Source organism: Trichosurus vulpecula, chromosome 5 (assembly GCF_011100635.1).
Source record: "Trichosurus vulpecula isolate mTriVul1 chromosome 5, mTriVul1.pri, whole genome shotgun sequence".
In the NCBI taxonomy this organism is placed as follows: Eukaryota; Metazoa; Chordata; class Mammalia; order Diprotodontia; family Phalangeridae; genus Trichosurus; species Trichosurus vulpecula.
Window position 1 is genome coordinate 202,287,982 of NC_050577.1, and position 251,339 is coordinate 202,539,320.

General features: G+C 41.6%; 2 protein-coding genes across 6 annotated transcripts; one reads left to right on the forward strand and one right to left on the reverse strand.

Annotated features, from left to right (window-relative positions):
• Positions 1-14,829: 14,829 nt before the first annotated feature.
• On the forward strand, positions 14,830-168,487 carry IQSEC3 (IQ motif and Sec7 domain ArfGEF 3). 2 transcript variants are annotated; one of them, XM_036758351.1, is made up of 14 exons: positions 14,830-15,407; positions 66,047-66,130; positions 94,970-95,210; positions 116,764-117,872; positions 123,072-123,233; positions 151,594-151,716; positions 153,142-153,308; positions 154,330-154,469; positions 155,899-156,024; positions 157,176-157,275; positions 157,487-157,648; positions 160,486-160,578; positions 163,341-163,387; positions 168,047-168,487. In XM_036758351.1, the coding sequence occupies exons 1-14, from the start codon at positions 14,830-14,832 to the stop codon at positions 168,485-168,487; spliced, it is 3,573 nt and encodes a 1,190-aa protein (XP_036614246.1). The 2 variants fall into 2 exon arrangements, with proteins under 2 accessions (XP_036614246.1, XP_036614247.1); XM_036758352.1 differs by lacking the exons at positions 14,830-15,407; positions 66,047-66,130; positions 94,970-95,210; positions 168,047-168,487 and adding an exon at positions 163,478-163,552 and having other exon boundaries at positions 116,770-117,872.
• Positions 168,488-195,369: 26,882 nt separating this feature from the next.
• Positions 195,370-230,026, reverse strand: SLC6A12 (solute carrier family 6 member 12). Of its 4 annotated transcripts, none has more exons than XM_036758954.1 (15): positions 229,923-230,026; positions 229,104-229,320; positions 224,085-224,219; positions 220,433-220,573; positions 219,027-219,114; positions 218,439-218,571; positions 213,575-213,709; positions 210,484-210,587; positions 209,207-209,331; positions 208,778-208,890; positions 205,721-205,858; positions 205,287-205,389; positions 201,731-201,831; positions 196,612-196,782; positions 195,370-196,062 (listed from the first exon to the last, which is right to left on the reverse strand). In XM_036758954.1, exons 2-15 carry the CDS (start codon positions 229,303-229,305, stop codon positions 195,925-195,927), a joined length of 1,827 nt encoding a protein of 608 aa, XP_036614849.1. In that variant the 5' UTR covers positions 229,306-229,320; positions 229,923-230,026; the 3' UTR covers positions 195,370-195,924. The 4 variants fall into 4 exon arrangements, with proteins under 4 accessions (XP_036614849.1, XP_036614846.1, XP_036614848.1 ...); XM_036758951.1 differs by having other exon boundaries at positions 229,104-229,355; XM_036758953.1 differs by having other exon boundaries at positions 229,104-229,355; positions 229,959-229,976.
• Between the last annotated feature and the right edge of the window lie 21,313 nt (positions 230,027-251,339).

Sequence of the window (251,339 nt, forward strand, 5' to 3'; positions counted from 1 at the left end):
TAGTGTTACCTCATTATCTCTCTTAGATCAGGAATCTGGGGATATGGTGGGGTGCTGGGACGATACAAACAGTAAGGCAGAGAATTGTGTAGTTTAATTTACACTTAGGACAAGTCTTAAGAGTGTGGGCTGGAAGGTGTTACATGATGTGCGTGCAAAGTAATTGTCAAGAAAGACAGTTTATTCTTTCTCAGAGAAAGAGGATACAGTAGTCTCTTTCTCTGAAATGGATATTCTAGAGCAGTGGTCAGCCATTTATGTTTCAAGAGGCAGAGAGAGAGGCCTTTGACCTAGTCAAATTGCTCAAATAAATGGATTGAATGCTCAGTGTGAGCAAAAGCCCCAAACCAAGTATTCCTGAGAGTAAGAAAGAGAGCAGATAAAGAAAGGGGAGACATACTTACTGACTTCAGAAAGCTTAAATTAATAGTGGAGTGCAGGTCCTCTATAAATGAGACAGACATAAGACTATATATTCCCAAAACATAATCAGCACAATCTAACTGTAATTGTATAGTCCAATGTGACACATGTATGCTGAAAAGATACTGTAGGACATGGTAGCACTGAGACTGTTGTAATTAATCCTGGAAGGCTTCATGGAGAAAGAGTTCAGGGACATTTTCAGTGCCAGCAATGCCTTCCCTCTTCCTTGGTTCTGCCTATCAACATCCTACCCATTCTTCAAGCTCTAGCTCAAAAGTCCCCTCTCCTGTCAATCTTTCTTTGATTTTCCTAGTTGGACGGTAAGATATTATAGAACCTTGAACAGATTTTGTTTGCATGTATGTGTTTATGGTCCCATTTGATCACTTCTATTGTACTGTTAACATCTTGAAGATAAGAACAATGAATTACTTATCTTTGTGTCCCCCAGCACTTTAAATCATCCACTGCACACAATTGTGTGGTTTGTCCTTCTTTTTGAAGAGGACCAAGACATCGGGAAGATGATAACATTACTTGCAAGTGAATTGGATTTAAGTGAGGGAGGGCTGTGCAAAGTCACAAGCTTCACTTTCTCCTCCAGAGTCATCTAGGTCCAGTGGCCAGATATAGATCAGGACAACTGGAGATGGCCCAGGATACAGCCTTTTTAAGCTAAGGTCTTTCACAGGTTTCACTTTGACTAAGGCAACACCCATTCAGTGATTAAAGCTGGTTAAGAAGTGAGCCAAGGGTCAGCCCCTTTAATTTAAAAAAAAATCAAACTGGATAGGGAAGATCCTCAGGGTGGTTTCTGGCCAAAAGAGAAACAATTACTATTTATATTTACTCTGAGCCATCAGGGCCAAAAAAATAACCATTAAGTGGTGCTTGGGCAGGGACCTATTGTTGGCCAATTAATGAGAGCCAAAGTGAATTGGGTTTAAGGCATGGTCTTTAAGAAAGAAATCTAGCCAGTAAACCCCAAGATATCAAGGTAGGTATCAGCCATCAAAATTTACCTTCCTTTGAGCAGAGCACCCTCAGGTAAAGACATGATACCTCATGTGGAGAGAGGAGAAAAGAGGAGAGGAGAGGAAGGGAGAAGAAGGGAGGGGAGGGGAGAGAGGAGAGGAGGAGCTGACTTGTCCAACTGGAACTGGCCAGTTGGGTCCCCAGTGGGGCAGCTCAGATTGTACACAGTAGGTGTTTCTTAAATATTGGATGAAGGCTTAAAGACATGGATGAGCAAGGTTTAAAAAAAGAGACATGAGACTTGGTGGAGAGTATGTCTCTGTAAGGGTAATAAAATCTGCAAACATACAGATGACATGATGGTATACTTAGAGAATCCTAGAGAATCATTTAAAAACTACTTAAATAATTAACAACTTTATCAAAGTTGCAGGATACAAAAAAATCCCCATGGAAATCATCAGCATTTCTATATATTACCAACAAAGCCCAGCAGCAAGAGATAGAAAGAGAAATTCCATTTAAAATAACTGTAGATAATATAAAATACTTTGGAGTCTACCTGCCGAGACAAACCCAATTACTAAACACTTTTCACAAAATAAAATCAGATCTAAACAATTGGAAAAATATCAATTGCTCATGGGTAGATTAAGCCAATGTAATAAAAATGACAATTCTATCTAAATTAATTTACTTAGTCAGTGCCATACGGATCAAACTACCAATAAACTATTTTATAGAGCTAGAAAAAATAATAACAAAATTCATCTGGAAGAACAAAAGATCAAGACTATCAAGAGAATTAATGGGGAAAAAAAATCAAAAGGAAGGTGGCCTAGCTGTACCAGATCTCAAACTATATTAAAAAGTGGCAATCATCAAAACTGTCTTGTACTGGCTAAGAAACAGAGTAGTGGATGAGTGGAAAAGATTAGGTATGTAAGACCCTGTAGAAAATGGTCATAGTGATCTACTGTTTGTTAAAGCCAAAGACTCCAGCTTCTGGGATAAGAACTCACTATTTGACAAAAACTGCTGGGAAAACTGCAAAACAGTATGGCAGAAACTAGGTATAGACCCATATCTTACACTGTATACCAAGATAAGGTCAATATGGTTACATGATTTAGACATAAAGGGTGATAACATAAGGAGAGCAAGGAATAGTTTACATGTCAAATCTATGGAGAATGGAAGAACTTTTGACCAAACAAGAGATAGAAAGCATTACAAGATGTAAAATGGATAATTTTAATTATATAAAATTTTTAAAAAGGTTTTACAAAAATAAAACCAATGCAATCAAGATTAGAAGGAAAGGAGAAAGCTGGAAATCAATCTTTATAACAAGTGTCTCTGATAAAGGCCTCATTTCTCAAAAATATAGAGAACCCAGTTAAATTTATAAGAATACAAGTCATTCCCCAGCTGATAAATGGCCAAAGGATATGATGAAATTTTCAGATGAAGAAATCAAAGCTATCTATAGTCATATGAAAGAATACTCTAAATCCCACTACTGTTTAGAGAAATGCAAATGAAAATAACTCTCAGGCACCACCTCACACCTATCAGGTTGTCTAATATGACAGAAAAGGAAAATTATAAATTTTGGAGAGGGTATGGGAAAATTGGGATACTAATGCATTGTTGGTGGAGTTGTAAATTGATCCAACCATTCTGAAGAGTAATTTGTAACTATGCCCAAAGGGCAATCATACTATGCATACCCTTTGATCCAGCAATATCATTGCTAGGTCTGTATTCCAAAGAGATCATAAAGAAGGGAAAAGGACCTACATGTACAAAAAATATTTATAGTAGTTCTTTTTCTGGTGGCAAAGAATTGAAAATTGAAAGGATACTTATCAACTGAAGAATATCTGAACAAGATGTGGTATATGAATGTAGTAGAATACTATTGTGCTATAAGAAATGATGAGCAGATGGATTTCAGAAAAACCTGGAAAGACTTACATGAACTGATGCTGAGTGAAGTGAGCAGAAGTGAAGAGAATGTTGTACATTGTAACAGCAACATTGTGTGATGATCAACTATGATAGACTTACCTCTTCTCAGCAAAATGATGATCTAAGAAAACTGCAAAGGACTCATGATGGAAAATGCCACTCACATCCAGAGAAAGAACTGATGGAGTCTGAATGCAGATCAAAGCATACTGTTTTTACTTTATTTTTTTTTCATGTTTTTTTTTCCCTTTTGATCTGTTTCTTCTTTCACAATATGACTAATATGGAAATATGTTTTATGTGATTATATATATCAAATCGCTTACCTCTTTAGGGAGTAGGGAAGAAAGAGGGAAGGGGAGGGAGAGAAAAATTTGGAACCCAAAATTAAAAAAAAAGAATGTTAAAAATTGTCTTAACATGTAATTAGGAAAAATAAAATGTTATCAAAAAACTGAAAATGCTCAAAGGACAAGTTAGAATGCATGGATTTAAGATCTGATTTATTTAGCAAGATTGGAAAAACTATGTAGGGTACTTCTTAATTAAAATGAAATTAGTAAATAAAACTTAATTGGTTAAATTAGTAAAGTAAAATTTTTAAAATGAGTTGCAAATATAACTCTTACAGTACATAAACAATATATTATTTCACTGGATTATAACAACCCTATGACATAGAGAGTATAATATTATTATTCCAAGTTTACAGATCAGGCAACTGGGGCTTAGACAGGGTAAATAATAGAATGTCAAAGCTGTTAAGGGACCTTCAGGATCATCAGCTCAGTCCGTTCATTTTGCAGACGAGGAAACAGAGGCTCCAAGAGATTAAATAAGATCATAGATTTAGAGCTACAAGAGACCTTAGAGGCAATCTAGTCTAACTCCCTCATTTTATAAATGAAGAAACAGACCCCAAAAGGTTAAGCGATTTGTCCAAGGTCACACAGGTTCATAAGCTCTTAGCTATAGAGTTGGAAGGGACCTTAGAGGCCATCCAGCCAGACTCCTTTGTTTTACAAATGAGGAAAATTATGCTCAGGGTGGTTGTGACTTAATAATTATAATAGCTAACATTTATATAGCACATACTATGTACCAGTTACTGTGCTAAGCATTTTATAATTATTATCTCAGTTGATCCTCATAACAACTCTGGGAAGGAGGTGCTATTATTATCCCCATTTTACAGATGGGAAGTGGAAGCAAACAGAAATTAAATGCCTTGCCCAGGGTCACACAGTTGATAAATGTCTGAGGCTGGATTTGGACTCAGGCTTCCTGATTCCAGGCCTGGCACTTGATCCATTACACTACCTAACTTCCTTTGTCAGAGTTTCTTAGTGATTTAGTCATAGTTGCACAGGTATTAAGTATCAGAGATGAGTTAAGCACAGGTCTTCTGATTCTAAAACCTGTATTTTCTCCATTGTACTACGCTGCTGTCTTGCCCAGTGTCACAAAGCTAGAGCAGAGACTAATGGTTTGACTCTTGGTATAATGCAGGGATGGGGAACCTGTGGCCTTGAAGCCACATGTAGCCCTCTAGATCCTGAAGTGTGGCCCTGTTTTATATACCACCTTCCAGCCCTCATTGCAAGGCAGTGAACACAACATCAACAATAATTGTGAATATGCCTATGTCGTTCTCTATTGCAAAATAAGAGAGACCCTCCATATAGAAAGTAGAAGTAAAACATTTATTCAGACACCAGAGGACCAAATCCCATAACCAATAAGTCCAATCTATCATAGCAGCAACCAACTCCCCAAAACAGCAAGCCCACTTTATCATAACAGCAAAGAACTTAAAACACAATATCACAACATGAAACCTTGTCATCCCATAACCTTCACCTCCCTTGCTGGGGCCTTGCCACCAACAATCACTCACAGCATAGCACAGTCTGCTCTTTCCCTCAGCTTTAACTTGCTGTCTCAGAGCATTTCCTGTGACACACTTTCCTTTTCCTCTCAGCAAGCTCCTCCCACCACATGTGACTTAGGCTTCCCATGATGTAAGCAGGTCACATGGGCCTATTAAAGGATGGGAAAGATGTTCAAATCTAAATTGTCATTACACCCTCCAATTAGAGGAACAGAGGCAACTGAGAGCACTGATGAAATACTAAAGCTGAAGCTATCTCTGTGATAATGAGTTTCCTGGTGATGAACTTATGTTTGGGGCAGAGGGAGTGGGGAGACCGGATGATGGTGGAGTTAAAACCAAGCAGCATAGCCAGTAGGAAATAAAGCAGTTATGTGACAGGCACTGTGCTAGGTGCTACAGATCCGAAAGAGATACAGTTCTTGTCCTCAAGGAGATTACATTCTAATGGGGGATATAAAACCTATAAAAGAGTTGTGGCAGGCAAGGGAGTTTTAGATGTCCAGAGTGGAACGATGTATGGATGAGAAGCATTGTGTGGTGACAGCTAGACACATCAGATAAGATGAATTTTTACTGGCTCAGCCATTAGGGCCAATCAGCTTCAGGGCTGGAATTCCACAGCTGAGTGAATTAACTTCCCCAGGGAGAGGAGGGGAGGCAAGGCCAATCAATCATTCAATCAACAAATATTTGTTAAGTGCCAGTTATGTGCAAGGCCCTATGCTAGGCACTGGAAAAACAAAGATTAAAAAAAGAAAAGAAAAGGGAAAACAGTCCTTGCCCTAGATGAGCGTGCATTCTGCTGTCAGGTAATGCAAACTAACCCATCACCAATAGGACAAGGGCTTAGAATGATTTCACTGAACGTCAGTTGGAAGAAACCTAAAAAGTCATCGGGCCAAAGCCCTACCTGAATACTAGAGAACCCACTGCCTCTTAAAAGCAGCCTATTATAGTTTTGGGGCAGCTCTAATTTGTTGGGAAGTTTTTTTTGTTTTTACTTTGAGATGAAAGCTCTCTGTCTATAATTTCCATCCATTAATGCTACTTCTGCCCTATGGAGCTGAGCAGAATTAGTCAGATATCTTCTCCAAATGACAATGCTTCAAAGGTCCCTTTCAGTTCTAAATATGTGATTCTATGCCCCTGTCAAATATCATTCCTTCAGTTCATCTTTGCATAATGGGGATTGTGCCCCTCAGAGTATGGGCAGAGGTGCCCTGGCTGTTTCCAACTGACTATATGTTGCTGCTTCATCGTTGAAGGAGTCAGGCACTTTAGAATAATGACGCAATCCTCTTATGATGGTGTTGCGGTAGAGGATTCATTAATTTAAAACAGAGCCAGCTTCTGATTCACTCTCTACCTTCTATTCTCCCATGTGGCAAACAGCTCTCTTTCTTTAGACTTCCCATGAGGGGGTGGAGATGATGTTCTTTCTCCCAATGTTGAAAAAAAACAACAATCTTCAATCACATGGTAGCTAAAGCACGTGTGGGCTTAGGCAAGTTGAGCCTGAGTCTTTGGCCCTGGAATACCTCTTCTACTTGGTGTTTCTCTACTTGATTGTAATCCAGCAAACAGCAATCCTGAGAAAGATGAATCCACCTTTGTAGACAGCTTTATGAGTTTGAGAGTTCCAGAGATACTGGCTCCCTCAGTAGGAGATTACTGATGTCAGGGGGAGTTTCTGGACTGGAGAGCATTGACATTCGGTCTGGTTTCCCAGAAGACTGGGAGGGAGTTGTTCGGACAGTGCAGAGTCAAAGTGTAATAGGACACGCCAATCAGTAGTCCCTCAGTATGCTTTATGTTTTAATGGTGTTAAGTTTCAGCTGCCTAGGCAGTATAAAAGTATTTATAAGTTACTGTCTGATTCTAAGTCTTTGTTAATGAGTATGTGCAAAAAACCTTTTTTTTTTTTAGTATTTCTTTTGAATGGAGGAAATATGTGATTCATAATATATATTGAGTACCTTTCTACTTCCTATTTTGGGTAAATCCCAGTCATGAGTCAAAGCTTAAGTGTTAAATAATTTTCCTTGATGTTCTGGGATTGAATATAAGGAGCCAAAAGGAGAAGGGAAGGAGCCTAATTCCTCTCATTAGAGGTCAGGCTCCCTCCCAGGCCTGAACACATCACTATGAGCAGAGGGGACCTTAGTATAGAGAGAGAGGATACGGTGCCACAGCCTTGTGGGCTAGCAATAGTTTTTATTGTTGCATATTTTTGAGCATTCTCATAAGTTATTCTTACTGTATTGCCTGCTACTTTCTAAGCTATATCCTTTCCTTCTCATAATTTTGTCCAAAACTTTCCCCAAGTTTTTTTTTAAGACTTCCTGTTTTGTCTTTCCCTTTTCCTGTTCCCTTTCTTAGGTTGCAAGATCCAGGTAAACAGGGATCATTTTCTTTCCTTTTGATGTCTCCCACTACACTGTTTGGTCCAGGGTTCTGAACCAAGTAGCTGTTCATTATTTTTACTGGTGTTTGTGCATGTGGTGTGTTGTCCTGAGGCGACAAAGCTCAAGCAGATGTCACTGTCCTTTCTTTCAATTCAATTCAGTTCAATTCAATTCAAAAAAGAGTTTACTAGATGCTGATAGATACCAGGCAACAATCTACCCTTAGTTTTATAAATGTGGTAATGTACAACTGCCATCTGCTAGTAGAAAGACTGAAGGGATTACAATCAGGAGATTTGGATTCTTTTCTTTCTTTTTTTGCCACTTATTTGATGCAAAAAAAAGTCCTTGGTGGGGGGAGGGAGGAGGCGTGTATGGAATTAGAGATCAGGGAAAACTTAATGACTTTTTGTGGCCTTGAGCAAATCACTTTTGTAACACATGACCACCCTGGCACCCACTACCTCAGAGTTGTCTAGTACTCTTAAGAGAATTGGGGGTGTCTACCCACTCTCTCTGTAAAGAGCTCCAGTCCCTACTCATATTATTTCCTCAATTGTAGGGGATGGTGCCCTGACCCTAGTTCCATTAGCCACTATCAGCCAGATTAGCTTTTATACAGAAATGTTTACTTCAAAAGTTAATCACAAATATATAAACTTACTCCCCCCACCACAAGAGGCATAATCCTTCTACATTTTTTCACCACCTCTGTTTCTGGGGAAAGGAAGAGTATTAGGTTCATACCTTAGCTCAGTTCCTAAAAAGCACAGTTCCAGTTCCAAGTCCCCTCTCTCCCCACCCCTGCTTGAGTACCAGGCACCCTGGCTTCTCAGGACTTCCATGCTAGGCTGGTTAGCCCAATCACCCTCCTGCAGTCCTGACTCCAAGGTTGCCAGGATTCGTACTCCTGAGTCCTGTGGGGATTGCCTTGGCACCTGAAACTGGGGAGGATAAACAAAACAATAGAAACAAACACCACCAGACCCATTTTTGAGAGTTGGGGGTAAAAGAGAAGGAGCTAGGGAAGGAAACTCCTCCTCTCACAGGTTTAGTTCATGGAATCCTCACTGCAGGTAAACTGGGATCCTTATCCTCTAGATGCATCAGATAAGAGTTGCCCAAAAGAGCCCAGCAGAGAGTGAATAGCTCAGTCTTGCCAGTTTTAAAGATGCAGGCAGTAAATCAAAAGAGGCTAGCTTCATCCATGGGGACACAGACAGTTGGGCATATTGGGCATACTGGATGTGTTCAAAAGGCCCCTCTGGGTATGCCCAGAGAAGTCTGGGTTACACTTTACTACTCAGAGCCTCAGTCTCTTCATGTGTAAACTGGGGCCTGGGTTACACTTTAATTACCTGAGCCTCAATTTCCCCCATCTGTAAAATAGTACATACACTATCTCATTCACGTTGTTGATGTGAGGAAAGTGCTTTGTGAAGCATAAACTTCTATATCTTTATGTATAATTATGGGTGTTTCGTGGGCCACAAAATTACAGAATCTTAGAACCAGAGGAAGTTTCAGATATTCTCTAGTCAAACCAGATACAACAAGAACTTGGACATCCCTGTAAAATAGTTATGTAGCTTCCATCCGATGATCTCTGGCTTTGGAGAACTCCCAACCTTTTGAGGAAAAACATTTTACTCCTGGAAAAAGTTATTTTTTTTCTTATGTTGAGCTGAAATCTATATCTTGGCAACTTCTCCCCAGAGACTTCTGCCCTCTAACATCTCTGCCATCTCTGACGATCCTTCAAATATTTAAAGGGAGTGCTCATGCCTCCCTTAAGGCTTCTCTTATTTATTTCACAAACATTTATTAAGCACCTACTATATACAAGGCACAGTGCTATCTGCTGGGGATACAAAGATGCTCCTGCTGTCAAGAAGCTGACATTGTCTTGGTGTGAAAGTTTGTACGTAGATAAATAAATACAAAATGTATACACAGTAACTATATATACAAAGTAAATACAAGGTAATTTGAGGCAGTGGGTAGAGAAAGAAGCAAAAGCACTAACAACTGAAACAAGGATCACTGGTATAGCATGAATTCCACGAAACTCTGGAACTCCTCACTATCTTAGATTGGGGGAGGGGGAAATCATCATTTTGCAAATGTGAATCTAGCCTTCATCAGACATCTATAGAGTGCTGGGCTTGGAACCATGAATATCTGAGTTCAAATTCAGTCTCAGACTGTTGTGTGACCCTAGGCAAGTAACTTAACCTGTTTACTTCAGTTTTCTCAACTGTAAAATGGGGATAATAGCAACTGGAAGGGTAACTGTGAGGATCTAATGAGAAAATATTTGTAAAGTGCACTTAGTAGGTGCTATAAATATGCTTATTTCCTTTCCTTCATCATTGTGTTCTCTACCAATAGACCAGGAACCATAAATCAAATCTAAAATTGCATAATTAGGACAAAACAGCAAAGTTAATAAGGAAATAATCCTCCCTGTCCTACCCCACCCCCATCTCCATCCCTTCACACAAACACAAAGGAGGACAATTTTCCATAGACTCCAAAGTGACTGATGGGAGAGGAAATAGTATCTGGAGAAACTATCAAGAATACCTCTCACAGATCTGTTTCTCAGCAACCAGAAGCTCATAGCTGCTTTACCCTATCTCCAAAACCCTGGTTCTTCTCTGTCTCTAAAACTATCACTTACTGCTCCTCTGCTAAGCCATTTCTATTATATACTGTGTTGTTTCTCCTCCACTGAGATGCTAGAGTTGTCCTCTGGTGACTGACTTCTTTTTCCAAGAGAGTATTGTTGCTCTTATGTGAGACCACCCAGTCAACTTGCCTGAGTCCAATCAACACATTTTCTGGCTCTTTTATTAGTGAGGGACTTAGTTACATCCAAATGAAGCACAAAAGGGCCCCTGAAGTCAGTTTCTCCCTCCTTTCCAGTAATCTTCTTCCCCTCAAGGTGCTGTTTCCTAGTCTTCCCAATAGTCAGATTATGATATCAATTCTGTTAGTACCAAGGCCTTGTAAATTATCCTGAAGCATCTACAAACCTCAAGGAAGCACTTACCAAAATTGGTGGGGGAATAAGGGTATGGCCCTTTGCCCCTCATTACTGACATCAAGTCTGGATCCCAATCCCTCTCTACCAGTTCCTTCCTATAACCTTCCTGGATTCCCTATTTGGAGGGAGTTTGCAACTAGTTTTTCAAGTACCGTCACAGTATCTCTATAACTTAGCAGATTCTCTTTAAGATTTGCTATGGCCAAAAAATTAATCATCCTATACCCAAACAGGTGAAATTCCTCTCTGAACTTGGCTAGCCTAGTTCTCAATGAACACACTCTCTACAAAAGTCCGTTCATGGAGGCTTTTCAGATTGATGACATCTAAAAGATCTAGTGATGAATGAATGAATGAAAAATCATTTGTTAGGTGCTTGTTACACATCAGGCACTGTGCTAAGCACTGGGAATACAAATACAAAGGTGGTCCTGCCCACAAGATGATGACATTTTTAATGGAAGAAATTGTCTTGTTTTTATATTTGCGTTCAGTGCATGTTTAGCAAATGCTTTTTCTTTCATTTATTTGTTCATTCTTATAGAGGCAGACAACACACATAAGAGAGTGGTGACCAATGTAAATCAAGAACAAATTCAAAACTTTTAAAAGGGTGTTATTTTTAATTTAAAGAATACATTTTATTGTCTTTTGGCAGAGTGGAGAGCTGAGAAATTTGTGACCAGCTTTCCCTTCAGTCTTTGTGAGTTCTACATTATATGAAATTTAAACAAGGGTGAAATGGTAAGCAGCTGAGTGGCCTACAAGGCAGTTTCCAAAAAGGGACAGTTATCAGATAAGGCACTTTGGTTGTTTGAGCTGTATATCAGCTAAACCTTTGAAAATATTTGGGCAAAGCCAAAGCACAGGCTTTTGAGTGAGGTCCCAACCCAAGACCTGGGTAGTACCCAAGTATTCCTTGAAGCAATCTCTAGATCCCCTGCAGGGTCTCTGGGGTCAGTATTACCTACACATTCTGTACATCCTGGGTTAAGTAATATCTAGACACACAAAGCTAGATTCAAATAACATAATAAGTAATAGTTTTCTTATACCAGAGAAAGGGTTGATCTAAAGGGTAGACAGTTGACATTCCCTTTCTTGAAGCAATATCAGTATCAATTTGATTACTTTTTCCCAGAATAGGAGATGGAATGCAGAGCAATAGGGCAGATTGCAACATGGTCTGGGTGGACAGCTGGAAGGGATGTTAAGCATGATCTTGTTCTCAGATCAGCTAGATTTAGTGAGCTAGGCGAGTTAGCATATCCTCCCCAAACAAGACGACTCAGCCTCAGGGCAGGTATTTTCAAACTGATAACATTAATTTTCCCTGGGACTATGGCAAGATTTCAAGTTCTCTACTCCTACAGTGCTGAAGAATACCACAATAAGGCTTTGGAGAAGGATTTTATTAGAGCTTGAATGAATGAATACCAAATGTCCAGCAGGAAAAAATTACTTTGATGGCCTCCTGGAAATTTTCTAGCATATTCTAGACACATGCTTAGTCAACAAGTATTTAAATACTTGTTGAATTTAAATATGTGAATGAAAGACACTTGATAATGAATAAAGTCCTGGACTGGAAGCTGAAGAAAACCTGGGTTAAAATCTTACTTCTGACACTTTGGACAATTCACTTAACCTCTCAGTGCCTCAAACAATTCCCTGGACTTTTATCTACTAAGTGATAGCTGGGTCACATCTAATGGAGAGAGTTCACATACTGGGGTTTCCTCAGGCTTATGAAATCACAGATTCATCAAGTATAGGTCCAATGTTGTACTATGTCTTTACTTCCAGAAAAGTCTCATTTTCCTTGACTATGAACTAGATTTCTCTATGTTCCCTTCAAACTAAAATATTCCATGATTCCAAGTAAAAGACAAGACCTTCACCCTTAAAGAACTCATAATCACTACCTCATACCTGTTAGATTGGGTAGTAAGATAGAAAAGGTATATGACAAATACTGGAGGAGATGTGGGAAAAATGAGACTTTAATGCACTGTTTGTGGAGTTGTGAACTGATTCAACCATACTGCAGAGCAATTTGGAACTATGCCCAAAGGTTTATAAAACCATGCATGCCCTTTGACCTAGTAATACCACTACTAGGTCTGTAACCCAAAAGAGAGAGAGAAAAAGGAAAAGGATCTATAGGTACAAAAATATTTATAGCAGCTCTTTTCTGGGGCTAAAGAATTAGAAGTTGAGGGGAAGCCCATCAATTGGGGAATGGCTGAACAAGTTGTAGTGTGTGATTATGATGGAATACTGTTGTACTATAAGAAATGATGAGCAGGATGTTCTCAGAAAAACCTGGAAAGACATGCATGGGCTGATGCAAAGTAAAATGTACTGTGTACAAAGCAACAGCAATATTGTAAGATGATCAGACACGAATGGCAGCTTTTCTCAGCAAAACAATGATCCAAGACAACTCTGAAAGACTTATGATGAAAATGCTATCCATCCCCCAGAGAAAGAACTGATGGAGTCTGAATAAAGATTGAAGCACACTTTAAAAAAAAGACCTTATTTTTCTTGAGGTTTTTTTTTGTTTTTGTTTTCTTTCACAACATGACTATTATGGATATGTTTTGCATGACTACACATGTATAATCTATATCGAATTGTTTGCCATTGTGGGGAGGGAAGAAGGGAGAGAATTTGGAACTCAAAGTTTTAAAAACAAATGTTAAAAATTGTTTTTACATGTAACTGGGGAAAAATAAAATAATAAACAATCTTTAAAAAAAAAGAACCATAGAATAATGGGAGGGGAGAACTCTTAATCAAAGAGTGGGAAGAGAACTAAACTGAGAAACAGGGGATCTAGGACTAGTCTTGGCTCTATCACTGACTGCTTATGTGGCCTTGGACAAGATGTTTCACCATCTCTGTTTCCTCATCCATAAAATTAAAAAGGTTGAACTAACTAGGTGATCTTCTAAGATTATTTCTAGTTCTAACATTCTAAGAGTGCTAGAGTTTATCTTCTGTCATGCAAAATGAGACAGAGGTAACACTTCCCCTCATGTGACAGGCATATGTAGCTGTAGATATTGGCTTCAAGGTTTTCCTTCATCCTGTTATTTGTTCCTTCTCATGAGTTATAAAATGTCCACAGAATCTTAAGGAAAGAAGAGGGGTATTTGAAGTTGAGCTCTGAAAAGAACACGATCAAAGTTAAAGAAGAAAAGACTGAGAGGAAGTTTAATAAAGTGTTCTTCAGTTCTTAGGAAGGATATAGAGGAAATTTATCCTCAGCAGAAGGGAAAATTCATTAAAATCACAGTGGAGTGTGTGTGTGTGTGTGTGTGTGTGTTGAGGTGGAGGAGGGGAAAGGGACAAATTAAAATAAATGTCAGCAAGAAGTCCCCACAAGTATGGGTTGTTAAGCTCTGGAACAGCTAACCAGGCCAAAGAATTGGATCTCCTTTCCTGGAGGTAATTAAGATGTCTATGATGGTTTACAAAAAGCCAACCTTAACACCAGGGAACGGACGGGATGACAATATGGTCCACCTCTCCTTCCCCCTCTCATTTTAAACCATTCTCCTCCTTTCACTTACTCCATTTTTTCTGTTCCATTCTATCCTCTTTTAATTGCCCTCCCTCTTCGGTTCTTTCCCCTTTTTCCTCACCATTCATCTCCTCCTTTTCCTCTTTCAGTCCCACATTACTTTCTCCAAACCTCTTTTTCTTTCTTTTGTTTACTCCATTTCCCTCTTTTTCTCTCTTTAGGTCTATACGAGCCTGTCTCTTATCTTTAGATCATTTGTTTCTCTATAAATTCTCTGGCTTTCCTCTCTTGCCTTTTCCTTCCTTTTCTTTTCCAGCTTTGCCCTCCAGAAAGCCTATCCTCAGAGAGATGGGTGGGTTTGGGGCCGGAGCCCCGCCCCTTTTGATGCGTGTGTGTGTGTGTGTGTGTGTGTGTGTGTGTGTGTGTGTGTGTGTCCATGACGCGGCAGTGATGGGGAGGGAGGAAGGACAGGGAGGGGAGGGGCGCATTCTACCCGGGCTCCTCCGCTCCCCTCACTCCTTCGCTTTCCACCGCCACTGAGGCGCAGGCTGGGCGCAGGCGGTGGCGGGCCGGCATGGAGAGCCTGTTGGAGAACCCGGTGCGTGCTGTCCTCTATCTGAAAGAGCTCACGGCCATCGTGCAGAACCAGCAAAGCCTCATCCACACCCAGCGCCAGCGGATAGACGAACTGGAAAAGCGGCTGGACGAGTTGAGCGCTGAGAACCGCAGCCTGTGGGAACAGCAGCAGCTTCTGCAAAACCATCCTCCGCCTGGGCTGGTCCCCCAGTCGCAAGCCCCACTCCCGGCTTCCCAGGCTTCTGCTGCGGCCAGTTCCCCAGAGCCTCCTCAGAACCAGGGACAGCTCTCTACCATCGCTCCACTGCCACCGCTGGCAGTGGCTGCGGCGCCGCAGCAACCACCGCCGCCGCCGCTGCAGCAGCCAACTCAGCACCACGGACAGCTCGCAACACAGCCCCAGCCGGGCCCCAGCAGAGCTTTAACACCCCAAACACCCCATCACCATACCGCGGTCTCCGGAGCCGCTGTCGATAAGGAGAAGGAGCGCCCCCCTTGTTGCGCTGCTGCTGGAACCCTCCTCCCCCACAAACCCCCTGCCGCCCTCGGCAAGGGCGTCCTAGGCAGGAGACCTGAGTGAGTGGAGAAGAGGGGACCCAGGCCACTGGGGAGGGGGACAGTACGAGGAAGGAGAGTCAAGGAAAAAAACTGGGGGAGGCAGTGAAGAAACCGGGGAGCTTAGCAAGGGGAAGCTGGAGACCCAAGAGAAATTTGAAGTAAAGGGGGAAAGATGGGTGTTTGGTGGTTGAAGTAGGTAGGAGTGTCTCAAGGGGATTTGGGGTGAAGAAAAAAGATGTTAGTGTCGAAAGAAATGTAGCTATTAGTTTTAGATTAAGTTGAGGTGAAAAGAATGAAAGGCAAAACGGTAGAGTCACCAATGGTTTAAGGATATTGAGAAATAGTTGGGTTGAAGGGGCAAGGTTGATTCTGTAGTTGGCAAAGGATAGAATGTAGTTGGGGGGCATAATATTGGGGGAAGAGGGTCAATGTTAAGGAATTTAGAATTTAGGCAGAAAGATTTAGAAAGAGATTGGGCGCCATAAAGGAGTCTGGTTATGAGAAGGGTTTCTGGTGAAGAGGTAAAGTGGAGGACATTAGCAGGGGGCTAAGGAAAGTAGAATTGGGACATAATGGGGAATGAAGTAAAGAAGACAGGGAAGCATATAAGAAGAGAAAAAAAGAGAATATTGGCAAGCAAGAAGAATGTACTAAGGTGAAGGAGTTAAGAACAGTGGAAAATGAAGGAAGCAAGCAGGAATTCTCCTAAAAGGGGAAAAAAATCAGCTTTCGGATTGATGCAGGGAGAGCAAGAGCAGTAGTAGTCAAATCCTTTCCCCTGACTGTGTTGGCACCTTGCCCCTGAAAAAACCAATAGCTATCAAAAGAGGCTAAAGAAACCAGCCCACCAAGCCGTTTGTAAAGCTGTTCCAGTTTTAGCTGATTATTGCCGACCCAGGGAGCCTCCCTTTGCTGATGAAGGAAAGATGTTGAGAGAGATATTTGACAAACAAGATTGACTTTGGCTGGTTATGCTTATCTGTGTAGTCGGCAGCTACAAATCCTGGTTTCCTCAACTTGAGCTTTCAGGCCAGAGATGGTCTCAGAGATTAAACTAATGAAGGCTACAAGCTCTTTCTCTATCCCATTTAAGGTATCCGGGAATTTCTCGAACATCCTGCTTAGAAAAGATATGAGAAAGGGAACCAATTTATCCTCTATTCTCTGTTATGAGGAAGGTACCAGGGTCCCATGTTCCCTCTACTGAGTTAGGCAATGGGAGGACTTTATGGAGGGGATATTCAAGGGAGCTTAGCATTTGATCTTTCTCTGTGCTGAGGTCCTGAGGGAGTTTGTGTATGTTTGTATGTGTGGGGAGGTCAGGGAAGGGATACAGTAATTCCATTTGTATTCTGGTTAGATGCAGGCACTTGGTGACCAGGAGAATTTGGGGGACTTGATGTGTATTTTCCTCCCATTCTTGCTCTAAAGTTAGTGCAGTTTGGGTTTCACACAGCATCACAAGATCATTGCATCACAGAATATCAGAGTTGAAAAGAAAATCAGAAATCATCTAGTCCTACTCCATTTTATAGATAAGAAAATTCAGGACTTGAGAGACCAAAAAAGTTGCCAAAGGTTTCAGAGGTAGTAAGTAATGGCAACATGATTCCAATCCAGATCTTTCTATTTTAAATCCAGGGATTTGCTTTAGATCTAAAGGTTAGGAATTACAAGGGGAAGACCTTTATGGAAGTAGTGAGTATTAAGGAGTAATGAGGGTAAAGGCAGGTCAATGTAAGCTATCCTAAGAGCCCAAAATGATGAGAAATAAAGGGGAAAGAAGAAAGGTGAAATAGGAGAGGGAGAAAGGGAGAAGAACATGGTGTGGAAAGGGAAGCCTGCAGTTGGGGGGTTATACCATTTTCTAAGGCAGCCCACTTCACTCTGGGACAGCTCTAGTTTTTAGAGCTTCACATTGAGTTAAAATCTAACCTGACCATTTCTCCTAGTTCCCTTGCCTAAGGCAATTCACTTTTGAGACAGATACCCAGTCCTTTTTTTTCTCTTGGAAGCAGACATATGGAAGGCTGAGCAATATGAAGATTTTTGCTCAAGTCCACAATAGACTCAATTTTCTGCCTCCCATTTCCCTTTCCCCCCCTGGGCCTTCCAGTTTCTCATGTGCCTTTCCTTTTCCATAAGCAATGAAAAGTTTAGTAGAATGGTTTCTCCTCCACATTCATGGCTTGTCAGAATATTCTTTTTAGAGGAGGCTCTACGAGCCAGTCCTGAGGCAGGATGGGGGAAGGGAATTAATAAGGGCATGACATGCTTTACTGATTGATTTCTTGTCCCTGATGGTTGTTATAGCTTCTTGGTGATTTTGATTCTTGGCCCTGCCTTCCCTCCTTACCTTTGTCTCTTATTGTCAGCCCCAATCTCCACCTCCTTCTCCCACTGTATTTCTGAGAGTTGCATTGTCAGTGAGAACCCCGAGTCAGTGGCTTCCCCGGATTAATGATCCTTACCGTTTATCCCTAGTAGCTAGTTAACCTAGATGGCACAGGAAGCCCAAATTCTTCTACCCAAACACTGCTGCTAGAAACCTGGGGTTGCCAAGAAGCTTCTTATTCTATCTTCATGTCGCCCACCAAGGAAAGAAAAAGAATACATCAATTTCATTGAATCTCCTTTCTATTTCCAGTTTTAAAACAAGAGGTGATTGGTGAGAAGACTCATTGTAAATCATTTCCACTTAGGAAGCTGCCATAGTTTTCTCTAGGAGATAGGGAATTTTCCCAGCTTGTCATGTACTCCATTTCTGCCCCAAAACCAGCCCATCTTCACATAAAACCTCAACAATCAACATTAAAAAAAACTATTCCCCAAGTCTCTCAAGGTGCCCATCCTAGTCCCTCTATAATCCCTTCTTTAGATGCCCATGTCCAATGCCACAGGATCTAATTTAGGAGGGAGAACAGTGTGTGCGTGTGTGTGTGTGTCCCCTCTTTATAAGGCTCTTCCCTGTGGTGCTCTCCGATGCTGGGATGGTGAAAGGAAGCAGAGGCAACTCTGGTCATATTTTTCTTTTCTTCTTGCCATCCCTGCTATCTTCTCCTCATTCCTGTTGCCATTCCATTGGCCTTTGTGGAGGAGAATATTGGTTGGGAAGCTGAGAGAGTCTGGGAAACAGAACTCAAAATGCAATTTATTTCTCACCCTTCCCAGGTTTCTCCCACCTGTTATATACACAGGAACTTAGGGAAGCCTGTGACTGGGGAGGATAAAGGTCTTCTCTTTTTCCAACTGTCTAATCACCCCTTGATCTGTATTAACATGCAGCTTGAGCTTTCTCTTTCCTTCCTTCCTTTGGCTTTTGGAGACACAAAGGAATAAGTCTTGGGGATCAGTCACACAACAGTTTAAGGAGTAAGAGAGTAGAATGATGGGAGAAAGCAGAGTAGAGATGGAAGATCTAAATGGCACAGAGTTCTTTCCTTATGCCTTCTGGCTTTTGCTCTCATTATTACAGGCCTCTTAACTAAAGCATGAAACACAGTTTGATAATTTTCATTTTTTCAGTCAAGATTCCTAACATCCATAGAATTGATTATTTTTTCTTTTCCGACTGGAATCAGAATCACAGCCTGACATGGCAAAGCTCTCTTCTTGCCCACTGAGCTAAAAGACTATGGCCTATGGAAGTTGTAAATTCTCCTGCCCTATCTGCTTTGGGAGCCATCATGTTTAGGTATGCACATAGAGTCTATGAAAAACCAAGGCAGGCCTAGATTATAAGGTCCCCTAGACTAGGGAATAATAAAATAATCCTGTAATTTGAAGGAGAAGTGAGGAGGATGTACTCATCCTATTCTCCTTCCCCCCCCCCCTTATTTTGTCTCTCCTTTTCCCTCTTTCTTCTTCCCCTACGTTGATTTTCTCTTTTCCTCTCTTGTTTTTTCTCCCTCTAGCTCCTCTTCTATGTCTCCCTCCCTTTCTCTGTCCCCTCTTTTTTCTATCTTGCTCCCCTTCTCTCCCTCTCTTTTTCTTCCCTTGCCCTTTCTCCTTTTCTCTCCCTCCTTTACTGCCTTACCTATTTTTTCTTGTCTTCTCTTTACTTTCTCTTCTTCCTTTTCTTTTTTATTTTAGTGTTTCCCTCCTTTCTCATGCCATTTTCTCTTTTTCTTTTAAACTATTTTTATTGATGCTTTTTGTCTCTACGACATAGTCATTTCTGCAAAAACATCATATCCTTCTAAACCTCAGCCCCGGAATGAATCCTCTTTAGTAATGAAGAAAAATAATTAAACGAAACCACCTGTAAGTCTAGTATATATGTTCCTCTTGTGACAATACTACAACTCTATGGGAGGAAGTTTCTACATTTATTATACACTGATGCATGCGAGTAATACAAGTGATAGAAATGGGAAGGATGATGTATGAGGGGGGAGAGGGGAATCCCTCCTCATTCTATAAATATACTCATTCATAAACAAGTTGCTGAATGGGGAAGTAGGTATATAGGAGTGAATGTATACCAATAAAGGAATGTAAAATCAGATTTATGTAGTTCTCAGAGAAAGCAAGTGCTTTTACTCCTTTATTATGGGCTGACTCTCTTCTACCCCAGTGAATTTTTCTTCTCTGGTCTAGGGAGTTTTTGATTCACTTCAAGTTATTAATCTTTCTCCATTTATATTCTTTTCTTTAAATCAGTTTCAAGCTGCCCTAATGAATATAGTTACAGAATGAAAAAAATAGTTCATGATCTCCAGAAAAGAAATCATTACTCTGTCAACATCCCTTTGTTCTCACTAGATGCTGGATGTGTCTCCTACTTTTCCCAGACTGACCAGTTTCCCTGACTTCTAGCTAAAATGCTAGTGTTGTTTATACATACACACATAAACAAGCATATATACAAACACATATGATACATACATATATAAGATATACATATGTATACGTACACATATATGAATATATTATACACTAATGAAAGAGAGAGCAAAAGATTGAAAGGGTACCATTTATTGTGTATAAAGTAGCTAGTGCTAGGCATTTCTGACCACAGGGACAGAAATTGGCATTTCTGCATGGATTCCTTCCCCTTCATGGGAAAGAGGCAGAGATAGACCTCAGAATTATTGTTCAGTTAGACAAGTCTATCAGTCAACAAGCACTTACTGTGTTTCAAGGATTGTGCTAAGCACCGGGGATACAAAGAAAGGCAAAATCATTGTCCCTCCTTTCAAGGAGCTCGCATTCTAAAGGAGGAGAAACATAGGAAAAATGTATTTACTAGATGTATATCATGTTAATGGAAGGTAAAAGGGGTATTCTCTTTCTCTGACTCAGAGGCTAAGGAAGGGTAATGTTTCTGAAAGGTGCTGAGGTCATCTCACCAATCTTTGTCCTTATTGGTTCAGTAAGCACCTTCGTTGTCTGCAATTTATAATAATCTCTCTAGTTGAAGAGATGGCAGTGGAGAGGGGGAGCCAAATTCCTGTGCACCCATATCTCTCCACATGGTGCCAAGATGGAGGATGCCACACAAACTCCATGCTTGCTTCTTTACTTTCCTCTTTCCAGTGTCTTTCTCCCAGAATTTTCAGTGCTGGAAGATTCTGGAGAAGCGTCTTTCATCTCCATGGCAATTCTGATGCATGATTGCACACCCAATACAGTGATCATATCTGACAAGATAACATTCTGCTTTCATAGCCCACCACCTCTCTCCCATCAGAGCAGAAGTCTTTTTTTCCAGTTACTCACTGTTTGGCTTCCTTTTAGTCAGGGCCATCTCCAGTTGTCCTGACCTATATCTTGCCACTGGACCTAGATGACTCTGGAGGAGAAAGTGAGGCTGATGACCTTGCACAGCCCTCCCTCACTTAAATCCAATTCACTTGCAAGTCATAGCATCATCTTCCTGATGTCATGGTCTTCTTTGAGAACAAAGGACAAACAACAATCCTTTTAGTAATTTTTTGATTTATGTTGTAGTCATTGTGCATATAGTGCTCTTCTTTTGGTTCTGCATACTTCACAAATCAAGTCATCCTATGTTTCTCTGAAGTTTTCATAGTCATAATTTCTTACTATATGCACTATTCCATTATTTTCCATTCCACTCTATTAATAAACCAAAGTTTTTCTATCCACTTACCAATAGACAGGTACCCACTTTCTTGCTAGTTCTTTGCTAAAATGAAAAGGGCTGCTATCACTATTTGGGTATATGTTGGACGTTTGTTCCTGTCTGTGACTTCTTTGGGGGCATATGTCTAGTAGTGGAATTAATGAGTAAAGGAAATTGGCAATTTACTAATTTTTCTCATATAATTTCAAGTTGATATGCAGGACCAATTTACAGTGCCACCAACAGTGTATAAACGTGTCTGTTTTTCTTGCCACATCCCCTCCAAAATACACTATTACGATTTTTTTTTGTCACATTTGCCAATATACGAAGTGGGAGGTGAAACCTCAGAGATGTTTAAATTTGTATTTCTCTTGTTATTAATGACTTAGAGCATGGTTTTCGAAAGAGAATTTATAATGAGATAGTGGTGTGGGATAGGCACACATTTGATGGATGTCCCAGTATTGTAACAGTAATAATTGCCCACACCTGGCTCATTTATCAGCTTTCTGCAACCTTAGTTAATTAGGCATGGAGGAGAATGGTTGGAGATGGAATTGAATATAATTTGACCACAATGTGGCACTATCCTCAAATCATTACCTACATGGCTTTGTCCTAGGGCATTCAGTGTTGGTACACTGACAGATAAATAGCACAATGGATAGTGCATGGACAGGACTTAGAGTCAGGAAGATCTGAGTATGAGTCCTGCCTCAGACACTTACTAGCTATGTGACCCTGGGTAAGTCACTTAACTTATTTGTGCTTTGTTTTCCTCATCTATAAAACAGGTCTAATAGTAGCACAATAGCACAAGGTTGTTGTGAGGATTAAATGAGTTAACAAATCTGAAGCTTTTGCAAACCTTAAAGCACAAAAAGGCCATAGTAATTGCACTGCTCACTAGAGCATTCTCAATTTATAAATTCTTAGACAATTCCCCACCTTCCTGCCTCACTAAACTCACTGGGCCTATGGAGCAGTATTGGCCACATCCAAAGTTGATCTAAAGGTAAGGAAATAAGAAAGTAGAAAATCACTCTGAAATGTGAAAATTAAAAAATTTTTGATTTGGCTCTAAGCCCCCATTCTACATTTGGGAATTCTTCTGCTTCCAGTAGATGAACTTTATTTATAAAACATGATTGACAAATGATTTATGAAAATCATAGTAAAATGAATAACTGTACAAGAACTGTGCATAACAAAATTGTGAAGAAATTACTCCACCTTTCCAATAATCTTTCTTACAACTTTTATTTCTCCTGGGGAACATGGAGAAGGACTAGAGGAAAAATTATGTGGTTGGAACCCATCCAAATTAGCCTTGCAAATAGTTGGAGAAAATAGGGGGGGAATCTCTACTAGTTGGGATTCCTTTGCCAGACCAATCTCACAAGTGACTGAGGTTTCACGGTAGCACTGTTTTTCTTCTAGTAACATCCTGTTGATCCTGCATTGCTCCTTTATAACATCAGTGCCCTACTCCCATCTCCATTGCAGGTTTCCATATTTGCCACTGCAGCCATCCAGGATTTGGCCCAGCTCACTCTGCACCCAGATGGAGCTAGAGTGACACTGGACCTGAACCAAACAATAAGCAGCCTCTCTGCCTCTAGCTGCATGGAAAGAATAGCATAGAATGGAATGGTGGACCAGCAATTTCTCTCCAGAGCAAACATCTCAAAACATTCAAAAGAGGAAAAGACTGAGTTAAAAATTAAGAAAATTATCTCCAGATATTTGGACCTGTCATGATACATCCCAGTTCTTAATTCACACTGGTGTGGTCATTGTAGGTACTGTTGCAGTAGTTTATTCAAGTGTAAGCCTGTTTGGACTTCAGCAAAGCTGCAGATTAGAAGGGGCAAAAGATAGAGGTAATTAAATATAAAGGGGAGGCACTTTCAGATGTAAAAGAAACACTCTATACTGTAAGGACAAGATAGCTCAATTGCATATGGAAAAGCAAACAGAGATGGCGAACTTGCCTCCCAGGATATTGGCTGACTCTATTCTTCTCTGTTTCCCAAACACAGAATGGGGGCTCAGAGTCAAATCAAAATTTTTTTAATTTTCACATTCCAGAGTGATTTTCCACTTTCTTATTTCCTTACCCTTAGATCAATTTTGGATGTGGCCAATACTGTGCCATAGGCCCAGTAAGCTTAATGAAGTAGGAGGGTGGGGACAACTACAGTGGCTAGAGTACAGGGCCTGAAGTCAGGAAGACTCATCTTCCTGAGTTCAAATCTGGCCTCAGACACTTACTAGCTGTGTGACCCTGAGCAAGTCACTTGACCCTGTTTGCCTCAGTTTCTCATCTGTAAAATGAGCTGGAGAAGGAAATGGCAAATCACTCTACTATGCATTCTATCCATTGTGCCAATTAGCTCCCTTCAATTTAACATATCACCCATAAAACTAGGGCGTATCCTCTTACTAACACACACACAGTGCCTATATGGGAGAGTGGTCATAAATTTAAAAGTAACATGAAAATGAGACACAAATGTAGGGAGCACATATGTCCAGAGCAATTCATACCCCTGGAATGTAGGCAATTATGTTTTTTCTTTTCCTCAGAAAGAGTTCACACATAAGTCTATTGATGGTTGTGGCTTTGGTGTTGGGTATGTGGCTCTGCTTCTAAGTTGGGCTGCTCCAAAGCTAGATGGCTCCTCTGCTAATTTGGCTGGACTACTCCACCACTAAACTGGCTACCTCTCTGCTGGGCAGGGCACTGCTGAAGTGGAGTGAAAAGATCATAGAATTCTCTGACTTGGCTGAGTGTTACGGTGCCATTTTCAGTTGCAGTGTTACAGTGCTCCTTTTAGTTGAAGTATTCCTATGCACTTATAATTATTTCAGCTGGAGTGCTCTTTCAGAAAGGACAAAGACCTTTAGTCTGGGATTTGTTGACCTTTTCCAGTTCTGCTCCCTTGGTGGGACTCAGTGGTTTCATACTCCCAGACAGCAAGTGGCTCTTTCACCAGGCTCTGAAGTCTTTCTTAGACCTACTTTACTGATCCAAAGCTGGATCTTTTCAGTGAGAAACCTTATTTCTAACTCATAGTGATCGATCAAATTCTCATTTCTGCCAGTTGAGCCATAACTAGACAATGCACATTTGTCCAATAATCACAAGAATAGTTCTGAGATTCATAATTCCCCAACTATCAATACCAAAGTCCTCCAGTGAGTTCTATTCACATTAGATGCTAGATAATAGGATACTGTGGCCATCTTTACCTTGGATCTCTGTGGGCTCTTTTCTCAGATATACAAGTTTCACATTTATAAACATTAAAAATCCGAAAGGGGCCCCTCTTAAAATTTCAATCTTTTTTTTCAGTCTTTCCCTCTACTTTTATGTTTCATTCCTCCTCTTTTTCATCTATTCCCTCATCCCTTTCACTCTCTTCTTTTTCCTCTCACTCTGTTTTTCTTCTTTCACTATTATTCCTGTTTCCTTTCATTTCTCCTCCTCTCTTTCCATTTCTCCCTTTCCTCTCTTATCTCCTTTTCTTATTCCCCCTTCTCCTTTTATCTCCTTGTTATTTCTTCTCTTATGTCTCCCCACCCTCTTTCTCTGTGTTTTAATTTCTTTCCCTTCCTTCCTCTCTTTATTATTTCCCCTATTCCTTTTTCTTCTTTCTCTCTTCCTTTCCTCTTCTCTCTCTTTACTACTTTGCTTCTCTTCCTCCTTCTATTCATTCTACAAAGGTAAGATCACTCTTCTCTTGATTCTCCAACCCCTTAAGAATGAACTTTAGACAGTTATTTGAACTCCTTGGTCTAATTCTGAATAGAGAAAGAGAGGGTAGAAAGGGGAAAGTAAAGGGATAAAGGGAACAAGCATTTACATAGTGCCTACTATGTGCCAGTTATTGTGCTAATTGTTTTTTTACAAATATTATCTCATTTGATTAAATGAATTAGAGAAGAGCTGGAGCTCCCTTTTGAGCCTAAGGAGTTCAAGATTGAGGCAATAAATGTCTCTATCCCTGTTGAATTAATATTAATTATTAACACAAAGTGCCTCAGAAATGGCACTGCAGGTAGATTTAGACTGATTTATCTTGGGGGCAGGGTGCACCAAAGCAGCTATTGTAGCTATATGCAGGTCATTCTGTCAGTCAGTCCTATGTTTTGAGTGCCCATTATGTATAAAAATTTGAACTTGATATTGCAGGGTATGAAAACAAGAGAGTCCCTGGTACTAGAGAATTCATGTTTAATTGAGAAAACAGAAGAAGCACACATATAAACATATAGTAGAAATGGCCCATGCCCTTCAGAAACGTATAAAGTAGTGTGACTTCATCACAGACACAGATTGCTCTACAGCATGCTTACTTGCCAAGATTTTGAAGTAGAACTGTGAAAATCATGCACAGCAGAAGTAGAAGATATGGTCCATTACCCTACTCGAGATGCATCAACTCTACAGACAGTACTGCCAAACAACACACGACATCCTCACAAATCTGATCCTTACAGCCACATCCCCTCTTGACCAATCAATCAACAAGTATTTACTAGGTCTACTATGTGCCAGGCACTGGGAATACAAAGACAAAAATTGTTTTCCCTACCCTCATGAAGCTTATGCTCTATCAAAGGAGACAATAAGCACACACACACATTAAATAAAAAAATTAGTATAGGATATTTTAGAGAGAGAGAGAGGGTGCAAGTAGTTATGGAGATCAAGAAGGGCTTTGTGTAGAAGTTGGCACTTGAGCTTTGTCTTAGAGGATTTAAGGAATTCTATAATCCTTCAGAACCTGGCTCCAACATATCTTTCCAGCCTCATTCTACATTATTCACCTTTCAGCACTCTGTGATCCAGCCAAATTGGCCTTCATTCTGTTCCTCATACACTGCATAAACTCCCCTCTCTTTGCTTTTCCAATGTCCATCTTCCATGCTAGGAATGTACTGGCTCCTCATCTCTGCCTCAAAAAATCCCTCTCTTCCTTCAAGTACCACCTTCTATAAGAAGACTTTCCTAATCTCTCACAACTACTAGCACCCTCCCATATTCATATTTAATCACATATTTAATTTAATCACATATTCATATATGTATACAAATATATTTGTATAGATGTGCATATATATACGTAATACATATTTGTATATATGCACTTGTGTCTTCTCTGTTAAAGTATAAGTTCCTTGAGAGTAAGGATTGTTTCATTCTTTGTATTTGCATTCCCCAGTGCCTAGCATTTAGTAAGTGTTCCATAAATGCTTGTTAATTGGTTGGCATGATGCAAATATGAGGAGAGAGAGTACTCCATTCATGAGGGATGACTGGACAAAGGTCCAGAAAGGAAAGATGGAATGTTGCACATGAGAAACAGTAGAAAGAGGCCAGTTTGAATAAATAATAAGAGAAGGAAGAGGAGTAATATATATTGAGGCTATAAGGGTAGTTTGGAGCCAGGTCATAATGAGCTTTAAAAGTCAAACAGAGGTTTTATTTTATCCTAGAGGGAATAGTAGCCATTGGAATTTATAGAATAAAGGAGCCAGACATGAAGCTTGAGTTTAAGAAAGGTCACTTTGGCAGTTTTTGTTGGTAGATTGGGGTGGGGAGAGACTGGAGGTAGGGAAAGACATTTGGAGGTTATTGAAGAAGCGATGAGGGCCTAAAGTATGGTATTAGCTTTATAAGCAGAAAGAAAGGATTGAGGGGGAGGGGGAAAGGAGTAGGTATTTATACAGCACCTGATATATTCCAGGCACTGGCCTAAGAGCTTTACAAATATCTCATTTGATCTTTACAACACTATGAGGTAGGTGCTATTATTATCCCCATTTTACAGGTGGGTAAATTGAGGCAAATAGAAGTTAAGCGACTTGCTCAGGGTCACACAGTTAGTAAGTGTTGGAGACTGAATTTGAACTCAGGTCTTCTTGACTCCAGGTGTAGTGTCCTATCCACTGCCACCTCGCTTGGATTCAAGAAATATTATAGAAATAGAAATGGCAAGATTTAGCAACTGATTGGATATGTGGAATTTAGGAGAGTTGAGAGTTAAGAATAATGCTGAGTTTGTAAACCTGGGAGACTGAAGGGATTGTGATACTTCTGAAAAAAAATAGAGAATTTAAAAATGAAGGAACGGCTAGGTGGCTCATTGGATAGAGCACTGGCCCTGGAGCCAGGAGGACCTAAGTTCAGAGCTGGCCTCAAACAATAGTTGTGTGACCCTGGGCAAATCACTTAACCCTGATTGCCTCCAAAAAAAGAAGTAAGGTGAATTTTTCATTTCTATTTTGTGTCTGGGATGTCTGTGGGACATCCAGTTTGAAATGTCCAATAGGCAGCTGGTAATGAGGAGCTAGAACTCAGGAGAGAGACTGAGGCTAGATATATAGATCTGGAAATCATATGTATAAAGATGATATTTAAATCTCTGGGAGATGATGAGGTCATAAAATGAAAAAGAAGAGAGAAGGCCCAGAGAGAGCTTTGTGGGATACCTCCAGTTAGGGAGTGGGAAAGAGACTGAGAAGGAGGTAAGTTAGACAAGCAAGAGGAAGCTAGTGTTACAAAAACCCAGAGAAGAAAGAGTATGCAAGAGAGGGGGTTCGCAAGTGTCATATGCCACAAAGAGGTCAAGAAAGGTGTCAGATTTGACATTTAAGAGACAATTAGTAATTTCAGAGAGAGTAGTTTTCATTTGAGGAAGGAGGTGAGAAGGTACAAAAGGTTGAGAAGTGAGAGGAAAGGAAATGGAGGCAATGGGTGTTTTGGTATCTTTTTCCTAGGAGTTTAGGAAAGAAAAGAGAGAAAAAGGTATAATAACCTGAGGATAGAGTGCAGATTTATTTTTAACAATGGGGGAAATATGGGTATATTTGTAGTAGCAGGAAAAGAACCAGTAGATAGGGAGAGACTGAAGATTAGAAAGAGACAGGGATGGTTGAAGGGTCAATCTTCTGGACAAGAAAGGAAGGGATGGGATCAAGAGTACTTGTGCAAGGGTTAGCCTAGACAAGGAAAAAGAGTCATCCTTCTTTACAGACTACAGCAAGGAGGAAAAAGCAAGCGTCGATGACAAGGGGTTTTGAGATGAACATTGGAGATAAAGGAGAGCCCATGGTGAATGGCTTGCATTTTCTCAGTAAAGTATGAGGTGAGGTCCTTAGTGGAGAGGGGAGGGAGAGATTTGAAAAGCCTCTGTGAAGAGGGTGACAGAGAATCACTTAGGAACCAGTAAAATGATTGCCTTGCTTCAGTGAGTGACCAGTCGAGGTTAGGTAATATAAATTAGTAGTGGGCCCAGTTAGCTCCATCGGGTGACTTCCCTTAGCTCCATTCAGCAGTATGTGAGAGGAGACAGATGGTAGAAGTAATCCGGCATTGGGGTTTTGTAAAGTATGAACAGCGATGGGAGAAGAAGACAACGGACTTGGGAATAGAAGATAGTGTAGAGCTGAACTGGTTCTGGCTAGTCCTGCCTTCACCACATCACTGTCACATTGGCCATATCCAAAAATGTGTCTCATTCTGCATGTTAGCCCATTGTCTCTTGGTCAGGACGTAGGTGGAATTCTTCAGCACTGGTACTCTGGAATCACAGCTGATAGTTTTATTGATTAAAATTCTTAAGTCATTCAAAACTGCTCATTTTTACATCGTTGTTGTAATATAAATTGTTCTCTGGGTTCAGGTCATTTCACTCTGCATCCATTCACACAAATCTCCCCAGGTTTCCTTGAAATTATCCCTTTGATCATTTCTTATAGCCTAATAGCATTCTGTTACATTTATATAGCATGCTTTCTTCAGCCATTGCCCAATTAATGGGTGCCCCCTTAGTTTCCAGTTCTTTCCTATCACAAGAAGAGCCGCCATAAATATTTCTGTACATATAGGAACTTTTCATCTTTCTTCGCTCTCTTTCCAGCCCCCACATTTAACAGACTGGCAATACTGAGGCCCAGAGAAGGAATTAACTTGCCTAAGTTCACACAGTTAATGATTCCAAGCCCAGCGTTCTTTCTATAAAGTGAAAGTAGCTCAGGACTTTCTCAATATGTGGGCAGGATTAGCCTTATAGGTTAATAGTTACTACAGTAGTATGGATTTTTTTTCTTTGTATTTAAAAAAAATCTTTCCCATTGGCTCACTGACACCCCAAATTCCACCATCAAAGTTTCTTTAAGAGACAGATGTATGGGGTTGGGATGTGGGAAAAATGGGTGGAGACTTGCAGAGGCATTGTTCAGGGTATCAGTGCAAAATGCATAATTCCAGGAGGTAAAAGAAATTTAGCAAAGGTCCTCAGGAGTGAGATAAACAGTGTATCCTTTCTAGAATTTTTAGAGCAGTTTTTTTTATAACCCTTTTTCCCCCTTGAGGACTTTTAAGGAGACTTTGTTAAGGCTTGAGGTGAAATATGTGCTCTCTACCAGTGGAGGCTGGTGATATCTGACACAATGAGATTAGGGAGGAAGAGCAATAGGAGAATCCCAGGATGGCAAGGAAGAGATGCTGGTGGAGCCCTCTGCTTCATATCATTCTAGTGCCTGCACTATGACTCTGTCTCCAAGTACCCAGCTAAAGGGGAAACTTGTTGGAGCTAAAAAGAAGTAAAGGCACTGAGTCTGGGGTCCTGAGCCCATTAATTATAGAGAGGCAGACATTTCAGAGCTGAGGAAAGTCATGGTGGAGACCTTGGGGAGAGATGATGTAGGGAACTCTAAGTCCTGACTTACCTCACCAGGGTCCAAGGGGATGTAATAGTTGAGGTGGTGGTTGTTTGGTCTACCTGGCACGTACAACCTTCTACCTCTCCCTCAGATGTCTAGCTTTTTTTCAACTAGGCTGGCTTGCCTGCCCCATTGGTAACAGTTGGCGTGAAGTTGCTGGTGATGGGCATGATGGATCTCTGCCCTGCCCTGACATAAGATTTGCCCCTCTAGATTGTGGCTTTCCAGGGTCAGGTGGGAAACAGCACCATTATTCTAGGAGGGTGTTGCTATTCCCCATCAACTGTTCTAAATAGAATGTAAGATGATAACATAAGAAAGTATATGTAGACCAATAGTAATGTACCTTTTTATTTCATACTGATTTTCTACTCTTGGTCTGGGGTTCAAGATTCTTGGGTTCTCATCTGCTCTCTGTCTCTAACTTACTAAGTAATTCTAGACAAGTACATTTTAAATCTAGAATACTCAAAAATCAGAGCCTGGAGCTTACAAAGAAAAGATGTATTAACATTGTAAAGACAACTTTGAAAAATTTGGGATTCTTGATCAATGCAGTGACCAACTGCGATTCCAGATTGATGATGACCTATGCTATCTATATCCTGACAGAGGTGATAACTCAAAGTGCAGAAGAAGGTATAGATTTTTGGATATGGACAATGTGAGAATTTGTTTTGATTGACTGTGTGTATTTGTTATGAGCTTTGTTTTTCTTTTAAATTGTAGTGGAGAGAGAGAAAATAAGCACACATTAATTGAAAAACAAAATAAAAAAAATATGAAAAGAGGTAATATAAGGACACCCTCAGAGAGAAAACAGGCTTAGATTGCAGTAGGAAAAAAATCTAGAAGAACTCCAAAACAGCCAGACCTACAAGATACCAGAATTGATGACTAAGAGAGCCTCTGAACTCTCTTCTCTATTAAGAAGATTGAAACCACCTAGATTGAACTTCAGCTTACTTCCTTCACTCCTGTAAAACCTCATCTCATTTCCACCATTCTCAGAAGTGACCACTTTCTTGCCCTGATTAATCCACCCACTTGTACCTTTTATTACATCCTTTCCTGCCTCCTCTGCAACCTTGATCTTCTCTCTCTTGCATTGTCAGTTTTTCCTCTCTAATCTTGTCCCAGAAGCTTGTTTGGGTCTCCTCTGTTCTAAAAAATACCTTCCCTTGACCCTGCCACTTACTATCGCTGTCATCCCACCTCTATTCCTTAACTGCCAAAATCAAAAAAAAGAAGAGTCTACACTTGATCCATCCCCTTTGTAATCTGTTTCCTACTCTCACTATTCTTTGTTTCCAAAGTCATTTATGACCTTATCACCAAATAATAAACCAAATTAATAAACATCATCAAATACAATGCCTTCTTTTAGTATTTATCTTCTTTGACCTTTCTATAATACTTAGCACTGTTGGCCTCCTTCTTAATTCTCTCCCTTCCCTTGTCTTCCATGATACTAAACTTACATGGTTTTCCCTCTCTAACTTCTTTTCTGTCTTTGCTGGCTCTTCATCTGCTACTTTATTACTAAAACATCTACAAGTTTCTTTTCCTGGTTATATTATCTTATCTCACTACACTTTCTCCACTGAAAAGCTCATCCAATCTAATGGCTTTAATAATTGGCTTTTTCAGATGAGGCTCAACCTCTTTCCAGAGTCCCAGTCCTCACTTATTTTCAATGACCTCTCTCTAACTCTATTGACCTTTCCCTTTTGCCTACAGACTTACTCATGTCTTTCACTTCCTTAAAAATTTTTTCTGTGACTTTATCATCCTCTCAAGCCATTATCTTATATGTCTCTTTTTAAATGCTGAGCTTATAGAAAGGGTAGTTTATATTTACTGCCTCTACTTCTGGCTCCTGACCTCACAACTCTACTGAAATGTCTCTTTCAAAGGTTGCCAAAAATTTAATTGCTAAATTTCATAGCCTTTCTCAGGTCTCATCCTTCTTGACCTTTCTCTAGTTTCAGATGCTGCTGGCAACCACTGGATATTATCTCCGCCCTTGGCTTCCATGACACTGCTCCTTCCTGAATCTTTTCCTGCCTGTCTCATTGCTTCTTAAGCACCCCCCCCAGCCCCCACCGTAGTTTTCTCTTCTTCCTCTCATTTGCTAAGTACAAATGATGTCCAGGGCTCTGTTCTGGATTCTCTTCTCTCCCTATACTCTCTTGCTTGATGATCTCATGTGCTTCCACAGGTTTAATTACCAGCTCTATGGTGATCAGAGGCAGGACCGCATAGTGGATAGGGAAAAAGCCTCAAAACCAGGAAAACATGGGCTCAAGTCTTGCCTCTGATACATATTGGCTGCGTGAACTTGGACTCCAGGCAACTGTCTAAAGCTGTTGGTGCAGAGGAAGTTTGGACTTGAATTTAGAGGAGTTTCCTCCCCCGGGGGTTCCCTATCCTGGTGAAATCACAGGTGGTGTCCCTATCGCCCCATGGTGGTCATTCCTGATTCCCATCTTCTCCTAAGCTCCAGGCTTACATGTGATGGATATCTCAAACACCGGGAAATTCCTTCAGAACCTCACACTCAAGATTTCCCAAACTGAACTCAATCACTTTTCCCTTTAGCCCACCTCTCTTTCAAACTGCCCTATTTCTGTTGAGGACACCACCATTTTTCCAGTTACTCAGGCTTAAAAACTCATAGTCATCCTCTGCTTTACTCTGCCCATTACATCCTATCATTTGCCAAGACCTGTCAATTATACTTTCATCTCATCTTTCGTACCCATTACCTTCTCTCCACTTGTACTATTACTATCCTTGTTCAGGTCTTTATCTCTTCTTCTGCTACCTGGAGTAAGGAAGACCTAGGATCAAATGCAGTGGCATTTACTAGCTGTGAGACACCAGATAAGTCACTTAATCTCTGTTTGCCTCAGTTTCTTCAACTGTAAAATGGGATAATGAGAGCACCTACCTCACAGGATTGTTATCAGGATCAAATGAGATAATATTTGTAAAAGTACTTAGCACATAGTAGGCACTATATATGTCTTCCCTTCCCCTTTCCTTCTGGTTTAGACTGTTGTAATAGCTCTTTATTTTCTCTGTTTCAATTCATTCTTCACACCGCTGTCAAAATAATCTTCCTAAGGGGGCAGGTCTGACCACATTACTCCCAAGGCAGCTAGGTGGTGCAGTTGATAGAGGGCTGGGCCTGGAGTCAGGAAGACCCCAATTCAAACTTGCCTCAGACACTAAGCTGTGTGATGCTGGGCGAGTCTCTTACCCACAGTCTTCTTCAGTTTCCTTAACTGTAAAATGAGGATAATAATAGCATCTGTCTGCCAGGGTTGTTGTGAGAATGAAACGAGATAATATTTGTAACATGCTTAGCACAGCACCTGGCTTCTAGTAGATACTTCATATATGCTGTTTCCTTCATTCCTGCTGAAAAACTTTCAGGGCTTCCCTATTCCCTCTAGGACAGGAGTTCTTACCCTGGGGTCTGTGAACCTAAAAAAATTTGAAAACTGCATTTCATTATAATCATTGTGTTTGTAATTTTATGTACATTTAAATGTACATTTATTGTACATTTAAAACATTATTTCGAGAAAGGGTTCATAGGCCTCACCAGATTGCCCAGAAAACTTATGACCTAAAAAAGGTGCCCTAGAGGTATAGAGGCACTTGGCCCAATATTCAAAGCCCTGCACAATCTGTTTCCAAACTGCCTTTTCAGTTTTGTTTCATATTATATCCGTTCATGAGCTCCACATTCCAACTAAATTAGACTATTAGCTGTTCCCCCAACTTTGATGTGTGGTTTCCTTCTTCCCTGTTGTCCTCAAGCTTACATGAATTTCTGGAATGTGGTACTTACTCATCTCCACCTCTCAGAATCCTGATCTTCCTTTAAGGGTCAGCTCAGGTGCCACTTTTTCCATGTAGCCTTCCTTGATTCCTCTTATCTGAGGGTATTTTACCTCCTCTAATTTTCCCAGAGCTCTTTTTCTGGATCCCTTTTTTCCATCTTTCATCATTATCTACCTCGTATCAATACATATCTTTGTACATGTCATATCCTCATCCCTACCAGTTGATTAGAAGCCCCTTGAAAGCAATAATCTTATTATTTTTATCTTTGTATCTCTAGAACTTAGCAAAAGTACCTTGTAAACAGAAGGCTCTTAATGTTTATTAAATTGAATTGCCAGATGCTTGCTGGGATCTTCTGCTTGGATGTCTCACTAGCATTTCAAAGTAAATATATTTTGAAGAGGGCATAGTCCTGCCCTAATTTGCCCTGGTCAGACCACATCTGGAAAACTCCTTTCAGTTATGATGCCATATTTTAGAAAGGATATTCAGAAGATGAAAAATGCCCAGAGTAGGGGGAATCATGATAGCAAAAGGCCACAAGTTCATGCCATTATGAAGATTCATCAAAGGGAACTGTGAATGTTTAGCCTTGTGAAGAACGGATTTGAAGGGGGTGAGAAATAAAAGGCTGTCAGGTTGAAAAGAGATTAGAATTGCTTTGCTTGGCCCAAGGGGGCTGAATGAAGAGCATAGGGTGGAAGTTGCAGAGAAGCAACATTTCCAAACACCTAGAGCTATTTAGAAGAGGCATGAGCTGCTTCAGGAGGGTTTTCCTTTACTGGAGGTCTTGAAGCAAAGGCTGGATGATAAGTTGATAGGTATGATGTAGAGGGGATTTTTGTTCATAGATGGGCCAAACAAGATGGCTTCTGATGTCCTTTCCAGCTCTGAGATTCTGTGCTTCTATGGTAAATCTAAAATTGAAATAATCATCTTCCCTTAAAGCTTCTACCTCCCTCTAACTCGTACCTCCCTCTATCTTTTCTATTTCTGTTGATAGCAGTAATCCAGCCTAGAAACCTTGGAGTAAATTTTGACTCATCTCTTTTTCCTCCGCATTCCCAATCAGTTGCCAAATCTTGTTAATTCTATCTCTGAGGTATCTCTGGTATCTCTCCCTTCTTTTCTTCTCCCTAGTTCAGACCATCAATCTGGGTTATTCAGATAGCTTTTTCACTGGTCTCTCTAACTTCAGTCTCTCCTTTCTTTAATCCATCTTTTATTGCTGCTTTTATTATCTCCTTTACATTTCTTATATTGGCATTCAAATTCTTTATAATCTGGTTTTGGCCTACCTTTCTAGCCTTATCTCAGATTTCCCTTTCCCTCTGTACCTTCTACATTCCCACCAACAAGTACTCTTCTCTGATTTTTCCCTCTGCCCTCTCCAATCTCCTGTGTCTTTTCTGAAATTACTTCTCAAGGCTAGACTCTATTCTCCATTTCTATTAAAATCCTCAATTTCCTTCAAGACCTGACTTGGGGGGGGCAACTCATATATGAAACTTTGCCTCATCACCTCCAGGTGAAAGTGATTTCTCCCTCCTCAAATTGCACATTTGGATTGCTGGATTTCTTCATACTTCTCATAACATATAAAGCTCTTATACTTCTTGTTTCAATCAGACTTGAGATTTCATTGATTTAGGAAACTGCCAATGAGGAAACCTTCTCTACAAACACAGATTGGCAAATGTTCTGCAACATATAGTCTTCGACATAGAGTGTTTTGCTTAGGGACGTTGAAACCCATAATCACATAGCCAGTATGTGTCTGAATGGCCTTTGAATCCTGGTCTTCCTCCTCTTCATAATTATCCCATTAAGTTGTGAGTTCCTTGAAGACAGAGGCTGTGACTTATTTCATTTTTGAATACCCAGTTCCTAGCACAATGCCTTCTTCGCACATAGTAAGATCATAGGATAGTCATCAAATATGTGTTTATTGAATGAACCGAATTTATTGAATTGAGGAGAGTAATACCATTTGTCTAGGATGAATGAACCAGCAACTAAATCTGCCCTAGAAAAGGGGTTGGGAGGGTTGATAGATCAGACGAATACTTCAGTACCCTTCCTATCATAGACATTTCTGATTTTATTGATTGTGTATCAGTTACAAAGGAACAACCTGCCCCGTATCTAATCTAATCTAATCTAATCATTAATAGACTAAGCTTTGGAGTGGAAAGAGGGAAGGACTATTTGATTCCTTTCCCTTGTCCATGAAAGGGCTCCACACCTGTCCAGTCTTTTCTCTCACCCTTCCTCCTCTTCTCTCATTTGATGACCTAGCTTATGACTCAAAAAATACATTTCTGTCTGAGGAAAAACCTCTCTCCCCTGGACTTCATCCTAGCCCTGAAGGCTTTACAAGAAGGAGGGAAAGGAAAGCTGTTCTGGGTAAAGCTGCTGACAGACTGCATGGATTCTCCCCAGCCCACTCATTCGCCTCCCCTCCCCTCTCGGCTCTCTCCCCAAGATCCCTGATTTGCGTGGGCAGGGGCAGGCAAACACCCAGAGCAGGGATGCCGAACGAACGCAGACTGCAATCCTCTCTCCCCGCTGCTCATGCACCACCATCACCACGCACGCACGCACACACACGGACACACACACACACACGCACACACGCACACACACACACACGGAGTGTCAAGGTGCTGAGTCACACTTGGCACTGCAAAAAATTCTTAGTCGTTCCCCCTCACCCTTATACATACGTACGTGCATACATACATCCCACACACCATGGTTCTCTGTGCACACACATGCACATGTATGCATACTGGAGCTTACAAACATAAAAAGCTCTACACAATCCCAGTATTAAATGAATAAAATCACTCCATTATTCATCCTACACCTCTCCAGCTTCTAGTCGCCTCCTGCCTGCGTCTCACACTCTTCCTGGTTCTGCCCAAAGCAGCCTGTCTCCATCACTTCATCTTCTCCTTTTTCTTTCTCTGTCTGTCTGTCTGTCTGTCTGTCTCCCTCCCTCTCATTCTCTTGCTCTCTCTGGGTCTGTCTCTGTCTCATTCCGCCCCCTTTCATCCCCCCGCCCCCCTCTGTTTTCTGAGCACAGCTTCTGGGAGATCCGCTCTGCTCTGGCGCCTCCTCCCACGCTCTGCTTAGAGGGATCCTGCGGGGGCTTCCACCCAGACTCACGACCTCGCTGTTGCTGCTGCTCAGCAGCCAGACAGGAAGCCCACCTCATGGACGACTTCCAGCTTTGGCTGAAGCTAATCTCTTACCTCCCCACCGTCTCTTCCTGCTTCCCCTTCCCCAGGACTCCCCATTCTCCCAGCATTCAGCCATGAGAGTTGTGAATGAACATTCCCACTCCCCAGTCTTTGCAGGGAGATAATAATAATAGCTGATGCTATCTCATTTGCTTCTCCCAGCAACTCTGTCGGAGCAGGTAGTGCAAGGAGTATAGTGCCCATTTTACAGATAAGGAAACCAACACTCACAGAGGTTAATGCACACAGCTATTAAGACCTAAGACTTGTAACTCGGTTATTCTGACTTCGGGTTGAGGTTGGTGTCTCTATAGGGAAAAGCAAAGTAGTGAAAGATCAAAGAGAGGAAATGAGTTAGAAGTCAGGGAGCAGTCATAAGCTCTCTGCCTTCTACTCAGCATCCTCTTCCTGCACACATTAGTATGTATGGGAGTCAGCTATTAGGTCATCTTGGTTTTCCTTTTTCTCGATTAAATAACACCGGTTTCTTTTGCCTTTCTTCTATTTTCCATAGAATTTTAAAGGACCTCAGAGGTAACAGTCCCAAACTAAACAACACAAGGGATTTTAGACTCCTCCCCCTCACTTTGCAGATAAGAAAACTGGTCACAGAGTCAGAGCTAGAATCTGAACCCAAGTCCTGGAACTGCAAATTCAGTGCTCAGCCCATTACACTGTGCTGTAATCCAGTCTCTGCTCTAAAACCTTCAGTGGAGGGGAACTACCAGATCATTAGGCAGTGCACAGCTGCCCACAGCAGGCCACAGCCATTAGGCATCTCACAGCTCTGTTTGTAAAGAAGATTTTCTCTTATGCTGAGATGAAATCTGTCCCCAAATATCTTTAACTCTTGCTTCTAGTTGTGACCTCTGAATCTACATAAAAAACAAAATACTTCCTGTTAGAGCCTTTCACATTTTGAAGACAGCTATATTGGCTTTGGGTATGGGTTTGCATTGAAGCAGGAAGGTAGACTAAGTCGTATTATAATGAGGACTCTGGAAATGGGAATCCGGAAGATCTGGTTTCTAGTTCTGATTCTGCCAGTAACCATGTGACCTTGGGCTGTTCAATCTACACCTCTGGGTTTTTCTCTTTGTGTGGAAAAAAGGGGAATTGGATTGGATCCATTAGATGATCTTTAAGCTGTTTGGGCGGGGGGCGTCACCTGAGACAAGTACAGTACAGGCATGGGCACCCAGTCCCTCACTTTTCTTTATTTTCTCTTTATGGCCTGACTTGATCACACTGACAAGTAAGAATTTCCAGATTGAGGCAGCCAGGCTACTTACTCTTATGGTTCTAGAGGTTACTCTGGTAAGAAGAATATACACCTACTACTAACAACTGTAGTTTTTGTACTTCCCATTTAAACAGTCAAACAAGATGGCACCATTAATGCTTACTCAGAAACATTTACTGAATAGAAGGCAAAGGACAAATATGATTTGTTCTCAAGGGGCTGGGAAAACTGGGGTGGCACCAGCCCAACCTAGAAGCAAAGACTAATAAAAATATAACATTCTACCCATAAACCTGGGAAATACTCTCCCACCAAGGTACAGTGTCTGAGTGGGAATGTGCCTGCAGAATTACAGAACCATATCAAGGAGCCACATGAACAGGGGATATATATGCTTGGAAAAACCCAACTCTGTAATGTGGACCTTGGTGTCTTTTATTTAAGGCAGGGACAATCTGTACAACTCATTGTGTATCAATCCAATCATTTTCTCGACCTCTTTATTCTTTTCCTATATGGAGCTGCTTCTTTACTGGATTTTCTTCTCCTGGGCTACGAGAACAGTCCTATGCTCTTTCTGCAAGAGCTGTAATCCTAAGCCTAGGATCTGTAGAGCTTTTCCCGGTCTGCTCACTAGGCTGAGTACTGACAGGTTTCTACTACTTAGGCAGCAGGTGGCACTGAAAGTTCTCAGTTCTGTTGCTAGACCTCAATAGGGTCTCCTGACCCACTAAGAGATGTGGTCTTGGCCAATCCTACCACTCCATGGCAGGGTCTCTTGTGTGAAATGATCAGCCTCTTCCTTAAGGTAAAAAACCCAAATCTACATTTGTATTATCCAAGTCTCCCCCACCCCCACCACCACATAGATAGATATATTTTTTTTCATTGTTACCAAGCAATCCCCAGTTATCAACCTCAAATTCCTCCTATTGGCTGTATGCAAATTGAATACTGTTACTGCTGTTTGTCCTTCATTTTTGAAAGGATGCTAAGAAACAGGACACTTTAGCCATCTTTACTCTGAATGTCTTTTCTCTGTGGGCTGCTTTCTCAATGTTTCTTTCTTTTTTTGCCCTCTTTCTATTAATAAAATTGTCCAAATCGGAAAGTGGCACCATTTTACAGAGTGTTTAGATAAGACACAGTTCCTTCCAAATACCCACCGCATGCAGGCAGAACACTGGACCAAAGACTGGAGGAGACAGAGAAAGATATAATCCCTATAGTTTAAGGACTCAAATCTATGAAGAAGTTCTCATTACCATATTAGCATCTGCTTATGGAGTTAGAGCTGGAAAGAACCTCAGAAGTCTCTAGCCTAGCCCTTTCATTTTAAAGTTAAAGAAACTGAGGCTGAGAGAGGTTGGTAGCTAACATAATGTATATGTGAATGTGAATGGAGTCATCCAAGCTTGGTGCATTAATCATAAAAGGCTTTTTGAATAGAAGGAGTTTCAAATAGGGTTTCTTCGGTGTCTCAATTTCCATGTGTCTGAGCAATTCTCTTTGCAGTTTCTAACACAACATCAAAACAATTGCTGGCCAGATGTTGCTTGGTGATAAGGATACCAGTTGGAGAAGTAGAACTTCTTGGTAGAGTTGTCTTACTCTTCTCAACTTGTCTAGAAGAGCCCTCCATACCCAATAAGCTATGCTGCACTATATGATCCGTTCCCAAGGGGCTGGGAAAACTGGGGTGGCACCAGGCCAACCTAGAAGTGGCTTGTATTGTTCCAGCAAGATAGGGTTGGCATCTAGCCTACTATGGTATGATAGTACATGGCTATGGGCCCAGTGGTGTGACATAAGTGGCTATGTTATGAATAACACATCTAGTCATGACAATAAGATTCATCAGTGTCATATGGGTCTTATGAAGATCCTTAGGCCAATAGATTTGTCATGGTATCTGTCCTTTCTGGCACTAGCTGCTTTGCCCCAGGAGCTGCATGGATAGCATCGAAAGGTAGTAAGGAATCTGTTTAGAAGACTTCCTTGGGCATTCCAACAAAACATGTTCTGTTTATTTGAGAAGTCAACATGTATGTGGATGTGTATATATGTGCATGTGCAGGGTTATGTGCATGTACTTGGAAGGTATGAATATGAGTGGGGGTATATGGGAATTCATTCATAGTTGTGTTGGTGTGTTTGTATGAGGAATATAGTTATGTGTGCTACATAGGTATATTAATTTGTGTGTATATGCACATATATGCATATTAGTTTAAATAACTCTCTACTTCCATTTGTCATTTGTCATTTTCCTCTTCTGTCATCTTAACCAATCTAATAGTTGTGAAGGGGTATCTCAGAGTTGCTTTAATTTGCACTTCTTTAATTATTTGTGATTTAGAGCATTTTTTCATGTGATCTTGGGCAAGTCATGAGGCCTTTGCATTGTCATCTGTAAAATGAATTTTTTATTTTTTAAATAAATAATTTTATCGATATCTTTTCTTTTTATATCACCCTCATTTTCCAATCTGTCTCTCTTTCCTGCTCAAAGAGCCATTCCCTATAACTAAGCACTAAAAACAAAAAAAGAAAAAAAAACAGCTAAGTAAAACTAAGTAATATATCAACTGATTCTAACAATATATAGTATTCCACACCCACAGGAAGGTGAATTCTCGTATTTCTTATTTGGCCTGCTCTTTATAGTTACCCAGTATTCAATGTTGACTTTTATTCTTATTCTTCCCATTTACAGTTTTGTAGTCATTGTATACATTGTTTTTCTGGTTCTACTTATTTTTGGACTTTAATTTTTGAGGTCCTTTCCAGCTCTAAGCCTTATGATAAACCTATGACTACAGTGTGTATGTATTTGGCTATGCATATGTATATGAGAGTCCATGTGTATTTTATATAAACACTGATAGGTATGATCAGTATTTACTTAGGTCATCTGCGTATTTTGCGCCTTTGCCTTTCTAGGTAGTGCCTTTCTAGGTAAGGGATGCTACTGATGATTAGGGAATAGTGCAATCACATGAGGATGAATGTATGGCAGAACCAGAGTCTGAAAAAGGACCCTTGCAAAGAAGATTCCAGAAAGTGGTGGCAGGCTTGAGAAGGAAGGGAATGGTTCTCTACTTCTCATGGTCAAAGATGGCAGCCATATTTAATTGCGCTTGGGCCAACTTCACAATGAGAAAAGCAGGACAATCCAGGAAAGAGTAGCTTAGATTAGCAACTACTCATTTTTCACTAAGGTTCTTGGACAGAACTATCAACTCTAGACTTCATAACTTCATAATAGCCTGTTTCATGGACTATTTACATATCCCATAGATTTATCCTTCCCTTATAATCTCCTAAGAGTAGAGGCGACTAGATCCTATTCCTCCTGTGGTTCCTGCTTTGTAATAATCAACTTTGTGGCATCAATTATTCTCATTCTCTCTCTCTCTCTCTCTCTCTCTCTCTCTCTCTCTCTCTCTCTCTCTCTATCTCTCTCTGTCTCTCTCCCCCCCCCCTCTCCTCTTTAATCCCTCCTTTCCATTGACTCCTTCTTCACTTTCTGCAAGCATTATCAGGTCTCTTACAGCCTTAATCAATCTTCTCTTCACCCTGCCATGCCCTTGAACTATCATCCTATATTTCTATTACCTTTTCTTGCAAACTCCAAGTGTTGTATTATACTCACTACTCTTCCTCATCATTTACTTATATCTTAATCCCCTTAAATTATACTTCAGTACCTCCCAACACTACCAAAATTGTTTTCTCAAAAATTATCAACAATCTCTTAACATCTCGATCTTATGTCCTTTTCTCAGTCCTTGTCCTACTTGACATCTCTGTAGCTTTTGAAACAGATGGCCATTAATTTCTTCTGAATACTCTTTTCTTTCTTGATCTGTGATACTGCCCTGGCCTTTCCTTATTCCTTGACCTGTATTCCCTCCACCCCAACCACCACTTAGCCTCTGATGCCTTTCCCTAATCTTGAAATTACCTTGCATATTCTTCTCCATGTCTGTGTCTTCCAGTAGAATGTAACCTCCTTGAGGTAGGGACTGTTTCATTTTTGTCTTCATATCTCCAGTGACTAGCAGAGTTCCTGGCACGTAGGGGACATTTAATAAATAATTATTGATTGATTGATTGCCCTCTCCTGGATCCCCTACCTTTCTGATCTCCTTTGCTGATTCATTATCCATCTTCTGTCTTCTAAACAAGAAGCTCCCCCAAATATCTTCCAGGAACATGTTTTCTTCTCTTTCTGTTCTTTTTCCCTTGGTGGTCTTATCAGCTCCCAAGAATGTGATTATCATCTGTATGTAGATGTCCCATAAATGTATATAACCAGCCCTAATTACTCTCCTGAATTCTAGTCTTGCATTGCCAACTAACTGCTAGACTTCTCTAAAGAATATCCCATAAGAATGTCAATCTCACTATGTTCCAAATGGAACTCATCTTCTTCCCCCTTAAATCTGTCCCTCCTCTAAACTACTCTTTTTATTTGTTTTCAGTTTTTATTGCTGTCTTTTGTTTCTATATCACCTTCACTTCACAAAATAACCCTATAACAAAAAATTTTAAAAGAACAAAAACAAGTTTAGTAGAGTCTTGAAAGTATATACAATGTTCTGCACCTATAGTATCCCACCTCTACAAAGAAGGGAGAGAAGTGCATTTCTCAACTCTTTTCTCAGACCATTTTTGTTAGTAATTATAATTACATAGCATTCATTCCCCACTCCACCTCCAACTTTTATTGTTTTTTCCATTTCCATTGTTGTCATTGCATACATTGTTTTATGGTTTCTACTGCCTTCTGCGTCAGTCCATTTTAAGTCTTCTTATATTTCTCTGAATTTCTCATATTCATTTCCTATATTACAGTAATATTCGTTATATTGCAACTTGTTTATCCGTTCCCGATCAATGGACATCTCCTTTGTTCCCAGTTCTTTAACAAAAAGTGTTGTTATGAACATTTTGGTGTATGTAAGATTTTTTTTCCCCTGGTCTTTAACCTCCATTGCCTAGCAGTGGGATATGTGGGTCAAAGAGTATGGACATTTTAGTAATTTTCTTTGCATTATTTCAAATCACTTTATAAAATAATTAGACCAGCTCAAAGCTCTATCTGTAGTTTTTGTCTTTCCTTAGCTCCCTCCTCCCCCAATTTGCTTACTTTCATAGGATCTTAGGATCATAAATTTAGATTTGGAGAAACCCGGAGGACATCTAGCCCAGTTTTCTCATCCTTCAGACAAATTGCCTAAGGTCACACAGGTTGTGAATATCTAATCTAGATTATATTTTTGATCACCTCTATTCCTTATTTGGTTAGTAACTCTACTTATAGTTATGGCCATAAACAGAACATGACCTTATCTTTTATAATTTTTTAATGGAATAACCCTTAATATTCAGCAAACTTTCCTGTATCTGTCCTTCTTGTAACCTTGTAATAATTCTTGGTTCTTCCCTCTCCTCATTCCATGTCCTTTCAGTTACCAAAATCCTGCTGATTCTAGAACCAAAACAATTCTCCCATTCATCCATTTCTCTCTACTCACACAATGACAACCCTAGTTACGGCCCTCATAATCTTTCACTGGGACTATTATAATAATTTCCTAATTTGTCTTCTTGTTTCCAGTCTCCCCTCTCTAATTCATCTTCCATGCTTGCTACAATACTGACCATGTTACTTCCTCGCCAGCAAATCTCTAATGGCTCCCTATTGCCTTTGAGATAAAATACAAACTCCTCAGTTTGACACTGAAAGTTTTCTGTAATGTAGCTCCAGTCTATTTTTCTAGCTTTATTTCTTTATTCTCCTTCATGTAATTTATGTTTCAGCCAAGGTGGTCTACAAGCTATTCCCTGAACTCAGCATTCCATCTCCTTCCTATGTATATTTGAAAAGGTCACCTGCAGTGTCTGAAATATATTCGCTTCTTACCTCTGTCTTTCAGAATATTGCTTTTTTCTTCTTCCAGGCTCACCTCAGGCACTACCTCCTTTTTGAAGTCTTCCTTGATCCATCTCCCTCTCTAGTCATTACTGCTCCTTTTCTCTCTCAAATGACTTCCTGTTTCAAATGTAAGCTTCTTGATGACATTTTTTTCTGTTCATATGGCCAGAACTTATCATGGTTCCTTGCACACGGTAGACATTTAATGTTTATTAAATTATATAATTGATCAGCCAATTAAATTAACTTCCTTAAATATTTAAGCTTCTATTGTGTACCAGGTACTATAATTAGTGCTAATGATACAAAAACAGACATACAAGAGAGAAAACCATTGTATTTGGAGTCAGAGGACCTAGGTTTGAAACCTGGCTCTAATGATATTTATCTATGTGACCTTGGACAAGTCCTTATACTCTCTGAACTTAAGTCTCACCATCTATTGAATTAGGGAGCAGGATTAAATTATCTCTCAGGTTTCTTCTAGCTCTAAATCCTATAATTCTATGGTCATAGTCTAGTGAATTATACTGAATTGCTTAAGGTCATATGGCAACTATGAGTCAGTGACAACTGGGAATAGAAGGTGCTTGGCCTAGATAACCTCTTTAATCCTGGAACTTAAGAATCCAAATCTTGCTCTCATCAAATTTGACCTGAGGAGGGAATAACATACATACTCAATTGGGTATCTTACCTCACAGGAAAGAAGGAGGAAGGAGATCAAAAAGGGGGGACGACAGAAGGGAGGGCAGATAGGGGAGGAGGTAATCAAAAGCAAACACTTTTGAAAAGGGACAGGGTCAAGGGAGAAAACTGAATAAAGGGGGACAGGATAAGATGGAGGGAAATATAGTTAGTCTTTCACAACATGAGTATTGTGGAAGTGTTTTACATAATGATACATGTGTGGCCTATGTTGAATTGCTTGCCTTCTTAGGGAGGGTGGGTGGGAAGGGAAGAGGGGAGAGAATTTGAAGCTCAAAGTTTTAAAAGCAGATGCTCAAAAAAAGAGTTGTTTTTGCATGCAACTGAGAAATAAGATACGTAGGGAATGGGGCATAGAAATCTATCCTTCCCTACAAGAAAGTAAGAGGAAAGGGGATGGGAGGGTATGTGGTGACAGAAGGGAGGGCTGGCTGGGGAATGGGGCAATCAGAATATATGCCATCTTGGAGTGGGGGGGAGGGTAGAAAGGGAGAGGAAATTTGTAACTTAAAATCTTGTGAAAATCAAGGTTGAAAACTAAAACATTAAAAAATAAAATAATTGCTAAGGGAACTTACAAATCCAAGTTTCCTGTGTCCCAAACCTATGTTCTTTTCATTTTGCTATGCTATTACCCTGAATGATATATAAGATTATTTCCCTTTTAAGATAGTGAGAGCTTATGGGGAGAGAATGTGTTTTTAGGAATGGGGCTTTTTAGGGAACCTTTAGGAAAGTGATAAGCAGTTCTTTTTCTGTGATATTTTTACCATACTCTCCCCTGGAGGCAGGGGGGTGAACCAGATGATAACTACATTGAGTTCCATGGCTATAGTGGACCTAGGTTTGAAACTTGATTCTACCGCCTTTTACCTGTGTGACCTCAGGCAACTCCCTTACACCCTATGGGTAAACAGTGGAGAGGTGGGGGTCTAGAAGTGTATAATGTTACAGACACTGTTAGACATAGTCACTGTGATAGTTTTACTTAACAGTTTTTCTTTATGGTGAGAATATGTATTGGGAAATGATTGTGATGTAAAACATGCAAAAGGTAGTAATCACACTTTTTGTTAAAATTGAGAGTTGAAGCACTGGATGTGGTAAACATAAAAGAACACCACAAAAAATGGAACTGATAACATTCTGACAGGAAATTACTGAAAGTCATTTATAAATCTTTTGTCTGTGTAGAGTTAGGCCACCAACTTGTTAGAGCAAAGATCAAAATCATTATCAAATTAGAAAAAAAATCCCTACAAATATATGTGTGTAATTGGGGCAAGCCAAATCTAACCTATTTAAAAATGGGAAATGGATAAAATAACAGACATAGACACAGACTACAACCATTTCCTGAGGAAGTTTAGCAGATTTAAATCAATCAGCCCAATGATGAGTTAAAAAGAGTCTAGAAATCACCTTAGCCAGAAAACATTTGCTAAGTGGAGAGATATGGCAGACAAGTGCAATACCGATTTAGAATTTAAATTTGTTTGTAAAATCTCATGACTGAAGATTATGAGTATTATCACTTCATAAAAACACTGAGAAGTAGCGAAGGGTAAAAACAAGTTTACATAAAGCTTGTCAAGAAGTTCAATTAAGTCAGCACATGCTGAGAACACTTGAAGATGAAAATGGAAGGGAAGACAACAAAATAAAAATGGAAAAGATCTGTCAAGGTTTCTATAACAAATTATTTTTCCATAACTTCATTTTATTACTATTTATTATTATTATTACTAATATCAAACAAGGCATAAGACATGGAAACAACTGACCACCAAAGATGTTTGCCACTATCGTAGAGGATGTTCCTATACAAAGTATAAACAGAAGTGGGATTCCTTATTAAATAATGAAGTCATCTAGATACTCCTATTTGAGGATAACATTGTGCTGATTGCATCAAGTCCAGAGACTCCTAAATGAGACCTATTTCCTTTTTTGAATGGGATTATTAGGCAAGTGATAAGGGGAATGCTATAGACATATATTTTAGCATAATATCTGACAAAGCTTCTCATGCTATTTATGTGGATGGGATGGAAAGATGCAGACCAGATAAAAGTACAGGTAGATAGATTTGGAACTAGTTGAAAGACAAGAATCAAAGGATATTCATTAATGACTCCAAGTCAATTTGGAAAGAGGTCTGTGGTAAAGAACCCTGAGAATTTATCTGTGGTTCTTTCCTATTCACCATTGTTCTTAATGATTTGGCTAGTGGCATAGATAGTGTGCCTAATAACTTTGCAGATTACACAAAACTAGAAGGATATGAACATATCTCAGCAGGTTAGGATGTTGAGTAGGTTTGATAGTGATAAATGTAGGATCTTTCACTTGGGTTAGAAAGATAAATTTTATTATGTAGAGATGGAATGGCTAGGCAGAATTTTTTAAAAAGATCAGGGACTTTTAGTACATTTCAAATACAATAGAAGTCAAAAGTGGAATATGATAGCCAAAAAAGTTAATATAATCCTGGGTTGTATTAAGAAAGTTGTGGTGTTTAGAATGAGAAAGAGGATAGCAGCTGGGTGGCACAGTGGATAGAGTGCCAAGCCTGAAGTCAGAAAGCCTTGAGTTCAAATCTGCTCTCAGACACATACTAGCTGGGTGACCCTGGAGAAGTCACTTAACCTCTGCTTGCCTCAGTTTCCTCAACTATAAAATGGACATAGTAACTGTACCTATCTCCCAGGGTGGTTATGAGGAACAAAACAGATAACATTTGTGAAGTGTTTAGCATATTGTCTGATACATAGTGGCATTCAATAAATGTTTATTTCCTACTTGATGGCACCATTGTACTCCCCCTTGATCAGACTGCATCTGGAATGTTGTGTTCAGTTATTGGCTCTATATTCTAAGAAAGACATTGTGAAACCAGAGATCATTGAGAGGAGGGTAACCAGGATGAAGAAAGCCTTCAAGAATCTGACAATATAAGAATTAGTTGAAGAAACTGTTTCTAGTCTAGCAGAGAGAAGAAGGGATTGCAGTCTTCATGCATTGGAAAGATTATTATGTGGAAGATGGATAAGTCTTGTTCTGCCTGTCTCTAGAAGGTGAAAATAGGAATAAAAGGTGGAAATTTCAGAGAGGTAGATTTAGAGTTTATGTAAGGAACAACTCTCTAACAATTGGAGTTATCCAAAGGTGGAATGATCTGCCTTAGGAGGTAGTGGGTTCCTCCTTGCTTCAGGTCTTCAGAGAGAGGCTCCATGAATACTTGGCAGGGGTGCAGTAGAAGGAATTCTTAGCCAAGAGAAGATTTGGCTAGATAATCTCTGAGATGCCTTCCCATTCTGAGATTCAGTGTCTGGATCAATCTTGTTCTCTTAAGAGTCTCACTCTTCCTACCAGACACAGCCCCATTAAAATTATTCTTCATGGCATACAATATCAGGAAGCATGTTTTATGCTGGAAAAAAATCCATTGGATTTATAGTCAAGGGGAGTGAATTCATATTCTGGCTCTGTCACTTATTGGCTAGATGACCATGGACAAATCACTTCATCTCTCTGTGCTTCAATTTTCTCATCTGTAAAATCAGAGGTAGTGGTAGGTTAGATTATCTTTAAGGTCCTCCCCATGGTGAACAATATATTACTCCATAACTCTATCGCTTCTGTGCTATATCATATTCCATCAAGGAATAGAAAGATTTCATTTGTTTGGAGGGATATCCCCTCTCTCACTCCAACCTCCACCCACATTGGGAATAATGGTAGAAGAAGTGTGGAGAAGGGAATTAAGATTATTTCTGATAGTCATTTGCTTAGCTAGAGCAGCTGGTTTATTCCCTAGGGATACTGTTCCTATGTGGGAAAGAGTAACTATCAGATTAATACCTGGTAGCACTTCATAGTTTTTTCCAAGGAACTTTCACCCATATTATCTCATTTGATCCTTATAACAACCATGCAAGATATGTTGGATAGATGTTACTATGCCCATTGTCCAGGAGAGGAAACTGAGTATCAAAATTAAAGAAAATTATGATAGAAAAAGCAGCTGAGTTAGATTATATATAGAGGAGGTCTGTGTTAGAGAAAACATAGCTGTGAGAGACTGATACACGAGGTGTAGAAAAAAATCTAAGACCTTATTAGAACGTCAATAACTACTGGCCTATATGTCTCTCATGCATTCAAAATCTTTCTGAAGGTCATCTATACACAAATTGAAGGAGTCCTTAAAGAGGGTATTAGTAGGAAACAAGCCAGCTTTTGAAAGCGATATTCAACAATGGACTACATCTTCACTAATTCACAGAGTTGGAGAGAATATAATATCCAATTGTGCTGAATGTTGATTTTTTAAAAAATGTTGTTTCTTCCTTCCTTCCTTCCTTCCTTCCTTTCTTCCTTCCTTCCTTCCTTCCTTCACCACACTCATTCACACATGTACAAATACCCTAGTTTTCTCACTCTTATGGGGGCAGATAAAGACTCTCATTCAAACTTCTTTTAATTTTTTTTACTTCCTCCAAGAAACATTTACTGATTAACTCCACTTACTTATGATCACTCAGAATCATAGATTTAGAGTTGGGAAGGATTTTAAAGGTCATGTATTCAAAACTCTTTATTTTATGGAACAGGAAATCCCCTCCCCCTGCCCCCCAGCCCTGAGCCATCCCTTATATAAATATTTTCTTTAAAAAAAAAGGTAAAAAAAAGAGGAAGAAGAAAAAATAAGCAAAAGTGATCAATATATTTTTAAAAAATCCAACAATATAGTCAATGTTCCATAACCATGGACCACCAAAGGAGCTGGGGAAGGTATCTCCTTATAGCTCTTCCTTGGGATTAAACTTATTTTTTGTAGTTTTGCAAAATCATTTAAAATTATTTTGTGGTTTTCTGTCCATTTACATTGTTATAATCATTATATATATTGTTTTCTTGGTTTTACTTACTTCTCACTGCATCAGTTCATTTAAGTCTTTCTATGCTTCTCTGTATTCATCAAATTTGTTGTTTGTTACAACCAAACAATATTCATTAGATCCATGTACTACAATTTGTCTAGCCATTCCCCAATTGAAATACCTGCTTTACTCAAAATTCTTTTCTACCACAAAAATACTACTATAAACATTTTTCAAAACTATACAGAGCATTTCTCTTTAATGATTGTTAAAATCTTTATGGAATATGCCTACCAGTGGAATCTCTGGGCCAAAGGGTATGGGCATTTTAGCCACTTAATTTGGATAATTCAGAATTGCTTTCCAGAATGGTTGTTCCCATTCACAACTCAACCAACAATGTATTAGTGTACCTGTCTTTTTATAATCCCTTCACCATTGACCCATCCCACACTTTGTCATCTTTGACAATTTTTTCTGTGTGAAGTAAAACTTCAAGATTGTTTTGAATTATTTCTCTTATTAGTAATTTGGAACATTCTTTCATATGGTTTCTAGTAGTTTGAAATTCTTTTGAAAATTATTTATTACCGGGGCAGCTAGGTGGCGCAGTGAGTAGAGCACCGGCCCTGGAGTCAGGACCTGAGTTCAAATCCGGCCTCAGACACTTGACACTTGACACTTGTACTAGCTGTGTGACCTTGGGCAAGTCACTTAACCCCAATTGCCCTGCCAAAAAGCAAAAACAAAACAAATAAACAAAATTGTTTATTACCACTAGCAAATGTCTTTTGGCCTTATATGTTTTCTATTAGCTATCTGTATGTATTGGATACCAAACCCTAATCTGATAAGTTTGGTACAAACATTTTTAGTCCATTCTACCACTTCTATTCTTATATTATATATAGTATGTAATGTATTCTATTATGTATGTATTACTTTTGCTTAATATTTGTCGTTGTAGAAAAAGCATAGGATTCAATGGAACAAAATGCTACCATAGTCATTTCTAGTCCATACAACAAATCATTCAGGACTCCTTGGAGGATATAACCACAGAAATAACCCTTTTTAAATGATCCTCTTATAATCAACATCAGGCAAGGCATAAAAGAGGGAGAGGTATGCTTGCCAAATGTATTTACCATGATGATGGAGAAATACTAGCACAGAATCCAGGTCAAGAAGGAATTCTCTGTCAAGGGTGAGGTCTTCTAGATGTTCCCATTTGTGGATGACATATGTTGACTACATCAATCACCAAGATATTGTAGAACCTCTTGGAGGAGATCTGTAATCACTCAAAGGAGTTTGGGCATTTTAGTCAGCCTATACATATGCACAGAAAAGACCAAATAGATAAGAGTATCTATATGTCCAGACTTCAGAATACATTTGTGTGGATACCCTAGTGAGTATGTCCAGTAATATGCACACCTGGGACAAATAATGACAGATGGGCAATGCACTAGGCCCAGAGTTGAAAAAGAGAAGAGTGGACTTTTTAATGCTGTTTTATTGATTCTAAGCTTCTTATGAAAGCAATGGCTCATTTTTCAACATAAACATGTGGCAGTGAGACATGGAATGTCACTGCCTCCAAAAAACTAAAGATGAGCATCACAGAGAGGGTAAAGAAAAGGTCCATGGTGGATGTGAGCAGGCTGCAACATACAACCAATAAGGAACTCCAAAGAAGAAAAAGACTAAAAGATGTCATCTAGAAATCGTGTGACAGAGAAGATGGACCCCAAGATCAGGGAAACTTCTAGATGTTGGGGGAAAGCAAGGAAGGCCTTGGGAACATTGGGTATACCCAAATGTAGCTTTTGGCGGAACATGGACAGTAGTCATCAAGGATGGACATAAATGGATGGATATGATTTGAATCATTGAAGGGAACTCCTGGATTTATAAGAGCACAGAACCATTTGAGTATTCAAATATTACTATGTGCTAGAGACACTGAGCTAAGCAGTAGGAGGACAAATGCAAAAAGTGAGAGATTCCCTGCTCTTAAAGCAGGACCAGAAGTTAAAAATACCTCAAAGGACCAAGCTGTGCCAATTAACATGGCAAATTCTTTAAATTCATAAGGCAAAGAAACTAGAAATAGAATGAAAATTTTAATTTCACAGTAAAATTATAAAAAGATTTTTGTGTCAATTGACATACCTGGGCCTTCCATTCAAATAGAGGGGTGATGGTACCAGAAGGATGGTGACCAAGGTGCAGTTTGATCAGAGACGTCAAAGGGATGGTGAGTGGATCCAAAGGGCAGCAAATTACATGCCCTTTCCAGAAGGAATGTTACTATTCAGTTAGCATGTTAATGGCAAGAGGTGTAAAGGAATAGTAAATACCCAGGGGCAGCAGAGAACGTAGTGAGAAGGCTGAATGAAGCCAAGTGTCGCTCACCTCTGTGGCCTGTTTCCTCTTCCATGAAATAAAGGATTTGCACTCAATGACCTTTAATATCCCTTCCAACTTGAAATCTCTGATCCTGAGTGATCATAAGTAAGTGGGGTTAATCAGAAAAGGTTTCTTGGAGGAGGGTAAAAAAATTAAAGGAAATTTGAATAATTGTCTCCATCTGCTCCATAAGAGTGAGAAACTAGGGAGTGTGTGTGTGTGTGTGTGTGTGTGTGTGCGCATATGCATATGTGTAGTTTGGAAAGAAACAAAGGTAAAGACAGCAGACAGACAGAAATGCAAGGAGGAAGCTGAAAAGAAATGATTCCCCTTCCCATGGTCTTCTTGTAGGCAGTCTGAGAGCACCGTGGACTAAAAGACTTGTTTTGCTACTTATTAGCTACATAATCTTGGTCAAGTCACAATCTCTGAGCCTTAATTGGTAATGGTGTGGCTAGCACGATGGACACAGCACTGGACCTGGAGTCAGAAAGACCTGAGTTCAAATCTAGTCTCAGATACTTACTGGCTATGTGACCCTGGGCAAGTCACTTACCCTTCGCCTACACAAGTTTGTTCACCTGAAAAATAAGCACCTACCTCACAGGGTTGTTGTGATAATCAAATAAATGATTTACTTTAAAATACTACACAGCACTCCTTATTATAGTCAAGTGCTGTGTGACCATAAATAAATCACAACTGCTCTGGGCCCTAGTTTCTTTATCTATAAGGTGAAGGGGTTGTCCTGGATAACAACATCTAAGGTTCTTCCTAACTTTGACAGTGAGCTGTCCGGTACTTCCTTCAACTTGAAGGAACAGAATGGTTTTCTTCTTCCCAATCTTTCCTATTTTAATTTTTATCATGGTGATCCTTCCTCATCCTGTCCACTGCAGTGCAGCATGGCATAGATGGTCACCTCTTATAAAATGTGCAACTATTTTTACCACAGTGCAGAGAGATACTTGGGGGCAGAAACTAAATATAGCTTAATTAAATTACAGGTGTGATACAGTCTCTCAACTCAATTAGCTTGACACAGGTCGAAAGCATTAATCATTCTCTTTTAGGTCCTTCCTGTTTCGGCCTTGGTGAGGTAGAAGGCTCCTGTTTTAGCCCTAACCCTTGGCATCACTATCCTTTCTTGCTGGTTCACCTTGCTTTAATCCTCCGTGCTAAGGATGAGCTGCTTCTTCAGGTCCTTTGATTTTTAGGGAATCAGTATAGTTTCTTGTCTGGTCCATCTCCCTATTTCAAGTCAAAACTACTCCCTCAAAGTCACCTGAACCCTTACTATCTGTTGTCCCCTGGGCTCTGCCCACAGAAATAGCCTTTCTCTCTAGTCTGGACTCTACATTTTGCTGAGCTCACCAGACCTGAGCCTCGAGTGTGGATGAGTACATACTGCATTCTCCCCAGCTCCCCCTTCTGCATCAGGTTAAGGTAAAGTGGAAAGAGGCATAGAACATAAGATTGAGAGCTGGAAGTCATCTACTCCAACTCCTTCATTTCACAGATGAGTAAACTAAGGCCCAGGGAGGTTAAGAGAAATGATGAAGGCCGTATAGATATCAAGAGTAAGAAGCAGTATTTGAACCCAGATTCTCTGACTCTAGATTCAGCGCTCTTTCCCATAGAACCTCATTCTTGGATTCAGAAAACCACAGTATAAATCCTGTTTCTGATACTTACTATCTTCTATAACCTTGAGCAAAAGCTTCTCAGGGACTTGGCTTCCTCACCTGTAAAATGGGAATATGAGAGGCAATGTGGCATAGTCGATGGACAGTTTGCCTCCGAGTCAGGAAGACCTAGGTTCAAAGGCTGCCTCTGACACATATTGGCTGGGTGACCCTGGGCAAGTCACTTAACTTCTCAGTGACCCAGGCAGCTCTTCAAGGTGTAGAGAAGGTGAAGGTCTGGGAGCTCCCTACAAGGATGAAATTGCAGGTACCATCAGACAACAAAACAAAACAATACTTGCACTTTGTAAACTTGTAAATAAATATGAGTTATCAATCAGGGGTACACTGGAGCCAGCTTGAAGTAGGCTCTTAAGGCAATTGCTACATTCTCAAATGTTAACATTTACACCTTGGAAGTCAGCAAATGCTGCAAAGTGGGCTGGATTTATTGTTTTGTTGATTGTCTGGACTTAAAGAAAGCAATAGAGAAAATGTTAATACTGCAGTTTAAACTTAAAAGTGTGCATTGTGCATACTTTTGGGGGCGTAGTGTGATCCAGTTGTAAAACATTTACCAGCACATTTACCTAGTTCATTATCCTTGGAAATGCTTTAAGCTTCTTTGTTGCTTTGTCTTCAAGAGCTCCAGGGTCCGGGTTCACATCAACACATTAAAAGTTCTCCTAGCCCAGGTCTCATTCTAATGTGAGCTTCTGAACACTATTTAAGGAGGGCTTAGATAGAGCCAGCAAAGGAGAAAAACAACAAGAAAAAAAGTCCTATGCTCAGGGACACCTTCTATGCCATCGATGGGAAAAGCCAAAGCAGCTCACGCTTCTAGGACTGCATCCTCGATGCCTTTGCCGCCGCCCTTGCAGAGCTGCTGATGAAATATGCTGATTTGGAGATGTCATCTGCTTGGGTCATTCCCTCTGCTTAGCTTACAAGTTACTTGTTCAATTTCTGGGCTATTTTCTTTGATACCCTGCCAACTGTTGGCTCTTTATACACGATTCTCCACTGAGTCAATGCAGTTTGCTGGTTTTCTGCTTAACTGCAGTGGCTATGCAGTCTCTCCCCATGCTACAGTTGTCACTGATTTTTTGGTGTGCTTCACTCATAGAAGGTTATTCCAGTCCTTTTGTGAATCAGGCCTACAGCTTTACTAGATGAGTGCTAGGATTTTTTATTTAAATGAACAAAATTGATCCAATTCTCCTTCTTAATGAGTGTGGTGAATCAATGTCTACAATGGGAAGGGAAAGAGAGAGAGAAGAGAACCCATGCACAAAACTTACATATTCAAATAAGATTTATTGAAAGGTATTTTTTTTATAACTGACAGAGGCCTCCGGAGGGTCAGAGATGGGGACACCATGGGAGGCGCTTCATATCTTTAAGTCTGTATCCAGTGAAACTTGCAGGAGAGAGAATAGCCACTATAAACATCCCACAACTTTTCATTTTTTGTACAGGAAAAAGTCCCGTCTCTGACATGAACTAATCAGTTTTTCTCACTTCCCAAGGATCTAGGATTTAGAGGGGGAAATAAAATGCTGTCTGTTACCTTTGCTATCAGAGCTACGCTTTAGGATCTTTGAGCATTATAATTGGTTGATGGGGAAAGGAGGGAGAAAGGAATGGAGGGAAAGCTTCTGACTTACCCATCACTTCCATTGTGCTTGTCGTTCAGTCATTTCAGTTATATCTGACTCTTCATGACCTCATTTGGGATTTTCTTGGCAAGAATACTTGAGTTGTTTGCCATTTCCTTCTCCAGCTCATTTTACAGATGAGGAAACTGAGGCAAATGGGGTTAGTGACTTGTTCAAGGTCATACAGCTAGTAAGTGTTTGAAGACAGATTTGAACTCAGGAAAATGAAACTGCCTGACTCCAGGCCTGGCACTCTATCCACTGTGCCATTTAGCTGCCCCCAACTTCGTACTTATTTTCCTAGAAATAGGAGTTTTGGTTTTTAAGGTCTTGGTCAGTCCCTGAGAAATTCTTTCCTGCATAGTTGATCATGAACTCATACAAAGACAAAAGATGCCAAAGTTTATTCATGGGCCAAAGTTATGATTTAACTCTTCACTCCGCTGAACTACAGATGCTAAAACATGCTATAAGCATAGTGAATAGGTGAACTTTCACTCAGGGCCTTTTGTTCAGTATTTCATGTATTAGAGTGTCTTGGATCTATGAGATGGGCCAGCAGGCTCTTACTAGATGACTAGGATAGCCTTTAACATATCCTGCAAGTCAACCTGAAAGCCCACATGTTCTCTGTCTTTTCAACTGCTTTGTTTCCTTCCAGCAATGCCCTCAGTCATGCCTGTTATTTGAGTTGAAATGAGAAACTTCCTCTCAACTTTGTTACATCCCTGGCTACCATTGTAAATTCCCTTGTAGTTGAGTCAAGGCCATCTTTTGATTCTCTCCTATATTCCAGGTACTGTGCAGCCTCTGCTGCATTGAAGTAGGTCACTGTTCTTTTTTGTGTGTTTAACTTATAGCAAGACTGGAGGAGTCAAGGAATGGAACTGGAGGCCTTTCTCTTGTATTCCTGTAGATGCCAAAGTTACTGCGTTCTCTACACATTCATTCAATCCCCAAAGCCTGTCCTAGGTGTCTCATCGTTATTTTTTCCTTTTTAGCAATATATTTGATCACCCACACTTCCTTTTCATCATGTCTACCCTGCCCTGTACACTCTGAGATCCTTTATAAATTCACAGAATGTTGGTGAGGGTTTTATTTTGGAGGGGCAGAAAGGGGGGTAGATAGCCTTAGAGTGAGGGACAATGTGTATGTTGAAAAGACCATTGGACTAGGAGTCACGGTCTTTGGGGTATGATCTTGGTTCTTCCATTTAGTGAAAAGAGTACTGGGTGCCTAGTCAGAAGACCTAGGGTTGAATCCCTTTTCTCTATAACCTCTCTGAGCTTTTACTTCTTTATCTATGAATTGTGGGTTTGGAGCTAAATGACCTCTAAGGCCCTTTTCATCTCTGAAATGTTGTAATCCTGTAGATTAACTGTGTGACCTTGAGTCATTCCACCATCATATGTCTATCTCACTTTCCTCGTCGGTAAAATGTAATGTCAGGCAAGATGAATTCTGAGGTCCTTTTCTTCTCTGACATCCCATGATTCTTAAGAGCTGAATACTGTCCCATAATCATTTTTTATCCACTGGATTAGGTAGAGTTTAGTATTCCTCAGAAGCAAAAGTCTATTCTGTGGTTCTGATTCCTTTTCTCTTATGCCTGTGGTAGACTTACTAGGTTTTGGGTGAATGGAGCTCAGTAGAAGCTAAACATTAGAAGTCCAGTTTCTGCTTTAGCATGGCTTGTCCCGAGACAAGAAGAGTGACTGAACCTTGCTCTAGATGGGAATTCCAGGATTACCTGTACTTTCCTAAAAGGGATAGGGACAAAACATTGCCATATGGCCAAGCATTATGGAGATTTGCTTCACCTCTTGGTGAAGCTCCTCTGGTTTCCACTGCTACTGTTAACCTCACTTCCCATTTTAATGAAATAGGAAAACAGTAGTATTAGCCATATAGCTTCTGCCCTGCCATCACAAAGTGAGGTGAGAATAGAAAGAATCTGGATACAAAACACTTGGGGGGAGGATGCGGGAAAATAATAGTAGCTCATATTTAGATGGCTTCAATAAAGGACTTGTTTCCTAACAGTCCTATAAAGTAGGTAGTCCATTTACAGATGAGGAAACAGAGGCTCAGAGAAATGATTTATTTAAGGCCACACACTTAGTGAATGCCACAAGTGAGGAGCAGGACCAGCTCTTCTGATTCCCATCAAGCAACTAGGTGGAGTCAGGAAGACCTGAGTTCAAATATGGCCTCACACATTTTCTAGCTGTGTGACCCTGGGCAAGTTACATAACCTCTGTTTGCCTCCATTTCCTGTTCTGTAATATGGGGTTAATCATAGCATCTGCCTCCCAGGGTTGGTATGAGGATCAAATGAGATAATGATTGTAACCCATTTAGCACAGGGCCTGACACATTAGTAAGTATTATATAAAGTTAGCCGATATTATTAATATTGCCTGACAAGGACATTACTACTGGGTGTGATTTGTGAGCACTTGAGGAAATCCTTTTGGGGGCCTAAAATAACTCATTCATTTGTTGATTATAGAATTTTTCCTTTCTTTCCGTCATCTGAATTGGCTGTCATTGGAATGGCTGACTTGGCAGAATAGCTTTTGTCTACTTGCTCAGAATCCTACAAACCAGAAATTTTATTCTAAAATCCTGAGTAGTGTAAGATGGACTGCTGGTCAACCTGGCAGCACCTTGTGAGCATCCAGTGTGAGTGGAGTCCAGCACTAAGCCTTATTAGGGAGAAGCAGAAAAGGGCTTCCTCCTACCTGGGTCACATGTGAAAGGAAATCACTGGAGCCCAGGGAAGTTAAGTGGTTGGTGCTAATTAAAATAGGTTGCTTCATGATATCAAGAGCTCCCTGTCAATGAAAGTATTCCAGGAGACACTGAATGACTACATGCCACTAGTGTCATGATGGGGGCTCAACTGTTGGCAACTCTCTGGTTGCTCCCAACTCATAATATCAGAGAATCTGAGAGTTGGAAGGGAGTCCATTTAGTCCAGCTTGCTCTGCAGTCCAGCTCTATAGCATACCCACCAAGTAGTCCTCCAGTTTTCACCATCAATAAGGGAGCATCAACTAACTTCCAAAGTGGCCCACTTTGGAGAGCATTAAGAGTTTTTTCTTGCATCAAAACAAAAAATTCTGCTCAGCCACTCTACCCCCACCCCATTGTTCTTAGTTCTGCCCTCTATAGACAAATAGAACAAGTCTGACAGCCCTTCTACCCAATATTACTACAAACACTTGAAGATAGTTATTGTCTCTGTTCCTCCTTCCCAAGCCTTTTCTTCTCTAGGTTTCACAGCCTTGCTTCCTTCAGCTGATCTTCATATGGAAGGATCTTGATACCCTTTCACCATGCTAATCACCCTCCTCTAGACATTCTTCAACTTATCAGTACTTTCTAAACTGTATCACTCAGAACTGATATAATACTCCAGATGTGATATGATCAGGGAAGAGTATAGTGGGATCTCCCTAGTCCTAGGTGCTAAGACTGCATAAGTATTTTTGGCTGCCATTTCATACACTAAAACCCTCAGATATTTTTCATGCAAACTACTATCTAGCAATGTGTTTCCCATCTGATATAAAGTTAACTTTTTGAGCCTGAATTTAAGGCTTCATAATGATCCCCATGAAATCTCATATTGTTAGATTCAGCCCAATATTCTAGCCTGTGTAAATCTTTTGATGATTCTGACTCTGACATTTAACATGGTTAGCTATCCCTCTCAACTCTGTGTCCTCTACAAATTTTTTAAGCATACCATTGGTGGCTTTATTCCAATTTACTGATAAAAATATTAAGCAACAAAGGGCCAGGAACAGATCCCTCAGACCTTCCACCAAAGGCCTCTTTCTGAGTTACATGGAGCCATAAATGACTGCTCTTTGGATCTTGCCAGTCAACCTGTCCTCAATTAGCCATATTATTATATTATCTAACCCATGCCTCTCCATCTTATCTGTAAGAATAGGTAGTGTGAGACGCTTTGTATCTGTTAAATGCTTTGCTAAGATCTAGGCCAACTAAATCTGCAACATTTCTGGCCTCTACTACTCTAGCAATCCTACCAAAAAAAACAAAACAAAATGGAAATGATGATAGTTTGACATTATCTGTTCTTGATGAAGCTATGTTGGCTGATCACTGTTTCCCTTTCTAGATGTTTCCTAATTGTCCCTTAATAATAGGTTTTAGAATTTTGTCAGGAATCTAAGTCATGATCGTTGACCTATAGTTTTTATTACTTCATTCTCTCTCCCTCTTTTTTGAAAACTAGATCAAGATTTATCTTTTTGCAGCTCTTTGGCACTCTATATTTATTTATGATCTTTCAATGCTTCCTGACAACAGCTCAGGAATCACAGGAGTTAGGTCTTTCTGTATCATAGGATGCAACTCTTCTGGGTCTAGAGACTTGAACTTATCCCACATAGGTGTTCTCTTGCTATCTCTTCATATCAGCTTGCATATCAGTTCCCTATTGGCCACTTCTGTTCTATTCTTTCCAATCCAAAGTTCATTTTGCTTGGCAGTGAAATAAGAACCAAAATAAGAATGGTACAGCTTTGCTTTCCAGCTTGAAGATTCAAGATTGCCTCTCTTGGAGGACACACTTGAGGCTGGTAATTTTATCCCGAATTAGTAATGGCCAGTCTACTTCTCTTTCTGGGAAGTGGCATCTAATGGGCTCATTGACTCTGAAGCTGTGCTTCCAGGGAAAGGGAAGAGCACAGAAAAGGGGACTGTGCTACTTGAGAAGCCCACAGGAAATGCAGGGCCCAATGGAAAGCTGAGAAATCATTAAGAAGTTGGCAGACTTTCTAGTTCAGAGCATGTTCAGAGGCAATAGGTGGATTAAGCTGCCATTGGTTTCTACCTGGTGGTATAACCTCTTTCTATGTGGTATGACTTTCAGGGATGACAAGGTCTTCTATTCTCTACCTACATACCATACCATAAATTCTATAAGTATGACTCCAATACTTTGGCTTTAGCTAAAAAGGTTCTTTGTCCATTTCTCAAAATACAAATATCCCTTGGTAAGGTAATCTATAAGGTAAGAGTTCTTAAGTTTTTCGTTTTTATTTTTTATGTCATTCCCCCCTTTGGCTGCCTAGCGAAGCCTATGGAATCCTTCTCAGAATAATGTTTTTAAATAAAGTAAAATACACAGGGTTACAAAGTAAACAGATTATATTGACAAAAAGGTGTAATATTTTCCATCCCAAGTTTACAAATTACCTGAAACTATACAGGTACCCTCAAGTCCATAGACTCTAGATTAAGAGCCCTTGCTACTTATTCATTTGTATGAATGAATTTTATTACAATCTAGAACCAGGAGATTTTAGAAATGGAAGGCACTGTGGAGATCATCTAGTCATTTCTTAGAGAAGGAAACTTGGTTCTAGATAGGACAAATGACCTACATGAAATAACACACAGGATAACTGGTAAAACTAACACTGGAAACCCTGACTTCTGACTCATCAGCTAGCTGTTTTTCTACTACATGTCATTTCCTCCATGTCAGAATTCCCTCACTAAGGGAGCAGATGACTTGAGGGTCAAAACCAAACTTCCCCTACATTACAGTTTTATCTAGGGGCATCTCCTACCCAAGAGACATGGCTCAGAATGTGTATCTGGGAAGGTAATCAGAAAGAATGAGATGGAAGGAGCAGAAGAGTTAATTCAGCATAAACAAAACCAAGTATCACCTAGGAATTATTTCATCTATAATGAAAATAGTTGAGAATTCAGAGGCAGGATTAGTCAGACATAGCAGCAGTAGCCTAGAAAATGTTATTTGTTCTTCATTCTCAAAGAGGACCATGACATCAGGAAGGTGATGCCACAACTTGCAAGTGAATTGGATTTAAGTGAGGGAGGGCTGTGCAAAGTCACTAACCTCACATTGTCCTCCAGAGCCATCTGGGTTCAGCGGCAAGATATAGATCAGGACGACTGGAGATGGCCCTGAATGAGCCTAGGAGAATGGTCCTACCATGGATGCAGAGGATAGGTCCCATCCTTGCAGAAAGTCCAACCTGCATCTTTGCAGGGATTGGAGGAATGGCTTTTGGAGGTAGGGTGCCATAATGGCAGAGCCCTAGGCATGGTAATTCAGGGTTAAATGAAGGAATGAGATTGCACTGAAGTTGGGTGGGACATTTTTCAAACCCTCCTCCACCCTCAGTCAATCATTCAAACTTTCATTAAATATTTACTATGTGTAAGGAGAAGAAAATGTCAAATCATTCCAGTATCTTTACCAAGAAAATTCTAAATGGGATCATTGAAGAGTTGGACATGACTGAACAACAATAACATGGAGAAGGCACATGTAATATAACATGCTAATGGAAGAAGCATACAAATACCTACGATATAGGGGGATTAAGATTAGTGAAAAGAAGAGATCCAGGCAAACTGATATGGGGAATTCCAGGAAGGCTTCATGGAAGAGGTAGTACCTGAGTTAAACCTTTGAAGAAGGGAAAAATTTAAACCAAAAAACAATGAGGGGGGAATCCAGTCCACTGATGGGAATCACTTGAGAGGAATGAGGAGGGGGGCAGGGGGAGAGAGATTGTGAGAGAGAGAGAGAGAGAGAGAGAGAGAGAGAGAGAGAGAGAGAGGGAGAGGGAGAGAGAGAGGGAGGGAGGGAGAGGGATAATGGAGTCTAGAGAACAAGCCAATTTGCTTGCTATATCAAGTACTTGAGAGGCAGTAGTGAGACAGAGTTGCTGGGACAGTTTATTTGCTAGGAAATGAGAAAGCACTGGAGGTTTTTGATTGGGGGCAAGGAAGGGAAAGGGAAGAAAATAAGCATTTCTATAGCATCTACTATGTGCCAGGCACTGTGCTAAGCTCTTACCCACATTTTGCGGTTGAAGAACTAGGATCACACAGCTTATAAGTGTCTGAGGCTGGATTTGTAATCCTGACTCCAGGCCTAGTGCTCTGTCCATCGTGCTGTCTAGCTGCCTAGCTAGAATGGAGGAGGGACGTGATCACAGCGGCATGTTAGAAAGATTATTTCAGCACACAGTGTGAAAGGAGAAAGGAGAAGTGAGGGCCAGAACAAGGGTGGTTGCAGTGGGAATTGAGAGGAGGGATTGGATGTGAACAATATTATGGACCAGATGTGGCAATTGATTGAATTTGTTACGGGAGAGAGAAAGAAGAAACAAAAATGATTCTGAGGTTACAAGTCTGGTGGAATGGGGCAAGAGTGCTGCTATCAATAGAAATAAACCTATGGGTGTTGGGGAAAAGATGATGAGTTCAGTTTTAGACATGCTGAGTCTGAGGTGCTGCTGGGACATTTGGGTGGAGATTTCCAGTAGGCAGTTGACAATGGGGGACTTTAGCTCTGAGGAGCAGTTGGAGGTGGAGATGTAAATTTGGGTGTCATCTGCACAGAGGCAATAATTGAAGCCACAGGAGTGGAGAAGATCACCAAGGGAGAAGCTGTAGAACAAATACAGTGTGGAGTCCTTATAGGCCTAACTCTTTCACCAAAACTACAAATCCTAGTTGACACTGCTTGGACTCTGTGAGCCAAACAGAGATTGGGAGGGAACCTGAGAACCCTATGTGCCTGATTGAGGAAGGAGTAGGAAAAATACAGTTCTGGCTCCTGGAAAAGGCTAAATTGGTGCCTCACCCTGAGTGAAAAGCAGAGAAGTAGTAACTGCTATACAGGGAAGGTGTTTCCTGGGAATAGGGTGTAGGATTTGGAATGAGTTCTAAGGGAGTGGGATTTTATCAGAGTGGGTATTCTTCTTCCTGGAACTCTGAGGACCATGGGTGGTGGATAAGTTTCTGCTGGTTTGATTACAAGTTGCTTATGGTGTTTTGTAAGAAATTCAGAGCCTGTTACTCCTTCACCCAATCGTAAATGGAGGTGCTAGGGAACTGCTACTTAGTTTCTTAGGCTCTGTGGGGACAGATCTGTTCCTTCTAGTGGCAGTTTTTCATATTCAGGTGTTTACCCTGCCTCTCTCTCTTCCTTGTTCCGGCCTCTGAAACCTCCCTCATTCTTGTACTTCTTCCCAGACAGTGACAAAGTAGATGGGGATTCACAAAGTGTCCTGAACACTTCCAGTTATTGTGGTGGAATCAGGAAACATTGGTTCTAGTTTCTGCTCTGGAAGATGCCTTGGACAAGGCATTTCCCCTTGGGCCCTCTTTTCTTATCTTTAAATAGGGGTGTTGGACTAAAACACAGGTTTCCAAACTAATTTGACCTACCATCCCCCTTTTAAAAAATTACTCTGTGCCCCCCTAGAAATCTACTTTCTTACCTTTAATTTTTTTTTGGTTGAAATTTGCACCATTTCAAAAAATATAATTTTTTTTAAAAAAATGACGCATCTTAAATTTAATAATTTATTGTAAATTTGTGCATTTTTTCCTTCATTAAATTTTGATGATGCTATATTGCATGATGTAACCATATAGTAAACAAGTCATTGCAGGCAGATATTCCTGCCAATGCATGCTGGACTTCGTGACAATGTGCAACAGGCTCGCCTGCCAACACTTGCTTGTTAAGACCTGTCAGAGGACTTGACCACTGACCAGTTATAACTTGTATTTTGTGTGTTTACTTGGAAAATAATGTAATCATTATGACTCTGTTATACAATAGATGACACATGTATGAATGGGTTTTCAAAATTTCTTCTCTTCTTTCCTTATGCTTCCACTGCCACCTTATTTTTATTCAATACCCCTCAATTGCACCTGAGGGTAATACCACCCCCCTGGATCATTCCAGTGCCCCCAGGGGGCAGTATCACCCACTTTGGGGACCTATGGACTAGAAGAATTCTAAGATTCCTCCCAGAAAGGCAGGAGGCCTGGACTTTGAATAAAGAGATCTGGGTTTGAATCCAGGCTCCAACTCTTGCTAGCTGAATGATCCTGGATAAATCACTTAACTTGCATGATCCTTTTTCTTCCTCTATAGAATGGGAGTAACAATAAGTGCATCATAGCATTGTTGTGAGGAAAAGACTTTTGAAATCTAAAAGCATTATATGACTATGAGTTATTATGTTGGGTTTTCACAGCATTTTTCAGTTTCTCTCTTTGATCAGCGAAAAAAGGAAAAGATATGACCCATGGCTGGGGAGGGACTACTCTTCTGGGAAAGACCAAGATTCTAGAGCAAGAAAGGATAGCTATTTTCTAATCTTAGCTTTGCCACTAATTTGGTCAAGTCACTTACCCAGATTTCCTTACTCCCAACTGAGAATGATGTTCAATTTACCATCTTTATTCATGTAGAGAATTCATTCCACTTCTGACCATCATGTCATATCTCATAATTATTCATATCTTGAGTTTTCAACTTGCAATGCAAGTTGAATGCAATGCAAAATCACATGCAGAAATGCATGCATATATAGGATTATATGTATATGTGATTATGGGGCAGCTAGGTAATGCAGTGGATATAATGCCAGACCTGGAGTCAGGAAGACTTCTTGAATTCAGTTCTGGCTTTAGACACTTACTAGCTATGTGACCCTGAACAAGTCACTTAACCCTGTTTGTCTCAGTTTCCTCATCTGTAAAATGAGCTGGAGAAGGAAAGGGCAAACAACTGGAGTATTCTTGCCAAGAAAACCCCAAATGGAGTAAAGAATAGTCAGACATGGTGGAAATGGCAGACTAATTAGGAATATTCTTTAGATTTTGGAGCATTACAGACACAGCATTGGAGAAAGAGTGTCTGGGTGATAATGATATCTCACATTTTGTGATCAATTTAAGGCTTACAAAATACTTTCCTTATAACCTACCTGTGAACTAGCTGGTACAAGCATTCCTATTCCTATTTTACAGATGAGGGAACTGAGGTACAGAGGTGTTAATGACTTTTCTGGGGTTTCATAGTTGGGAAATAGCAGAAATAGGTTCAAATCCAAGTCTACTGAGTACAAGACCAGCACTCTTTCCATTGTATGTATGTTATTGTGCGGTTTGTGGAAAAGAACAAATGAATGGAAAGGCTACCAGAGGCTGAAGTCAGCAGGGATATTCAGTTCTCCCTCTGTCCTAGACCAGTGACAGCAATTGTGTACAGAATGTGCCTGTGTATAATAATTGTGCTGGGTTTTGTGGGGTCCTCCAGTCTAGTCAGAGCTCTGACTGGCCTCTGTCTCTTGTTTCCAGGAATGAGACTGTGCTGCACCAATTCTGCTGTCCAGCTGCTGATGCCGAACAGAAGCCTGCATCTTCAGACCTGGCCTCCCAAAGGTGGGAATTTGGATGTCTGTCTCTTCCTTTTACCATGTTTGGGTATTCCTTTGGACCTTTCCTGTCTTCTTTCCTACCTGATCAAACCTTTCACTTCACATTCATATTCCTTTCTTCTGGTCAATTTTCATCCAATTTCTTATTTTTCCCTCTTTTCTTCATTTTGTTTTCAAGTCACTTAACCTCTGTTTGCCTCAGTTTCCTCAAATAGGGATATTAGCAGCACTACCTCCTGGGGCTGTTGTGAGGATCAAATGAGATAGTACTTGTAAAACTCTTAGCCCAATGCCTCACAAATACTTGTTTCTTTCCCCTCTTCCTAGCCCTTTGGGGAGTAGACAGCTTACCCCTCTTCATTCTAAAAATGCCATATAGAATGCAATAATTTTTAAAATGTGAATTAAATTAAAACTAATAAAGTTTAGTTTTAAAGAATTTTATACCTTTCAGAGAATTGGAAATAGCCTGAAGGGGTTTGAAAAACCAAGTGTAGGGAATTATGATGGTAGACCTTTGCTCTCTGACGGACGAATGCATAAAGTCTAAATTGGGCTTTTTTCCCTAAGGAAGAATGTATACCTATACTCCTTAGATACCTGTGTTCTGAGAGGACCTGACATCTTCCCTTTAGGTCCCCTCATCACTCTGTTCTGAGCCTTCTTCCCTTGTTTTTCCTTTCCCTGGAGAAAGACCAGAAGGCTGGTAAGGAACAGTACTCCAGGCTCTCATCCTAGAGCACATTTGGTGTTTCTGTCTTGATTCTTAGGATTTAGAACTTGAAGGGAGCATCCAGTTCAAAACCCCTCCCCACCCACCACTGTACAGATGAAGAGCTGAGGTCCAGAGAATAAAGTGATTTGCTCAGGATCACACAGTCAGCAAGTAGCAGAGCTCAGGTTTGAACTCATAACCTCTGTTTAAAAATTCTGTGGTCTTACTCCTCCTGTATTTTGCTTTTTTCCATGTTTCTCCCCTCTCTCCCACCCCTGTATCACATAACATTCCAACACCTCTCCAGTCTCATGCTGTCTCCCTACCTCATCCCTGAAAGCCTCTTCCTGCTCCTCTCTAGCTTAGACATAGTGGGTAAAGGATGGGCCAGGCTGCTGGTACTTTTGGCAAGAGGTGGGAATGTGATTGACTTCAAACTCCAGAGAAGACAGGTAACTGATTTGGGCTGGAGAGGCTATGGAATGAGGCTTTTTCTTGGAGGTGGGTTTGTCATGGGGTCTGGGACCCCCAACATATTAGGGGATCTTGTCCCATGATTTGATATGTATTTGTGGGAAATTTACCATCTTGGCTCCCATGAAGACTGCCATTTGCCTTTCACCTTGAGGGGATATCAGCTAGGTTTGGGGCCTCTCGAGAGGGAAGTGTTTTTCTCTGATTTGGTGTTGGTTTTGTCAGGGGCCTGAAAGCCCTCCCTTCCCTATCCCCTCCCCCTAATCCAATGAGGGGTGTTATGACTTGTCCCCAGGTTGGTCCAGGGCTCTTGCTCTCTATCCATTTCTGTTTCCAGGCTTTTCCTAGATCTTGTTGTCCTGTCTGTCTGTTTGTCTGGCTTGTAGCTTTCCACTGTGTCTGTCTGTCTATCTATGTTATCAGGCCCTCTGATTCTCCGAGAGGATCCTGCCTCTTTGTTATCTTGTCTTGCTGTCTTACAGAACCTGTATCAGTCTGTTTGCTTCTTGACTTCTCAAGGGGGATCCTACTTTATTGTAATGATATTGTCTTCCATAAGATTTGCATCCTCCTTTGCCCCTTAAATCCCAAGACCTTGGGATGGGGCATGGGCTGCCCTTAGTTCTTCTCTTCAACCAGAGGAGACTATCCTTGGGGAAACTCCAAGGAACTACTGGCTATTAACTTCTCTCAACCCTCTCCTCAATACCTTGTGTTTGGTATAAGGGGAGGTGCTAGGACTAGGGATGGAACAGAATTGCTAACTCACATCAGATGGGTTGGACTCAACTCCCCCCCCCCCCCAATGGATCCTAAGAGTAAAATCTCTTTGTAAATCCACCTGATTCCCTCCAGTTTAGCCAGGCTCCAAGCACAGTAAGGACCCCCAATGCTGTCTCTAGGATAAGCCACTTGGGTATCCTAGTGACTCAGAGAGAAGTCCAGAAAAAGTTAATTACATCTCAACATGGTCTCCTGGATGGTTCTAGGTAGGATAAGGTAATTGGGTCTCAGCTTTTGGCCAGTCAGATCTCCCTTTAGCTTGATCAGATTATCGAAAAAGATAATGACATTTCTCCCCAGCTTATGTGCTGAGGAAGAAGGGAGGACAAAGGGCTTTGGGAGAATAGGAATAGATCTGATCAGAGGAGGTTTGTCACCCCACTTCTAGCTCTACTTGTGATCCCGTGCCTGGCTCTCTGTTTTAATGAGGGCAGCCTTCATGTGACTTCATCCTGTATGCCTGGTTTTAGCCAATTGGACTGTCTAGGGGAAAGCTGTCAGAGCTGGTTTGTATTATCTCCTCAATCCCACCCTCCAAATGTGGGGCTGAGCAGAGTATCTTTAATTAAGCTATCTGGGTGCTGCTAGTGTGGCTTGTCACTCTAAGCCGATTACTTGGCCCTGGGATTAATCAAGTGTGTAAAGGGAGGAATGCTTCAGCCAGCTGAGGACTTAGCCCTGGTGGCCCAGCTTCCATTCTCCAGGGGGGCCCAGGAGAACCCTTGCCAGACCAGCTGATAGAAGGAGAAAAGCTTGATGCTTGTGAAGGAGAGTCTGCGAAAAGGAAATATTTTTCTTTTTGGGACAGAGAATGAGGAATTAGGAGGGAATAATATTGGTTCTTTTCTGGTAGAGAATGAGAGGCACAGAAAGAACTCAAGTTAAGCCAGTAGGAAGGGAAGGACGTCACATAGGGTGAGCATCAGGGGCCAGAGAGGTGGGAAACAGTTTACAGGGCCAGGTCAGCAACCTCAGAGCATGTGGAGCCGACCCCTCCCGCGCCAAGCCACTAGGGAGAATTTCCAGGGCCTTGAACCAGGGCTGCTCCCTCTGACCCTTGGAAAAGGTCAGAAAGGAGGGCCCTTGACCTTGGCAATTTAGTCATGGCAACGCTTCATCGTGAGGTTGAGGGGGGTGGGGCAGTGATAATGGTGCTGTATTCACTGTCCTATTATTTGGACCCAGAGAGCAGTAGAAAGAAGTTTGCCTCCATATGTGCTTAAGAGTATAAGCTAACCCAAGCCTGACTTGCCCTTCCCCATCTCCTTTTCCCCAGCTAATGGTAGGACTTTATTCTGGGGAACTGAATAGGCCACTAATTGCAGCCCTACTTTCCATCCCTCTGGCTCCCCTCCTCACTCCTCACTCCCCATCTCTCCGTGACATGCCAAACAATGACCCAGGAGCTGGCTAGGCGCCTCTCAGCAGTGAACAGAATTGCAGTCCATTTGTCTCCGTGGGTGGCAACGGGGGCCCCGATGAGGGAGATTGGTTTCTATTAGAGTAATGAGAGGAGGTTGCTGCTGGGATGAAGCCAGAAGCAGCAGCTGCTTTTCTGGAAGGGGAGGCTCCAGGTCCATGGGGGTCTCTCCAGTTTCCTGAGGGGGGCTTCAGGACCAGGAAAGAAAAGGTGCTGTTAAGAGAAGGTCCCCGGGGAATTTGGAGCAAGGTTTGGGAGGCTTCTGCAGTACTCAAACCTCAGAATCAGGCAAAAGTATTCCAGAGCAAAATCAAATGCCTATAGCCCCATGAGCCATGAATTCCCCCTTGACCTTCATTCTTGGGAATACTTCCTTCCCATCAATCCTGACATCCATTTCCTTGAAGCTAGAAAAATGTTCACTGGGGGGCTCAAGAGAAATTTTTGCAAACATTTAAAATTCTTTGAACCTTAGCCAATCTTTCCATTCTCCTAAAACCTAGCAAAATGTTTAAGTTTCAATCATTTAAATTAAAAACAATTTATTATTCAGGGCCCTGTGCTGGCAAGGTGCTGTGCCAGGCATTGGAGATCCAAAGGTAATGAATAGTCCCTTACCCCGAAGGAACTCACATTCTTTTGGAGATATAACACGGAGACAGAAGAGTAAATACAATATTATTTGAAAAGGGGAAGAATGCTAAAAAATGACAACAACAAACAGGGAGTTCAACAAAAGGCTTCCAAATGTAGGGTTCTAAGAGGCATGGATGTTGAAGGAGTGTATGACAGGCCTTGGGGAAAGCTTGTGCAAAGACTTGGAGGTGGGAGATAGAGTATAGAGTTCAACTGCAAGCGGGGCAGTTTGACTGGAATGTAGAACATCAAAAGGGATAAGGACTAGATCTTCAATTTTGTTGGTATGGGGAGTCCCTAGGAGAGGAATCTCTTTACCAACAATGGTCAGCACCTCTTCTGCATCTTTAAGTCTTAGAGAGCGGTCTAGGACACTGAGAAGTGACTTGCCTAGAGTCACACAACCAGTTTGTGTCAGAGTTGGAACTTGAACCCAGGTCTTTCTGGTTTTTGAAGATGCCTCAAAATGTAAATGGAAGTAACTTGAAACAAGTCTAAAAGAGTAGGCTGGCACCCTAGTATGAAAGGCTTTAAATGACAAGCTGAGTTGATGTTCTCTCTTAGAGTTAATAGGGAGCCATTGATGGTTAGTTTGTGATGACTTCATTTGGGGTCTAGAGCCACTTCATCCTTAGCCATCACTATACTGACCAGCCCTTTGTTCTGTTATGGCCAGAGGAGATAGAGTTGAGTATGTTTGGTAGAGACTGCTTTCCAATGAAGGCAGCTGAGCTAGGACTCCTGGGTAATTGTGTTAATTTGGGGTGGGGAGAGACCAGGAATGAGTTCCTGGTTGGTAGGGCAGAGAAAATATTTCCCCTCTTCCTGATCGTCTCTGAGTGGGGTTGCTGATATTAGGACTGAGGTATGATCAATACAGCCTGGCCAGTGTTTACTCAGCGATTATGGAGCAATTAAATTCTCAATCAATGCCGTTTAAACTTCAAGCAGGCAAGTTCTCCAGGCCTCCTGGGCCTGCTCCATTAGTCACAGCTCTGGCTTAGCAGCTGCTGGGATCCTTTGGCTTGGAGCTGGGTATGTATCACTTCTTTTTCTTCTCATCCTTCCCTGCTGTTCAATGCTTAGCAGGGAGGGGTCCTTCTATTAAGCAAGTTGGATGAATTTCCAAGATGCTACTGGGCAAATTATGGGGATTCAGGCCAATGTAGCTCAGGTTTCCTTGTAGGCCATGGACCCTTGTTTCAATCCACCCCACTCCATTTCTTGGCCTCTCTTGCTGTTGTGAAGGGGTGAGGTCAAAGGGGAAATACTCTTATTCCCATCAGGCGAAGTTCTCTGGAACCCCATATCTTGAAATCCAGGACAAGCAGCCATTAAGTAAGTAGGGAATAATAGTAGATGACTTTTATAGAGCTCTTTAAGATTTGTAAAACACTATATATTGTTATTCCATTTGAGCTTCACAACAAATCTGAAATGAATGGTACCAGTCTCTTCACTTTACAGATGGGGAAAACGGGGTAGATATGTGGTTTGCCTCAGGTACAGCAAGTATATAAGCCAACATTCAAATGTACTTCCTGACTCTAAGGCCCAATGATCCATACAGACCTAAACCACATGACACCTTGTTAATCTAGTTTGGAAATACATATATAAATGTATATATGTAGGTATGTATGCCTATATGTATAGGTCTCTTCTTAGAACTTGTTTCTTTTATCTCGGAGTCTTTTTGCCACAAGCATATAATTCCACCAGAGTTTCTGTCCATTCTGTGAGAGAGAGAGAAGTATTTTACCTCAGTTCTAGAGGCTTCTTCCCCTCTACCAATCCTTGCTTAAAAATTTCCTCATCCTCAGCCCATGAACAGTGATGGAGATCCCTTTAGCTTTTAACAAACCTGTTAGGCTGTTTACAATTTCAACACATACATGCAATACTTTAAACCAAAGAGTTTGCTGGAACTTTAATGAAAAAAAAAGTCAACAAGTTGGTTTTGAAGACTTTGACATTATTTAATTTAAATTATTTTAGGAGGCAAAGAAGATAAGAAAGACATGTTATTTTACAGCTTGTAATGGTTACTTACAAAATTCTGGTTAACACTTCCAGGGTATAATGTATGGCGTATCACTGAGCTCTAAGTGAATACTGGTCTGTGCCTCCTTAGTGATGAAAGAAATCTGGAGGTGATAGACCTTGTGTGTAACAAGGTCAATGGAAGAAAAATACATGTTTGGATTTGTTTGAGACATGAATTCCTCCTCATTTCACCCTTGGCTTTTGTCTGAAGGTAGAAGCATATAGGGCGTTGGGAAATGTACTTTCTTTGACAAGTTTGTTTATTTGTTGGGAAGTATGGCCTGAAAACATACTGCATGTATATATATATATATATATATACCAGTAACAACAACAAAAAAGAGGTTTTAACTTATTTCATTGTGACTAGAAAATATAGTTTTACATGTCAGTAAGAGGGATTTAAAAACAAGAAAATCTGTCTTTCAGGTTCATTAGCTTCCTTTGGTAGTGATTTTAAAACTAAGATTGACAGGTGGGAGTATAGTTGGTCTTTGAGGTGGGGGGAATGGACTAAATTTCCTTAACATTCTTGTGTTTCTACGAGTTTTGCATACCTTTGCCTATTTCCTACATACGCTTGTCTCTCGTGTTGGGAGAGGAAGGAATGATGACTTTATCTGGGGGCATTTGTGCCAACAGGGAACTAGGGGTGTGTGAGGTCAGGAGAGGCAATGGCATTAGAACATTAGAATGGATTTGGGCGATTGGAGGTTGTAGGAATGGAACAGATGGGAGAATGGCAGTCATATCCAAGGGCAAGAGAACCAGGCAGGCCATACTTCTCCCTCCCTAATCTGTGTTCTCAGGCAACTTCTGTTTTGTGGGACATGGCCACTTTCTGTATACACAACAGTTTGGATTCAGCACGCTGGGTTCCCTTTAGGTTCCAAAGGCCACAAGAGTACATGGGTTGATTCTATAGACCCAAATATTGGAATGAGGATTCTCTGGCAGAGTCTTGTTCATTTGTTACTGTTGGATTCATGATGGGAAGGGAAGGGAATAAGCATTTATTAGGCATCTACTATATGCCAGACACTGTGCTAAACCCTTTACAAATATTATCTCATTCAATCCTTATAACAATTCTGGGAGACATGCTACTACAGTTTACAACATTTTACAGTTGAGGAAACTGAGTCTGACAAAGCATTAGTAACTTGCCTAAGGTTATACAGTTAGTAAGGGACTGAGGTAGGATTTGAATTCACGGCTGCCTGATTCCAGGCCCAGTGCTCTATCCATTGTATTACATAGCTAGTGGGGTCCCCCCCACACTGGCCAATCCTCTCCCCACCCCATGGGCAATGTGAATAAGTTAAGAATAAAAGGTCTACAGGCTACCAAAAGCCTTTAGATGGAGAATGGAAATGATTGGAAGTGTCTCCAATCCTGGAAATACTTTATAATCATGATTACCATCATCTTTACCCGAGAGTGCCTACTGGTTTCTAGTGTCCCATTACTGGAGGTCTTCAAGTATAGACTGACCAGTCACTTACCAAAAGTGCTGTAGGGGACTCCTCTATAGATACAAGTTAATCAAGATGACATTCGAAGTCCCACCTAACTTGAAGATTGTGTAATTCTGCACTTGACATTGTAGAAAGGAATATAGAAAGAATTTCTATATCGTAGACCACCCCTGATAAAGATGATGACATGGAGAATGGACAGAGAGCAGTGACAAAACCAGTAAGTCTGTTTCCATTGTACACCTGACAAGGTCCTGTGGTGGAATGGTGTTTGGTCTGCCAGTCTTTTCTTGTTTCTTTTGCTATTTGGTGGATTGGAAGAGGGCAGTTAACCCTGCAAGATGATGTCAGAGATGCTTAATTCAATCAGTCAGCCCTAGGTTGGGCATCTATTTTATATGCTAGATGTAGTGGAAAGATGATGAAGAGGAAACCATGTGACCTTAGACATGTCAATTAACCTATGTGGGTCCTAGTTTCCTTATCTATAAAATGGAAATATTTTAATCTAATTTAAAAATACTGCCCAACTCACAGGGTTATGACAAGGATTAAGTTAAAATGCTTTGTGTAGGCAAAGTGCTATATAATAATTACATTATAATATAATTATAAATACATGTATTTATAATTATATTATAATATTATGATCTATATTCTGTTATTATTGAGTTATTATTATTATCATACTTATGAAATTATTCCATAGAAAAGAGACTACAGCTCTCCTTTAATTTATTAGCACTTTAGTAGTAAAAAGGTTTGGAGTACAGAACTGCTGATTTTCATAGAATAGGAGTCAGTGCCCAAGATACTCTAAAGAGAGCCCTAACTAGCAAGCTTCACAAGATGTGTCCTGAATAGAAAGCACAAAACCTGCCTTTAAATGGACTTGAGAAAGAACTCATTTGCAGGGAGTAGGCTGGCAGAGACCCTGAAAAATAAGGTTCTATTGAGGCAAAGACTCTGGGATACTATTCCATTTGAGAGAAATAGAGATGTTGGGGCACTGCCACTCCCACTCTTCCAGGCAGAGACATCAGGGCAATAAGAGATTGTCACAGGGGATGAGATGGGGAGTCAGGCCAGGAAAGAACTCTCTTGGGGTGCTTCTGCTAGGAAGTTGGCAGGTGAGGAAATGCACCATCTGGCATCTTCTTATTTTAACTAATATCCTTGCTAACTTGTTGCTAACTGTAATTGTTGCTGTATTGGGGCAGAATACAGGCTTCCTCTAAATTTTAGTGACCTGGACGAAGCCTCAATTGGCCTGCCCTAGTTACGGCTTTGAATCTAAGGATAGAGGCTCACACAAATTTCCTGGGCTAATATCCTCATTCCTATGTACCTCACAAGTGGTCCTGGCCTCAATACGTGGCCATTCAGCATCTTACTTCATCCTTGGCTTTTCTTATAACAAGTTCCATTCCTTTTTCTCATTAACAGCTGGTTCCTTTCCTGTCCCTCCCACCAAATCCCAATCTTTGGGTCATGTGTCCAAGCCTGACTCATTTTGATGTATGATACTCTTCCCCTCCACAGGACGTTTCCATTGGAGGCACGCACAACTTTATAATATCACACACACAATACTATGCGGTCATATTTATGTAGAACTTGGTCTGAAATTCTCTCTTGACATGAAGAACCCAGGTAGATTATGGGGATTTTCTCACTTTTTTGCTTAAAAGTCCTGACCTGGGAAACCTGGGAAAATGCATGCATGATACTACACAGCCCCAAACACCCTGAGACTTACTCCCTACTCACAAGCATGCAATTCACAATATTAAAAAGAAGAAAAGAAAGCAAAAATCCTTAAATAGGCAGATTGATACAGTAGACAGAAAACTGACTCTTAGAGTTGAAGAATTTGGGTTCAAATCCCAGCTTTGATGCTATGACACAAATTGCTTAGCCCCCTGAGCCTGTTTCCCCATCTATAAAATGGGCGGGAGGTATGTGTTGTACTCCATTGTCTCTGAGGTCCTTTCTAGCTTTAGAGCTTATAATTCTATGGTCTATTAGTTCTCACCCAATAGTTCCCAAGTCTAAGAGAATCCATAGAGTCACTCACAGAACTGAATATGAAAGCTTCCCCTTGAAGACGCCCTTCACTCCTCCTGCCCTGGCATGACCTACTGGTCAAATGGAATGGCTAGTGCATACTCCCTCTCTCTTTTTCTTTGCTTCTCTACTTCTCTCTCTCCCAGGAGGAGATCAAAGATTTCTAGGTCTAGATGAATGCCAGTTTCTTTGGTGTGGATATTTCCATGGGGCAGGTTTCAAGACTTTCATAACTTATTAGTTAGTTTTATGAGTTGTTGTAGCCAAATATGCATCAGCTACTGGGCAGCATTCTAGTGGTCAGCCTCACCATACTCCTAATTTACTCACTGTACTCACTGGGCTCCTAATTTAGGCCTTTCCAGTTTGATTGGACCTAGCAGAATATGTTTTCTATTATCATAGATATGAAGAACCAAAGGCCCAGAGTTACCTCCTGTCAGATGAGACTTGGGAAGAGGATTTTTGTAGAGAAATAAGTGTCTTGCCCATATACAGTTACCACCACTAGCAAAGAGAGGATTGATTCTTTACAGGACATAGCTAAAAGGTCAGTGCTGGAATGGATGTATCAATCAGTCTCCTTCAACTCCCACATGGGTTCAAGAAAGCATGAGGCCACTGGAGAATTTGACAAGAGGTCAAGATTTCAGTATGACCCTGTCCCCTCAGTTGTTCCCAGAGAAAGGACACCCACTTGGTCATTCTATTTTATACTTTACAAGCATCTGGAGCAGAGTAGGCTCCCTAATGACAGAAGCTAAGAAAGCACTTGGCCAGACCCAAGACAATTATAGTGACTGTGGAGAGAAACAAAGTAGCTAGGATTTAGAGCAGACTGGAATAGGCTAAGTATCAGGAAACCACATCAGATCAAAGTGAAGTTGATGGGATTGGCCAGGTATGAATTCCACCAGCCTCAGGGACTTTTTGGGGTAGGATTGGCCTTTGCAGTCTCTGCTCTCCACCCCCATCCAGGAGCAGAAATGAGTGACTTAGTGATTCATGTTCATGAGCTACTATAAGATCTTTCTGTCTTATGCCTTTTCCATGAAATGTGAAATAAAGATTTTCTCACATCTATGACTCATGCTATATATTGAGTGCCTGTGAGGGAGTTGAGGACCCACATTCGGGGAATTTAGACACAAACTTTGTTGAGTGTACTCTAAGGTTGGTAAGGATGTGAGAGAGAGCCAAGGAAAGGCTCTTGGGGAAGGGGTCATCCTCAAGTGTAAACACAGTCGATGTGAACTAAGTTTCTGGTGGAGTTGATCCTTGGGTCACAGGAGTACCAGCTATGGCATGGTCATATGTGTGGGCTGAGCATGAGCTCTAAACCCTGTAACTAAAGGTTTTCAGCAGTATGGAAAGAGGCTTTATAAAGTCAGCATTATTAGAGTGGAAAGCCCCCTACATTGACTAAGGCCTTTGAGGTAAGTTTAAGTGCTGGGGGAGAAAGTACCTAGACCTAGCCCTGGCCTCGGGGGAAGATATGACTTCATGAAGGCCAACAGGGTCTCACAGCTCATTTGTCATCCTTGACACAGCAAACAGGAAAGCACCCAGTTGTTTACACGTGGCCTAGGGTTCACCTTGGCTCTAAGGAAGCGACAGCCTCTCTTGGTGGGAGGCACTCACAGAAACGGCAGATTTTCAGCTGCTCAAAAAAAACCCAACTCCATTCATATCACAGAGTGTTGTTGGTTTAAAAAGCTCAGCGTTCAAAAGAGAAAGATTCTGGGAACAGAAGGACTAATTTGGGGAAGACATCAAAGGAACTACAGGCCTAGATGAATGCCAACTTATCAGGGTGTAATAGACTAGAAGAAAAGATTTCCAGCCATTGCAGCTAGAGAAAAATGATTTCACTGAGCACTGGGCTTCACAGAGTAGGACTAGATTGGATTAAGAGCAGGACCACTTTATAAGCAAAATCTTCTTGCCAGTGGGAGATGAGGCCAGGAGCTCTAATGAGAGCAGGAGGGAGAGAAAACTGTGGGATTTAGTCCAGACTTGGGAAGTTGGGGGAACAGAGACTGCCCTTGCCCTTTTTCTAGAAAGGTACCCTGGGCTGGAGTCTAGGGGACCTTTTCCCATGTCTAACATCTTATAGTAATCAGCACTCTGGATGGAAGTCTAGATCCCCGAATTCTCAAACTGGGGGTTCATTATGAGATAATTCCCAAGGTTGGACCTGCTCAGGAAATTCCCATTTCTTAGGCTAAAATCCTGGATTGCAGGATGCTCAGGTTTGGGCTTGTTAGAGAGGAAACCCTTGGGAACTCTCATCACTTGGCCACATAATTTCTCTCTTCATGGCTGCCATGTCACACTGTGGCTTCTCCAAAGCTAATATCAGGAACTCGACTTTGTCCAAGATCTTTTATCAGACCCTGTGGGTGACAAAATGCCTCCATCTGCCATGTGCTTTTTCCCCAGTCATGAATGGCTCCTGAGGACTGACTTTCATCAGTCCCCATCTGCTGTACTCTCAGAATCCCTGCAGAAGAAAAGCAGAAAGGGAGAAGAGAGGAACGAGTCTATCTGCTCCCTTCTATTGGCCAGCAAAAAAGAGGTGATACCTCCAAAAACAGTCTATCTTACAACAGTGAGAGCCAATCAGTTCATCTTGAGAAAAGCTCCAGTGACTGAAACTTAATTAGATGTCTTTAGAGCTCTCAACAAGATGCCACTGAGTATGCCATCCTCTCAGTAGGGAGATGCTTTTAAAAGTCCCAAAGGCTCACTGCCCTGTTACCTCATCAAGGATCTCCCTTGAAATATGGTCCTTATAAAAGTTGGAAGGAAGTCTTTGGCTTTCTCTTTGGACCACAGCAAGTGGGTAAGAGAGCTGAGGACTTAGTGATATGGTAATGATACATCTGACAGGAAAGACACTAGTGTAATAGACACTAACAGAAGTCTGGTCATATTTTCAGCTTTTTTTGGCCTGGATCTTATAATTTTTTTTTAGCTCTACTCTCTTTCATTCTACAAATCTGGCTGGTTTGCATTTTTCTACTGTCATTCCTTTAACAAATTTTATTGGTATTTTATGTTCAAATCACCTTCATCTCTCAATAAATCCATCTTTCCTCCATCTCCCAGAGAGCCATCTCAAATATAGAGTGAGGTTTCTCAGTGTGAGGCAAAATACTGAAGACCATCCAAGGCTTTTAGGATAAGCTAGAGGAAACACACACACACACAACACACACACACACACAAGTAACCAGAAATTATATTCCTATGGACAAAGCCAACACATGTAGTATGGAGTATCATGTGTTACTTATAAGAGTCAATAAGAGACATCTTGAGCATCTACTCTCCTCTGCTCTACCCTTCTCTAAAGGAGACTTTAATTCCTGCCAGAAGGGGAAGCAGGAGATTGAGGACCAGTGTCTGGCTACTCTGGGCTCCTCAGAGGGAGGTGGTGCTGGGCTAGAGAGATATCTATCTGCTTCCTTAAATATCACTAGTCTCTCCCACACTTGCCAACTTTGGCTCCACACTGGTCTCCATCAATGAGGAGACAGTTCCATATCAAAAGTTTAGGGGCTCAGGTTACACTTGAAGGAATATAAAAAGAAGAGGAAAGGAAAAAAAGGAGAAAAAATCAGTTCAGTAAAATTAACACATGCGGTATTATATGCAATGTCATCTACCACACCCATAGTCAAAGGAGGGGCCTTCTCATGGCTCTTCTTTGTCACTTCCCCTGTTTTTCACAAGATGAGACCATCTTGTGCTAGTTCTGAGCTCGTGGTAGCATGAATTCTTACAGGGAGGCTTTCTCTATCTGGGACTTACTCTCATGTCCCTTCGTGCCCCAATCTACTTTGGTCTGTCCTAGAATCCCTAAACTCTATTCTCTCATTCAGATACGATCAATTTCATAGAATTACAAGATTTCAGAGTTGGGAAGAATTCCAAAAGACATCCAATTAAAACTCACAGCTGAAAAAAGATTCCCTCAACAAGATATATGACAAGTGATCATTTGGCTTTTGCTTAGAAACTTCAAGGGAGGAAGAACCTCTGAAGGCAGACCTGAGACCCATTGACACCTGAAATTAGCTTTGAAAGAAGCTAACAGTTCTAGGAGGTGGAGGGGGAAAGGGAATGTAGTCTCAAGATAGGGGAAAGCTTGTATGAAAGCACACAGTTGAAGATAGATTGTCAAGTTCAGGGAACAGCTAGCAGGTCAGTTTGGCTGGAAAATAAGATGCATGAAGGAAAATAATGTGAGACAAGACTAGAAAGATATGTAATGAGTATCTCACTCAATTAATTTAGTTCAACGTAGGGTCCAGTATTTAGCTTATGCTCCTCATTCAATGCTTTCTCTCACAACAAACCAGTCAAGAACCTTAACTCATATAGCAAGGTATTTATCTGAGACAGAATAGGAAGGCAAAATAATAAGGGGAGAGGATCAAGCAGTAGAATCATTTTTTAGGCCCCAAATAGAGATGGGTATAGTTCCCCTCCTCCTTTGCCTCAGATTCTGTCAGGGAAAGGGAGTCCATTTCTAGAAAGTTCACATATGGGAATAAGGAAACTCTCCTGGGGAGAGGGGAAAGATTTAGTCATTTCACATCTCCTCTTATCTTGGTCTTGGTAACCAGGGGATGAAAGCTACCTCTCTTCATAGTTGCTCTGATACAAGGTACTGCTTATTTCTTCTCTGTGGAGTCTAGCTTCCAGCTTCTATGATGTCAAGCTATTCCAAACAAGCTCTTTGACTTTGGCCACTCTGGCCTTCTCTTGTTGACAGTGTTGGATGGTGCCAGTCTAGAATCACCCATATGACTCTCCTTCTTTCTCTTAGTCTCCAAACACCATAACAATATGTCCGGCTCCCAAGCACACATCTCTTGGAGTTGCAGTTCTGGGAACTCCAAGTATCATGGAAAACATAGAATAAAAAACATGAAAACATAGACAAAGGCAATTCAATGTTCCCTTAGGTTGGTGACTTTCCACGGCCCTCCCTCACTTAAATCCAATTCACTTGCAAGTCATGGCATCATCTTCCTGATGTCATGATCCTCTTTGAGAACAAAGGACAAACAACAACAACAATGGTACAGTTAGTTTGGAATCAGGTTGTGAAAGGTTTTAAATGAGACACTGAATACTAGGGAGCTGTTTACAGGGTATCTTAGGAACAATAGAAGATGCTGAAGATTTTTGACTGTGGGAATAGTTTGGTTAGATCTGTGCCCTAAGAAGATCATTTTGGACCCTGTGTATGAGATGGATTGAAAAGTGGAAGGAGTGGAAGCAGGAATACCAGTGTGGATGCTATTTCCTATGAGAAGCAACAGGGGCCATGTAGAGAGAGTGCGTGCTTGGGAAACATATTGTTAGGATAGAATTGTCAAGGCTTGGAAAATGATTCAAGAAAGGGGGGGGGTGAGGTTGTATGAAAGAAAGAAGAGTCAAAGATGACTCAGATTCTGAATCTGAATAACTGTAATGATGGAGACACTCTCAACAGAAAAAAAGGAAATATGAAGGAGAGACAGGTTTAGAGTAGCAGGTTAGTTCTTTTTGGACAGGTTACAGTTTGAATTTTCAAAAGGACATTCAGGTAAAGATGTCCAGAAGGAAGCTGGGGATGCAGAACTAGAATTCAGGAAGAGATTAGTAGGTATAGATGATCATTGAGATCATAGAACTGATGAGGTCACCAAGGAAGAGGATATAAAGAAAAAGATCCTTGAGAGACACCAATGCTTGGCGGGGGGGTGGCAGTTGGTGAATGATAGTCCAGCAAAGGAGACTGATAAGGAACAGTGAGATAGTTAGAAGAAGGACCAGGAGAAAGAGCAATATCACAGGGCCAAGCTATTAGAGAGTATCTAAAAGGAGAGGAATGACCAATAGTGTAAAAAAACTACAGAGGTCAAGTAAGATAAGGACTAAGAAAAAGTTATCAGATTTAGCAATTAAGAAGTTGTTGATGACTGTAGAGAAAGCAAGTTTATGTAGGCAGAAACCCAACAACAAAAGGTTGATAAATGAGGGTGATGCATGTACTCAAAGAGTTTAGTGTAGAAATATATTAATAGCGACACAGGCAGGGGCAGAGATACAGGAAAGAAGGGTTTTAAGAGAAGAAGAAGGTAAGAGCAAAAGCAAACTCCAGTGTTGGAGTAGATTAAAAGGAAAGAAGTAGAATAAAAACATGTGATCAGGAACAGGGCAAGGGCAAAAAAGTGGGGCAATAGAGTGAAAACAGATTACTTCAATTATAGATCACTAATGTTAAACTCATTGCTCTTTAATTACTATCTTCTTTGTAAAGAGATGGGTGGAGGGCAAATAGGACAGAGTACAAGAGGATACAATGGAGGAAAACACATAAATAAGAACCATAAATCCTGAATATAAATGGGATAGATTCACCCATAACATGGAAAAGTATAACAGAATGGAATGGAAAGCAGAATCCAGCAATATGTTATTTATAAGAAATATTCTTGAAACATAAAGATTCACACACAAAGTTAAAATAAAGGGCCAGAGCAAAGTCAGTTACAATAAAAACAAATTCAAAAAAGCAATCATAATCTCAGGCTTCATGATAGTAAAGTCAGAAATGATTAAAAGAGATGAATGACTAAAAGAGATTAACTTACACTTAACTTACAGATGCAATATATAATACATCAATATAAATACTTATTACATATGCAACAAAAGACATAACATCTAAATACTTAAAGGAAAAGTTAATGGAGTTACAAGGCAAAAGAGACAGTAAAACAATAATATTGTGAAGCTTCAATGTTAGACCTAAACAAATCTAACAAAAAACTAAAAAAGAAAGAAGTTGAAAACCTGAATAGAATTTAGAAAAAATTAGACATAGTAAATCTCTAGTGATTACTGAATGGGAACAGAATTCATATTTGTGCATACCACCTATATAAAAATTAATATTGTATTAGAGAATAAAAACCTCACAAAAATAAGTGCAAATATTAGATGCATCCATAACTGGGCACAATTCAATGATATTCAATAAAAGACCTTTGAAGAATGGATTAAAAGTTAATTTGGAGAGTAATTTAATCCTAAAGAAACTGGGTCAAGGAACAAAGCATAGAAATAATAAGAATAACAACAATGATACAGCATACCAAAATTTTGGGGATGCAGCTAAAGCAGTGATTAGGGGAAGTTTTGTATCTCTGTCAGGGGTGGGGAACCTGTGAATGTTTTCATCAACAAGAGAGAAAGAAAGAACAGTTCATTGAACTGGGTATGAAACTTTTTTTAAAACCTAGAAAATCAGCAATCAACCCTCCCCACAACTAAATACCAAATTAGAAATTCTGAAAATCAAAGAAGCAAAGTGAAATAAAAAAAAACAAACCCAATAAGAAAACAATGAATTGATAAATAAAAATTAGAGCTGGGTTTTGAAAAAACTACTAAAACCAGAAATAGGTAGTCTGATTTTTTTTTTAAAAAAGCCTTAATACCAAATTGTTGGTACTAAGAATGAAAAAAAGAATTCATAACAATTGAAAATGAAATAAACTATCAGAAATTATTTTCCCATTTATATGGCAACAAGACCTATGATATATATGAGATGAGTGGATATTTGCCAAAAATATAAAATATCTAGATAAATAGAACAAGAAATATTCCAACTTCAGAAAAAGAAATTTAAGAAGCCATAAATGAACTCCCAAAGGGGGGAAAAACCAAGATCAGATGGATTTATAAGTGAATTCTATCAAACATCCAAAGAACAGTTAATTCTACTATTATATAAACTGCAAAAACAGTCAAACACATTCATCCACCCCAGACATCTTGGGACATCTTGCAGTAAAGATGTACCCCCATTTAAATTTCAGTGAAATTCAAGGTTGGAAGGAGCAAAAGAGAAGTCCTTTGGGGTATAAAGGAAGAACTCACACCAGGGGATTGAATAGCTAAATTGTAAATGAATTGGTCCTCAAGGAAAGTGAACTTCTCCATAATACAAATAGTCTTGGTGCCCTTTTCCCCAGCCACTCATCTATAAGGGACCCCAACAGGACTCCAGGAAGCGTAACTGGCTGGTTACTATATATAGGGATTTAGTCCATAATTGATGAAACCATGCTCTGAATCAGTGTGTGCAACAACACAATAAAGAGTTTGGAGTCCAAGCCCAAAATCAGAAAAGGCATTTATTATTCTTTCTCACGAGAAAGGACACCACCCAAGTGGTAGAGGTTGGGAGCGCTTTAATTATATTTTACATTTATTCGGTCTGAATAAATGGGCATGTCCCCCGAACAGAGTACAGGAGAGTACAAAGGACTCAGATGGGCGTCGGTCCTTTTATTGACTTCCCCTTTGAATCTCCCACCAGGCTCTTCACTGGCCAGATACAACGCCCTGACTGCCTACATCATGCCCTCCTCAAATGGCTCGTTTAAGCATGCTGCGTACAAGCCTCTAACCTTTCACCCTAGAGCTTTGATTAGAACTAGTTTTAACCAGTCACCTGACTTACATTCTGCTAAAGCTGAGGGGGGAGGGGAAGGAAGAGGAATACTCTCAACTCTGTGGAAACAAAACTGCTCCCCCCCCCCCCCCCCCCCCGCCATTTCTTACACCAGGAAAAACTGTCAAATAGAAAAGGCTAGACTTCTTCCATGTCATCATAAGAATTCTCCAGAAGAACAGACATCGAGGCCCTGCTCTCCTCCAGTTGCCTTGGCTATGAGTGATTTCTACACACATACCTCAGTTCCTCCAACCTACCTTTGGGGGAGCGAGTTCAGAGGGGACCATACAGACTCATCCAGGATATTTGAGTCTCTTTTATATTTGCTAGGTCACACTGGTGAGGTATTTTACTTAGATACTTTTTCTTGGGTGCTCTATTTTGGCAGGGATTCACTTTTTTTTCTTCTTTTGTTTTAGATTGTAATCAGACAGTCTGTTTCTCAGTTTGTTTCCTTTATAAACCTCATCAGTTCCTTTGATATAACTTTGGCTTTTTTGAATGCTTACATACTAATAGCTGTTGAATTAGTACATATGTTAAAGTATAGGGGCCGATATGAGCGACATGGATGTGGTATCCTAGAGCACTGATGTCTACCATTAAGTCTAGAGCCACACAGAAGACACTTAGTTAAAAGAGTGCCATAGAACTTGAGAGAGAAGGACATTGAGAGCATTTTACAAGATGCTATTGAAACTTTGAGGAGAAGTATTCATCAAGCAATATAAGGAAAATAACAAAATGTGATCTGTTTTCTGTAAATTATCCAAAAATGTAAACCCTTCCAAAATTCCTGATTGGGTAGAAGTTTCAAAAAGTAATTAGAAACATTATTAATCTCTCACAGAGGATGAAAGGCTATTGCATGGGGCAAAGTCTCCATTTATTAGTGAAAGAGTATCTGAAGGCAGATTATCAGGGCTGATCTAGAAGGAAAAGCTATCTGAAGCACCAGGAAGAGCTGCAAGTGCCAACAAACCTTCACACATCACAGTTTAAAGTGCTGGATCACAGTAGACACACAGGCCTAGGTTAAGATTTTTCTCAGGAAAGGACCTATGCTGCCACAGGAAAGAAATGTGGAATATGTAGGTCAGAAATCTGACTTAAGCACTAGAACACTGGCAGGCATATAAAGTAAGGGAACAAAGAGGTAGATCACTAGAAAGTTAAACTTTTGGAATTTCACAAAACCTGAAGATTTCAAGCCCTGAAATCGCATTGCAAGGATTAAAAATACAAGAAAAACAATAGAGTGGGGGAGAGGGGAATAACACAACAAGTGTACGACAAGTTCATTTATTCTACTACTTAACAAAAAGAAGAAAGGCCCTGCATGTTTATAAGCTAAATGGACAACCAATTACAGTAATTGATAGAGGAGCAATAAAAATCTGAGGAAGCAAATGCAGCTGATTGTTAAAGTGAAGCATACTAGTGTGGGCTTAAGAGCTAAGGTATTAGGAGGACAACCACCCACAGGGTTACCCATAGAACCTGAGGTAGTGATACCCTCTTTGGGATCACTCCCCAGCACATACTGGCATATGCAGGTTGGGTCCCCTAGAGTGGTATTTGCTACCTTGGTTTCTAGGAGCATGCTGGAAGCTATTCTCCTAACACTAGAGCTCATGAGCCCCCACTGGTGTGCTTCCTTTTAACATTCAGCCAGTAAATTCAATTAGCTTTTAGAAAAGGCAGAGAGAGACAGAGTTAGAGACAAAGAAAAGACAGAAAGAGATACAGATACAGAGATAGAGAGACAGAAAGAGACAGAGATAAAGGGAAAAGGGGAACGTTTATTAAGCATTTGCTATATATCAGGAACTTTGCACTGATCTCTTAGGACCCACAAAAAAGCAGTCAAAACAGTCCTTGCCCTCTAATAGGGAAAGACGACAGTTAAAGGGGAACTAGAAAGAAGGTGAGAGTACAGCACAAAGTCACATGGGAACCTGATGTGGAGGTGACCAGGAGTTGGAATAGAGGCCTGGTTCCCAGAAAGTTGGGACTAAAGCTTACCTCTTAGAGCTAAACTTTGGTATTTGCTTAAATAGCATAGTAAGAATGAGAGTTACAAAATATTTCCTTCAGAAATTTGGGGCATACTTTCTTACAAAAATACCAGAATCCATAGTAGTTTTAAAAAACAATGGTATCTAGACACATGTATAGGGAACACACATGGTCAAGGTAATTCATAACTCTGAAATATCTAGACCTTGGTGTCCTTTCTTCCTCAGAGAGTCTTTACCACATTCAGTGGGGAGAAGGGCTTTGTTTCAGTAGTGAATGAATCACTGCACTGCCAGGTGGCCTTATTCCTCTTTATAGGACCTGGCAACTCAGCTGGATAGTTTCATCCATTGCTAGCCTGGGTCACTGGATTTTTCATAAGGGTCTGCTGCATTTCCGCTTGATCCACTGGACAGCTAAGCTTTCTGGACAGGTACAACCTCCACCCCTTCCAGCCTCCTTTGGGTTCATCTGTTCTCTTTTCAGCTGGAATTTTGGGGTTGTTTGTTTTTGCAATGGCAGTAAGCCTTAGCCTAGGCTTTACAGAAGCCTCTCTCCTCTGACTCAGGGCCTTGGTTCTGAGGTCTGTCACCTGCAAGCAGGAGGGGAGAGGTCTAGCCTTTCCTGTTTGACAGTTCCTCAGGATTCAGAGCAGGGCTCCACCAAGCAACATCCCTATTTATGATATCCCACCGATTACATTTATCAGTCTCCTATTGGAGTTTCATGTAGATTAAGGGTGGAGGGAGGTGAAGAGGCAGTCTGTTGTGGGGAAAGTTCACTGTCTTTGCTGGCCTTTTCATATGCAGTCCAGTCACTGAAGTCTCTGATCCTTTTCAAGGTATAGGATGTTTACCCCATAAAAGGGTTTCCTCTTTGTGTCAGTCTTAGCCCCTTTCAGCCTTCAGTGTCTCTGAAATCCAAATGGGGCACACCCTTAAAATCTCATCTATTCCACTGCTGCCCCCTTCTATTTTTGTTTGAGAATAGTCATCAAACCCAGTATTTCCCTTGGTTCTGGAAAAGACCTATCAGCTACCCTATGAATCTACTCACCATTCTTCTGGTTTTCCTGACTAAAGTTCCCTTCCCTGGACACTTCCATATATGTGTGGCCTCCCCCTATTAGAATGTAAACTCCAAAAAAAGAAAAAAGAATGTAAGCTCCTTGAGGACAGGGACTTTTTCACATTTACATTTATATTCTATTTCCTAGAGCACAGTAGGTACTTAATAAATACTTACTCATTCTTTCACATGATTTTTTCTTTCTAAACTTTCTTTCTGAACTCTCACCATTAATTTCCCCCAACCAGTCACCTGATCTCTGTATTTAAACCGCACATCCCCACAAGTCAATCTGCTCCCCTACTTACCACTTTCCACACTCCTATATTCTCATGCAGGTATTCTTTCTTATTCACCATACTTTCTTCCCTTGCCCCCAGTTCTGTTCTAGTAACTGTTACCCAATCCTCCTCCTTTCCCTGTACCACCAAGGGTACTCAGAGCTCTGAAACTCTCATTTCCCTGCTATCTGTTCCCCCAGCCCCTAACTCTCTTCCACCTCCTCTGTCTCAGAGGAGACAGAATGAATGACCTCCGTGAGCTCCCAGCTTGAAACCTCTTGTCTGGCTGTAGTCAGTGAATCTGTTGGTGCCTAGGGAGTCCAGGAGACAAGAGCAGAAGTGGCAGGGAGAGTCAGAGACAGAACTAATGTAGATCCAGCTCCCCACCTGCCCCACCCCCACAAAGATCCATCAGCCCCTCTGCCTGCCTAAGGGTGGCTGTATGAGTAGTGATGCTCATACAAGCTGCCATCTGCTCTCTTTTCCCCCCCTATTCATTCTCTCTCTGGAAAGGTCATGTTCTTTTCCTTCTGTGTGGAAGGGATGGGATCTGGCTTTAGAAGGTTAACTCATAGAGAAGAGAGAACTGTTGCGGGGTTGCACCAAGCCAGGTCCTGCAGAGCCCCCCTGGGTAGCTCTGAGGCCATGGATTAAAGCCTCTGGGACCTAAATTGAAAAGGAAGGATAAATATTCTGACCCCAGGGCAGGAAAGGTGGTCAAAGTGAACTGGAGGGTCTGCCCCCAAAATAGTCATAGTCGGTGACACACTAGAGAGTCCTTCAGTGGGCTTCACTGTTCTTGTCTTTAATGTCCCTTCAGCTCATGCGTGCTATGGGGATGTGCATCTCATATGAGGTATGAAATGGCACCCCACACCCCAAATCCATCTTTTAAAAAATGTTACTAATGCCTTAGGTTTTCCTATCACCTCCATTTCTGAATATATATATATCTCTTCCCACCCAGTGGGCCAGACCTTATAACAAAGAAGAAAAAAAGAAAGAGAAAAAAATAAGCTCAGCAGAACCAACCAACATATCAATGACATCTGACAGTATATTCAGTATGCCATACCTTTAGTCACTCGCATCTGCAAAGAAGGAAGGTGACTACAGTTAAGCAGTAACCCAACATCTTTCTAAGTAGGTTTCTTCACTTGGGATTTTCCCCCAAGAATATGCTGAATTCACATGTACATGGCATGCTTCTGTTCATATGCCTGGCTGTGCCCCACCCCCCATACACAATGCCTTTCACTTCCCATAAGTAGATGTTGCATCTCCATATACCCATTTCCCCAAGGTTACTGAGTCTGGAAACTTGAGGCTTAAAAGGAAGAGAAAGGCCACTAGAATGGGAATGAGAATTCATAGAATCACGGAATGTCAGTCAGAAATGACCATAGCCATTATCTGATTTTTTTTTGGAAGGGGGGAAGGCAAGGCAACTGGGGTTAAGTGACTTGCTCAAGGTCACACAGCTAGTAAGTGTCAAGTGTCTGAGACTGGATTTGAACTGACTCTGGGGCCCATGCTCTATTCACTGTGACACCTAGCTGCCCCTAAAATGAAAATACTGATGGAAAATGACTTGAGTAAGATCACACAGACGGTCAGTGGCAGAGTCAGAACTAGAATCTGTGCTGTCCTGACTCCCAAGGCCTTGCCAGGGTTGTAGCAAGGAGTAATGAGGACAAATGAACTTGGAATTCCTTTTTCTATTAGTATCTGCATGGCCTTGGGAAAGTCATGTCACTTGTTTAGGCTTTAGTGTCCTTATCTTTAAAAGGAAGGTTTGTCCTAATATCCTTTCAGTTCTAAGTTCTATGCACTTATAATCTTATGACTTTTATTAAAAGTGTTTTTGCTTTCCATATTGGCCATAAACTCATTATAGAGCCTTGAGAAGTCCTTAGGGTGAAAGATGCTCTAAAAATTGGAAGCGTGTTCTATTTGGAGAAGAGAGGACCAAGAGTGGGAGGAAAGAGATTGAATAACCAGTTTCAAGTCCATGAAGAACCATTCTGCTAGTGACAATGAATGATCTTCCTTGGGGCTCCCAAGGACTAGTCACTCTTATACTGAAGCAAGAAATATTTGAAATGAGCCCTCCAGAAGAACTTCCTCATGTTAGGGTTATAGGAGTTAAGGAGGGGTACTAGGTCATTTGAAAAATCTTTGGATGGCCAGCAGTGTTTTTAATGACTCCAAGTTGAAACAATAATCCACCTTCTTACCAACACTATTAATCCAATGATCCTGTGGAGGTGCAAGTCACAGTCTCTAAAGAATTAGTTATGGGTCACCTCAATGGCCGGTGGTGGTTATGAGTAGTCTGAAGCAAATTACCAATGAAGATTGCACAAGAGAAGTGGCATTAAAGTATAATGTCAGAAAAATGTACCACCAGAAGATGATATGGACCAGGCAGCTGGGTCCTCCATTGATATCTACAAAATGTCAAGAGATTTAGGGGAAGGCCCATAGCACATTCGGTGGACACTCTGTGGAGGATGCAGGAGAGGACATGGACATCATAGGGTGACAGGACATGGATGGGTTGGGAGGTAGCTGGTGGTATAGTGCACTGGGCCTGAGTCAGGAAGACTTAACTTCAAATACAACCTCAAACACTTACCAGCTACATGACCCTGGGCAAGTCACTTTACCTCTGTTTGCCTCCAGTTCTTCAACTAGAAAATCGAGATAATGATAGTACCTACCTCACTGGCTTATCTATAAAACAGAGATACTAATAGCACCTACCTTGCAGGGTTGTTGTGAGGATCAAATGCTATATAATATTTGTGAAACTTTGTAAATGTTTTACAAATTAATTTACAAATTAAAATTTGTAAAAATTTGTAAAAATATAATATTTGTAAAAATAGTGCCTGGCACATAGTAGGCACTATGTAAATGCTTATTGCCTTCCTTTTCCCTTCCCCATCTGCGTTACCAGAGGAAATGCCCACATAGCTGAGATCACGGTCCATGAAAGCACACCTAACATCTATCGCAGTCCCTTGTATAATAGGTGCTAAATAAATAAACTATGTTAACTTGAGCAAGTCACCTAACTATTGTCTGAACTGGAAGCAACAGGAGTCCTTTTCTTGTGAGATGTTTAAAGCATAGTCCTGGCTGGAGGTAGTGACCTAGATTAGATGTTCTCTGCCTACCCTTTCCAGCCTCAGGATCCCCAAGGCTTGACATAATAAAGTCTGATCAATATGCATGAACAATGTGACACGGCAGCCAAGATTAATCAATCAACAACTCTTTGTTAAGCACCTACTGTGTGCCAGGCACTATGCTGAGCGTTGGGGGTACAAGTACAAAGCAGGAAACAATCCATACCTTCAAGGAGGTTAGTTTATACTCTAACAGGGGAGACAATAAGGACATATGTAAGTATTTGCAGAATAAATATAAAGAGGATAGAAAGTAGCTAAAGATAAGGTAGTTTGGGGGGGAGGCCATTATGAGTTACAGGGATCAGGGAAGGCTTCATACAGAAGACGATGCTTGAGAGGAGGTCTATGAAATGTAGTGAGCAAAGAGTGTCTTCCAGGACAGCCAGTGCAAATGCACAGAGATGGAAGTTAAAGTTGAAAGGATGAAGAAAATAGACGCCAGTGTGGCAGTATTACCAGGTATGGGAAGGAGAGAAATGTCAAATTAACCTGGAAATATAGGTTGGGGCAAGGTTGTAAAGGGTTTAAAAAGCTAAACAGAGGAGTTTGTATTTTATCCTAACTAAAGCAAAAAGATGAGTGACATGGTCAGATCTACATTTAAGGAAAATGATGTTATCATCAGTAAACTGAATTTTGCAAAGTAGAATCAGGGAGACTGAGACATAATCTAGGTGAGAAGTGATGGAGGCCTGAGCTAAGAGGGTAGCTGTGTGAGCAGACAAAAGAGGTTGGATGCAAGAGATGTTACAAGACAGCAAGATTTGTCAACTGATTGTGTATGTGGGGTGAGAGAAAGCGAGATTAGGATAATGCCAAGGTAATGAATCTGGGAGACTGGAAAAATAGTGGTGCCTTTCGCAGAAATAGGGAAGTTTAGAAAATGGATGCCTTTGGAAAAAAAGAAAATGAGCCTTATTTTGGACATATTGAGTTTGAGATATCAAGACATCTAACTTGCCCCTTATCCTATTGGTAATTACCCTTTGACAAATCTTAGTCCTGGCTTACATTCATCATGTGCTTCTTCCATTCCTATTAGTCTGAGATATATAGCTTGCAGTTTTTGATAAGCAACTGGTGATGTGGGACTGAAGCTCTGAGGAGAGGCTGAGGATGGATATGAAGATATTAGAGTCACTGACATAGAAATGGTAATTAAATCCATTAGAGCTGATAATGTCACTGATGAGAGAATCTAGAACCTAGGACAGAGCTTCGAGGAACATTCACAGTGAAGGGATTATCACATCTAAGTGATGACCTAGCAAATGAGATGGAGAAGAATCAGTTAGATGGAAGGAGAATCAAGAGAGAGAAGTGCCAGGAAAGGTGAGAGAGGAGAAAGTATCCACGAAGAGAGAGAGAGGTGAGAGGGAGAGAGAGACAGAAAGAGAGAGAGAGGGAGAGGAGAGGGAGAGGAGGGGGGAGAGAGAGGGGGAGAGGAGGGAGAGAGAGAGAGAAATAGGGAGAGAGAGAGAAAGAGGGAGGGAGGGAAGGAGAGAGAGAGAGAGAGAGAGAGAGAATGAGGTTTCAGTCTTCTGGAGAAGGCAAGAGGAAATCAGATCAAGGGCACATGTAGAGAAGGGGTTGGCCTTGGCAAAGAGAAGACCACATCATTTTCAAAGACTGGGGGAAAGGCTAAAGGGCTTTGATACAAAGAAATAGAGAGCTCATGTCAAATGGCTCCAATTTTCTCAATAAAGTAAGAGGCAAAGTCCTAAGCTGAGAAAGAGGTGGGGCAGGAAAGATGTCAAAGTTAAAGAGAAGAAAATTTGGAAAAGATTTTTTGGAAGCGAAATAGGGAATCAATTAGAGAGGAATAAAAAGATGACCTTGCTCCATTGTTGAAGTTAGATAGCATGAATGCATAAGTTGTGTGACCTTCTAACTCTATTCAGCAGCACATGAGTAGGAATGGAAAAAGCGCATGATGAGAGTAAGCCAGAGCTGAGATTTGACAAGAGATAATTGCCAATAGGGGCAAAAAGATTGAAGAGCTGAGGACAGAATAGAGTTGAATTGGCTAACCATAGAGTCAAGACTGGAGAGGGAGGGAAATGAAGGCAAATTGTCCAAAAAAGAGAGAGGTGACAGTTAAAAGAAACAACTGGTTTCTGCCCTGGTCCTATGATATCTGGAGTACCTGCTCTGTGCAGATTACATGCAAAGATGAAATAAGACACAGTCCCTGCTCCCAAGGTCTAGTAGGGAAGTAAGTCAGAGAAACAAGTAACTTTGCTATAAAATAGTATATTGTTCAGTGAATAGGAAAGGCCCAGACAAAGTGCAGCGGCCTGTTTGAGGAGAGTCCTTCCTGCTGGAGACATCAAGGAAAGTTTCATGGCAATTCCGTATTCCATGGTGATGTCTCAAAGCAAGAGGGGGAGGTCATTGGTCCAGCCAAGTGGCAGCTTCAGGGAAAGTGGGGAAGAAACTGAACAGATGTACTTTGATCCAATGGCTTTAGGTTCATACCAGAAGAATCGCATGTAGACAAGTCACCCGCACTAAGTGCTTCAGTGCTTTTGACAGGCTTATACACGACATGTGAGTCTAATTATACCCTACAATTTCCCACCCAACTCCCTCTTTCCCAAGTATTTATTGCACCTATTATAGGCCTCCCTGATGCCAACACTCTCTTGGTTTAGGTTTGAGGTTGGGATAAAATAAGGTAATTGTGAACAAGTCACTGACCAATTACCAAAAGGAGATTTACTTTGCCTTGCAGCAAAGGATATACAAAGATACAATGGTGCTTAGGAAGAGACTTCCTCCTCCCCCACTCATCATCTCCATATGGAAGACAGGCAGGATATGGCAGAGCACATGCATGGTCTTCAGAAACCCACCAAGTCAAAGAAGCCTCAACTGACTGTGGGTGGGACTTTTTAATGCATTTAGGTAACCAGTAAGTTTCATCAGGGAATCAGGGACCAGTCAGGTATTGGGACTGCTTTGTCCCCTTTTAAGGAAAACGAATGATCTGTGTTATAGCAAGGAAGAAAGGATAGGTGGCCTAACATGTTATGAAGAAATACTGATAGATTTTAGTCCTATTATAGCACCCAAAGGGACCATGTAGTCCAACTTCACATAGAGCTTGCCCACTTCCCATCGGCTATTTTGTCTACCACCTGACCCCAGAAGAAATGGAAAGAACTAGGAAGGTAATGTGGACCTGGGTATTTCTTCCCCAGGCAATGTGTTAAAATGGAAGTAGATTTGGAGCCAACAGGTATGGATTTGAATCCCATCTCTGCAACTTACTATCAGTATTACTTTAAAAATAAGTAACTTAACCTCTGTGGGTTTCAGTTTTTAAATTTAGATGACCTTTAAATTTCCTTCCAGCTCTAAATCCTATCATTTAAGTGTGACTTGAATAGGCCTAATCAAGGGAGACAGAAAGTTCTTGTCCAAGAGAGAATCACATAATAATCTGGGCAAATCCCTTTGAGACCAGGCAGAGTTTTCAGGGTTTAAAGCCAATGGAAAAATGCCCAGCACATTGTGCCAATTTCTTCAATATTAGGATGAGTTCATCCAGCCTCTCTGTATAGTCTGGCTCCTGCCCTCTTCATGTTAAGTTTGACTTTCAGGCCCTTCTCTTTCTGAGTCCACACTCATTCTCCCAGGGTCACTGAAGGTCAAATTCATCTCTCTGACTTCCTCCTCCTCCTCCTCCCCCTCCATCCCCAATCTCAGTGTCCTGGAGAGCTTGGACCATTCTGGGTAGAACAACTTTTAGAAATCAAGAAAGGTAAATCCTGAGGATATCAGATTATTAAGTTGTCCAGGGCTCAGACCATTACCATTCCCTTCTACCCCATTGGGAAAAGGGACCAAAGTATAGGTCCTAAGGCCATTGGGGGACAGCTTAATTGCCTATGAGGTTGTGTGACCAAGGCAACCTTCCCTGATGTGACACCTCCCATGTGATGCCTCCTATGTCCAGAGGCGATGTGTGGACTTGGGAAAAATCACTTCCCCGCTCTGGACCTCAGGATCGCCCTGCCAGATAAAGCGTTCCAGCCTGGGTGGGGGAACAAGGGCCCAAGCACTCCATCTGTACACACCCACCCCTAACCCACTCCCCCAACCGAGCACCATTGCATTTTGTTTACAGTGACGACTCCTACACCCATGCCGGGGGTGGCACAGAGGACCCTTCGGCCAGCAGACCCAGCGCCCAGGAGCTGCAGGAGGAGGAGGAGCTGCTAGGGGCAGGGGGCACCTCCGTGCTGGCAACGAAGGCCAGCCTCCACCACACAGCCTCCCCTGGCCGGCAGCAGCATGCCAAGGTGCTCTGCTCCCATGCCCCTGCTGCCTCTGATTACGAGCTGTCCCTTGACTTAAAGAATAAACAGGTACCCAGGGCCTCCACGGGGAGGGAGGAGGGTGGGGAGGGGAGGCAAGAAGGGGCCCTGTCTCTGGGGATTGTCACTATGGTTCCAGGCGCCCTGCCCCTCCCACCCACCACCTCAAGGCCGACTCCTCCAAAAAAATATTTATTTAATTGTCCCCCAGTTGAGCTAACCAGTGAGCCCACCTTCTTTACAGAATCTTTCATGTATCCCTCTTGGGAACCTAGGGCACAGTCCAGCCAATATCTCCTATGTTTTAATTCATTGTGATCCAGAACCTTCATGTTGAGCAGATCCCCCTAACACTAGGCATCTGAGTAGCACCCAGGGGCTCTGGCCACTGCTGCCCCATGTCCCTATAGGAAAAACATGAAAAATTCAGGTCATCTGGCAACTAGGTAAATGCATCATTGCCTTCTAGTGAAACAAGAAGATCATAGATACAGAGCTGGAAGGGACCTTAGAGAACATCTTGTCCAACCCTCTCATTTTAAAGGTGAGGAAACTGAGGCCCAGGTTAGTGCTTTGCCCAAAGTCATAATAGTAGTAGGTGGTAGAGCCAGCATTTTAGCACAGGTCCTTCTGACTCCAAATTCTATGCTCTTTTCAATTGTGCCACAAAATCCCTACACTGTGAAGAGAGTCAAGATCATATACCTGTCCAAGAACTAGACGGATCTTGAAAGAATTGAGAGGGGAGTATGGTCCTGGGTATTTCTTATCTTGGGCTGAACCCAAGAAGGTCTTGTGGCATAATGTCAAGAGCACTGGATTTAGAACTTGAAGTCCTGCTACTTCACCTATTTGGGGCTCACTTTCCTCATTTAAAAATTAGGAGGTTGAGTTAGAGACACACTTACCTACTCAAATATAAGATTCAACATGAAAGGCCCAGGTATGACGAGAAGCTCCCAGACTGTTATACTGAGCTCCCATTTCCCTGTGTGTATATATCTGTTGAAGGGGTGGGGGAGGAATGGAGATAGGAAAAGCTCTTTACTTGGTATAAAAATAAGATACTTCCAGATTTTGACTCACTGAGAGGGTCAAGCAGCCAGGGGATGTGAAGAATAAAAGGGTTTAAAAATTTTTTTTTTAGCATTTTGGCAGAAGTTAAGGGGAAGCCTTTTTGCTAAGATAATTGCCTGAAGGGAAGGCAGACTGCTCAAGTTTCATATACCTACTCCAGTAAAAATCTTGAAGGTCTGGTTGCACCAGACCAAGCAGCAATCCAGAAATTCAATGAGAAACTACTCTTAAGTTGCTTCTTCCATACCAGAAGTGCATAAGAGATCAGCCAGAAGCCCAACAGCAATAGAAATGGAAGCCCCTCTAGCAAAGTGTATCTATAGACAAGAAGAATGGAGGGATCCCTTGAAAAAGATCCAGTGTGGTCTGAAAGCCCCAGAGTTGGGGTCCTCAGAAGACCTCAGAGAGTGGCAGAGGACAATGACCAGTATGATGCAGTATCACCACAGCATTTAGACCAGGACAGCCAACGACTAGGGTTTCTAACACTTCTGGGACCCCACAGAGGGCCTTGAAGAGCCAGCATTCTGGATCTGAAGATACAGGGAGTCCTAATCCTGGGAGGTAGAGGGAAGAACTCAGAGAATTCAAGATGAGACCAAGCAGTCCTGAGACCCCAGCTGGTAGGACCAGGATACAGAACCTGGCCTTAGCACGAAGCCTCTATTCAGGAACTAAAGTTGGAGAGATGAGAAATAAAAGAAAACAACCAGTATAAAAATTATTTAAAATCCAGAGATTCTCCAGTAGGAATAAGAAACTCCATAGCAACTACAAGGAGAAGGAAAAAAAATTGACTTGAATACTTAGAAGAAATGAAGCAAAAGAAAAATGAAATAAAATCTCTGGAAGAAAGGATAGGAAGTAGAATAAGTGGCTTAGGAGAGAAACTGTTCATTCTTACTCAAAAAAATGGACTCTCTGAAAACTAGAATGAACTACACAGATATCAGTGTCTCCATGAGATAACAAGAAATGTTAGAACAAAAAATGAAAGAATGGAAAAATAGGAAAGAAATTGAGATAACTTATATAAAAATAACAGACTTGGAAAATAGGTCAAGGAGACATAATACAAGAATCATCTGATTGTCTGAAAACCATCATTAAAAAAAAACAAAGAACAGAGAAATTCAAGAAATCATAAATGAAAATTGCCCAGATCTATTAGAACCAGAGGGCACAATAAAGACAAAAAGAATCTATTGACCACCTCCTGAGAGGAACTGCAAAGGAAAAGTCCCAGTAATGTCAAAACAAAAATCCAGAGGTCCCACATCAAAGAAAACAAAAAACACTCCTAATATCAAGAAAAAAGCAATTCAAATACCAAGGAACTACATCTAGAATCATGCAAGACTTGGCAGCTTTTACAATAAATGAGAGGAAATCCTAGAACATCATACTACAGAAGGCAAAAAGCATAGGCTTACAACTTAGAATATCTTACCCAGCAAAGCTGAGTATAATCCTATGGGGGGTGGTGAGGAGTGGGGGTTGGACCTTTAATGGAAAAGAAGATTTCAAATATTTCTGATGAAAAGATTAGATGGAAGCAGGAATTTTGAAATATAAACAGAAGAGTCCAGAAAAAACTAGAAAACTAAATGATATGTAGTGATAATATTCAAATGGAAGGAGAAGTAACAAATATCCCTTTCAGAATCTTAATGTCTTCAAAGTGTATTAAGGGAGTTAAATAAGATAAAGAAAGGCTCTGGGGCAGATTGGTTCTGCTCTGAAGGTTTGAAGAGGGGAAAGAGAAGGGAGAGCAAAAAGAATACGCTGGTGTAGAAAGGAAGAAGAAGAGGGGTGGTATTTCTCATAATTGGGGTATGTGAGAAGAAGACTGTATAGACGCTGAGGAAGGAGTGGAAGGAGTGGGCATCAGATGAGCCTTGATCATCTGAAATCAACAAGAGAGATGAATACACAATTTAGTGTAGAAATACATCAAATTCAACAGGCAAACCAATAGGAATGGAGGGAAGTAGTTAAAAAGGAAGATAATACTGGGAGGGGATAGTCACAAACAAAATAAATCTCCAGATCCTGGAAAGAATTAAAAGGGAGAAGAGGAGATGAGAGAAGAGAAAAGGAGAGAAGAAAGAAGAGAAAAGTGAAAAGAAGAACTGAGGAGAGAACAGAGAAGAGGAAAGGAGAGAGAGAAGACAAGAAAAGACAAAGGAAGGGAGAACCAGAATCTAAGGGCATGCCTTTGATTTCCCCTTAGACATTCGTGGAATGACTGAACAAATTGTGGTGTATCAGTGACAGAATACCATTGAGTCATAAGAAATAATGGGAAACATAATTTCAGAGAACCATGGATATTACGAACTGATAAAGAGTAAAGCAAGCAGAAACAGGAGAATGAATTATATAAAGACAACACTGCAAGGAAAAATAACTTTGAACAACTTAAAAACTATGACCAACCATGTCTCTATGAGGTAGCATATTACTTCCTGACAAGTGATAGACATAAGGTGAGGAAATAAACATTTTTGGACACAGTCAATATGTAGATTCATTTTGCTTGATTGTGTTTATTTGTTCAAAGTTTTTCCCCTTTTTCTCTCAGTTTTTAATTGGGGGAGCAGTAGAAGTTAGCAATAGGGATGCTCCCAAAAGGGCCATCTTAACATTTTCAAATGCACAAAAGAGAACAGAAGGAATTTCAGAAGGAAGCACAGAAAAGGGCAGTATTTGAAAGTAATATGGAGAATTTATGATACACTATTTTTAAGGAAAACAAATGGAATGAAATGGAGATTCACAGTTTCACAGAGAACCTTCTTTTTGTATTCTGCTGTGTGTTTGGAAGTCTCTTTTTATGTTTAAATTAAGAATTTTAAAATTTTGTTAAAATGTTAGGGTAGAAAGGAGCACTGAAGTGTGGCTTAGAAGACTTTGGTTCCAGTACCGTTTCTATCACAAACTGTGAGACCTTGGGAAAGTCACTCTCCTTACTCTGGACTTCTTTATCTTTATCTGTAAAATCAAGGGGAGGGAAGGGGGGATTGGATGAGACTTTGTATGGTGGAAGTAAGGGAACTTGGATTCAAATTCCATCTTTGCTATTTCTTCTTCTTCTAAAAACTGATAATGAAAGATTGTAGGCTTTGAAAACTATATTAGATTTTCTTGTAGCTACTGGTGAGTTAAGCAACAACCTTGACTTCTCTGTAGTTCACTTTTCTCTTTTGTAAAATGAAAGCACAGGACTAAATAATCCCTAAGAATGAAATAACTCCTACTAAATTAGTGCAAGTTGGTGCCTTCTCTGAAATTTAGTTTTTCTCTGGCACTGAGAGGTTGATCGAATTGTCCAGGATTGCACAGCCAGCATGTGTCAGAGACTGGGACTTGAACCCAGGTCATCTAGTTTTGTGCCTGGCTCTCTACTACACTCAATTGCCTCTCCCCCTAAGAAGATAAATAGGATCCATGTAAAAAGTCTTACATCGATTTGAAAATCAGCTTCAAAAGTATAGGACGAGGTAGACATGATTAGACAATGGATCTGGAGATATCTGTGGGCTGCACCAGCTCAGATATGACTCAGCAATGAGATATGGCAGCTAAAAATGCTAATGTGATCTTGGACTTCATTACAGAGAGGCGTTGGTTCCAGGAAGAGGGAGAGGGTAGTTCCTCTGTACGCTGCCCTGATCAGACCTCATCTGCGATATTGTGTTCATTTCTGGGCACCTCGCTTAGGGATATTGATAAGCTGGCAAGCATAGAGGGAAGAACCACTGTGATAGTAAAGAGAATCAAGTTCGTGTCATTGGGGAATCGATGGAAGGAATCAGGGATGTTTAACCGAGAGGAAATTCGGTGGGACATGACAGTTATATTCCAGAGTTTGAAGAGCTGTCATGTAGAGGGAGTATTAGATTTGTTCTGTTTGGGCCCAGAGGGCAGAACCAGAATAAATGGGGTAAAGTAGAGGATAAACTTAGGCTTGATGTCAGCAAACAGTTCCTGACAATGGGAGTTCTCTCAAGAAAATGGTAGATTTTCCCTCTTTGAAAGTCTCCAAGCAGAGGCTGGATGTATATTTGTCGAGCAAGTTATAATGGAGTTTCCTTTTGGTTATCAGTTGGATTGGATGGCTGCCATAGTCCCTTGCAGCTCTAAATGCTATAGTTTTGTGATTATTATCTGTGAGGTCTCTTCTGTGAAAACACCAATGCTAGGACCATGATGACCATCCTGAAGTATTGGATGAATCTTCTCACTGATAACTCAAACCTTTATCTGAATGCTAATGTTCTGCTCATACTTCGCTAATCATTCTTACACTACTATCATATTTCAATGCTTCTTGCTCAGCACTAACCTTTCTTCTGTATTTCCCTACTACACATTCTAGGATCCAATAAGCTTGCTAAGAATTTATTCACAAGGAAAGAATTAATCCATAAATAATACAAAAGGTATAAAGAACCAGTGTACAAAAATAATTTTATCAGTGGACCTGCTGGCCAGCTTTAAATTTGCTGATGGTTTCCTGTTGATTCTCATGAGGGGGTTGGCTGGTGCATCATGAGGTATAGCACCATTTGGGATAGAGAAAGAAAAGTGTGGCCTCTTTTCTTTCCATCTCCTGCCAAGTTTAGCCAGTTCTATTTTCCAGAACCCTGCGCTGTTTTGGGGTCTGCTCAGATTCAGGTCTCCTGAGCTTATCTCACTCATGTGTGTGAGGCTCTGTGCCACATCTATAGCCAGCTGCCACCCACATATTCCCCAGGTATCACTCAATGCTTCCTCACCTATTTTTTCCACCTCCTTTCTCATGAAATAGGCACACATGATACTTTATAATCCCTCATTACAATTTTGGACTCCTCTCTCCCCCTCACTTAACCTGGTTACTCATTGATAGGGAGGAAGAGAGAGGTAGAGAGAGAGAGAGAGAGAGAGAGAGAGAGAGAGAGAGAGAGAGAGAGAAATGGAAGGGTTTGGAGACATTCAAGGGTACCAAGTCTAGGATTTGAGGGAGGCAGTATGTACTAGGAGGCACTTGACTTCTAGTTTCCCTTCCACCATTAACTCACTCTACAACTTTAGCCATGTTAGCCTTTCAGGGTCTCAGTTGCCTCATCTATAAAGTGACATGGTGGGGAGCCAGAACAGATGATCTCCTGAGATTCTTTCCAACTAGGATCTAGGACTCCTTGGAGGTTGTCTGGAATTGCACATGCTCAGTTTGGAAGAGGTCCATCTCTCAGCTTCCAGACAGGCCTGCCACCCAATTTGTCCCTTTTCCTCAAGGTCTCTGTGAATCTTCTCCATGGGGTTCTTTTCAGTTCTACTCCCCTCAACCTGCACAATGATGATAATTGGTATAGTATAGGTTTATCTTCAAGACAATTCTGTGAGGCAGAGAAGGCAGCTATTATTATCTCCATTTGACCAGATGAGGAAAGCAAAGGCCAGAAAAATTATTTTATTTACCTAAGGTTCAAACAACTGGTAAGAGGCCAGGATTAGAATACAATTCTCTGAGTTCAAGTTCAATATTTTTTCCACTATATTAGCCATGGAGTCATGGAGAGACACACATGACTGAACGACAACAACAAAATGTTGCCTTCCATCAGGGCATTCAGAGAGGTGGCATGGTTTAGTGAAAAAAATGCTGGGCTTGAAATCAAGGTTCTAGACTCTCTTCTAAACCTTGGGCAAATTGAATAACCTCTCTCTTCCCCAATTTCCTCATCCATTCCATCTCTGATTCTATGGACCTTGAAGAACGGGGCTAATAGATATTGATATATTGACACTAGAAAGTATCAATATTCCAAATCTGAAAGATGATGCCACCTCATATGATTTCCTCTACCCTGACCCAGGCATTGAGGAAGTCAGACTAAGGATCCAGTGTTATCAGGGATTATACTCTCTCAAGGGTAAAATGGTGGTCATTGCAATGGAGTAATTGGGTCAAGGAAAGGGAGTGGGTAAAAGGATCAGACTGTAGAAAACAGAAGGAATCTTCTACATTGGCACATGAGTAAGAGTTGCACAACTGTGGCTATAGGCACTTGGAGTGCTGGGGGAGATGGAAAGCATTCTCTTTGACTCATCTCATTCATTTCCCTTCCAGACCTTGAGGAACCCTAAGCTCTCCTAAAAGGATGGTTACTCCAACTCCATTAGATTGTGATCTAATGTTAGTACTCTGTTCAGTGATGCAAATAGCAATCTATTTGTGCTTGGCCATCTTGGGTGACTTTTGTCTATATTCTCCCATAAATCGGGCAAGAGGTATCCACCAATGTGTTGTGAACCTTCCTTTTGTTCTTGTGATGTTGAATGGATATCAGTGAAGTACATGATCTATCCAGTGGCTATCCCTCATTCTTACCATGCCACAAGCCTATCTTCTTCTCCTATCATACATCTCTCTGATGACATCTTTGTACTTTCTCCTGCATAGGAGAATGGTTACCCATCCTTTAATTAAAAACTCTCCAATAAGTGAAATTTTACAGCCTTGCTCAGTTGTCTACTCTGTGGAGGGTCCAGAGAGAATCCCTGCCTCCCTCTTTATGTCAAGCCTGAGATTTAAGACCTACTTCTCTTCTGTAGGCTTCTCCAGTCATCAAGCCATATCTGAACATTCCAAATCCCCTGTGACCTCTGTCCTACCTTGGGTACTTTTGTCTCCTTCCCCCATGCCTACTCCTTGTTGCTCCTTCTCTGGTACCTAGTTAGCTTCCTCACCCCAGGACACATGGACTGTGATGTAAACATCATTTTTAGGTTTGGTTTGGTATGGCCAAGACTTTGGTTGTTCCATACAGATTTTTAAAAATTATTTTTGTTTTCTAATTGTCACTCTGGAACAGATTGTTACTGATCCACAAATCTTTTATTACCAAAGATAATTACTTTTTTTAGAACCTATACATTTAAAAAAATCTTGGCTTCCCTTTCTCCTTCTCCTTCTTGTAACTTGTGTCTTGGTCCACCTACATCTGGCTGCCTTTTCCTCCCCTGTTCCTTCTTCCTGCTCTCTGAGTCACTGAGAGTTATTCACTTTACTGAGGCTGTGGAGGATGGAGCAGTCTTCAGTAGAGATTCTAGATATTTTATGTGAAAGTATGATTTGGTTTTGAAAGCACTGATATAAATTTCAGAAGAAATCTTTAAACATATGAATTCTAGTGCCCTGCCCAGGCCTTCTATACCCTACATCTGACCCATGGCCATGGTAACCATACATACTGCCAAGTCCTGACAGCCACTCTCACTCCACCCCCACCCCAACTCAGCATCAATCTCCTATCCACCCCAATCAATGTAGGCCCCAAGGCCCCAAGCCATCAAAATGAAGCCTACTAATTAACATTAAGAGGCACATTAGAGAAATGGAGCCCTGTTCCAAGACCCCTTAGCCTCTGGTGTTAGCCGAAGACAGCTGTTTAGGGAGGAGTGACTAAGCAGTAATTACTGATGATACATGGGGCTTGGAGTAAGTCAAGGAAGATGCTCCCCCCATCTTTCCATCTCCAATTTGCCTTTTCTTGCCTCTGGAGACTCTCCTTCTCTTCTTCAACCCTATCCCCATATTCTGTTTCTTGGATATTTGTTAGAGAAGTGGGATAAAACCAGAGTTAGGCAAAGATCTGTGAAATTGCTGAGCCAAAGAGAGTCATGAAGAACTCTGTAGGAGTCATTAGACATTAATGACGACTGAGGCCTATGGACTCTGCATGGGCAAGGCAGGCTGTAAAAGCAAATGACTCTCAGTCAAACAAACATCATCTATGCTATTGGTACTCCTCCAAAGTCTCCCTTCGGGAACTCTGTGATGCCTTTTATAGCTCCTTGACCTCCTAGAACATAAAATTGTCGGCTTTTCCTGGGATGATCTTTTTGGCATAATGGACTTATAGACCTCTTCCCATAAATCTTATCTCAGACACAATAACACCCTGACTTTGCTCTCTCCTTGGTACCTCCCTGTCATGTTTCCTTCCTCTTTGTTCTTATAAGACACAGACCTGGAATTTCCCAAGAAGAGAAAGTGGAGGTGGAGGGGTGAGAATGTAGGAAGAGTTGCGATGTTTTGGTTGAAATACGTATGGAAGACCTCGTGCTCAAGGCACTCCTGACCACCCATCTCTGAGTCTCTAGCAGCAGCTGATGGACTGGTCATGATGGCAGATGCTGAGCTAGGAGAGAGGAAAGCACCAGACCAGGAATAAGGTGATCTGGGTTCTATACTAGCTCTACCACTAATTGTGGGAGCCTAGGCAAGTCACTTTACCTCTCTCAGAAAACCAATTTGATGACAGAATGCTTTTGAGAGTGACATATAAGAGTCAGTCTGGAGGATTTGCGGGGAGAGAATAACTCCAGAACAAAGTGGGAAGGGGGAGTTTTGAAGTAAAATACAGGAAAGTAAGCCTGTTTTCATGTATCCCCAAATATCACATGTAATAAATATTGAGATATATGAAATTTAGCCAGGAAACTATGACTGGTATTGAGTGAAGGCTGCATCTTATAGTGAGAAAAGAACTGAGGATTAGCACTTCAATAGAGATATGGGATTTGCACTGGTTCTGCTAGAGTAGATGCTCCATGACCCTGGGCAAGTCACATGCCTTCTCTGGTCTGGGCCTTGTTTCTTCATACATAAAATGCAAGCTAGATGATCTCTAAGGTCCCTCCCAGCTCCAAACCCTACAATCATGGGAACTCCTATTCACAATGCATGGAACACAAGGATTCCGTAGGACACAGTTTGGCAAATGTAGGCTAGAAGATCTCAAAGGCTCAAATGGTATATGATGCTTCCAAGTCCCTTCAAAGCTCTAATATTATGCTTCCAAATTAGATGCTTCCAGAACTTAGCCCAGCGACTGGTATACAGTAGGTATTAAATAAATACTATTGACTGGCTGACTGCTTCTGGCCCAGAGCTCTAGTCTTGAGCTACAAGATTTGGATATAGTGTTTCTTTCGAGGTAAAGGGATGAGAGATAGCTTGTGATGGTTTTCTTGAAAGAATGATGGAGAAAATTCATTCAAGAGATATTTATTAAGCATCCACTACCTGCAGAGTGCTGTCTAGATATTAGGAGAGATACCAAAGGTAGATAAGATCTGGTCCCTGTCATCACGCAGTTTCCCATCTAATCGTTGGGAGAGAAAGATGAGCAAAAACTAAGCGATGTCTAAGAGGGAAACGCAAGTTAATGTTTGGGAGGATCAGGAAAAGAGATGGCCTTTGAGCCGAATCTTAAAGGATGAGTGTATTTCAGCAGGCAATAGTGGGAGTGAGCATGGCATTCCAGTTGGAGAGGACGACAAAGGCCAGAAAGGAGGATAGACTAGGATGTATCCAGTAGAAGACAAATAGTCTGGTTTTGCAGCATAGCACAAATAGAGGGACATACAGCAACATAAAATGGGGTGGTGCCGGACAGCAGAAGGCCTTGAATGCTGGGCAAAGGAATTTGAATTTTATGTAATAGTCAATAACAGGTCAATGAAAGGTTCTGAGCAGAGTTACTTGATCTGATATACGCATAAGGAATGGTATGAAGGATGAAGAAGAGACAGAAAGAGAAGGCAGGAAGACCAGTTAGGAGTTTTTTTGTAATAGTGTTAGCAAGTGATAATGAGAACTTAGAATGGGTAGCAGCAATGAAAATAGAAGAGGGGATGCATGTAAGAGATGTTGTGTAGGAAGAAACTAGAGGACTTGATAGCAGCATAGAATGTTAGATAAAATGATGGCCTTGGCACAGGGAGCCATGGGTTCAAATCCTACCTCAGAAACTCATTAGAGCCTCAGTTTCCTCATCTGTAACATGGGGATAGTAAAAGAAAACTTCTTTTGTAGAATAATGTTGATAATATTTGTACTGTTCATGTCACAGGGCTGTTGGAAGAATATTTGAGTGGTATTGTGGTTTAGTCGTTCTAGTCATATCTGACTCTTCATGACTCGAAATTGCTCTACAAATCTGGAAGCTCTATCTAGCTACTGAAAAAATCAAATTGGTGTTGTTTCCATTTTTAAAATTGATTCCATTCTGCATCACCACTGACTCTTTGTATAACTGCCTAAGTCATGTTTCTTTGTCTTTGAGTTGTATGGAAATTCAGTCTTTTTCTCTGAGTTAAGTATAAAAGCTGAGTTTCCCTACAAATTACTTTAATTAGAAGAAACTTGTTACATCTATATCACTAGGTGTCTTTGACTGAGTAGAGGAAATCTGTTATTTATATACCATCAGCTATTTTTCACAGATGGACTAAATCAATCAGAATTTCCTAGTGACAAGATGGAAGGAGGAGTTGCTTACCCTGCATTCCCAATTTCCATACAATCGTACTGTTCTCCACATCTATGATATTTCAGGCTTTGTGACCAATCATATTGTTCTCCCCATCTATGATGTTGTCTTATATTTTTTTTGGATGCTCCTCTTTTTTTGTCTGTAAAAGTGATCCATAAGCCTTCATTCAAGGTCTTTGGCTTGCTGAGGAACTAAAGATCCCTTTTATTGGTAACTTCTAGTTTTACTAATAAATTGATGAAAAATTAGTTTTACTAATAAATTGAAAACTAATAAATTACTAATAAATCAGAATTTTGTTGCCTCAGTTTACCTTATTTTCAATAGTAACACTATTTAGCCATCTATCTCTTCATATAGAAACATCTTTGTTTATGTTCTTAGAGAGTAGGGATTATTTCACATTTTTATATTTGTTTCCCTATCACCTAGCATGGTTCTTGGCACATTGTAGATACTCAATAAATTCTTTGATTGATTATATATATCAGCCTATATTTGGACATATGTAGAGAACTACTGTATGTACCTAGGCCTGTGATTCTACTGATGTAGAGAATCTGCAGTATGCACACTCCTTCTGCCAATGCAGATCAGTTGCTTTTCTGTAACTTTCAGCTTAGAACTTCCTGGTCACTGAGGGAGAGTTTAAATCACTTCCCAAGGTCACACAGCCAATATACGTCATAGTCATATGTCACACTTGAAAATCCAAGTCTTTGTGACTCTGAGGCCAAATCTCCAACAGCTGTACCTGGCTGTCAACGTGAATTGTTATTTATTATTATTAACAGATTGGATATAAGCAGTGATGAAGAAGGAAAAAAAAATTAGGTAAAATTTCAAACAGAAGTGACTGGGTGAATGGTGGTATCCCTGACCAAAATAAGGGGAGCAGATTTGTGGGTTGTGGGACATAAGGAAGGGTGGGACATCCAGGGATAGATGTCCTGTTGGAAATTTGAAATGTAGGTCTAAAGTTTGGGAGAAGGGTAGGCAGGAGATAAAGTTTTGAAAGTCATCTGTGAGAATATGATATTTGAAGCCATGGAGGTGAATGAGATCAGTAAGGAAAGGAGAGTATATTGAAAGAGAGAGAGAGAGAGAGAGAGAGAGAGAGAGAGAGAGAGAGAGAGAGAGAGAGAGAAAGAGAGAGAGAGAAGATGAAGGGCAAAGCTTTTAGGAACAGTGACTTTAAGGGGTTGAGAAGATAAAAAAATACATCGAAAAAGATAGAGGATTGCTTGTAGGGAAAAGAAGAAAACCAGATGAATTTTGTTTCATAGAGACAAAGAGAGGAGAAAGTATTTAATAATATCACAAACTACAGAAAGCTTGAGGATGAGGACCAAGGAAAACTCTTTGGAATTGGCATTTAGGAAATTATTGGTGCCCTTGTCAATTCGATTCAGTTTAACAAACTTTAAGCATCTACTATGTGCAAAGCACACTGCTAGAGTCTGGGGATACAAAGATGAAAAATAACATTTCTTTCCTTTAAGGAGTCTAAATAAGAGAAAAATCTCAGTGGGATGGTGGGAATGAGACACAGATGGCAAAGGGTTGGGTGATGAGGAAGCAGAAGCATATGTTGTTGTTGTTGTTCGGTTGTTTCAGTCATGCTCAACTCCTTGTGACCCCATTTGGGGTTTTCTTGGCAAAGATACTGGTGTGGTTTGCCTTCCCCAGTTCATTTTACAGATGAGGAACTGAGGCAAACATGGTCAAGTGATTCGCCCACGGTCACACAGCTAGTAAGTGTCTGAGGCCAGATTTGAACTCGGGGAGATAGTCTTCCTGACTACAAGCCTGGCACTGGGCCACCTAGTTGCCCATAGATATACATAGGAGATCAAAATCAGGAATTGACCCTATGCTAGAAGGCGCTACAGTAAGACTAACAGAAGAGAGATATGGCTCCACTTACCTTGGATACTCTTCAAATTCAGTTCGAGTAAGGTGTTAATTAAGCAGCTATTCTTTGGCCAACAGTATCTATGTGGTACTATTATGCAAGAGGTATTCAGAGCAGAGAAAAATCAACTGAGGCTAGAATAGGAACACCAACGATAACAGTGGCTCACATTTATGTAGCACTTTATTGTATATAAACCCTTTCTTCATGGTAATCTTGTGAAGCAGGCAGTCAGGGAGGGAGGGCTTCAGATGGACCTTGAAGGATAGGTAGCACCTGGGCAGCCAGAGAAGAAGTTTGCTTATTTGACAGCATGAGTAAATGCAGCTTATGGGATAGAGAGAATATAGCCTACCTTACAGAGAGGGATTGAATTGGAGAGAAGCAGAAAGGTGGACAGGTAGGCTTAATAATCATTAAGAATAAGTGCTACAACTAACAGCACTTCTATTATTATATAATATATTATTATAATTAATATTATTTTTATATTATAATATATTATATGTATATATTATGTAGGGCTTGAAGGCTTACAAAGCACTTTACATATGGTATCTCATTTGATCAAAAACCACATAATCAAATAAACATACAAATTAAGAGATAACATTTTACTTTTTCCAATATTTACTAAAGTAGAACTAATAAACAGATGCATTGTTTCTATGTCCACTTCCATGCTCCAGATTCCAAGGTCTGCCTTGGAATGTCATTCAATTTAATCCGATGAGCAATTATTAAGTTGTTGTTCTTCCTTTGTGCTCAGCGATGACCAATGGCATTGTGAGGATGACATCTTGACTTGTGAGTGAATTGGATCGAAGTGAGGCAGAGCTGTGCAAAGTCATCAGCCCCACTTTCTTCTCCAAAGTCACTGGAGTCCAGTGACAAGACAAGAGTCAAGATGATTGGCAATTGCCCAGCAATTATTAAGTTCTATGGCATATGAATACAAGGCGTATGCTAAATGCTGAAGTGGGGAAGGCAAAGTCAAACAATCCCTGCTCTTAACATTCCCAGCTCAATTCACTTTCCTCACTTCACCTCCTCACCAGCAGAGCATGGGCACCCTCCCTATTTCCCTTCCAGCTTTGCTTCATGTTTTGTCTTCCTATATTTGGAATGTAAGCTACTTGAGGCTAAGGACCATCTTGTTTGCTTGTATTTGTATCTCAGGCACTTAAGTATTTAATAAACATTTTACATCTCAAGGAGTTTACATTTTTTTTAGAATAAAATACACATATGTAGAAAAGTAAATTTAAAATAATTTGAGGAGGAGATATAATTCCTAACACTGGGGGAACCAGGAAAGGGTTTAAACAGAAGTGTTTCCTAAGCAGAGACTTGAAGGAAACATTGGATTCAAAGGTTGCATCAGCCCCAAATTCAGGCCTCCATCGTTGCCCCAGAGCTTTCTCTGCTTCGCAGACCTGCTGTCTCCTGCCTCCCATCTTGCTGTTGCTGTACAAATCTCATTCTCTGTCCCAGACTACCTGCTTCCTTACTTCCATCCCCACAACCCTACCCAAAAATGTCCCACTCCTGGTCTATCTACTCCTTCCACTACACTCCCTGAAATGATTGCTCTACAATTTGCAAACTTGCCTTCATCTTGAAACTTTTCCTCTTAATCTCTCCATCTTCTGGCTCTTGCTGAGAACTGGCTCCTTCCTAATGACACTGCATCCCTGGCTACCACTTTCTAGTACTGGTCACATTTTCATTCATAGCCCCCACTAGCTCTGGTCATAGTGGGGAAGTCAGAATTCCCCTTCCTCCCCATTGCTACTTCCAGATTCTCCCTCTATCAAGATTACTTACTAACTTCTCCTCTCAGTCCAGATTTATCATCTAATCAAAATTCTGGTGGCTGTTATGTATTGACCCCAAAGATACTCTTCTTCCTTTTTCAATGATTTCAGTGACTGGCTCACAGTCTTTCTCTCCATCCCAACTCCTGCTCTCATTTTTGGAGACTTCCACATACATATTGATACTCCCTCAAACAACTCAACTTCCCAGTTTCTCAACTGACTCATTCCCCATGACCTACTGCTCTACTCCACCTTAGTTACACACAGACATGGTCATGACCTTGATCTTGCTATCACCTACAAGTGTTCCACTGTTCATGAGTGCTGCAGTTCTTGCATGTGTCCTCCCTTTTGTGGGTAAACTCCTTGAAAAAGCCATCCCCACCTGTTGCTTCCATCTCCTCTGCCAGTGATCATTAATTTCCAGATCTAATGGCCTTTTATCAATCTTCATTCTCCTTGACCTCTGGGCAGCCTTTGACATTCACTGTCTTCTGGATTCTTTCTCCTCTAGGTTTTCATGACACTGCTGGTTCTCCTCCTACCCATCTGACCAACTTTCCCCTTAGCTGGATCTTCCTCCTTTTCAATCCCTCTTACTGTGGGTGTACCCTCAGGGTTCTGTCCTCAGCCCTCATCTCTTTTCCCTCTATACTCTCTCACTTGGTGATCTTATCAACTCCAATAAATGGAATTGTCATCTCTTTGCAGATGATTCTCAAATCTGTTTATATAGTTAACCTCTCCCCTGAGCTCCAGGCTCACATGACCAACCATCTCTTGACCATTTCAAAGTGATGTCACACAGACATCTGAAATTCAACATGAAAGCATTAACTACCTCCCCCTCCCAAACCGACCTTCTCTCTTCCCAACTTTCCTATTACTTTTTAGGGTACCATCATCCTCCCAGTCACCTAGGCTTACAGCCTAAGATTATTCTTGACTCCTCACTTGCATTCAGTTCACATATATACCTCAATCAGCTATATGAAGGATGGACAAGAAAAGGGAAGAATGGCATCAAGGAGATTAATTTGGGGGTGGAGGGATATTGTAGTAGCTAAAGCAAGAAGTGATAATGACCTGATTTGGGGTAGTAGTTGTATACCATTAGAGACAGCTAGGTAGTGACTTGACAACTTAAAAACCAAGTCACAAAGTACATTTCAAATCCAACCTCAGATGCTAAACTAGCTGTGTCACCCTGAACAAGTCTCTTATGGTCTATTTGTCTCAATCTCCACAACTCAAAATAGAGACAGTAATACTACTTCTCTCTGGGGGTTGTTGGGAGGATCCAAAGAAATAAGATTTGCAAAGCACTTTGCACACTGCCAAGTGGGTGCTTAATAAATGCTTTCCTTCCTTCCTTCCTTCCTTCCTTCCTTCCTTCCTTCCTTCCTTCCTTCCTTCCTTCCTTCCTTCTTCCCTTCCTTCCTTCTTCCCTTCCTTCCTTCCCTTGTTCCTTCCTTCCTTCCTTTCTTCCTTCCTTCTATGAATGGAGAGAAGGTGAGAGCAGATGTTGTGAAGGTAGAATCCACACAACTCAGCAACTGTTAGCAATATGGGGATGGTGGTGGTGGGAGAGATAGGAGGGATTGGGGGGAGAATTAAGTATAACTCTGAGGTTTCTAAGCTGTGTGATTGGAAAGATGAAATGAGCAGAAATGAGGAAATGTGGAGGAGAGACGGGTCTGGGGGAGGAATTTCACGAGTTACATTTTGGTCATATTGAGTTTGATAAGGCTACAGGACATTTCAGTGGTGAGGTCCAAAAGGAGGACTTTGGGCTTAGAACAATATGATTTAGAGATGAAATGGACCTTAAAGATCAGCCAGTACCATGCCCTCATTTTACGGAGAGGACATCTGAAGCCCTGGGAGGTGTGAGTTGACTTGTTCTAAATCACAGAGGCAGTAAGTAGAAGAGGTCAAAGTCAAAGCTATATGTTTGGAGTCTAGATCTAGGCTCACCCTAGACACCCTCTTCCCTTAATGGGAGTGGATCAAACAATTCACAAGGTCCAGTTCTATCTCAGGATGACAAAAGTTGCCCATTGCCCGTGATCTAGAATTGGCCACAGGGTCAAGAGCCTGGCAGTAACAGGTCTTAAATCCATTTAATCCCAAATGAAGGCACAATTTCTTCATCTCCCTACTTCCAGATAGGGTTGAACCTTAAACATTCCCAAGAAAAGAATCTCTCTTCTAATTAAAACCCAAGCAGGAAAGCACATTTCACCACCTTCCTCACTATTTAACAACCTAATAAGGATATCCTCTGGCTGTGGGGTTTCCCTAAGGGACCAAAAAGGTAGGATAGTGATGTTGGACAAAAGCTAGGCTGGGATAGAATCTTTAAGTTTCCCTTGGAGCTTGGGTTACAGTTGTAACCCAAGGTAAGAGATGTAGAGAAAGTAGGTGTATGGTTCAGCTACTCTTCCTCCTCTAAGGAGGAAAAAGGCTTCCTAAACCAATGCACAGATAAAGTCAAAGCCCTTTACTGACCCTCGGAAAAATCTCAGTGCTCAGCTGGGAGGACTGACTCTGCTTCTCAAGGTCTTCTTCATTTGGGGGGTTGGTTTCTGTAAAGGTGGGGGAGGGGAGGGTGGCAAAGTTGCCATTAAAAGGCATATTGCTATATCCCTGTGTCTCACTGGTGACCAGAGTTGGCCATCCACATGGGCCCAATAGCCCAAATATATCTGTAGATGGAGTGTGACTTCAAGGGTTCCAACCCCTCCAAAATAACTTCCTTATTCAATTCCCTAAAGCCTGAATTTTTGCCATTAGAACTTTATTCCTTTGTGTTAAGATTTTTCTTTTTGAAGAATAGTATTTAATAGGCAGATAATTAGGAGAGGAGGGAATTAAATGTTAAACTTTTTCAGTTGCTAGAATGCAGTCAGAAGACCTGGGTTCTTAATTGTCATTAACTAGCTATGTAATCTTAGCTAAATAAGGCTAAGGGCCACAGTTTCCTCATCTGTAAAATACAGAGGATGGACCAAATAATCTCTAAGACCTACCCTGCACCCCCTCCCCCAAGTCTGACATTTTGTGGTTATGTTACAAACACTAAAGTTGGTATGTGTTTTATCAATCCTGTTCCTAAAAATAGGTTTTCATAGTTGGAAGCGGATAGAATAAGAGGGTCCTGGGAAAGGAGAGGGTTCATCTTAGAGAATGAGGTATGCAAATATCCGTGCTAGGCCTGCCCACAGGAAAGCACGGGCTGGTAGCAACTGTGTGCTGTCAGAGCTATTGAGTATGGGGCCTCCTGTCAGCACATAGACACTTCTGGCACTGCTACCAAGTAAGTGTATACACTATGCATATTATACAACATATTATATAAACTATAGTACCAGGAGATTTAAGAGGTGAGAAAGTCCTCAGGAGCCACAGGGATGAAAGATGTGTAATAATAATAAATAGCTAGCTATAGTGGCACTGTGCCAAACTCTTTATTTCATTTTATCTTTACAAAAACCCTGGGAGGTAGGTGCTGTTATTATCCTCATTGTACAGAGGAGGAAACTGAGGCAAACAGGGTTAAGTGACTTGCCCAAGGTCACATAGCTATTATGTATCTGAGGCTGGATTTGAACTCAGGTCTTCCTGACTCCAGGCCCTGTTCTCCATCAGCTCATTCTTCTCCATGCATTCTCCACTTCGGCGAGTTCATACAGTCCTTTTCAGCTCTATCTACAATCTTCATGAAGGGGAACGCTAAGGCACACAATGGGTTTCTTCACGACAGGCCTAGCTGTCTACACACACAGGCAGGATAGTTGATTGCTTATGTGGTATGACTGAATTCTTTAAGGAAGCATGATTGATTGTAGAATCTAACCTAGCCGGAGACAAGGGATTTCCTGAGCACTGGTTTGGGGAATGGCTATCAGGCTCCACCTTGTCATTCCATTCCTCTTTTCCCTACACAATCTCCACAGAGACTCCAGGTACTTCCTCCCAGGAGCAAAACATATTTTGATGGCTACTGAACAAGCAATCCCCTTTCTGGAGGACCCTAGTCTCCCCTTGGCTTTGTTCTCCAAGTAGACCATTTAGCAGAAACTATGAACCCTCTTCTTTCTCCAAGGAGGATGCTGCCCCAAGGAAATCTCCCCCTAGACAATTCAGTGACCGAACTCTTGTATTCTGAAACTCTTAAACTGGGGTTACCTAATTTGAAGCAACTCTCAAAAGTGATGCTGCAAGAACACCATTCTTCTTCCCCTCGCAAGAAGGCTGGATTCTGGGCATCTAGAAAAGACAGCTGAGTGGCACAGTGGATAGAGTGCCAGGCCTAGAATCAGGAAGACTCGTCTTCCTGAGTGGAAATCTGGTCTCAGACTTACTAGCTGTGTGACCCTGGGCAAGTCACTAAACCCTGTTTGCCTCAGTTTCCTCATGCATAAAACGAGCTGGAGAAGGAAATGACAAACCACTCCAGTATCTTTGCCAAGAAAATCCCAAATGAGGTCATGAAGAGTCAACCAAAAATGCCTACAGTGTTCCAAATCCCTCCTCTACATGGGAGACTAGGGTTTCATTACAGTGTCTTTCAACTCTTTTTCTGGCTGTATGCAAGTAGCAGTGCCATGTGTCACCAATGAGTCACTAGTACTGCTGGGGGGAGTTTGGGAAGGGAGAAAGACACTCCCTATCCTCCTTCCTTGCCCTTTGGTCTGGAAGTCCAAGGAAGAGAGATCCACAGGGCCAGCAAAAAAAAAAAAAAAAAAAGACAGCTGTTTTTACAGCTCACTTTTGGATCACAAATCTTGGGAGAGATCCCTCTGAATTTTCTGTTGCCAAATCATCTTAGAGGTAGCCCCAGTCTCTGGGAAGCAAACAGACAAATTCCCTGTGTTCTGTCAGCAAGGTGCCAGGGCTTATGTCTATCTGCCCAATGCCACAGGAGATGCCTAGCAAACGGATGTTGACTGATTGCTCTACATGAGGGGGTTGCCCTCCTAACAAAGGTCTATGCCCTGTGATCTCATCAAACTGATTAGTTTCTCCCCTTTCACCCTTCCGTCACCCACTTACACTAAGAAAGTCCCCTCCCCCCAAGAAAATCTCCCCTGAGGCCTGTGGCTGTTGACTGAAATGTCAGATTCAGGTATTTGACTTCGGGGTTGTCCCCTATTTAAATGTAATTGCCCCCTGAGAGCGGGTGGCATTGTGGTACTATGGAAAGAGGACTGAATCTAGAGCCAGAAGACCTGACTAGCATTCCTGCTTTGCCATATATTAGCTGTATTAGATTCCCCTTCCCCTCTCTGGGCCCAGTTGTCTTATTGGTAAAATGGAGTCAGTTTCTTTACCTTTGTATCATAGACCCTTTTGGCAGTCTGATGAAATCTATAGACCCCTTCTCAGAAGGCTGTTTTATTACTTACATTCACAATTGAAAGGAATGCTGAATTTTAGTTAGAGGTTAGTGAAATTAAAGATGTAATTTTTTTTCCTGTCCAAGCTCATAGAACCCTCCCCCCTGAAATCTTTATAGTCCCCTTCCTGGTCCAAGGACCTAAGATTAAGCAACCTTGAACCAGATGACCTCTAAGGTCACCTCCAGTTCTAACATTTTGTGATTCCAAGGACACATTTAAAACTTATTAGTTATTGACTTTTTAGTGGGAATGAGAGATCCCTTCCTAAAACAGGTGTTCGTAAAGGAAGTAGGAGATAGCATAGAAACTGGGCTCCTGAGGTTGTGCAGGGACAAAGTGGAGGTGGTCAGGCACTAAGGACAAACTTCACTTGCAGTATAATTTTGTCTGAGGTTAAGCCATCTTAGGGATGTTGCTGTATCCCTCTACCTCCCAACCCTTTCTCCTTAACCTTGTTTCCTTTGGACCCCAAGTGACCTCTTTTGAAGAATAACTCTTACCCTTCCTTTTGAGGGTCTTCTGGACCCCAAAAGACCTCTTCCAGGGATAACTCTTAGCTCTCCCTTTGAATAACTCTTAGCTTTCTCAGAGAAACAAGATTTAGCCTGGGTTATACTGCTCCAGAAGGCAATCAGTCACTTGCCAGGTAGCCAGTGAGGGAACCAGCAATTTCCTAGATGGGGCCAATAAACATGGACAGCAACACTTGCTCAAAGCCTACGAAGGTTCCTTTCCTTTCTCTCTGCTATCCGGAGCTTCCCACCCCCAGCTGACATCATGCAGGATGTACCAGCCCTTAGAATATGTACCCCAATGGGTTCTACCTCTCCAGGAACTCTGGGCATTTGTTTTGGTACTGGGCACAAGCTGTTTGCTCCCTGAAAGTCCTAGTTGGCATTGCCTGACATTATCAAAGTTCAGTCAAGCCATTTCACCCCAATGATAATTTCACGCTGCATCTGGCACTCTGCATAGGTAGCCAGCCTCAGGTGGTAGATGCTTCTCTGGGTCCCCACATCCTAAACCACTTTCTTTCTCCTTTGTATTGTATTGCAGATTGAAATGCTAGAACACAAATACGGAGGCCACTTGGTGTCCCGGCGAGCAGCTTGCACCATTCAAACAGCCTTCCGCCAATATCAGCTTAGCAAGAACTTCGAGAAGATCCGCAACTCACTGCTTGAGAGCCGTCTCCCTCGCCGTATCTCCTTGCGCAAGGTGCGGGTCCCCAATCCAGAGACCTTTGCAGCAGAGAAGGCTCTGATGGAGGGCTATGGGCTAATGGGGCTGCCCCTGGTCCGCTCCCCATCTCTGCCAGCCACTATCACAGGCACACTCACCGAGCTCGAGGACTCCTTCACGGAGCAAGTCCAGTCCCTGGCTAAGTCCATAGATGATGCTCTCAGTACCTGGAGCCTCAAGACTATGTGTTCTCTCCAGGAAGGGGGCTCCTACGAGATCCATGAGACCTTCCACGCTGGAGGGATGGGACCCCCAGGTCTGGAGACAGAACGGAAGGAGCAGGAGGAAGCTGCAGAACTAAGCCTGGAGGAGGAGGAGGAGGGCGGTGGGTCAGGGGCTGGGCTGCCCCAAAGCAGAAGCACCCTCATGATGGCTTTCCGGGATGTCACAGTGCAGATTGCCAGTAAGAACATCTCTGTCTCCTCCTCTACAGCTGTTTCTGTGGCCAACTGCCTGGGAGGGCAGGAGACACAGGTTGGACTGGTCCCAGCGGCAGGCAAAGGGGAGGCGGAGGAGGCAGGGGGAGCCGAAGCTTTGGCCTCTCCTGTTGTGACTTCATCTGCTTCAGCCGCTGGGCACACATGGACCGAAGTTGGGGCTGTTGGGGACGTGAATACAAACGGGCAGGCGGCTGAGGGGGCAATGGGTGAGGAAGAGGAGGAAGAAGAGGAGGTAGGGGAGTCAATCAAAGGGGGTGAGATGGAGACTGGTGACAACTCAGAGCAACTGAGCAGCAGCAGCACCTCCACCAAATCTGCCAAGTCAAGCTCAGAGGTGTCAGCCTCAAAGGAGGCCCTGCAGGCTATGATACTGAGCCTGCCCCGATACCACTGCGAGAACCCAGCCAGCTGCAAATCCCCCACACTCTCTACTGACACCCTTCGAAAGAGGCTCTACCGCATCGGCCTCAACCTCTTCAACATGTGAGTCATGGGGCCCTCTCCCCTCTTCCCTGCACCCTTGCCAGGCCCTACCTATCCCCTATACTTCTCCTTTCCAGCTTAGATTGGGGCAGGGGAAGTAGGCAGGAGTGAGGGCTAGGAGAATAGAGTACAGCTGAGAAGAAAGATGATATGGAGAAAGAAAGCAAGGTGTAGTGGAAAGGATACTAGGCTAGAACTCAAAAGACCTGAGTTCAAGTTCTGACACAGGCAAACTGTGGGACTATGGACCGGTCCCTTCACCTATATGGGCCTCTGTTTCCTCATGATACTACAGCTCCTTCCAGCTTTAGAAGTTCATAATTATATGAGAGGGAGGAATAGAAAGACGAAATAGTAGAGGAAGCAATTTAGCAGTGCTAGAAGGGAGATGGAGATGGGGAAAAGGGGTGCAGATGATTACAGAGGACTAACAGTGAAGCATGCCACCCACCTTCAGATAGAGGTATGACACACCCAAGCTGCAGAAAAAAAAAATTGTAAACAAATTTTATTGAACTTGTTTTGCTTGACTCCACAGATTAGTTACAAAGGTTTTGATTTTCTTTTTTTCTCAACGTAGGAGAGGGAAGTTGGGAAGGAGCTAGGGGTAGGTTTACCAAGAACAAAAAAGAAAGAAAAGAAGGTTGTGGAAACATATTTTTAAATGTATAGAAGAGAAAAGAAGGAAGGCCAAGGAGTCACAGATAAGAAGGATAGTTTTGAAAGTAACACGCTGAATTTTAATATATATTTTAAAGAAAAAATACCTTATATAACAGATTCATAGTTTCATGTACAAACTTATCTTTCTATTATATCATATATATGAAAGTACTCTTATCCGGTAGTTGTTAAGTTTTCATTTTTTTTAATGGGGGTAAAAGAGAGAGAAGTGAGGTGAGAGATTTGGCATAGAGATCAGAGAGAGACAGGATGAGTGAGATGTGCACAAGAGACGTGTTGGTGAGAAGAAATACAAGGGGAAGGGAGTGAGAAATGGACTAAAGTGGGGGGGGCGGTGAGGAAAGGAAGAACATGAGGGGAAGAGAAAGGGAATGGAGGGTGGGGGGGGATTAGGGGAACAAATGTGCACAAATCTATGACGTAGCCAGGAACATGGTAGAGTGGACTGCTGCCATAGACGTGCATTTAGCCAGGAAGCCAGAAAGCAGCACTTTCAAAGAGGTAGTAAATCACTTGGCTTTCCATTGTCAGGCATGACAAATGTGTTGATTTGTTTTAATTACTTCTTTTTCATAAGGGAGAGTTATTTGGAGGGGAAGGGAGTGGGCAGGGAGAGAGAATGGGACTTATGAAGTGATAGCAATGTTATTTTTAGGCATCCACGAAACATTTTATATGTATATTTTAAAAGTGGAACTAGAACTCAGAGGAAAGTTGAGTCTACCAGCAAGCACTTATTAAGTACCACTATACAAGCACCGTGCTAAGCAGTGGGAATATAAACAAAGGCAAAAACAGAGCGCCCTCAAAGAGTTTACTTTCTAATGGGGTAAAATAGCATGAAAATGAGTCTTGAAGAAAAGTGGGCAGCAGAGGTAAAGAAGGGGTGCATTCCAGGACAATCTGTGTGTGCTAAGAGTCAGAGGGGAGGTGGAGCACCAGGTGGGAGGAATAGCAAACAGACCAGTTGGATCATAAAGGGAAACATAGGAAAGGGCCAGATTCTGAAGGGCTTTAAATGCCAAAGAGAGGATTTTATAATTTATCCTGGAAGTCATAGGGAGTCCCTGGAGTTTATTGAGGAGGTCAGAACATTCCTAATCTTACAAGATATTTTGCTCATCCTTTTTAAAAACAAAACAAAAACCTTACCCCCTTTTCACTTAAACATAAAACTCTGTGGCCAGACATCTCCTTCTCTTACACACAAAATCAGACACCTGGGAGTATCCTGGGCCCAGCCTCAGGTACATTTCTCTTCTCTCTACTCTCATACACAGCATCATAGAAACCTGATTTTGAACTACTTTCTAATGGGATCTGAGTTTCCTTATCTTCTATAAGAAGGAATTGAAGTAGGTCTTAAAGGGATAGACAGTAGAAGTCAAAGTAGCCAAGGTAGATGACCATTTCCCTCCTCTTTCAGTATATTCCCTGCTGGGCTACCTTCTCTCTCTCTCCCAAACTACCCTCTCTCTCAGTTTCCCCTTATTGATACAAGGCCTAGGAGTAGCTGAGGCGGTAACTGTCTGTTGAGATTAGGAGTAGGAGAGATAGAAGCCAGGAGAGGAGGGAGAAGTGCTGAGGAAGAAGGAAAAGCCTTTTAGAAACCTACCCAATTTCTGGAATGTTATATAGGTTTTCCAGTTGCTTTGTGGGAAGAGAGACACGGAGATGATCCGTATGTTTTTCCATATATGTTTCCAAATGAGAATATGGAAGTGCAGAAAGGGGAACAGAGATTGGTTTCAAAGGGGAGAGGAGGTAACCCCATCCTTATCTCTTTCACTACTCTCTTCTTCCACATTGTCGCAAATATTTTGTAACAAAAATGCATCGTCAAGCAAAACAAATTCCCGATCTGACTATGGCTGAAAATATATCCCATTCTGCAATCTGGGTCCATCATCTCTGTATCTGGAGGTGGGTAGCCTGCTTCACTGAATCACACTGAGCTTCAAACTCAAGAAGCCTCGGGCCTGGCCCTAGCCTGGCAGTTCCACTTCCTTGCCCCTCTTAGGGGCGTGAGAATGCTGTTTCCACAATCTGGCTAGCAGCTTCTGTGGGGGTGTAAGATCCACCCACAGCCAGCACCCAGAAAGCTGCCAACAGCACAGGTTCTTTTGATCTGCTTAACTAAGGAAAGCAAGGTGAAGGGGTTGACAAGTTTACTTTAATTCAGCATACAGACAGCATTCACTTAGTTCAGGGGAAATACAAACAAATTACAAATATCAACAGACAGACCCAATACAATTCATAGTTACCAACATCTTGATTCAGCCCGGGATTTCAGAACAAGGGCTGGTGCAGAGTCACATGCCACCACTGCTGCAGCAAAGAGCTCCAAGGAACAGACAGCCAACCCCTGGTTTTTATATCTTTTTCAGCGTCAGGGGTGAGTCACACATGCGACTCACCCACGTGACCTAGGTCACAAAGAGGTAGAATTAAACCCACGTGGTCTAAAAGCCTCTACTCTCCCAGACATGTAAACTAGGCCCTCCCTGGAGTTAGCCCCACTTTGGGCCCCACCTTAGTTGCCAATCCACACCCACTAAGGTTTTACACCTAATAGGGGTTTGGGCCTGGGGCTTAGCACCTGGTAAGGCTCAATGAATTACTCAAAAGCCAAACTATTCAAGGGCACTTGTTGAACTAAGTGCTAAGGAGCCCATTTTTGCTTACCAACACAAATGCCCTTTCCTCAATTCCCACTCAAGCATATATGGCCTTACAGTTTGGCTGAAAGGGAAATGGGAGGAGATGATTAAGGAGCTGGGTGGGAGAGAAAGGAGAGGACTAGGAAAGCAACTTTTCTCAGAGTTAGTAAAACAAGAGGAAGAAGCTGGTAGTAGTCAGAGATGGTTGGGATAATGGGGAATGGGCTCTGAATATTGTAGGAGGGTTTGTAGTAACCAGAAGGGGACCCTGGCTATGAATGCGGAAGGGTTGGGTGGGGGGCGTCACCAGGGCCAGAAGAATCACATCCTAGAGTACTAAAAGAACTGGCAGATGGGATTGTTGAGCTGGGATCATTGCTGTTAGTGATCTTTGAAGGACTGGAGAACAGGAGAGGTGCCACTGAAGAAGAGCAAATGTTGCCTAATTTTTTTAAAAAGGAGGGTGTTAAGCAAGTAGAGTCTGCAAACTACAAGCTAATGAGCTTGATTTTAAGTCTCTACAAAATTATCGAATGTATTTTTTTTTTAATTTGGAGGGGAAGGGCAGGGCAATTGGGGTTAAGTGACTTGCCCAAGGTCACACAGCTAATAAGTGTGTCAAGTGTCTGAGGCTAGATTTGTACTCAGGTCCTCCTGCCTCCAGGGCCAGTGCTCTACTCACCGTGCCACCTAGATCCCCCTTGAACGTATTCTTAAAGGGATGTTAGGGAACATCTATAAAAAGAGGTGGTGATCACAAAAAGCATAGCTTCATCAAGAATAAGTCATCAATCACCGTGCATTTATGAAGCACCAACTATACACAAGGTACTATATTAATTACTGCCATACTAAATCCTGCCACACTAACCTCATTTCTTTTTTTAGGCAGGGTTGCTAGACTTGTTCCTTTCCAACCCTTAAATTCTGTGATTCTTAGTAGATTAGGGAAATTACCTTGATTTTAGTAAAACTTTTGAAGTAATCTCTGATGCTATTCTTGTGGACAAGATGGAGAAATGAGGGCAGGGGTGGGCTGGAGCCAGCCAGATCCAGCTTTCAAGAGCTGATTGTGAAAATTTCAGTTTGAGCTTTTACATCTTGGAAACTGGCAAATGCTACTACATATTAGGGCTTGGTTTATTGTTTTATAGATTGCTTAGACTTTAAAAAGCAATGGAGAAAATATTAACAATGTAGATTAGACTTAAAAGTATGTCAGGAGCGCTTTTTTTCCTGGAGAGCTGATTGTTAAACATTTACTAGCATACCCCCGGCCAGACAATAGAATAGGTTCCACTTCAACTTGGAAGAAGGTCTCCGGTACAGTACCCTAGGGACCTGTCTTTGACATTGTGCCAGTACCTTGGTGGCAAGGTTAGCAGGTGACATAAAACTAAAATGGAAAGCTAACACATCAAATGTCTATCAGGTTCCAAAAATAACTTTATGGGTTAGAACATTGGGTCACATCTAATATATTAATGGGGATAAACGTAAAGTCTGATACTTGGGTCCAAAATAAAAATTTCTCAAGTACAAGTTGGGAGAGATATAGCTAAACAGCAATTGGTCTGAAGGGTCTTCTGGACAGTTACTTCAACATGCACACAAACAACAGTGTATTATGGCAGTCAAAAAAGCTGGTGTGATGATGGGCTACATTCAGAGATATTGGGAGTAGAGGAGATTCTTGTTTAGTGAGGAGTTGGACAAAATGTCCTCTGAGATCTTTTTTGTCTTCTGAGATCAGACAGGAGAGAGCTTATTGGATATGGAAAGGACTGAAGATAGGTGGAGGAGTGGTAACACTCTAGTTTACTGTTCCCCTGATCCCCTTCTCTATTTCCAGAAACCCAGACAAGGGTATCCAGTTCCTGATCTCCCGAGGCTTCATCCCCGACACTCCCATTGGTGTGGCTCATTTCCTTCTGCAGCGAAAGGGACTTAGCAGACAAATGATTGGAGAGTTCCTGGGAAACAGCAAGAAGCAGTTCAATCGGGATGTGCTGGAGTAAGTGACTCTACCCCTCATTTGGAAATTCAGCATCTCTGTTGCTGCTCTCTTCTATTCTCTTTAGTCACCTCCTTCTCTTTATTCCCTTCCTCTCTCTGTTTTTTTTCTACCCACCCTTTCTCCTTTTCCACAGATTGATACAGTGGAAACAGTGGGGAATTTGGAGTCAAAGTACTGTTCTATAATTCTAGTTTTGCTATTTAAGACCTGTGTGACCTTGAGTAAGACACTTAAACTCGTTGGGACTCAGTTTCCTCATCTGTGATATAAGGAAGTTGGACTAGATTCAGTTTATGATCTTCATAAAACCGAGCCAAACATGGGAATACTTCAGTAGTACTATGTCCAGAAAGAAACCGCTAAAGGCAGACAATCCAGAATCTGAATCTTAGAGCTTTTTTTTCACCTCCCCAAAGCCTAGTACCTAAATTGCCTTGGGCAACTCTGTCATTCAATTTCTCTTTGTGTAAAATGGAGAGAATAATAAATACCCTGCTCAACCAAACCCTGAGGATAAAATGAGAGGATCATAGACTTCCAGTTAGAGGCATCAAGGTTTTCACCTCTGACCTGACACAGAAAAGGAGACTGAACAATACAATGGAAAGAGTTAGGAAGGCATGTGCCACAGGCAAGTCACTTCCACCTATCTTGGTCTCGGTTTTCTTATCTGTAAAAAGCAAGTGGGTAAGACCAAAAGATGTCCAAGCTCCTTTCTAACTCTTGATCTTATGGATATATGGGAAAGAACTTTGGAAAGGAATAGGGACTCTTACATTCCAAGATTTCTTATGAACAGCTTTCAATTCTTCATGAGTAGGTTCTTAATTCCCTGCCTTCTGGCTACCCTTCAGCTTACCATCAGTCAGTTTTGAGTCTGAACATACAAACTGATTTTTATGTCAGCCAAAGCAAAGCATAATGGAGAAAAATGAACACTACATGACCTCTAAAGTCCTTTCCAGCTCCAATCCAATGATGTTAAATCTTCCAACAACAAAGAGTGTCATAAAATACATTCCAAAGTCAAAATTTAAAAAAAATAATAATAATGGAGGGTCCAGTGCTCCCCTCTGGTGACCAACCATTGGTATGAATAATACGATTTAGAACACTGTGATATTTATCAAACACACACTCTCCCTATCTGGTGGAGTGCAGTGGAGGAAAGTTTGGAAGAATGGAAATGTTGTAACTATTCAACTTAGAATCTAATCTTAAAAGGCCAGACTGAAAGTCCATACTAACTCTAGATAAACCGATGGTTAGAGGAGCCACTTCTCATAAACTGAGGACACCTGAGATATTAGAGGCAATCTCAGGGAAGGGAAAGGATTAAGCTAAAGAGGATAGATTGAAGTCTGTCCATGGAGACCCTCCTCACTTCTCCCAAATTATGTCTGGTCTTCACTCTCTTCTGGTTTTTTCATGAGCCACCTCTTTGCCATTCCTTCAGGCTCTAGCCAGCATTTAGCAGGACCATTTTCCTAATGGTCTTTGGAAGAAGTCATACCTTTTAAACATTTACTAGCATACCCCTGGCCAGACAATAGAACAGGTTCCACTTCAACTTGGAAGAAGGTCTCCAGTACAGTACCCTAGGGACCTGTCATTGTGCCCTGCATGGTACATATTTTTAGATTTCCATTTCCACCTGGCACCTATGTCTCTTGAAATGCCCTATGGTGCTTTATCCATAAAGAATCTGAGTGTCTTGGGGAAGATCAGACAGAAAAGTATCTTGTGTTTCTTTTTCTCCCTCCTTTTTTCCCCTCCCATTAATTTCTCTTTTTCTTCAGTCCTTGACATTTATTGAAAGCTTTCACTGTGTGGAGCTCTACAGAAAATGCTATGGGAACATTAAAAAAGGCATTAAATGATTACAAACTTGCTTCCCGCCTCCCCTTATTCTCTAACCTTGTATTTTCTTCTTGTTCCTTTCTGTCTTCTTCCTTTCTTTTTCCTGGGGGGAAAACCCAGGAGGAATAGGTAATAAAATGTATTTCTCTTCAACCTTTGTTCCTTTCTTTCTCTCCCCTAATATGATAACTTTGTGGTCTCTTAGTTTATTTCTGTCCCATCTACCCTCACCTTTGACAATTATGCCTCTCTTCTCCTCATTTATTTATCTATTTAGCATGTTCCCACTCCCACCCTCCATGTCCCACTGTGTTCCTTAGACTGTCTGTCTCTCTTGGGTTTGTTTTTTTTTTTTGGTATATATATTTTTCTTTTTTTTTTTTAATCAGATCCTAAGTGGCTCAGATCCTATTTTTCTGATATGCCCATTACATACTGATTTGGTATTTGGGGGAACACATGTTTTGGTTTTTAATGTTTTTTCCTCCAGCCTTAATCCTAGTGAGTAGCATAATGAAAACTAATTGCCTCCCTGGGAGGCTGTTTGTATGGCCTAGAGACTCAGACAGGCTAACTCCACAACAACTGAAGTCTTCTGCTGGGGAAGGTAAGCTGTCATAGCAGCCATGGCAAGAGGCCAGCCAGAGAGCCAGAAAGGGTTGGAATGGGGAGTCAAATTTCTGCACCAGAGCCCCTCTTTTGGAATTCTTATACCTCAAAGAGGTAGAGCAGTGTCATGGGAAGAGTACTGGGTTTTGGGGAAGCCCAGGTTCTTAGTAGGGTTTTGCTACTTCACAAAATCACAGAATCTCAGAGTTGGAAGGTTATTCTCCCCCAATCCAGGCTGAGCAGGAATCCCCTGGAAATATCCCTGATGGAAGAAATCTATCCACTTCTTAACTCTATTATCCCAGTCATTCTCCATAGCCTTCTGGATATCTCTCCCTGGATAGCTTGTAAGCATCTCAAACCCAACATACACAAAATAGACTCATTAACTTTTCCCTGACCTGGCCTACCTCCAAATTCCCTTATTTCTGCTGAGGGCATCATCATCCTCCCAGTGATCCAGGTTAATAACCCTGAGGTTATTAATATTAATTAATATTAATAACCCTTGACTCTTTCCTTCACCCTTCATATGGCATCAGTGGCCAAGACTTATCAATTCTACCTCTACAGTATCTGTCATCAATCCCCTTCTCTTGACTCACAAAGCCAACACCCTAGTTCTGCCCCTCACCTTCTCATATCAAGTTGTGGGCATTCACCAGCCATCTTAACTTTTGTCCCTCGACTGGATTTTGATGACTGTTGCTGTTTAGTTGTTTCAGTCCTATCTGATTCTTTTGACCCCATCTGGGGTTTTCTTGGCAAAGAGATATTAGAGTGGTTTGCTGTTTCCTTCTCAAGTACATTTTACAGATGAGGAAATTGAGGCAAGTTAAGTGACTTGCCCAGGGTCATACAGCTGGTAAGTATCTGAGGCCAGATTTTAACTCAGTCTCCCTGACTCCAGGCCTGGCACTCCTACTGCCCTCTTATCAAAGCTACCATAATAGCTTCACAAGTAGCTTCCTAGCTCCCATTTTCTCCATTCTCCAATCTATCTTCCACATGGCTGTCAAAGTCATCTTTCTAAAATACAGGTAAGCATGTTGTTCCCCTCTTTAAAAATCTTAAGTGCCTCTAGGATAAAATATAAACCACTTACTTTGGAGTTTAAAGCTTCCTCAATCTGGCTCCCACCTACCTTTCTAGCCTCATTTCATGTTATTTTCACCTCTTAACCTCTCTGGTCCAGCCACCCTGGATGAAAATGTTGCATTTGGATCCAGAGGATCTGGATTCAAATATCGGCTTTGCCACTTACTACCTATATGACCTTGGGTAAATCACTCTGGGCCTCCATTTCCTTATCTTTAAAATAAAGGGTTTTGACTATGGGGGCTGTAATGTTTCTTCTTCCTGAGACTCATCCTCTTCAGTTCAAATCCAGCCTCAGATACTTACTAGCTGTGTGTCCCTGGACAAGTCACTTAACCCTGTTTGCCTCAGTTTCTTCATCTGTAAAATGAGCTGGAGAAGGAAATGGCAAACCACTCTAGTATCTCTTTACCAAGAAAACCCCAAATAGTGTCACAAAGAGTCAGACATGACTGCAATGACTCAACAACAAATGTTTCTTCTAACTTTAAATCTGTGATCCTATGGTCGCCATTAATGGCAAACTCACTTCTTCCCAAGGCTGTCCATTCCACTAATAGATGGATTTGATTGTTGGGAAGTCTCTCTTCATGTCAAGATTAAGTCTTCCTTTCTACAACTGCCACCTTGTTTTGTCCTGTACAGCCAAGCAGAGTAGATATCATTCTGCTTACATCTAATGGTTCTTCATATATTTTAAGACCATTTTCATGTCCCTGCTAAGCCTTCTTCTCTTTAAATTAAATCTCCTCATTTCCTTCAACTTGCCTTCCTATGACAATAGCTTTGAGTATCCCCTTGGTTATTCTCTCCTAGACACTCTCCAGTTTCCCAATATCCTCCTATAAAAGTAAAGCCTAGAACTGAATGAAGTACCTCTGATATGGCCAGACTAGCACATAGTATTATAATTCTATGATCCTTCATTCTGGACTCTAGTTTTCTCTTAATGCATTAGCTTTGGGGACCGCCATATTGCATTGTGGGTTCACATTGAGCTTGTAGTCCACTAAAATCCTGAGATCTTTTTTAGATGAATTACTATGTAGCTATACCTCCCCTACCCTGTACTTGTGCGGCTGTTTGTGTTTATTTGTTTATCCCAAGTACAGGATTTTTCATCTCTCTACAAAATTACACCTTATTAGATGCGGCTCATTCTACTCTGTTCAGATTTTTTGGATCCTGATTGTCATCCAATGTGCTCACTATCCTTTCTCACTTTAGGTCATACATAGATAATTTGATATGAAATGTCCTTTCTGTCTTCATTTATGTTGCTACCCGAATTGAACAACAGATCCCTGAGATACTCCACTAGTGACTCCAAGTTGACATCAAATGTTTAATGACTAAACACTGGGCCTAGTCTGTCAGCCACCTCAATTTACAACCATCTAGCCCAGAGGTATCAAACACCCCACCCTCATCCCAAGACCACATGTGGCCCACAATACTCTGTGGTGCTACTGGAACCCAATTAAAATGTAATTGGGAAATATTTAACAAAATAAATAAAAATATAATAAAACATAGTCAACAGTACATTTTAAAAACCAAGTCAATATGCAGGCTGAAGGGATTCTTATGTACAGATTAGTGGCCCCTGTTTCTATTTGAGTTTGACTCCATAGCTCTCCATTTTGTACACAAAGATAACGCAAGGTAATCTGTCAAATGCTTTGCAAAGTACATATGAACTATATCTTCAGCTATATCCTTCTAAACTATATATGTGTGCATATAGATACACATATGTATGTATATATGTATGTGTATGTCGATATATATACATATATATGTACAGCTAAACTTTATACACCATCTATATCCTCAACTATACCCTTCATTTGCTAGTCTAGAAACACTGGCAAAATAAGAAGTGTGATCTTTTTAACATGACCTGTTTTTAATGAAGCCATGATAGCACCACATTCATTTCTGGATGTCCACTAACCATTCTTCTAATCTACATCTAAGAATTTTGCCAGCAACTGGAATCAAGTGTCTTGGCCTATAGTCTGAAGATTCTTTCCCTTTTTGGAAGTTGTGACAACCCTTGACAGTTTCCAGTCCTGTAGTTTGCCTCTTTCAAAGATCACTGACAGTAGCTAAGCAATCACATCTTCTAGTGACTATGATGAAGTCATTTCACATTTGTAGAGCCCAGTTTCCTCATCTGTAAAATAAGACGGTTGAAATAAATGATTTCTAAGTTTCTTTCTGGCACTGAGAATCTATGAATTTTTTATTCACTTAAATGTACTGCAGCACTTCTCCCCTACCCCAGAAAGTTTTCCCCAGATATTTGGGGAACATTATGCATCTATATTTGGACTAGGACAGGGATAACAAGTGTGTTCGCACCTTGTTACCCTGCCATGAAACACTTCTAGTCATCACATTTTCAAACCTGTTGGAATTTAAGAGTAAGGTGACTGTGATATAGGTATCAAGCAAGGAGGGAGAAGGGCCCAATGGGGTGAATGGTGATGAAAACCTTCCCAAATTGGTAATGACCCTTTGCTCCTCAGATGTCATACAATGTTTTCTCTAGCACTCTCCAATGCACATGGTGTTGTGGATAGATCATTGGACTTGGAGTTCTGAAGCCCTCTGTTTAAATCCCACCTTCAACACTTACTAGTTCTGTGACCTTTGGGTAAATCATTTAATCTCTCCTACCTCAGTGTCCTCAACTGTGAAACAAGGAGGTTGGACTTAATGACTTCTAACTCTAGATCTTTGATGCTACTGTTGTGTATTATATATATGAATATATATATATGTGTGTGTGTGTGTGTGTATATATATATGTATTCTCTGTATGCATCTTATCTCCAAACTAGTTTGTTACCACCCAGAGGGCAGGAACTGTGTCATATGTTGCTGTTGAATCATTTCAGTCCTATTTGGGGTTTTCCTGGCAAGGATACTGGAGTGGTTTGCCATTTCTTTCTCCAGCCCATTTTATAAATGAGGAACTGAGGCAAAGAGAGTGAAGTGACTTGCCCAGGGTCACACAGCTAGGAAGTGTCTGAGGCCAGATTTGAACTCATGAAAATGAAGCTTCCTGATTCCAAGCCCAGTGCTCTATCCACTGCACCGTCTAGCAGCCCAGCTGCCTTCTATACCCACTTTATATCTTCTCCATCACCTAGTACAATGCTCTATATAAGGCAGCTATTTCATAAACTATTTAATATATAATTCCACTGAATCAAATTGAAAGGGAGAAAGCTCCTGGGCACTTTCAGGCAGTCCTATACAATTCCTATATGGGAACCCCCTCCTCACCATTTGCAGATTGACTGGCAATAGCAGCCAGGTGACCACTTATTGAGCCTCAGGTGTCCCTATGGTTTGATAACTGGAATGCTTCAAGCTAGAGGCAGTGAAAAGGCAGGAACCAAGTCTGTGGGAGTCTTTTCATATACAAATAGCTACTTAATGAATACTTGTTGATGATGAGGACGATACCTAACAAAAGGATAAGGAGGTGGTGGGAAGCATGCTGAACTGAGAATCAGGACACCTGGGTTCTCTGCCCCACACCTGTTTCCCTTGGCTGCTATGGAATCTTCCAAGATCTGACTTCCTTCCCCCTCCCCATCACCATTCCCCTAGACAACAGCTGCTCCTCCCAAGTCCTATTCGCCTTTCTCCGGAGGGATTCATTGGGATTCCGCTCGGCTTCCCCTCCCCTGCCTGATGACATTCAGTCAGTCCTATCCACTCTCTGCAAAGCCTTTTCCCAAATAAAAGGAAATAAATCATCCCATCCCAGGAGACAGCCACCAGGACACCAACATAATCTTTTAAAACCCATTCCTTAATAGGACTGATAGACTGGTGGAGAGAGAATGCTGGATTTTTTGTGGGATAGAATGTGTAAACGGCAACCTCACTCCTCCCCCTCCCCCACATTTTTTTTAGAGTACTCTCTCCCAAAAGGGGACATTAGGCTGTAAAACCATAGGGGGCACAGGCCCTGGCTTCTTCAGGAACCCTCCTGACAACTGAAATTATTGTCAGTATCATAGGATTTAGAGCTGGATTTTACAGACCATGAAGTTGCCTGCAGAGGTGAAGGAATTTGTCAACCATTGTATCCCAGCTAGTTAATGGCAGATCTGGAATTTGAACCCAGAACTTCTGGCTTTCAATCTGGAGCTCTTTTCCCTATACCACATATATTCTTTATTCAAAAGGCAAAATGAAGACATTTAACCATGACTTTAATAAAAAGGGAGGGGGATGTTTTGAAACCCACTCAGGTTTCTTCCAATCCTCTGTGTTAACAACAGGAGGGATTTTTACCAAGGAAAAACCAGTGTTCCAAATTCCTGTGAAAGTATACAACAACCATGTTGTCACCTACAAAACTGGCCGTGGAAAATTTCCGTAGGGGAGGAAGCACTGAATTTGATGTCAGAGGACCTGGGCTCAAGTCCCAACTCTGTTACTGGGTAACCTTTGTGAGCCTTAGTCTCCTCGTCTGCTAAATAGACTTGATGATCTCCAAGATCCTTTCCAGCTTTAAATTTACGATCCTATGATCCCACCATTCTCCCCCCTCTCCCAAGTTCTGGAGAAATGCATCTTTGTGCTTCTCAGCTCTCATTCAGTAAATTATTTCTGCACTGGAGGCAACGGCTTAAGAAATCGTTCAGAATGTGCGTCCCGAAAAAAGCCCCTGGGCCATTCAGATCTTCCATCTTGATCCTAGCGAGGAAAAATGGGACCAGTTTAGCTAGGGTGGAGGTGAATGCGCTAGATTAGATAGGCATAGTTGTTATTGTGGTTGTTGTCTATGTATTGCTCTTCCTTAGAAATATAGGGCTAGGGAATTTGGCTCTGCTCTATTTCCCTTCTGAAATTTTCGGTTCAGTACCTTTGAAGGCCAGCCGTTGGAGGGAGCTTCTAGGCCTCTTTGAACATTCTCTCTCCAATCTGTGTTATTTTTTTCATGTCCAAATTATATACGCATGGAGGGTAACTATCATTTCCATGATAATGCGTCAAGGACAGCTTCTTGTCTTGATGAACTGACACAGGAATGTAGCCTGATGGTTTCATTCCCCACCCCCAACCCAAAAGATGCCCAGTGCCTCCTTTGTAAAATACAATGGCACATTATTTCAAGTGTGAAGTTTCCATCACATTTCACTGTTTCATCTCCATGGAAATGTGTTGACCAGAGTGTAACAGATTTGTTCTTCTTTGGGGACTTTCATAGCTGAAGACAGGCTATCAGTCAAACCTAAGATGATGGAAAATTCTAGTCCTTTCATTGAAGGAAAAAAAATATTTTGGGCATGTCCTGCTTTATTTGCCATATGGATAGTCATAGTTTATTTTAGAGGAATTTACATGCCAAAGGGAAGGGATCAGTTGGCTGGTTTCTGGGCAGGAACATTGGAAGAGATAGCAGAGGGCATTCTAGTCCAGCTCCCTCATTGAGTAGATAAGGAAGCTGAAGCCCAGGGAAGTCAGATGACTTGTCCAAAGTCCCATAGATAGTAAACAGGAGAGGTAGGGTTAGAATGGGCAATCAGATGTTGCAGAAAGGACGAGAACTTAAGATCATTGGATTTGGCAATAGGTGACCTTTGGGAGAATTTCGGTAGAATGACAGGGTCAGAAACCATATTACAAAGTGTTGGGAAGAGAGTGTGTGCAAGAAAATAGTCATCAAATGTAGTCATTTGCAACATGTTTGGCAGTGATGAGGAGAAGGATAAAATGGTGACTGGGTATGGTAGAAGTGCCAATGGAAGGCTATTTTAGATTGGAGAGACTTGAACATGTTAATAAGCAGGTGAAAAAGAGCCAGTTCGAGGGGAGCAGAACCAGGAGAACATCGTACATGATTAGAGACACATAGTAGCTGTGGTGACTAACTCTGATAGACTTGGCTCTTCTCAGCAGTGCAAGGTTCTAAGCCAGGTTCAAAAGACTCGTGATGAAAAAGCTATGCACGTCCAGAGAGAGAGCTATGAAGTCTGAATGCAGACTGAAGGAAACTATTTGCTCTCTCTTTTTTGTTGTTTGTTTTGTTTATAATTCTTCTTTACAACTTGACTATTGTGAAAATAAGTTTAATGTGAAGATATATGTAGAACCTATATCAGATTACATGCCGTCTTGGCGGAGAGAGGGGAGGAGGGGGAGGGGGAGAAAATTGAAACTCAAAAACTTGTGGAATTGAGTGTTGTAAACTAAAGATAAAAAATAAATTATAAAAAAAAGGAAAAAGAGCCAGTAAGGAGGAGGCATCACCACCAGAGTATGGTCCTGAAGGAATCAATCTATACATTGCTCTAGCTCTCCTCACCCCACTCTGCATCACTTTATCTAAGTCTTCTCGTATTTCTTTGAATTCATTCTTTTTGTAATTTCTTGTGATGCAATCACATTATAGTTGTGTATCACAAATTGCTCAGTCTTTCCCAATTGGTGGGTAAACCCTTATTTTATAATTCTTTGCTACCACAAAAATTTTGGTTTGCATATGTATCTTTTTTTTCTTTGTCTTTGATCCCTTAGTCAATCATAAAGTTAATAATTATTTATTAAGCATCTACTCTGTGCTAGGCATTGAGCTAAGCACTAAGTTACCTCCCCAAAAATAATCACTGCCCTTAGGGAGCTGATAATCTGATCTAATTGGGGTATAAACCCTTCGCGGTTTGGTGACTTTGGGGATATAATTCCAAATTCTAGAATGGCTTGCCCATTTTCAGAGCTCCATCAACATTTTATCATTAGGCCTCTTCACCCACATCCTCTCCAACAGCAATTTTTTTTGGTCACTTCATCAATCTGGTGGGTATGTGGTGAAACTTCAGAGTTGTTTCAATTCTCATTTATCTGTTATTTGTAACATTTTTTCATTTGGTTATTTTTTTCATATGGTTGTTTCATTTTTTCACATGGTTATTAATATCTTATCTTTCTTCCTTTGAGAACTGTCTGTTAATATCCTTTGACCATTTAACTATTGAGGAATGGCTCTTAGTCTTATGTGTTTGGATAATTTCCCCATACATCTTGAATATCAAATTATCAAACAAATTTACTGCATATATTTCCCCCCAGTTATTTCTCTCCTAATTTTAACCTTATTGATTATATTTACCCAGCTTTTCAGTTTTGTGTAATCAAAATGAACCATTCTGTCTTCTAAGATCTTTTCTATTCCTTGTTTAGTCAAGAATTCTTCCCACCATCCATATATATATACACACACACACACACACACACACACACATATACATATACATATATACATACATACAGTCCATTTGGAGTGTATTGTGGTATATGATGTGAGATATTGGTCTAAACCTAATTTCTGCTAGAGTACTTTCCAGTTTTCCCAATAATTTTTGTCTTTATCCCAGTAACTAGAGTCCTTGGTTTAACTGAACACTATGCTACTACTATGTTCATTCATTTTTGTGTCTTGCATACCTAATCTATTCCACTTATCAACCTTTCAATTTTTAATAGTTTCAATGGTTACTTCTTTGTAGTATAGAGATATGGTCCTACCAGGTACTCTTCTTTCCTACTTAAAAAAAATGCTTCTCTTAAGTTTCTTGACATTTTCTTCCTCCAGATGAATTTTAATGTTATTTTTCCTAGCTCTCTAAAATAATCCTTTGGCCGTTTGATTGTTTTTGGCATTGAAAAAATTTAGATTTATTGTCATTTTGCTATGTCAAGACAGACTAGCCATAAGCTTTAATATTTCTCCAATTATTTAAGTACATATTTCTATAAGGAGTGTTTCATAATAATATCTATATAATTCCTATCTGTGTCTTGGTAGGTAGATTCTCAAATATTTTATATATTCTGTAATTATTGAATGGAATTTCTGTTTCTGTCTCTTCCTGCTGGAGTTTTGTTGGTAGTACACAGAAAAGCTGATAATTTTGTGGGCTTATTTTATATTCTACCACTTGGCTGAAATTATTTATTTCTTCAATGAATTTGTAGTTACATTTTTAGGGTTATTTAAATAGACCTTCACATAATCTGCAAAAATCAATACTTTTGTTTTCTATTTCCCTATGTTTATTCCCTCCATTTTTCTTCTGTTATTGCTATAGCTATCATTCCTAGTATAATATCAAATAATAGTAATAACAGATATTCTTGGTTTTTCCTGAAATGCTGAAAGGCTTCCAGCATTTCTCTAGTACATACAATGCTATCTCTAGGTTTTAAAAAGCTATTATTTACCACATTAAAGGAAGATCTATTTATTCCTTTGCTTTTAGAGTATTTTTTAAAATGGATATTGCAATTTGCCAAAGGCTTTTTTCTATATCTATTGATATGATCATGTGAGCTTTTGCTTTTTGTTGTTTTTAATGTGGTCTGTAATTTTTATAGCTTTCCTTACATAGGACCAATTCCACATTCTTGGTATAAATTCTTCATAGTATTAACTATTCTTTTAATATGTAGTTGCAGCCACTTTGCTAATATTTTATTTAATATTTTTGCACTAATGTTCATTAGGGATATTTTATCTATAGTTTATTTTCTCTGCTTTGTCCCTCCTTAGTTAGGGTAGGATTCAAGACCATGTCTGTGTCATATCACTATGGATATAAGTATGGAGGAGTTTGGTGGGAGACCTTCCCTTATCATTTTTGCACACCATTTTTGTAATTTTTGGATTTAATTGTTTTTTGAATGTATGATAGAATTCACTTATAAAAACAACTGGTGATAAATTGTTGGTTTTTTTTTCTTTTAGTGATTTATTTATGTTTTTTCTATTTCTGTTTCTGAAATGGGATTGTTTAAATTCTCTATTTATAGTTCTATTAATCTGGATATTTTACATATTTATAAATATTCACACATTTAAGTTATTAATTCTGTTGGCACAAAACTGGGCAAAATGGTTTCTGATAATTTCTTTTATTTCTCCTTCATTTGTTGACCATTTCTTCCTATATTTCAAATGATTTTTCCTGTAAGTAGTTAGAGGCTATGCCTTTTGGTCCATATATAGTAGTTACTGTTATTAATTTGCTATCTATTTCTCCTTCATTTGTTGACCATTTCTTCCTATATTTCAATTGACTTTTCCTGTAAGTATTTAGAGGCTATGCCTTTTGGTCCATATATAGTAGTTACTATTATTAATTTGCTATCTATGGTGTCTTTAAGTATAAATGTAGTTTCCCTGTTTATCTATTTTAATTATTGCTTTTTTATATTGTTACTTTGTCTGATTGTAACCTTGCTTTTTTTTCTTTAGTTCACCTAAAAGATAACAGATTTTGCTCCAGCACCTTCTTTGAACTCTGTGTTCAAAGTGAACTCTGTGTGAAACTTCATGTTTCAAACCTATTTCTCCTCTTTGCCCCTATCTCCTCTTTAAAAATAAGAAAATGATGGTTAAAGAGGACTATGCCTAATATTAGAGATCTATAATTGAAGTAATCTATTTCCACTTCACTGCTCCCTCTTCTTTTCCCCATTATCCTACCCCCAATCACAGTTTTTTATCCCTTTTTCCTTTCCTTTTAAACCTCCTTTCAGGTTTCATCCCCTGACATTGAAATCAGCTTTCCTTATGACTCATTTTTCACTGATCAAACCACTCCATTTAAATGATGCATGAATTTTTACGTGTCAAGTGTATTTCTTGTAAACAACACATTACTGGCTTCTGGTTTTTCATCCATTATGCTACCTTCTTCCATTAATGGGTGAATTTATCCCATTCACATTCATGGTTATGACTGTTAGTTGTATATTTCCCTTCATCCTATCCAGTTAAACTTCTCTTTGCCCTTTGCTCTTCTCTTTACAAAGAAGTGGAGAGTAAAGTATGTGTACAACACTAGTGATTCTAATAAAAATAAATTGCTTCCTTTCAACTGACCCAGCTTCCCCTATACAGAGCCTAGTCACAGATTCTTAGCTTTACTTTTTGCTTTTAATCTTCCACACATAACCTACTCCATGAGAATAGTTTGTTTTGGTTATAAAAAGTTCCCTTAAGATTTTATCCCCCTTTCTCTGTCCATGGTCCTTCTGCTTCCCTTTTATATGTGACATATTTCTACACCAAATTCTGTGTGTGTGTGTGTGTGTGTGTGTGTGTATGTATATAAGTATGTGTGTTTATCCCTCCTTTATATGGTTCAGATGAAAGTGAGGTTTTTGTGAAGCCTGCTCCCCTCCCCCAACCCTTTCCTCAACATTTGTATAATCTTCTCACATACCCCATCTATGTAAGATTATAAGTCTTATTGCTTTCTTTCTCCCCTCTTCCCCAAGTGTATTCCTTTTCCCTTCTTTTTATTTTATTTTTTCAAAACCATCAAAATTAAACAAAACTATCCCTCAGGCCTTCTGTTTGTTTTATTTAACTTTCTCTATGACCCTTAATGACATTAGGGTTCTGAAGGGACTTTGTTTCTTCTCTCTCAATTAGTATAGAATCACTTCATATATATGTATGTATGTATGGTAGTTCCTTTCAATTTCGCAGATGTATTTGCCTTCCTTGGTTTATCTTTTTTTTTTGTAGGACAATTGGGGATAAGTGACTTGCCCAAGGTCACACAGCTAGTATGTGCGTCAAGTGTCTGAGGTCAGATTTGAACTCAGGTCCTCCTGACTCCAGGGCTGGTGCTCTACTCACTGCAGCACCTAGCTGCCCCAGTCCTTGGTTTTTCTTATCTTCTGTGTTTGTATTTCAAAGTTTCTTTTCAGTGCTGATCTTTTCATCAGGAATGCTTGGAAGTTCTTGTTTTTGTTGAGGCAGCTGGTGGTACAGTGGATAGAGCACTGAGCCTGTGTCAGGAAGACCTGAGTTCAAATCTGATCTGACATTTACCAGGTCTCAGCTTCCCCAACTGTAAAATGGGGCTAATAATAGCACTTCCCTCTGAGGGTTGTTGTGAAGACTGAATATGATAATATTTGTAAAAGCACAATGCTTGCACATAGGAGGAGCTATATAAATGCTTATTCTCTTCTCCCTTTTTAAAAGATTTATTTCATTTGTTGTTTTGTTTTTTAAAATTTCTTTATTAAAATTTTTACTTGACAAACAAGAAATTATTATTTTTCTCCATCTCGCCTTCTAGGAAGGAAAAAAACCCAGCTCTTGTGTTGTCAAGGGAAAAAAATTCTTATGCTTGTCACATCCAAAAAAATGTATGCTTTATTGTGTACATTTAGTCCATCTCCTTTCTACCAGGAGATAAGTAGCATTCTTCTTCATCAGTCCTCTGGAATCATGATTAGTCAATGCATTGATCACAGTTCTTAAGTCTTTCAAGGTTGTTCATCTTTATAGAGTTGTTTTAGTTAGTATATACTATCTGCTGCCACTGTACAATGTTGTTTTAGTATAAATTTTCCTCATTTTAACCTACATTGGTTCAAGACTTCTCAGGTTTCTCTAAAATTGTTCCCTTCATCATTTCTTTTTTTTTGAGGGGGGAAGGCAGGACAATTGGGGTTAAGTGACTTGTCCAAAGTCACACAACTAATGTGTCAAGTGTCTGAGGCTGGATCTGAACTCAGGTCCTCTTTACTCCAGGGCCGCTGCTCTATTCACTGTGCCGACTAGCTGCCCCCATTTTTAAAATTTATTTTGTTGAATATTTCCAAATTGCATTTTTTTTGGAGGGGGGAAGGCAGGGCAATTGGGGTTAAGTGACTTCTGTTAGTCACACAGCCAGTAAGTGTGTCAAGTATCTGAGGTCAGATTTGAACTCAGGTCCTCCTGACTCCAGGGCCGGTGCTCTACTCACTGCGCCACCTACCTGCCGCCTTCATCATTTCTTATGGCACAATAGTGCTCCATTACCATATTCATATACTATAATTTGTTCAGCCATTCCTTCAACTGATGACTACTTCCTAAGGTTCCAATGATTTGCCCCATGAAAAGAGCTGCTGAAATATTTTTGTATATATGAGACCTTTCCCTCTTTCTTTGATAGTTTTTGGGTCCCCTATCATACCTTACTCAGTTTTGTAAGGTATTATTCTTAGTTGTAGACTTTCATCTTCCATCTATGAGAATATTATGTTCTAAGCTCTTCTCCCCTTTATATTGGTAACTGCTAGATCTTATGATTGTGGTTTTTTGGTTCTTGACTTCTTTCTTTCTGGTGGCTTGCAGTATTTTTTTCTTTTTAGAAGGTCTGGATTTTGGTTCTGACATTTCTGGGAATTTTCATTTTAGGGTTTCTTTTAGGTGTTAACCAGTGGATTTCTTATATTTGTAATTCGCTCTCTGGTTCTAATATATCTTGACAATTTTTATTAATCTCTTGAAATATAGTGTTCTGGTTTTTTAGACAAAAAATGATGTAGTTTGATGATTCTTAAATTATTTCTCCTTTACACATTCCTGGATCAGTTTTTTAAATAGTGGATGTCTAATGTTTTCTTCTTTTTTCAATTTTTAAAAATTTTGTTCCATTATTTTTTTTATGGAGTCACTGATTTCTATATGGTCCATTCTAGTATTCAAGCAATCTTGGAAATTACTTGGGTAAAGTTTACCACATCTTATACTATGCTCTTCATTTTCCTTCTTATTCTTTCTTTTATAGCTCTCGTTTCATTTACAGTATTATTTTTGAACTCTTGCTTCATTTCTTCCAGGAATTCAAGTTGGCCTTACAACTAACCTGCTTGTTTTTAGACTCTGCTTATTGTCGTGGAATTATTTTCTTCTAGGTTTTGGTCTTGGATTTCCCTGAGTTCATAAAAGTTCTTCATTGTCAATATTTTCTTCTGTTTACTCATATTTCCAACCTTCTTGAAATGGAATTCTGTTAAGGCCAGACTGAGAACTCCTAGAAATAATGATGGGGCCTGGTTTGGTCCCGATCAGTTTTGTTGTTCAGTCGTTTTCAGTTGTGTCCAACTCTTCACAACCCCTTTTGGGGTTTTCTTGGCAAAGATACTGGAATGATTTGCCATTTCCTTCTCCAGCTCATTTCACGGATGAGAAAACTGAGGCAAACAGGGTTAAGTGACTTGTCTAGAGTCACACAGCTAATAAGTATCTTCCTGGTGAGTCTTCTTGACTCCAGGTCTTGTGCTCCATCTAGCTGGCCTCCTAAGCAATGGTTTCCTACTAGTGTTTCCTCCAGGTACTGAGTGCTGTGTTCTAAGGAGTAATTCAGGTTAGTTAGCTATAAATTTTCAGAGCTCCGGGATCCAATCTGATCCCTGCTCGACTGTTCTAAATTCTGCCAGCTCCCAACCCCAGGACAGGGTCAGAGTGACACAGTTGCAACTTCCAAATATTTCTGGCTCACCCTGATCTACACTTGCACTTTCCCATTCCCAGGAACACAGCTGCAGCTCTAGGTATCCCTTAGCTTCCTCTTCTTCCACATGCTCTAAGTGTATATTTCACTGCCTGACCTAGACTTTTCTAGCTGGACTGCTTCCCTAGTGCCTTAGGCTTCTGGCTATTTCTTTGAATGAACCTGGGCTGGTAAAAGCCCCTGCAGCAGTCTTTCTTCAGATGTTTTGATATTTTTCCGTTTGGCACTCTTGTTTTGATCCTTGATGGAGTACCTTCAGAGGAGCTGTTATCCTCCCATTCATTGCACAGACAGAAGCTGGCTAGGAACGTTCTTAATTGTGTAACAAATAAGAAAACAAAGCCATAAATTAGTATTTACAATGTTTCAATAGGAAAAAGATTACAAATTTACCTGGAGTAGTAGTAAATAATGATGATATAACCTTCATAACCTTATGGTTTATAAAGCCTTTTATTCATTACTATTGCTTTCCGACCCTGAGAACATTGAAGCAAAGTGCTTTCTCCTGGGCTGTACACCCACCTTTCCATTCCAAATCAAAATTGCTCTCTCCACAGCAACCAGAACCCCATCTCCATAGCTTCTCTGAATTTCACTGATTAGCTTTTCTTCTTCCTGCCTCAAAACCCAGAACACATATCCAACAGAGACTTCTTTTCTCTATTCAGTACCTCCCATTCCTCCTCCTCATCCTTTGTACAATTTACCTTTCCTTTTTCTAAAACAACTACTAAATTGCTTCACTTTTGCATAGTCTGTACATCCCCCTCAGGAAGTTACCTCCACGTTTTCAAATCTCATTATCTTCTCATTACAAAAATTAGCATAAACATTAGCATACCTACAACCCAATTACATTTCTATTACTCAGGTCTCGGCACTGATTTACAGAAGCTACTCTTAAGATGTTTCAGGTTTTGCTGGAATAAGCCATTAGACAAAACTCCTCGGGAGATGGGAACTTCCAGGGAGGGAGCACAGGATGTGTGTGTGTGTGTGTGTGTGTGTGTGTGTGGGCTGGAAAGGTGGGTGGAGATGGGTTGGCCTGTGCTCTAGCAGTAATGGGCTGGGATGTAGTCTATGGGCCGTATGCCTCCAGGATAGTCTGGCTTCTTACCCTTTGCCAGAACCCCAAATAGGATAAGATCAAATCAGAGATCTTTCCCTTGATTAACTTTCTCTCTGCTATAATAACAGCTCACATTTCTGTAACATTTCATGAATGACAAAGCATTTTCCTTACAACAACTGTAAGGTAAGGTTATCTCCACTTCACAAATGAAGACACTAAAACCCAGAGAGATAAGCAGGTGAAATTCACAGCTATTAAGTGCCATGGCTGGGACTAAACCCCAATCCTGGCCTTTCTCTCTCACACAATATTGCTTCTCTCATCTCAGCATATCCTTGAACATAATGGATAGTTGCCATTTTTAGCATCTATGGCAGTGTGGTGTGATAATAACAAGAATAACTCACATTTATGTGGCGTTTTAAGGTGTACAAAGTGATTTCCTTGCAACTGGTCAGAAGTCTTTTCTCTACCACTAATTCCTTTACTTGTGTGACTTGCAGCAAATGTTTTCTATCTCAGGGCAATTTGCATTTTAAAAGAAAACTGGGGTGGTGCTAGAATCAGTCCATCTTTAGTGATGATGTTAGGGACAGGGGCAAAATGAGGAGGGGGGTAGATTTAGCTAATCCCCCCCCCCAAAAAAAACTTGCAGCACCCTCGATAATCAGTTATTATGCCTGAGTAGAAGACCAGTCCTGTACTCTAGTCAGATCTGCATCAGCTGAATCCCATGAGCACATAAAGGAAAAACCAGCTAACTTCTGATCATTATTTGGTAGCCTCTCTTGGATCCTAAATTTTGCCAGGAATTCCTGAATTTTTCAGCAACATTGTAGTGGTGAAGGAAGAATGCTTTTTGCCTTGGCCCCCATTCTAAAAAACAAGCAAACCCTCAAACCCTCCCTTTCCTCAAATGAAGTTTTCTACTCAGAGATCTTCCCTCTCCTGTAATCATTCTTCAACAAGCAGGCAGCCTCTCCAGAGTCATTTTCTACTGGCTCTGATTCTTTGGCCACTTCTCACTTTTTGGAAACTTTTGCAAGGGTGGGAACACGTGGCCTTCTAGGTCCTTGGGTGCGTCCAAGTTTTACAGAACAAATCCTTTTATTAAGGGGATTTTTTCTGTGAAGTTTAGCTTCTGTCAAAGGGCTGCACTTGAGGACCTAGAGGGCCACATGTGGCCTTGAGGCTGCAGGTTCCCCACTCCTGCTTTAGAGCATTTTGGGGCAGCAAGATGGCACAGTGGATAAAGTGCTGGTCCTGGAGTCAGGAAGACCTATCTTCCTGAGTTCAAATCTGGCCTCAGATACGTACTACCTGTATGATGCTGGGCAAGTCATTTAACCCTGTTTGCCTCAGTTTTCTCATCTGTAAAATGACAAATCCCTCCAGTATCTTTGCCAAGAAAACCTCAAATGGGGTCACAAAGAGTCGGACAGGACTGAAAAAACAACTGAATGACAGACTAATAAAAATATCCTCACTGGTGATGGCACATTTCAAACTGAATTATGTGAGCCAAGAACAAGATTGTGGCTTCTACCTCTTAGGGCAGTAGATGAATAAGGCTTCCATTCTAATGCTGGTATGTATGTATATATGTATATATGTGCGCACATACACATACATATATATATATTTTTTAATCTGAATATCCCTGCAAATGTTAACACATTTCTCACTAACACTCCTTCCCCAGCTTCAACATGGATGCAAGTTATATATCTTCTCTCTCTTGATCTTTTCCCTCCTTAGGTACCAATCACCGGTATGACTCCTAACTTTCTCCCAGCTTCCAATAGGCTCTGCCACTTACCTACCACCTTTGTGACCTTGAGCCAATCTCTTAACTTTTCTGAGCCTCAGTTTCGTCATTAGGCTAGAGGACCTCTGAAGTTCCCCCTTCTGACTCTGTGATCCTTCTTCTGCGAGCTAGATACTGGCTTGCCATCGTAAAAGAAAAAAAAATCAAGATGATGGAATCATTGTCGAACAGGCAAAGTCAGGAGTAATGCTTCATTTACCTGCAGCACAGACTGACTCTGCACACAGATCACTGTTAACAAGCAATTTTATGCAAGACTATACCTGTTTGTACTAATACAGGAAACATCTGTGCTTATGTTTCCCGAGTCCTTGTGGGATTTTTGCATAACCCCCCTTGCATAATAAACACATAGGAAAGAACCACCTAAAGGGGAGTCCTCACCCTAACCTGAGCCACTAATAATTCATACACAAATCAAATCAAACTCAGGAGACAGGCTCTGACATGCTCTGTCTGAAGGAGTCTAATTAGTTCTCCTCTATTTCTCATTTGCATATCCATTTGAAGGCAAAGTGTGGTATATATACAATCTGTGCCACATAAAACAGTCAGAGAATATTTGAGCTGGAAGAGACCTCAGAGAGCATTTCATCCAAGCTCTTTGTTTTATGAAATGAGGAAATTAGTCCAGAGAGGTCAGCGATTTGCCCTTTGTCACACGACCTAATGTCATGAGACCCGGTCTTAAACTCAGAGCTTCTGGTACTCTTTCTACTGTTTCTTGTATTCTCTTGTGTTCGCTTACACTACACAGTTCCTTGCGTGACAACTGTGCCCAGGTATCAGGAGTGGCTGGGAATAGGCCAGGCATGGGATGATGCCTACAAGATGGCTGGGTTGCAGGTTACTGGGCAGTCAGTATCCAAAGGCAGTTGCCTCCCCTTCTTGAAAAATACTAAATGGGAAGGTTCTCCCACAGACTGAAGGGCCAATGCTCCACAGCACACCCTCTGGGTGGCACCCAATGGCTGGGTGAAGCACCAGGGTCAGGGCTAAGTAGCAATCAGACAATCAGTGCCACAGAGTCAGAGGAATCCTCAAGAATACCATTTTGCCAGAGGCTGAGGAATTCCCAGGCCTAGCCTTGGTCACAGGTGTGATCATATAAGCCAATCTCAGCTGTTGCCTGAGAACATTTCCTTTCACACACACAGCATGAAAAATCTACCTGACCATACCACAGGCTGCCCTCTTCTAAGTCCCCACTGTGAAGTCTCAGGAAGGGACAGCTCCCAGGTAGACTGATTTAGTGCCAGTCACGTGCAACAGAGACCAAAATGGCAGGAGTATTGCCTAATAATGCATTGGTAACCATGCAGTCTACTTACAGGGGGGCAGGCTCTTTCTTCTACACGATCCTATGTCAGGGCCAGGGCCTCAGCAAGAGCAGGTAACCTGAAGGCAATGGGGGCATGTTTCTGGTGGTCTGCCTGGGAGCCAGTGGGCTTTTTTTTTTAACCTCTTCTTTTTTTAATTTATTTTTTATTTTTAGTTTACAACACTCAGTTCCACAAATTTTTGAGTTCCAAATTTTTCCCTTCCCTCTCCTCCCTTCTCCCCGCCCCAAGACAGCATGTAATCTGATATAGGTTCTACAAGGAGCACCATTTGGTCTCAAAATCCTGCTTAGGGGTTAGGTGTTTTCAAATCAATTCATGTTTATTCAGCATATATTATGTGCAAGGCACTGTGCTAGTTGGATACAAGGACAGAAAACCGCATTCCCTGCCCTCAAGAAGCATACTGTCTGGTGGGGGATAGGAAGTGATTCAGAAAACATGCTCTGACAAAATTTGAGGAGGGAAAGTTAACTTTCATCTAGGGTAAGGGTTCTTAACCTTTTTTGGACCTCTTTGGGAGTCTGATGAAGCCTTTCTCAGAATAATGTTTTTAAATACATAAAATAAAACACAAGATTACAGGAGAAACAAATTATATTGAAATTTCCAGAGAGGGGAGGTGAGTTATCCACAGTCACACAATTAGAAGTGGCAGCCCTGGGATCTGAAACAATGTCTGCAGATCTAAGGCTTCTGCAGCTTACAGCTGAGCAGGCAAGGTCCCTAAAACAGCTGGGTCCACTTCTTCCAGACTTCCACAATGGGGCCAGCATCCTGCCCCCTGCATTCCACCCCAATCCAGTTCCCTCCCCTGCCCCGCCCCCCCCCCCAAGCCTAAAGTCCTTTCCCAGTGGCCAGGTAGGCAGGAACTATGTATTCAGTTCTTTGTGTCTTGTGGATTGGGGAGAGTTTCCACCTGACTGTGCTTCCTAGATCCCAAGGCCCTACCACACGTGACCTCTTGCCTCATTACTGAAGCTTTTAGCTGCAGCCCCAGGCTTGCTGCATTGTCACCTGAGCAGAAGAGCTGGGAAATAGGCCATTGTGCTCCAATGAGTACATCTTCCTCACTTCTTTCCACCTCTGCACTCCCATCCACCGTGGCCCCCCTTCACTCCCACTCCCCCTCCATTCTAACTAGTGCAGCTGCTTCCTGCCTCCCCCCTCACTCCAATCTGCCCCCATACTCCTGCCATTGATGCTACCATGGGGAAGCCAGTGCTTAGAGTTCTATGGATGCCACCCTGCACAACGAGAAGAAAGGTATTTAATGTATCTGTGAATGCAAAGGCCAAGGGAGAACAAGAGGGCAGACAGATGAGATCTCGGCCTGAGGACAACATGTGTTTGAGCTCTGTGCCGATGTAGTGGCAAAGGCATTGGATTTGATGTAAGGGAACCTGGTTTGAATCTAGTCACTGCTAGTGACCTTAGGCAAGTCACTTCTTAATTATAATAACAGCTAGCATTTATATAGCACCTGCTATGTTCCAGGTATCTCATTTGATCCTTACAACACCTCTGGGATTCAGGTGCTATTATTGTCCCTACTTTCCAGATGGGGAAACTGAGCAAACAGAAACTAAGTGATTTGTGCAGCGTCAAAGAGTTAATAAATTTCTGAGGCTAAATTTAAACTCTGGTCTTTCTAGGACCAGAGCTCTATCCACTGAACCACCTAACTGCTTCTTGTTTCTAGGTCCTACTTTTCTCACTTGTAAAATTAGGTTTTCTCTAAAGTCACTTCTAATGCTAATGTCTATGATTCTTAGGTTCTGTCCCCAAGGGACCAAGAAAGTGAATCTTCTTTCCCAATCAGGAGGGATAGCTAACATACTAAATGGCAGAGTTAGGGTCCAAAGAGCATTGGGCTGAATCTAATAAGGCAATATTCCATAGGCATAATTTGGGTTCAAAAATCGGCTTTTCCAGTACAAGATAGGGAAAGCATAGTTACATGTGGTTAGGTTTTTGTTTTGTTTTTGCAGGACAAGATTATAGAGTGGAAGGGTACATAAATGAGGAGAGGGGAGAGGATAGAGGGGAATATGTGGTGGTCCCAATATTGAGTCCATAGGTGAACAGCAAAGTAATGCTAATCCTATAGTCTTTGAGCAAGAAGAAGGGTAATAGAAAACCACCTTCTCTCCTAGTGGGAGTTATGATCTCCATAGACAATACCCTCCCTCAAGAGAAGGGAAATTTGAACTCCTGTTGGCAAATGGCACCCACTGCAAGCTTAATGTGATTCAGCAGGACGAGGTGGTAGCCACCAAAGTTAATTGAGTCCACTAAAGCCTCCAGATCTTTGTCACACAATCTGATTTTTGAACCTCAAATTATGCCTATTGAACAGCATCTTAATAGATTCAACATATCTTCCAAGGTAAAAATTACACAAATCATATGATCCAATTCTGCTACCTTCCTCTCTCATGATCAATCTCCTTTCTATTGGCTGTGTCCTCTTCTCTCTGGGTCCCTATGCCCCTCTCACTTCAGCCTTCTGGGCACCATCTACCAACAGGAGTTCAAATTTTCAAATTTCCCTTCTCTTGAGGCGGGTATTGTCTGTGGAGACATGTGTCTCACCATGAGAGAAGGTGGCCTTCTGCCATCCTTCTTCTCGATGAAAGACTATAAAATTAGCATTGCTTTGCTGTTCACCTAGGGACTCAATGATGGGGCCACCACATATTCCCCTCTATCCTATCCTCTCTCCTCATTTATGTACCCTCACACTCAGTAATCTTGTCCTCAAAAAAATTTTTGATGTACCCATGGGGAGACTGTAGAGATTTAGTCCATGGTACTTCAATTCTGTTCCTCTGCCTACCATGTTGTACTTGTAGATCAAGTACTCTTCCTATCACCATTTCCTTTAATTTCTTTCCTGTCACCATAGTGCCATCCCTATCAATAGCTTGAGTAAACCTCAACTGTTTTTATTTCTTTCCTTGGCTGAACCCAGAATCTTTTTCTGTTCATTTTCCATATCAAATACCCAGACATGTCATCAGTTCTCATATTTGGACAAAATTCTTGCCCCACCACTGTGAGGGAAACTTGGGAAAATAGAAAATGTCTTTGTTTTAGCCACATTCCTGTACTGGCAGGATGATTCCCAGACATTAGCACTCTACCCAAGAGAGCCATCGGGTTCTTAACTCTTGGCTAGGCAGACCTCAGAGAGGAGAGGAGCTCCAGGTCTACCTCCTTGGTTTCTCATCACCAGTCACCTCCTCTCAGCTCACAGAGATCCCTCCTGTGAGATCCTCTCCAGATTGAATTGACTCACAAAATGTGTTAAGATACCTGGTGTAACCTAGTGCCTCTGCTTATCTTTGATCTTTGTGGTGATCATGAGGACCAGAAAAAGATAGAGAAAAAATTTGATTTTCCTCCTCTCCTCATCTAGAGGGAGCTAGGTAGCAAAGTGAAAAGAGTGCTAGACCTGGAATCACAAAGGTCTGAGTTCAAAGCCCCGCCTCAGAGACTTACTAGGTGTGACTGTGGACAAGCCACACAAGTTTTGTCTGCCTCAGTTTCCTGAACTGTAGAATGGAGACAATAGTAGCACCTACCTCCCAGGTTTGTTGTGAGGATCAATCAAGATAATATCTGTAAAGCGCTTTGCAAACCTCAAAGTACTATATAAATACTAAAGAAAAGAATGCTGTCCATGCTTTGGGGACCTTCATCATTATCTGGTCTCTACTCTGGCCCTCTGCCCAACACACATGCACAACTGAGGTTCATAAAAGTGAGGACATTAAATGGCTCAAGATCTGATCTGGTATAAGGGGGGCCCAAGATGTGCTGGGAGAGGTGACACCTGAGAACTAAGGAGGACCTGTGTTTTCTGACTAGGCTTTTAGATACAGGTTCCTAACACTAGCAGGGGGTGGCAAGGGGAGCTATGTCTGAGGCCCATTCCTTATCCTGTTACTCCCTCTTAGTCCTTGTCTTGGCCCTTCTCTTCCTGTCATGTCCATACTCTATCCTGCTCTCTGCCTTAGGCAGAGGATATAACCCTTGAACCTCAGAACCTGCCTAAGGTGGGCAATTCTGCATACCAAAAAAATCTATTCTGCCCCAATTTGTGTGTCTATGGTCAGTCACAAGCTCACTGAACTTCTCCATTTCCTGATTTATAAAATGAGGGAGTTGGACTAGATGACCTCTAAGGTCCCTTAAAATCTATGAATCCTGCAAAATTCTAGGCTACTTGACAGAGATTCTAAGGGTTCAAGCCCCTGATATTCCTTCTTTCTCTCCTGGAAAAAGACCAAGGGAAAATCTGGGTATGCTAAACAAAGAGATAAAAAGTCTTATGAAAATCACAATGGATTTTTGAGTCAGAAGATAGGGGTCTGAGGAACAGCTCTGACACTTATTGTGCCCTTTGACCTTGGGCAAGTCTCTTAACCTTCTAGGGACTTGGTTTGCACATCTGTAAAATAAAAGCGCTGAACTAGATAAGTTCCAAGGCCCCTTCCAGCACTAAATTTTGTTATCCTGTGAATCCCAGGGAATGGAAGACAGGTGAGTCTGGCACAGAGCCATATCTTCTTGTCAAACCAGTGAGCTCTGTCTAGCTTGACAGAGCCTCTGGCAATCATGTGGGACTATAAAAATAACCAAAGGAAAGAAGATTGGAGGAGAAAGCAGGCTGGGGTGAGAGAGGGAAAGAGAAGGGAGGGGAGAGGAACGCAATAGCTCTTAGAGCTTCTTCAGCTCCATAAACTACCTTTAATGGCTCCTGTGATCAGCTTCAGGTTGAAGGAAAAGAAAAATCAGGCAGGCAAACAAACAATTCTCCATGGATGGCTCATCTTGCTTCTTGGGACCTAGATTTTTCTTTCCTTGTGAATAGACTGTGGGCAGAGGCATCCCCAGACTGGTGGAAAGATCCCTCCCTGGAAGAACTTGAACCTGGAAGCAGTTGGGGAGGGGTTGGAGATCACAGGATTATAGGATTTAAAACTGGAAGAGACCTGAGAAATCTTCCCTTTCTCATGTATAATACAGGAATAGGTATAGGTATAGGTATAGGTATAGGTATGTGTATGGTATGTATATATGTGCATGTATGTGTATATATACATATGTGTGTACATGTATGTTGTGGAAAGGGGAGGAAAAAGGGAAAATACAAACCAAAGGGAAGTAAGAGCAGGTCAAAACAAGGCAGGGTGTGGTAGAGAATGAATAATAACAAAATAATAATAATAGCCAGCATTTGTGTAAATGCATTTTCAGGTTTGCAAAGCACTTCACAAACATTAACTCATTTGATCCTCACAACAACCCTGGGAAGCTATTATTACCCCCATTTTAGGGATGTAGAAACTGAGGCAGAGAGGTTAAATGTCTTGCCCACAATCACACAGCTATTAAGTGTCCAAGATCAGATTTGAACTTGACCCTAGGTCAAGCACCCTATCTACTGCATCATTTAACTGCCTCATTTATTTTATTTTTTAATCAGAGATATCAAATCTTGTTAAGATCACACAGTTCAACTAGAAGAGGGAAATGAACACATTAAACCACACGGTCTCATCTGTTGGGTCAGAGTCTTTCACTGTCTATGAATTTATAGGGATTCTAGCTGCCTCAAATAAGCAGATACGGATAGAGAGCCTAACGACATTAAAATTTCTTCCTATGGCATGTTGAGTTTTGCCAAGTGCGTTCTTCATGACAGTTCTATAAGGTAAAAACTGTTGCATTCTATTATCATCTCCACTTTACAGTTAAGGAAATGAACTCAGTGAAAGAGACATGGCTTACCTGGGGTTATGCTGCTAATCTAGTATGGGGCAGGATTTGAATTCAAGTCTTCTTCCAAGATGAGCCTTCTTTCTGCCATTCCAACAGAATTTCAGAGGTCATCTGCTTCACCTGCTTCGAGTGAACTAGAATGCCCTGCCTGACATCCCTGACAAATAAATGGTCAACCAATATCCTCTTCAAGACTTCTAGTTATGGTGGAATAGCAGTCTAGTGATGATGATGGTGATGATGAGGAGGAGGAGGAGGAAGAGGAGGAGGAGGATGGTGTTACTATCACAACAGAAACATAAGCCACACAATAGTATACATTTTAAAGAAATGGTAGAAATTGCCACCACCAAGGCAGTGCATTCCTGTGAGAACGTTCTGATTGTGAGCAAGGTTTTTGCTTTTTGTTTTTCTTTGCTGACATCAAGCTTCACTCTGCGTCTCTGCAGCTTGTACCCGTTGCTCCTTGTTCTACTGTCTGGGGTCAGGTCAAACATATTTCATTTCATTTCATGCCAACAGGTGTCAGCTCTCTGAACGCCTGGAGATAACAATCAGGTTAGAAGATCTGGGTCCGGTCCTGACTCTGCCACTAATGTGATGTACACTCCAGGGCAAATAAGATCCAATCACTGAGCTTCAGTCTCCTTATCTGTAAAGTGAACCAGGCTTACAGAATTTAGAGTTGGACCCTATTCCAATCCTTTTAATAATCATAATAGCTAACATTTAAATAGCACTATCAGGTTAACAAACTTGATCCCCACAACAATGTGGTGAAGGGGATGGAACAGGTGTTATCGGTGACATTTTCATAAGCGAGGGACCTCGAGCAATTGAGTAACTTGGCTATGGTCATATACTAATAAATAGAAGAGCTGAGATTTGAATCCTAGTCATCTGACTCTAACTCTAAATGCAAATCTCGTTTCCACTCAGGGCATTTCTGGCCATGGCATTCTATGATTCTAGGAGGACTCTTTCCTCTCAGTATGGCCATCATCGAACAGAGCACTTTTAATCAGCACTTTAATCAGCACTATTTCTGATTAATTCTTTGGGGCTTAGTACAGCGCCTTCATGCTCATTGACTAATTTCTGTTCGGATTTAGAATAACAAATGGAGAGGATGATGGGGTCACAGTGAGTGATAAAAGAGTTTAGATTGTAGACCTCAGACTCATCCTCTCCCTTCTTCTACATTCCCCAACCCACTACCCATAGGCTATAAAAGCTAACTCCTATCAGCTGGGATGGGGTTTCTACACAGTGAGAGGAGAGGTCAATCTGTGTTCTGCGTGGATGGAATGCCCTTCTGGTTCTTAACTTCCCATTGGTGTTGAGAAGTTTTGCAGTATAGGACCTGTTCTGATCATCTCCCTTTCCTATCCTATCTCTGCCCCCTACTAACTCCCCCAAGCTGTGTGGTGGATGAAATGGACTTTTCCAACATGGAATTAGACGAAGCTCTGAGGAAATTCCAGGCCCATATCCGGGTCCAAGGTGAGGCCCAGAAGGTGGAGCGGCTCATCGAAGCTTTCAGGTAGGAGCGACCTTGAGCGCTGATCCCAAATCTCATCCAACTCTCATAGTCTCTGGGAAGGAAAATCTTGGGGAAGGGAGAGAGAAGGAAGAGCCTCAGATACTGGGAAATGAGCCAATATTTGGGGACAATATGGAAGGAATGAAAAAAGGTCAATACCTATAACATTTGTTATAGGTATAAGGGGAATGGGAAATGGGAGTATCATCAAGACCTTCTCCACTTCCCATCCCTCAGGATTCATCCATGGCAACCAGTCAGTCAACCATCAAATCTTTGCTAACTGCCTATCGGGGCAAAGCTGAAACAGAAAATGTTTATTAAAACACTGACTCCAAGAAGAGCACTGTGTTGGGGATTGAGGGAGAGATGAAGTTTAGATAAGATGAGATTCCTGTCCTCATGGATCTTATAATCTAGTATAGGGATGCTAGATGTTACAGTAGGTAGAGTGCCAGACCTGGAGTCAGGAAGACCTGAGTTCAAATCTGGCCTCAGACACTTACTAACTAGACCCTAGGTAAGTCACTTAACCCTGTTAGTCTCAGTTTCCTCATTTGCAAAACAAGCTGGAGAAGGAATTGGCAAACCATTCCAGTACCTTTACCAAGGAAACCCCAGATAGAGTCATGAACAGTCAGGTATGACTGAAACAACTGAACAACAACAAAAAATCTAGTAGGCAGATAAGTACCAATACAGACACTTAGGACATGCAACATTCTACTACAAGTGCGTTAGAGAGATACAAACATATATCCTCCATTTCTGTCAATTAGAACAATTCAGGGTATATTTCCAGGAGGAGATGCCATTTATTTAAATTAGGCTTTAAAGGCTGGATGGGGATTTAGTAGAAGAGTGAGAATGACATTCCATGCCTAGAGGACAGTATGAGCAAAGGCATGAAGGCTTGAGAGTACTGTGAGGCATGTCAAGGAATGTAAGAAATAGTCCTTCCCATCCTGGAGAATATAATCTGGTTAAGGAGACAAAAACAACATAAGAAAGGATAATTAACAACGAACAATTAATCAATATATCCACATGTACATATATGTGGACATGGACAGGTACACACATGCATATGCACACATGTATGTTCATATAAACAGACATACATACACAACAGATACAGATATAATAATAGAGACAGATGTGTATACATACATGTATTGTTATATGTTATATACATGTATGTATATAAACACACGCGTGTCTGTGAACATTACAGAGAATAAGTGTTCGAAGACAAGATGAGAAATTGTCCTACATCTAAAGACCCTGGGGTCCTACTCCATTCATGCTGCTATCTCACTTTTGGAAAGCTCTTATGCATGCGTATCCTCTACTCTCCTGCTGTAGCTTAAGGAGAAAGAGGAGGATGGGAAGTCTCAGTGGGCATGTTCTCTATGTTTCTCCAAGCCAGCGCTACTGCATGTGCAATCCTGAGGTAGTACAGCAGTTCCACAACCCTGACACCATCTTCATCCTGGCCTTTGCCATCATCCTCCTCAACACAGACATGTATAGTCCCAATATCAAGCCTGACCGGAAGATGATGCTGGAGGATTTCATCCGGAACCTGAGAGGTAGGAGGATAGTGGGGAGGCTATTATTTTAACCCTATTCTCTAAGTTCTAGAACTGCTAACTCCAAGTGAATGGTTGAGGGTTGGTACAGGAGGGGGCATGCCTTGAGTATGACCTTCCCTGAGTGGGTACAGGCATTGGGTTTCCTTGCTTCTTCCCCTTCCACTCAACAGTACTGTGGCTACCTCCATGAAGCAGCCTGGGAAAATCTTTGCGCTGCCAGATCCTGAACCAGAATTTCCAAGGACCACCTTCCTGACCCCATGAGATACAGGTTTCCACTACATGCCATTGGACAAATGTCCCCCACCCTTCCCATTCCCCTCATTCCAGCTGACATTTGTCAACATAGACTGAGAACCCCCTAGCTCTCCACTATATTTTTTACTTTGGACAAATCATTCTACCTCTCTGGAATTCAGTTTCCTCATCTTTAAAATAAAGGGGTTGAATAGAAAATTCTGAAATTCCTTTCTCCCTCTAATATATTCTATGACTCCAAGTGCCGCCAAGTCCCAAATCCCATCTCATTTAAGCCAGCTAACAGATAATTTCATGAAGCCTACCACCCCAACTCTTCTCTACTGCCGTTGAACCACAGAACCAGTGGTGAGGAACAAAAGAAGCCTACCAACAGCATCCTAGAATTGGGGCATGTGTTCACTTTCCTCTTTCTTCCTTGCTCAAAGCTTGATTTCTTTCAGATCAAGTGCAAGGACAAAGCCTATCAGTCTGGCTGACTTTAGAACCATCATATTTTATCTAAAGAAATTGTAGGACAAGGTTTTATGGGAGGAAGGGGAACCTTGCTTGCTCTCTCACAGAGTAGGGAGCTGCCTTTTGGGAAGAATGATACTGTCATCCTTTATGCTTTCTGGGAATTCAGTGACAGTAGCCAAAGTAGGCCTTCCTTGTTTTCCACCACAACAAAGCCCCTTGCCCTGGTTGAGGGAAGATAATCCTTATCAAAGGTTGACTTTTTTGCCTAATTTGTCACCTCTGTTATATCTTGTTTTGTTAGGCGTGGATGATGGGGCTGACATCCCCCGAGAGCTGGTGGTGGGCATCTATGAAAGGATCCAACAGAAGGAACTAAAATCCAATGAGGACCATGTCACCTATGTTACCAAAGTGGAGAAGTCCATTGTGGGCATGAAGACAGTAAGTCACAAACATCAAAGGACTAGACCGGACCACGCAGGAAGTGTCTGCTATGCTCGGGGGACTATTCTCCCTTTTGGTTGCTGTTTCCTCCCCTGATGTCTCTTGATTCCTCTCTAATTCCTAGTCTTTTCTCTTTTTCTTTCTCTTACCTTCTCTTGTTTGTTTCCTTCTACCATCCTGTTCCACCCCCTACTGCCTTGCTGGGCCCTGAAGATGAAACAAACTGAGATGAAATGCTTCTTGGTGGCTCAGGGGGTTGAGGTCAGGAGTCTGTGCAATCTCCTTCCTTGGGACAGGTTGAATTGCTGTTGTTCTGAGATGGTTTTAGTGTGGCCTGAGGGGCGCTGGGAGTGGAGGGTTTGAGGGGAGGAGACAGGATACTAGGAAGAAAACCTTCTCCTTAGGGAGTAAATCCTAACAGCTCTGAGTCTCCTTAAGATTGGAAACTTTGTGGTTGGATGAAAAAATGCTTCACTGGAGTTCTGACTGTGGCGTCACCGAACTTGGGTTCAAATCCTAACACTACCCTTTACTACCTGTGTGACCTTGGACGATCATATAACTGGTTTGGGCCTCAGTTTCTTCATCAATAGGAAGGGACAAGTATTTGTTAAATGCCTACTATGTTCCAGGTGCTCTGCTAAGCACTTTACAAGTATTACCTCCTTTGTTCTTCACAGCAAACCCTGGGGGTGGGTGCTGTTACCATTCCTATTCTGTAGTTGAGGAAACCATGGCCGTCAGAGGTTAAGTGAGTATTAAATGAGTTAGACTAGAGGACTTATTGGGTCCTTTCCAGCTCTAAAATCTATGATCTTGTGATCCTCCATTTGGGGGAGTGGAGAGGTCAGCAACAGGAGTTTTAATCCCAGCTTTGCCACTAATTAGCCGTGTGACCTTGGGCAAGTCACTTTGCCTCTGGGTCTTCATCTGTCAAATGAAGAGATTAAACTATATGATCTGCATAGTCCTTTCCCCTCTACCCTTCTGCGGTTCTATCTTCTGTGGTGAGTAGGTTAATCAGAAAAAGGACACATGCCCTCCTCCTCTGCTCTGTTCTCTTCTTTTTAAAGTTCCTTGTTCACCTAAGCTGTCTTCCCTCAGCAAATTTTTCACCCCAAGCTCCACAGTGAAGGCATTTGACTTCCAGAGGGTTGAATATGGTAAAGTAGAAAGAATGACGTGTTAGAGTCAAAAGATCTTGACTCTCTGCTATGTTTGTGACTTTGAACAAATAGTTTAACTTTTCTGGGTCTCAATTTCCCCATCTTTACAATGAGAGAGTTGGAAGGAAGGATCTAAAGGTCTCTTCTAGCTCTAATATTCTGTAAGGCAGAGGCTGAGGTCCTCAGGGCACATTCCTTCCCCCTCCTCCCTCCCTCCCACCATCCTCAGTCTGATGGCCTTCCATCCTCTCTCTGCTCAGGTGCTGTCAGTCCCACATCGCCGCCTGGTCTGCTGCAGCCGGCTCTTTGAGGTGACTGACGTGAACAAGCTACAGAAGCAGGCAGCTCACCAGAGGGAGGTGTTCCTCTTCAATGACCTGCTGGTGGTGAGAAGGCCTGGGGGCCTGGGAGGGCTAGGTCATCACTCAGCGGGGCAAGAGCATAGCAGGGCTCTGGCGCTCTCTCTCTCTCTCTCTCTCTCTCTCTCTCTCTCTCTCTCTCTCTCTCCCCTCTCCTTCTGTATCTCTGTCCCTTTCTCTCTCCCCTTCTGTCCCTTTCTCCTTCCCTTCATCTCTCTCTCATCTCTCTTTTTATTCTCTCTTCTCTCTCATTCTCCCTTCTTTCTCTCTCTTCTCTTCTCCCTTTCATTCTCTCATTATCTCTTCCTTTCTCACCTTCTTTACATTCTGTCTACTATACCACATTACCCTATATGTGTATGTATATAATATATATGTATATATGTATGTTCTCATATGTACATATAAAAAGTTTCCAACATTTAAAACTCAAAAAGTGGTATGGGCTGCCTCAGGAGTTGGTGAGTTCTCTATCACTGCTGGTCCTCGATTAGAGACTGGATGGCTACTTATTAGGAAAGTCTTGTGGGAATTCCTATACAGATCTAAACAGGAAGTGTCACTAAAATATCTCCAACAAGTGGTCATCCACATGCCAACTGAAGACCTGGAGTGACAGACAGTTCTTCTGAGACACCTCATGCCAGCCATTAGACTAAATGACCTACAATCTCTTCTGCCTCTGAAACTCGGGAATTCTGTGATAAGAGGTCATATTATAGCTGACTTTCCCTGGGGAAAGGAGGCCTCCAAGGGACTGAATGAGACCCATTTCTCCAACTTGAAGGAGGAATTTTCTCTCAAGCTCAATTGCCAGCCCTGTTCTCCTTTCCAGTTGGTAAAAGTGTCCCAACCATTATTATCAATAAAGAAATTTAGACATGGAAGAGGGAAGAGGCATACTAATGGTCTCACATAGATAGTGGGGCTAGGAAGATGGCTTGGGCCATGAGGAGAGACTGGTGCCCTAACTTTGATACTTCTCTGTGTGCATGTGCGTGTATGTGTATATTTATTTTTATGTGTTTATCTGTATGTATTCTGGCTGTATCTGCGTGTTATGTGCATACTGGCATCATTGTATGTATGTATATGTACATCTTCATGTATATTTATGTGCTGTGTGCATGTGTCTGTGCATGTGTGTGTGTGTCTATCTGACTTTCTTTCTCGGGCAGATCCTCAAGCTTTGCCCAAAGAAGAAGACCTCCTCCACGTATACTTTCTGCAAGTCCGTGGGCCTGCTAGGGATGCAGTTCCACCTTTTTGAGAATGAGTGTAAGTCCATCTCAGAGCCAGAGATGATGACAGCGGGTGGTAGTTTCAGGGGATGTGTAGGGGAAGAGGAAGGGAGGGTCATTCATGAGCCTGCTTTGGAGGGGCGGAGGGCAAGTCCTGTAAAAAGGCCTGGTCTCGCTGTCTACCCCAGGCCAAGGCTTCCTGTTTTCCTTTCTCACTATGTGTGGGTGTCCCTATATTCATTTTCCAGATCATTCCCATGGCATCACACTGGTGACCCCAGTGTCAGGCTCAGAAAAGAAGCAGGTATTGCATTTCTGTGCCCTGGGCTCAGAGGAGATGCAGAAGTTTGTGGAAGACTTGAAAGAATCCATTGCTGAGGTCACAGAGCTGGAGCAGATCCGAATTGAATGTAAGGTTGTGGAAGGAAGGAATTTCTGTCGGGGGGAGGGGAGCAGAGAAAGAGGGAGGGGGTGGGGAGAAAGAGAAAGAAGGAAGGAAGGAAGGAGGGAAGGAGAGAGAGACAGAGACAGAGTGAAAGAGAGAGAGAGAGAAAGAGAGAGAGAGAGAAAGAGAGAGAGAGAGAAAGAAAGATTCTTCCAGAAGGTCATGGAGTCTCTTGGCAACCTTAGCTCTGCACCACCCCCCCTGCCCCTACCCCCCACATCCTCACACATGACCCCTCCTGCCTTCCCTTTTTCTTTTCATCTCACCCCAACAGAGCAGTTTAGAAAATAGGAGGTTATGGACAATAAACCATTGTACTGCTTATTTGTTCCTTTCTGAAGCATATACATGTGTTGTATACATGCTTAATGGATAATAATATTTTTATTATAATAAATAATAATAGTTTGTCATAAAAGGCTTTCACATACATTATATGACCACAACCCTTTAAGTCTGAGTATGAGAAAAATGAACTTCAGAGAGTTTAAATAAATTACCCAAGACCACACAACAAATAAAAGACAGGGCTAGGATTTTAACCCAGATTTAAGCAAGGAACCCCAACCAAATAAAGTATCTGCTTGATTCTGGCACAGCTGCATGATATTTTTATATTCTAGTTCAATGTCAAAGTTATGTTTAGTTCCTGGTTGAAAGTGATTCACCAATTATCTTTTATTTAAGAAACATAAACACAGCCAGCCAGTCAGGCACGAATGTCCATTTGTTAAATTTTATAGTCTAAGTATGGTAATACATTGCATCTGTTTCTTAAGGAAAAAAAATAACTAAAGATAAATTAAGTAAAGAAACATGAATAATTATTACAGATTTAAAATATGCTTCATGTCTGTGTTATAACCAACTGAATGGAAATATTTCTAAATTAATACAGACACAATTTTTGGAGAGTAAAAAGCCTTGTTCCCCCTCATCCAATGGTGTTACTTCTTTAGGGGTGATCACTACTGCTCTGCTTCTCTGAATCTGTGTTCTGATTCTCTCCAGAACAGTTTATCTGACATTCACCATAGGCAGATGAACTTTTTATTCTAGAAAATTCCTTGGATAATAAGTAAAATTTTTAGGAGAAAAGTAAAAGAAAACACATTAAAAATAAAATCTATCAGCTTTTATTGATTTTTGTTTCTGAAATTTATTCATTAAAATTTCCTTTCTAGGATTCATTTCTACAATGCTATTCAGGGGGAAAAAATGAACATCTTCTTTTCAGATATTCTTCTCCTGAGAAAAATTGATGGGCAGGGATACCGCCTGTTCCAATCTGAATAAAGTGTAGCAAATATAATGGGAACTATTTAAGTGTCCCCTGTACAAAACTTGCTGGGCCTGATGGTGCTAAATGCAACCAGTATTATTTAGGAAAAGACTGAGAAACAGATTTTTATTTCAGCATTTCAAAAACTCCATAATTTAATCAGTATGGATTCTCCCTTTACTAATGGAGATCACAATCTCTCTATTAAAAAACCTTAATAAATAGGCCTCATGAGTTGTGTCCTTGTATAGATGTACATCTATGTGGTTGCATACGTATCTGCAAATACATGTATGTTTGTACACACAACTGTGCGTGTGTGTCTGTCTATCTCAGGCCAAAAACATTTGTTGCCCAGTGGCTAACCTCCTTGTCATGAACCTCTCTTCAAACAGCCAGGCTGGGCCTTGGATGACAGACACACAGTCCATCACTGGGCTGTTCTTGCACCTGGCAAGGTTTGGAACCTGAAAGCTTGCTTTAAGATGATACAGGTGACCCCACCCCCATGCCCACAAACACATGTCATCGTGAGGTCTTTGGTGGAACCCTAGCTCCCCTCCCCTTTCCTAATCAATAGTAAAATCTCTTTTACTTTTTTACTTTAGAGATTTTACTAGTAAAATCTCTAAAGTAAAAAAATGCATAGATATTGTTAGAATCTGTTTATAAGATGCTAAGCATCTTATTCAGATAATGCAAAGAACAGATGAGTAAGGAAAAGTGTTTAGTAGTTACAGGGAAAATAAGAGAAGGATAAAGAGAAAAGACAAGAAAAACCAAAGAAAAAGATAAAGAAAAAGGAAGGAAGGAGAGATGAAAAAGGAGATAATTGGGGGGAAAATGTCTTACAGTCAAACAGAACAATTCTTTGAAAAGGGACAGCTAGGTGATGTAATGGATAAAGCACCAGGCCTGGGGTCAACAAGACTCATTTCTCTGAGTTCAAATCTGGCCTCAGACATTTATTTAACTGTGTGATCCTGGGCAAGTCACTTAATCCTGTTTGCCTCAGTTTCCTCACCTGTAAAATGAACTGGAGAAGGAAATGGCAAATCACTCCAGTGTCTTTGCCAAGAAAATCCCAAATGAAGAGTCAGACACTACTGAAAAAAATGACTAAACTGATTCTTTGGGAAAAAAACAGACTTTATTTTTTTTAAATATTTGTTTATTTGGGGTCAGGGAGAATTCAAAAGCACCATCATTGATCTTAAAATCTGTTAATTCCCTGGGAATTAGAGGTAATTAACCTGATTTTGGCTAGTCCTGGGGACCCAATTCCCAACAAGTTGGGATGTGTTCAGTTAAGCTTCAGTTGGAGAAGCAGGTTTAGGAAGCCCGATCACCTCTGGAGGCCCCTTCCTAGCCCTGAGCTCAGTTTTTGCTTCTCATGGCTCTATTTGGGATGCTGCTGCTTCTCTTCCTCCTCCACATTGCCATTATATTTTCTCTTTCTATCTCTTTCCAACTTCTGTCTCTTGCTTTGTCTCTTTTCACTCTATTCTCCCATCTCCCAGGGGAGCTGGAGAAGCAGCAGGGAACCAAGACTCTTTCATTTAAGTCCAGTGGAACTCAGCCTGACCCACAGTCAAAGCAAGGGTCTCCTACAGGTAAGCAGCTGCTCAATGTCTTAGCCATCCAAGACCAGATCCTTCAAACTCTTGTCTCCCCCGCCTAGCTACAGGAAAATCTCAGAACTTTGGACTCTGTGAAGGGTCCCATCGAAAAGAATGGCTTGGTTTCCTAGGGGATCATTTTGAAAGAAGCAGTTTCCAGGTTTCTCATTGCCCCTTCCTAATGAAGAGCTCCAAGCTCACAGAAAGTAGAGGGAAAAAATTCCGATTTTACTGAAAGGAAAAGTATTACTTTGTAATACTTGTAATATTTGTAATATTTGCTGGCTGATTTGAATGAGAGCCCAGCTGTTCTGTCATCTAAGGTGTCTTTTTCAGGCTTATTGAAAAACAACAGTGGCCATAGTGCTTCGGTGAAGTTATTCAGGCCAAAACAAAGAAATTCTTTTAAAAACCCCAGGAAGAAACCCCACCTAGTTTGGTGGCTTAAGGAGAGGAGGCAAGAATGATAGAGATGTCCTGATCTCCCATTCATTTTAAGTACTCCAGCTGTGCATTCTCTCACGAGTTAAATAACATGGTATAAGTCACTCTATACCTCCCTGGACCTTGGTTTTCTCATCTGTAGAGAGGCAAAAGGAAAAAAAAGAGAACTCAGGTTGACTTCCCTCTTCTACGTTTTGGCACACTTGGCATCACACTTTCCAGATTACCCTTTAATGCAATTTTTAAAATGTTTTCCCAAATCATTCAGTCCCACTAATTCAAGTCAGTGCAAAATTTGTATTGGTTTTGCCCATATGTCCCTGATGTAGCTCCCTTCTCCCCCTTGAGCAGCCAGCACACAAAGTTTTTCCCTGCTCCTCGCTTACTTCAAACAAACAGAAAATAGAGAAGAGAAACAGGGTTAAAACCTCTTGAGACAACTAGAATAATCATCTAGAATTCTTCTATAATAATACTTGACATTTATAGAGATGTAAGGTTTACAAAGTACTTTTCCTTCCAACAATTTTGTGAAGTGGGTGGTTTGAGTTTTATTAGCCCCATTATGTAGAAGCCAAGTCTCAGAGAAATGAAGTATAAATGGTTATTGGGTTGGATTGCTTTGAAGTAACTTACCCAGAATCACATAGCTAGAAAAAGGTAGGGGGAATGGAGGGGGAAAAGGACAAGAGTCAAATAGAGGAAAGTAGCCATTCTTGGGTTGAAAAGATGAGGAGATTCAGCTGCTGGGCCTCTAGGACTTCCTTCATTCTCCCATGGTGGTCAGTAGGCCCTAGTCTGGAGTAGAGGATGGGAGACTTAAGTCAGACAGATGGTCACCACAGGATGTAACAATTTACTCAACTGTTGCTAATATATGGGCCATTTTGAAATGAAAATTATTGTTATATTGCAACTCTCATGGTAATGTCATTGGATGTAACTGAGTCTGACCTGAGATTCATTTCTTACTAGTCCCACAGCCTGGCTTTTGGTAGGTTTGCCTCATGTGGTAGGTACTTGGTTCAGTGCTTGTCTACATAGCTATTTTAGTACTAGATCAGAAGTGTGTCCTCATAGAGTTAGACACCTTCTACCCTACCATACCTTGCCTCCATCTTTGATTTACTAGCTTCATTTTTCTAGGCAATTGCATGCATTTTCACCAATTCTCCAAGGACTTGAAGGATTTCAAGCCCCTTCAGCCCCTCTTTTCTGATGAGGAGCTCTAAGTTCACAGGAAGGGGAGAAAACATTTTCATTTTACTGAAGGGAAAGCAGACCCAAGATGCTGACTCACCTGAATGGGGTTTTGTTGCCAGTCAGCAGAGGAGTAAAGGCAAGAGTCTAGTGGTTCTGGCAAATATGATGGCTATTCATTCATCTCCCAAGCCCCTACCTAGAAATGGAATTTTCCCTTGTGCCTCATCCAATAGCAGAATAGTTCCTTTTGCTTCTTTGGAGGGGAAAAAAAGGACAGAGTCAAAGAAAGGAAATTGGCCATTTGGGGGGTTAAAAGGTCAATAGACTCAGCTGTCTTATCTCCTAGGATTTCTTCTGTTCTTCTGTTGGTCCCCTATCTGGACTGTTGAATTAGAAATGAACAAGGCATATGGTTCCAGCAGGGTCATAAAAATTTAGTAGACCCTTGTGAGTTAGAATAAAGAATAGATATCATCACTTTCTTCAGTGAGCTTTTAACCTGATACATAAGATATATAGATATAGATAGATAGATGTATGTTCGTGTGTACGTTTGCATATACACATGCATCCAGAAACAGATATACAGAAATACAACCCCAAAGCAGGTGTTCAGAGGACAGAACTCAAAACCTGTTTTTATGGACTATGTATCATGTACTAACTTTATTATTATCAGTCTTTTACTTACATCAACATTTCAGAAGATCCATCTCTTCTCTTTACACAAACAGATCCCATCCTTCTATGTCTTAGGGCATTGCTCATGAGTTCCAGTGGCCAAAGAAGTGTACTCCCTTGTGTCCAGCTTCCTTGGTGATATGCCTCATTTCGGTCAGTTCTCTGATGACAGGCCTCTGGCGTCACTTGTTCCACCACCACTCCCCCCAGTCAAAACTACAATCTGTCCTCCTCTGGTATAAATTTCACAGGCCCAAGCTCACACCATGGTATAATGAGTCTTCAGAGTAGCTTCCCTATAGGCTTGGTAATCTATGGGTTCTGGCTGCTCGTGCATGCCAAGTTGCAAATATATTTTGAAGTAAGAGGGAGGACTGGAGCTTACAGCACCAGATAAAACTCAAGTGGCATGATCTTTCTTTTCAAAGCCACCAAAAGGGAAGCTCCTGAGAAGGCGATGGAAAGCACAGTGGAGGTAAGTAGAGGCCTCGTTGCTGAGGTGAGTAATTCTCTCCCCCCCTCCCCATCCCGTTCTTCTCACCTTCTCTGTTGTTTCTCTTCTCAGGTATTAATCAATGCCTCCCCAGCCCGACTGACCATTTTACCAATTTCGAGAGATACAATTAAAAGTTACTGCTAGCATGGGTAATGCCACTATTGCCACGCTAAATTAAGCCACAAGCATCTTCCACCTGTTTTTGTCCTTTTCCTCCCCCCGAGACATGTGACACTCGGGGCTGAGCTCCCAGATTAACCACACGGAAATGGAGCTGCTAGGCTCTCCCATGAGTACACCTCCTACCAAGCCTAATTCCCTAGCAGGCAGACTTTGTCGCCACTGCTGCCTTCCTCCCCGCCACAGAATGTTTATATTCCCACAGAACCTAAAGGTCCTTCCCTCAAACTCTTCTACTGCCTGACTTTCTAGACACTTCTAGGCTATCCCTTGTCCTTCCTCCCACCCCCAGAAAAAGGTAGTCTGTGCCTCCAGAAGGAAAGTAGATTAGCCTCCTGTGGGCCAATTTCTTAAGGGTTGGACTTTGCCACTTTATCGACCCTGAGGAAGGAGAAGGCAAAGGGCCAAGTCAGAGTTTCGCACTGAAGGAATACTTGTTTTTATCTGAAAAACTGTACATAAGAGTTTCCCACCTGGATGTTTTGCTATCCTTCCCACCTGGGATATCCTTTCCCCAAGGAGAGTACTCTCCTGGGGATAAGGAAGGTGGCTAGTGGGAAAACATGTACTTTCTTGGGAATAGGGAGGGTAGAGAGGGATGGGGAAGCAGTAGCATCTGGTCATTGCCTTATCCCAGTAATACTCTTTCAATTCAGCATGGGCCCTGAAGTGTTGTCTCTGGAAATTCTAGCCTGGAGTCTGGCATCGCAAGACTTTTTCCGACTTGCTGGGCAGAGATCATCTGGCTCTGCTGGTCCATAGGCCCATACCCCTACTATGGAAAGCTGCCTTGAGTCTCTCATGCCCTCCATCTTTCTTTCTCAGAAGAGATTTCCATTCATTCCACAGTCAGCAGTCAAAAGATTCCTGTCTCCAAACAGTCTGTCCTCCCCCGCTGTTCCAAACAGACTGGGAGATGCTCTGCCTCTCCACAGAGACCCTACACACTAGATGTTTCTCCCTTCTTGATATGTGGGAGGATATATTGACTAAACCTGCCTCATTTCTGGGATGTCCCAGTAGAGTATAGTTACCTCTCTGGTTTCTGACCCCCAGCCTGCCACATGCCTCTTTCTGCCCCCCACATACCTTTTTCTGAAGGAGGCACCTTTATACAAGAGGAGCTTCCAGCCCCAGCTGCTGACAAGCCCCCCTTCCCCCCAAGGGTGGGTATTCCATCCACCCCTCGCATCTTTCTGCAGCTGCCCATTGCCTAGCCTTGCAGATAAACACAAGTTTCTAACTCACCCGTTTGTTCTGTCAATTCCACCCCAAACCACATACAGTCTGACCTGCCCAGAGAGAACAATCAAACCGGTGCTTAGTTCTTCCCTGCTAGTTCTGGCCTGAAGGGCTATGTGACTATCTGCAAGGCTGCCCATCTCCCTCAGCCAGCTCCAGGGCTCCTGCTAGCCTCTTTCTTCCTATGCAGAGTCTTGTCCTTGCTGCCCCCCTGGCCTGCCAGTTGGTTCCCCCCTACCAAACTCCCTTGTCCTCTGCCCTCCCTTCTCATTGCCTGGCCGATTCCCTCTGGCAGGCGCTTTTCCATCTTCTCTGAGCTATTCTTACTTGCTACCCATGTTTCATCTTGACTTTCTTTCCTTCTTTTTTTTCTTTCATCATCAGGGAGGTGAGGAGGGGAGAGTGTTGGGGGGAGGAGCAGTTGAGCCACTGAGGTCTCTTAGGGAGTTTTGCTTTCGATGGATGGGTCATCTTGCCTCTCACTTACCAACTCTCAAAGATGGGTGAAGAAACTGAGTAGGGTCCTGGTGAATGGATGGTGGCTGCTTCTCTAAGAAGTTATGTCAGCCTCACTTGAGGACACTCAGATCTAAGAAAAGTTGGAGAGAGGAGCAAACGAGGGGTCAGGAGAGTTCAGAAAAAGAGAAAAGGGAGGACAAGTCAGGAAAGAGTGATATTAGGAGAGGTAAGACATTGGGGAAACACGAGGAAGGAAAGGATAAGGGAGAGCCAAGAGTGTGGGCAAAGGGGAGATGGAGAAAAGAGGGGGCAGGGCAGGGCAGGACAGCACTGGAGTCCTATCGAGCTTTGGCTGAGTATGAACATTCAGGTGTGCTCCCACTGAGAGACCTAGGGAAAGGGTCTTGAGGTCTTGAGCTCCCCAAAACTCTACCCCATGTTCTGGCACCATAGGAATTTCCCCAGTTTCCTTCATCCAGTTGTCTCATCCTGAAGGCGTTCCCAACAGAGGAAGATGGGACAAAATTGTTTGTTGTCCACCTCCAGCAGCTGTGCTGATTATAACAAACAAACAAATAAACAAACAACTTTCTAAAACAAGGAGAGACTTCAAGAGACAATGAGAAAGGCTTGTCCTCACAGCCCCATAGTTGGTCTTATGGCATTTCCTAGTGCAATGGTAAGGCAGCTGTAGGAACTTCCCTGCCATTTTGGGCATGTCTCAGGGCCAGAAGATGCTACTGGAGGAAAAGGCCTGGGACCTGTAGGTGGGTTATTAAAAAGCAAAAATGAGGGACTGGCTAGGAGTAGTTGTTAGGGGATGTTTGTGGAAAAGAAAGTAACAGAGAGTATTCCTTGGAGAGAGGACAGAGGGAGGAAGACCTCTGGTGGGAGGCGATAGACATCTGCTGTCAAAAGGTAGAGAGGCTGGGGAACCTGTGAGTTAGGGCTTAGAGCCTGGGATAAAGTTGGGACACCATGTTCCTAACTTCTCCATAAAAGCAAGGACATAGTCTTCCTACTCCTCTCCTCTATCTGATGTTCTTTCATACCCAGGACAGCCATCTCCAGAGGTCAGGGATTGGGAGAAAGGTGCACCCAAAGGAAACACATTGCCCTAGCAAGAAATGCATGACAGATGAGCTGGACCAAGTTGTCAGGTGTGGGAGATATAAGAGCCCTTAATCAGGTAGACCTATTAGGAGACAACATGCAACACCATGGTCCATGAGAAACCTCAAAATTTCCCATTGGCCAATTCTTTCCCTTTCCCCTCTCTTCACCTTTTAACCCACACTGTCCATCTGGAGGAAGACTATAAACTGGACCATCTAGCCCTATGGATAATGGAGGATTTCCCTTGTCCATTCATTTGCTTAGAATCTTAGGATCCTAGACAATATGGTACAACCCACTCATGTCACAAATAAGGCAACTGAGGTTCAGACCATGGGTAAGCCATTTAATCTTGTTCAGCCTCAGTTTATTCATCTATAAAATGGGGCACCTCAGAGGGCTTCTTTAAGACTTTTATGAGGAAGTGAATGTAAAGTGTTTTCATGAACTTTAAAGCACTTATTAAATCCAATTATTAAATGACTTGCCCAAGCTAACCAACAGAGCCAGGACTTAAACCCAGATCTCCCAGCGCTTCATCTAGTAATCTTTTCACTACTTCTGGGAGACTCAGCTTTTTCTTTCTTTTTCTGGTAACCCATCATATAACTAAACAAATCACAGTCCCAGGTCTCAGAAAGACATTCAGTTGAGCCTTAAATGAAAGCGTTCTCTATTCGAATTTTTAAAAATCAAAAATCAGACGCTGCTTTGAGAATTAATGTTTCTTGGACCTGATGAGTGTGAGAAGAGTGTGTGGGGTGGGGGAGGGTGCTAAATAAAATAAATCAAATCTAGAGTGCCAGGCATGCAGGGATTTGTAGGCCCTTCTTGGCCCAAACACAGGGGCACTTTGACAGGCTCCAACTCTGTCAATATGTCTGACCTCCTTTTTCATTTTAACACCTTTGTGAGACTGGCAGGGAGGCTGGTTTGACTATCCCTGTTGGGGAGAGGCAGAGTCAGGGAGAGAAACTGATTTTAAGAGGTTTGGTCATTTGGCCAAGACCACATGACAATGTGTTAGGATTTTAGAGCTCAAAACAACTTTGGAAAGCTTCTAGTGCCGCCCTCTAATTTTACAGATGAAGAAACTGAGATTCTGAGTGGGGAGAGCCTGGCCCAGGGTCCCACAGCTGTTTAGGGGCAGAGTGGAAACTAAAGTCCAAGGCTCCTGATTTCCAGGGCAGGTTTTTTTGTTTTGGAGTTTTTGGGTTTTGTTTTTTTTTTTTGACATTGTGCCACAGTGACTTCCTCCGTTAGAATCAGGATTAGACCTCTGACACTTTGATCTCTTCAGAGCAGTAAAAGGAACACAGTGAGGAAAAATCACAGGTAGGATTGTCCAGTTGGAGCAGACACCAGAATTCCAGTCCAAACCCCTATTTTCATAATGAGGAAAGTAAGGCCTTGAGAGAAGAGACTTGATTAAGCTCAGTCATTTAGTATGAAGCAAAGCCTATCCTTAAATGGAGATCTTCTGACTCCAAGTCCAGCGGGAAGATTGCGGGGCAGAGGGCATAAGAGTGGTTGGATGGGGCTGGGGGTTGGGGGAAGGGGTGGAGGCTTAGGGTAGCCAGTCCTAGCAGCTGGGAATTGGTCATGTAACATGTCATGCTTCTCTGGCTGTTTCTAAACTAGGTGTCAATTCACAACAGGCTTCAAACGTACCAGCACAACTCCAGGCTGGGGCCCGAGAAGGGAGTGCTGCCGCCGCCACCGCCACCACCATCATCGCCAGGCCTGCCTCCTAATTCCCCAAGGGACCTGCTGCCACCACCGCCACCCACCCCCCCAGGGACCCTGGTGCAGTGCCAGCAGATTGTCAAAGTCATTGTCCTGGACAAGCCCTGCCTGGCCCGCATGGAGCCTCTCCTGAGCCAGGCTCTCACCTGTTATGCCTCCTCCTCTGACTCCTGCAGCTCCACTCCCCTTCGAGGTCCTGCCACCCCCGTCAAGATCATCCACCAGCCCCCCCTGCCCCCACCCCCTCCCCCTTATAACCATCCCCATCAGTACTGCCCTCCAGGCTCTCTGCTCCAACAAAGGAGGTATTCCAGTGGTTCCAGAAGCCTAGTGTAATCACTGCCCTTTCCCCTTTCCCTCCTCCCCCCCTACCATGAAACCTTTCTACACCCAGCAGCACAAATTTACTTCCCACTCCCCATTGTGCTCCTACACCTCCCTTGGGAGCTCCTCACCCCTAGGTGGCTCCTCACCCCCACCCCCACAGATGTGCTTAGTTCCTAACTAATGACCACAGTACTTTTTTAAAGAAAAAAATTGATCAATGGTACCTTGGTCTCCCTTTCCCAATCCCACTTCTCCCCTCAAACCTCCTGACTCTGCTGGGCCCCAATACCTGGGGAACCCATTTCAGGTCTCTCTTTTCCTTGCCTCCTCAGATTCTAGTCATGAATGGGAGGTCCCTTCTTCCTCCACCGGCCTTTTCCTCCTCCTACCAAAACCACATCTATCCCGCCAACTTGGACTAAGGCTTACTTCCAAACCAGGAATTCAAATGGAGGAGTCAGGAGTTCCTCCATTCCCCACCCTCACCTTTCCTTCTCCCTCTGCAAAAGGTGAGGGATGGTGAGACTGGAGCCATTGTTTTATGACTTTAGTTGGGGGTGGGGGTGGAGACAGAGGAGGAGAAGCTGATGTGGCTGGCATCATGACCAAAGGCTTGCTTGGCAGAGCACTTATGGGAGTAAGCATAATTGGTCCTACCAGGGTAGAGAAGGGGCTGAGTCACTCCCTCCTGCCCCTTGAGAAGGCAGCCACTGTACACTTTACACGATTAACCAAAATTAGCTCATAGGACCACAGAGTTAGACAGGATCTCTAAGACACAGCTAGTCTATCCCCCTGCCTTCAGGTAAAACTACACCTAATAGATGCAAATTGATCATTTCTGAAACCCTTCAGAAGATACTCCTTAGCTTTCTTTGGTCATTACTCTAGACCAGTAAGTTCTTCCAAGCTGTGATGTCCTCAGAGAACCATTGTCCTTTGTAGAGTAACAGTGAGTGCTCACATCTCTATGGCACTTTGTGGTTTGCAAAGAGCTTTTCCTCCTGAAAACCTGTGAATTAAGTGAAATAAGCTTTGTCCTCCTTTTATGGATGAAGAGTTGGAGCTCAGAGAGCTTAATTAATTGCCTTGCCCATAGTCACATAGCTAGTGTCAGTTAGGACACATAGATCCAGGTCCTTTGAGTCTAGAACCAGTGTGTTTTTCACTACATCATGATGTCTGACTCACACCCTGACCCGCATCTTTGAGGCCCGAAAGAAAAGTGACTTATGAGGTGAGATGACCCTACTTATAGCTGGTAGATAGCAAAACTTGGAATATGAGGCAACCTCTCCAAACAACTTCTTCCAAAATCCCAGCTCCCAATGCACTGGGACTGGATCAGGGCCAAGGCAACAGAGGTTCGTAGGAAGGCTGAATAACTTCCTCTAAATGGCTCCATCCAGATGGCATAGTTCTTTTATGAACAAACTAGATGTCACTGATCCTGCCTACTTGATTGTTTCTGGCCCTGATGTCATCACCCCTGTTTCTATAACATTCAGCCAAGTCTCTGTCTCTTTGACTCCTTTGCCCTAATTCCCATCCTCTTTTATCTGGCCCTGTCTTTCATTTCTTATGAATCCTAACCTATTATAGTATAGGACTCTGGGACTCCTCTGTAGACGGAAGTTCTTTCCTTCTTCCCACCTGGACCATTCTGAAAAGTATCCTTCAGTTTAGGTATGGACTACTCCATCCACTGATGGAGCAGCAAAGCAGGAATCACTTTTAAAGGATGGAAATCCAGATATCTACATTGGGATGGAGAGGGGACAGGTATACCCAAGGAGTGATGGGCAATTAGGAACAAGAGGGCAAAGTGAAAGAATTATAAATGGGAAGCAGAGCCAGAAGGGTGGAGGGAAGAGGAGTTGAGGGAATGGCTAATGTAGAAGAGTCGTAAGTAGGGGATTGATTGGAACCAGAACGTATGAGTGGAGTTATGAAAAAGAGACATAGACAGGCTAATATGTTGGGCCATATCTAATAAAATAAAATTTCATTTCCATAAAGTCTTACACATGGGTTGAAAAAATGAACCTCACAAGTAGAAGATGTAGATTTAGCTAGATAGCTATTTATATTAAAAACAACTAGGCGGTTATTGAACTGCAACTTTAATATGAGTCAACAGTGTGATATAGCAGCCCCCCAAAAAAGCTAAGATGATTTTAGGCTGTGTTAAGAGGTATGGGACCCTGGGCTAGGGAGAGGATGGTATCTATGGCAAAAAAAGATGGCAAAGGACCTCAAGGACATTCCGTATGAGGATTAGTTGAAGGAACTGGGTGCTTTTATCCTGGAAAAAAGAAGATGGTTGAACATGAAAGCTGCTTAAGGGTTGGTATGCATGTGAAGAATTACATTTACTCTGTTTAGCACCAGAGGACAGAACCAGGAGTAATGGGGAGAAGTTGCAAATAGGCAAATCTGGACCCATCAGGAAAAAAACAGAGTTATCCAAAAGTGGAATGCGCTTCCTTGGATGACATTTAGGCTCCTCCTTCAAGAAAAGGCTGAATGACCACTGGGCAGGTAGATTAAAGAGGAGATTCTTATTTGGATATGATTTGCACTAAATCTATGGTCTCTGAGGTCCCTCCCGACTCATGATCCAGCTGGAATACGAGTCTGATTTATAAATGGTGCCAGAGAACAGGAAAGAATTGTGTGGGATTGTGCTTAAGGGACAGGGTCTGGGAGGTTACTGCAGTTGGTTTTTCTCTCTCCCTTCCACCTTTGACCAAACCCTGGTTCATCTAACAGTTTAAGGATCCAATCAGCCAATCTGTAGTCTCCTCTCCCAGTCCCTAAATTCGTGACCCTGAAACTTCTCCAAGGGTCTCTAAACTTACTGGCAGTTTCTGAATTCCTAAAGGTCTTTCCTACCCCTCCTTCTAGGAAAAAATTATAGCCACATAATAAGAGCTGAAAAGGAGTTCAGAGGCTACCACATCCTACTCCATATCATAGATGAAGACACTGAGGTGGAGAGAGATGAAGTGACTTACCTCATATCATATAGCTATTAAGTGGAGGAGCTAGGATCTGAGATTCCTGACCTCAAATACGATGCTCATAGGTTTTAAACTGGAAGGGACCTTAGTGGTCAACAGGTCCAATCCCTTTATCTTACCAATGGGGAAAGTGAGATCCCAGAGAGCTTAAAAGATTTGTCCTACATCATGCAAGCAATAAACGGCAGAGGTGGGATTTGAATCCAGGTCCTCCAACTTCAAATCTCATGCCCTTTTCAATGTATCACACTACCTCTCATTGCTTTTCTTCCACTACATAAAAAGAAGGAATTATAAAAATCTAAAATTTGGAAGGAACCTTAAAGACTCTCCAGTCCCATATCTGAGGGAGATTCCCCATTGTAGTATCACTGCTAAGTGCTCCTTCAGCAGCCACGTGAAGACCTCCAGTGAGGACAGAACCCTCCACCTGCTGGAGCAGCTCATTCTGCTTTTGGACGGCTCTAATTATTAAGTTTCTTGTTGCCTCCCTGCAGCTTTTACCCATTATTCCTATTCCTGCCCTCTGAGGCTTAAATACTTGAAGACAGCTGTCCTGTCCCTACTTCCTTTCTTGCCCCAAATCTATTTTTCTGAGTAAACTATGCCTAGACTTGAACTGATGCTTGTACGGCGTGGTCTGCAGATAGCTAGCTCACTGTCCCCAGGGACCTTTTCTGCATGAACGGATATCAGTGTATCCCCCACTTTGATGCGTATGGGTAGTCCCAGGTCATGTAGGAAGTCTACACTCAAAGTGGGAGAAGTATTCAAGAGTCGTGAAAGGCAAGAAGCCCAAGATCAGCAGAAACATGGACTAAAGGCCAACTGTGAGCCGCTGGCAATGTCTACATCCTACACAAAGGAATCTCTTGCACTCACGTTCTTGAAAGGTGGACAGAGTCTCTATATAAAACTCTATGATCTCCCTTCCCTTGTGTCCACAATTGTGAACACACCATCCTACATCCTACCGTGTCTACACCATTGTCACCACCTGCTATAGCTGAGCTCCCCGAGATCTGATCCATCCTGCAGCATTAGACCCCTGGGTTGTTCCCCCCCCCCCCCCCCCCGTTGCTAGTAGCTCTACAAGAGTGACAACTTTGGCACCTTAGGCCGGGGCTAGGGCAGAATACTTCCTAGAGTACACATTTGGGGATGGCTCTTAAAATATCCTTTCAAGGATATCTTCCTCTCCTCCTGCCCCACCCCCAACCACATGTACCTAGAACCCCTAACCAAGCACCAGGATGTCACACAACAGGTATGGGCTTTAGTGTTCTTGATCTGCTTCATCTAAAAGAGCTAAGTGTTGTTTAAGCCACAGGATACTAAGCAAGGATAGTACCACCCTCATCTCCCTTACTAGGCCTTACCTATCTCTGATTCTAGAGAAGAAAAGCAGCTTTGCTGCCCCACAACCCACCTACTGTGCTCATAGTCACATGTGAATTAATCAAGCCCAATACCCATCCTGGAGTAAAAACTGAAAATCAGTTTCCACCAGGGAAATTCCCAGCCTATCCTTCTTACCCCACCCCACCCCACTTCTCCATTGCCAGGCAGGACTCCGACAATCATAGGGATCATAGGACTTAGAGCTGTAAGGGACCCTAGAAACCAATCCCTCATTCTACAGATGAGGAAATAGAGGTCCAGGGAGTTAAAGTCTGGGCTGGACATCAGTCTGTCCCTCTCCTAGCTTTACACACCTTTAGAGTCCTCAGACACTCCCTACCCCAGCAACTCTTAACCCTGCTCTTGCACAGCCCATCTGAATGTTTCTCTATAGCCAACAGAACCCAGCAGCCTAGGTGTAGGCATTTGCCCATCTGTCTCTCTGTGTCCTGCTGTACATACGTGACCTTGCCACCCTTCACCCCATAAGGGAGAAGTCTCTCTAGGGACAGGCAGGGTGACTACACCATTAAAAAATCCAAATGGCAAATATTTTGTAACAAAATAGCCCAGAGGTATTTTAGCTGTTCAAATCATAGAGTTTTAGAAATTATATTGAGATACGTCACTTGCGCAAACCATGTTTCCTTGTCTGCTTCTTTTCTCCTCAACTACGGGGAACATAAGTCTCCTGAAAGGGGGTGGAATGAGTGGGGAGGAAAGAGGGCAAGTTTTCCATCTGATAGATGGAGACTGAGTGTGAAAGAAGTGTCAGTGGTGAAGGCCAGAGGGGCTAGAAGGCCAAAGCAAATACTAAATTCAAATGAGCGAGTGTTTACCTAGTACTTTGTACAAAGCAATGGAGGAGATACTTTTGATGAAACAAGATTTCTGCCTTTGTGGAACTTGTGGTCTGGTAATAGCTATAAAACAAAACATGTGCTTGGCAAGGCTGCCTACTGCCACCTACCCTCTGCTACAAAATCATGTCTTTTTGGTTTACCTACAAAGAAAAGAAAATACATACCTTTAGAAAAAAAGCTATCAGGGTAAGGCACAAATAAAAGAAAATCACTTATGCCTAGACTTACTGAGCTATGGTTCTTCAGTTCTAGTTTATCTCCATAATCTTCTCAAGGTTGGGAGCCCCATGCCATGAAACCCAGATCCTTCCTGATTCCAGAAGAAAATAGCATTTCCCCTCCAAGATCACCTCCAACAACTTCAGAATTTGCCCACCTGAATGCTCCGGATAGCAATTCAAAGCAGTTCAAGTAACAGTTATTACCGCACCCCCTGTGTGAAAGGCATTGGCAACACAAAGACAAAAATGGAAATCTTTGTCCTCAAGAGTCTCCCAACCTCCCTGGAAGCTCCTGCATTTATTTATAATCCCAGGTTCGCTCTTGTCCAATTAGCCTCTGGGAACATAGTAGGTATATGAGTCATATAGTGATTGACTCTCCAACAGCTACCCTGCCCCCTTCCCCTCAACCAAGGGAGATAAGGAAATACAACAAATATAGACACTGTTCCTATAAATAATAGAATCAAAAATAGGATACACAGCTCTAAAAATATAGAAAGGTAAGCTCATTTGTCATAGGGGCCAAGGAGAAAGTGTTGCGGGGTGTGGTGGGGCAGGGTGAGAAGGTATAAATAAAAGGTAGGGAAAGAGTAAGTGTTGGGAGACTGTGACTGCTGACTATGAGGGTCTCATACCACTGAGGGAATAAGAAAGAGCTTAGAAGGGGCTGTCAAGTTGTCACCAATCAAGTAACACTGCGTCATTATCCCTTTAATGTATTCTGTGCCTGACGCCTCAGGTGATTTATAGCAAAGTCCAATGCACAAGACTCTTCCCGAGGATACAGGGGAAACACGGGGATATACAGAGAAAGCCATACATGGATGTGACACTCCCAAAATCTTATTTTTCTACCATGAAGAGGGGGAAGGGGAATAAGAATTTAAGTTCCTACTGGGTGCCAAGCACTGTTATCAGTACTGTATGAATATTGTCTCATTTGGGCCTCATAAAAACTCTGAGAGTTAAGTGCTATTATTATCCCTGTTTTACATTTGAGGAAACTGAGCCAGACAGAGGTTAAGTGACTTGCCCAGGGTCACATAACTAGTAAGTGTTCAAGGCTAGATTTGAACTTGGGTCTCCCTGATTCCAGACCTGGCACTCTATCCACTGTACCACCTACGTGTCTGCTTTGGTTTTTCCTATCAAGACACACAGCTCTGCTTGTACAATATAACAAGTCAGTCAAACAGTAGTACAGACTGTCTCTACATTTGTCTACAGCTCACCGGCAGCCTCAGAGTGGGAGAGTCTGGCTACCTCATTAGGCCCATTTGAGCCACATTGTACTTTCCTACCCTCAATAGACTAACTGTCCTGACTCCCTAATTATGATAGAAGGCAGCATTGGCCCAAGACATTTCAGGACATTGCCACCTGAAGAAAGTATCCAAGGGGAACTCTTAGGGCAACTGATATTTTTGAAGCCATCACCTTGCTGCCCCTTAACTCCCTTAATGCACTCCCAGTAACATATGAATTGAAATGGTAGAATTAGCATACCCCCTTCCTAGGAAATCAGAAATGTCAGGAGAGGCCTTGGGGCAAGCAGAGCTCCAGCTTCTTCTTGAGGATTCACTGACCCAGGAACATGAGGACATGTCCACATTAAACTATCCCTGGAGTCACATGATTTGACCCAGGTTGTCCAGAAACAGATTGCTCTGAAAGACCTGGCAAAATGGCATGAGAAGAGAGGTTCCAAGCTGGAGTGAATCTGTGGACACAAGAGGACAAATGCAATCAACCTCTGTTCTGTATTGGTACCAAATCTTAGGGCACCTGAGGTTACTTTGTCCATCTCCTGCCCTTGAACCGTCACAGTAAGGTTTAGCCTTAATGAGTGCAAGAGAGGTATTACTCTCAGAATCTTGGGACTCCTGATGCTCTGTGGAGATAAAGAGTCAGCTTCAATTGTATAATAATCTTTTTTTTTAATCTGGAGATTTGTTACATACCCAGAAGCTAGAGTTACTACATAGTACAACACATAGAAATTGGATAGAGAGGAGAGACAGGAACTGGAGAAAGCAGACCTCAAGAAGCACCAAGAAGCCAGAAGTCACAGCACAGCTGTGGATCTGGAATGAGGTCCAAAGTGAAGGCATACACAGGTACCACAGGTTTGTACAATGTACTAAAGCCAGATGAGGAATCAGGAACCAAAGACTGGACAGGAAGTCAGTAGCTAAAACAAATGTCATCTTCTAGAGTTCAGAAAATACTTGCTAGACATGGGTTCACATTGTCCTGTATACTGGCCAGTGTCTTTCTACATTCCTCCTGAAGGTTTGTGCAGCCCCCTGCCCCATGAAGAGCTGACTTCTCCTTATGTTGGTCACTGGAGTGTATTCGCTAGCCAGATGGTAAGACTGGTTCAACCCTACAGCAAGATCTTTCTTCCTCACTTACTGTCCTAGAGGAGCAGTAGTCTATCCACGTGATCATGTGGTGTTCAAAGTGTCAGATTCTTCCTATGTGAAGGAAAACCAGGCTCTCTTCCTTTTTCAAAGTCCATGCTCAATGTTGGACCTCCCACTTACTTCCCATTTCCCATCTGAAGGACAGGTGTCCTGCTCTCACATCATTTGAAGATAAGAGATGAACATGTCCTAAGTTAGGTTAGCAGCTTCTCTGCTTCTTCTGAGGACTCATTGCTCAGTGGTCCTCCCCAGAGGATGGTTTTCCAGAATTCTATCTTTACCACTTTATAGAAAAGCTACTTTCATGAATAGTAAAATATAAACAATGCTAAGACTCCAGGAGAAGAGTCCTTCTGTTTTTCCATCCCTTTATAAGAGTGATCAAAACCATAAGAATATCCAAGAGACACTAGAGATAGAGAACAGAAAAGAGGAATAAGATATGTAGGCAAAGTCCTACAAGCATAGTATTAGGAGTACTAATGAGATAATGATTATAAAGTGCTTAGCACAGTGCCTGACAAATAGTAAGCTCTCTATACATGTTAGTTATTACTGTTATTATTACTAAAGCTCAGGACGAGCTGAGGCTTGTAAAGAATACCAAGGATAGCTAAAAGGACTTTGTTAGCTAAACTGGAAGAAGAAAAGCAAGAAGGAATAGGATTGTTGCTTTGTGTGGCTGAGATAATGATAACTGACAGAGACAAAAGGAAGACCTGCTCTTAATGCAGTGCCAAACAAGACCCACCCTGCTCTAGATTTCTCTTGCACTACAGATATGTCAGCATCTGGCTTTCTGAAAGCATTCTGAGTGGTCAGAATTACGCTAAATACACAATCAAGCCATCAATCAATTAACAAACATTTATTATGCCAGGCACTGCACCGGGGACAAAAATTAAAAGCAAAAACTGTCCCATCCCTTAAGGAGCTTATATTCTAAAGGAGGAAATAAAATACCAGAAAATGACTATATAATTAGAACCTAAGACAAAAATTTCCAAATTCTCTAGGATCTTGTACATTAGAGTATCCAATAACAAAAGTCTAGGGTAGACAATCTCTCCAAGGTTCTCACAAATGCGAAGGACCCAATTTTACCCTACCTGAGGCCCTACATATAGTGAATGTGATCTGGGCTCACTATCCTGGAGACAGGCTGCACTATCTTCCCCTTAGGATGCTAGGATACCTATATTGCCATCAGCTTGATCCCCCACTGGTTATGTTCTCTGACTGTTTTTAAACAGCAATTAACAGTGGAATCCATTTAACCACTTAACAGCAATTAGCTTTTATAAAGGAACCTTTACTTAGACTATATAACAAGAACAAAAGTGCAAGCATTTTGGTTCAGAATCAGCACAGTTTCTGTATAGCATTGGGCCTGCCAAGTTGACACCTAAATATGACATTGCTGCCAGATGAGTCCTTGTCTTTCTATTGTTGGGCTGGGTCCTGAAGGCTACTACTTGCATAGTCTCTCCTTGTGAACATAGGAACTGGGTTGACTACAAAACCCAGAATGGATTTGGACTCACAGAATCCTGAATTCACAGACTCCCTGACTCCTTGCCTTTTGAAACTCACAAAGTCAGAGCCTCTAGATTAGTATCTTTTACCTAAAATAGAAGAACAAACAGTGAGGCAAAGAACCAAGGATCATTTTCACAAGACCCATATGTGGCCTCAGAAGGAGAAAGCCCAAGACCCCTCATCTTTACAGCACTGTCTCTTATGGATGCTATGAATGAAGGAGTCAAATGCTAGTAAAGATTTATGGAGAAAGCAGCTTCAGAGAAGAGCTAAGGCTCTGGTCACCTAGTGCCTCCTGAAGGTACTTGCAATTTTAGCTCTGCAGCCAATCAAGAGATGAGTTCAGGGCAGAGCCAAGATGGCTGCTGGAAAGCAGGGACTTACTTAAGCTCTCCCTCAAATCCCTCCAAATACCTGTAAAAATGGCTCTAAACAAATTCTAGGGCTGTGGAACACACGAAATAGCAGAGGGAAGCAGGTCTCCAGCCCAGGATGGTCGCTGGGAAGGGTCTATCACACAGTGCTGGGAGTGGAGCGCAGCCCAGTGTGGGCCGCCCCAGGACAGACCAGACTGGGAGTAGACCCAGAAAAGGTCTTAGGGCCATGAATCATTGAGCTGTGGCAGTTACCAGACTTCTCAGCCCACAAATGCTAAACACCACGAAGCAGGTTAGTGGGAAAACTGCTAGATTGGGTTAGAGAGTGGTCCGGCCACCAACCCTGGGGTGGCAGAGGTGGTGCAGTGGTGGAGCTCCAGTGTCAGCTTCTTCCAGAGTACCTGGCTCACACAGTGGGAGGAACAAAGTGGCAGACCACAGCAGGAGTGCAAGACTTGCTTTGCCCCACTTGGATCTGGGTCACAATCCTGGTTGGCAGTTCTTGGGGGAGGAGGAGCACAGCTGTGGCAGAGCTGGCTGTGACAATGGAGTAGAAGTAGCTCTGAAAACAGCTGCGCAGCCCCTAACGCTTGGGACAAAGCACTCTCTACTCTACAAGCAGTCATACCTGACAAAAAGCTCAAAGGTCAAATACTTGGCTGGCAACATGGCCAGGCAGTGAAAAATGATGCAGACTCAGACTCAGATTCAAACTCTTGAATCTTTATTTGGTGACAAAGAAGATCAAAACATACAGCCAGAAGAGGTCAACAAAGTCAAAGAGCCTACATCAAAAGCCTCCAAGAAAAATAGGAATTGGTTTCAGGCCATGGAAGAGCTCAAAAAGGATTTGGAAAAGCAAGTAAAAAAAGTAGAGGAAAAATTAGGAAAAGAAATGAGAGAGATGCAAGAAAACCATGAAAAACAAGTCAATGACTTGTTAAAGGAGACCCAAAAAATACTGAATAAAATAACACCTTAAAAAATAGACTAACTCAAATGGCAAAAGAGCTCCAAAAAGCCAATGAGGAGAAGAATGCCTTGAAAGGCAGAATTAGCCAAATGGAAAAGGAGGTCCAAAAGACCACTGAAGAAAATACTACCTTAAAAATTAGATTGGAACAAGTGGAAGCTAGTGACTTTATGAGAAATCAAGATATTATAAAACAGAACCAAAGGAATGAAAAAATGGAAGACAATGTGAAATATCTCATTGGAAAAACCACTGACCTGGAGAATAGATCCAGGAGCAATAATTTAAAAATTATTGGACTACCTGAAAGCCATGATCAAGAAAAGAGCCTAGACATCATCTTTCAAGAAATTATCAAGGAAAACTGCCCTAATATTCTAGAGCCAGAGGGTAAAATAGAAATGGAAAGAATCCACCCATTGCCTCTTGAAAAAGATCCCAAAAAGAAAACTTCTAGGAATATTGTCACCAAATTCCAGAGTTTCCAGGTCAAGGAGAAAATACTGCAAGCAGCCAGAAAGAAATAATTTGAGTATTGTGGAAACACAATCAGAATAATACAAGATCTATCAGCTTCTACATTAAGGGATCAAAAGGCTTGGAATATGATATTCCAGAGGTCAAAGGAGTTAGGATTAAAACCAAGAATCACCTACCCAACAAAACTGAGTATAATGCTCCAAGGCAAAATATGGATTTTCAATAAAATAGAGAACTTTCAAGCTATCTCAATGAAAAGACCAGAGCTGAATAGAAAATTTGACTTTCAAACACAAAAATCAAGAGAATCATGAAAAGGTAAACAAGAAAGAGAAATCATAAGGGACTTACTAAAGTGGAACTGTTTTGCTTACATTCCTACATGGAAAGATGATGTGTGTCGTACATGAGACCTTTCTCAGTATTAGGGTAGTTGAAGGGAATATACATATACATACACACACACACACACACACATACACACACATACACACACATATACATACACATATATATATATATAGACAGAGGGCACAGGGTGAGTTGAATATGAAGGAATGATATCTAAAAAAAACAAATTAAGGGATGAGAGAGGAATATGTTTAAAGAGGGAGAAAGGGAGAGATAGAATGGGGTAAATTATCTCACATAAAAGTGGCAAGAAAAAGCAGTTCTGTTGGAAGGGAAGAAGGGGCAGGTGAGGGTGGATGAGTGAATCTTGCTCTCATCAGATTTGACTTGAGGAGGGAATAACATACACACTCAATTGGGTATCTTACCCCACAGGAAAGTAGGGGGAAGGGGATAAAAGGGGGGATGATAGAAGGGAGGGCAGATGGGGGAGGAGGTAATCAAAAGCAAACACTTTTGAAAAGGGATAGGGTCAAGGGAGAAAATTGAATAAAGGGGGACAGGATAGGATGGAGGGAAATATAGTTAGTCTTTCACAACATAAGTATTGTGGAAGTGTTTTACATAATGATACATATGTGGCCTAAGTTGAACTGCTTGCCTTCTTAGGGAGGGTGGATGAGTAGGGAAGAGGGGAGAGAATTTGGAACTCAAAGTCTTAAAATCAGATGCTCAAAAGAAAAAGTTGTTTTGCATGCAACTGAAAAATAAGATATACAGTGAAAGGGCATAGAAATCTATCCTGCCCTACAAGAAAGTAAGGGGAAAGGGGATGGGGTGGGGAGTGGAGTGACAGAAGGGAGGGCTGACTGGGGAACAGGGCAAACAGAATATATGCCATCTTGGAGTGGGGGGAAGGGTAGAAATGAGGAGAAAATTTGTAACTCAAAATCTTGTGGAAATCACAGTTGAAAACTAAAATATTAAATAAATAAATAATTTTTTTAAAACAAAAGAGATAGGTTCAGATTTATTCACCACAGGGTTAATAGAACAGAACCAGATACAGAATGTTTGCACATGGCTCCAAAGTTTCTCCAAGGCATTTCCATTACATCTCATAACAACTCTCCCAGAAATAGGCTCTCCAGACTCCTCCATCTGCGGAGTAGCATGGAGGTACTCCATGCATGTTATCAGTCCCCTGTTACAAATCAATTCCTGTTGTGTCTAAGAATTTCAATTCCCAGTGGTCATCAAAGTAGTATATATGGCATCCAAAGAGGTTCACTGAAATCTCCATTCTCATTTCAGATTGAACTATAAAGTCTTCACAGTATCACACCTTTATTCACCATTAACTGGGTGGCATGCCTCTCAATTGCATCAATACTCTCTATAGGTCCATAGATTTGACAGAATTCTTCCCTTCCACATCCCCAACACACAATTGTCTCTTTGTCCCAAAGGTTCCACTGGGGGCTAACTGGGCAGAGCTATTCAAACTCCTCCCCCCATCCTACCCTCCTGGACCCATTCAGGGTATGAGGATAGAACTAGAAGGAGCCAAGACCTTTTTGACAGTGCAATGAATGTCAGGGAGAACAAAATTTTGTTGTCCTTAGTACTATGTAAGGAAAAAATATCCTAACAATTAGAGAGGTACAGAAAGGAAATGAGCCAGAGCTAAAACCCAAGTCTTCCGATAACCAGTCCAGGGCCCCCTTTCCATGCCACCATAACAGAGTTCTCTGAGTTGCTATACTGTGGAGAGTTAGATTTGCCTCATTTTTTCTATTCTTAGAAATGATCCTGACAGGAAATGAAAGAGGCAGAGACAATGTCATAGAGGACAGATAGAGAGATAGAGCAACTGAAGAAAGAAAAAGACAGGGAGAAAGAATCTGAAGTTTGTCTGAGTAGGTCAACAAATCTATGGGTATAGAGAGCACACTCCCTGAGATCCAGATTCTAGTTTGCTCTCTTTTCCTGCCTTCGGAACCCCAAGAGATGGCTATAAATGTCTGAATTTCACCATCTTAGTCTGCTCTCTGGATCTATAGAGCAGTCAGTGAATTATGGTTTGGCTTAGACTTCCTATTGCCCACCCTGTCCTTCTGTCTCATTCCCTCGCATCCCTCTGTCCAATGTCCTCCCAAAGGAACTTTACTTATTAGAACAGAAACATCTCTTTCCCCCTTGGGGAGGCTGAAAAAGGAGGCTGAAGAAAGAACCTGGAGAAGAAACCGATGAACTGCGTGGCAGGATGCCTGGATTCTGCCAAGACCTGTTATGTTCCCCAGTCCCATGAGAAGTTTCATCCTCTCTAGGTCTTCAGAACAAATTGGGTTACAGGGTGCTTTATAGCATTCAGAGCTCTTTGTAGAGAGAGGATTCAAAGCTTCCAAGTCATTCCCCTAACGGTCAGGCAAAAATGCATACTGCAGGAGTGATACAGATCTGTCATGAAAAGGAAATATCCAGTTTCAGGTATAAGCTGTATTTAGAAAATGCTTTTTATGCTCATTATCTCCACTTTCTCACCTCCCATTCGCTTCTCAACACCTTGTAATCTGTTTTTTTTTTATTTCATTACTCAGTTGAAACCATTCTTTCTAAAGGAACTAATGATCTTTTTGTTTTGGACTTGTGATTTCATCTGGTTAGGGAGTTCTGGTGAAGAAATTTCATTTGTCAATGCAGATCTGCAACTGTTTTGAGATTTGGAGTCTTAGCGTGTTTCTGAGGGTACACATCCAATCATTTGCCAAGTGATTTAGCCAGGCTGGATTAATGTGTATGTACAGAACAGGTCAGAAACGTGATTCTGAGTCTACTATACCTCTCAAATCAATGATTAACAAATTATCAGGTCTTTTCTCTTTCTTGACTTCTCTATGGCATTTGACACTGTTGCTTTATGCTCTCTCCTCTCTGAGTTTTGGGGACACTGCTTTCTCCTACATCTCCCCCCATCTGCCCACTTCACCTGAGACTGTCACTCCTGTTTCTGTTAATGGTTCACATTTGTACCACTCCCTACACTTGACTGTATTCTAGGGCTGGGCCCTGGGCCCTTTTCTCTGTTCCTTCTGTGGTTGTTGTCCTGCATTCTGAAGAGGACCAAAGTGACATCACTACGTTGGAGTCAAGGTACAGTCTGTCCAACTGTGGCTGATCAGACCAATATGAGCTCTGAAGGCTCTACCACAGGTTGGGCACAAATAATCTGTATGAATATTTGGAGTGGAGCTGTCTCTAAATTTGCACATCTCATTTCTTTTGAGTTACTGCAATTCTGTTTTGCTCATAGAGCACAGCATGCATGGTCCTTTGGGTGTTCTCTCATGTCATGCCATCAGTTCCAAAGTTCTTCAGAGAGACCTTGAGAGTGTCCTTGTATCTCTTCTTCTGACCTCTATGTGAGCACTTGCCTTGTGTGAGTTCTCTGTAAAATAGTCTTTTCGGCAAATATACATTTCTTCCTTTTCTCTGCTTCCTCTATACTGTCTCTTTATTAGCTCCCATGAGTTCAATTATGCAAATGACTCTCAAATGTACCTAATCTGCCATACCTCTATTGGACTTCATTCCCACATCAAAAATCACCTATTGGGCAGCTCAAATTCAACGTATCTCCAAAAAAAAATCATCATTTTCTCTCAAACATACCCCTCTTCCTATGCGGGGTGGAGGGCACCACCATCTTTCTAGCACCCAGGTTTGCACATCTTCTACTCTTCTCTCTCCCACACCTTTTACAACCAGTCAGTTAGTAGATCCCACATTTTCATTTATCCCATTTTTCCTACTCACAAAGACATTACCCTAGTTCATTCATTCAATCAATTAATCAATCAGCAAGCACAATTATTAAGCACTGTGCTAAGTGCTAGGGACACAGAGAAAGGTGAAAAACAGTTCCTCCCCTCAAGAAACTTACCTTCTAATAGGGGAGATAACATGCTCATAAATAGCTACAATCAAAAGGTATAAAGTATAGTTGAAGGTTACCTTAGATGGGAAGGCTCTAGCAGCCAGAGGGACCTACAGGAAGTGATATGTCAGCTGAGTCTTGAAGAAAGTCAGGGATTCTTTATTTAATTTTATTTTTAATTTGTGTAATAAAACAAACATTTCCAAGACATAGTACAATAAAAAAGATGATTGCAAATGAAACTGCAAATCTACTATGGATAACTTGCCATTCCTTTCAAATATACAACAAAATTATCATGTACATTTCTTTTTTTTTCTTTCCTTCCCCCTACTCCTGCCCTAGAGTTGGGTACTATTGGATACAAATACACATATATGTGTGTATGTATAATATATATTTATATACACAGGTATACACAATATATGTATATGTATGTGCAAAATTGTTCTATACATACTCTTATTTATCAGTTTTTGTCTGCAGATAGCATCTTTCTTCACATTTCCTTTATATCTAATTTTGGTATTTATAATAGTCAAAATAACTTATTTTCTCAAAGCTGTTCTTAAAACAACATTGGTGTTACAGTATATGATATTCACTTGGTTTTGCTCATTTTGCTCTCCATTATTTCGTGCAAGTCTTTCCATGTTTTTCTAAAATCATTGAGCTCATTATTTCTTACAGCACAATAGTATTCTGGTCCATATAGTTCATATACCTTAATTTATTCAGCAATTTCCCAATTGATGGGCACTCATTTAGTTTCCAGATCTTTGCTGTCCTTTTCCTCTTTCTTTGATTTCTTTGGGATATATTACTAGTAGTGGTCTCACTGGGAAACAGAGTAAGCAATTTAATAATTTGGTAGAAAGAGTTCTAAATTGCTTTTTAGAATGACTAGACCAATTCATGACCCCACCAATAGTGCATCAGCATGCCTGTTTTCCCACAGCCCCTCCAGCATTTGTTATTTATGATTTATTTTTGGTCATCTTAGTTAATTTGATGGATGTGAAGTAGAACCCCAGAGTTGTTTTACTTTGCATCTCTCAGCATTTCCTGTGACACAATTTCCTTTTCCTGTCAGGAAGCTCCTCCCATCACACATGACTTAGGCTTCCTGTGATGTAAGCAGGTCACATGGCCTATTAATGGGTGGGAAAGATCTTCAAATCTAAATTGCTACTACAGTGGCACAGTGGATAGAGCACTGGGGCCTGGAATCAGGCAAAACTGAATTCAAAGCTAGCCTCAGACACTATCTGGGTGACCCTGGGCAAGTCACAGGGCAAACCCTGTTTGCTCCAGTTTTCTCATCTGTAAAGTGAGCTGGAGAAGGAAACAGCAAAGCCTCTCCAGTATCTTTGCCAGCAAAACCCCAAATGGGGTCACAAAGAGTGGGACATAACTGAAAATGATTGAACAATAACCATGTTAGTCTGAGCTAAAAAAATCTTTTCTCCTCTTGGTTTGCCTTCCATTCTCTTAGTCCCAAACTATGCATTTAATTGGCTTGTATTGAAATCATTGTAATCAGCCACTCATGTTAAATACAATTTTAAATAGCATAGGAACTATATGTGTGTATGTATATACATATACATACATACATATGTGTGTATGTGTGTGTGTGTGTATATATATATATATATATGAAATATGCAGAGACATTTAAAGGAATGGGTTTACATACATACATGAAGACTCACACATTTTTCCCTATGTAGAATCATAGATATTCTCTAGTCTCACCTCTTACCCTCCCTCATATGCTAACAGTCACCTCCCCTCTAATCTACTTTTCCTCTGTCCCACAAAGGGTAAGCATTTGAATCTAGAGACTGACAATTAGGTTCGCATGATCAGGGCTGAGAGAAATACAGGAAAGGTCAAATTGATATATGGAGCTCCCAGAGATATATGACATCCCGTGGTCACACCCAAGAAAAGCATAGCATGGAAAAGGAAAAACCTCAGAGTAATTCTGTTTCTGAGGACAAGGTTTGGAGCTCTGGAGGGAGTTTCTCTTACACCCCGCCCCCCCACAACCCCAGGCATGGAAGAGTTAAGGTCTGGCAGACAATGACAGAATAACAGAATTACAGAGAGCCATGGCTCAGTAGCCAGTAGCCTATAGCATTTCAGATTGGAGTCTTGCCCATCCCCCTATTCATTCCCCCCTCCTCCCTCCCCCCTCACCCCCCGCCCCACACCTCCATCCCAAAAAAGTAATGGGTTTTGGAATAGGTGTGAATCAAAAGAAAAGTCTTTGGTGCTTTGCTATATAAGCCTCTGGGAGTCTTAAAGGGATGTCAGTCACTTTTTCTCTCACCCTGGAAGAAGAAAATCTCATGAACAAAGGTGAAAAGTTGAAGGAAGATAATGAGCATGTGATTTGGTTTAGGAAGTGAGTGGAGAGATTGTGGGAGACTAGAGACTGGGAGGCTTTGAGGTGGCCTGGCTGGGGAGCCACCCCCAAATCTCCACATACTCTAGATGCCACATGGGACAGTGCGAAGCACTGAGGAGAGCATATCTGAGCTACCACTTCATTGTAACTTCCCATTCAAGAGAAGAGGCACCTGGAAAAATGCCTTTCTCTCTCCTCCATCTCCAGTCTTTAAAAACTCCTGTTCTTTAAATTTTGTTCCCAATTTCTGTTTTAATAGTAGCAGTGTTGTCTTAAAGATGTGATTAATCATAACTGCTTTGGTTTGCATGCTTCATTATTTGTGAATAAGGGGTTGCATAAGAGAGAGCAACAGTAGCTGGCATATGGAGAGATGGAGGAGCCCAATAACATGGACCCTCCTTGTTTTAAGGCTTTTTGTCATGTTTTTAAAATCCCTGCTGGCATCTAATAAGAGAAAGAATTTTACTGACTGTTAATATTTTGTAAACTTCCCAAAGCAGGGAAAGGAATACATGAATCAAAAGTTTCTCCATAGACAAATTGCCAATAATAAGTATTTTGGCTCTTTGGTAGTGGCTAGGCTGAGACATTGAATCATTTAGTCTTTCTCTTTATTATTTTCAGCCATTCATGGTCAGTGATGTCCCTCTGTAAGGGTAGAGCCAAAGACAATGTCTCAGGGGTGAGTCATGCCAAATGGGAGAAGAGAAATGACTGGGTAAGACAGGTAATACACACATTCCAAGAGTGAGGGCCAGATGAGAGGGAATGAGAACCCTAAAGTGGGCTAGCCACTGTATCTTTCCTCTTTATATAACCAGTCCTCAGAGATACATGGCTACATTGCAAGAACCTCTGGCCAGGAAATTTTCAGGACATGGTACAGAAGACTCTTTGGGATCCTCAGGCAGCTTCCACATGGAAGTGACTACCACTGAGTATAGTGTTATTTGAGGGCAGAGGGATCCAAGGAACAGGAAAGTTAAGGGCACAGTTTGATGTAGTCTTTCTAGGAGAATTTGATTGAAGGGAAGCTGGATGAGGGATGAAGGTTTAGAGGACAGGATCCCAACAAGTAGTGAGGGGGATATCAAAAGATGATCTTCCCACCTTTCCCTCTCAGTCTTCCTCAGTTTTGGGATGCTTCTTTCTCCAGGGAAATAGACATCCTGACCCCTTGAGTCCCTCCACCCGCCAGCCCTGTATTTCAATGTTCTCAGTTCCCATGACCCAGTGAACCCAATGATCTCAGTCCTAGCTCTGGAAATACTCTGGGAATTAACCAACCTGAAGGAAGTTGGAAATATCCAGGGAAACCCAACCCTACCCTGCACCCCAGCTCCTAAAAACTTTCCATGTCTTTTCTGGCCCTCCCATTCCTTCTGAATTACCTGGGTAATCTCCTCTTCTCCTCTTAGGTCAGGGCTCTTAATGGAAGTCCATGAACTTATTTTTTTTAATATTTTGATAACTATATTTCAATAGAATTGGTTTCCTTTGCAAGCCTATGTATCTTGTTTTATGCTTTTAAAAGCATTATTCTGAAAAGGAGTCCATAGGCTTCTCCAGACTGCCTTTTCATCAGACACAGAAAAACGTTAAAAAGCCTTATTTTAGGAGAACCCTGAACCCCCTAGTAAGGAATGAAAACAGAGGCTAACAAGTCTCCATTTTCCTTTACAGGGCATTTTCAATTGCACAGCCTTGGCAGTCATAGAAGACTCTCCTACTGACATAGGACAAGAGCTGCACTCCTCTTTTTCTGCTGTCCCATCTTGCCTCAAGTAGCTGGCAAAATGAAACATCCCTCCCCAAGTAGTGCTGGCCACCTTCCCTCTGCCCTTCCCTTTCAGTACCCTCTCCCCACCTCTTATCTTCAATTCTACCTACCTTTGCTCTTAGTGAGCAGCCAACTAGTGCCTAAGACAGTAAGTTAGTCAACAAGCATTTACTAAGCCCTTACACTGTGCTAAGCGTTAGATATTCAAATTTAGCAAGTACTCTCTATCTCATTATCCCAGAGTCAAGCCAGCTATATCTCCCCTCCAGGCTTCTAGGGGTATCCCTGAGAGGCTAGGGTACCTCTTCTCCAATGCTACTAGCCTCAGTTCCCATTCTGGACATTTCCCCTCCACTGTCAAGCACTAATGCCTAGCACTCTAGTTCCCATTTAACCAATTAACATCAATTAGTTTTTACAAAGGCATATTTACTTTGGAGACAAAGCAAGAACAAAAGAACAAACATTTCCTCCCAATACCTTGAGGATACATCTTTCCTTATGCCACTTTAGTCTCAGATTAGCACAGTTTCTATGTCAAATCCATCCCACCAAGTTCATAACTAAATGTGACTTTTACTCATCTCAGCTTCTGCTGATCTGGATCCTAAAAGTCACTGCGTGAGACATTGATTATAGGATGGTTACAGAACCCAGTGGGAACTTGAATCTCCCAAACTCTCCAATACCCAGATGCTAGGAAGGATCCTCAGCTGAGGGGATAGGAGAGGGGAGTTAAAGGCTTGAGTCACTAGTAGGACAAGAGGGAAAGAGATATGAGTGTAGGGCATGGTGTAGAGTTGAAATGATTCACCAAAGCATTGAGGTATGGAAGGGAGAAGGGTACAGCCGGTGCACAGGTGATGGCCTATGAAGAACAGAGGAGTGGAAAGATTAGAGATCACGATGAAAATGATGAACACATTTAGGGGTCATAAGGTAGAAGGAAAGATGGAATAAAGGAATCCGAGACAACTTCCGAACATAGAAGTTGAACACTTGTGGGTGATGGCATGATCAAGAACATTTGATAATTCATTTCAATAAACATTTATTAAGTGCCAGGCACTGTGCTGAACTCTAAGGTGAACAGTTCTTTTGAAGTAGAATGCCAAGTTGCTAACCCATAATTTTTTACCAAATGGAGATTCTTTAGGGGCTAAGAAACTGAATTCAAATACCCTTGGGAGGGTTAAGCCTATGTATCTGTCATCAGTTTAGCATGAACTCATTTAATCATATTTCTTTCTCCAAATGTTTGTCTGAAACCACAGCAGAGAGTCATGCCTGGGCTTAGGAGGGCAATGAGGAGGTACGTATACTGTATGGTTTAGAAAGGCAGCAATTTGTGAAGGAAACTAGGTCTCTAGAGGTTGAGAAAGGTGGTAAGAAAGGGTCCCAGAAATGGAAGAAGGCAACAAAGACAAACTCTTCTGCTTTTCACTATTCCCTAGTATCATGGAGGTACAGGAACAAAGCACATCAAGGTCTGGAAGGGACCTTAGATGTCATGTCATCCAATTCCTTCGTTTTATAGGTAAGGAAACTATGGCCTAGAGAAACAAAGGTTCTTGCCCAAAGTCACACAGAGACTAAGTAGGCAATCAGGGATTCATGTGAAGCTTTTCTGACTTCCTCTGAACCTAGCAGTTTTCTATCACAGAATGCTACCTGGGCTAAGGAATTCTCTCTCCATGGGTATTAGGATTTTTTAATAGGAGAATTCCTAAAGTTTGGGGGAGGGGGAGAACTACAAGGAATGAACCTCCAGTAGGAGAACTTCAGTTACTGTGGCAGGCTGGTGGGGAGATATTTTGGGGCAAAGACGCCAAGCATCCCCTCAAAGCACACTTCAGGGACCACTACCTGTTCTGCGGTACAGTCGTTTCAGTTGTGTCAGACTCTTCCTGACCCCATTTTGGGGTTTTCTTGGTGAAGATATTGAATGGATTGCCATTTCCTTCAGCACAATTTACAGATGAAGAACTGAGGCAAACAGGGCTAAGTGACTTGCTCAGGGTTACGTAGCTAGTTAAGTGTCTGAGGCTGTGTTTGAATTCATGAAGTTGAGTTTTCCTGATTTCAAGCTCTATCCACTGCATCACCTAGCTGCCATTACCTGTTTTACCTTCTCAGTAAACATGACCAACTTTGGTCAGTGCCTTCTGCTGTTACTCAACACATATTTATAGGTTGAATTCATTCATTAATTTGTCTCACTCCCCACCAGAGCCTGGGTCTATTTCCTCTTTGTAATCTCTCTTGCCCCTTCAAAGTCTTATAGACCCACAGACTGTTAGCCAAAGGGAGTCTTAGAAATCATAGGTCTTAGAGCTGGCAGAGACTTTAGAGATTACCTCATCCAAGCCCCTCATTTTATAAATGAGGGAACAAATGAGGCTTAGAAAATTAAGTGTGGCCCTTTACCCATGGATCCCTTGGGGCTTCAGTTTCTTCATCTGTAACATGAGGGGGTTAGACTAGATGGCTTCTGAGCTCCATACCAGCTCGAATTCCTGCGAATCCTACATGGCAGAGAGGGTACCGAAATGTAGGTCTCCTAAATTCAGTACCTTTCCAATAATTCATGCAGCTTCTCGGAATGACCTCCTACATGGCCTGGTTTTCAATAACATCTTCATGGAAACTTTCACAGTAATGGAGATAGAATTAAATCTTGATTAAGAAGGACTCACAAAGTTTCAAAAGAAAACCTGAATTCATAAAACACACACACACACACACACACACACACACACACACACACACACCCATTGTGAACTAAATAAAACCAAATAGAAAACCAAAGAAAAAAAGTTTGAGAAAAAGCTGACAACCAAGTGAAATTTTTAAAATCTCAAACAATGAAGCTTTTCATTGGTACTAAGATTAGATTTTAAAATAAGAGCATCCAAATTAGAATTTGAAATAAAGAAATTAGAATTTTTAAAGAAGGAAAAACAGTTTCATAGGGTTAATTTTTCAGGGTCGTTGTATATGCTTAATCAAGCTCCGCTCCCAATTTTATTTTTCTCCCCTGTCATGAAATTCAATCTTCTGTTTCTCTCTTCAAAATTAACTAGCCATGGAATACTGACCTCAATTCTCACTCCCCAGTTGGGCTGAAGCCACTCCACTGAGCTAACCAGTCCCAACTTGTAACTGCTGATGAATGAACTAGTTGGCAAAGTCAGACATCAATCCTCACTTAATTCTTAGAAAGTTAGCAGAAGCATCTTCTAGTGGAGAGGGAAATGGAAAGGTACCAATGGTGTCTGCACATCTCTAACATTTTCCTCCTAGTTCTGACTCTTTCGAGTGTGATCAAAAATATCCCTCTGCTAACCCTGCGGTGTAAGCCTTCAGTTGCTAGGATGATGAGGAGTGCCTCTGAGAGCTGCCAGGGAAAGAGTAACATAGGGCAGACCAAGGATGTTAGTGGAGGAATACTGATAGGAATGAGAAAATCCTGCCCTCCCATTTTGGTTGGATCTACACCCAGGGCAGTGGCGTTGTCATAGAGAACAAACAAATGAGAAAGTTAGCCCCAGTGGTTGGAGAGTTCTTTTGACTCTCTTCCTTATACCATCTATTAGGACAGTTAACAAACTTAATTGTGATGCTTCAGGAAAAAATACTCATGTAGCTTAACTGAGGAAAATCAATTTTAATACTGTATCAGCTAGATGGTGCAGTAGATAGAGCACCAAGCTTGGAATCAGGAAGACTCATCTTTATGAGTTCAAATCTGGCTTCAGATACTTACTAGTTCTGTGACCCTGAGTAAATCACTTAAACCTGTTTGCCTCCGTTTCTTCATCTGTAAAATGAGTTGGAAAAGGAAATGGCAAACCACTCCAGTATCTTTGCCAAGAAAACTCCAAAATGGGGCCATGAAGTTGGACATGACTGAAATGACTCAACAACAAAATCATTTGATTTTTAATATTAACTCGTAATATTCCCTTATCTGTCAAAAGGCCATCTTTTTGCTGAGGAATATCATCACGTTCCTGCCTTTCTCAAAGGAAAGACTACGCCTTTCTATTTGTCCTGTGAACACAAAGTAAACTGAGCTGGCCAACACTACCAAGAGCTACTCTAGTGATCTTGTTCCCTTCACTAGAGTTTGGGGAAATCTGGCTCAGGAAGGAGAAACTAAGCCAAAATAGAGTGGTTCTCCAAGCCCAGATTGCTGGAGGCTGCTGAATCTCATGAACTATTCCTCAGCTGACTGCCCCACTTCAACAATGAAGTAATTGGGAGGAGCTGAGAGCTCTAGCCCACCTCGTCTTTGAATACTTACTAACCAACATTGCCATTCACTTGTAGGGGGAGGTCCCTGTCAGAAGAGAAACACAGATTTTGTCTGTGATCACTGAAAGATCACTGACCATCAATTTATTGACTATTGGCCTGCCTAATAAACAAATTTATTTTTAATGCCCAGAACTTTGTCTCTTGGAATTTTATTCATAACAAAACTAAGCATATGCCTGGAGGGCTTATGACAAATGGTTTCTATGTAATTGCAACATATGTTGTTCTGTGTAGGATGTAATATGCTTTTACTATGCAGTAGGCTAATGTTGCATTGTGCTTCATGGCTATCTAGTTGATATACGCAATTATACAATGCCAGGTTTATACTCTTGCTATATGTTTCTTTGGTATATACTCTGATATGCAACATGTGGTACAGTGGAAAGAACTTTGTAGTAAAAGGACCTAAGTTCAAATCCTCACTCTACTACTTACTCTCTGTAAGTAATGACCTTGCTAAGTGTAAGTAGTAACCTTACCACCTGTAAGTGGTGACCTTACTACCTGTAAGTAGTGACCTTGGGCAACTTTCCTCTAGCCTTGTTTCCTTATCTGTAAAATGAAGGAGTTGGAGTGGATGGTCTCTTAAGGTCACTTATGACCAGTCTATGAGCTTGTGCCATTGCTACATGTATATATGCCATGTTCTTCTATATATATTGGTCGTAGTTTACATCTATTACCTGTGCTTTGTGCCATGTATTTCATAAGGCATATTTTTCTTTTACATATGCAACATTACATATGTTATGATTATGTATAATGGGTTATATTTGTTAGATATTCTACGGCAAAGCTGCATATAATTCTCTTGTGAGAATTAATTCACATATTAGGTTCCTTCATGTACATTGTACTGTGGCTAACGGGAGCAAAACTGTGTTGGCTTTGGTAGCCAGGCTAACAAGACTAACTGAAGTAACTATGAAAACTGTGTTGTGATGATTTCTATAATTCTGTGATAGATATGCACTGTGTTATGTATTCACAAGTGTCTTAGAGTATTGCCTGTGATATACTGGGCTGCAAAATCTTTTCTGGAAGGAAAGTATAGGGTGGCACTCAAAGTCTGCAATGTTTTGAAGCTAGATATTGATACATAACAAAGTCAAGATTGTGAAAAAAGATGCAGCTCCACCTAAGGGATTTTTTGCTGTTAAGTCATTTTTTTCAGTCCTGTCTGACTCTTCATGACTCCATTTGGGGTGCAGGGTGGGGGGTGGTGGCAAAGATACTGCAGTGATTTGCCGTTTTTTTCTCCAGCTCATTTTACAGATGAGGAACTGAGGCAAACAAGGTTAAGTGACTTGCCCAGGGTCACACAGCTAGTAAGTGTCTGAGGCCAGATTTGAACTCAGGAAGATGAGTCGTCCTTGTCCTCAGGGATTTTATTCTCTGTTTTCCTCTCTCACATTCTTTTGGATGGGAGATGAAAGTATCTTGGATTTGAAAAAAAAAACCTGGGAGGGGGAGGCAGTTCAGACCCAGAGAAATCTCGGTAATTTGTTGAAAGGGCATTCTTTAAGACAGCATTGGATAGTTGCAATTTAGCAATTTGACATTAAGCAAGGGAGGACTTTCTAAGTCCTGCCTACGTCAGGCAGAGACTTCAGATAGAGCCTTGATGAGCAGAAATAGAGGTCAAAATACAGACAAAAGTCTACAACATATTTCATGAGCTTGGAGCCCAGAGCCCAGAATTTCCTTTTGTCTGTTTCCTTTTGATGTTTTTGTCAATTTTCCTTTTGTCCTTAGGCTCCAAGAATGGCCAGACTCCTCTTACAGAAGAAAAAAGTCCCTAAGGAGTTTTCCCTAGTCACATGACTGGGTGTGTCAGGGTCTGACCTTTCTAAAAGAGCTGTAACTTAAGACATGACACAAACCACCTCTCTATGGCTTACAAATGAGCTTGTAACTTTAAGCTGGTGTTTCTCTGGGTTCCCTACCATATCCGTCACTTAGGAAGTAGAATTAAAGTTTGCTGGTTGAGACACTTTCTGTGCTCTGATGGCCTTCCTCTTGTGACCACCGCTTTCCATTCATTAAGCTTCTCTTAGAAATGGTGATAATCAGATTCACTTCCCATTTCTCAGAGTTAACAGCTTGCTTAAATCAAGTTGCTTTGAGAGTTATTGACTATGCATTGCCCATGGTTACCTTTTCATCTTTAGCATCTAATTTGCTGCACATAGATAAGAAGATTCAGAAATGACCAAGATATCAGTAACAGATCATTTCCTATTTGTTAATATATACTCATTTGTTATGTTTTTCAGTATTCATCATGTCCAAATTTTGATTCAGTATAAGGAAAAAAGTTTCTAACAATTAAAGTTGTCCCAAAATGGAATGGGTTACTTACTATGGGAGGTGGTCTCATCTCTTGAAATAGAAAATAATTTGTATGAGTCCAGATCAAGGGGTAAAGAAAGAGAGACTAAGGAGAGCAGGGGCAGAGGGGAAACTGTGTGTCCGATTTCTTCTATGGCAATACTTCCCCTGCCCCACTTCCTGGTGCTGCTGTTTTTGATGGAATGAGAACATGGGACTATGGGAGCGCAAATGAGGAACAGTCACTTCTGGAGATCCAGGCCTGGGAGTCAAGAGTAGCATGACAAAAACTTTCCTTTTAGTTAGCTCCCTTAACCTGGGGGTAAGAGTTTCCATTAAGCCTCAGGGTTAAACCACCCTACTCTAGATTCCATTTGCTTTCTCCCCTTCCTATTTCCCCTGGTCTAGGGTAAGACTGTTTCTAGAATAATGTTGAAGACATGATTGCCTATTAGTCAATTTTAATAGAAGTACTGAAACACAATAGACACGTTTTCTAGTGCTATTCCCATGATTGCATGTTTCAAGGGGACCTCCCAAATCAGCACATGGTATTTTTCACCTGAAATTCCCTTACCACAGGGTGTAATCCATTTATAATCCTCTCACCAGAGATGTATTCCAACAAGGATCCCCTCCCAATGCAATTGAAAGTTCCCTTATAGTGTGATATACTTCAACCAGATAACCTTCTCTTGGATCTCCCTCTAATTTTCAAAACATATTGAATTGCAAAATGACTCCTTTTCCCTCACAATTCAGTATGTTCCAGTAAGACATCTCTTCATAACATGGCAAGTACCAGTTAGGAATATAGCTGCACCACCTGAGGAGAGGATAGGAATTTGGCCCTTGCTACAAGGGAAGCCATTTGCATTCACATTTTTTGCTTGGCAGAATTCAGACAAGGGGATGAATAAGGGAATGCTGATAAGAGGGGAGTGGAGAGTCTCATTTCAAGTTTCTGGCCTAATACTCTCTCCAGGCTCCCACCATGGTTTACAGATAAGTCTCTGTCTCCAAAGTCATCAGTCCCTCTTTAGCTGGAGAAGGTGAATAACCCAAGCGATGAACACCATCAGAACACTGCTTGGGCTGTGGCAGATCCAAAGCTGGGGAGATGAGTTGTCGAAAGCGCTGTGGACAGAACAGACAAGATGGAGGAGGGTAGAGAGAGAACCACTCTTAAAATCAGCCAGTCTGGTGTAAAAGCCATTGGATCAGTGTAACCTCTCTTTCTCTTCCTACAACTTGCTAGATCAGTGGAGATCAGTCAATTCCTGATACCTGAACATGAGCTAAGTGGAAATGACCTGGTACCTCATTCATTCACATTATGGTACATTCCAATGAGATCTTTCTTCACCCTTACCACGTGGTGTATTCCAATGGGTCTCTTTTGCATATGTGCCCACAGGTACACAAAAACTTTGATAACACAGTGCCTCCGAAGGGACTCTCTCCCCTACATATGAAATGAATTCTAATAGAACCCCACTCATGACATAGAAAATGCCAGAATATGCTCCTTAATTTTACAACATGATAGCAACCCAGATGATCAATCCTTTTAGCATGATCTCTACATGAACTCTCAGGTCCCAGATTTTGTTGCCTGCATAAGACCTCTCTGTGTCCTTTTCTACCACCTTTCCCATCTCCTACCTCTTTCTCCTATCCTCTTACCTTCTTGAAAGAGCCTTGGATCTTCAGGAAGGCTACAACGAAGAAGAGTGGGACACAGACCACGGAAGAGAGTGCCAGTATCCAGCCAATTGAGTATCCCCAGGGTGGGTACACATAGATATTATTATATTTGAGGGGTGTGTACTTGATCAGGGAGAACAGAAATGTGGCCTGGGTAAAAGAAGAAGGGATAGTGATGGGTAGGAAGATGGCCTGTGATGAACCATTCACATTCATTTGAGCATTGGACTTGAGTGGCCATCTAGATCAATCCAGACACAAAAGGATTCCACTATAACATTCATCTTTTCACATGCTAGCTTCTCAAATATCTGAAGTCAGCTATCATGTCTCTCCTAAGTTTTCTCTTCTCCAGGTCAAATATGCTCATTTCTTAAAACCAATCCTCATATGTCATAAACAAGCCATTCATAGCCTTGGTTGCCCTTATCTGGGCATTCTCTAGTTTATCAATGTCCTTCTGGAGTGGTCCAGAACTGAACACACTACTCCAGATGTGGTCTGATGTAGAAAGACTACCATGGGATTATCACTTCCCTTTTCCTGAAAGCTCTTCATGCAGCCCAAGATTACACTGGACTTTTTAGTAGCCAAATCACATATCCAATTTGCAGCCCACTAAAAAACTTAGGATATTCTTTTCAGAATAACTACTCTGTTTCCATGCCTCTCGCATCTTATACTTGCAAAGTCCATATTTTTGTACCCAAGTGCAAATCTGTACATGTATCAGCACTGAATTTTGTCTTATTAGATTCAGCCTAGTACCTAGTCTGTTGAGATCCTTTTGGATTCTGACTCTGTCATCTAGTGTGTTAGCTGTCTTTCTCAGCTTTGTGTCATCTGCAAATATAATGAACACTTATCTTTATCCAAGTCATTGATAAAAATATTAATAGCATGGGACCAAGCACAGATCCCTGGGCTACCCCTATAGAGACCTGCCATGTTGACACTGAACCATTAATAACTACTCTGATATTAATAGCTACTGCCCATCCAACCAGTCCTAAATCTATCTGGTTGTATTATCTTCTAATCTAGATCTCTCTATTTTCTCCATAAGAAGAGTAGGAGATACTTTACAAAAATTTTGCTAAAATGACCAACCACAACTCCAGAGGACCAGTCATGAAGCACATTACCTCCCTCCTAATAGAAGACTAATGGACTTAAGGTGCAGAATGAGACATATATCTGGGGACATGGAAATGTGTGAATTGGTTTTGCTTTAATACACTTATTGATTACATGTATTGTGTCTTATTTCTTTGTTTGGTGAGAAGATTTGGGAGAGAGAAGAAAACTAGAAAAAGTTACCAAAAAATAAAGTATTTTTTAAAATGTGGAAAAAACCCTAAAAGGAAGTCCAAAGGGAAACACAGACAAGCAGGACGACTTTCAAAGTAACACACTGAAATATACATATATATATATATATACATATATATATATACAAGTATAATGTGTATATTATATATAAATATACATATATGTACATATATCAGTATGTATATTTAAAACAAACTATATGTAATTCACATTTTCACATAAAATCCTCTTTTTCTGTTCTAACTTGTAGCTGGAAACATTCTTTTTTGTGTCAATTATCTTCAAATAAAAAAAAATTTTTAAACTTCTGGTAAAATCTAGGTAAATTATATCCACAGAATTCCTTCATCTGCTAGTTTAGTAATTCTGTCAAAAAGGGAAATAAGTCAGTCTGGCATGACCATGATGAAGACATACTGGTTCTTTGTAACCATCACTTCCTTTTCTAGATGTAGGCCAAATGATAATTCTTTAATGATCCTTTCCAGAGCTTTTCCAGGAACCAAAATCAAGCTCAACAGCCTATAATTTGTGGACTCTGTTCTCCTCCCTCCCTCTTTTTCTTTGTTTCTTTCTTCCTTTCTTTTTCTGTCTCTCTCTCTCTCTCTCTCTCTCTCTCTCTCTCTCTCTCTCTCTCTCTCTCTCTCTCCCCCTCTTTCTAAACTAAGACATGTGTCCATAACATCTGCCTTTTCTTTCAGGACCTAGGCATGTAGCTCATTTGGTCTAGGTGACTTGAATTCATCAAGGACTACTAAGTGCTCTCTTATTATCTCCTTACTTGTCTGGAGTGTCATTTTCCTGTTAGTCATTTTGATCTGTTATTTCCATGCAAAGGTCATTCTCCTTTGCAGAGAAAGCAAAAACAAAGTAAGAATTGAGCAGTTCTGCTTTTTTCTTGGTTTTTAGTTATCATTGCCCCATTCATCCCCAGCAAAGGTCTAACCCATCTTTGATCCTTGCCCTTCCCTCACATAGCCTAAAATACTTCTTGTTCTTCTCTTCCTTCAACTCATTCTCAGTTTTAGCTTTCCTGAAACAACTGGACCATGCCACACTCACATTCATTGTTTTACCTGACATTTCTTCCATCCTCTGTATAAAGCTAGCCGCTTCTACACCCCTTTTCCCATCTTTTAATTTATTGTAGTTATTTTGAATAAGACATGCCTATCAAAAGCCAAGGACCAGTCATGAATTTTATCCCACTAAAGACGAGGTGATACCTACGAGGCCAAATTTGTCACCTTGTGTTAGGATATCTAATTGTTCTTGCTTGTTGCCTAAAAATAAGGCATTTGTATATAGGCATTTGAAAATATAGGGTTTTACTATTGGTTCTTTTCTTGATTTTTTGTCCCCTGTGAATTTCTGGTTCTCTCAACTGCTATTATTTTTTATTTGTACCTATTCTCTCTAATAGCTAACTCTAGGGATATACATAGGCAGTCTTCTCATTTTCCCAACCTTTTTTTGAGCAAGACATCTGGCAAATACATTCTCAATAGCCAGTGTTAGGTATACTCCATCTTTGTCCAGAAATCTGTCAACCTTGTAAGGTGGGATCCAAGTTGTACTCTCAGATACCATCTTCTTGGTCAGCTGTTCTCTTCCCAAGTTAATTTTTCTTTCTTCCTGCATTCCTTGGCTTCAATGGGCAACAGTGAAGAAAACACAATCTGTGCACCTATGGTCTTCAGTTTCTTGCTCAAGACTTTATAATCAGTGGCAATACATTTTTGTTCCTTCTAGTAATACCATTTTTGCCCACATGAATCACTAAAAGTGAATAGTTGTCATCCATTTTGGCAAGTCTTGAGAGATTTTCTGTTATTCTTAGCCCCACCCCTGCCCATCCTCTAATTTTCTGTGCCACCAAGATATGGCAAAGATTAAAATACAAAGAACCTTAGAAATATTGAGGGATAGAGCCTGAGGGTAGGAATGAGCCTGGAGTTCTCTTCAAAATGTAAAAATTAAATAAATTCAAAATTGTTGAATCTTTAAACACTATTTATGAAGTCATTTAGTCTATCCTGCTGCTTTCACGTAGGTTTGCACCTAATCATATTCTAGCATCAAGGATGTTAGTGTTCCCATCTCCAAAGGTGACCTAGATGGAGGGCTCCTCTGGACATAACTGGAAACAGATGGCAAGTCCAACAGGGATTGGAAGGAGTAAATTTCCTTTGGGGGAGGGGAGAGGGGTCAGGAAGTCCTTTACTTACATCAATGATAGAAAATAGGGAATGGAGGAGATATGAGGGAGGGGGAAATGGTGAGACGTAGTGGAAAGAATGCTATACCAGGAGTCAGGAACATATCAGCTCCAATACTTACTAGTTATGTGGACTTTGGCAGGTCACCATCTCTCTGAAACTCACCTTCCTTATCTTAAAAATGGGCATTTTATTTATTTAATCTATGTTTTACAAGGGTTTTGTGAGGACTTTGCTTCACAAATCTTGAAGTGCTATAAAAAATGTGAGTTATTAAGATTGAATGCATAGAAGCAAACTAAGGCCCTCTCCTATCCCGTTCCTAAATATCACTTGTAGAATATTAATTTAGTGTAATTAGTTGAAGTCTTTGGTCCCCAAACCTTACGTGTACTTAACCTAAATCCCATTGAGACAATTTCACACACTGAAATTCTTTTTCCTCCATTCTGATCAAATATCTAATTTGTCTTCCTTTTTAAAAAAAAATCAAGTTTCGGAAGAAACTAGAAAGTACATGAAACTAAGATAAGACAGAGGGAATGTTCCTTTCATTAACCAAAGGAAGTTTTCTTTATTTTGGTTATACTCTGGGCAAGACCTTGGTTTTCCTGAGAGAGATCATCTCCAAGGATGGACCTCCCAACCTGGCTATTGTTCTGTCTGATGATTCAGAAATTCTAAACTGAACTTTCTGTCATAGGCTTATCTCTGTAAAATATTGATTTTATTTCTGAATACTGTAAAATATATGAAGACTTTATCTGGACAAGAAGAGTTTCAATAAACAAAGGAAACTATCAATGGATACTCCCTGTAAGCAGTAAAGTTTATAACTATATATAATGTTTACTTATGTTATACATGTGTACATATGCTAATATGTGCAGGTAATATTTACATGTATTATGCATATATAAACATATCCATCATTGTAATATATTATAATATATAATATATTATATTATATATAATGTATATTATATTGCAATATATTATACGTAATATATTGTGGATATGGTTATATGTATGTATATAAAGAGAAAAAGAGAAAGAGAGAATCTCTGACAGATTTGAAGTCAAGAAACACAGAATACCAAATTTTCCCTGCCACAAAGAATACCAAAAAATAAGGGAGAAAAGGACCTTAAGAATGATGGGGAAAGATAGGAGCAGAGATGAAGACAGAAGCATTAGACAAAAATAAAAGAAGAAATATACACAATTAGCTACTTCGATGAGTAGGCAGGTGATAGTAAGGGTGATAAGACTGGGCCAGAACATCTCTAAGAAAAGAAACTGAAAAGATATACAGGACTATTAGAACAACTACTGAAGAGAAGCAGGAATGAAATTCAATAAACATGAATTAAGTGCCTACCATATGCACAGCACTAGTCTGGTACAAATGATACAAAGACAAAACCAAGGTGCTTATATACTGTACTAGACAAAGAAAATAAAATATATGACTTAGATTTCCTTTTGCCTATTTCCCTAAGAGTTCTCATTTGGGAGAAAAGTGGCTGGATTGGAGGATAACATACCAGGCAAAGTCCAGGAGTTATGAATAGCCAGCAGATCTTCACCAGTGGCCATGGCCGGTAGCCAATCATGTCTTCAATATTGTCATAGAAACGGTTGGCTCCTGGAATGAGGGAAATAGAGGTAGTAGAGAGAGAGAATGGGAATAAGAGAATGATGTTACCATATGCTAGAAAAGAACTGTCATGGTGAGTAAGTGTTCCTCCCCATTTGGAGATGGGAGACAGGAGCAGGAGAAAGAAGAGAGTCTTCTCAAAATTATCATTGAGAGCCAAAGACTTGGAAAGGATGTGGAAGTCTATCAAAGTGAGAGTGAATCAGTGTAGTATATAGCTCTGGAGTCAGGAAAGATGCAAGTTCAAATTTTACCTCTGACGCTATCTATGAAACCATAGGAAAGTCCTTTAACCTACCATAGTCATGCTTAAAAGTGCTTTGTAAACTTTAAAGCCGTTTATAAACTTCACTATTATTTTTTAGAAAGCTCCGGGTTTGTCATAGACTGACAATCAGAAGAATGGGAAGTCTATCCTCAGTTCTGCTATAGAGTAGCAGAAAATTGAGTGACTACAGTGTCTTGTGTCAGTTACCACTCCTTGGTAGGTAGAACTCCTTGCTTGTCTAATCAAAAAAACAAGATGCTAGTTGCTTTGAAGGCATTTGGAAATTCCTAAAAAATGCTTGGGATTTTTGTATTCTCAGTTGAATCTCATATCATCATTACAATGGCGTGGGAGTCAAGTGTAGGTTCAATTAAACATTAGAACATAGCAGAAGAGTACTAGACTTGGAGCTAAGATACAGGTTCAAATCTCACCTCTCAATTCAATTTAACAAACATTTTAAAAAATGTTTACTATATTCCAGGCACTCTGCTTGGCATTAGGAACTAACTACGTGGTCCTGAGCAAGTTAACCTCTCTGAATCTGTTTCTTCATCTGTGAAATGGGGATAATAATATCTATAGTCCTTACCTAGCCAAGTTGTCATTAGACATAAATGAAATAGTTCATATAAGGAGCTTTGCAAACTTTAACATGCTATAAAAATGTTAGCTGCCGTTCATATCACTAATGATCGTGGATGATAATAACATGATATGCTATCTGCCTAGATACTGTGGACTCTCATGGATATGTCCAAGGAGAGGCTTTACGACCACTTCTGAGAAACGATGTAGGGCAAAGGTGTCGAATGGACACCTAGAGTGTGCTTGAACTGGCCTGAACCAGATTCAAATGTAATTGGGGAATAGTGATCAAAATAAATAAAAGCATTTTTTCATGCTAACCACATTTTATTTTCTCCTGCTAAACAGGACAAACAAAAGTAGGTATGTTATAGGGGTTGGTGCTATAGCATAATAAACATTTTCTATTTTTTAACATTAGACAGGATGAAATAGTCACAGTATTTACTCTACCTATAATGGCCCTCAAGAAGCTCTCATGGAAAAAAAAACCAGACGAATGTAGTTCAGAGAAGTTTAAAATGAATTCAAAGCAAGCTTTGAATTAAATTCTAAAAAAAAACCAAACTATTCTCTGTTAAATGTATAGCAATAAAATAAGAATTTAAAGTACCTTAAGGCTGTTTTTAAAAATAAGCAGTTAAAAAATATGAAGTGTTTCAGTTCATGGTCTAATTAGACTACTTTAGACAATATCATGAATCTAGAGTTTACAAAAGGAAAAAAAATAAAGTATCAATACTCTGTATTTAATATACAATATTTATATACTTCCATATGCACAACTCCATGTACTTTATAATAGTCTCTGAAGGGTTAGGTTCAAAAGGGGGAATATGTAACAAGGAAACTGCTATTGCGCATTTATTTCACTATGAATCATTGAATGCTGAAGTGGGGAGTGGGGCGGGGGGTGGGGAGTGGCAGGAAGGATGAACAGTTTCCAAGAAAATGATCCTTCAGTCTTGAAAATCACAGTAGGGAAGTAGAGGAAACACGGGCATATTTTGCCATGCACTAGAAATTTAGAGGAAACTAATTTCTATTTTATTATTGATTTTTATTTAGTGGCAATACAGCCAACTAAACTTGGTCAGTGAATTTTCCCATTTAAACTGATTAATTCCATCACAGAATAGTCTAACAGTTTCAGTCATACCATCCATGTCAATCAATAAATAGAGAATTTATTAAGCTACTAATATGCTGTAGAGTCAAAGACAAAAGCAATAGGTCTTGCCCATATGCAGCTTACATTTCAACAGGAAGGGGAAGGAAATAAGCATTTTTTAAAGTGCTATAAAAATTGTGAGTTATTAAGATTCAATACCTAGACACATATTAAGGTCCTTTCACCATTCCTAGGTATTACTGTGTAATATTAATTCAGTTTTCTTAATTAAATTCTTTGGTCCCTAAACCTTGTTGTTCAGTCATTTTTTAGTTGTATCCAACTCTTCATGGCCTCATTTGGTGTTTTCTTGGCAAAGATACTGGAGTGATTTGCCATTTCCTTCTCCAACTCATTTTATAGATGAGAAACTGAGGCAAAAAGGATTAAGTGACTTGCCCAGGATCACAGAGCTAAGAAAGCCAGGTTTGAACTAAGGAAGGTGAGTGTTCCTGAATCCAGGTCTGGCACTCTATCCACTGTGCCACCTAGCTGCCTCACCCCATACTTTATGTATAGTTCATCAAAATCACATAGAGACAATTTCATACAGTGAAATTCATTTTCCTTCATTCTTATCAAACATCTAATTAGTCTTCCTTTTTAAGAAAACAATAAAATGTAATAAGAAACTAGGATAAATACATGAAACTAAAATAAGACAGACAGAATGTTCTAGCACAGAATATACTAACATAGATAATGTTAACATGTGATTGGTAAGTCAATATGCTACCTGCAGGGGTCCTATTGTACTTTACTGTGCCTCCCCCATTTCTATTTGAGTTTGACACCACTATTGTAAGGGACAGTCCTATACTGGGGGAGGATAGCTAAGATAATCTCCAAGGTTCCTTCCAAGTCTACTGGTAAAGCATCAGACAATGACTTTAGCATTATCTCTGTGTAGAAGAGAGCAGTATTATCTCAACACTTCACAACTATCCAACTTTCATGCTTCATTGTAACTTTGGGTTCTCAAACCCTGTGCTGGCAGAAAAAAAACATCTGGCAGGTTTTCCCAAGGCTGGTACAGACACAGCAAAAGATGGCACACCAGACATTCAAGGACCAGCCTGGCTAGATTCAAAGAGGCCCATCAACAGAGACTTAACCACCAGACCACCAGACGGTGACTTTCTTTTTTCCTCATAGAAGTTCCTGAAGACTTTCTACCAAGGAGAGGAGAAGTTGTTTTAGTAGAGGGGGTACCAACGTCAATGAAATCATGAAGCTTTTGAAATGTAAGAAACATCATCATAACAGCTACTAATTGACAGATGATAATCCTTGGGACCAGAGGGGCTGGATTCCAATTCATCGAGGCCCTGCTCTAGTCTGGGCCTCAAATAGTCTTCCTTTCATCCCCCTTCCCTGCCCCATCTTCTTCCCCCTCCCTGCATCCCCTGTGCTTACCATACACCCAGCTAATGCAGATCACCTCGAAAAATGAAAGGAAGAGCAGGCACATGCCACTGGAAGCATAATAGTCAAACAGCTGGAATATGTACATCCCACCCTATGGAAGAAATAGCAAAGCTGAGCTGTTGTTGGAGGGAGAATGTCTGGAGACCGGGATAGGAAAACCAAACAGGGGTCACTGATAGCAAAGTGGGTCTTTAGGAATGGAAAATGTCCAGGCAACTTTGGGCAGGGGATGGCCTGCCTGCCTCTTGTGAGGTTCTTCATACCAAGTTGGGGTGAGCCCCTGGAGATCCACCCTCACCCCACTTCCAGGCCCTGCTGTGGGGCTGAGTTAATCTATGGGCAAAAGGTGCTACTGTATAGGGTCCTACCCCATCTGGGTCATGGTCAAGACTACAGATGGGCAGGGTCCAACATGCTCTTACCTCAGTGACGAGAAGTAGTCCAATCAAGTAGCATACGACAGCAACAAAGAGGATGAGGAGTTCTCGCCTCCCTGGCTTCCGTAGCTGCCTGGGGAACATGTCCATGGAGGCTGTCACCAGGCACTCCACGCAGACAAACTGTGGGTGGGGGAGGGGGAGGAGGTTGGGAGGGGAGAGGGGAAGGTGAGGGCAGGCTATTCCTCCTCTCCCCTGTCCTTCTTCCCCAGGGAAGGCCCCCTACCGCTGCTTCCTCTTTCCCTCTGCCACATGCATCCTGAGATATGGGAGGAAATGGGGCAAAGTGCGGAGGTGCTGAGCAGCCAAGGAAACAGAACTCAGGAGAAAAGCAAATTATGAGAAAGTGACCATTCAAGTATTATTGGAGAGAAAAGCATGCAAGTGAGATGAACATCTTTCTCTGTGGTCTCATCATGACACAGAGAGGACCCTGAGCTCTCAAAGGCTCTACCACCAAAGAGGCCACGCCTGCCACAGTCCTGCCCTGGCAGGTTCTCACAAGCTGGAAAGGCTTCAGGTATGACAGCATCTCTCATCTCAGGGCCAAGCTGGCTCAGGTCAGAAAGGCTCAGCACCAAAAGCTTTGCCTGTATGTGTTTTCTTGGGTTTTTTGTTGTTTGGTTTTTTGGTCATAGTAAATCATGAACCTGTCTCCTGAACTGTGAGTAGCTTGCTACCTGTGTCAGGAAAGAGGAAGGCACACAGGCATGGAAATCAAATCACAAATCCTTAAAATATGGAAGTAAGCATGACTGCAGATTTTGAGATCTATGCCAACCTAATCCTGGCTAGAGAGGATTGTGCCTTACTGCAGGTGGAGCCATTCAAAGTGGCTACTGAGATGGCTGGAGGCACTGGTCCCGAAAGTGGGTAAGAGGGAGAAAAAGGACAAGAAGAAAATGGGAAGTGGTTGGAAGAGAAGAGCATCATGAGAACCAGTCAGAAAGGAGGTTGGGCTAGAGAGCCCACAAGGAAGTTGGTGCCAACCTGTTCAACTAGATCAGGGGCATTTTAGGATATGATTGCTAGGCTCTGCAACTTGAAATTTCTTTTTGTTTCATTTTTCCTTCTTTCCCTTTAAGATAAGTGAAGTCCTTTTGAAAAACCTATTTTCAAGTCCTTGATAGAAAGAAAGAAAGAAAGGAAGGAAGGAAGGAAGGAAGGAAGGAAGGAAGAGAAGGAAGGAAGGAAGGAAGAAAGAGAAGGAAGGAAGGAAGAAAGAGAAGGAAGGAAGGAAGGAAGGAAGGAAGGAAGGAAGGAAGGAAGGAAGGAAGGAAGGAAGGAAGGAAGGAAGGAAGGAATAGGAGATATACAGGCCAGGCTAGGCAAGAACTGGGGGCAGTGATAGAGTGATGCAAGGGGGGCAATAGGGAGCTCCTCTGATCTGCTGGATCCCAGGTCACTTCCAGACAGACATGTGCTCAAGCTCAGTGCTGAAGGATTTGTATTTGTGATGATGAAACAGTCACCTTATCGGTCCCTTGGTTCCCATGGTAGCAGCAAGATGCCATTGATGGTTTGCATCAAAGATGATTGACCACTGAACAAGAAGGGCTGCTCATTCAGGGGAATTTGTAGAGAGGCAACTTCTGCCATCCTCTCTTTCTTCCTGTGTGTCAAGAATGAGGGGGCTTCCCTGAGCTTCATTCATCTCAGACTTCCATTGATGTTGGAGAGGAGGGGATGTTGCTCCCCTGGAAGGGATGGCGGTGGTTCACACATGGCGGTGAGAGCATGTGCTGGCCTAGATAAGCTTTAGATTGGACCTCAAGTCCCTGTTTGCCTCTCCTGGTCTGTGTCTTTCCCTGAGCAAATGTGACCAAAGGGTGATATTGAGAGGGTTATTTCTTGCCTTGGCAGCAATCACATGGGTTTAGAAAGTGTTCAGGTGCTGGTTGCCCAGCAGGAGGTAACCGTTGAAACAACTTCTCAGAGGAGGAAATGACAACTATCAAGAAGATGAGCCCAAACTATCGCCTGGCTTGCCAGAAGATATGAACCTTGAATGAATTTCTAGGACAGTATGAAGCTGCGATGAAGGTGAAATGCCTATCAGCAATCCCACAAAGTACTCTGTATTTCTAAAATTTTAAGTATTTACCTCCTAGGGGAGTGATGAGTTATTCTATTATGTTTTAAGTATTTATTGTGATCTTTTTGTGTTTCAAGCATTTCTTTTGTGGTGAAAGAAATAAATAGCAGTCTTATACCCTATCTACCTTGTGCACTGATTATCTTTCTATAAGGGACCCTGACTATCCTTTTTGGTAATCCCCAGATAAGCTTTAAGAAATTTTCCCTGTGGCTCAGAGGTGAGGGTATAATGAACCAGAGAGCTTGAGAAAAGCCTGATTCTTATCCTTTAGAGGTCAGTCTTCTCCCAGACAGTTGGGATCCTTTGGTGGGAGGTGGTACCTTCTTCCCGACATGGTTTACAGAGGGGTACACACCTCAACAGCTACTTACCCTTCCTTCTTGATTCTTTCCTTAGGCCAATACTACTTTTGCCCAATCCAAATTAAGGGGACAGGATGGGAGAGCCCATGGGGAGAAGTAGGAATCAAAAGGGGCTCAGAAGGAGAGCAGAGAAAGCATGCTACTTACCCAGAGGGAGAAGGGAACTAGGCTTAATACAAATCTAGAGAGAGTTCAGTCAGCAGGCACATCTGATGCCAAGGGTCCGGGAGACAGAAAGATAATCACACACATATGTGTGGGAGAGAACCCTAGACTTTAATCAGAGGACCTAGGTTTGAATCTTAATTCTGCTAATTATTATTTGTGTGAATTTAAGTCTCTTTGCCTCCCTTGGACTTAGTTGTAAAACGCAGAAGTTGGACTAACTGGCTTTTAAGATCATTCCAGTTCCAAAACCTATCTAAACGGCAAGGCCTAGCATGTAGAGCAGTTGAGGAAGCAGGCACCACAATGGAGGGTAAAGGTCCAAGATGGTGGGAGTTTGTCACATTACATCTGTAAAAGGAAAGAGCCGAGAAGTAGGGGGAGGAAGAAGGAGGTATATGTCTCTGATACCCTTACCTGGCTATCCAGTCCCAGGAATATCAGCATAATGAAGAAGAGGCAGGACCAGAGCTGAGATAAGGGCATCATGGTTACTGCCTTAGGGAATGCAATGAAGGCCAGGCCAGGACCTGTGAAACATCCCACACCATCCAGTGAGCAGGAGTAAGGAGATTCTCATTTTTACCCTCCACCCAGAGATCCCTTTCTCCAACTGTGAAGTGGATGCCATGACTGGAGACTGGGGCAGAACCAAGAGATGAGGAATTAGCTCATCATCACAGCTTCATGGCCCAAGTCCCTCACAAGCAAGATGTGGGCTATAGGAACCCCCTGTGCAGTTTTTGCCATGCCTGGGGCTCTGGGTAAGTGGTATGGGGAAATGATATAGGGTCTGTTTTTCTCATTCACCCCCACCTTGGTCTCCTAAAACATGGCAGCACATACCTGATTCTGCCACCTCAGAAATGGGCATCCCCTGCTCCTGAGCCATGAAGCCCAAGATGGAGAAGACAACAAAGCCAGCCGCAAAGCTGGTCGCACTATTCAGAAAGCAGAGAGCGAGACAGTCCCTGGGAAGAGAAGACCACAAAAATGAGATGGAGCAGAGGAAGAGAGAAATAAGGAGAGAAAGAGATGAAGGGAAGAAAAATAGAAAGGGAGAAGAAAGGAAAGGCAGGAAAAAAAGAGAAACAGAGATGAGGAGATAGGAAGCAGTCTCTCTTGACTCCAGTATTCTTTCTATTACTTTATGATACCTCTCATGTCTGCTCTATCACGTCCCCCCTAATTTTTCTCCAGGCTAAACATTCCAAGTTATACGTATGATATGATCTAGAGTCCATTCACTACACTGGTTGTTATCCTTGGAACCCACAATAGTTGCCAATGACCTTTCTAAAATGTGACATTCAAAATAGAACACAATGCTACACACAAACGATCTGACCAAGACAAATTAAAGAGGAACTACCAATTCATTCATTATACCTGTCTTAATGCAGTCTAAGATCTCATTGACTTTCTGTCTGCTAAGTCATATTGCTGATTCTTGTTGAACTGTGGTCCACCCAAATCCTAAGATTTTTTTCATGTGAACTACTGTCTATCTATACCTCCTCCATCTTTTCCTTGGGTAGATGATTTGTTGATGAAATGGGCCCTTAGAGTCATAGGTTCCATTGGCAGAATGGGACCTTAAGGGATCATCTCAAAGACCCCCAGCCTCTACTAATCCCTGAGAGCTGAGAACAGAAGTGAAATCCTAGTAAGGTGAGGTTGAGATAAGTTCCTGCTTGAGTAGGAAACATCAAAAGCCTTGGTCAAGCTGACTTTAGCTTCCCTACCACCGGAAACCTTAATACTGCGTGTATGTGTCACTCCTACTTCACTAGAGATGGCAAAAAGTTATTACCATGTCCTTGGTTTTGTAAACTGGGATGGAATGTGGAGGCCAATTCTTGGAATCCATCTTAGACATAAAAGTCCCCAAGTGAAGCTTTTGACTTCTCTCCTCCACCACAGAGGAATAGACACTTCTTCCTCTTTCACTCCATCAAATGAAGCTCTAACAAGATTCGATAGTCCACATAATCAACTATTTCTTGCTTCTAACCTAAAATACCATCTACTTCAGCTCGAGTCATTTTCCTCTTGTTTAATCTTAAGATCCCAGAACTTGGAGGAGCAGCTAAGGAGGCCAAAGGGTAAAAACAGGTTCCTACTTGTAACAGTTGTTGTTGTATTTGTTGTAGCTGCCCAAGGCTGTGAGGCAACCCTGACAGATGGCAAAAGAGAAGAAGATCTGAGTGCCCGCATCCATCCACACCTGCAATCAATCCGAGAAGCATGTGGTCAGTCAGGAGAGAGGTAAGAGCCCAAAGCTACATTGAGCGGAAAGACCAAAGACATCATTGATTAGGCATCAGGATTCTGGTTTCCAGTCCCAGCTCAACTGTTGAGATGCTGGATGACCTTTGAAGCAGTTTTCCTTTCCCAGAATTTAAAATGAGGGAGACCATGACTTCTTAGGACAATGGTTGGCAACCTATAACTTGTATGCTATGACTGGCAGGAAAAATGATTTTTCAGGAGTAGCCAGACTAGTTGCTACTGCTAAGACCTTTTCCTGGATGCTTTTTGAGTCTGCTGGCTGCCAATTCTGCCCAGTATCAACAAGAATTAACACCCCTCTTTCCCTGTGCCCAGCATATCAAAAGAATCACAAGATCATACTATTAAAGCTCAAAGCGATCTTACAAATCATCTAGTTTAACCTCTTCAATCAATTAATGAGTGTTTATTAAGCATTATGGTATATATTGGGCATACGAATTCAAAAATGAGACAATGGCTGTCCTCAACAAGCTTACATTCTACTGAGGAATACAACATACTCACAGATAAGTACAGGATATGTGTGTGTGTACTTATACACACACACACACACACACACACACACACACACACACACACACACACATATATATATATATATTATATATATATATATATATATATATATATATATATATTTTAAACACATAGTGATGGGGAGGAGCATTAACAACCGGGGGAATAAGACTTCTTGAAGGAAATGATGAATTTTGAAGGGAGCTACAGATTCCAAGAGATGGGAATGAAGAGAGAGAGCATTCCAGGCACACAAAGATGGGAAATGGACTGTCTTGGACAGACAACAGCAAGGAAACCAATTTAATTAGAGTATATGTGTAATCATCCTAGAAAGATAGGCTTTTATTTTACAGAGAAGTTCTTTCCCTGAGGTCACGCAGACAGTAAAAAGAGAGACCATACTCAAATTTGTGTCTTCTGACTTCAAGATTCAGTGTCCTTTCCACTACACCACTGCCTCTCAATTCAAAATTGCTTTAGAGATGAAGCCATCTTAAATATACTAAGTATATCTAAGGAGGCTCTTGTCTACTCTATCAATCCTAAAACTGAAGCTAGTTATCCAGGCCAAGCTGAACAGAATACACTATATTATACTCAAACAGATGCCAGCTTTCAATGGGCATTTCTTCTCATTCTCCACCAAGGTTGTATATGTTTAGCAGTTCCCAGACAGAAATATAATTATAGACAAGCCTGTAAATAGAGCCAATGATTTTTACTCTTTTGGCCAAATAACCTTGGTTTTTATGGTTTAAACCAAACAAAAACAGGACCATTCCACAGCATATAGAGCTAAGATAGAAAGACGGATGGTGAGCACATTCCCCACCCACCTCACAACCTATTAACTCAGATGTTCCTTTAGTGGAGGTGTTGCTGATTCTTTTGGTGAAGAGACATTTTCCTTTCTTGAAGCTCTGAGACCTTTAGAAACGTGAGGTGGTGGAGGGAAGGAAGGTAGATGGCAGTGCATGATATGGTAGAAAGAACACCAGACTTCTAGTCAGATGATCTGGGTTCAAATCCCAACTTTGTCATTAACTTGCTGCAAGATGAGCAAACAACTTTACTTAACTAAGCATCCATATTTCCATCCCTAATATACCAAAAGCTCTCCAAGGCCCCTTCTAGCCCTGAGATACCAAGTCCAAGAGAAGGAATCATTGGATCTTGAAGCAGGGGAGGGGCTACCATGCAGAATGTGCTTCCTTCTCTTCCCCAATTTGTGAATCTCAGCCTTACTTACTACAGAAAGCAGATTGTGGTAGAGAGGAAGACATATCTGCAGCAGTCAGTTTGGAGATAATGCCAGGTAATGTTTCGAGATTCGCTTATAAATCCTGATCAACTGGTTAAGGACCCTTGCTCTAATACAAGGGTTCACTGAGGTAAAGCCATCAAAGTGAAACATGGGGCTAGCTAGGCTCTTCTGAGGTCATTTCATCCATTCCCTTGCATGTCAGGACTCCCAGGACAGGACAGTGCAAACAAGGGAAGGTCCTGTGATTTTTCTCTTAAAGGTCTTCAGAGAAGGAGATGCAATAGCTTCATTCTAGCATTTCACAGAAATTTAGAATCACAATCTTAGTATTGGAAGGGGCTCCAGAGGTCATCTAGTCCACCTCCTACCAGAGCTGGGATATAGCCAGTGCCTGAAGGCCCAAAGAGATAGGGAAGAGGATGGCAATAAGCATTTACAAAGCACCTCCTATATTCCATGCGCTGTGCCAACTCTTTACAAATATTAATCTCATTTAATCCTCACAACAACCTTGAAAGGTAGGTGCTGCTATTATCCCCATTTTACAATTGAAGAAACTGAGGCAGACTGAGACAAAGTGACTTGCCCAGGATCATACAGCATCTGAGGCTGGATTTGAATTCAACTCCTCTTGACTTCAAGTTCAGCACTCAATGCACCATGCCACCTCGCTGCCCTCATGATGGGTAACTCACCAATTCCTAGGGCAGTCTATTTTGTTTTAAAACACTTTCATTGTTAGGAAGTTTTTCTTTAGTTACACTGAAACCTGCTCCCCTATTCATCATTTCTAGCTCTGCCCTTTAGGACCGAGCAGAACAATTCTAATTCCGTCTTCCAGTGTGTGACCACCATTCAAATATATGAAAGCAATGATCATGTCTCCCTTATGTCTCCACTTCTTTCATTAGTGTTGCCTAAATTTCTCTTATGATAATTTCAAGCCTAAATTCCTCTTATTGCAATTTCAGGCTGTACGTTGATTGATGCTTCTCACTCTCCTGGTCATCGAAATGCTCCAGCTGCTTAGACTAATTGAGATTATAAAGGATGTTAGAATTTCTGCCCCAAGCTCTGAGGCAAATGAAAGATATAGTGAAGGATCCTAAGGACGCTGTCTTTGGCATGATACTCACCTGGGGGTCCTTGAGGCGATGCAAGTCTGGTTTCAGGTAATACATGATCCCTTCATAGGCCCCAGGAAGGGTGACCCCTCGAATGAGCAAGATGATTAGCATCAGATAGGGGAATGTGGCTGTGAAATAAACCACCTGGAGAGGAAGGAGGAAATGATCAGTCCTAGATCTGGGTCACAGGTTCACAGAACTCTCGAGCTGGTGGGGTCCTTTCTGAGGCCGTTTTGTTCACTCAAAGTCAGGGGTGTGCTAGAGCCAGCTCAAATCAGCTCAAGAGAGCTAGTTACAAAATTTTTGTTGAGTATTTACACTTCAGAAATTGGCAAATACAAAAATATATATAGCAGTCCTTTGTAGTGGCAAAGAATTGAAAATCAAGGGGATGCCCATCAATTGGGGGATGGCTGACCAAGTTGTGGCATACAATTGTGATTTAATAAATATTGTGCTATAAGAATGAACTGATGCAAATTGAAATGAGCAGAATCAGAACATTATACATAGTAAAAGCAATATTGTTGATCACCTGCGAATAACTTAGCTATTGTGGTCAATACAATGATCCAAGACATTTCCAAAGGACTTATGATGAAAAATGCTATTTGCCTCCAGAAAAAGAACTGATGAAGTCTGAATGCAGATTGAAACAACCTTTTTTTCAACTTTATTTTGCCTGGGGTTTTTGTGTTTTCTTTTGCAACATGGCTAATATGGAAATACGTTTTGCATAACTACACATGCATAACCTATATCAAATTACTTGCATTCTTAAGAGAGGAGAGAGGAAGAGAATTTGGAACTCAAAAAATTTTTTTAAATAATGTCAGAATGTGTTTACATGTAGTTGAAAAATATTTAATGAAACAAATAAAAATATATTGAGGGAAAGAAATTGGTAAACACTACAAATTAGGACTTGGTTTATCTTTTTGTTGACTGTTTTAAGAAAGTCATGGAGAAAACATTAATGTAAATTAAACTTAAAAGTGTATCATGTGTGCTTGCCCCACCTTGGAAAGTCAGTTGTTAAACGTTAAGCAAGCACATCCTTGCCTAAAGTGCTGGAAAGAACACTGGACTTGAATTCAGGAGATCTGGACTTAAGGTTTAACTCTATCACTTAGTGGTGTGTCCTTAGGTATATCATTTCTCACTGAGCTCAGTTTCTGCATTTGTAAATTAGAATAAATAATATTTGCTCTATCTCACAACAGGTTATATCCTTTGCAAAACATAGAATAGTCTAGAAGTTTGAGTTGTTATTACTGTATGTCATAACTACAGTATCCAACATCATTGATGGTCCATGATATCTAAGTTAGGGCTACTGGGGTTTTGTCCCATTTAGAGAATGGGACACTGATGGCGCTTATACTTCTACAACAACATAGAAACAATGGAGCTTAGCATCTGGTTAGCAAGAATAATTCAGCCAATTGAGTAAAAATTCAGCAACACAAGAAGCTGCCCCATGGATCTCCTCCTTCTCCCCTCCTCCTGCAATTTAGCACCACCCTGATCCTACCTCCCTAACACTGGCAGAGGCCTCCCTAGCAATAGCCTCACAGTATCCCAGGGCCTCATTATTTACAACTTAATTTGCCTTGAAAAGTGAATTAAAAGGCATATTTCCTCAGAACTCAAAAGATTTTCAAGTGAATGTTTAAAAATAAATAAATAATACATTTATCTTCTTAAAGGTATATTTCATGTGGCTTGCATAGGAAAAGAGAATTTTGTGAAGTTTGGCCTGGGTGCCAAAATTGCTAGTTACAGTCCTGTGAGTGCCCAAAAATAGATCCTCATAGAAACATGGACAAATCTGGTCTATCTTCTGCCTGTTTGTTGACCCTCTGCCAGCTTCATCTGTGAATGCTCTTAGAAGGATGTGGCTTATTTAGGTCTCATGTCAAAGTTTCTATGAGCTCATTTCACCCCTGGTGTTTTTTTTTAATATTTTACAAGGCAACCATTCTTGTAATCTTCCACTATCATTCTCTGTAGGTTTTTACAAATGAATTTGTATTCTAAATTGGTGTTGGCTTTGGTTGCCATGGCTCCCTTTGCTTGGGGTGGAGCGGGAAACATCAAGTTTCCAGACTCTTTTTGTCTCCTTGTTATAGTGATTGCTTTATCCTGATCAATCTTTTGCTGGAAATGGTAATAATCAAGGTCAATATATTTGTATTTTTTCATTTTGTTCTCTTGGTATTGATGGCTACTTTGAATAGATCAGGTTGAAACTTCTGGAGTTGTATTCATTTTCTCATCACCACCCTTTATCCTGATTTCATGCTGATTTTTACATATTCACTGATTTTTAATGTAATCATAGAGATATAAAGCCAGAAGGAATCTTAGGTGCCATGTATTTCAGCCCCCTCATTTTACAGATGAGGAAGCTGAAGCCCAGGAGGTTAAGTGACTTGCCTAAGGTCTCACAGCTAGAAGGCACAGTGGATAGAGCACTGGGTTTAGAGTCAGGAAGTCCTGAGCTCAAATCCAGCCTCAGGCACTTACTAGCTGTGTGACCTTGGGTGAGTCAATTACCTTGTTTGCCTCAGTTTCTTCAACTCTAAATGGGGATAATAATGGCACCTATCTCATAGGGTTATTATGAGAATCAAATGAGATTATATTTGTAGAATGCTTAGCACAATGCCTGGCACACAATAGATGCTACATGAGTGTAGCTATGATTATGTAACTATTATTGGTAATAATATCATAGGCAAGATTTGAACCCAGGTCCTATGACTCTAAAGCCAAAGCTCTTTCTGCTGTACCATGTTTCCTTAACTGATGACCTAACAATGCCCAGATAGCCGATATGATTCCCACTCCAGTAACTAATTATTTCCTGTCCGTTAAAATGAAGTTTATTTTTTGCAATGTTATTTAGTATAAATACTCTCTTCATAATCTTGGACAGATGTTGTAACACCACATCACATTTGTGGGTTACCCGAATAGCCTAAATAGGTTTTAGCACATTTCAATGATGATTTACGTTCAAGAAGAGCTAGAAATACTATTGTCAAGGAAATGAATGATTGGAAAGGTCATTGGGATGGCCACCTAGCAAGAGTAAGGGACAACAGGTGGACAGATGATTGTTTCACTGGTACCCATGATATTTTTGGTTTTTTTTTTATGAAGGCCTCCATTACTCTGGGTAGATACTCCATGTGATGTTTATGGGAGAACATAGGCAAAGATCACAGAGGATGAAGAATTATGGATGGGTTTTGTGCTAGACCAGATGAGTGAATGGACAGCTAGGGGGTGCAGTGGATAGAAAGTCATGCCTAGAGTCTTCCTGAGTTCAAATCTGGTCTCAGACACTTAACTAGCTGTGTGACCCTGGGCAAGTCACTTAACCCTGTTTGCCTCAATTTCCTCATCTGTAAAAAGAGTTTGGCAAACCACTCTTTGCCAAGAAAGCCTTAAATTGGGTCACAAAGAATTCGACACAACTGAAAAACAACTGAACAGCAAGTAGAGGGAATGTTCACATTGACGAGATTACAGATCTCATACTTAGTGGAATATTGAAAAAGTAATCACAATGTCTGAGCTGGATGAGACCTGAGAAATTACTGGTGCAAAAAAAAAATGTAAAGAACCCCTAGGCTAGATGTTCTCTATGGTCCCTTCCAGCTCTAAATTTCATGAACCAGAGGCCCTGACTGGTGAAAAGCTTACTCAGGCTCATGTGACCCTAAGCAGCCAGCTCAGAATTTGAATCTAGATCTTCTGACTTAATTCTAGTGCTCCACCACCACAGAAACATCATGACTCCCCTGCTTTTCTTATCTCCAGGCAGTCTGTGTTCCCCACCCCACCCCCATCCTCTACAGGTGAAACCCATTCTGAAGTATCTTAAAGGCTTCTGGATAGCGCTGAGGACATGGGATTTTCCATATCTCTCACACATTCCTGTGAATCCCATTCTATGGATTACAGCTGCCAAGGTCAGGTTCTGGCAGTTGGGAGGTAGAGGCAATCTCCAACACCAAATTCTTCGATGCATGCTTTTTAAACTCCATTATTAGCCCTCTCTAGCTCAGCTGTTCCCAAGATGCCCCCGGTTAGGCTGGGACTTTCCCCGACACAGGTCAGGCATTTGCCCAGTAAGCTGTGAGGGAATTTTCACTTTCTGTACTTTTCCAGGGCTGGCAGGGAGGCAGCATTGGTGACCTGCACCTCTGGAAGCCATCTAGTGGTCTCTCATCCTAAGGCTTGGCCTAAATGTATGCATCCTGCCCCAAGTCAGGGTTCTGGAAACACAAGAGGGCTGGGGAGGGCAGGGGAGGGCAGTACATCTGTTTTTCCCACTTCATTGGATCCTCACAACAACCCCCAGAGGTAGGGCCTGTAATTAGCTCCATTTTACAGTTGAAGAAACTGAGGCAAATAGGTTAATTGACTTGTCCTAGTTCACATAGCTGAGGCTGGATTTGAACTCAGGACTTCCTAATTCCAAGCCCAGTGCTCTATCCATGGGAGTAAGGAGACCCAGGACCTAAAGCAGTTCTCACTTCTTCCTCAATTCTTTGTCTTATGCTGGGGAGAAAGACAGACGGGGGAAAATGCTGGTGGGAAATCCTATTTTCTTCTTGTCATTTGTATTATATTTTGCATATTTTAACTCCACACAAAGGAGTTAATGCACTGCTGTCGTCATCCTGTGCCTTGGCTAGTCTAACCTAAAAAAGGCTCTGAGAATGACCTCATTTTCTGCGGGCATCCACCTTCTTCTTTGCTTTTAGAGTTCCCAAGGGAGACCCTTTCTAACGTCCTGCTGATGTGACAAGAGGGAGGGAGGGACAGGGAGGAGGGAGCAGAGGCCAGGGTTTCTTACCTTTCCTGTAGTCTTAATTCCCTTCCAAATGCAGAAATAGCACACAGTCCAGGCAAGCAGGAGGCACAGGGCCAACTCCCAGCGCAGGGCCCCAAGGTCATGGATGCCTGTCGTGATGCCCAGGACCCTATTCCTAAAAACCATGAGAAAAAAATGGAAAAGGCAAGAGCAACTTTGTCTACCTGACCTCTGATTTTCACGGCAGACCCCAGCTCTGGTATTCTCCCACCCTCCCACAGCTATTCCTCCAATCCAACCACCTCATCTGATGGATGAGAACCCCAAAGCCCAGTGGGTGATTCACCCAAAGTAACACAGTGAGTTACTATCAGGGACCCGGGTCTCCTAAATTGCATCTGGTACTTCTGATTACACCATCCTGCCTGTGTGGTCTGGCTGGAGGGAGTCTGCTATTCATTGTGTGAATGTGTATGGGGGAGAAGAGGTGTAAACAAGTGTCAGGAAGAAGGCACAAGAATTCTTGACCTCCCTCCCTCTCCCCCACCCCTTCCCCTTCTTCCATCTCCCAGGCCTCAGACATCTGGATTCCTTTGCCTGATTCGAAGAGATAAGGGCCCAACTACCTACTCCCAGAACTCCATGACTGGGGAGGTGCTATTGTCAGATGCCCCCGGGTTACTTGAGCCTGAATAATTCAGAAAATCCACACAATGTTCTGCAAAAGACAAAAATTATAAATGATATAATTATGTAATTATAAAGCCAAACTCGGAAAAGATCTTAGAGATTACCTAGTCCAACCCCATTTTATAGAAGGGAAAACTGAATCCCAAAGACAGAAAAACAATGTCAGAGGTCTCAGCTACAGATGAGATGGAGCAGACATTTCCTCTTGTCTCTCATTATCTCTAGCTCCTATGAGCCCCCCAATCACATATTTCCCAACAGAAATCAGCCCAGGAGCAACCTCCAAGCCCACAGCTTCTTAAAGCATCTAGTCAGTGGCTCCCTAGATCATGTCTATGGAGTCTTGTTTTCCCTCTCCTGTGATCTGCCCTGGGCCTGTCCTTGCTGAACCTCTTGGTTCATTATTGTCATTAAGGATTTGAAGGTCTTTCACATGGAATAGGGTTTATACTTGTTCTGCTTGATTCCAGAAGACAGAGCTGGAAACAATGGGCAAAGGGTGGAAAAAGGTGATTTAGGCCTCTTTGGGTTGGGGAGGGGAAGAAGAAGAGGGAATAAACAAACTTCTGAATTAATTACTAGAGCTGTCCAAAAATGCAATGGGTTGCTTTAGGAGGCAAAGGTCTACAAGCAAAGGTTGGATGACCTCTTGTTGGAGATATTATATATACATATACACATACACATACACATTCACATATACCTACACATACACACACATGCACATACATACACATACGCATGCATATACATGCACATGTGCACATACGTAGACATACACATAGACATGAACATACACATACATATACACACACACACATATATGTATATATATACATACATACACACATATATATATATATATATATATATATATATATATAATTTTTGTTCAGTTAGAATTTGGACTGAATGACCTCTGTACTCCTTCTTCCAACACTGTTATTCTGTGACCACTTACTTCTCCAATCCCTTGACATAGTTCATAATTCTAGTCTGATCTTCTAAAATGTTGTTTCCCCACTCCCTCAGCTTCTAAACCTCAGCAAACCTGATTCTTCTCCACTGGGTGAGGAAGGTAAAGGTCACTAGTCCCACTTTAAAGATGACAGGATTGAGGCTCAGAAACACCAAATAATAGTGAGCCAGTCAATAGAACCAGGACCAGAACACAGTTCTTCTAGCTCTAGGTTGAATCTCCTCTCCACCATGCTATGTCATTCCCTAGTGTCTCAAAGGTACCCAACTCAAGTACCCTAGATTCCCCAAGACAGTGCTACATTTGAGATCCAGAGGCCCAGTTCTAGGTGAGACAACCTTCTCCAACATGGCCTACCAAGGCATACCTGTGTTCCAGAAATTGTTACAAGTTGTCCAGGGTAGCTGGGAGGTGAAGGAGCTGAACAAGTAGAAAAAGGCCCAGGCAAGGATAATGACGTAGTAGACATTTAGATAGGCCTCAATGACCACAGAAGCAATACCGATGCCTGCCGGAATCAACGGTTTGGAGTAAAAAAATAAACAAGATAGAGATTTCCATCATTGTCAGAAAGTATGTAAACACCAGCTCCCACCAATGTATAGCAGGATGTTGGTGAAAATCAAAGAAAAATCAGATCGATACAATATTAGCAACTCGCATTTCTATAAAACAGTTTTATCTAGTACTTTATGCAAAAAAAATTATCCAAATTAAAAAAAGAAGAGTAAGTAAAGGCTGAAAAATGGAGATTAACATGGATGGAGAAGGCCACAGGGTCAAACCAAAGTCTCTTGAATCTAAAACCAATGTTCTTTCCATTATACCACATGGATTGCCATTGCCCTTGCCCTCAAATAAGTCAAGAACTTAGTCCCAAACAAACAATTTGACTGCAGATGACTAGGGAGGATGAAGCAAAAAATAACAATAATAATTGACATGTATATTGAATTTTGCATACATTAACTCCTCACAAAGTGCGTTGCCAAATTAACTCACAATTCCCTGAAAGTAGATATTACTGACACTCTATCCATTTTACAGATGAGAAAATTAAGGCTTAGAGAAGTAGAAGTTGGAGACAGAATTCAAAATCAGGTCTTCCTGAGTCCAAGTCTAGCATTCTATCCACTGTTACATGCTGACAATCTCTGAATGAAATCTCAAACAAATATGGGAGTAGACCATCCAAGCATAAGCATTATTTTTGTTTCAACCGATGTTTAATTTTAGGATATAAAGCGCTTCCTCGGTTTCATTGTGGCGTCAAAGCATAAAATGAAGAACCCTGCTCCCACAGAGGAAGGTGAAGAAGACTTGAGTGACACCCAGTTTGTAGGTGAGATTGTAATCTACTCCCTTGCCTTGGACATCTCTCCTGACTATAACTCATCTGGAAGATCCATATCCTTTCAGAACTTTCTGTATATGCAATGGAAACTTTAATTATGGTATCAGGAGTGAACATTAACTCAACTTTAATGTTCCGTGTTCCACAAAAGCAAGATTAAAAAAAACCAGGTCACCCCATTTTCAACTCCTCGTCTATCTTGTCCTATTGACCTGAATTCCTTCACTTCGAGAAGAAAGGCTTTTCTTGAATTTTGCTTTAAACTGGACCTCTGGTCCTCTGGGGCCTATTGCTAAAAACAAAATGGAATTACCATTTACATGCAGAAGGTCCAGGTAAGCTTTGAGCCAAGATATTCCTCAAGTGAGGTGAGAGAAAAGAGAAGTGAGGAAAATTGGGACCATGGGAAACAAGGGAATGGGAGGCTGAAGGCAGCCTGGGGAAGGTTAAGGTATCCCAGGCTAAAAAGAGTTTCAGTACCTATGCATACACATGTACATATAGACAAACATCTTTTCATCCCTGAAGACTTATAATCACCATGAGGAACATCCTGTCCTCAGGCAGTCAGTCTGAGCAAACAAAGAGATGTGGAAAGAGCCAAGGAGGTGGAGGAGGGAAGTGGGTGTGAGCAAAGCCAAGAGCTTCTGCGTGTGGCCATGCATGGGTGTGTACCACCACACCCTCACTGTGGCCATTGGTGCCCCTTGGCAAAGTATTCACCTGGGTTTTTCCTGCCTGCCTTAGCAGGGAGGGAGGAAAGGGCCAGACTAAGTATTTCAAGGGATACTGAAGATGTTTGTGTGGAGGGAGGAGGATGGGAGGTGCATCTTTGAGAAGCAAAAGTATATCATCCCTTCTCCCTCTCTACCTTCAATCTCTCCCTATCAACGAGTTCCTTCCTTCCTGGCTGCCTACAAACATGCCCAGGTCTCCCCCTTAATTTTTGTTATTGTTGTTGAGTTATTCAGTCATGTCTAACTCTCCATGACCCCATTTGGGGTTTTCTTGGCAAAGGTACTAGAGTGCTTTGCCATTTCCTTCTGCAGCTCATTTTACAGATGAGGAAACTGAGACAAACAGGGTTAAGGGACTTACCCATGGTCACACAGCTAGTAAATGTCTGAGGCCAAATTTGAACTCAGGTCCTCCTGACTTCAGAGCTGGCCTCTCCACTGCACCTACCTGCCCTTCCCCCTTACTTAAGAAGCCTTTATTTGATCCTACTATCCCTGCTAGTTTTTACCCTTTGTCTCTGTTCTTTTTCTCAGCTGCACTTTTTGAAGGAAAAAAACCATTCTATATAGGTGACTTCTCTTCTTCCCCTCTCACTCTCTTCTATAATTTATCCAACATTATAGAAATTTTAGGGGCATCTAGGGGTGTTAGATCTGAGTTCAAATCTGGCCTAGCTGTATGATCTTGGGCAAGCCCCTAAACATCTGTCTGCTTCAATTTCTGTTTATTGAGGATAACAATAGTACCTGCCTCCTAAGGTTGTTGAGAGTCAGAAAGATCTGTCATTTAAAACTGAACTAAGACTTCTGGAACACCTTGTATGTGTGGTCCGCTTCCCCATTAGAATGTGAGCTCTTTGAAAGCAGAGACTGTCTTACTTTTCCGTGCCTATTTCCCATGTTTAGTCTAGTGCTTTGCACACAGTGGGCACTTAATAAATGCCTTTTCATTTATTCAATAGAGAGTACAATTTTCTGATGCTAGTGATGTTTGCATTTATGAAAAGTCATTTAAAATGCCCTTTTGTTCCATTTTGTATGTTATGGAGGCAGCATGCTACAGTAGAAAGAAGATCTGGGTTCCAAGTCTGGTGACCTGGCCAAGTCACTAAACCTCTTTAGCCCTAGTTGGCTTATTTGAAAAATACTGTAGGGTTACTTTCTAACTCTAAATACTATTGGGACTTACATTGCACTCTGGCCATCTTACATACCTTTAATTCAACCTCTCATTTTCTCTATGGTGGGCACACAAAGGCTAGGTGAGCAGAGTTGGAATGTCCCACAAGGCAATGTGGCAACAGATCCCAAAAACTGCCACCTGGAGATAGCCCCTCTCCACTCTGAAAGAGAAAAGGCCCCAAAGAAGAAAGGAGACTATGCATTTCTCTCCTTCCTTTTCAGAGGTGGGGGTATATACACATATACATATATGTACATATATGTATATGTATGTATGTGTATACATATATATTATCAGGCCTCTTGGATGCATTAGTTTGTTTTGCTAAATTATTTTTCCTACTTTTTATTCTTTGTTACAAGAAAGATGAGATATATTTGGAAATGCAGCTCATGTAAAAACAAATGATATCAATGATTTTTGGGTTTTTTAAATAAAAGCCCACTCACTCTTCAGGCAAATAGTTTAAGGAAGGGAATATGGCCAGATTTCTTGCAGACTTCTTTGATTGGCCCATCATGGCCCGAGGGAGCCATTTAGGCTGAGTATGAAAAGAGGGGGAACAGGGACCATATCTAAGTGCATAGTGGATGGTCAGTAAATCTGTGCCTTCCTATACAGAGGCAGTGAGCAGGAGGAAAGGGTGAAAGAGAGTGGGGGAACTTATAAAAAGGAAGGACATAAGACAGCCCAAAGAAGAGATAAGAGGAAGGGGAGTGAGGTAGCAAGAGAGGCTGGTACTCACCCTCAAAAAGGGGACAGATCTTTTTCCAGGCTGTTACGCTGCCCTGACTGGTATACTGACCCAGTGCTACCTCCAGGAAGAAAACTGGAATGCCGCAGGTGAAGAAGAAGATGGCATAAGGGATAAAGAAGGCACCTGTGGGAGGAGAGAAGACAAACAGCATGAAAAAACCAGACTATAGAATCTTACTTTGGTGGCGAAGATCAGAACATACAACCAGAAGAAAACAAAGTCAAAGCTCCTACATCCAAAGCCTCCAAGAAAAATATGAATTGGTTGAAGGCCATGGAAGAGATCAAAAAGGAGTTTAAAAATCAAAAACAAAGACCTGTTCGCAGTATAAAAAAAATCAAGTAAAAGAAACAGAGGAAGGAGAGAAGAGCCAAGAGCTCAGGCAACACCACCCTCTATGGCTTTCTTTCTCACCCTTTCTCCTTCCCATATCTCTTCTCTCGCATACCACTACCCTCCCACCATCCCACTCTATTCCCTTGCTCCTCCCTTCTCCCCCATACATATATACCACCAATTGTCTCCTGTATTGATCATCTGGACAGAGGTCCCCTTGGGGGGGACTTTCTGCTCTGAGGAAGCAATTCTGGAATACCATGGACTTCAAGCTGAAGAAACATCAGGCAAGTATTAATCAATCTATTAACAAGAATTTATTAGTCATTTGCTATGTGCAAGGCAATGTACTAGGCAGTAGAGATACAAAGACAAAAGTGAAACAGTCCTTGCCCTCAAGGAGCTTATAATCTATTGATGCAATTGTACAAAAGTGTCTACAAAATTGATGCAAGACAATCTGGGGGGAAAGGCTTCCTGTGGAGACAGTACTTGAGCTGGGTCTTGGGTATTCTAAGAAGCAGACATAAGAAAGGAGTACATTTCAGGGATGGGATACAGCCAATATAAGTTATGGACATGGGAGATGGATTGAGAAGAAATGAGATTTTAGAACAAATTTAAGCAAAGTGAGTGAACAAGACCCATGTCTGTTAAGGGATGAGATTTCCGAGCATCCTGAGCACCAGAATTGGTCTATACGAGGCCATGACTCCCCTTAGACCACTGCTTTTGTTTCCCACAGATAAGGTGAATTATTCTTTAGTCAGTATAATGCTAATAAAACCATCAGATTAAGGAAATTTGAATAGTTTTGAGGTGAGATGGTTTGCAAGGCCCAGGAGGGTAGAAGACAGTCTCTATCTCCTCTCCTACCCTTCCTCCACCTCAAGGCAATTGGCCAGTTGTCTTGGTCCCTACAAGGTAACCTGTAAGTTTTACACTTTTAAAGAAAGCAGGGGCAGCTAGATGGCCCAGTGAATAGAGCACCAGTCCTGGAGTCAGGAGGGCCTGAGTTCAAATCCAGCCTCAGACATTTGACATTTACTAGCTGTGTGACCTTGGACAAGTCACTTAACCCCATTTGACTTGCCTTACCCCCTCCAGAAAAAAAAGCAAAGAAACAGCAAGAACCTGAGTCCCTGGAGGTGGGAGTTCAGAGTAGGGTTTGAACTCTAGAGATTTGCCTACACCAGATATTTGGAGGTGGGTGAGGCAGTTAGTCCAACTAACCTCTGACAGACTGTGGAACGTAAGTTGAAGGCCACCCTCCAGTTGGGAGAGGGTCTTGTGTAGGTAAGCGTGTTCAGGGGAAAGGAGCAATACCTAGATTAGGTGGGGGTGCTGAGCCTGGCATAGGGCCATTTTACCCCCTCTCCTTCTCCCTCTTCCTTCCATCATCCTATGCATTGTAATTCTGTTAACTCCCTAACCCCCATCACTTTCCATCCAAATAATAATAACCCACCAAACTCCCTCTAATGAAATAGCCAACACTGTCACTCCCTGCTTGTTTCCACTATACCCCTGCCACCTTTGGGCACAGACCATGGTGGGCTTTCAGGCAAGGTTCGTTGAAGGTAGAGCGACTTGGGACGCATAAATGGATACAACTCCAACTCCAAGTGTGGGAACTCCTCCCATCACCATAAATCAAAAACCTGTCTAGAGGACTTATACAACAAATTAATCCTGGGTAGTTTAGTAGAAGCACATAGAGGTTGACTGACTCTTCTTGGTTCACTCAACTAGTAAATGTCAAAAGTGGGTTTGAACCCACAGGTCTTTCTGGGCATTTCCACTAAGTCACAATTCCTCTTGGAGCACAAACCTTCTTCCTCACTGTAAATGCCTGCCCTAGGCCTCTTTTCTTCTCCCTCCAAATATGGGTAACCTCATCAACAACCATGGATTTAATTATCATCACTATGCAAGTGATTCACAGATCTCTACATCCAGACCCAGTCTTTTTCCTGAACCTCAGTATCACATCATCACTTGCCTATGGAGCATTCGTACCAGATATTCCAGACACATCTTAAACATATTCTGCCCCAAAATGAACATCATTATCCTCCCCCCACCCTACCAAATCCTCCTCTCTTTCAAACATTCTAATTTTGTCAGAAGCACCACCATCCTTGTAATCTTTCAGGTTTGTACCACTGGCATTTTCCTGGATTTCTTATTCTCCCTCACCCCACATGTCCAATCAGTTGCCAAATCTTGCTGTTTTCCACCTTTACCATGTCCCTTGCATCGAACCCCTTCTCTCCATCCACATCACCACCATCATAGTTCAGGCACTCATCACCTCTTCTGGATTGTTGCAACTGTCTCTTAATTGGTCTCTCTGTCTTAAGTCTCTCCACACTCCAGTCCATCCTATCCACTGCTGTCAAAGTCATTTTCCTTAAGCACAAATATGACTGTATGACTACCCTACTCAATCAACCCCAGGAGCTTCTCATTGCCTGTAGGATAAAATATAAACTTCCCTGTTGGGCTTCTAAAGCCCTTTGTAGTCTGGCCACAACCCATCTCTCCAGCCTCAGTAGACATTCCTCTCTCTCCTGCACTCTGTGACAGTCAAATGAGCCTTCTCTCTATTCCTCAGGCACCCCATCTGCTGTCTCTGCACCTTTGCAATGACCAGCCTGCATACTTGGAATGCACTTCCTAGCCAAGTCACTCAACCCTGTTTGCCTTAGTTTCCTCATCTGTAAAATAAACTGGAGAAGGAAATGGCAATCTGTCCCTCTCATCCCTCAGGTGTCACCTTATCCATCACGTGTTCCCTGCTTCCCAAAATGACTAGCATTCTCTCTTCCAAACTACGTTATAGTTAGCTACTTTGTATTGGTTTGTATTTGTTAACTTTATATTTTTAATGCATAGACATTATATATGAACATATCTCCCCCAATCGAATGTAAACTCTTTATGGGAAGGGATCGTTTCATACTTTGTACTTGTATCCCCAGTGCCCAACACAGTGCCTAGCGGATGATAGGCACTTAATAAATCCTCGTTGATTGGTTGATTGTTTGGTTGGTTCTCTTTATCGAGCCCTCTTCACTGCAACACTGATACCCTAGGCAACCAGAAGCTCTCTCTTCCTCTTCCTTCGTCTCTTCCTCATTCTTCTTCCCTCACTGCCCCCCCTCAAAAGAAACATGAGAAAAGTGAAGCATTGGAGCAGTTATGAGACAGTAAGCATTGGTCTGAAGGATTTCCTGTGTAGCACCGAGCAAGTAGTTTCACTTGTCTGAGTCTGTTTCTTTATCTTTACTCTAAGGTAGGGTCCTAGGTGAGCTCATAAGGCTTAGAGCTAGAAGGGACCCTAGACATTACCTAGTTACACATGAGCAAACCAAGGACTGTCCAGTGATTTGCCTAATATAATACAGGCAGTAAACAGCAGGGGCAGCTCAGTGGCTAGAGAGCCAGGCCTGGAGTCAAGAAGACTTGCTGAGTTCAGATCTGACCTCAGTTTAAAAAACAAATGTTGAAAATTGTTTTTACATTTATTTGGGGGGAAAATACATATTTTTTTAAAAATCTGGTCTCAGACACTTCCCAGCTGTGTGACTCTGGGCAAGTCACTCAACCTTGTTTGCCTTAGTTTCCTAGTCTGTAAAATGAGCTGGAGAAGGAAATGACAAACCACTCTAGCATCTTTGCTGAGGAAACCCCAATCAGGGTCATAGAGAGTCAGGACAACTAAAATGACTGAACAACAAGAAGTAAATAACAGAAATTTGAATTTTAGGGCCCCTGATTCTGAATCCTCAATGTTCCTTAATGTTAAAGATATGTTATACATATAATATATATAAATATGTTAAATTAATGATCCTTAATGTTAAATATGTTACATATATAATATATAAATATAATGTTAAATTAATGATCCTTAATGTTAAATATGTTATATATAATACATAAATATAATGTTAAATTAATAATCCTTAATGTTAAATATGTGTTATATATAATATATAAATATAATGTAAATTAATGATCCTTAACATTAAATATGTTATATATATAAAATACATAATAATATAATATATAAATATAATGTTAAATTAATGATCCTTAATGTTAGTTATATATATAAAATATATAATAATATAATATATATAAATATAATATTAAATTAATGATCCTCAATGTTCCTTTCAGTGTTAAATTGATAGGGTTTTATAAGTCTTCATGAAGGTCTCCACCCCACTTTGACCTCTGATCCCACTTCCATAACCTCGATACCCACTCTCGCTTTGTCTTGATGGGGATGTTTAGCCTAAAGATTCTGTGGGGGTATAATAGCTGATGTCCAAAAGAAGTTGCCCCTCCTTGGAGGTCTTCAAGAGAAGACTGACTCACCACTTGTCAGGTATGTATTCCTTTTGGGATTCCTTTTGGGTATGGTTTGCTGATACAAACCCTCAAATTCTGTCACCTCCCATCATGGTCACCACCTCCTAATCTCTAACCCTACTCTGTGTCTCCATTTTTACTTTTCTAGAGGCATCAAATGAGCGAGGTAGGTACAGAGGGTCACTTAGCTGTGAGGGAAGGACATCGGGGAAGGAACATCAGGTTTTCACAGTGACATTTTTTCACGTCCTTCCCACCCTCACCCCACCCACCTCACAGTGAACTCACCACCTCCGTTCTTGTAGCAGAGATATGGGAACCTCCAAACGTTGCCTAGACCGATGATCTCTCCAGCCACTGACAGCACGAACTCCATCTTATTAGTCCACTGGCCACGATCATGGATCTTCTCTTCCTCCTTCTTCTCTCCATCAGGGTCCCAGGAAACCACTGGGGGACCATCCTCCTGGATCACCACTTTCCCATCCATTGCACTAGGAGATTGCTGAGGAAACAGGAGAGAGGAAGAAGCAACCAAGCCTGAGAGAAGAGAGGAGAGACAAATTTAAAAGTTGCTTGAGGATGGGATCTATGCCATTTCATCTGTATCCCCAGCACCAAGGATTGTAATGTCCACCTAGAAGTTGCTTACAGCTCACTGTGTGACCTTGAGTAAGTCATTCCCCTTCTCTGGAGCCTCAGTTTCCTCATCTGTAAGATGAGGGGGTTGGATTAGGTCATCTCTAAGGTCCCTTCTGTCATAAATGTTCTGTGATGCTATAATAAATATCTGTTGAGTCTAAGTGAAGCATTCTGTACTAGCTCCCCCTCTCCCCACCAGCATCATTTGCTCGGTTCCTATCTCAGGAGGTTCTACAGTACTTTTATCCCTGAGCCCCCAGTGCATCTAGCAATTATTGTCCCAGTTGACCCTCACTACCCCGGGAAATAGATAAGGGACCAGAATTGTCCCCACTTCTCCGAAGAAGGAGCTGAGGTCCAGAGAACAATTTGCTCGTAGTCACACAGGAATGTCAAGGACAGAGGAAGGATTAGGAAGCAGGGCTCTCAATGCCCAAGCAGAGAAGCTTTGATTTCTACCAGCACCTTTCACCAGCACTTCACTAGCCTTCCCTTGAAGACCTGGGTCTCGGCTGCCTTAGTCGGTGGCCCTTGCCTGGCTCTCTGGTTGGGGAGAAGATCAAATGATTCTGTGGGTGACAGGAGGTCAAAGATCAGGCAAGGCAGAGGTGACTGCAGCCCTCCACCCCCACCAGCTATGCGCTCATTCTTGTGCCAAGGTTAACGATTTCCACAGGGTAAACAGGGGAGCCATCTCAGTCTGGGCATCTGATTGGGAGGGGAACAGAAGGTGGAGCCCATAGACAAAGCCAGAAGAGAGGGTTGGGGGAAGGGGAGAGGTGAAGAGTCAAGATGGAGCCATCAAAGAATCGGGGAATATAGGGGTTGAAAGGGATCTGAGGGGTCCTCTTGTCCAACCCTACCTGAGTGGGAATCCTCTCTACAGCGTGCCAGACAAATGGTCATCCAGCCTCCATGTGAAGAACTCCACTGTCTTGTGGAAGAGGGATTAGACTCATTTTGTCCTGATGAATCTCAGGAGGGAAAAAGATGACTTTCAAAGAAATACCAGATTCTGTTTCACCCATCCCTGTGCCTTCCCCTGGTCCCCCCACTGTGTTACAGAAGAGCAAGAAAGGGGCAGCGAGGTGGTGCCGTGAATAGAGCACCAGCCCTGGAGTCAGGAGGACCTGAGTTCAAATGTGACCTCAGACACTTGACACACTAGCTATGTGATCTTGGGCAAGTCACTTAACCCCAATTTCCCTGCCTTCCCCCCCTGCAAAAAAAAGAGCAAGAAAGGTTGGGGATAGAGCAGAAGCCTTCACCCAGAAGGGCATCCCACCATGATGCTGACTGGCCTGCAGGACAGGACCACTTACCCACAGCAAGAAGAACAAATCACCCAGAAACCATGCAGTGTTTCCAGGGGGCCTTTGGGGTCATTGCTGCTTCCTCTCCCCTTCCTCTTAGAGCAAGTTTGTTATCTCCCTGAACCTTGAGGAAAATGGCCCATAAGCCTCTAGGACCATCTCATCCTGCTGCCCCATATGATGGAAGAAGCTCTGCTTCTACAATGAGGATACCTGAATTCAGGTCCTGACCTTAGGAGTGATTTGAGCAAATGACCAAACCAGGGGTTTAGTCCGAATCCTTTGGATTCAGTCAAAGGGTCGCACTTGAGGACCTAGAGGGCCACATGTGGCCTCAAGGTCCCAGGTCCCCCACTCCTGGACTAAACCGATCTAAGCCTTAGTTTTTCATCTATAAAATGGGAATAATGGTACCTGCCTTATATGGCTATTACGAGGAAAACATTTCATAAATTTCATAAATCCAAAAACACCAAAGAAAGGTGAGAATGTAATTGTTCTCACGGACATTGCTACATCAGACTATGGAATGCTTGAAAGTGGGAGGCCGTTAGACAGAATATTATCTGTATCATAATTTTGTGCCTATAATTCTGTCACTTGGGTCAAAGCAAAAAGAAACGAGGCCACCCTGGCCACATGCGTTTGTGGGTCTGTGTGTGTAGTTCTTTTAACCATTCCATACTTCCATTCCTGCTATCCTCCTCCCAGCAGAGAAGGGAGAGCAATGCCCACCTTTGCTTTTTGGTTACACCCTCCCTTCCCCCACCAGCTGGGAGTGGTAGAAAAGTCAAAGAGAGCGTGTCTGCAAAATGGTCTGTGCTTCTCCAGACTCTAGGCTGGGAAATACAAGGGATTCTTTTTATTAGGGAAGATTCTGCTTGTTTGTTGGTCTCTTTAGCCCAGGCAACAGCCCAAGTTTAAGTTAGTTAGGAGGGCGTGGGCCAGGGCCACCTGAGGTTATGGAAAATTTTGAAGGTGACTTGGAGGGTGCAGGTCACAAAAGCGTGCCAGGTGTGAAATTATAGTATTAAGTCAGACTCAGAGGCTTCCTCAGTATACTCAGCACATAGGGGACTAGGGGAAGGATGTGGTGGCAGGAACAAAGAAGGAATGGGACTTCCTGGTGTCTTTTTCCTGGGCTAGGGGATGGAGGAGAATAAAGGGAAAGGAGGATTTGCTGAAGCATGAAGCATCTTGAGATGCTTGAGGTCTTGAGGACTCACTCTCACAGAGTCATATGGAATAAGCAAGCTTGCCTGTAGCAACATGATTGAGAAGTCACTTAACATCTCTGAGACATAATTTCGTAATCTGTAAATTAAGATAATCATACTTGCTCTACCCACCTTCTGTTGTCTTGAAGAAACTACTTTATAAACTTTAAAGCATTAGATAAAAGGTAATTATTAACATTATTATCATACCCACTCAGCCTTCAACAGATCCTCTAAATATGCCCTCACCTTTGCCCCTGAAATTGCCAGGGTAGGGGGGCATATTGGTTATAGAACCATAGAGGACAACTGGAAGGGACCTCAGATGACATCTAGTCCCACCCCATCTTTTTACTGGTGAGTAAACTGAGACCCAGTGAGATCGATTGACTTGCCAAGGCCAAACATATTTTCAGAGGTGAGATTTGAACTTTTAGTCAGCATATATATATATATATTTAATATATATTCAGTATATATTAAATATATATATTGAACTTACATTATATATTATGTATGACTCCAGGGCCAGTGTACCACACTGCCTTCGTCAGACATTTTTCAGTCTTTTTTAAAAGTTTTTTAAAAGTTTTAAAAGTTTTTCAAGTGAACATAAAACCATTGCCTTACTTACAGTCAAGAAACCTGAGTTTAAACTCATGCCATCACCTTAGGTATGTTGTATCTATTTGTACATATTTTATATTCAATTTGTGTGTGTGTGTGTGTGTGTGTGTATGTCATTTTCCCCCATCAGATCTCACTGGGTCTCAGTTTACTCACCAGTAAAAAGATGGGGTGGGACTAGATGTCATCTGAGGTCCCTTCCAGTTGTCCTCTATGGTTCTATAACCAATATGCCCCCCTACCCTGGCATTTTCCCCAATCTGCATGAGAGAAGTGACTTTTATTTTTTATCTTTGTATCCTCAATACTTAGAGTAGTCCCCGGCAACAGTTAGTGCTTAATAAATGCATAGTGGTGGTGTTGAATCACCAATTTGGGCCTTTATTTTCCTGCCTATGAAATGGGAGAATAAGTCCACCCTACCCGCACCCCCAACAAGTGCTGTAAAGATAAAATGAAAGTAGTATGTAAATACAAGAAGCTATTGGTATGATCTTTGCTTTGGCTAAGCCTCAGGTTAGGGCAGCCACTGGAAATCCCAAATCCCACCAGCCCCAAGAAGAGTAACCTAGATAAAAACTTCACTATTTCTGAACTTTCCTATTCTCCAGAATTGGAGAATTCAGACTAATTCAGAAGTTCTTAACTGGTTTTGTGTCATGGACCCCTTCGGCAATCTAATAAAGCCTATGGACCCTTTCTCAGAATAATGTTTTTGAATACATAAAAGAAAATAAGTATGATTACAAGGGAAGCCAATTAGATTGAAGTGCACTAATAAAAAAATTTTTTTAAGTTCACAGACCCCAGGTTAAGAACCTCTGGATGGGGTTTGGGGTATGGGGAATGGGGGAAAAGGGACCTGGGCCTCAAGACAAAATGGAAAGTAAAGTGGACCCCGGCCTGAGGAAGCAAAGAGGTACAGAAAAAAGCAGAGAAAGGTTAATGCAGATCAAAGTGGGAAAGGACAGGGAAGAGAAAGAGATTAGCTTAGAATCATTTTTGCACAATGCCGGTGGGGAAAGTAGTTTCAAATATAGAGATAGATTTAGGCTAAATTCAAGTAAGATCTTCTGAAAAGAGGTAGTATTTTATAAATGAGAAGAAACCACCAAGGGAAGATCATCAATCTTCTTTCCTGGACTACACTTACAAGTAGGAAAGAGAACCTGTTTCCCCATTTTCCATGAATAGTTTAGGATCCATATCTCCCATAGGCAAAATATTGGACAATATAGTCTCTAGAGATATCCCCATGCCCTGTAATCCAGCGTTCCATTACCAGCTTCCTGGTATCACCTCTGTCTCCAAGCCATCCACCCATCTACTTTAGAGGATGGAGTCTGGCATAGGGGGAGGGAAAGGAAAAGGGAAAGGAAGAAGGAGAGGGAGGGAGAAACCTGCTCAGTTTGTCTACGAAGACAGGAGCTCAGTCCCACGCTGGGCTCTACAAAAGTTGTAAGACACCTAGTAAAGTCCAGTTTCCCAGCTGCCTTCCTAAGGACAGAGTCAGATCCTGGTTCCAGGGATGAAATATCCTTCTGCACCCTGCCCCAGGCAGGAGGAAATCACTGGCTCCCTCACCTCCTCGTGCATTTGGGCAATGTCCACTGTCTGAGCACCCGCTGACTGAAGGTTCCAGGGATGATACATTCCCTTTCTCTGAGGCCCTGCCCAGTCTCCACACCCACATACCAAAGCCTGTTTACACACACACACACACACACACACTCTTGTCGTTCCTGGTCACGTCCCTGTGCACACACATACCTGTGTTCATGGCACCAAAACCCGAGGGCCTTTGTCCACATAGTCCGTCCTTCACACCCAATGGGCAAGTTTGTACCTATGCTACTTTCCCCCTTCCTTCACTCCCCCACCCCTTTATTCTAGCCCGGATCTCCTGTTCCCACCCCAAGTGACACACTCATTCTTGTACATCCCTTCCCGAGTCATCTCAGTGCCCGATTAGCTTTCTCTTTCTTGGAGAAGCATGTTACTGTCACAGCTCACCTGGGATGGAGGGAGATGCCTCTCACTACATCCCACCTCAATAACCTGGTTTTATTGCAGCCCACCTTCCCTCCTGCCCCCAAGGAAGTCCTTGACCCACCATCTACCCAGCTTCTGTACCGCCCCCCCCCCCGACCCCGACGCTGGCTATCTTGTTGCTAGCTAGTCATCCACCGCACCTGGTACCTCTCCCTAATGTTCTCTTCTTCTCATCACCCCCTCGTCCATCCCGTTCTGTTCTGGACTCTCTTTCCCTCGGGGCATGGCCCCTTACATTCTTTGGCGATCTCCCCACCTTTGGTCTTTCCTGTCCAAACATATCTATGTCTTTAGAAATCCAGGTAGATATCAATGGAGGGAAATGACATTTCCATGTCAAGATTCCCCTAGCACTAGATTTTGCCTTTGCTCTCAGTTTCTTAGGGAGAAAGGACCCTCTACTCTGTTCCCCTTTCTCCCCATCCCATGATTACTTTCTAGTCAAGGATCTTAAAGCTTAGCTAAATCTCCTCTAGTTCAGAAAATCCTTTCTGAAGGTGGCTTTCAGAGACTGTGACAACAGCTTCAACCCTCCTTCTCACCTCCAGGTTCCTGTGGTCAGCTCAGCCTTGGGCCATCGGGTCCTTGGGACAGGCACTCAGGAAGCTGCTGGCTTGCAAGAAAGCCAAAAGAAAGGGGGCCTGGAAAGAAAACACCACTTCACCTTCACTCCTCCTACTTTCCCTCCCACTTCCTCAATCCCATCAGTTGTCTCAGGAGTCCCACATGGAGGACTGCTCTGTGTGTGTGTGTGTGTGTGTGTGTGTTTGCATGCACCCGTAGGAGGGAGGTATGGGAGTGGGGAGGTGGCTGACAGAAACACCACAAGAGACAGGAGGGACTGGCCAAATGTCTGTGAACATGATTACAACATCCAACCCCAGGAAGTCGAGTCCCCAGGGTCTAACCGACGCCCCCACCCACCCCCATCCCCCCAATCCCTCTGTGGACACAGTCCTAAAGGTTTGCCTCTTCACAACTGAACTGAAGGACTCCTTCTAACAAGAACCTCTCACTACCTACACCACTCATCTCCCCTGTCCTTTCAAATCCTTCAAGTCCAAGAGACCAGGGATGGGGATGAGAGGAGAGGTGGTGCATAGTCCTCTCTACTAAAGGCAAGGAGAGTTTGCTCCCTGACTCCCAGGCCAGGAGTGGTGGTCTGGCTGGTTTTGGCAAGGGTCTGGGAGGTGATCCAACCTTAGTTACTGGAGTTTTCCACAAAGCGTCAGCTTCCAGACAAACTTTCAGAGAAGCACACTGAACTAAGGATCACATGATTAGGCTTGGAGTCCCTATCCGATCCCTTCCCAGCCAGGGCGAACATGGATCACAGTTTCCTCCTCTATAAAATGGGAATAATGATATTTGTCCAACTGATATCACAGGGTGCAGGTGGAAAGGCAAATGCTTTGTAAACTCTAAAATGCTGCATACACGAATCCTCATTTTTATTCCTAGAATTGACACCCGGAGCGAGTCCAGGGTGGTAAGGACAGTTCCACTGAGTGTCAGTTTCCCCAAAACTAAGAACCTGAGACAGTGCCTGGCCTCTACCAATAGGAATGACCTTCTGATTGTTCCCTTCAGCCCTCATATTTATACAGATGGAACCTGTCTCTAGGGGTGAGCCTTACCTGGTAGGTGCTTGCTAAAGATTCTTGGAAGAAATAAACTCCTCTGTTACATATAACCTTTTCTCTTATTTTTTCTGTTCCCATATGTACCACAAAATTATTACTTTCTTGAAGACAGAATTCATATCATATCATATTCATATCACAGTGGCCACCCAGGTCACAATACTGACATGACCAAAACCCACTCTGAGTCAATGGTTCTAAAAGACCACTGGTTGGCATGTATACACATGTACACACATGCATCTATATAGATAAATCATAAATTTATAGCTGCAAGGCCCTTTAGAGTTTATTTAGTTCAACTCTTTCACTTTACAGATGAAGAAAAAGAGGCTTAGACAGATTTTCCCATAGTCACAAAACTATGAAGTGGTGGTATGAGGACCTGAAGCCAAATTTCCTAATTTCAAATGTTTGGCTCTTTCCATTACACACCATTGCTTCTGAAACTGCCTGTATGACCCAAAGAAACAGAGGCAGAGGCAGAGGGGGAGGAGGGAGATGGGGGAAGACAGTACATTTCCTTTCTCATCTACTTCCTCTTCAACATGAGTTCCTCCCCATTCAGGATGAAGTGTGAGGTGAGTAAGTCGTGGCCTGTAACTTTCCACAAGGCCACTGCCTTACATGCCTTCCAAACCACTGTCAGCATCTTCCTGCAAGACTCTTCCATTGAAGATATAAAAAATGATTGCCAGGTAACAGAGGCTGCTCATCTGATCATCAGCTACTCTCCAAGATGAGGCTTGGGAGCCTGGAATACTCCATTCAGTGAAGTTTATGTAGCATCCAACCACAGAAAAATGCCACTTTGATTACCTCTTTGTGCAGCATGCCCCTCAGCCCAAAAGGCCACAGCTGGGACCTTGAATCTCCCTGTCCTTCTCTTGTATGATGTCCTCTCTCCCACCCCAAGCCCAGCTCCTAGAAGGCTGGAATCATTTCTCCTACTAGACAGGAGTACATTTGGCCCTCTAGGTCCTCAAGGGTGGCTTTTGACTGAATCCAAACTTCACAGAACAAATCTCCTTAATAAAAGGATTTGTTCTGTAACACTTGGCACTCAGTCAAAAGGCTACACCCACGGACCTAGAAGGCCACATGTGGCCTTGAGGCCACAGGTTCCCCACCCCTGTTAGACTCTTGGGAAAATGGATACATAGTCCATGCCATTGACTTGCTGAAACCTCTTCTAAGAAGGAAATCCTGGGTTTACCTCCATTTGAAAAATATCTACTATGAGCAAGGTGCCACGCTAGGGATCACAATGACAAGAATGAAAATTATCCGTGCTCTCAAGGAATTTACATTCAACTGATGGAGATATTGTAAATGACACATAAATAAATCCAAGGTAATTTGAGGATGGAGAAAGCATTAACAGCTGGAGGTTTCAGGAAAGACTCTCAGTAAAAGGTGGCACAGGAGCTGAGACTTGAGAGAGGAGAAAGAGAGAGTGAGAGGCAGAAATGAGGAAGGAATGCATTCTAGGCATGGGAGGCAGCTTGTGCAAATGCCCAGAGATGAGAAATAGAATGCAAAGTTTGCAAAATAGCTAGAAAGTTAATTTGGCTAGGATGTATCAAGTGAACATGAAGTAAGTCCAGAAAGGTAGAGGGAAGCTAAACTGACTTTAAATGGCAAGCGAAGGAGTTGGTATTTTTATTGAATTGGGGGATTATTGGACAATGGAGAAGCACTGAAGGATTTTAAACAGGGAGTAGATATAATCTGAGTTGGACTTTAGGGAGATTATTTTAGCTGCTGTATAGATTGGATTAATTGGAGGTTGGAAATTGGAGAAACTGAAAATAGGGAGACACACTACAAGACTATTACAATAATGCAGTAGAGAGGTGATGGGGATCTGAACTAGAATTGTAGCCACGGAATTAGAAAGAATAGGATGGATTTGATTAACATAGAATTAGAATCAACAAAACCTGGCAACTAATTATATATTAGGTTAGTGGAGGGAGACTATAACTCTGAGATTACAAATTCAAGTCACTGGAAAGATAGTAGTGTCTTCAAAAACAATACACAGTTTGGAGAAGAAAATAGGAAAGTCGGGGCAGGAGGAAGATGATCAGTTCCAGTCTGTACAAGTTGAGTTTAAGATATCTATGGCATAACCAGGTTGAGATCTCCAGCAGGCAGTTCATGGTTTGAAACCAGAGCTAAAGAAGGAAATGATGCATCTTATATTTAATAATTTATTGTAAATTTGTCAGGTTTTTTCTTGCATTAAAATTTGATAACACAGTTGTGTCATGTAACCCTATAGTATCACATTATAAACAAATCTTTACACTTACATATTCCCGCCGATGCATGCTGGACTTCCCAACAATGCACGATGCATTCACCTGCCAACACTTGCTTGTTAAGATCTGTTGGTGCACTTGACCACTATAAATTATAACTTGCATTTTGTGAGTTTATTTGAAAAATGATGTAGTCGCTATGACTTTACCTCTGTTGCGCAACAGATGAAACATATACAGATGGTTTTTCAAAATTTTATTCTCTTCTCTTCTTCCTTATGCTTCCACTACCCCCTTATTTTTATTCAATGCTCCCCAATTGCCCTTGAAGCTACTACTGTCCCCTCGGATCAGGGGTGGGGAAACTGTGACCTTGAGGCCACACTTCACCCTCTAGGTTCTCAAATGAGGCCCTTCGACTAAATCCAAACTTCACAGAACAAATCCCTTAATACAGACCTCCACAATTTGACAGTAGCTAGGGCCAAAATTAAAATAGGATAAACTTCTTTGGGCTGCAGATATATATATTTAGTGGCTCACTTTCCAAGTAAAGGTATAATTAATGATTAAACTATTTTGCAAATAAGCCATATTTTTAAAAGGGAAATTTCAATTAATATCAATTAATTACACTTATTACTTAAGATTTTTTATTTATCATGAAATCATGTTAATGTTAACAAAAATTACTTTGCTAAGTGGTACATCTTAATACATTTTTCAGGTTTTCTCACTATTTACATTTAATTAATGGGATTTATGACACTTCTTGTCAGCAGTTTATCTTCAGCTACTCTTCACTGCGCCGTCATATGGGACAAATGTATATTCTCAAAAACACTTTAGACATAATCTAGAAACTTCAAACAGCAAATACTTCTTCATGAAGTCACTTTCGGAAAAAGACTCCCCAGAAGGAACTTCTTTAGAAATCTGAAAACTAACCTTAGTAGCCACCTCATTTTCTGAGTTTACTTTCTTGAAAATCCATTATTGCCCACTGAGATTTCTCAACAATTTAGATGCTTTAATTTGTTTTTCATTGGTGTCCAATTTGCTTAAGTCAGGATGTTCTGACTCAAAATGGTGATGAAGATTGTATTCCTTTGCAATGGCCATTACTTCTCGGTAAACAAGACACAATATTTAATCTCTCATGTAAGTAAACAAGTATGTATTTGTCCACTCTGGATTAAATACTCTATGTTCTGATTTGATCTTGTTTCTTTTTATCACCCATTTTACAAAGTGACCCCCAAAACTTTAATGTTAGAACCAAAAAATCTCCACAGCAACTGCTCACATACAAAGAAATACTGAACTTAGTGTCTGACCTTGGAGAGAGCATCAGTCACTCATAAAACCTAGAGGACAGCCTCACAGCAAGGGAGGGGAAGAAGCCCTTGCATTGTTGCCACTCATCACGTAGTGGGCACCAGCTGCATTGGTGTGTGGCTGCACTCATTTTGTCCCTGTTCAAGGCCAGTAACAACTAAAAACAGAGCAAAAAGATACAACTCTTACTCCTCTCAGAATAGAGACAGACTGACGAGAGTTGTCGCCATGGGTCACGTGACAAACAGGAGAGAAGGTGCAGTGGCAACCCACCTGCCAAGTTACATGATGGCGTAATAGTGACTAGTGGAAGGCAGGTCAAGTGGGGCATGGACAAAGCACTCATGACATCTTTCCTTTCTTTTACAACCTCTACATTTTTTGTGGGCTGTCTAAAATCCTTTGGGGCTGTATGTTGTGCAGGCCTGCCTTAATAAAAGGATTTGTTCTGCAACTTGAGGCTGCAGGTTCCCTACCCCTGCAGGCCTGGATTATTCTAGTGCCCCCCAGGGGACAGTATTGCCTATTTTGGGAATTTATGGTCTATAATATAGATGTGGGAATCATCTTCTAAGAGATGATAATAAGCCTATGGGAATTGATGAGATCACAAAGGGAGAGAATGTAAAGATAAAAAAGAAAGAGGGCCCAGGACAAATGGGACAGCCACTATTAGAGACAGGGAGCTTAAGAAGAAATGGTTACATACGTAGGAAGAAAAGCAGGAGAAAGCAGTGTCACAGAACCAAGGCAGGAGAGAGTATCCAGGAGGAGGTAGTGGCCAATAAAGCCCCAAATCTGCAGAGATATCAATGAGCATGAGGAATTAGGAAAATGCCATTAGGTTCAGTAGGTAAAAAATTACTAGTAACCTTGGAGAAAGCAGATTCATTCAAGTGATGGGGTAAGAAGCCAGAATGCAAGGAGTTGAGAAGTGGTGAAGAAGTAAAGGCCATGGGCTAAGATGACTTTTCTAGGAATTTGGTTGTGAAAGGGAGGAGAGATAAAGGCCAATAGGATGGCAGGGTCAAGTGAGGGGGTGTTGGATAGGAGAAACCCGAGTATTCCAAAGCCAGCTGAAAAGGAGAGACAGATAAGAGATTAAACTTGAGAGAATAAAGATGAGACAAGCTACCAGAGGGGATGGGAGAGGATGGGACAAAGGGCTAATTATTGGCCCCACCCTCTAGGCTCCCATGGTGACTGGTGTGGGAACAGTGGCATCAGCTTCCATAGCTTTTCACTCTAAGCTCCAAAAAGGGCACTGGCAGAGGGCTAGGCAATGGAATCAGTAAATACCTAGTTAGATCCTCTGGGCTGGACTGAACTCAAACTCTGCACCAGTACCATAGCCTCATCCCAAAATGGTAGGGAATGGGGAACACTCAGAAGATAACTTAAATATATAATATGTATTTAACTCCAAGTATTTGGTGGTTCTGAGTTCCAAGTGCTGCAGCATTCACTTCTCTTTTCTGGAGGAAAGCTACCTTGTTCGAGCTCACAAAGTGAGCTTACTCGTGCCCAGGAAACTGATAGAGCATTTGACTTTTCCAAAGAAGGTCTTTCCAAATGGTCTTTCTGTCCTGCTCTGATGACCATGGTCTTATTCTGATAACATTAGTCTAATGTCTTTCTACCGCCTTGTCTAGCTACATATCTATATCACATAGCCCCTCAAAGCATGGTCAGTTCAACCTCAGAATCTCGAACGAAGCCAATCTAGCACCAATCAGATATTGTATTTGGATGAGGTGGAAAGCTACTGGAGATAAGCAACCCATCTTTTCAAAGAATTAAAATTGTAATAGCACCTTGGACAGTTCCACAACCCTAGTTGGAAGCATTTAACAGGGGTTGGAGAAAAGAATCAGGATGAAATGTTAGCCAGGTAGGTCACCCTGTATCAAGAAGAACCCAGGAATTCATAGGAAGTCCTCTTGCCTATCCCTCTGCTACCAGAGGGATTTCAACTGGCAAAGACCACATTTAGCAGACTTCAGGATTGTGATGATGATGATGACAACTAACATTTATTTAGCAGCTACTATGTGCTAGGAGCTATTTACATTTATTATCTTATTTGATCCTAAGACAATCTTAGGATGTAGGTGATATTATCATCCCTATTTTACAGTCGAGGTAACTGAAGCAAACAGAGGGTAAATGACTTGCCCAGGGTCACACAGCTGGCAAGTATCTGAGGCTACATTTGCACTCCAGGCCCAGTGCTCTATCTACTATGCCACCTAGCTGCAGTTCTGTAGTATGACACACAAAGGTTTTTAACATAAACATTTAAGAAGCAAATTGTCATTTCCAAATCATGTGGTGGTGACAGGGAAGTGTAGCGAATGGCATCAATTCTCTCCTATATCTTTTTCTCTAAACCAGAAGTGTTGAACACAAATCCAGCAGCGATACTGCTGCCTGCAATACTCCTGAGTGTGGCCCAACAGATTCAAATGTAATTGGGAAATATTTTACAAAATAAATAATATCATAATAGAACATAGATAATGTTAATATATAGGGACAGCTAGGTGGTGTAGTGGATAGAAATCTGGGTCTGGAGGCAGGAAGATCTGAGTTCAAATTCAGCCTCAGATACCTACTAGCTGTGTGACCTGGACAAGTTACTTACCCCTTATTTGCCTCAATTCCTCATCTGTAAATGGGGACGCACTGGAGAAGGAAATGGTAAACCACTGAGTATCTTTGCCAAGAAAACCACATGGACAAAATCCATGGGGTCACATAGAATCTGAAGACTAAACAACAACATTAATATGTTGTTTTCTAAGTCAATTATGCACCCCGCAGGGATTCTTAGGTAGGGTTTAGTGCCCTTTCTATTTGAGTTTCACACCTCTACTCTAACCCACTGCCATCACCTTAAATCATTATCTGAACTACTTTAATAGCCTTCTAATTCATCTTCCAGCCACTATTATCTCTTCCTTTCAAATGCAACTTTTATGCTGTGGCTCAGACTAATCTTCTTAATCTGACTACTCTATAAAAGCTCCAGGGACTTCCCATTGACTACATCTGACCTTGACATTCAAGGTCTTCCACAATCTAGCTTCCACTTCCATCTCTCATTTTTTATCACTCCTTTCTATACTCCTCATGTCAGCCAACACTCACTTTCGTTTCTGTGCCATTCTTTCTCTTCTCCATGCTCATGACATCTCCCTTACCTGGAACAGACTTCTTCTCCTACCTAGTCTTAGTCCACTGAAGTTACTTTATTCTTTGAAGTTCTCACTCAGGTGTCATCTCCTGTAATACTTCTCAGGTTTCTCTTTGTATCTCCAACATTTTGCACTGTACATCCACAGATGTTCAATAAATTTTGTTCAATCAGACTGGATTGAATCTGCAACAAAGGGTATTCTTATTGCAGATTCAAGGTCATATCCAGATCCAAGGTCATACCTAGGCTTGGAACATTCAGTTTTCTCCCAGGCATCTCCTTGTTCCATACTTTCCTGTATACTCTCTCCCATAGAAAATACCCAGAGAGAACCTTGGGCAACCAAGACTGGATCCTTAGAGACAGGGATTGGAGGTCCACATGTTCTCAGGAGTCTTTTCCTCTGGACAGCGTATCTTGGGATAATACAGACCTCTCACTTTGTGATCCTTTGATCTCCCTTCTAGTTATTGTAGCTGTGAACTAGATAAGGTGTCCTCAAGACTGGCTGAGGGGCAGAAGGTTATTGGTGCTCTCCAGGAAGAAAGTGACTCCTCCTAGCAGACTTTAACAGGGAAGGTTTGGTAAACAAAGTCTTCAAATTCTTTTAGGGGATTTTTTTCAAATAAACGTTGACTGGGCCTCTAAAACTCTAAGTAACAGGTAAACTTTATGGCTACTCTACCTTATGAAAACTGAATGAGATAAATACCATACTTTCTTGCCCAAGGGTCCAGGGTGAATTGCTGACTAGGGCTGGGGAAATGGAAGCATTACACAATAGGTAGTCAGTGGAATATCATCCAGGATCTCCCCTAGCTCTTTTAAGTTTTGTTCCATTCCAGATAACTAAAGATTGAATGCTGAGGGTGGGATTGTTGTTGTTCATCTTTTGTTCTCAAAGAGGACCAATGACATCATGAGAGTGATGTCTTGACTTGCAAGTGAATTGCATATAAGCAAAGCAAAGCTCTGCAAAGTCATTAGCGTCACTCTCTCCTCCAGAGTCATCCAAGTCCAGTGGCAAGACATAGGTCAAGATGGCCACCTGAGGGTGGGACTAGAAGAGTGAGAAGGGAGGTAGAGTCTAGAAATATATAAGACTAATGTTATGGATTAAAGAAAACTGATTTAGAAGAAAGTGAAATACTGAAGATAAATGCCAGTTACTTGACTCAAGGACATTATGCCCAGCTCCTTCCTAGGCCTCAGTGGTCACCTCTTGAACATGCCAAAAATGGAGAAAGCAGCAGAGCTCTAGAAAAATGGCTTTCCCTCTCCAGTCATCAGGGACCCAGCTCCTACCCATGAACTTGAAAGCCAAGGGGAAGGTATGGTCTGACTTCAATGATGCTCAGACCATCATCAACATGAGAAGACTATGCTACTCCTAAAAGGAATACTACAAAGTCACTACATCTTCACCTGTTCTCAAACAATGATATGATGTGGATGAACAAAGGTACCCTAAGAGATGAGTTTCTCTCCTAAAAGTCTCCCTAAAAGTACCCTAAAGTCTCCTCCCCTTATCTTGAGTTACCACATAACTGCCCCCTTCTCCTGGACCATGGAATTCTTTGTCACCTGCCCCACCCTGGATCCTTAAATTTCCAGTCTCCCTTATCTTGTGTCAATTGTTGTCCTTATCCCCTAAGACTTATCCTATCCCTAAATCTCCAACCCCCACAAGAAACCCTAAAATCATCCTACAGACTGTATAGCTTTTTGTCTATATAAGTCTGATCCCTTCCCTACATCAGTGCCTTTGTTTAGCTCTTTGCTAAATCTCAGGCCTGATGCTTTTGCGTCAATAAAGCTCCCAATGGCTACAGAGAAGGTCTAAGTGAAGTTTTTCGCATTTGATGAACCAGCTCTCCCAACTGTGATGTCATCAGATACACATTGCTTGAGAAACACGTGAGTGATGAGGGCATGAGAGATAAGGGCTGACATCATAGCAATGAGGGAGAAAAGTCTGCATTTATATCTGGTTTTGTATATATATGTGTGTGTGTCTGGATTTTAGCAGTCATGCTTAGGTAAAAATTTGTTGGGGAGTGGGGCCCCATAGAGTTTAGAAGGGTATGTTTAGAGATGTTCACTTGTGGATCCATATAATCATCCTTCTAGACTACAGGCTCCATGTTTCTTTCTATTATGTTTCTTTCCCAGTGCCTATCACAGTGTTCTGAATAGATGCTAAATAAATGTTTCTTGAATATGCTAGGAAAGAAGAGAAAAGAGCGCCTGCACAAGTGTCTGAGCTACCAGGTTCTGAGGGCCCAGAGCCCAAAGCAGGAAACTACCTCGTGTTCAGTTGAGTAACCTCTATACCACAGTAACTCTTCATTGTTCACATTTCTATAGAACTTTATTGTTAGGGTGAGTGGGCCTTCTAGACTGGAGGCCTGGGAAGTTATTCTCTATTTATAGGTGTGGGTATCTGGGTGTAAGTGGTGTCTTTGTGGGAATCTACTTGTCTTTTCTCTCCATTCAGCCTCAGGGCCTCCCCCACCTGCCTTTTCTCTGGAACTTTTATTCTTTGGTTAGGTGTGATCCTTAGACAAAGCAAGCCAAATTCTATGCCTTTTGTGTCTCATTCTACATGGGACTATGGGATCCAGTTTACACCCTTCCTGGCAGAGGAAGAAGATAGGGTGGGGAAATTCCTCTAAGTATTCCCTCCATGCCCCTACAGTTGCCTAAAGTTCTCACCCAAATTCAGGAGGAACCAGAACAGGGACACACAGGTATCAGCAAGTATCTGAGACAGGCTTTGCAATGAAGTCTCATGACTCTAGGTCCAGTAGTGGGTCTATTAAGCCAATAGACCAAGGTTGTGCTTGTTAATCTCCAAATCACCTTGCCCCACCCTCAGCAATCTCAATCCCCAGAGCACTAAACTAGAGGATTAAGGAAGGCCTTTGATATAGTTTGGCATTATGCAAAAGAATAAACAAATGGATATCTATTTGACAGTGAGCCTAGGGGGCATTTTTGTATATGTGTCATCAGATTGCAGTACTAGCCTCTATCTCTGGGGACTAGAGGAAAACGCTCCAATATAGGTGCTCTCTGTCACCAACACACATGGCTTTGGTATATGTAGGCACAAATAAACAAACATACATGACCTTGGTCAATTAACCTCTGTTTGCCTAGGAGGTAGCTAGATGGCTCAGTGGATAGAGCACTGGGCTTAGAATCAGGAAGACCTGAACTTAAATCTGGCCTTGGACACTTACTAGTTGTGTGACCCTGGGCAAGTCACTTAGCCCTGTTTGCCTTAATCCACTGGAGAAGGAAATGGCAGCCCACTCCAGTATGTTTGCCAGAAAAAAAAGCCCATGAGCCATACTATCCCATGGGGTCATGAAGAGTCAGATATGACTGAACTCATGTTGTCAAATGCCTTCAATGAAGACGAACCTGGCATCAAGGTCGGCTACCACACTTAGGGTAAATTCTTCAACTTGAAAAGACTACAAGCCAAGACTAAAGTGGAGGGAGTGTTGGTGCATGATTTTTTGTTTGCAGATAATTGTGCACTTGATGCAGCCTCTGAAGCTGAGATGCAATAAAGTATGGATCAATTCTCTGCTGCTTGTGCTAATTTTGGCCTAATAATTAACACCAAGAAAACACAGGCTCTCCATCAGCCAGCACCACACCATCTGTATGTGGAACCATCAGTTACAACAAATGGAGAAGTTTTGAATACTGTGGCTAAGTTCGATTACCTTGGTAGTGTGCTTTCCAGGGATGTACATATTGATAATGAGGTTGACACACACATTGCCAGAGCTAGCTCAGTGTTTGGGAAGCTCCAAAGGAAAGTGTGGGAGAAAAGAGGTATCAGACTGACCACCAAACTGAAGGTCTACAGAGCCATTGTGCTGACCTCATTGTTGTATGCCTGTGATAGTATACCAGTGCCATGCCAGGAAACTGAATCACTTCCATTCGAATTGTCTTAGGAAGATTCTGAAGATCACCTGGCAGGATAAGATACCAGACAGCGAGGTCTTTTCTTGAACTAGACTGCCAAGCATTCAAACTCTGCTTCAGAGAGTGCAACTCCCATGGGCTGGCCACATCATTCAAATGCAAAAACACATGCTTGCCAAAAGGACTATTTTATGGAGAACTCACACAGGGCAAGCGTTCACATGGTGGTCAGAAGAAGCAATACCAGGACACTCTCAAGGTCTCTGTGAAAAACTCTGGAATTGATTGCATGACATAGGAGACATTGGCAAAGGAGTGCCCAGCATGGTGTGCCCTCATCAGAAAAGGTAAGAGCAAAGCAGAATTGAAGCTCAAAGAAATATGAAATGTGCAAATTTAGAGAATCCACCCTAAATATCCACATAGATAATTTATGCCTGACCTGTGACAGAGCATTCTGAGCTCATATTGGTCTGATCAGCTACAGTTGAAAACACTGTAACTTGACTTTAACATAGTGAGGTCACTTTGGTCCTCTTCAAGAATGAAGGACAACAACCAACCAACCATTCTCTCTCCCTACATATGTATGTATTTATGTATGTATATTGTATATACATATATACTCATATATATATATATATATATACACATATATATGCACTGAGGCCTACAGATGTATGTGGCGTGTGTGTGTGTGTGTGTGTGTGTGTGTGTGTGTGTGTGTGTGTATGCATGTACTGTTGCTCATTGGAGATGTGGGCTGGATTACAGCAAAGCAGTACAAACTTTAAGAGAAGGCTAGCAAATCTGATTTGGGGTAGCGAGAGAAAAACACCGAAGAGCGAGAGAAAGAAAAGAACTTCTTAAGAATTTTGGAATCGATTGTGTGACATGGGAGGAAGGAAAATGGGGAGCTGAGTCTGGTTCAGGGGCTGCTCCTGGTAGAAACAACCACAGAAGTTTTCTCCCATGTAGAAGGCTATCTGCAAGGCTTTGATGTTTACAGGTTCAGCCAATGTGCCTTCCAGGTGTCAAGGCTTCAGCATTCATCTAACGGGCAAATCGATCCCACTCCTTTCCCATTCCCTAGACTGCAGTGCCTTTTGCTGGGAAGCAATGAAGGGAGAAGGGATGAATTGACCTGAACCCTCTAATCCCTGGCTGTTTGCGAAATAGGTTGTGTGAGTACTTATTCCTTGATTTAACTTTTTGTTATTTACTTTACATTCTGTTTGAATTAGATATCCTAAGCTTTACTATGATATAACGTGTTTCACTTGGTTTTAATAGGTGGAGATGGGATTTAGTGCAGCGAATTTAACTGTATGGTTATCTAAGGAATACCATGGACCTGGAAGTAGCCAACTGGGGCCAGGTTAAGGCTCAACATGCTCCACAGGGTCAAGACAAAATGGCGGCATGAACCCAGGCACCTACATAGGAACAACATGCCTAAAGACATGCACAGGCACAAATTCATGGTACCCAGATGGGTATTGTGGTATAGTGGAAATACACCAGCCTTGGAGTCAGAAGACCTGGATTTAAGTTCTGGCCCTGCCAGGACTCTATGACCTTGGACAAACCACTTCTACTCTTTGGGCCTCAGGGGTCTCATCTGTAAAATGAAGGGGTTGGCACTACTGAGCATGAACCCCAAGGGGACTAAAAGAAAGGTCCCATAGAAACCAAATAATTAATAGCATCATTTTTTCTCTTGTAGGTAGAAAAAACCTGGAAAGAAAGTATATGCCTGTTAGGGAATGGATGAGTTTTGACACGAGAATGCGAAGGAATATATTATGCTGTAAGAAACAACAAATATGAAGAATTCAGGGAAACACGGAAAAGCTTGTAGGAACTGATAAAGAAGGAAGCAAGCAAAGCCAGGAGAACAACAGACATAATGACCACAATAATGTAATCAAAACCAATACTAAAAGGCAGTTTAACTCAAATTCATTGAAGTAACCAGTCTTGGGCCTAAAAAACAGAATACACACACTTCCCTCCTCTCAATAGAATGGGGTGGGGTGCGGAATCTAGAGGGACAGAGTGTTGCATATGCACCAATATCGCTCAGTTTTACTTAACTTTTTTTCTTTGTCACAACAGAGGCTTCAGTGCAGGGGTGGGGGAGGTATTGGGAAATGACTGTGATGTAAAAAACAGAAGGCATCCATATATCTTTTTTTTCAAAATGATAGGATTATAGTGGATGATTTCTGAGGTGTCTTCTATGTGATACCCTACTTATGAAAAGAAGGGGTCCTCAGGAAGCTCTGATTCTGTACCTATGAGTTCTAGGAACAGGGGTCGAAGACACACACTAGAGGTTGTGCCTGGGGTCAGGACCCTAGCCAGCAAAACCAGAAGGAAGACAAGCCCTGTCACATGTATCTTTGCAGTAAAGCTTAAATCCAGCTTTGTGTGGCAGGGTTTCACCCTTTTCCACAGACAAATAAGCAAATGTACCAAGTTTAACCATACCCTCCTAGTGACGGAACTCAGATAGGGCTTTGGCTGCAGCAGTACCACCCCCTTGCGGTCGTATCTGGTGGTGATTGAAACAAGAAAGCGGACCTTGGGAAGATCAAGACCACTGCTGGCTGAGTTTGGATACTGCTATGGGCACCCAAGATTCTAAGCTGAATTTTCTCACATTTCTGCCTGTAGCATCATTGTCACAGCCCTTCTTTCCTAAGGCAGAGAGAGATAAAGATCACTTGGGAACAGGGAGGCCAAGAAGGACTGGAAACCTGAGGTTGACAGCTGTAAACCTGCTCAGCAAAATTGCTATTCTTGTGAGGTCTCAAGGAAATAGATCAGGGAAGGCTTTAGAAAGCAGTAGAGTTGAGAGGATAACGCCTGCTGATACAGCCAACTCTTAATGGTCCTAGGACAGATGCTCTGGTGTGTGGATTATGGAGAATACAGGATTGTCTTATCCTCTTGCTATTTTCTGTGGTATTTTCTACTCCCTGTCAGGACTCTACTCAGCAGCCCTCCTAAAAGGCTTAGGAGGGATAGGGAAGAGAATAATTTGTATTCCCTGAGATTAGCTCCAGCAAACTGTTTGGTTGAATAGAGAAATTTAAAACATTGACCAACAAAAGGTGTGTAGATTTCAATTATACTCATCCCCCAGTGACAACCCTTAAACATGGATAAGCTGAATGGCAAAGGGTGGCAACAAAAAAAGAAAAATGAGAAGGGGGTGAGACAGGAAGTTATCTCTCTAACCCTATCTTTCACTACTATCATACCTATACCTGTAACTCCTTAGTCCTAAAATCTGAAATAAAAATTTCTGCCCCTGACCACAACTTTCTTTATCACCTCATCTTCCACCTGAAATGCCCTTCCTATCTCCTTTTTATCTGATTCCTACCTTTACATCCAAGGCCCAGAACAAAAACAGCCAAGGATCCTGCCCTCAAGGAGCCTACATTCTACCAAATAGGGCATTAGATATTGCATGTACATAGCTAAGTATAATAAAAGGTATAGAGTGAAAATAACAAAGGAGACATGAAGCAAAGAATATGCTCTAAGAATAGTTGAGGAAAAGAGCATCATGGGGAATCAGGTGGTCCCTTAGTAGCAGTCTTCAAGGGAAGGTTGGACAACCACTTGTCAGGAATGTTGTACAGAGTTGGACTAGATGTTTTCTGAAGTTCCATCTGATTCTGAGATTCTGCCTCCACAGGACATAGTAGGCACTTGATAAATGTTGATGGAAAGTATAATGAGATACCAAAGAAAGCCAGCTGCCTTTCTTTTTACTTTCCCCTATAAGAATCAATCCTTCACTTTCCCAGTAATTCTTCTGGGCGTACCTCCCCTTTTATTTCAAAGGAATAAAGAGACTTTAAGGCAAGAGTAAAGAGGAGAGGAGATGGTTTCCTCTAGTCCAAGAATTTGGTGATGGAACACTCCAACTTGTGTCCTTCCATCCATCTGTCCATCCATCCACCAAATTTAATCATGGGAACTGTAAGACCTCATTAACCCTGTATTTCTCTCTCACAAAGACTCTACGAAGGAAAACTGAGGTAGGGAGATGGAGATGAGAGCAATTAGAGAAGGCAGGAGTGTTGAGTCTCCAGAGCTTTCTCCCCTCTGCCATGTTGATTTCATGCTGCAGTATCTGTACTATCTCCCCAACTAGATTAAAAATTCCTCAAGGACACAGGCCATATCTCCTATCTAGAAATGCTTTGTGTCCCCAGGATTGCTTTTTAGCTGTCAGAAAAAGAAAAAAGAGGAGAATCA

Excerpts from the sequence above, each read along its gene's own strand:
- IQSEC3 (XM_036758351.1), top strand. The coding sequence starts at position 14,830 with ATGGAGAGCCTGTTGGAGAACCCGGTGCGTGCTGTCCTCTATCTGAAA. Across the intron at positions 153,309-154,329 it reads TTTCATCCGGAACCTGAGAG|GCGTGGATGATGGGGCTGAC; the intron begins GTAGGAGGATAG and ends TTGTTTTGTTAG. Across the intron at positions 156,025-157,175 it reads TCTTCAATGACCTGCTGGTG|ATCCTCAAGCTTTGCCCAAA; the intron begins GTGAGAAGGCCT and ends TTTCTCGGGCAG.
- SLC6A12 (XM_036758954.1), bottom strand. The coding sequence starts at position 229,305 with ATGGATGGGAAAGTGGTGATCCAGGAGGATGGTCCCCCAGTGGTTTCC. Across the intron at positions 205,859-208,777 it reads TCCTGGGACTGGATAGCCAG|TTTGTCTGCGTGGAGTGCCT; the intron begins GTAAGGGTATCA and ends CCCCACCCACAG. Across the intron at positions 201,832-205,286 it reads CTGCATTAGCTGGGTGTATG|GAGCCAACCGTTTCTATGAC; the intron begins GTAAGCACAGGG and ends CCCTCATTCCAG.